Source organism: Nelumbo nucifera, chromosome 6, assembly GCF_055504915.1.
Source record: "Nelumbo nucifera cultivar China Antique chromosome 6, China Antique-T2T, whole genome shotgun sequence".
Taxonomy (NCBI): domain Eukaryota; kingdom Viridiplantae; phylum Streptophyta; class Magnoliopsida; order Proteales; family Nelumbonaceae; genus Nelumbo; species Nelumbo nucifera.
Genome location: NC_142654.1, coordinates 11346319 through 11631835, shown reverse-complemented (window position 1 = coordinate 11631835; position 285517 = coordinate 11346319). Strand labels below are relative to the sequence as shown.

The window sequence follows — 285517 nt, the reverse complement described above, 5'->3', positions numbered from 1 at the left end:
AACAGTCTGAAGTCTGAACCAAGGTTTCTTTGGCTGTTCAGCTAAGTGAGTATTTGGTATGTTTGGTGTTTGTGTCTACTGTTATTAGGCAATTATACTTGCATCTTATTTGGTAGATTTATCAAGTATAAACGATTTTGTATTCTTTTTATCTATGATTCTGAGTGTGTTTGTTCTGTTTATATTTATGGGTGGTTGTTTATTTGTACTTTTTCATTTTAAACATTATTTATACTTTTTTACTTTAAATGTTTCTTGTTTTTGTTGTTTAGTTGGGTTTCACGTTAAATATTTTTTTATTCTCCACCTCAGATTAATACCCATTAAAGTGTAATACATCAACATTTGGTTTCAAGAAATACTGGGGCGTTAGGGGAAACAAGAATTTGGTATTTCCTCAAATGCCCCATGCACAAAAATCAAAGTGTTTTAGTTTTTATGTTTATTTGATAAATGGTGAAACCAAACAGTTATTTCATTTTGTTTCATATGCAATAAATGCCAATGGAACCAAATACATATTATGTGAACTTCACTTTTAGGCTTTGCTTTTTGAGAAGTAATTTACTTAGGTAAATGCACTTATTCGTATCAAGGTTCAAAAAATCAACACGTATTAGCCCGTATTGGCCAATATGTATTGTATTGGGAGCACCCCGATACGCCTCTAAAAAGAGTGTATTAGGGTTTTGACCGGTTCAGGGGGTGGAAGAACCTTAAACCAGCCCCCCTAAATCGGATTTGAAAAAAATTTAAAAAGTACAAAAAAAGTACTGATATTGGGCGTATTGAGTATATTGATATTTAGAATCTTGATTCGGATAAGTATTTCTCATACTCATGTTCTTTTATTAATTTCCTACTTCCTAATAATGAGACAATGTTCATTTTAGCCATAAAAAATCATTATTAAAAAAGGGCAATTTTATCCCATCCAAGTGGTACACCTAAAAAATGGGTATGGGTATTGATTACCTGAAAAAAAAATGATTTTTTTGTAAACCTACATAAATCTGAAAAATAAAAACATGAATATCTTGACCAATAAAAACCAAAATCTTATTGATTGATTTTCTCCCTTCTCAAAATCATAAAAACAAACAAACCCTTTTAAAAATTTTTGTATTTTCCTTTTGCCTAGGTGATGTTGCTGATGTATAATAAATTATAAACAATGTTGCATGGCATCATTTCATGCTTGCAACATTTTCATCCCGATTTCTAATGTATGGACGCAACGGATGTGCAAAGCATCCATACCGAACGTCCCGGGACGGTAAACAAACAGACGCGATCGAAGAGTGAAAAGATTGATTATGTCAAGGGCCTTTAGACTAGTGACAAGTGAGGGAGCAAAATTCAATGATCTTATCTTTTGACAAGGAAAATGGTTATGTTTATATTCGCCTTCATTTCAAAACTGGACATCATGAACCGAATCAAATGTCATAATAACCATGAATTATGTAGTGGTGGTGGTGGTGGCGTTGTATATGCCACTCAGGTCTTCTCGAACAAGTTCAAATGGGAGTAGTGGACATATTCCTGGTCGATTCTGTTATTAAACCAGTTGAAAAGAAAGCTAGTGATAATAGCCTCATGAGTCAAATGGGTACCTAGTGTGTTCAATCAAAAAGTTTCTAAGCGCCGGTGACAACTGAGAATGTCTTTGATACTAAACTACCTATCAATGGTGATATCTGCTTTGAACAATATTTGATGGCAACAAGGAGGATTCCTTGAATCCTGGTGTGACTTATCTGGCTGGCTATAGAATATTCGAGTTATGCCTTTAACCTGAATCTGGTCTTATTATTTATCTATTATTTTTCCCTCAGAACTCCTTAATAGGGTGCAAGGGGGACTGGGTTAGGTCGGGTTGAGGTCAACCTTAGTCTGACTCAAGCTGTTGAGTGTTGAACCCCCAACCCTAAGTTTTCAGGTTGGGTCTACGTTAGGGTTTTTGTGTTGGTTTAGGTTAATTAGTCCAATTTTCCTATTTTTTTGTTTTTTTTTCAATTGTTTTTATTTTCTATACTCCAGGCTGGATTGAGGTTAATTAAAATTTGACATTATTACATACAAGAGGACCTAATTATCACACTTTATAAAAATTCTGCTTTTAAACTCAAATTTATTGACGTGATAAATAGATAGATAAATAGATACATACATATATGAATACATTTATTGATATATAATTATATACACATATATATATATATATACTTAATTATTTATGTAAATAAATGCATATTTATACAAGATTTTTACATACAAATATAAAGTTTAATTGGGTATTGATTCAAGTTGACTTAGGCCTCGACCCTAAGTCAAACTTCAACCTGACCCGATCCAATCCCGACATTTTTGGGTTGGGTTGTTTGAGCTAACACCTGGCCCGTGTTGCAGTCAGGTCAAGGATTTTAGTTCTGTACTTAATTCTACAAAAGCCTTATCCTTCTTTTTCCATGTGGAAGCTGAAACAGCTAGCGCTCTTAATGGGGTTCCCATGCGTCATCATATTATCCTCTTTTTTGTGTGGCAAATTTTTTTTTTCCAGTAGTCTTTTCGGTATGACGAATAAGATATTTTTTCTCCAGATAAAGTTAAAACTAAGTAGATGTAGACTTCGTGGATATGCTTATAAAGTTATGAATTTAAATCTGTTGAAAGAAGACTTAAGAATTCACATAAACTATGCAGGTTATTTTCCTAATTTTTATTATTGGATGTCGAATTCATTGCTTGCATCAAATCAGGTTGTGATTAGTCAATATCCATTAAATAAGTGAATACAAAGTAAGACAAGGGCAATATTTGATTTCAGGCTGCATTTGGATCCCCAAGGAATATTTTACACATAAAAAGTTGAAAGGGAAACTTAATTATTCTAATGTTTATAAAAACATTGTTTTCTCAAGTTTCCTAATGTAAGGAACAATTTCTCAAGTTTTATTAAGATTCTTTGACAAGTTAAAAGAAGAAACGTGTTTAAGTGTTCTCACCTATACAAACAAAAAGATGGGCCTTAAGCTCCATACAGAGGCCCATGTGTTTATAGTGCATTATTATTGTGGAAACTCTAAAATTAATTTCTTTTCTTAAAAAAAACTCTAAAATTTGTTAAGACTCTGGATGCTTGATCACTGCTTGTATGCATCTCTAGACATAGTGGTGAGGTATCGACCTCACATGGACAATGTGGAATGGGAGAGTAAGGGTCTAAACCATTTGGATTAGCCATATCATCCCTTTCTAGGGTTCTATCAAATTGAGAGCCGAATCAAACCTCAAAGATATCTTTGATTGATTCAACTAAAATACTTCTATATTTGACTTTGAATTTGAGTTTGATTTGAACTCTATTTTTCTGTTCGAATTTGGTTATTCGATAAGTTCAATTTTGGTTTGAGAATTTGATAAATGATGTGTTCTGCTTTTAAGTTTAAATAAAAATGGCACCATATGGTTTAGTATAATATGTTATATAAGTTGTTTAATATATGTAGTTGTGTATAATCTAAATAATATATTAATATTAATATTAATATATAATAAAACTTACCCTAAGATTCAAACTCAATTATCATCAAACTCGAATTAAGCCTAACTGAATTCAAACCCAAAATATTCAATTAAAGCTCAATTTGATTGCATCCCTAACCCCTTCTAAGGCTGTGTTTGGTTACAATGCAAATAAATTCGCATTGATGCAAAATCATGGCAGTTCAAATGATTAGAGTGTAAATTCTGATCAAATTTTGTTTCAAATTTTATTTTATTTTGTTTGATTGTAGTATAAATGAAATAAATTAAGACATAAAGCAGAATAAAGTAAAATTTAAAATAAAATTAAATAAGAATTTGTATTTTTTTACATTTACACTCCTATGTATTTATACTAGTGCAAATAGATTTGGACTGAAACCAAACACAGCCCAAAGGAAAAAAACTCAGGTCCAAAATAGAAATCCAATTGACTCGATTAACATACCAATACCACTATACCATTAATGTGGGTGCAACTACCGTGCAAGTGGCATACCAGATAGTTGACTTTCGCTTCTTTTATAAAAGTGGGAACGGTCCCATACTCGTAAGTCCTAAGTCCTAGCTCATGGTGGATGTTAAAGGCCTCTCTGGTGGGAAAGTGCAAAAATTTTTGCATCGCCTTATCATCTAGGACTGTTAAGGTATCCTGCTGGTTGTAGCGTGGACTTGGACCACCTGTACCTCGAGAGGTGGTTATGGGTTTGGGGATGGGTTACACCGTTGTATAATATTTCAGAATATAGGAAAAATTTATGATGCGGAAAAGATATAGTATTGAAAGAATTTTGAAATAACATCTGATTGGCTACTATGTTTATGATTCCACTTGATTGGTAAAAAATCTTTCGAATATCATAGTTGAACCCATATAAAAAAAAGAAAACAATGATTATATTCAGTTTTTTGATAGACAATAAAATAGAAATAGAAAGTTGAGAAGGTTATTATAGGCTTGAATATAGTGGTTGTTTGGGAGGGCTTTCATGCAGCAGCATTTGGCAATGCAAGGTAGGCCTTTTAGGAGTGAGTATTGTTTGGTTAAAACCCAAAAATCAAATAAAAAATTTTGGTTTTTAGGGTTCAAAATTTGTTAACTGAAATGACAAAATTTTATTATCTATAATATATTAATGAAATTTGGTTTTAACCGAAATAATGGAAAATCAAACCAAAATTTTTGATTTATTTGGTTAAAAAATGAACCAATTAAACTGGTTCTTCACCCTAGGCCGTAAAACACCTGATTTATTTGGTTAAAAATTTGTTAAAAAATGAACCAATTGGTTCAATTGGTTAAAAAATGAACCAATTAAATTTGGTTTAAACTGATTTATTTGGTGAAAAAAAAAGACCCAAAAACACTTATATTAAACTGAGAAATTAAACCAACTTTCTGGTGAAATTAAAAACTTGTTTGGGAGGGCTTCAACATTGATAGAGTTGTTTTAAAAAAGCTAGTAAAACTAGCTACATCAGAAACAGGGGTGGAACCGAGTATTGGTGGGGTTCCCCCGGTGGAAATCTAATAAAGTGGGGTTCTTGGCCCCCTCAAAACATAAAGGATCATTCTCAAATGTTCCTCCAACTCCTAAAAGAAAAGAAAATTTGTCTTTTTTTAATGTAATAGAACCCAAACCTTCTCAAACCACTTTTCTCCATACCCTACTTCTACTCCCTAGTTAATTCATTTTTTTATTTAACTTGCCCTTTCTCCATTTTCTCTTTCCAAAAAAGAAAATTCCTAACTCCACCACTGATCAGAAAATTGATTTTTAGCTGTCTTAAAAGCATACGGGAGTTTATTTTTAGCTCCTCCCAATGAGCTAGCACTTATTTTGATAGTATATAGATATATTATATACTTCAGATGTGGCACACTCATAACGTAAGCGACCTTCTAGATGGTCAAATCAAATGTGGTGTGAAAGTGGTGGGGTGATAAATTATTAGATGGTGAATGGTGAGTATTTGCTTTGCGTGGATACCACGTTGTTTATATACTTTCTGTCGGATGTTCACATGAGTCTTGATGCTTTATAACATTGTATACTGAACTATCATATTACACCCGCAATGAGCATCAACTTGGTAGTTGGTAGGGAAAAATTAACAAGTTGAATCTTAAGCTGTGTTTGGTTACATAAAAAATGAAGGAAAAATCACAGTTATTACCCAATATTGATCCTATAGCTACCTGGATTATCAAAGGACTGGATTAGGATTTAAGTATCCTTCATCAACCCAATAAAATGAAGGAAAATAAAAATTACTTATAAAAATGAATGGTATTTAATACGGGTGAGCATTTGGTGGTTATAGGGCCAGTCATAGTACTGTCTTTCCATAAAACCTATTCTTTCTTTGCACCCCCTCCCGCAAAGACATAAAGGAACATACTCTTTGAAAAACTTGATTTTTAATAATAATAATAATTTAACCCCCGCAGCACATGACCTCCATCCCCATCCCATGTGCTGCCATTTAAGACTCCCAATAGAAATTACATTATCAAATACCTCATTTAAGTCTTAAACTGCATAGTTGGCAGTGTCCACGTGGTACAAAATTGACTAAATGAATTATGAATTGTTTTCATTTTCAGCACCAATTCCATTCCATTCATTGAATAATAGGAGATAAGATTAGTTGAACGCAATAACTGTTCATCGGGCTGTAGAAACAGTGATAATGCCACACATGATCAGTTGTAACAATACTCACTGTAGGCCCTTATATGCTTTATGACCGGCATTGAATATTATTATTGGTTCCACAGCCCACTATGATATCATGCTAATCTTCATTACAATTATACATCCTGAGGCATGTTTCTTTTACCTTGGGATGTCAGAACTCAGAATTTCTTAAACTAGGGTTCCCAAATTACGGATTTCCGTATCACCTTTTTTGGAGCTTTATCAATGAATCAGGTTGGGTTGGGATGAATCAGTCTCCTATTAAGGATTCTGACTGTAAACCGAAGGGACCCTAAGCATCAACCAATTGGTACTTGTACTTGAGCCCCTCTAAAATTTTGAAGAAAAAATAAAAAAAAAATGCAAGATTCAAAGTATGGATCATTTTCCATGTATCGTATCAAAATTTTGAACCTTGATTGGATGTCTTGAAAATCAATAAAAGTTATATTAGTGGCTTATCTTTGGTAGAGAGCCAATAATTGACAGTTTTGTAGTGTTTTCTCTTTAGTGATGATTGATGACCTATGGCTTTGTAGTTATAGGAATATCTCATACATCCTGTACAGATAATCCTTCTTTGATGTTAAATGTATCAAAATTGAACGTGAAAGGGACATCGAACGATCCAGTTGGGTGAGAATATCAACAATGGGAAACTAGAGCTCATGATCAACTCCACCACTCTTAAGATGATTAAAAGGGAAGATAAAAGGGCAGAAATCACATAGCATTAATATAATTGATGCATCCTTACGTGTATCTACTTTATATAATATAGATAATGCCCCATTTTTTGTGAAAAATCTATGCTACCAATCAAAGCATCCTTTTTTTGATGAATACTACTTGATTGGTCACCTCTTTTATGATACCTATTGATTTGTCTATAAGGCTCAGTTTAAAAGGAGTATAAATACAAATATGTAGAGGATAAAATCTTGTATATTATATTATTTTACATATATTTATACTGTACATATTCGGGTACCATTGCCAAACCCGTTGTGTGACATTTCCTCCTGTGTAAAAGGAGATTTGTTAGTCTCGAAGATATTTATTGTGTGGAGTAAGAAATTTCCATGGAATTCACGAGACACCACAGAACTTTGTTCACTCAGACCCTCCTTCGTCAAATTAATATTTTAATTTGATAAATATCAGTTGGTTTACCACTTCTACCATATTTGGTTGATTAATTACGAGTTTTTTTAGGTATCATGCATGCTTTTATATTAATATAGTGGGATTCATTGACTAAAATGCATTGTTGATTTTAAAGTAACTTCACAGTTCGAACTATTGCCTCTAGTCACATCTTTTGAGTTTTTTTAATGTGAAAATGACGAAATTGTGAATATCCTCTAAGCCAGAGACAGAGAGAGAGATCTGCTTCAATTAGTGGTTCTTATCACAAAGCCCGCTTGTTTTTGCTTATAGGAGAAATTTTACAAAATAAAAATGTAGGCTTTGTATCTTCATAATTAAAGAACCCTTTGGAACAGTCATGTGCTTAAACCATCCAGATCAACAGGTCAGCCTATGATGTTATCATTATAAAAAAATAAAAATAAAAAAGATTACTCATTGAACAGGTAAAATGGATCAAGGGTTCAACCATTTGAATCCATCGATCACTGACCGAATCAACAACTTTCCAAATCGGGATTGTGACCAGGTAACTAGCTAGGTTACCAGTCAGGAAAATGCAGCCTCCTCCTATTTTATTAGTAGCCCCCCTCCCCCCCTCTTATAAACCGCATTTTACCTATAAATTTGATATCAATTCATGATTAGAATTCAGTCCACCGCTAGAAATTTTAACTCCACCTTAAAAAGGGACTGAATTATGAAAACCCCAATTAAGAGAAATGAACTGCAATTTTAGATTTCTGAGGTGAATTGCAGTTCACTTATCCCTTAATTTCAAATGCAAGTTGACATGTTGAAGATTCTTAAGTCAATTAAGGGATGCTCACCAAACAGCGCTAAGCAAGCCAATTGCATTCTTAAGGTGTTTTGTCCTTTTAGACTATAGATAATACGAAAAAGCTTGGTACGTAGGAAAGGGTTTATCAGTGAGAGGATAATGTTGCCAACATGTGGATTTCTTTCGGTCCATAGTTTTCAAGTCAGTAAGTTCGCGTTGAATATTATAAGATTGATTGTCAATTCTTATACCTGCTGTGCGGCCCAATTCAATTTTGGACGAACATTTCCGCGCCATCCAAAGCTTTTCCTATCAACCGCTGCTCATGCCGTTTACATTTTCAATGCACAATTGCACAGTGGTCAAAATTGTAAAAGGCTGTGAAAACAGTGTGAATATAATCTTCTGAGGACTGAATCCGATCTCATAGAAGACTTCTTAGAGCCGAAAGATTAAATGTTTCAGTCATTCATTTAGCTGAATTGAAGTATTATAGACATTCAGAAAGGGAAGTCTCTTGTTTATTCATGAAATTGTAAGTCAATCTAAGCTTAGATTTGATGTTTAAGTTAATAACGTTGAAAAGCACCTGAAAGAAAGATGGTCTTAATGGGAGAGAGAGATGAGATATGATGAAAAAAGGATTTTGTCAAAAGCATTAAATGGAAAGGAATCAATGGGGATATAGAGAGGTTGAAAGATAATGATTTAGAGGATATTGATTAAAAGTGTATCAACTTAATTTAACTCCATGAAATTAATGCATGACATTATGTTTAGCATTATGGAGGAAGTCTGTTGAAATTATACTAGAATCTTTTAGTATATATTAAAAGTTTAAAACAAAGATGCTGATTTCGTCAGATGGCCTCTCCTTTCTCCATTATCTAAATCTTCGCTTTTTCTTGATTCACTCTTTCTCTTCAAAACATTCTTTAGATTCTTAGCTTGCCACCTCATTCACATTTTTTCCCTCTCCCATTGGACGCCACCATCTCCTCTCAAATGAAAATAGAAAAAAATCATACCTCTGTAGGGGAAAGACAAGATCGATGGACCAGCATTTAAGTGAAGAGAAAAGAGTTGGGGTGGCTGCTGAAGCAGAAATATCTCACTTCTGAATAGAAAAATGAAAGCAATATTCATTAAGCCTATGTTTGGTTTGAAGGAAATAGTAGGGAAAGAAAAGAAAATGTAAAAAAACTTTTACAAATCTTGTATAGATTTTCTTTCCTTCTTTCTACTATTTCCTTCAAACCAAATATAGTCTAAAGATAAAATTTCTTGACATGAAGATGTATGACAATTAGAATAAACACAAGTGATGAGAAAGCGTGGCTGCAGCTTAATTGTTAGCATTATACAGGCGTAGATGAGGGAAATCACTCACAGTCAAAGGCCTTAACGTTAACATGGCCAATCTGGACTTGCATGCACCACTATCTGTTCATCATGGACCTTGACAATATATATCTGCATGTTTTCAAGGTCCCCCATAAATCCATGATAGCAATTATTGTAGTTCTGTTTGTTTCTCTATAAAATGGCTATAGCCATGTTCTCTTATCTTGCACCCTTTTAATATAGCATTTATTGCTACATGTATCACGGGCTACCTATGAATATACGTGGATCCCATATGTATAGAATACTGGCATATTCACTCGTGATTGGTCCCTTTATACACATTTGTGTTCACACGAGATCCCGAGTCTTCAATTTATCTTATATCAAATACTTTATTTCACAGTTACGTTTGCCTTTGGCTTCGTTTGTTTGTAGTACAGGGTGAGTTTGGAAGGAGTACACATGTAAATATATACAAAATAATATAAAATATAAGATTTTGCATTTTATATATTTGATTTGTACTCCTTTCAAATTCAGCTATAATTTCATTTACATAGGTGCAAAAATATGGGAGTACAAATGATTTGAATGGAAATTATAATTTACTTTTGTTTCACTTTCTGCCTCATTTTATTTGTTTGTCTTGCAAATGAAGTAAAACTTGAAGCCATGTAAAATAAAACCTCAATGAAAATTGAACCAAAATTTACATTCTTCTCACATGCAATCTTATGCATTAATTTAAGAGTTAATTTCTTAAATTACCCTTATGGTTTAGCTAATTGATTAACTCTATCCTTACTGTTTTACTATTATCTTAAAATACTCCTGTTGTTTCTCACAATTAACAGTTGTTAAGTGTTAACGGAACAAACAAATATCGAATTTGCCCTCTAATATTCCTCAAATTTTTAAAATAAAACCCAACGGATGAAAATTTTAAGAAGATAGGAATCACATTGTTGTTCCGCTTTCTTATCCTCCATCTCCATTTTCTGTCTTCACCTTTGTTAAGTTTAAGCTTGAAACAATGAGAATGTTCAGGTGCCAATTGATACTCCATGGATACGGCCACGACGTGAGAAAACAAAGGATATTTTCTGAGTAGAGAGGTTGTCATAGAGTCCTAAAAAAAATAATCTCAGTAGAAAAATCATTTTAGTAGAGAGGATTTTCTCTTGGATCTTTAGATGATTGAAGTTGAGTGTGTTAGATTGATGGCGAAAACTGTGAGGGGTTCACACAGTTGGCACTGATTCTTTCAAAGGCCAAGCCATCATAAAATGCAAAGTTTCTGCCAGAGATTGCAGCTTGGGATGCATTGTAAAAGTTAGTAAAAGAAACTAACCCCCCTCTTCTCGAAGGATCCTTTCTGTATCCACCGAGGAACTTTTTAAGCTCAGAATCCTCCAAGTGTGGTTTTCCAAATGTTGCATTCTCTATTTCACCCAAAAACATTTCAAATTAATCGTAGTCCTAATCAGTCCCTCCTTCCATTTCGTGAGTAGCAGGAAGTTTGAACACCGGCAACTCTACCACCTATGTTTCCGCCAAAGCCGCTCAGTCCAACCTAGCCAAGGGTCTCACTGCCTATGAGCCTCTCATGCTCTCCACCGGCCCTTGTGAGCACACTGCCGAGGAACTTGAGTGTGCTTCCTCCCATGGATTCCGTTCTTATGGTTCCGGCTGCTTACATGAAAACGGTTGTGGTAGTAGGTATTCTAACGGTGATGATGCTTTGAACCCTAGGTGGGGCTCTTCTAGGGTTTCTAATGAACCCCGCAAGAACAGAAGTTTTTATAGGGAACTTGCTCCTTCCCGTTCTGATGAGATTGATGATTGGGGTGCCGCAAAGAAAACATCCGGATTCATATTCGGCGCCTTAGTGGGAGGGGAGAAATTCTTAGAGGGAAAAGAAAAGGGATTCTGATGAGCACATGATTCTGGTTGGGTCGAGGGACGAAGGGTATTATTGGATTTTTAAAGTTTTATATGTTACGTGGTGTCCCATGCATGCAGATTTTGATGAAATATTAACGATATTGACAGTAGAAATAAAACTAGTCATGTCAAAATCAATAAGAATGATATAAGATAATAATTAAACGATAAGAGTATAATTTGTCAATTAACTAAACAGATTGATCGAGTAGCATTTTCTCATTCCCACCCCACCTTTTTTATTGTCATTGTCATATCTGATACCTAATCTAAGGTGGAAAGTGAACTGGTAATTTGGTGGAATAGAATCCTGAGCAGGCTATTTCTAAGGTGGAAAGTGAACCGATAATTTGGTAGAATAGAATCCCGAGCAGTAGAGTAGAGAAGACTCTCAAGTCTGAATATTCTCTCTCTCTCCGCTTTGGATGTCAAGATTAACCCGCAGCACGCAACGCTGACATTCCTCCATCCACCACCTACCACAGACATTGAACGAGCATGAGCCAACCTAGCTGCATGTCCATGTCTTGCTTGGCTTGAGAGGACTTTATCACTAATGCCAAAAATAAATAAAAATCATGACTTCTTTTTTTCTTTGTCCCGTTCCGTATCTGAGCTCAAAAGGTTAAAATAAGTTATTGCAGCTATTCAAACCATACAACTTTTTTTTTGGTCCAAATAATGCAGAGGATATAGAAGGAAATAGAACCATTGAGCAAAATGTTTTCAATTCTCTGTGATCCTTAGACCCAATTCAGCCATCCAATCTATAGTACATAAAAAAAACTACATTTGGATCTTGTAGGTCTAGATTAATTCCATTTGTCTAATTAGACTTATGGGTGTGTATTTGATTGGTGGTTGGTCTCATGTTCCATTTGCTTTTGGAGAATGAAATCACCAATTCAGCGATCTTTTGTAGTATTGTTTAAGGACAAAATAAGGGCTTTTCAGCTTTGTAGTATTGTTTGACAAAATAGGGGGTTTTAATCTGTCCCTTTGTTAGGCTGTGCTAGTTGTTGTTTGTTTTCATTGTATCAAAAAGAAAAATGCTAGGAGTTCTATTATTGTTTTCAACCATAAGAGATTTGTTGATGTGAACAGAAGGTCATGAATGATTCAAGGTCCTCATTTGCACTCCTGGCAGAAACACCACTCCTTGGGAGTTATGCATATCTTATGAAATAGAATTTTGATTTGCCTCTAGACCAAACAGATGGGTAATAAACAATTTAGATTCCGATTTTAAGGGATTTTAATTCTGATTCTAACCACGAACCAAATAGACTGTCAGTCAATGTCCCATGTCATGACTCTCGTACTTTATGGTATCCATAGGTATTTCTTATATGCCCACATCGCAAGTTATATTGCTTGTAGTCCTCCAATGAAAAATGGATAAGTTGGTGATCAAAATAAATTGATAGGGTTCAGCTATGATACCAAAAAGACATGATATCAGAAAAATTCATATCAATCAGGTGGTATTATAAAACTGTTTTTTAATTTCCATGTCAATTCACTGACATGATTTTGAAAATTGAACGGTTGGATCAGTTGACTTAGGAACTGGTCAAGTAATCAGTTCCTTTTCATCCTAAAACCACTTTGGCCAAAAATCATTGATTTTGTCAACGATCTGCTGACTCAAACAATCGGGCCTTTCAACCTAAGAACCGGTTGTTAGAATGATTTCATATCCAGTCTGGTTTTTAAAATCTTGCTCACCAATGGAAAACCACCTAAGAGATACTTTAATTAAATCCATTGAGCCAACTTTGAATGACTCCGATGGTAACTTATAAGATCATCATCATCCAAACCTTGTCCAAGTTATATGGTATTGGCTGAAACCTATTTAAGTTGAAATTAATGAAACCCAACTTGAATACATATATTGCGATCCCATTGATCAATCAACTTCAGAAAAATTGTAGGAATCAAATGCTGCAACTCTTTGTAGTGTAAAAAAAACAGAAGTAAAATTTCAAACACCAAAGCCTCCTTTTCTCTCTCATGGAAAACTTCTAGTATAGACCAGTGTTTAAGAAGGTTAACATGTTTCTTATTGAAGGGGAAAGAGAGGAATTATGAACAATTAATTATCTAGGGTTTTGCGGAAACAAAATTTGCTAAATATATACAATTAAACTTTATAGCAGCTATCAAACTGAATTTTAGTGAATGGGACTAGATATTTGTCATTATTTTAATGGCTGCAAGATGGAGGATTTTGTTTCAAGAGAAATCTAAACTAAAAGCATATGCATTTATATTCTTATATGTTTCTGCAAATAAAGAAAAACGACGTTTGAGAATTAGAGCAGAAATCAAACTAGAAAAAGGATATTTTTCCAGTTTTATCTTGTTTAACTAAAAGGCAATAGATTCTTAAAACTGGATTAGAGAATTAGAGCAGGAATCAAGCTAGGTTCTTAAAACTGGATTGGGTCCAGTTCAGGTCCTCCCATCATGTTGGTTTAATCCAACATTTGAAATATTGGACAGAGAATAATTAAAGAATAGAAATAGGAAATCTAAGCTAATATCCATTTCATCAAAATATTTATCTGTTTTTTTTGAAAGATTATATGAAATCAATGTTTTAAAAATCAACCAAGAAATAGAATCACATCGACAACTGGGTTTCCAAGTCAGCAGTTTGACTGTTCAATCTAAACGGATAAAAATTAAACAACTAACAATTGAAAATTGATGCAGATGGAATTTCTTTTCTCCAATAAATTCAGAAAAGAAAGACCTATAAGGAAGTAAGCAACTATAGTACCAAACCATCTAAATGTTGTAACTATAATCCATAGTGTTATGGTTGAAATACAAATAACCAAACCTGTGTGATGCAAGCTCTTAATTGTAAGCTCAGCGGACCTCATATACACCCTTCTAAATGTTATGGTTGTAGGGCTAATGAATCATTCAGCATCCTTCCATATATGAAGGCACACGGTCAAAACCGAATCGAGTCTGACTCAATTAATATATACATACATATGCATATATTATATTATGAAATGTAAAAATATATTTTTTACTTATATATTTTTATATAATATAATATATATTATGAAAATATCTTTTTATATTCTATATATAATATAAGAACATCCTATATATTATGAAAAATATAACATATATATATATATATAACATATAAAAATACATTCATTTTATAGCTTTTGAGTCAAACTCAAATTCATCAAATATTTAATCAGAAATATAATTCGAATCAAATTCAAAATCAAACTTAAACCTAATAATATTTTAATGTAACCAAGACAAGACATGCTAAAATTTGACTTAGCTTAGTTCAATTGCACTCCTAGCCAAACCCCTCTTCCTCCCCAACAAGTAATAATAATAAGAAAAGATTATGTTAGTTGTACCAAGTGTTGGTGTGACATAATGGGGATGTGTTTGTTTTCCTTTATTAAATGTTAGAGAACATGTATGATTTTTTTTTTAAAGAAAAGACAACTCTGTGACATCACTCCAGATCGAGTCGGGATCACCTGTGTCAATAAAACACGTTTCCATCTACCAATTTGTCTAACACTGCACGTCTTATATGGCGATGTGCGGTGGAACGTGTTTTATTGGGTAGAAAATCTCCAATATATCACATCTACAAAAAAAAAAAAAGACTAATTTAAAAATGAAATGAACCATTGTAGTGCGTAAAGTGTTAAACCACCCCTACTCTTTTTCTTAAACTATACTTTCTCCTTCTTATGTATCTGAGAAATCAAAATTTGATGTCAAAAACTCCATGCATTCTGATAACCTTCAGCAGGATTTACTTTTCTAAACCTCCAATTTTAGGCTTTTTTTTGGGGGGCTTAAAAGTATTTTTCAGGGCTATTTTTAAGCATGACTTATAGGCTGTTTGTGTGGAACCCACCTTGTAAAGCCAGAAACCGCGGCATAAAAGCACTCCCAAATGAGTACTAAAGCATCTGTATACAAGCCTAGCCCTCCAATCAATTGGTTTTTATGTGCCAGTTGCAAGGCTGGCAGTAGCACAGTAAACAGCACCCGACCCGACTTAGGTCATGAATATGTTGGATCTGTAGATTATTAGGCTAAATCTAGGCGCATATGTGACATGCTTTAGGCTTTACAAGATATGGATATGGTTCTGATTGGATCCGTCAAGAAGATCCCTATTTAGTCGATTTAAATATAACCCAAACCGGATACGACTCTTAATTCTATACTATTTAACTGTTAATACATGTAAGACTAACATTTCGCAATATATGATACTGGTAGGTCACCAATACGCTAAAAAATAGGCTGGGGATGGGTTTGACCCATTTCAAGGGTATGTAGGCTTTAGATCGACCCGTCTGACTAATTTTTGAAAAAAAAAACTACAAAAGTAAAGGTATAATCAAATCACCTGATATGGCTCATGGACCCCTTTGAAATTTGAATCTTGCTTATAACATATTAGACTAGAGATCTATTGAATCACTCTCAAATATAAATAAGAATTAAAAAAAATATTATCTATATTTTTATAAAGCAAATACACATTAAAATTATATAAATTAAATTTAATAATATAATATTAATTTATCTCTTTACTACAACCAACTGCACATTCTGATACACAAGATTAATGAAAATCATGGTTTTTGAACCACTGTTAATCTGGAAGATTAGACTGTTCGGCCCAAGAATTGATTAGGCAATAGATTCTGTTTCACCCTTAACCTATATATTGGCTAAAAACATTGACTTTGTCAGCAATCGGTTGATCTGACTACTTGAACCGTTGATTCATTTGGCAAAGACAATGATTTTTAGCTTTTTTATTTTAAATATATTTTTTTATATTTTAAATTAAAACAAGTCATTCATTTGAACCAGATCGATTTTTAAAACATGAATGAAAACAGCCCCTTAATTGATCTGTTTTGAATTCGGATCGCTTCAACAATCCACTCCATATGGATACACGACGGGCCAACCACTCCATATCAGGGCTGCAAGCCGTGTTGCTCGACTTGAAGAATTTCACCTACATCGGACTCGGGCTTGGGTTTAATTCCGTTGAAAATTTGAAATTTTTCTCAATTCAACGTACTCGACCCAAGTTACACCCCATCCATTAGTACATTACAATCCCTACACCTAACCCAAATCTCTTATTGGCTTTAATAATCAATAGGGGTGAGCAAAAAAACCAAAAAACCGAACCAACTGAAACTGAATCAAAAATTGATTAACTGAATTGGTTGGTTTAGTTTTGGTTCGGTGTTTTAAAAAATCCAAAGATATCGATTTGGTTTTGGTTAATCAATATAAAAAATTGTCGGTTAATCAAACCGACTGATATATATATATTTCCATATATATATATTACATTATATATATTTAATATTTTTTATATATTATAAATTAATATATATACATTATATATAAATATATATTTATAATATATGATATATTATATATTATTTAAAATATAAAATTTTATATATTTATAATTTTTTATTATATAATATATTATAAAAATACAAAAGACTAAAAAACTGACAAACCAAACCGACGATTAACTAAACTGATCAACCGATTAATCAATTTATTTCGATAATACCGGTTCAGTTAACATACATTTAAAACGGGGTCGATTTTTTCTACCAAACCAGATGCGCGAGTAATAAATATAATAATGATAATTACGAGCAAGTGAAGCAACTGACTGAATAGTTAATTGCAAAAAAGAATTCCGATAATATGCTCTGGGGCTGTAGGCTTATACAATTTTAACGATCACAAAGCGTTGGATAAGGAGACAATAGAGTCATCACAAATATCTACGACATCAATCTTTTTTTATTTCTTTAAATTCGTTATGGTTTGAAAAAAGGCGGAGGCGTCTCAGATTCCTTACGTGAGTTGGCATCAACTGTCGGAATTCAGAGCAGTAATCTTTGACACGCCGGCAAAACTTTTTTCTCTCTGCAATCCTTCTCTGAGAAGAGAAACCCAAGAAAAAACATTGAGTAGAAGATCGTCTGAATCTGTATAGCGACGTTGAGAGTTGGTTAAGAGTCGAAAAGGTACAAAAAGAGGGTAGCTCTGTTTGTGTGGGCTAGACTAACCGGAAGGATTGTTATTTTTGTTCTAGCAGTGCTTAAGCACTGATTTTGATTTGCAGAGGAGGAGTTCGGGATTGGCAGTGATTTGCAAAGTAAATATCGTCTGAATCTATATAGTGACGTTCTGTTCTTTTCAGGCGAGAGTTGACTAAGAATCGAAGAACTATAAAAAGAGGTTGCTCTGTTTGTGCGGGATAAACTAATCGTAAGGATTGCTGTTCGGGCGGTGCTTTAAGCATTGGTTTTGATTGGCAGAGGAGTTGGGGATTGGCAGTGATTTGGATCCTTGTCCAGAGAAAAACGGTTCATTTTGTTTAGTTTGTTTTTATTATTTTTTGAATCAATATAATCATACGAGGCGGAATAGAGGGTCGGGGAGTCAAAATTTTCAACGAATTGTTGCAACTAGGGGAGGCACGCATTTTGCACTCAAATAAGCTGTGGTTGTTTCCGTTGAGTTTTCCGGCGAATGTCAAGTGATACAGTTGGCATTTCGGATGAAGTTATTTGTGATTTGAATTTGTCAGGTAACGTAAGTATATGTTCGGGTCATGGTGGTAGTTTATAGTACCTCCGGCGAATATTTTCCGTGATACAACGGCTCCAAAAGGTTTTTGAGAGGTTTCAAGTATGGCTTCGGCTTTGGCTGGTGACGATCTAGTGAGATCGTCGAGTAGCCGGAGAAGTTGGGGCTCAACGAGCTTTCGCGAGGTCTGGAGCGCTCCGCCGGATGTTTTTAGTCGGAGCGGGAGGCATGGAGATGATGAGGAGGAGCTGAAATGGGCTGCTATCGAGAGGCTCCCGACATACGACCGTTTGAGGAGGGGAATGCTGACGCAGGTCCTGGATAATGGAAGGGTTGTTCGAAATGAGGTTGACATTACCAAGCTCGGTGTTGACGACAAGAAGCTGTTAATGGATAGCATCCTCAAGGTTGTTGAGGATGATAACGAGAAACTTCTTCTCAGGCTCAGGGAACGGACTGACAGGTCTCTCTCTCGCTCTCTCAGTGTCTGTTTCATTAAATCATTTTATTAATTCTTAATTTTGTTTTTAACAGGGTTGAGATTGAGATTCCAAAGATTGAAGTTCGGTTTGAACATTTATCAGTAGAGGGGGATGTGTATGTGGGGACACGGGCTCTGCCGACTCTGTTCAATTCTACACTTAATATGATCGAGGTAATTACTGTTTTTATTGGTTTATGATTTAATATTCTTTTATTATGATTTGCTTTTTTTCTTCCATTTTAACTGGTTTTTGATTCATAAACTTCTCTAGAAGTATTTGAATATAATTAGAAAAAAGTCTAATTTTGGATATATTCTTTTTTTCTTAATAGATTTTTCCTTTTTTTTTTGTTTTCTTGCTAAAGTCGAAAGTTAAAAAGGAAAGAAAGCGAAGATTCAAATTTTGCCACCTTCAGTAGGAATTATTTTGGAAGAATATCTAGAAAATAATGCAGGCAGTGAAATTTGGAAAAAAAAAGAGCTATATTTTATTTAGGAAGAAATAGTTAGAGGCTATTTGATAACTGCTGAACATTCTTAAATTTGGAACCTTTTCAGCATTTTCCTTTCAGAAGTTACCAAAATGATGGTTTCTTCTCAATAAACTTATAGTTTCTTGTCTTATTTCAAATCTGTTGATTCAATGATATTTAAGCAGTAGGAATCTGCTGAATTAAAAAATATGAACGAAAGTAGTTTCTTGAAGAGAGAAGGAAGAGAGAAGGATAAGAAGAGAAGAAGAGAAGTTGAAAAGAAAAGAGAGCAATGATTTGGCTGCCCCCTTCACTTATTATTTATACTAAAATAATAGAACAGTACAAAGACAACTATGCCCTTATAGGGCGGCAAAACATAAAACAGCATATATAACACTCAAAAAACATAATAAAATTTGGACTCACATAACTACTATGGTCCCCACCTTCTATCTAACAACTAACATAAAACATCTACTCAGAAAAACATCATAAAACTAATTAATCTTCAACACTCCCCCTCAAGTTGGGAGTAAATGTCACACATTCCCAACTTGCGTAGATCATGTTCAAGCTTGTTCCTTGCCACCCCTTTAGTGAGAACATCAGCCAGTTGCAACTCTGAAGAGACATTAGGCAAACAAATTTCTCCGGTTGTTACCCTTTCTCTTATAAAGTGTCTATCAACTTCAATGTGTTTTGTCCTATCATGCTGAATTGGATTGTGGGCAATATTGATTGCAGCCTGATTGTCACAATATAACATCATAGGTTCCTCTGCTTTCACCCCAATCTCACTCAAAAGAGATCTAACCCAAAGAAGTTCTGAGACACCATGAGCCATGGATCTATACTCGGCCTCTACACTTGACCTTGCCACAACCGCTTGCTTCTTACTCTTCCAGGAGATCAAGATTCCACCTACAAAGGTACACTCCTGATGTAAACCTCCTATCATCTAAGCATCCTGCCCAGTCTGCATCTGTATAGGATTCTAGCTTCAGATTCTCATGATTTGAGAAAAGAATGCCTCTTCCTGGGTGCTTTTTTAGATATGCAAGTACTCTCTCAATAGCTTCCTAGTGCTGAACCCGAGGTGTATGCATGTACTGACTCACAACACTGATAGCATAAGAAATATCTGGTCGTGTCATACACAAATACAGCAGTCGGCCCACCATTCTTTGATATCTCCCCACATCCTTTACCAATTCACCATCCACATCATTAATTCTGTGATTTGGATCAATAGGAGTGTCTACTGTTTGGTCCCCAGCTTCCCAATCTCTCGCAGTAGGTCAACTACATACTTTCTCTGTGAAATGAAGATCCCATGCTTAGATCTTGCAACTTCAATCCCTAAGAAGTATTTGAGCTCACCAAGATCTTTGATCTCAAATTCTTGTTGTAATGATTTATTGAGATCATCAATCTCCTCCAAATCATTTCTTATCACCACTATATCATCCACATACACAATCAGAATTGACACCAAAGCATCTCTCCTCTTCACAAAGAGGGTGTGATTAGACAGTGTCTGTCTGTATCCAAAACGGATGAGTGCCCCTCTGAACCTATCAAACCAAGCCCTAGGTGACTGTTTCAGTCCATACAGGGATGAGTCTGCACACCTTTCCTTTACCAACATTTTCATAAAAGCCTGTTGGACTGTCCATATATACCTCCTCTTGTAAGTCACCATTAAGGTAAGCGTTTTTTACATCAAGCTGGAACAAGGGCCATGAATAGGTGGCTGCTAGAGATAAAAGGATACGAACTGAACTCATCTTAGCTATTGGTGCAAAGGTTTCCAGATAATCAACACCATAGGTCTGAGTAATACCCTTTTTCTACCAACCTTGCCTTGTACCTCTCTATCTTGCCATCGTCCTTATACTTCACTGTGAATACCCATCGACATCCGACTGTCTCCTTGTCTGGGGGGAGATCAACTATTTCCCAAGTTTGGTTTTTGACCAAAGCATCCATCTCATCTCGCATGGTTGTTTTCCACTCAGGTTTGGAGAGAGCCTCAATAACATTCCTGGGTATAGACACAAAATCTAGGGAAGAAACAAAAGCATGGTAGGAGGGTGATAAGGCACTGTAGGAAAGATGGTGTGAAATGCAGTGGATTGTACACTTTCTCTTCCCCTTACAAAGTGCAATGGGAAGATCAAGGTCAGTGGGATCAGCAACAACAATGGTGTTAGGGACAAAAACATTATCATAAGAAAACATAACAAGCTCAAGCTCAAGAGGAATACCTGGAACTGTATCTGCCGAATCTGGAGTTTCAGAAGGACTGACAGAGAGTGGTGTGGGTTGAGGATGTGTGGAGTCAACCATCATCTGCCGGCGCTGATATTGCTTTGAGGCTGCCCGTAGATGCTGGCTGAACTGATGGAGGCACCACAGAATCAGGAAGAGGAACAGATTGTGAGTTCTTCTCCCCAAAACTCTCCCCCCGAGGAGAACTACTCAAGAAGAAGAATGTGGATTCAAAAAAGGTAACATCCATAGTGACAAATCTGCTCCTCGGCACTGGGTCATAACAGCAATACCCCTTTTGGTTCTGAGCATACCCAAGAAAAACACATTTATTGGCCTTAGGATCAAATTTCTTGCAATGAGGGCCAAGAATGTGAACAAAAGAAACACAACCAAAAACCCTCAGAGGTATACGAAATATCTCTCCATCTGGAAAAAGAAGGCTAAATGGCACCTTAAACCCCAAAGTTCGTGAAGGAACACGGTTAATCACATGTACGGATGTAAGAACTGCATCTCCCCAGAACTGCATAGGAACTGAAGCACACACCATAAGACTCTTTGCCACCTCCACAATGTGTCTGTTTTTCCTCTCAGCAACTCCATTCTGTTGCGGTGTATATGCACAACTGCTCTGATGAACTACATCATGTTCTAAGAGATACGTGGTTAGGTCCTTCTCAAAGTACTCTCTAGCATTATCTGATCTAAAAGCCTTAGTTCTCACTCCAAATTGTGTGAAGACCATCTGGTGGAATTGTCGTACTAAGTTAGGAACCTCATCATGTGATCTCATCAAATATATCCAAGAATATCGTGTATAATCATCTACAAGCAAGAGAAAGTAACAGAATCCTCCCATGGAAGGGATTTGATATGGCCCCCATACATCAGTGTGAACAATATTAAAAGCAGAAGTACTTCTTTTATTACTTGGTTTAAAAGACTATCTACAATGCTTTCCTAACTTACAACTCTCACACTCCAAAGTAGATAATTGAACAGACTCAAACAACTTTGGGAAAAGACATTTCAAAGAACTAAAAGAAAGATGTCCCAAGCGATTATGCCAAAGCATAATCTGGTTCACTGACTCTGACCCACTACTACTGCTGTTGTTAACATGATGGCCCTGATGTCTCGGAATCTCATCCAGAAGGTTGACTCCATTCACCTCACGACCACTCCCAATCATCTTCTTTGACTCCAGATCCTGCAAAACACAATTACCAGGAAGAAAGGTCACATAACAATTCAAATTTTTTGTCAAAGAACTAACAGACAGTAGGTTGATATGAAGTATAGGGACATGTAAAACAGAAGACAGAGTTATATCATTGGTCACTCTAACTGTCCCCTTCCTAGCAATGGGCATATGTGAATCATCTACTGTAGAGACTCTGTCTCTACAGAGCACAACTAATAGGAACTGAAAAAGGTAGGGGCATTAGTCATATGCTCAGATGCTCCTGAGTCTATAATCCAAGGAGGTCCCTCCTTACCTGAAGTGGATGCAAGATTTGCAGTTGTATATGAACTACCTGTATGTGCAAAGGAAGTGTAGTTGGCTCCTGCATTCTGCTGTCCATCTGGAAGGCTAGAGCTGGATGAATCTTTCTTACTCATAAGCTGTCCAAACCTCTCCAATTCTGTTCTCACTGCTACTACTACAATGGATTCCCGATCAGTTTGGGAGAGAGGGGCTGAAGAGTCTCCTGTAGTGGCTACATTTGCATTTCCCTTCTTGTTTCTTATCCGAGCAGGCATAAGATTTAGATGAAGCTTCCAACAAGTGTCCTTGGTATGCTTAGACTTCTTGCAATAATCACAGACCAAGTCCTTCTTATCTTCCCTTCTAGTCTCACTACTCCCCCTGTCTCCATTTGGCTTAGGTTTTGTTGTACCAACCATAGCCGACTGGTCAATCCTAGGCTGTCTCAGCATTACATTCCTCGTACTCTCCTCTCCAGAGACAAAAGCATAGGCCTGAGAGAGTGTCACACCCTCCCTAGAAAGAATATGCTGCCTAGCAATGTCAAATTCAGGGTTCAGCCCTGCCAAGAACTCAAAAACCCTATTCCTCTCTACCAATTTGTGATAAGTTGTTGCATCATTTACACTTTCCCATACCACAGTTTCTAAGTGATTTATCTCCTGTCGTAGGGTTTTCAGCATGGAGAAATACATAGCAAGAGGTTTTTCTCCCTGTTTCATACTTATCACCTGATTTCTTAAATGATAGGTTCTGGCTTCATTTTGATTATGACAGTAGGTTTCAGTCACTCCATCCCAAATCTCCTTAGTAGTATTAGCCCATAGGAAATTTTTTGCAATATGAGGTAACATAGAATTACACAGCCACGACATTACCATGTAATTCTCTTGCACCCATCGAGAAGAGTCTGTATCAGGTTTTTTCTCCTCCCCAATGAGATACCCTAATTTTCCACGGGCACCAATAGCCATCTTAGCTGATTGTGCCCACTCCAAATAATTTGTACCATCAAGTTTTACTGTAGTAATGATCCCAGACCCAAAAATATCACTACTACCTCCAACACCCAGTCCCACAGTACCAGTAGATTTCATCTCGGTATTCCAACCTTCCATTTTACTTCAAACAGTTCAACAATAAGAAAAAATAGATTGGAGACCTTCAAAAAATAATTTAATATCACACACACAGAAACCAACCCTTCCGGAAGAAGAAAACCCTAGCTAGAGGGAAATCTCTCCTCCCCACGCCTCCCGACAGAGAGAAAAGTGAATCGATCACTCCGGGAGGCCTAGAAAATTTCAGAAACCAAACCGCCCTCTTTAGAAAATCAAAAGAAAACTAACAATACCTGTGTGCCCAAGATCAAATAAAAAACAATGAATCCAACTTTTCTGAGACTCTTCCCCGTACTCCAGTTCTTCCTGATTTTGATGCCGAACAGTGATCACCTTCCTGATGTCTAGATCCCACCAAAAACTCCAAGAACTGGGCAATCTATAGCAGATCGATCAGCCCTTTACTACTTCATGCAGTCGGCTGATCTAGGGCTGCATGACAATGCTTCAAGAAACCCTAGCCGATGCTCAAATACCAAGTAGGAATCTGCTGAATTAAAAAATATGAAAGAAAGTAGTTTCTTGAAGAGAGAAGGAAGAGAGAAGGAGAAGAAGAGAAGAAGAGAAGTTGAAAAGAAAAGAGAGCAATGATCTGGCCACCCCCTTCACTTATTATTTATACTAAAATAATAGAACAGTACAAAGACAACTATACCCTTATAGGGTGGCATAACACAAAACAGCATATATAACACTCAAAAACATAATAAAATTTGGACTCAAATAACTACTGTAGTCCCCACCTCCTATCTAACAACTAACATAAAACATCTACTCAGAAAAACATCATAAAACTAATTAATCTTCAACAAAGCAGTCCTCTGACTTTCTTTTCCCACTTTAAATCTGTTGATTTTAGTGTTATCTGAGTAGTCTTTGTATTTTTGAAATGACCATCTTGGTGGTCATTTTCTGGTACTCTTTACTCTATTAGTATTTAAGCTTTGAAAAGCTTCATGCTTTTGTTGATAGTTTAGATTCTGTGTTTAATTTCATTTTTTCTTTTCTTTTTTTCAATAGGGAGTTTTGGGACTTATTTGGCTTTCTCCATCTAAGAAAAGAGTTATCAACATACTCTGTGATGTTAGTGGAATAGTGAAACCATCAAGGTGTGTTATTTATTGCTGCATTGCCATCTCTATTTTGCAATTGACATTGCTTTCTCCATTTCAATGCAACCACCCCTCAGTGACTTCAGTTTTAATGTTATTCCTCCCTGTCTAACCATAACATCCCATTTGAAACCAAGAATATTAGTCTACAAAAAGACAGATAATAACTAAATTTTCCCAGAACACAGGAATAGGAATATCTCTTCTATGAAGTAGCTTATAATGGTGCATGCCTTACAACTTCCTGTTTGTGCTGTATTTTTTCTTATGTTTATTTTCAGGATGACACTGCTTCTGGGACCTCCAGGCTCAGGGAAAACAACCTTATTGCAAGCCCTTGCTGGGAAGCCTGATAAGGACCTGAGGGTACTCTCTCTCTCTCTCTCTGACACTCAGACACATCCATAAACTCACACTCACACATCACAATCAGATACACATAATAAATATGTATAAAAATTTCTTTATGCATGTTCACATTGTATACTCCAGATCTGCTACCCACAAAATGTTCCCACATCTCTACCCACACACCACCACCACCGTGTATTGGGAACATCTCCCTATGAATGAAAAGGAGATATTTCCAATACACAGATTGTGGGTAGCAGATCTGAACCCCACTTTGTATGGTTTCTTCTCTTTGATAACTTGGAATGGTGAACAGGTAACTGGGAAAATCACCTACTGTGGTCATGAATTGACAGAATTCGTCCCTCGGAGAACCTGCGCTTACATAAGCCAGCATGATCTTCACTATGGTGAGATGACAGTCAGAGAGACATTAGATTTCTCAGGACGCTGCTTGGGTGTTGGAACCAGATATGATCTGCTGGCAGAATTGTCAAGACGAGAGAAACAAGCAGGAATTAAACCAGATCCTGAGATTGATGCATTCATGAAAGCCACTGCAATGGCTGGTCAGGAAACAAGTCTTGTTACAGATTATGTTCTCAAGGTTATCTCCTCCATTTCAATTTAATATGTATTTATTCTTGTTTAACAAGCCATGTTCAAGAAGGCTGACTTCCAAAGAATCTGACAGATACTTGGATTGGATATTTGTGCGGATATTCTTGTGGGTGATGAAATGAGAAGGGGTATATCTGGTGGACAAAAGAAGCGTGTGACTACTGGTATGAATTATTGGAAAAAGAATCATGAAGGAAAATTATTCAAGCTGAACCATTTATTTAACAAATATCTAGCAATATGCTTTTAGACTTGAAACCTTAAACTGTTTTTTAATCATTTCATCCCACTGTAGAATTTTCTCGAATTTATGTTATGGTTTTAATTTCATGCATATCTAGGAAACAATTTTCCTATCTCTAAAATGTTATATTGTTTGAAAAATAGCATTTTCTGATTGATTTAGAAAAGTCTGTAAATTATCCTTGTTTATGTGAAACATTTATCTGCAGGATATTTCATGCACAATAACTATCTAAACTGTTTTTTCTTCTTCGTAACATTTTTTTTAATGACAGCACCATTATATAGCATAAAAACTAATATCTTTGGTTTATTTATTTATTTATTTATTTATGTTTTCTTGAACCTTTTAATTGGAATCATTTTTTATCATCCATTCTAAGCAGTTCAGAGATTTTTCTTTACTTATTTCTTTTCTGTTGAAGCATCAACCATGTTAGAAAGCTCTCACTTTGCTTGCCATACAATGTACCTTACTATTTCTATTGTCATGCACTATGCTGTTGACATTTTCATGACCATTCATATGACACTTGAGCAGTATTGATTTTAAGCTCTCTTTCTGTATAAAAACTGATAATCACCATTAAAGTTGAACCGATCTTTACATATCAGTTGTAAATTTATGAACCCCATTCTTTAACTATTATATATCCCAGCAAAAACTCCATTACAAATTATAATTTATCAATGGAGATTTGCAATAGTGCTATGATATCTATGAATCAAACAACCACCACAACAACAATAATGCTATTATATCTCATATTTCTCATATCTAAAAGATTAAGTACACATTGCTTCCAAAATTTTTTGGGAGGATAAATGCTGTTATCTTTCCTTATTTTGTTTTCAGTTTTTTAATTTTTTTCCTGCAGTGGTGCATGGTCTTTACAAGTTCCAGATATCAACAATCACAGTTTTTGGTTGCTCTATTTGCAGGAGAGATGTTGGTTGGACCAGCAAAAGCTCTCTTCATGGATGAGATATCAACTGGGCTCGATAGCTCCACCACTTTTCAGATTGTCAAGTTCATGAGACAGATGGTTCATATTATGGATGTAACCATGGTTATCTCTCTTCTGCAGCCTGCACCTGAGACATATGAACTTTTCGATGATATTGTCCTACTTTCAGAGGGTCAGATTGTCTACCAAGGTCCCCGGGAAAATGTCCTTGAATTCTTTGAATCAATGGGTTTCAAATGCCCAGAAAGGAAAGGAGTTGCAGACTTTTTGCAAGAAGTTACTTCCAAGAAAGATCAAGAACAATACTGGTTTAGAAAGAATCAACCTTACAGATATATTTCAGTATCAGAGTTTGCACAATCCTTCAATTCTTTCCAAATTGGGCAACAGCTGTCAGATGATCTCAGTGTTCCTTATGATAAAACCAAGGCCCATCCTGCTGCATTGGTTACGGATAAGTATGGCATTTCCAACTGGGAACTTTTTAAAGCATGCTTCTCAAGGGAGTGGCTGTTGATGAAACGCAATTCTTTTATATACATTTTTAAAACCACTCAGATAACAATCATGTCCATAATTGCATTCACTGTCTTCCTGAGGACAGAGATGAAGCATGGTCAAATAGCAGATGGGGGAAAATTTTATGGAGCATTATTTTTCAGTCTGATTAATGTGATGTTCAATGGAATGGCAGAACTTGCAATGACTGTTTTCAGGCTCCCTGTGTTCTTTAAACAGAGAGATCACTTGTTCTACCCCGCATGGGCTTTTGGGCTACCAATATGGGTCCTCAGGATTCCCCTCTCTCTGATGGAATCAGGAATATGGATCATTCTTACATATTACACTATTGGGTTTGCTCCTGCTGCCAGCAGGCAAGTTTGCTCCCATTTTTTCCTGTTTATAGTAGTAGTTTAAATTTCCATGGTCTTGTGGAATTGAATTATCACTAAGCCAAATAAACTAACATCATAGTTTCTCACATTAACACATCTTCAGGTTCTTCAGACAGTTCTTGGCATTCTTTGGTGTACATCAAATGGCTCTGTCTCTCTTTCGGTTCATTGCAGCAGTTGGAAGAACCCAAGTTGTTGCAAACACATTAGGTACCTTTACCTTGTTAATAGTGTTTGTGCTTGGAGGATTCATTGTCGCCAAAGGTTAGCTACCAACATACACTATTTATAATTTTACCTGTTAAATTTTTGGTGTGGTTTATCCTGCCTCTACACATTTAATACCTGGATTACTGCTGATGTAGTAAAGAATTCAATGCAGAATGCTGAATTCTTTCATGTGGAACCAAGATATTTGAGATATTTAGTACAAGTAGAACTGTTTTTTTTTTTTAATGTTTGCAGATGACATTGAACCATGGATGATTTGGGGCTATTATGTTTCTCCAATGATGTATGGGCAGAATGCAATAGCCATAAACGAATTTCTTGATAATAGATGGAGCACAGTAAGATCTCTTATTTTATCTTCGTACCTTAGCTTGATTCGTAAATACATAGAGAGACCATACATGTGAATACAAAATACATAAACGCATTTTAGTACCTGACACTTGTCATCTTACCCAGAATCCAATATCAATCTGATGATAATCCGGTTATGTGATGCAGCCCAACAATGACCCTTTAATTCAAGAACCAACAGTTGGAAAGGCTCTTCTCAAGTCCAGAGGCATGTTTGTGGATGACTATTGGTTCTGGATTTGTATTGGAGCACTTTTTGGGTTCTCTCTGCTATTCAATGTTTGTTTCATTGCAGCACTAACATTTTTGAATCGTAAGCCATCAGTTCCCATTTACTAGCTCCAAGTCTATGCTGTGTTGTGCAAATAATATCTCTATATTAATCATCCCCTGTAAAACTAATTGCAGCTCTGGGGGATTCCAAAGCCACAACTTTGGAAGAGGATCCTGAAAAGAAGAGAAAGGAGAGCTCATCCTTCAATGGAAAACAAACATTGAGGACTTCAAATATAATATCTGAAGGTTTGAATTTTTCCTGCTTAAACCCCGTCCACATCCCAGGTTCTAGTACGTTTGTTAGCAGTCGAGTGAGATGTTTTCTGGAATGACCTTGTTATTAAAAAGTTAGTCTTTTGTCATGAATGTATTAGTTCACGGGTTAAACCGAGTCACAAGATTTTATTCACTGTAAAATTGCCCTAAATTCTAAAGGGAGTTGCTTTTCAATTATCTATGTCCTGCATAGTTTATAAAGATGTCAAGGTAAAGAAAGAAAAAATTATGAATGACAATAAGTTTTGACATTCAGAAGATATGTCAGGAGCATGGAAATAGAAAACTTGTTTCTGAAAAGGAGACAACAATACGTTCTCAGTTTCTTATTATTATGTGTTTAATTTACAAAAAAGACTATACTAGATAAAATTGATGATTTATAAGCTATAGTTGAGAGACACAAATGACACCGAACAGAGTCGGATGTCAGATCTGGGTTCATGTAGCAAACCCATGTAGCTGAGACAAGGCTTAGTTGAGTTGAGTTGAAGGGATATAAAACATAGCTTTGAAATTCGGTTGCAAATAACTTTCTAGGGTGAGCTCTTATTTGAATTAATGTTAGTGCTGCTTGCCTGCTTATATTATTGTTTTTTTCTTTTTTGTGATCCAGAAGTTAAAAGATCCATATCCACCACAATCAAATGTAAAGGACTTAAAAATGGGTTAATCACATAGCTAAGACAATGGTTTAGGCATCAACTGCTACAATTGTTAGGTCACAACAGTCTTTAGTTATTCCTTATTATGCTGTATTGTATACATAAAATGATGGTTCAGCTATAGTGAACTTTATTAACCATTATCCATGCTGTAATGGTTTCTTTCCTGTTCTTTTAGGATGTAAAATAATGTTATAATATTGAATAATAACACTAGTTAAAATACAGAAAACATCTTATGCATTAGAAAGAGCATTAAATTGATGAATCGCTGCCACAACAGTCAAGTTACCTATATTTTAGCCATGTCGACTTTTGTTGTTTCGAACCTTGTCTAAGTTGTTGCCAGTGGACATGTTTGCAATCTCTAAGCCATATCCAAGTCTATACACTAAACCTCCCAGAGCATTCACAATATAATTTGAAAAGAATAAGGCCGTTGGTTTCACCCTTTCCAATACGTGCACACTCTTGAAGTCACATGATGACAATATGGTAGATATTGCATAAACATCAAGAAAAACATTCTAACATGGGGGCTTACATTACATTTTTTTTCCAAAAATATGCCAATTATTGCAGGTATTGACATAGAAATGAGGAATGTTCCAGAGAGTGTTGCAGACCATGCACCCAGAAAAGGAATGGTGTTACCCTTCCAGCCCCTTTCACTTGCATTCAATCATGTGAACTACTATGTTGATATGCCTGCTGTAAGTCCTTTTGTCCCAAACAACTGCATAGATTTTTTCTGGGAGTTCTCCTTAAATTTCTAATTTGAACCATGTGGAATCACTGGAAAGCAGCATTAATGAAATAGTTTGGTTCTCTAGTTGTAACCGGAAACTCTTCATATGTCAGAGAGCTCAGTTGTTACTGAAATATTGTTCATTTGTCGACTTTCTTTACTTCCCTGATATGGAAAAAAATTCAATCAGAAACTTCTTATACACTCTCAGATGCATAAGAGAATCAACATAAAAGACCCATGATGAAATGGTAATTTTATTTTTTTCTTCCATCAGGAAATGAAGAACCAAGGAATTGAAGAAAGCCGTCTCCAATTGCTAAGAGATGTTAGTGGTGCATTCAGACCAGGTGTTCTGACAGCATTAGTTGGTGTCAGCGGTGCTGGAAAGACCACCTTGATGGATGTGCTGGCAGGAAGGAAGACTGGTGGGTACATTGAAGGAAGTGTCAGCGTCTCTGGTTACCCAAAGAATCAAGCAACGTTTGCTCGGATTAGTGGTTACTGTGAACAGAATGATATTCATTCACCACATGTAACTGTTTATGAATCTCTTGTCTACTCAGCCTGGCTGCGTCTTACTTCAGAAGTAAATAAGGAAACACGGAAGGCAAGTTATTTAGTCATTGGTATTTTTTTCTTCTTGTCCCCATATTAATGATTTTTAATTACTTAATATGTGGATTGATGGATAAACTATCAATTAATGGTAAAAGTAATGAGGAACCACAAAAGACAAGCTACCTCATGTTTTCTTGTCTGAATGATGAGTTGACTCATATGGCATGGTGATAGTGGGTGTAGTTAGATGAATGATCTGAATTTATTATTTATATAGTTCTTTCTTCTAAAGATTCACAACAATTGCTGCCTCACTATCCAAATCTATTTAAACACTCCTCTGTTAAACAAAGCTATACTTTGACATCAGACAAGCTTCCAAAAGTCATGAGTTTTTAAATGTTTACTTTACTTACAGTCCTTCATTCTGCACTTCAATTAATTTTTTAATTGTGAAGTTTGACTTGCCTATACTTGATATCATGCCCTTGCGACAAATTATGTTTTATGGCATGAAGTTGGACCAGATTAGCAATATTGTTAACTTTTATCTTCTCTCTTGTGTTGTAGATGTTTGTTGAGGAAGTCATGGAGTTGGTTGAGCTTAACCCATTGAGATATGCATTAGTCGGCCTTCCAGGTGTAGATGGTCTTTCAACAGAACAGAGAAAGAGGCTCACAATTGCTGTAGAGTTGGTTGCTAATCCATCAATTATCTTCATGGATGAGCCAACATCAGGCCTTGATGCTAGAGCTGCAGCTATTGTTATGCGTACAGTTAGAAATACAGTTGATACAGGACGAACTGTTGTCTGTACTATTCATCAACCAAGCATAGACATCTTTGAAGCTTTTGATGAGGTGTGGCTCAAATTTATAATTTTTTCTGTGGTTTCCATACAATCACATTCATTGTTTTTCACTTGATACCACGTCTCTTTGCAGCTTCTGTTGATGAAGAGAGGAGGACAAGTCATTTATGCCGGAACACTTGGTCGTCATTCTCATAAACTTATTGAATATTTTGAAGTGAGTAAATTCTTTCGATCATGATTGGTTGATTGGTAGCCAATTCCAATGGCTAAATAATGATTCCTTTGGCATGATTATAATTTTGTGGAAACCAGAGCCTGTTTTTTTTTTTAGAAAAACATATTTCTGGGCAAATATCCTGTGATTCAATGCCATCAAATGCAAATTGCAAAATAGATGGAACAGAATACAGGAGCGAACACACACAATGTTATTGTCGACATCTATGGTTACTGATATATGCATTGAGTTCACTGTTTAGTTCAAACTCATTACATGGTGTATTGGAATTTTTAAATTTAAATTACTACAGACTAATCAATATTTTTTACATACTGGTACATAACCTTGAATAGGTGGCTTATACTTGGGGCTTGAATCTAACTTGTCCACAACCCACAGTTCTGTTGTTCCATTCTTCTGTTATTTATGTTCTATTCTTGTAGGCTGTCCCAGGGGTTCCCAAGATCAAAGATGGTTACAATCCTGCAACATGGATGCTCGAAGTTACTACTACTTCAGTCGAGAATCAATTCGGTCTGGATTTTGCGGAAGTTTATGCCAACTCTTCCCTTTATCAGTAAGGGGAATATGATATCATAACACATTATCAGATTCTGCCTGCTTGTATTTGTTTCTGATTTTTCTTCTGGCAAACTCATTCCTTTTTATGCTTATTCAGGAGGAACCAGGAACTCATTAAAGAATTAAGCACCCCAGCACCAGGTTCCAAGGATCTTCATTTCCCCACAAAATACTCACAGTCCTTTGCTACTCAATGTAAGGCATGTTTCTGGAAACAGCACTGGTCTTACTGGAGGAACCCACAGTATAATGCCATCCGATTCTTCTTGACAATAGTTATTGGTGCTTTGTTTGGGATCATATTTTGGAACAAAGGAGACAAGACGTAAGTGTGTCCTATGTTCTTTATCTTCTATTTAATATAGTTGTTGTAGTCTGAATACACTGATCTTCTATAAATCAAGTATTGGGGGATCTGCCACTCATAATTTGTGCAGATATTGGGTCCAACAATTATTTCTCCTAGAACATGCAGATATGCTAGGTGAAATTGAAAACCATACTGATTGCATATTTTTTACTTGTCCTTTTAAGTGAATTTTTGACATTGACAATCTCATAAATGAGACCCATCAAGTGGGATACATTATAAATGGAGACTATTGTCCGTGATTTCCATATTATGTATCCACCTTATGAGAAGAGCAACATTTTAAAATCTAAACAACCATATGAAAACAAATGAATATAAAGTGACATTATGGACAATAAGTAAGTTTTCTGTTGTTTCTGGGTACAAGGTAAATTTTAGCCTATTATGGATAATTTTTTATTATAAGATTCTTTTTGATGACCATAAATCCACCAATTAACATTTAAAAGTTGTTTTGGGGTTTATCTATTGTCCATGCGTTTGAAATTTCCATAGGTACCATGTTAGACTTCTTTAAGTAGACTTGATGACCTTACCCCAGTTTTACATGAAAAAATTGAAGAGCATACTGTTATGAAGAGTCTTACAGATTTGAGCGCAAATAATTTTTCAAAATCGCTTTGAGTAATAATAGAAAACAATTACTTTTTCAAGTAATCTTTTATTTTCATTTAACCTTGCCATCCTTATCTCTCTTCCTAGTATCTATTCCAAGTCTATCACTAATATTCTTGGAAAATCCTGTCATCCTATTCGAAGGATATGTTTAAGTTTGATGCTTAAAGTTTTCAAGTTTTGAAGTAAATTGTGAGGGTAGAAGTATCATTTTTCTGCCAGATGGGGATTTTTTGTACTTGTGTGACACTAAAAAATGTACCTGTTATTTAACAGGAGCAAACAGCAAGACCTGCTCAATCTTCTGGGAGCTATGTATGCTGCTGTTCTATTCCTTGGAGCCACCAATACGTCAGCGGTTCAGTCTGTTGTGGCAATTGAGAGAACAGTTTTTTATCGTGAGAGAGCAGCAGGAATGTACTCAGAAATGCCTTACGCATTTGCTCAGGTAAGAAATACTCAGCTCAGTTCTTTATGCCTTTATATTGTTGAAGAGGAGAAAATGTTGTACATCAGTCAAGATGAGTATAATAGATACCACAGATTCTAGTGAAGAGCATGAGGATAGCCTCACTGAGCATCAAATGGATCCACCATCTAGTCTGTATGTTAAAAGGCCATTATCCGATTTTGGTCCTAGCTATCTGGGGTTTTGGGAGGGGTGGACTGAATAAAGTCCTAAACTTTGGCTTTTTTTTCTTTTCCGCAAGGTGACCTCTCTCAGACTTGAACCTGTGTTTTCACACTTTCCAGCCTGAGATGTTACCATTATACCAAGTAATGGCCCCTAGCTTTTATATGCTGATTATAAATTGGACAAAGCTTTTAGTAAAAGTTAAGATGGATCTGGAAAAATCTTGTACTCAATAATTCCTATCTTTATATTCTTGTATGAAATATTTGGACTCTAAACATGTATTTCCTCAGTTAACCAACTTACACATGTTGGATTACCCTTGCATGCTATGCTTGGACTCATTCATGGACAATAGGTGTATCATATTTGTTCACTATGATACTCTGAGTTTTGACCAGATGAGAGGACAGTTTTATTCCTATTGGAAATGCTTGTACAGGTGAAAATACTGTATAAATATACACATAAACATGTCACATCTGTGGTAGGAGTTTTGGTGATAGTTTCAGAGTAGTTGTTTATTTGGGGCCAAGAGGTTTTGGTTTTAATATATAATGGCAATTTAAGACTAGTGATAGTGGGCAGTTATTTTATGTATTTTGACATTCAAATCAGATTTCTTTGAAAAGGTTACAAAAATCTATTATGTATTATTATCATAAGTCTTTTCCTTAGAAGAAAATTTCAAGAAGACTTGACTATTACTGCTATTTCCATTGGGATTTATGATTTAAGAATAAATAAATGAAAAACAATGATTCAGTTTTCCATACCATGTTATCTTCTTGAAAAAAAAAAAACAACCGTTTGTTACACCTATTTAATGTAATAGAATTAATCTCTAACATCTTTATCCTGTAGGTGGCTATTGAGACAATATATGTTGCAATTCAGACCTTAATTTACACCCTTCTCCTATACTCTATGATTGGGTTCCAGTGGCAAGCGGACAAGTTCTTTTTGTTTTATTACTTCATATTGATGTGCTTCATATACTTTACAATGTATGGAATGATGTTGGTAGCACTGACCCCTGGCCACCAAATTGCTGCCATTGTTATGTCCTTTTTCCTGAGCTTATGGAACTTGTTCTCTGGTTTCCTCATTCCTAGACCGGTACGTGAACTCAAACTCATGATTGTATTCTACAACTGGCAAATTTGATACACTTGTCATCAGGGTTTGGGTGGTCACTCTATTTGACATGGTGACTTTTACTTAAAAAGACCTCACCAGATCTTTCCGATGCTGGTGGCCAGTTTTCTGGACTTCCCTACATAATTTAGTCAATGGTTCCATTTATTTGATTCAGTCATTTTTTTTCTGATGACATGAAGATGTTATGGACTTATTGGTAAGACCTGTTCAAATAGGTCCGAAACCCTGCTTTGTGCATCATCTGTAACTTACGCCTTGCGGGCATAAGTTAACAGCTCGCTTTAATTTCCTTAGATTTTTTTTTTTCTTTTTCATTTTGACTACTAATTCCACTTTGACACTTCATTTGAACTTTTAGCAAATCCCAATATGGTGGAGGTGGTACTACTGGGCTTCTCCAGTTGCTTGGACACTCTACGGCCTTGTAGTCTCTCAGGTGGGCGACAAGGATACTCCAATTGAAGTTCCTGGACAGGGCACCACAACAGTGAAGTTGTTCCTTAAATCTTACTTGGGCTTTGAGCATGATTTCCTTGGGCCCGTTGTTGTAGCCCATATCGGCTTCGTCTTGCTTTTCTTCTTCGTTTTCGCATATGGTATAAAGTTCCTTAACTTCCAAAGGAGATAACAAGATTGTCCAAACGACGGAGGGTGTATGAATTTAATAGAGAGGAAAAAAAAAGATGGAGTTTTCTCTCTTTTTTTTGTTTTTCTTTAATTTTTCCTTGTTTGTTTTTCATTTTGGATGTATTCTTCTTCTTCTTCTTCTTTTGTTTAAAGTCCACAAAAGCCGCAAGGCATGTAATAACGATATTGTTTTATGTATGAAATCCCTGAATACAACCACAATATTTGTATTTTGTTGGTATGAAAAAGATACAAATAGAATTTAATGCATAATTAGGAAATTCACATCGGCATCCTACACAGGAAGCCTCACAAACGCCCCACAGCATATCCCAACCGTGTATTGAGAACATCTCCCATTGGCAACTTTGAGAGATGTTCCTAATGCATGCTGAGATGTGCATGTGGGGCGTTTGTGGGGGAGCAGATGTCATCTCTAATTAGAGAGGAGATGCATATTGTGTTTTCTGCTTGATTGAATAAAAATGCCTTTTGGTTTAAAAAAAAAAAGAAACAAAGTTAGGGATGCAAATGGATCAGATTGAATTGGATATAACGTAGAGCTAAATTTTGTTCATTTAAAGTTGGATTTGAATTCTGCACAAGGGATTGCAATTGGATATTGAATAGCATTGATAAATTAACCTAAAAATGGTTAAAATTGTTTGAAGTATTGGTATTTTTTAAGGCAAAAAAGAATTATAATTTCAGTCTGATGTTTCAGGGTTAGAACTTGTTAGGAGGGGTTCTTATGTTTAAACATAGAGACACCCATGTAACTCCCTGTAAACAGCATTTCCATCGGTTCAGTACATACCGTTATATTGTGATATTTTGAAAAAACTGAGTTTTCTTTTCTTTTCTTTTTTTTTTTTTGAAGAAGGAACTAAAAGTGAGTTTACAGGGGTGGATTCATAAAAACACTATTCAAACCAGTGACTATAAAAACACTATTCAAACCAACTTTACACATACATATACTATATAAGTTTTGAGTACATTTATTTGTTCGAATCAAATCTGATAGGGGTGAATTCATATTCAGTTCAATTATAAATGGATCAATCATCTTTACCCGGATTGAACTGGCCTTCTAAAAAACCTGGATAAGCAGATAACGCTTTGCAGCCACATATGAAGTTGAGGTCGTAAGTAGGGGTGTAAATGGATCGAATTCGAATTAAGTCAAGCAATATCTTAATTCAAATTTTATTAGAAATTTCAATATCTGAATTTGGTTCAATATCCAATGGATATTGAAAATCAATGCTCGAATTTGAATTTGAATTCAAATTCAAATCAATTAATTATCTTAGGTAATTGTTGATGCTCGGTTTGGCCGATGACAATATTGTAAATTCACTCCTTAAGCCCAAGTGGACCTGATGTACCCGAAGTCCGAGGATTGATATGGCCGAGGACCTGTCACCGAGGTGATGGAGATCCGAGGTCCAAGGTCCGCGGTGTCTGATACCTGAAGTAGGCGAGGATCACGTGGTCAGTTCTGCAAGGAGGACAATGTCAAAGGCCTCGGGCGAAGACCCGAGGCAAGGGCTCTGACAATCAAGTTAGTATTGTGGTACAAGGTGGACAAAGTCTGAGGTGTGACCACCCAGACAAGGTCACTGGAGAGCAATGAATCTCAAACGTTAGTGAGAGAGATCAAGTATTCGATCCCTTACCTGGAGAGGGGTCACCCCATATTTATACTTGAAACCACATAGGGGTAGGTGAGCTCGGACGATGGGGATTGAGTCCATACGTGGGGTGTGTGGCCATCCTAGGCCGCCAAGTGATCCCGCGCCATAGGTTCCTTGATTTTCGCCGAGCCAGGCAGCGCGCGTTAGCTGATTGGTTCAGCTCTGGCATGCGTTGCCCGACATGTAAGAGTCCCGGATTGGACGGTCATTTGCGCCTACATCAGTAATTAATAAATATTTTATTTATATAAATTATATAATTTAAATATTATATAAATTATATAAAAATGTTTAAATATATTATACATTTATATACAAAATTACTTAAACGGTATAAATAAGATATTTGAATACGACCGATTATGATATCCGAATTATCTGAATTTGATTCAGTTATGTCGAATCTTGAATTTAAAATCAGATTTTTGAATTACTTAAATGTTATGAATAGGATATCCGAATATGATCAATTATGACATTTGAATTTATCTGAATTTGATTCAGTTATGTCGAATCTTGAATTTGAAATCTAATTTTTATGAAGATTGAAGCATGCTGAGTTGGACTTTGGATTGGGATCTTAAGTGGAACCCATGCATCTGGTTTGGACTTTGGGCTAGACATTTTTTAAATCACATTTAAATTGTGGGTGTTTATGGCCTATCATGGGCTTAACCATTAGTTCTTGAGACTCAGTCTGGAAAGAGTATAAATACATACAAAATAATACAAAACACAATGTTTTGCACTCTACATATATATATTTATACTCCTTCCAAACTGATCCTGAGGCTGTTTGAAAAGAGTTATTTTGCATGTATTTGGCCAGAGTTATTTTACACTGCTTCAGTCTCGGGCCTTCTAATGGCCCATTCAAGTTTTGACAAAAAAGCCCAATCCGAACCTGTCCAAGTGGCACCGCTGACTTGATCTAATTAGAGCTTGGATTGTGATCTTATTTGGAGTCCATGCATCTAATTTGGACTTTGGAGTTCAGTTTATTAGGCTAGACAAATTTAAAGCACATCAAATAGTGGGTCTTATGGGCCTATAATGGGCATTTCAGGCAAAGAGCACTGGGCCATTATTTCTTGCAGATTTTGACAATCCGATGTTAGGTGGGGCCCTTAGGGACTGTATTGAGTATTGACAGCACAAGCACATTGTAATTTGATCTATTTTAAGTGCTACGTCATCAGTCATCACACCCAAATGGGCTCACAAGATAGTCTAATAAAGTAAGCTAATCCAAGTATTATTATGGTGGAAACCTTGCGTTTTCTTCATCACCTCCTTGACGCATTAGATCCATTAGGGCTGTACACGGGTCAGTTACCTGAGGTGGAAATCAAAACCGACCCACTAATAGACAAAATTGATCTCGTCGGTTTGAGTCGGGTTGGGTCGGTTTCGGTTTTGCTCTTGTAGTCAAACCTTATTTCTGAAACTACCTTTGGTCCAGTGTCAATCTTACTAACCCCTGTTCCACTCAAAAAGCTTTTGTATTTCCTTAGTAAGCAAGCAACCTTAATCTGTTTAGACCTTTGTTGACCACCACCTATATTGAGCAGAGAATTTTTCATTTTTGGGTTCCCAACTGTCCTTTCTCAGAGCCTAGAGTAACCATCTAAGCATAAGTTTTGAATTGAGACGTTGGATTCAGACCCAGTGATCCTGATATGCTATTAGAGGAAGGAAGCTGTAAGACTTCATTTCCTACACCGAGCTCCAGAGTTTCCTTATTTCTGAAACTCCTAATCCCCTTCTGTGGTTCCTTTCTTTGGCTGAAAAAGAAGCTACTTTTATCCATGTCAATGAAGTTAGGAACTACCGAACTAGTAGAAGACTAGTTAAGTAGGAAGACTAGTTTGGTTAGGTTTCGGGTCGGTTTCGGTTTTTACACAAGAAAACCGAAACTGACCCGATATTTCGGTTTATAAATTTGCCCAACCCAAAACCGACTGGTGCTGATGAAAACCCGACCAACTCGGATTGGGTCGGTCCGGGATGATCGATTTGGTCGGGTTGAGCCTTCTTATAAACAGCCCTAAGATCCATAATCGCCTATCTCTCCTTCATCAATTTGAAGAGATTCAAGAAGTGGGAAACAAGGTAATACATCGATTAGCTTAGCAATGAGCAAGCTTTACATCTCTTGTGTCAAACAGTGGCAACAGACTCCTTCGTGCATTCAATTTACATCTCTAATACAACACGTGATTTCAGAAGTGGAGGCGGATAAACCTCCCGAAAGAGATCAAGTTCAGCATTCTTAGCCTTAGCCTTCCTTGCCACAGTATGGGCAGGCATATTTAACAATCTATTTACATGATATATTTATTTTAAAACTATAAAATATGTAAGCATGAAGATAACTTTGTCCAACAGAGCAAAACATTTCCGAAAACAGTAATGCATGCCTTGAGTTAAACACCTCCCTGCTGAAGCAACAAAGAACCACTACTAGAAGTAGAATCAATAATTCCCCCATCACAGAAAATATAATAAGGATAGCTTTGGACAAGTTTTAAATTATGATGAGAATTTACAATAAACATACGATTTGAATCTTCAGAAGAAATAGAAGCCAAAAAGTCCTTAAAAGTTACTCTAATTCTAAGCATTAGGTGAAGTTACTCTAATTCGGTTTGCTGATTTCCAACTTACCAACCTGGGACTAATTTGCTGATTTCCAACCATTCAGTTTGGCTTAGGATTTGTCGAACTGATAAGCAAAAGAGGTATTCATATTCTTTTCCAAAAAAGGGGAATACCCAAGTAAGACTGAAAATCAAGGTTCCCCATTCTTTGATAAGGTTTTTTTATGGACTTGGACCCCAACCATTGGTATAAATACCAAATAGCTACTCCTATCGTCTGAAGTTTTGAACTAAATATAAAACGGAGAAGTACGGATACATTCGATGCAGAATTCTGAATTCTAGCCCCCTCCTCCCCCCATAAATCACATCCTATTCGTGAATTTGACATCAATTCACTGTCAGGATGCATTCCCTCTGTACTTTAGGGCTATAAAATTCTGATCTGGGCTGATTGGTCATTCTCCCAATATAAAACATTTCAAAAGCCATCAACTGAATTCTATGCTGGTTTGGGAGGACTTTTCGGGGGGACGTGGCTTCTGGAGTTCTAAGTTAGGACCCCATTAAACTTATTTATGGACTGTGTTTAGGTTTGATTTTTTGCCAAAATTTTAATGAATCCGATCCAAAGTCCGAATTTGAGATAGTGTAAAATTGGCGCCGAAGTCTGGCCCATGAATAGGTCCAGAGTCCACAACTCTCGAAGCTTTTTTTGGTGAAAATTTAAAAAGTTGATGACTGTGTTTCAGATGCACCAAACTCCCAAGTAATTTCTTGGAAACACGGGTATCTAATCACCATGGCCTACTTTCATCCATGAACGTTGGGCTAAAAGCCGAGGCCCAAATTTTTATAAACTTGAAACTATTGTTGCATAATTATGACTTCTATTTTTTTCTTTCATTTTTTTCTTTTTTTACGTTCTAAAACTCTCTAGCTGAATAACAAGCGGTTTGAGGGTGAGTTCATGAATAGTGATGGCGATTTTTCACATTCCTATCAGGTATTCAGTTTCTCGACCAGGTCAGATCGGGGATGGAGATGGTCTTGATAGGATAGAAGAGAAGATGATGATTTATAATTAGGGAAAATGATCGATAACCCTAGGGTCAGAATTTGTAGGTTCAAAGTACATTTGAGAGAGATGGGATCTACTTCTCACAAATGAGCGCCTTACATACACATCCACCATGCATTGGGAACATCTCCCATGAATAATAATTAATAAGTACGGGAGATGTTCCCAATACATGGTAGGATATGCATGTGAGACGCCAATTCACCGGTGAATATGAGTACATAGAATGTAATTTTTAGACTTTCTGAATGTTTATAACTTTGTAGTGAGAATCAGAAATCTGCATTAAGTATGTCCGTACTTTTTAATTGATAATAATATCCAACTGGGAACAGGGACTAAGGATGGGAGTGAATTCCCTGCCAGACCTCAACCCCAATTATATAATTAAATATATATATATATATATAATATAATTTATATTATTTATTTTATATATAACAAAATATTTTTATATTTATAAACTTTTTCTTATTTTAAATAAATATATATATATTAAATTAATTTTAATTTTTTAGGGACTCGAGTCCCCGACGCCCCATGGGGGATCGCCGGATCGGGGATGGCAGGTCATTTTTATCCCTGGGCATCGGGGTCGGGGACGAGGACCAGTAAGTCAGTAACTAAGGTCACTGCCCCGAACCCGCCCCGTTACCACTCCTAGACGGGAAGTCGGAACTCGGAACTATGGTATCGGATCAGAATCGTGAGAGGTGAGACAAGATACAGGGCAATACGATCCGGAGTCCCAACTGCCCCCCCGAACGCTATATAGGAACGACGGTTGGCAGTTCTCTTGTCGGTGTCGAACTGAAACCTGCTATACTGATTACATCACGGCAAAAGATAAGAGTTGATACAATCAGTTTAATCCGTTTTTTTTTTCAAGGTAGTTGATGCAACCAGTTTGATCGGAGCCTATAAAATGGGAGACCAAGCAGTCACACCAAAGAGGGTCGTCTGCTGCATAGGTGACGTCCATGGCTTCTTATCCAAGCTCCAGAACCTCTGGTCCAATCTCGAAACCCTAATCGACCCACTTGCCTTTCAGTCTGCCCTGATCATTTTCCTGGGGGATTACTGCGACCGAGGCCCTGACACCCGAAAGGTCATCGATTTCTTGATCTCGCTCCCTTCCAGGTACCCTAACCAGACCCATGTCTTCCTTTGTGGAAACCATGACCTCGCCTTTGCAGCTTTCGTTGGGCTTCTCCCTCCGCCACCTGATGGGTCTCCGTTCTCCGGCACGTGGAAGGAATTCGATCAGAACGAGGAGAGGGAAGGGTGGTATAAGGGGCCCGGCTATGAAAGTATGCATCTCCAAGGTAGAAGATGGGCTGGCTCGATTAAGGACAGATCCAATCATGCCAAGGGGATGGAGTACAAGGGTTCCATCTACGATGCTGGACCCACCTTCGAATCATATGGAGTTCCTCACGGTTCTGCAGGTTTGTCCCTTCGGAACAATTAATGGTTAGTTTGGCTATTTGCAATAATTCTGAATTAGAATGTTTATTGCCCTATAGATTTGGTTAAAGCAGTTCCTGATGACCACAAGAAGTTCCTTGCTGATTTGGTCTGGGTCCATGAAGAGGTTAGGCCTCTCTCTTTTCTTTTAATAATTTCTCTGGGAATTTTGCAAGGAGGCTGATTGTAATTTGATGGGATTTATGGAATAAGATGCTGGAGCTAATTATATAATGGTGAGGGATGTATACAGGATAGTGTCTGGATAGAACTTCCCGAGGGGAGAAAGTGTTGTAAGTTGATAGCTGTTCACGCTGGTTTGGAGAGAGGGAAAGGAGTGGAGGAACAACTTAAGTTTTTGAAAGCCAAGGACACGCGGATTTCAAAGGTGGAGTGCCTCAGTGGAAGGAAGAACGTCTGGGACATCCCACAGGTTGTATAACAGTTTTTGTTGTAGATTTAGGCAAGTGGGTTCATCTGTGTACAATTTGCTAGGTTGTTTTGATCAGTTGATGGCTTGTTTGCTTCTTCACATGGTTGAAATTTTGAAAACATGGCTTAATTGTGTTGATTATGATTAAATTTGGAATTCTTGGTTGTTGATACTCTGCAGGAACTAAATGAGGGTCCAACAATAGTGGTGAGTGGCCACCATGGGAAACTTCACATAGATGGTCTTAGGCTGATAATTGATGAAGGTGGTGGATATGAGAATAAACCAGTGGCTGCTGTTGTACTTCCATCTGGAAAAATTGTCCGTGATACAGATCAATTCTAGTTCCATGTCTCACTGTTATGACCATTTATCTTATATTCTCTTTACTTTCAGTAAGGTGTCCGGCTAAGGTATGGAGCATATTCTCTTTTCTGGTTATGAAGATGGGGTGTAGATCAAACCTTTTTGTTAAGAAATCTTCAATACTTTTTTCTTTGAAGAATTATAATAATATATACAGGCTTGTACTTTTTGCTAGGTTGCTTTGACATTCAAATTTTGCCGTTTGTTGATGTCTAAATATTATTCTGTTTCCTTATCTTTATAAAAAGATGCACTTTAACTACTTTTCACAACTTTGAATTCATTGCATATTTATCATAATGCCTTAGATGAAATATCCAGGGAATCATTTACATATATATGGGAATGTTAGACATTGCTTATACCCCACTTGAAGTGGTTGCAAATGTTTATGAGAAGGTTCCTCACCCTCTTTTATTAGTTTTATTCAATACTTCAATACAAACAGGATTCAACTTATGAAAAAAGTTAAAACTCTCTTCGTATGAAAGATGTCCTGATTCCCTGGTAATTCAATAACCATACTACTGTAAGATTTACCCAAGTGTTTACCATCAATTTGTTTTCTAGTATGAATTTCTTATTCCTCTCATTCTTTGTGATCTTTTAGAATCAAGTTCCTCTTTCCTTCTCATCTGTTCAGACATTATTTGCAGTTGATTGTTCTTTACCATTACAGGCTGAGAGCCTTTCTCTACATGAAAGACACTTTTGTGAAATGTTGGATAACCTTATCATGTAAATTGTGGGAACTATGGAAAGTTATTATTTCTTGGATCTTACATACCTTGAATTTTTGCTGAATGGAATTTACTGCTAGACGGAAGAACCTACAGGGATATGTATGTTGCTCTTCTTGACCATCCAAGTCCAGTAAAAAATTCAACTTGGAGTGGCTATGAAGTTCTCTTTTCCTGGATGATGGTTTGTCTCAAATGTTTATCTCCATGAAAATGATGATTATATCTTGAACTGTAGGCGATAGAAGATCTTGTTGACCTTTATCTGAAAGATAATGGGACACTTGTAATATCAATAGCTAAGGCATTATAATCAATTTGAAAGAGAAGTTTTGTTGTTCATTGAATATGTTATTCATTTGAAATGAAGTGTCTTTGCATTGACTTATTATTCCATAAGAACTTCTTATAAAATTATAAGTAATGAGGGATCTTTTTTTTTTCTTTTTGCAATTTAGTTGCTTAAATATCAGATGTGTATTCTTAACATCCACATTTTTAGTGATGATTAGATTCAGGTGATGCTGAAGTCATCATCAAGTGGCCATAATTGTTAAGGCATAAAGGCAATTCTAGGCAAGAGTGGAGTGGCTAGCCACCCAAACACCTGCCTAGGCAATAGAATTTTACATAATAAAAAAAACTAAATCCTTGGTCAGTTCCCTAGTTGCAGGAAATGCAAAATAGAGTGCCTACTTGCAGGAATTCTCTTCCACCCTAAAGCATAAGATGGGAGTTTAACAAGGCTACTAGCACCTTGAGTTGGGTCACATCTCTTTAAGATGATGTCAGTTGAAGTAATTGCATTTGATTAACTAAAGTGGCTTTGTGTGTTAAGCTTTGCTAGCCCATTGATTTGGTTATATTACCTAATGAAGAATGGCTAAATGAAAAACAAAAGTAACTCCTGAACACCACACCTTTGCAGTATTAATGAGGAAAATAAGCATATGTGATTGTATCCAGCAATGAGAAGGTGTTAAGTGAATATACTCTGCTTTTGTTTACCTTAAGGCTGTGTTTGGTTTGAAAGAAAGGAAGGGAAACCTCTTCCAGTTGACTTAATTTCCCTTCCTTTTCTTTTAAACCAAATACAGCCTAAAAGATCTGAGGAATGCTGTCCTTGTATACCTGCTTACCCTACTGCTTAATAGTCATGGGATCAGGATCCTTCTATTTTTTTCCAGCAGGTTTTTCTTTTCTTTTTTTTTTTTTTTCAAACTGGAGATTGGACAGAGAGCAAGATTTTAAGGTTATTGGAAAGGTCTTCCTATACATAAATCTGTGCAAGTTGGAGTTACAAGACTTATATTTGATCTTGAATTCAAATATCTTTCATGTGGAGAAAATTTGAATTAGAAGAGGAATATGCGAGAGAACTTGTTTTAAATGTCAATTGAACTCAGCACAGGAATCAACTTGATGTTCTTAAGGCTCTGTCTGTTTGCAGTGCACTGGTGTAAATACATGGAAGTCTAAATTCTGGATTATTTTGCTATTATTTTGTCTTATTTGTTTGTAAGAAGTAAAATAGGAAATAAATGATGTGATCCCCACCTTGTACGAAAGAGAATGGAAGTAGGAGGAAGGTTGTTTGTTTGGGAGTGAGGTAAGAAGCACGATGATGTGGTCTCCACTTTATATGAGAGAGAAATAAGGTAGGAGCTAGGAGGTTGGGATGCAAAATTTGCACTTCTGGTGAGTGTTGTTGTTTAAAAGGGTTAAGCCTTTAGGTGAAACGGACAGATTTTCCTTCTAAGTAAGCCTCAAAACTTATCAAAATGAGGCATATGGCTCAAGCCTCAAGGCATTAAGTCTAGCTTGAGGGAAAAGGTGCAATCCTCAGAAATTAATAATTATTTAATAATTTAATATAAAAAGAAATATTTTATTTTTTATAGTTCAAAATATATGAGAAGAGCACCTTAATAATTATAGGCCAAATAAAATAGTTAAAGTGAAAAACCAATAGGACAAATCAAGTTCTTTTGGTTCCTAGCATTCCAATTTAATTTGTTACAAACAAACGGATGTAAAACTTAACTGGATGCAAAATTCGCATATGGTTCAGCTTGTTGCACCTCAAACAGACAAAGTGAAAAAAAATATGTATATATTATATAAAATTAAAAAAACTGATTGATAAACCAAAAAAATAAAAATTAATCTTTTTTATTTGATGGGAAAATACCTGATAAGCAGGATGAAGCTACAGAACCTGAACCCTTTTTGCTGAAGAAAATAATATTCATCGAAAAGAAGCCAGAACAGAAGGTGAATTTCCAATGGAACAGGCCAGCGTGACAACAAGTCACTAGCAGTAGAACCCAACCGAAGGAGCTGTATTTCCAATCCGCTTTCTCCCCTTAAGCTGTATAAATGTCCATATAATCCCATTTGGAGAGATTGACTCCTGAAAGCCGAATCGAGTTATAGTTCTGTTTCCATGATTTTGGATGATACCCGAAGCCTTGGTTGATAGACTTGAGCTGAGCCTTGAATTGATTTCTGACATCGTCATCATTTAATTCTTATCCCAATCATATGAGATCGGTCACATGAATTCTGTCTTGCCATTCCTTGTTTTACCCAATACATTTTCTCAGAGAAATCAATAATTCTGACTCTCCAAACCCTGATGATTTAGACAAACCTATTTCTCCAATCCAAGTAAAGAGTTGGAGCTCAGCAACCCTGAATGTAGAAAATAGATAGACATTGTGGGTCGAAAAATAAAAGAAGAAAAGGAAAACCACCTCTTGTTTGGTTGCTTAATTTAACCTAAACCAAATACTAATTGTATGCAAAATTTTTGGCGCATCCGCTGCACTGTGCATCAAAAGATTAATTTAGATGAATGTGACGGTAAATATACCTTGTTGTGAAAGTGTAGATCGTGAAATATTAATTAATAAAAAGTAAACTTAGGGGGTGTTCTTTTTTTTGGATTTTGAGAGGGGGGGGGGGAGTTCCTAACACTTGAATGAGACAAAAATGTCCCGTTTAATAATGGATTTTTATGGTTAAAATGGTCATTTGTTTTTTTACTTAGAAAATAATAGAACATGGGTAAATACACTTACTTAGATAAGTGTTTTCCATGAAAAACTTACCCAGGTAATTTCATTTACCCGGATAAGTAACTTACCAAAAAGCGAACAGGGCCTTAATTTAAAGTGATTGCTTGAAATCTAGATTTAACATGCTGTGACAATATTAGTGAATGTATTGTAATTGAACTTTAGCTTCATACAATCTTTATTTGGCAATATTTGAATTAAACAAGCACTCCTTTCGATAAGGTTAAATATATGATTCGGGAAGGTATGGCATTGGAAGAGCTTTGGAATCGATCAGCTCAGATTGAACCAATCTATTCTAACTTCAGACATCTGCTTGATGCCATTTTCCTAATTTATGTCTAAAGGACGCATTTTAGAATTTGATTCATTCATATGACTAATAATATGCATGCAGAGATAGTTTAGTTGGTGAGGATCAATGAGTATAGATTTGTATTTTATTTAGGGACTCTTGTCCAATAAGAATTGTTGGTTGCAAGTTCTAAAAACAAAACAAAATCAGCTGGTTTGAAAACAAATCTGTTCTTAAAACAAAAACACAAAACCCATGTTTTTAGTTGTCTATGTTCTTTTTTTCAAATCCTATGGGGTTCTGATAGACAGATTGTATTAGGGTCAAGATGGATTGGATACCAAAAGAATTCCTAAACCTTATAGGGTTTAGGTTTTCAAAACAAAGCTTAGTTCAAAAACATTTTTTATACTACTATTGCAATTTCAAAATCAAATGAAAATGAAAAATATTCTTGTTGTAAAAAGCCAAACATCCCCTTAGTTTTCATTCATGGTGGAATGGCATTTCTCCATAATGGCCATTCTCTCTCCCTCCCTTGGGATTAAAATCTCATTCCAACTAATTTCAATTTTTATTATGATTTTTGTCTGAACCAAACAGATTATGAGAATAAACCATTCCAATTCAGAAGGATTTCAATTCTAATTCCAACTACAAACCATTAGTTTTATGTTTGGTTTGACAGGTGATAATATAAAGAGAAAATGTTGTAGAAGAATCACGTAATCATTTATGGTCATCAAACTAATCAGTGGTTATGGTATGGGTTTACTACGAACCGCAGTAAACCTTACCAACCAGCTATTGTCACCATGCAGGGGTGGGTGGCTTTAATCGGTCAAAACCCTTCCTATTTTTCTTATCATGCCTTTCCTATACCATAGTTTTTTCCATTTTTTCTTTTTCATTCTGAACGATTTTTTTGTCTTCTGACTAGACGTCCATATAATAATCCTTCTTGTCTCTCATTGGTGAAAAGATTCAAAAATAAGTGGGGATAGGTGTACATCACCAATTAACTCCTCCAATCGGCTCTTCCATATAGGCGGAGGCTCCACTTCTCGTTTTTTCCACTTTCCTTCTTGTTTCCTTCTCAGTTGAAAACGATTTTAGAGTCTTTTAGAGTTTATTAGTAAACGTTACTTCGACCACTGCTGGTATTAACAACCGATCAGATTGATCGGTTTGAGCTTCCTGTTCGTAGTTTCGGGTTTTCACACGAACCTCTGAAAATGGGAGAGCAAGGGAGACCGACAGAACCAGAAATCTCCACGAACGAGAGGATAGTCTGCTGCATAGGCGACCTCCATGGCCACATCTCGAAGCTCCAGAAGCTCTGGTCCAATCTCGAAACCGTAATCAGCCCACCTTCATTCCAGACCGCGCTGATCATCTTCTTGGGCGACTACTGCGACAAAGGCCCCGATACTCGAAGTGTGATCGACTTCTTGATTTCACTCCCTTCCAGGTATCCGAAGCAGACCCATGTCTTTCTCTCTGGGAATCATGATCTCGGCTTCGCTGCGTTTATAGGGGTGCTCCCTCCACCGCCCGACGGATCGACGTTCGCCGAGACGTGGAAGGGGTCCGAGCAGTACGGTGAGAAAGTAGGGTGGTATAAGGGAGCAGGGTATGAAAACATGCATCTTCAAGGGAGACTCTGGGGTGGCCCCGTTGACTCTAACGCTGCATCTACATTCCAGTCTTATGGGATTCCCTATGGTTCTACAGGTGTGTCTCTACTCTCTACTCTCTAGGCTCTGTCCAGTTTACAGTTGCCAATATGGACCGGATACAAATTTTGCACCCGGTTCAGTTGCCACTTTCTTTTGATAAAAAAAAATTGCACCACCTTCCTCTACCTTGATTCTTTGTGGATCACATCATTTTTACCATTCTAGGGGTGATTATGGGCCGGGCCGGGCGCAAGCTAAGCTTAGCACCTATGGGATATCCACGGTGTAGGTATCACTAGTTTTTGCAATTTCCCCAATTGATACCACTGGTTAATATATATATATTAACCGGTTGATTGATTCAATTCTTTGATTTTCAGTTTTTAATATTTATAATATATATTATAAATATATATATATATATATTTAATATACATAAATATATATATATATATATATATATATATTTATATTTATATCAGTTGGTTCAATTAATTGCATTTTCAATTTGATTTTCCAAGTTCAGTTCAGTTTTTAGATTTTTTTTACGCACCCCTACAAGGCAACCCACTCCAGATCCCAACCCCGAAATATAAGTTAGGCTCGGGTCTAATGCCAGGTATTGGACCTATATCACTAAATTCGTTATATTTAATACATAGTTTACTTTATATGGCATATTATATATGTTATAATTTAAATAAATATATGTGATATATAAATATATTTAGAGATTGGACCTGAACAGTGAAAAGAAAACTGAGACACAAGCCTGAAAATTTTGGAACTGGCTGGATTGGATTGGAAATGATCACCCTCATCCTACCCTACTCCCGATCATTTTACTTGTCATAAACAAACTAATAAGAAAAGCCAATTCTAATTTCTAAAGCAAAAGTAAATCAGAATTTGCACATAGTCCATTTGGATTCACTTGTATTTCTGCAGACTTGGTTAAAGCTGTACCCGAAGAACACAAGAAGTTCCTGGCTGACTTGGTTTGGGTCCATGAAGAGGTTACTCGATCCCCCCCTCCCCGGGTCTTTTGATAATATATATATCATTCATCTCAGGAGAGCTGAGTAGAGATTGTCGATTGATTGCTATACTTTACAGGATGATGTCTGCATTGAGACTTCAGAAGGAAGGAAACACTACAAATTGATAGCTGTTCATGCAGGTTTGGAGAAAACGAAAGGAGTCCAAGAACAGCTCAAGCTTTTGAGAGCCAGGGACACAAGCCAACCTATGATCGTTGCTCTCACTGGGAGGAGCAATGTTCTAGATATCCCACAGGTTGTAGCTAGCTTTGTTGGTTTTTCTTTGATTGGGCTACATTTTGATGAAAGGGGTGACTCTTCTTGCTTGGGATATGAATTAATGCTTGGAGGTTTCATGTTTAATTTGCAGGAACTAGTTGATTGTCCAACACCAACAATGTTGGTAAGCGGTCACCATGGAAAGCTTGAGCTTAATGGGCTTAGGCTGATCATCGATGAAAGTGGTGGAAAAGAGAGAAAACCATTGGCGGCCGTCGTGCTCCCATCAATGATGGTCGTCCGAGACATTTGGTGACATAACACCTGGCCCTTATGGGGGCTAAAGTGCTAAGCCCACGTCACCAACAGATGTGAATGCTAATAGGTTGGAAAGTGATTAGAATAATACAACTTATTAGCACTCTCAATTAAAGATATATGAGTTGTGCAAGGGTGTCACAAGTGACTCCTTTGCCGCACCATCAAGCACCTTCAGTGAGCCATCCGAGTGCCATCCGTGTGCCTTCATGGTGTCAACATGTGTGTCATGGGTGGGCTTTACTTGTATTTTGTAAGGGGGACCGCCAATGGCGTTATTGTAATTACTTAGTATGCTTTTCCATCATTTTGATGTTTCCTATTGTCACTCCCCCAAAAGCTTAACGTACTCTTTGAGGGGAGGTAGGTAGTCGAGTGAGCTCATAAGCGTGTAAAGGTTAAGCACGAGATCCCCTCGACACTGTACTGTGTGCTTGTGCTTACCACTGATTAATGCAATACAAGTAGCCTTTTGCTAATTCGTGTGCCTTCGTGTTGCCTTTGTGTGTGTGTTTGCTTTGTTTCGTAGGCTTACTCGCCCATTTCGAGTGCCGCACGGGGCCCCAACGATTACCCCCGTGACAGTTGGTATCAGAACAGGTGCTCCTACAAATACTCTGGACTGTCTTCATCCCTACATCAACGCAATGAAGAGCAATCGGGGCGTTTCCGATGACACACCACATGGGCGGACTCAAGCCCACGACACCGACGAAGCTCCACTTGACGAACCTACCAAGACACAAGCCCCAAAGGGGCGTACAACCAAAGCTAGCAAGCACGACAAATCAGTCGACCAACTAGCTACCGTGGACATGCGCCTCCTACGTTGCGAGGTGACAGTGGGAGAAACTCGAGACCGGGTTGATGAACTCCACCTCAACCTAGAGACGGTTGAGAATGCAGTGGTGGAACTAGAAGGACGTTTCAATGGCGCCTTCAGAGACATGCACACCACCATACAGAATTCGGGAGCTGGGCCTTCCCAAAGCAGCCTACAGGGCTTGCTAGACAAATTCCAAGCGCAATTGGATGAGATGAGAGATGAGATGACTCTCCTAAAGAGGGCAGTGGCCAACACACCAAGCACTCCCTCCACCCTAGCTTCCATGAACATCAAGATCCGAGAGCCAATGCCTTACTCGGGTGCCCGGGATGCTAGGGAGCTTGACAACTTCTTGTGGCAACTGGAGCAATATTTCTCTGCCACTGGCATCATTGACAACCAAACTCAGGTACGTACAGCTGCTATGTATTTGACTGACATAGCAATGTTATGGTGGCGTAGGTGTTGCCAAGACATTGAACGTGGAACCCGTACCATCGACACGTGGGTTGGATTCAAGCGTGAGATCAAGCGGCAGTTCTACCCAGAAAACGTAGAGTACCTGGCGCGCCGAAGAATGAAGAATCTCAGACATCAAGAATCACTACATGACTACGTCAAGGAGTTTTCGGCCTTGACGCTGGAGATCACGGACATGTCCGACAAGGATCTTCTGTTCAATTTTATGGATGGTCTCAAGCCATGGGCTGAGCTCGAACTCCAGCGACGCGGGGTTGAGGACCTCGCCACCGCCATGGCCATAGCTGAACAGCTTGTTGATCTGAGAACACCTAAAGAAGATGTGCAAAGACCATCCAGCCCAGGTACCATGAGTTTGAGTGGGGGAGATCCACAATCAACCCCTACAAAGGAGAAGCCAGTGCCCGTGAACAAGCCCTACACTTACCAACAAGGGAAGAAGCCACAAGGAGGCCCAAGCTACCAGGGCCACCAATCAACTAGAAGACCTCCTCCTGCGCCATGCTACCTTTGCAACGGGAAGCATTGGACGAATGACTGTCCAACCCGAAAGAAAATAACTGCCCTCATCGCCAAACTCAGCGATAGTGAAGAGAGTGATGAGGAGAAACCCACAGCGGCGCCCAGAGTAGGCGCCCTCCAACTCATCAATGCCATGGTCAAGAAAGAGGCCACATCAAAGCGGCCCACCAAAGCCCACAAGGGGCTGAGTTATGTAGACATCACCCTCGGCGGGAGGCCGACCAAAGCCTTGGTGGACACTGGGGCCACCCATAACTTCATTTCGCTTGCGGAGGCAAAGCGACTCGGCTTGACCACCACCAAACAAACTGGGTGGGTCAAGGCTGTCAACTCCGGGGCCAAGGCAGTAGAGGGCACGGCCCGTGGAGTAGAACTCCGAGTTGGACCATGGAAAGGACCCATCAATCTATCTGTGGTTCCCTTGGATGATTTTCAGGTGGTTCTTGGAGTGGAGTTCCTCAAGCAGGCGGAAGCAGCACTTATGCCACACATCAACAGTTTGCTTATTCTGGACGAACACTCTCCTTGCATGGTTCCTGTCTCATCAGCCGTGCAGATACTTGGGAAGCAACTTTCAGCCTTGCAGTTGTACCAAGAAACTATCAACCATGAAGACAGCTCTGCGTCAGCAAGGAAGAACCCCTGTCAAGTACCTTTCATCGACACTGGAACGGGTTGGGAAGTCGTCACCAGGAAGAAGTCACCCCCAAGACAGTTCCAGTTTCAGCGCCAACACCGATGCCAGCGCCCAAGTCAACACCAGCAGCAGCATCAACTTCAGCGCCAACCACATCAGCAGAAGTCAACTTCGCAGCAGAAGCCGCAAGTGCCCGCAACTGGTGGGCCCAACAGAAGAAGACCCAAGGCCGTGTCAAACCTTGCCCTCATCTACGACCACAACCACCGGGGAGAGCGAGTGCCACCCAAGCCATTCAGGGACCACATTCACATCATCCCAAAGGCTAGTTCCCGTAGTAGCCTGGTGAGATACCCTTGGGGAAAAATGCATGGGAATCCACACCTTAATAATCCAAAACACCATTTTGATCCTTACCTGGCCCAAACCTACCCCTTAGCCAAACAGAACCAGCCACTAACATACCTTGAGGCTGCCAGGAAAGGACATAGCCATAGGAAACCCTTACAGAATGAGCCAACCCAACCATGCCACCAAAATATACACCTCGGCCTTGGACGACAGCCGGTTCGGGGAGCAGCAGAAGAACCCTCCTTCCGCAACAGTGACTCTAAGGGACCAGCCGAAGCCGATCTCCGAGGACGTAGATCGAATTGAGTGGGGGAGAATGTCACAAGTGACTCCTTTGCCGCACCATCAAGCACCTTCAGTGAGCCATCCGAGTGCCATCCGTGTGCCTTCATGGTGTCAACATGTGTGTCATGGGTGGGCTTTACTTGTATTTTGTAAGGGGGACCGCCAATGGCGTTATTGTAATTACTTAGTATGCTTTTCCATCATTTTGATGTTTCCTATTGTCACTCCCCCAAAAGCTTAACGTACTCTTTGAGGGGAGGTAGGTAGTCGAGTGAGCTCATAAGCGTGTAAAGGTTAAGCACGAGATCCCCTCGACACTGTACAGTGTGCTTGTGCTTACCACTGATTAATGCAATACAAGTAGCCTTTTGCTAATTCGTGTGCCTTCGTGTTGCCTTTGTGTGTGTGTTTGCTTTGTTTCGTAGGCTTACTCGCCCATTTCGAGTGCCGCACGGGGCCCCAACGATTACCCCCGTGACAAGGGGGCATTGGAGGAAGGGTTGTGAGTAGATTGTATCAAATTTGATCCAATTACATTCTATGATATCGACTTGATTAAACATCTAGGTATCTGTGCTAAGACCCTTTTTAGTTTTTAATTCGATTCTCAATAAACCTATAGAAAAACCTAATAAGCCTATAAGAATTAGCATGAAGCATCATTTGTATCGTTATTTAACATGATATCTCCATCAGATATACAAGCATACATACACACAGATGTGATCGTTGCACGTAGACAAGTTGTGGTTCCACTGATACCCATTAGGGGTGCAATTTCCGCAGCCCAACTCAAGCCCAAACCAATTTAGACTGCAATTTTACATGGCTGGATTTGGATTCTTGATCCTCAAGTTGGTTTGTACCTAAAAGTTTGGGCTTTCTTAACTTTTGGGCCAAGTTCTGGTCCTGTCCCTAGCGCATACCACGGCAAATCAACGGCACAAGCTTCTCCCTCCGCCCTTTTCTCTCTACCCTTCTTCTTCTTCTTCTTCTTCTTCTTCTTCTTCTTCTTCTTCTTCTTCTTCTTCTTCCCCGATGTTCTCTACATCCTCTTCTTCACAAATCCACAGATCCGTCTCGGTTGGGAAGTTTATGAATGTCAATGATGCCCCCGACAATGTGATGGCGAAAGCACCACAGACTGGTTACGGCAATATCCCTTCAATGACAACTTTGACTTCAACCTTTGCGATCGAGTTCATATCCCGCACAAAGGAAAGAGGGAAATTGATTTGCACTTCTTCCGTGATAAGCCACTTATGGTCTCTCTCCCCTGTCTTCCCACCACTACCGCTGCAACTCTCAACAACGGCGGTTAACACCCTCTCCCCTGTCTTCCTATACATACTTTCCAATTTTATGCTTATTTAGTAAATTATTTTTTATTTTTTTATAATTTTTATTATATGAATTATTTTAATTTTTATTAATTATTAAATATTTTAATAGTTTTAAGATATTAATTTTCTAATTATTAAATAGTTTTTTATTGCTTCATGGACTTTATTACTATTTTCATTATTATTTTAACTTTTAATAATTTATCTTTAATTTATAAATTTATATGTATTTTCAATTTTATTCTTATTTTAATAAATTATTTTTTATAATTTATTTATATTTTTTATATTATTTTGAATTTAATAAATTATTTTTTATGAAATAGTACAAATTGAACTCAAAATTACCAAATAGTTTGTTTTATGGGTAAAATAGTAAAATTAGGAAATTTCAGATGTTGAAGGTTTGATCCAACATAAACAACGTTCTCTATTCAGCCTCTAAAAAGTCGAAAAGCATTTGTCTCTTTTCAGATTTCAGACATTTTTAATATCTTTTTAAATTTTTAGATTTTCGATTTTCGATTTATCAAGCACCACCTTAGTTGTCTATTATTTTTTCAAAACTACAACCATAAATATTCTCTTGATCTTTTTTTGAGAATTTTTCTTGAATTTTTTTAGTTTAAAGAAAATGTTTTTATTTGATTATTTAATATCATGTTCCATAAATTATATAGTTTTTATACTACAAAATTTATTTTTGTTTTAAAAACCATCATTTTGATGGTCTAAAAAACATGTAGGTAATGGGTAGGTTACTCATGAAAATTGTTCTTCCCATTTAATTTTTGTTCTCCCAATTTCCCAAATTCGCCATGACACATCTTACCCATTTATCATTTAATCATGTTAAACCTATAACAACCCGTTCCACCCAAGTATTGTTTAATTTGATGGGTTTAAATTGGTAGTGTCAACTATCAAGTAGTACCAACAAATCATTAAAAACCAAAAAAAAAATTCAGGAAAGTACACTACACCCTACTACAAACCTACAACAATTCAAAATGTCAAACACCCCACCCTAAACACTAATACCCACCAATGTATTGGCATCAATTCCAAGCTAGCACCTATCTCAACTGTACGGTGGGATTAAGAATTCTGATAGTGGGCTGAACAGTCATTCTCCCAAAAAATTTTGCTCATTCCTCACTCCTTGTCAATCAGCACCCAACATATATAGTAAAGTTTCAATATATTCATTATCAATCAACAACATTCAAAAAAGAATTAACATATATAATTATAATATTTGACATTACAAAGAATGATGACATAAGACAATTATTATAATCAAGTTCGGTGGTATTGAGTATTATAAGGTCAAAATTCAAACTCATCCCAAATCCGATTTTGATAAACGGGCTGTATTAGGATCAGGATGGATTGGATACACAAAAATTTCCAAACCTTTTCAAAACAAAAAGCTTAATTAAAAAACATACTTTTGTTTTTTATGCTATTGTTGCAATTTCAAAAGCAAATAAAAAAACATTATTATTGTAAAACACCAAATGCCCCCTAGTTATCAATCTCCCTTGCGGAAGGTGCAAGTTTTATTGCTCGGTTATTTTTTCCCCCTTAATGCAGTGTTTGGTTTGCCAGGATATAATAGAAACAGAAAAGTTGTGGAGGAATTTCACGTAATTCTTTAATAACTTTTCCCCCTCAATTTTCTGTTATTTTCTTTTTCCATCGAACCAATCAAACTGGTGGTTATTGATCAAATTCATTGGGAAAGGCCGAAAAGGGGGGTGGCTTTAATCGGTCAAAAGTCAAAACCCCTCACTATTCCAATCATGCCTTTCCATTTCTTTTTCATTCTGAAATCTGAACAACTTTTTGTGGAGACACCAATGAAACTCCTCCAAGTGGCTCTTCCAGATAGGCGGAGCCTCCACTTTTGGTTTTTCCCACCTTCCTTTATCAGTACTTTGATCACACTGCTGGTATTAACAAATAACAACCGATCAGATTGATCGGTTTGGCGTTTGAGCTTCTTGTTCGTAGTTTGGAGCTTTCACACGAACCTCTGAAAATGGTAGAGGAAGAGAGACCAACAGAACAGAACCACAAGTCTCCACGAACGAGAGGATAGTCTGCTGCATAGGCGACCTCCATGGCCATATCTCGAGGCTCCAGAAGCTCGGGTCCAATCTCGAAATCGTAATCGGCCCACCTTCATTCCAGACCGCGCTGATCATCTTCTTGGGCGACTACTGCGACCGAGGCCCCGATACTCGAAGTGTGATCGACTTCTTGATCTCACTCCCTTCCAGGTATCCGAAGCAAACCCATGTCTCTATCTCTGGGAATCATGACCTCGCCTTCGCTACTTTTATAGGGGTGCTCCCTCCACCGCCCGATAGATCAACGTTCGCCGAGACGTGGAAGGGGTTCGAGCAGAAGGGTGGTATAAGGGAGCTGGGTATGAAAACATGCATATTCAAGAGAGACTCTAGGGTGGCTCCGTTGATTTTCCAGACTGCAAGGGTTCCATCTTTGACTCTGCACCCACATTCCAGTCTTATGGGGTTCCCCATGGTTCTACAGGTGTGTCTCTCTACCCGGTTCGATCAGTTTTGCCTCTATTTGTTTGTGATTGTAATTTGCACTTTTATTTTGTATAAATTTTGCATCTAAAATAATTGATACAAAATTTATCACTTTATTTTGATAAAAAGATTTTTCACCACCTTCCTCCCACCTTATTTTTCTTGTCATTTATAAAGTGTGAATCACATCATTTTTATCACACTAGGGGTAATTATGGGCTGGGTTGGGTTCAAGCTAAGCTTAGCATCTATGATTAGGGCTATAGCCCCAGCCCAATGCAGTAAGGGTACCCCCACAGGGTAGGTATCACTAGTTTTGATTTTTTATCGATTCTTTATCTTTTAGTTTTTTATATTTATAATATATTATAAATATATAATTATATATAATTAATAAATATGATATATGATATACATAAAATTATATGATTAACCACATTTTTTATTTGGCTTTTTCTCAGTTCAGTTTGGTTTTTGAGACAGGCTAGGGCCAGGGTTTGGGCCTATATCACTAAATGGTTATATTTAATATACTATATGACATATTATATATGTTATAATTTACATGAATATAAAATATCACATATGTGATACATTAATATATTACATACTGTGCCTGCAGAGAAAACCGAGACCCTAGCCTGAAAATTTTCGAACCGGTTGGACAGGATTGGAAATGATCACCACCATCCTATCCTACTCCCAATCATTTTACTTCTCGCAAACAAAAGTAAATTAGAATTTGCACTCAGTCTATTTGGAATTCTCTGCATTTTACACCAGTGCAAATGAAATTAACCAATTACTCCGTCTATTTCTACAGACTTGGTTAAAACTGTACCCGAAGAACACAAGAAGTTCCTTGAATTGGTTTGAATCCATGAAGAGGTTACTCCCCCTCCGCGGGTCTTTTGAATATATATATATAGCTGAGTAGAGATTGTTGATTGCTATTTACTTTACAGGATGATGTCTGCATTGAGACTTCAGAAGGAAGAAAACACTGCAAATTGATAGCTGTTTATGCAGGTTTGGAGAAAACGAAAGGAGTCCCAGAACAGCTCATCAAGCTTTTGAGAACCAGGGACACAAGCCAACCTAAGATCGTTGCTCTCACTGGGAGGAGCAATGTTCTAGATATCCCACAGGTTGTAGCTAGCTTTGTTGGTTTTTCTTTGATTGGGCTACGTTTTGATGAAAGGGGTGACTCTTCTTGCTTGGGATATGAATTAATGCTTGGAGGTTTCATGTTTTAAGTTGCAGGAATTAGTTGATTGTCCAACACCAATAGTGGTAGTAAGCGGCCACCATGGAAAGCTTGAGCTTAATGGCCTTAGGCTGATCATCGATGAAAGTGGTGGACAAGAGAACAAACCATTGGCTGCCATCGTGTTCCCATCAATGATGGTTGTCCGGGACATTGGTGATGATATAACAAGCCAGCCTTAATTGTACGTTTGACGCATTCTCATGGAGGCTGTTTCGCAAGTGTTTTTTAGATCTTCTGATAGATTTGACAGTTAAAAGATAATGTGATCTTTTGTATTAAGATCTTAACACCTTAAAGACCATTTGGTTAAGGCGTTTTTTCAAAGTGATCCAAAACGGACTTCCCACATTTTTTTGAGGTTATGATATTCAGAAGCTAGATTTTTTTCCAACCAAACGGAAAAAAACGAAAATATAGGCTGCCAAGCTTCTAAAAAGACAACAACCTGCACAAAAAGACATGCCAAATGGGGCCATAATTAATGGACTTCATGCAGCCATGGCTGCTAATTAATAAAGAAAATATAATGTGATTGTAAACAAAGACTTGGTTCAAATGATGCAAAGTGATTGGTTTACGAGTGTTCTTTTCTCGATCAATTGTGGGGGGTTATCGCCATGGATAACCTTACTGCAAGCATCACATAGAAATAGAACCAAGTGAATGGTTAAACTTCAGTGGCGTCACGAAACAAGTTTGAACACGTTACTTCTAAATTACTTGGGTTTGTTCGATGAGAAGTACCTAGGCCTAGGCCCAGGCCCATGTTTTTCTTCTAAGCCCAATTTGCCTCAATTTCAAGTGCCAAACATGGTTTATATTTACACACCACATTTAGAGGTGTAAAGTGGGTCGTGTCGGGTCGACACAGCATGGCCCATGGGCGGTCCACGCGAAGTGCAGGCCGTCATAGGCCATGCCGCACTCCCCGATGAAAATTCTGGGGGTCGGCCCGGCACGGTCCACAGTCCAGGCCCTTGTGGACCCGTGCCGTGCCGCGGGCCTGGGCCGAGCCGGGCTGTAGGCCATGTCGCGGGCTTGGGCTGGGCTGGGCTGGGCCATAGGGCGGGCCTTAGGCCTGGGCTGAACCAAGCTAGATTGAATGGATATAGTCATATGGATATGGTTATGGATTACGAATTTACGATTACCCAAAAAATAAATAAATAAAAGTATAAAAAAATTGAAATAGGCATTTCATTTCATTTAAATTTGAATGAATAATGATACAAACTACAAAGCATACAAATATTGAAATATACAATAGTTGGATACTTCATACTTCATACTTGGATGAATGAAATATGAAAATGGAATAAATTAATAAAATATAAAAAATACAAGATAGTTACAAATTGAAAATACAAAATTATACTAATAGAAAATAAATTAAATAAAATTAAAACAAAATTTACAATAATTTGAAAAAAAAATAAAAAATTGTGGGTTATTTGTTAAAATTTACAATTTAAACAAAAATTACATATACATTATGATGAAAGCATTCACACTTTCATCATTTGCTTCAGGTGAAATATCTAGTATATGTAGTAGTATCATGCCCTCCTTTGTCTTGTAATTGTAAAGTTGTAATCTATATTCTGCATCATGATTCATGACTGCATCTAGCCAACCTTGGTACAATGGTACCTGCAGGGACCTGCACTAAAACAACTAAACAAGACTTCGATGGAATTGTAGCCTATAAACACCAGAGGGGTTATTAGATCACGGATCACGTTCCATGGCAGGATTGGTGGCAAGAAATGTTCTCTTCGACTTCTCCCAATATTTTTAAAATTTATTTTCCATTATTTCAATAATTCATTTAAATTGTGGGTTATTTCTTCTTCCTTTTCATGTGTGAGAAAATGTTTGGTCAAATGGCCAGTACCACCTTTGCTACAATATCTAAAGTCTTTTCTACATTTTTGGCAAACTACTCTTTTCCCCTTCCCCTCAACATCCTCTATTTTAAATATTTTCAAAATTGGGTTACTAAACTTGGAGTTTTGGGAAGAGCTGGCCTTTTTTTTAATTCTAAAAAAATAAAATTAATTTAATTGGACTTATCTCAGATTGCCAGTTCAGAATCCCAACTTAATTTTTCAATGGTTAAAGCTTTTCAACGTGACAACGTCCAAGGCTTCAAGCCTCCCAAATTGCTAACTTGGAGAATCAGACAATTAGCCAATTAGACTATGAGACATTGAGACTATCAGATTTCACTCAAATTGCAGAGAATGTATAAGAGATTGAGACTTAGAGAGTCTGAGAGAGGGAAGACTGAAGAGATTAAGAGAATAAGAGAATTGATGAATGTTGATTGTTGAATTGATGTGATGAGAAGAATGGTGGAGGATAGGGGCCATAGGGCTATTTATAGAAATTGAAAATAATTCAATTACCCAAAATACCCTAAAAGCTAACTATTTTTTAGTTGTTAGGAGGGGTATTTTGGTTATTGTAAAGTTATTTATAACTTTACCCAAAAAGCCTCCCCTATACTAGTTGTTATATAACTGTTGGGGGGCAATTGTGTCATTTTTCTCCCCTTCATAAGAAAAATACATAAATACCCCCCATGTAGTTTTTTTAGCTGTTAGGGGGGTATTTATGTAAAAAAAAAAACCCAAAAGATGAAACTAACCGTTGGGGGGACTTGGGCCTTAAGGGGGGGCCCAACGGCTAGTTTTCGGGTGGGCCGAGCGTGACCCGCTACGAGCCCTACGGGTCGTGTCGTGTCCGCCCATGACGGGCTATGTCGACATGCGGACCGCAGGCTGTTCGTGTCATGCTGTGCCAGCCCGTGGACCTCAAACCCCCGGCCCAACATGGCATGGACCATAGTGTCGGGCTTAGCATGGCCCGTGGGCTGTCGTGCCAGGTCTGGCTGGTTGGCCCGATTTATACCTCTAACCACATTACGAACAAGAAATTATTGTTCCTCAAATAAATAGTTTTAAAAACCAACCAGGAAACAGAACCGCTTTGCCCACTGTTTCCCGGTAAAAATGGTCCAATCGTCCAATCCGAACTCTAGCCAGACAGTTTTTTTATCTAAAACTAGATCCAGAGCCATGACCAATTCTCAAGTCAACCAGTCTGTAGGGGTGTTGATTAGACTAGATTTGGTCCAACCTGATCTACTCCAATGTGAGTCAATTACAAATGGACCATGTCCAATCCAATCCAATGAATGATTTGAACCATTTTGGACTGTCCAATTTGTTCAAATTCATTTTAATTTAGATTGATTTTAACACAAACCCGGTCCATTGACACCTATATTCTTATCTTATATTAGTAGACCAGATATTGGCTTAATCCAACCAAATCCGATATAAATTTTTTACGAAGGGACCAGGTCCGATCCAATCTAATAAATATTTTGGACCGAACTGATCCAATCCACTATATCTTTTTGATCCGTCCAATCCGTTCAATTTGATTTTGGCCATTGACACCAGTCCGGACTGGTAAGCAATCCCCCGTATTGAAGAGGCATGGTTTCAAACCGTGGAAAGGCAAGTTCCCATGTTGTAACTTATCACTAACCCATAAGACTATGGAAAACCTAATAAGCCAACAAGAGTTAAGCATAAAGCATCATTTGTATCATTATTTAACATGATATCTCCATAAGATATACAAAAATACATACACATGCATAGCACATAATTTTCAAAAATTTGTAAAAAAAATAGCATTCCTTAATTTTCTGCAAGTCATTTTCCAAAAAAAATGTATTTGACTTGTTAGACTCATGCCACAACATCCATACATTTGTAAGGTTTACATTGCAAGTTAAGGAGGATACACAACTATAAATAAATTAAATATATATATATATATATATATATATATATATATATATATTATCATCATTATCATGTTGCCTTATCCCAATTATATGGGTGGCTATATGAGTCCTGTTTCACCATTCCATTCTCTTTACTGCAATATAGAGCTATAATTGGATTGGATGCAACAAATTCAGCATTTGATCCGAATATTAAGAACCTACATCAGCCAAAATCCGATCAAATTTAAAGTTTATTGTATATAAAAATTCATATAATATAATATGTAAATATATTTGTATAATTTTCAATATATAGAATTTATATATTAAAATTAATAAATATTATAATATGATCATATTTAGATTTTAGTTGGAACGGATGGGGTCAAATCCGAATTCGATCCAATTATTAATTAAATGTATATTGTAACATCTGGATCTGAACTAATTACATAAATACATAATCCAAATATGAGAATCGGATTGGATGCCAGATTGGGCCTCTGATTTTTGGGTATCATTGACACGCCTACTACCATATCCATTGTTAAATTATCGGCGCTTAAATCATTTATTATTTATTCCACCCAAGTTCTTTTTGGTCTGCCCCCAACTTGCCTTCCACAAGTAATAGACCACTTTTTCTAATAGTTGTTGTATATAGTCTTCTATAATGATGCATTTGACCAAATCATTTCAATCTACTTTCTCTTATTTTATCACCTATTGGAGTCATTCCTAAGTTTCACCTTATCATTTCGGGTCTGCTTGATTAGTAGTCGGTATTGGAATCCGAATTAGAATCAAAATCTGTCAAAATTAGAATCAGAATGGTCTATTCCCATAGTTTGTTTAGTTTAGATAGTTATCTTAATGAACATTGAAGTGAGTTGGAATGGGATTTCATTCCCAAAGGATGGAAAAGAGAATCTTCGTTCCCTCAAATGAAAAATGCCATTCCATCAGAAATGAGAATGGGATTCAAATTCTGCCCAACCAAATAATTGGAATTAGAATAACCCATCCGATCCCATTTCATATCCCTATTTTATCACTCATTCATTGAGTATTTGTATTTATAACATTTTTTTCTCAACTGCCCAACACACTAAAAAAGTTAAAATAGATATAATTAAAAAATGTTTTTAATTAAATATTATCTTCTTGAAGTAGCAAATAATAGCCGGATATGGGTAAAAAGCCTACATCAAATGTGATGGGCAAACAGGCAAGAACACTAATCCTCCCTCCTTGTCTCCAGACAAGAAATGCTGTCGTTTTTTTAGATGGTGGCACTGCTTTCTAATAATAATGCAAACGGTCAAATTCAGGTGTTTTCCAAGTGGCTTAACCAAAAAGAGTGTTTTAAAACTGAGAAAGGCATTTCTCTGTAGAAAATGCTTGAACAATTTGAGGGTCTCTATAAGTAAAATCCTGGCTAGAACAATTCGTTACGCTCTGAATTTGTCTCAATGCCATGCGTTACGCTCTAGGTCGTGGGTCACTGGTTCAACCAGTCGACTGAATGGTTCAGACTGTGCTACGTCATCATATATATATATATATAATGCGTTACGCTCTAGGTCGTGGGTCACTGGTTCAACCAGTCGACTGAATGGTTCAGACTGTGCTACGTCATCATATATATATATATATATATATATATATATATATATATATATATATATATATATATATATATATTATCAATAAATAATATATAAATATGTTTCAGATATGTTATATATAGTTTTATATTTAATTTATATTTTTTTGTTCAGTTTTTAATTTTTATTTATAAAAAATTTAAAAATTGTAATTTGAGGTCAAAAAAGGTTTTTTTGCAAAAATAGTGGGGTAAGGCACCTACTAGGATGTATAGATCTCGAAAAGTTACCCAAAATTTTTAAAAAAATACACATACACACACCAATCAGACATCGGAGTGCAAAGTTATGGCCTCCGAAAGTTTACATACATTGAGTGTACAACCTGTGACTCGGTGACTAGGTCAAACGGATCAATGGTTGAACCGGCTGGGTCAAAAGGTTCTTGACCAAATCAATGGTTTTTAACCATATGACGGGTCTTAATAGAATCAGACCCAAAATCTTGGCCAAATAATAATTCAGATGGTTTGACCGACCGAATCAATAACAGATTAAAAACATTGGTTTAATTTCATCATTATAGGTGCTAAGGAGGGACCACCTTATCTCAATGGGAATCAAAGAGAGATGATTTGGGATTCCTGGAATTTAATGACAGCACCTTTTTTCAATGGAAGCCCATCTTTGTCTTACAATGTTCTAAATCGTAGGTCTACTGGTTTCACCATTCAATCAACTTTAACAAAGCAAAATGTGAAAAAAGTAATAAGAAGAAGGTTATAACACATGTTTAATATTTTAACCTATTCATGTTAAGTATAAGCTTGAAACGATAAACTAATTTAAAATCCAATTTGAAGAATCGTCATTTAAAATCCAGTTTTGGGATTCCATCATGGATCAATCAGCCAAGGAAGGTCTTTAAAGACAATTTATGAATTAATTAACTAATTTTAACTCATGTAAGAGTATTATGTATGTGTGCAAGTAAATATTAATTATATATGAGATGTGGTATTTGAATTTAAGTTTTATTAGTATAAAAGCATGTGACAACAAAGTATTAATCATATATCATATATGATACTTAAATTTAACTTTTAAGAAAAATTTATGACGTAAAAAATACATAATACCTAGAAATATTTGATCAATTAAAACTTTATGGATTTTGATGAAAATTCAGCTCATTGGTTACGAGGGGAGACCCAGGGGAGCCATGGCCCCCTACTCCCCTCTATGGTCTAAAAATCCTCACTTATGATACATTATTCCATGTAAATTCCCCCCCCAGTCTCCACTCAATGGGTTGCTTCTTACAGCAAAAAAACTTATATCAAAATTGCCCTTAATGTTGGGTTATTTGAAAATAAACAAAAGGGTTTTCAATTTCTATCACATTCCGTTTGTCTTTCAATCTCCTTGCTCTCACACTCACAGTCGTCTCTCTCTGCTCAACAACTGTATGATTTGAAAATAAACAAAAATGATTTTCGGTTTCTATATTTACTTCACCTTTGTCAATCTTTGTATGTATGTGTCAATTTATCATTCTCTTGCAATCTCTCTCATTCTTTTTCTCGAGCAATCTCTCATTCTCTCTCTCTCTCTATTGATCCCTCCTTCTCTCTCAATCTCTCTCCCATTCCTCTTGTTCTTTTTTTTTTCTTATACACATATATCGTATTAATCAAATTGTATAATAAAATATAAGACCAACCATTTGTACAATCAAATTATAAACTTTTATTAAATTGGTGTAGATTTTAAAGCAAAGAATTTCTTATAAATTTTTACCAAATTGGACCGAGGAAATTAAAATCATACCAAATTGATTTTTGTTCTTTAATATGGTGCGGTAATATCATATAAATGTATAAAAAAAAACAAGAAAGAGAACGGAAACGAGAGAGAAAAATAATAGTAGAAATTGAGAGAAAATGAAAATTTGATTAAGAGAGAGAATGAGATATCGTTTGAATGAAAGGATAAGGGAGAAGTAAAAATTAACCGAACAGCAGAACGAGAGAGATTGAGGAAAAACTAAATTGATAAGAGAGACGAGAGAGATTGACACAGTGCATGTGTAAATACATGCCACCGGCAGAGTGCACATGTAAATACTATAGAAATGATCCAATCTAAACAGAATATTTTAATATTCGCATCCATATTTTAGGATCCTGGATCCATCCCATTAGGCCAGTACACCTGTAGGCTATAGCGGTCACAGCGTGACCTCATCACTTTATTCTGATCGTTAGCAGATATTGACGGTCGAGGACCAACACCTACGTGGACCACAGGCCCAAATATCAAGCCAGTCAGTTTGACGGCTGTGGGTTGTGATGTGACCATCTGACAACTGGACTTTCTCTGTCTTCGGCCCATTTAAAGTCCATAATTTGGGGGCCCGCAGGAAAGTAGAGTACAAAGCTGGGCTCTGTCGACGTTTTCAGGATTCTCAATAAACAAATAGCATCGGGAATTATTTAGAGATGGACTTGCGTCTAGAAATTAACGGTGGGCAGAGGCTAAGCGACAAAAGATTCTGCCACATCGGATTGCGGGTCCCATGGCAGGTGGTGTTCTCCTTTCACGGAGAGAGAAGAATCCTTTTTTGTAAGGTGGAAAATTGACTGATTTGTTTGTCCACTTTCTCCCTTCTATCTTTCTTACATCGGATAATTCCAGGCATATGCACGTGCCCCCACCATTTTATTGACAATAATTGAAGTCTTGTTTGGCCTGGACCTCGTTGGCCCGACCTGACAATTTGATGATTTTCGTTCAATTAAAAATACCATAATACATGGTTTTTAAAACCGAACCGGTCAGTGATCCGATTACCGGTTTGAACGGTTCGACCATTTAATTTAAATGATTGGCTCGTTTTAATAAAAAATTAAAAATTTTGAAAAACGGTCAAAATAGTTCAAATAGTTAATTGGCCATTTCAGCGGTTTTCTGTTCAAAATTAACGGTTTTAGAAAAAAACGATTTTGAAAAAAAACGGAACTAATCAAATGATCGATTGCCAATTTTTCTGGTCCAACCATCTGATCCGATCCGGTTTTGAAAACCATGCCCTAATACCATTCTTTTTTTTTTTTGCTGTCATTCCCTAATAGCATTCTGACATTGTAGACATGCATACCAGTCATCTCATGTTTAATTGGGTGTACCTGAAGGATTTATTGTTTTGAGTATTAATAGACAAAAATAATAATATAATAAATATTTAGACGCGTAAGTTAAATTTGGAGCATTATGCATAACATCCAATTATATATTAAGAATATTTTCTACACATATATGCATGAAAAGATGTTTTTAATACGTTACTGAATTTTATATTTTTAAAATGTGTTGCAAAGTTTTTGCTCGTAGGGAATCCACTTAAAGTTAAAGGGACTGAATGACTAGAATAGACAAAAAAGGACATGAGTTAAAATAGTAATAAATGATTTATTAAAAATTTATCATTAAATAAAACAGAATGATGAAATAATATTCATATAACTCACTCCATATGGTCGGAACAAAGTTTTGTGACGATGATATAATAAAATAATTAAAGCAGTAGTAATTAATTAACCCATTATGCCACTCTTTTTGTTTCGGTTTCAAACCCACTATGCCATTTAATATACTATCAAAAATTGTTATCACTTACGACCTATTTAATGGATTTTTTAAGGTTGTGTTTGGAAACAATGCAAATGGAGTGTAAATCTCGGTTTAGGGTAAATTTGTATTTTAGTTTATTTTTGCCTGTATTTTGTAACATTACATTTATGTATTGACAAACGATAAATCAATGCATATTTATATTGATAATAAATCAATTAAAAAGAAGTAAATTTGCATTCAAGTGAGCTTTTGATAAAAAAAAACATTTTATTAAAATTTATATTTGCATCCATTATAGCTAAAAGTCTGTTTGGCAAAAAGGTAAATTTGTAAGTGCAAAACTAACCCAATTTTACAATTTATATGAATCGTTTTAAACACTACATATTTGCATTCACACTTATTTGCATCGTTTCCAAACACAGCCTAAGGTTGCGTTTGGAAACGGTGTAAATGGAGTGTAAATCCCAATTCATGGCAAATTTGCACTTTGGTTCACTTTTGCCTGTGTTTGGCAACATTACGTTTACACATTGACAAATGACGTACCAATGCATATTTACATTGATAATAAGATGTAAAAGTACATCAATAAAAAAGAAGTAAATCTGCATTCAAGTGAGCATTTAATAAAAAAAGCATATGCTTTATTGAAATTCTTGTTCGCATCCATTATAGATAAAAGTTTGTTTGGTAAGAAGATAAATTTCCCAATGCAAAACTAACCCAACTTTACAATTTATATGAACTGATGGTGCGCAATCCGGCCGGTCTTAGCTGTCAACAACCTTGCCTCTGAGCGGAATTGCAGGGAACCTGAAATGGAGAATATGAGGAAGCTCCGGGGGGAACCCGGTGTAAAGGTTCCAAAGCTCAAGTTAGAATCCTTCAAAGGCAAGATAAAACCAGATAGCGCAAAATTTGCATACCATTTTCTTGGGGGGTAGAGAGCCTTTTATAACCACCTCGCGCACTCACTCCTAGGCTTCTGTCAGGTCGGGTATGATTACTTCCGTGCTTCTGCCAGTTCGGGTGTCATCACCTCTGCTGGGTCAGAACCGCCACTGCTATTTTTGTCGGAGCCGTCTCTGTAACTAGAGATGGCGGTGGCAGGTGGCCGTTGAAGTGCGGCTGTCAAGCGTCAGATCCCAAGTCAGTCAGGTGCGCCGCCCCTAGATACGGACTCCTTCGGTGTCAGGTACGGTGTGGTTTGTCTAGTTCGGCGTTCTGGAGGCAAAGTGCTGGAGTGGTATGCGAGTCAAAGTCTTGAGTTCGGATAGGGGAGTGTCCTGAACTGCCATGAGGAGGGCCAGTTCGGGTCACTGCTTTGTGTGGCTCGAGGCCTAAGGAAGAGTTCGGGCACCTCGTAGGGAGTTCGAGCTCTTAGTAGGGAGGTCGGGCTCCTCGTAGGGAGTTCGGGCTCCTCGAAGGGAGTTCGGTCTCCTCGAGGGGAGTTCGGACTGCTGGTTTCTTCCCCTTGGGTGTTTGTGCCCTGGGTACGCTGCTTTAAGTGTCGAGCTATTTGTTTTTTGCCACGTGAAGTGATTGTGAGGTCGGGCCAAATCTTCCTTCATCAATTGCCCCCCACTTCTCGCGCTAAGGGTCTTGCCTTGGCGCGGGGAGTTCGCAAGGTGTCAGGTAGATTTGCCATGTACTTTGAATCTTGGTTCTGATGGCGCGAGGTGCGTTGTCAGGGTTCCTTGGGTTTCTTCGAGTGTCCAAAAGGCGGGAAGCGTGCCGGCCTGCCTAAACGCTGATAGATGTGACGGCGCGCGCTTTATTTCGAAATTTCAAAAAAGCACGCCACTTGGGAGGCGCGATAGCAGGCGTCTTTCCAAATTTAAAAAAACATGTCGCTCCCGCTTTTATTGAGGAGACGTACGCTGGCGTTCCGTCAGTTTCGAGAAGACGTGCGTCGGCGCTCTGTCAGTTTCAGAAAGACGTGCGCCAATCACGTCTCGGTCTCAAGGGACGTGTGATCAGTGCGGTTGTGGGCCATCGGATTGGCTTTGATCTAAGCCGTCGCTTTTCGATCACTGTGAGTATAAATAGCGGGGGGGGGGGGGGGCCCAGTCGCTGTCACTTCTGTATTTCTCTCGAGCTCGTGTCCGAGTTTCAACTCGCATCCAGTTCGCGTCCAGGTTTTTTCAGTTCGTGTTCAAGGTCTTCTGCTCGTCCGAGCTCCTGTGGTCTACAGCCTTTTTCCGGGTGAGTACTTTCCTGGATCCCATCTCACTCCCCGATGTCTAGCTTGGATAGCTCAGATAGTCCTTCCAGCGGGTCTGATGCAGGTTCTACGAACCGAGTTGCAACCCCTGATAGCCCTAGCGAGCCGGAGGTAGAGCTCGAGGAAGAGTTCGAACTCGTAGGCCGAGGCGCTTCGGGTAGTTTGGCGTCCACCTCCCGTCGGGGTTGGATGTTAGACAAGTTTGGTCCTTCGACCATGATGCCCAAGGGGCTACAATCCCTCATTACCTACTATAACTTGCCCGGGGAGTACGCTTATTTCATACCTTCGGGTAGCTTTCCTTGGGAACATGGTCCTGATGAGATCATGATATTCCAGGAGCAGCTCGCAGCGGGGCTGCGATTGCCTTTCCATCCCCTCCTTGTCGAAGTCTTGAACCACTTCAGCGTGACGGTCGGCCAGCTTCACCCGAACTCCATTCGAAATTTGGTGGGGACAATCTCCTTATTTTGCGAAGAGAGCTTTCCTTTGGACTTGGAGATTTTTTCTTCAATCTTGATGCTTAAGAAGCAAGCGGGTCCCCTCCCTGGGCATAGGCGGGCATACTACCTGTCTCCTCGCCCGGGCTTTAAGCTTTTACATGAACTCCCCAACAAGATCCCAGCATGGAAGCGAGACTATTTCGGGGTGCGAAGTGTGCTGGGGTGGCCGTTTCAGACCGGGTGGGGGATGGCCGCTCCGGACTCCAGGGTCACGCTTGAAAAAGAGACGGCGAAGGGCCTCCGGCAATGGGCGCGGCTTGGGCTGAAGTATCAACAGTATTTGACAGAGGCCAAGCTCATTGCGGCCGGCCTGAGCTCGGGTAGGTTCTTCACTTAGAGATTCTGTCTTGCTGTCTTTCTTGCTTTTTACTGATGGCGAACTTCTTTTCGCAGGTGTGATGGATTCTCGAGGGGCCCGTGGTGAGCACTTGTTCCAAGGCATGAAGAGGAGAAAGTGGGTTGCCAAGCGAACTCGCGCCGAGATGCCCCGGGATGTGGAGACCGAGGTGTCGGACTATCCGTCAGAAGATTTGCCCAGGGAGCCCGAGATGGTTCCTCCAATGCAGGAGCCGGCAGGGGTCCCTTATGCTGAGACTACTTACACAGGGACTCCTACATACTCCGGTGCTCCTGCTTACTCCGAGTCTGCTCATACGCGAGTTGGGCCCTCAGGCTCGGGGGCCCCGGGGGATTTCAGGAGTGTGCTGTCGCCGACCCATGCTCTTCAAAAGAGTAAGGAGGCTATTTTCCCCGAGGAGGTCGCAGCATGGACTGATCTCCCTCTGCATCAAGTGGCCTGTCGTGCCGTTACCAATGCCATGGTGGTAAGTGTTCTCCATTTTTTAGAGCTCTTTGGCTTTCGTTTTGTTGGTTCTTTTGATCACTCGGTTCTTTTTGGTAGGTGAATTCTTCTATTCACGCCTTGGCGGCTCAGGTGGAGAGGAGCTCGAGGCAGGTGCGAGCTGCCGAAGAGGCTCGTCGCGCTGCCGAGGAGGCTACTCGTTTTTCACGGATCAGGCAGGCGAGGTCTCAGAGAGATGCCGAGGCCATGGGAGTGGTGGTGAAGCACATGGCGGACTTGAGGCTGGATCTGCAGCATCAGGTTGAGTACCTTCAGGAGGACATCTGGGAGAGGACGCAGATCTTTTCTCAAGGTATCGAAGATGCCAAGAAGAAGGCTGTCGATGAGTACATTGCTTCGCCGGGCTTTGATGATCTAATGGTGGATTCATACAGGAGGGGTTTTAAACTAAGCCGGTGGATGATCCAGAATACGTACCCCGAGCTCGATATTAGCGCCATATCCACTTCGCGCTTAACTCAAGAGATGGCCAATGCTGCTGACGGTGAGCCAGACTCCAAGGGCAAGGCAGGGCCTTCGGGTATTGTTGAAGTGCCTTCTGATAATGAAGAAATAACCCCGGGCTTGTAAATTTTTTTTTAAATGTACTACCTTACTTTTGAAATGGAATGACTCTTTTGGTTAAGGTTTGGTTGTTCTTTCTCCCGAACTGAGCATATTTGCCGAACTAATCATACGTCCGATCTGTTTCCTGTCCGGGCTGCCGCACTCGCGCGGCCTGTTTTGGTGGTGATTTTATCCACTTTGCTTGGCGGTCTATAGGTAGTATCGCCTTAGGTTGACGATGTTCCATGCTCGGGGTACTTGCTTACCCTCTAAGGTTTCGAGCTCGTATGCCCCCCCAAGTGCTTTCTTTCCTCTGTAGGGTCCTTCCCAATTTGGTCCGAGTTTGCCCACGCCGGGTTCGGGTACCATGATCTTACGGAGAACCAGTTCGTCAATGCAGAAGCTCCTCTTCTTTACTCTGGTGTTATAGTACCAAGCTACCTTTTGCTGGTAGGCCGCAATTCGGATGTGCGCGAGGCCTCTTACCTCATTCAGTAGGTCGAGGTTGGTGCGTAACTCGTCTCCGTTTGTCTGCTCGTCGTATGCTTCTAGTCGTAGTGTAGGTACTTCGATTTCCGTCGGGATTACCGCTTCGGTGCCGTAGGTGAGGTTAAAGGGGGTTTCTCCCGTAGCAGTTTTTTCCGTGGTTCGGTGAGCCCACAGGACACTTGGTAGCTCGTCCGCCCACAACCCTTTAGCTCGGTCTAGTTGTGCTTTCAGTCCGCGGAGGATGACTCAGTTCATAACTTCTGTCTGACCGTTTGCCTGCGGGTGTGCGACCGACGTGAAGTTCTGACGAATTCCCATATTTTGGCACCATTCTTGGAACTTGATATCCTCGAACTGTTTGCCGTTGTCGGAGATCAGTACCCGAGGTAGCCCGAAGCGACATACTATGTTCTTCCAAAAGAAGTTATGTATGTTTCGGGCTGTAACTGTTGCCAGAGGTTCAGCTTTTATCCACTTTGTGAGGTAATCTACTGCCACCACTAGGAACTTTCTCCCACCTGTTGCTGGCGGGAATGGGCCCAGAAGGTCGATGCCCCATTGCGCAAAGGGCCATGGATTGGTGAGGTACTTGAGGTCGGCAGCAGGTTGATGGTGGATATTGGCATGCTTCTGACACTTGTCGCATTTTCTGACGAGCTCGACGGCTTCTGCCTTCATCGTTGGCCAATAGTATCCTTGTCGAAGTGTCTTTTGAGCGAGGGCTTTGCCCCCTAGGTGTCTGCCGCACAGACCTTCGTGAGTATCGTGAAGTACGAGCTCGGCTTCGGCAGGTCGCAAGAAACGCAGGTAGGGGAGCGTCTAGGATCGTCGGTACAACCGGTCATCTATCATGACGTGTTTGGCTGCCTGGCGCTGCACCCTCTTGGCTGCATTGCGGTCCGCAGGGAGGGTTCCATCTAGCAGGAAGCTCGCGAGTGGATCGATCCAGCTCGGCTACGCCTTCCCTCTTTCTTTTCTCATTTCCGCTTTCAGTTCGTTGGTTGATTTCTTCCTCTGTTCTCATGAACTTATTTGCGAGCTTGAGGAATTCGGCCACGGTTACGGGCTGGTTAGCTACCATGTGCCATTTAAACTCTTTGTGTGTTACTCCTCTGTTGGCCGCTGCGAGCTGCACCGCGGGGTCTAACCGTGGTATCTGTAAGCATGCTTCATTGAACCGCTTGATGTAGCCCCGGATGGATTCTCCTTCCCTCTGGACTACTTCGAAGATGCTTTCCTCTGTTCTGGGGCACCGCTTGCTAGTGACAAAGTGTGCGGTGAAGACCTGCACGAACTGGGCCCAGCATTTTATCGACCCGGGGGCCAGGTTCCTGTACCAAGTGCGGGCTACCCCTCTGAAGGTGGTGGTGAAGGCCACGCACATGCACAATTCACTAGCCCTGGCGAGGTGCATTTAGGACTGAAAAGCGTCAACGTGGTCGTTGGGGTCGAAGGACCCATCATACTTGTCCAAAGGTGGGAGCTTGAAATCTCTGGGCAAGGGGACCACCAGGAGTTCAAATGCGAGGGGGGAAGGAACTGAGAGAATCGGGGCAGCTCCTACCTCGTCCGAGCTCGTCTCTTCCTTGCCTCTGAGCTCTGATAGGACACGGGTGGCAGTTCGGCGACTTCGCCGGTGCCTTCGCTGTTGAGTGGGCCTGGTACTGGCGCTGCTGGCCTCTGTGTTGCCGAGCTCGATGGGCCCGAAATGCTGGTAGTCTGCTGCCAGGGCGCCAAATCGGTTTTCCGTGAGCGGGAACTCGGGCTTGGAGCGCCGAGGTGCCGACCTTGCGGGCGAGGTTCCTGACCCGCCTGCGAGTTGTGAGGCGGGGATGATTTTTCTCTCTCTTCGGCCTGGGGACGAGGCCTGGCTGTTAGGGGGGTTCTGGGGCCGGGAGGCCTTTCCCTGGTGGGGGCGTCCATCCTGTGGGGAGGCCTTAACCGGCCTCGGAGCAGGGTGCCGAGGTGGCAGTAGTGGTTGGTTCAGTGGCAGTTGGGGGAACTGCTGTTGATAGTGATACTGGGAGATGTTGTGCAGTACTTGGTGCTGATGAAGCTGGTGTTGCTGGAACTGTTGCATTTGGGATTGCATTGCCCGCATGCACTGCATCAGGTCGTCCAACCGGTTTTGGCTGGCTGCCAGGGGGACAATAGTTGGTTCAGTAAAGGTTGTCTCCATAGGGGGAGGAAAGGGGATGCTCATGGCAGGAAGGTTTACGGGCGCCACTGCTTGTGGCGCATTCAAGCTGGGGATCCCATCCACCGAAAGGGGGATGGTGAACTGTCCAACGCACACCACGAGAACTTGAAGTTGTTTCCCGGTGGTGTTTGTCTCCGTGCCACGTCCGACGTTGCTGGAAGAAGCCATTAGTGTTGGGGTTTTTGAAGAAAAGAGGTTATGAGAGTTTGGAGGGAGGCTTTTTTGAAGCGTTCCCATAGACGGCGCCAATTGATGGTGCGCAATCCGGCCGGTCTTAGCTGTCAACGACCTTGCCTCTAAGCATAATTGCAGGGAACCTGAAATGGAGAAGATGAGGAAGCTCCGGGGGGAACCCGGTGTAAAGGCTCCGAAGCTCAAGTTAGAATCCTTCAAAGGCAAGATAAACCAGATAGCGCAAAATTTGCATACCATGTTCTTGAGGGGTAGAGAGCTTTTTATAACCACCTTGCGCACTCACTCCTAGGCTTCTGTCAGGTCGGGTATGATTACTTCCGTGCTTCTGCCTGTTCGGGTGTCATCACCTCTGCTGTGGCAGAACCGCCACTGCTCTTTTTGTCGGAGCCGTCTCTGTAACTAGAGATGGCGGTGGCAGGTGACGGTGGTAGGTGGCCGTTGAAGTGCGGCTGTCAAGCTTCATATCCCAAGTCAGTCAGGTGCGCCGCCCCTGGATACGGACTCCTTCGGTGTCAGGTACGGTGTGGTTTGTCTAGTTCGGCGTTCTAGAGACGAAGTGCTGGAGTGGTGTGCGAGTCGAAGTCTTGAGTTCGGATAGGGGAGTGTCCCGAACTGCCATGAGGCGGGCCAGTTCGGGTCACTACTTTGTGTGGCTCGAGGCCTAAGGAAGAGTTCGGGCTCCTCGTAGGGAGTTCGAGCTCTTAGTAGGGTGGTCGGGCTCCTCGTAGGGAGTTCGGGCTCCTCGAAGGGAGTTCGGTCTCCTCGAGGGGAGTTCAGACTACTGGTTTCTTCCCCTTGGGTGTTTGCACCCTGGGTACGCTGCTTTAAGTGCCGAGCTATTTGTTTTTTGCCACGTGACGTGATTGTGAGGTCGGGCCAAATCTTCCTTCATCATGAACCATTTTACACTCTTCATATTTGTATTCACACTTATTTGCACTGTTCCGAAACACAGCCTAAAAAACAAAATAAGGGTTCAGCTACTTCAATTGTTACCAAACGCCCCTCATTTATGAACTAATTACAAGTTCACACAAGTCACTTCCACTCAATATTTGATAGAGCATGTGGTCGGGATCATTACATGTCATGCCTTTTAAGATAATGTTGTATAATGTTCTTCGTTAGAGACAAGGTAATGCAATAGTATGCTGAATGAATGAATTATTACTTAGTTTCTGAATGAAAAAGTCATCAATCAAAAGGTTTTTTAATGACTAATCTCATTTTATATAGAGGTAGAGTCAATTTCACTCACCAATAAAGAACTGTGTGTGTATATAGCCTTGATAATTAATGCAATTGCCCTCTACATAGGGTTTACATCTGCTCCGCCAGCAATGGAAATAAATTGAACATAAGATGAATTTGTTTTTCTTATTCTCATCAGTGATTGCAAGAGATTGTGTAGCTGTGGTCATAGCAGATGTGCTCTCCCCTACATGAAAAAGTTGGTGAGAAGTTAGTGATGGGTATGTGGGTGGACATTCTTGATATAATTCAAACCCTTCGTATTCAAGTACTCATGAAAAGTAACAGCTCGCTTATTATTAGAACTTCAAGCAAAACAAATCATATTCCCCTCAATGATGAAGAATTTCACCTGTCATCTTTTGGCATGGATTTCTTTTTTCTTATTTGGGGTTTGTAACAAGTAAAACAAGAGGAAAATCTTCACAAATTAAGAATCCTTTTGACTGTATTTGGATGCGATGTAAATCAAGAATCGATGTAAAATTTACATCGGTTCACTTTTGTACGCATTTGGTAAATAAGTGTAATCGTTATTGATGTAAAACTACATTCCGGTTCAATTTTGCGTGCATTTGGATGGAATGTAGTTTTACGTCGATGATAGATGCAAAACCTCATCATATTTAAAGTTTTACACCGATTTTAGCGATGTAAAACTTAAACAACTTTTTACATCAATTTCAAAATACAACGATCATATATATTTAAGGTTTAGTGTAAAACGTCACCCTCTTCCAAACACATCCTTTAGAATTATAAGCGAGTATTCAAATAGATTATTGAAATGAGAATAAAATATTAGGTAGGAAAAAAAGGAATGTATTAAATTGTATGTTTTATATTCCATAATGCCTAATGAGGAAGTCAACAGCTTTTCTGAGGGAAAAGTGCTTTTATGTTCTAATATAGTTTCCGATGACACAGACAGTCACTTGGTGCGTGTCCCTTGAAATGTGTCAATACAAGACCAAATCCGTGTAATTATATCCCCTTTATGATCCGGAATCAGAATCGTTCTGGCCATTTATTTTCAGGTTAACGATTTGAGTGTCTGGTCTGAACGGATGGTTCATTTCAACTTAAAAATAGAAAAAAAGAAGTAAAAATGTAATTAAAATAAAAACAGTTAAAAACTATTAAATTAGTTGAACGGATTGATGATTCAATCATCCAAGTCAGCGGGTCATTGACCATATCAACAGTTTTTTGGTCAAGGACCGGGTTAAGGGTGAAATAGAACCGATTACTTAGATAATTCCTAGGCTAAATGGTCCGACCTTCCAAATCAGTAGTGGTTCGATAACTCTCCTCTATGATAAGGTTTAGATTAATGGACTTCATGCGCATTCTACTCTGTCTCCAATCAATATGTAATACCCAAAAATAAATAAATGTTTTAATACAATTTGACCATTGAAATATAGAAAATTTCAAGGGAGATGCTGCAAATATGAGTTTTCATTCATCTTCTAATTGGGGTACGGTGTAAGTTGATTTTTTTCTTTCAAATCCAAGAAAACTAGTATCATTGTAATTTCAGTTGTCAAGTTCCAATGTATAATATATTTTTATTTAAAATACTTGCCCATGTATTGACATCAATTCCGACCTAGCACCTACCCCAACTGTACCGTGGAATTAAGATTTGCAGGGGTGGAATAAACAATAAAAATCTCATTTTTAAAACAGTTTTGGAGAAATGATACTTTTGAAAAGACCTTTATCCGATTATCATCAAACAAGATTTATGTAAATCGGTTTCAAATAGTTGGATATGATGATGATGATGGTAAGATAAATCAATTACTAATCTGTGGTCAGGAAAAGATGGAAAAATAAAGTAAAAATAATAAGGGAAAATTCCCGATAGGTACCTTGTACTTTAGGCCGAGTGCCAATTTAGTATCTGAACTTTAAAATGCGAAAATCTAGTACCCAAACTTTCATTTTGGGACAATCTAGTACCTACCGTTAATAGACTGTCAGTTATGTATATCATGTGACCACATATGCGATTTAAGACTTTTGAAAATGTCAAAATTACCCTTGAAAATAAAATACACTGTTCATCATCTTCTTTCTAAAGAAAATGAAACAGAGCCCAAGCCAAGCTCTCAACAGTCTAGGGTTCGCCGCTGGCCGCCACCATGGACAATGGGAGGGGTGGTGTTCTCAGTTTGCCACTATAGCTGCCACCCTAGCCCACGCTTGACGCTCTTGATCAAGAGAGAGAAAAAGAGAATGCATCAACTTCTTGAATCCTGAGAATTTGGAGATGAGGCAAAAGAGAATTTAAACGAGGAAGAAGATGGAGGTCTACCATATTGGTCTTGAGAATCTAGATCTGAAATCGTCTTAAGCTCCATCCAAGCACACTGTGCGTTAGGGCTGTTCATAAGAAGACCCGGTCCGACCAACCCGAGTCGGCCAGGTTTCTTTATTTTCGGTCGGTTTCGGGTTACTAAAAAGCATAAACCGATGGCTCGGTTCGGTTTTGATTTCCACACATGAAAACCGAAACCGAACCGACTTAGTTCCTAGTTAGTACTTAGTAGTTAGTACCTAACTTAGTTTCTACTTTCTAGTTACTTATAGGTACTTATAGTTTATACTTTCTAGTATTCTCTTTAGGAATGCCATTAATGGCAAGCATTGCAAGACAAGGAATGCTATTAATGCCATTAATAGCTTCTTGCATTTTTTTGGAAGGTTTAAAGAAATCATCCTATTCTCTAAGGTCCTTTATACCAAATAGGTAATTACAATTAGGTGTCTCTTTTACCTAGATTAGAAGCCTTCTTAAAAATTCCAAATTTCAGTCTTCTTTTTCTTACACAATTTGACTTTCTCTTTTCTTGGTAACTTCTAACTTGGTCCGTCCTTACTCCCTTAGCCCCTCAACTCAAGCACTCAAACCGACTCAAAATCGACCATGTCAGTTTTGCCTAACACAGGGTCGGTTTCGGTTTCATTTTCAGGCAACCCGACAAGGTTGGGTCAATTGGAAAAACAGCAGTAAATTGACCCAACCCGACCCGTGAACAGCCCCATTGTGTGTGGATCTGAGGTGGAAGAGAATGCAGACCATGAAATCGTCTTGAATCATGAGAATCAGGATCTGGCATGCAACCTCTAAGACATCTGCCCAAGCAAGTCGTGCATGGTGTTGACTTTGCTACACTAGCCAACCTCTATTCACACTCCACCGCCTTCCTTCCAACTTCTCTATAGCAATCGGAGTCACCACTGGCATGCGACCTCTAAAGCATCCACCAAGCATGCCGTGTGTGGTGTTGACTTTGTTGCATCAGCCAACCTCTATTCCCACTCCACCGCCTTCCTTCCAACTTCTCTACAGCAATCGGAGTCACTGCCAGCATGCGACCTCTGAAACATTAGTGGATGCTCCCCAAGCGAGGAGAGCATACTCATCAGAATGCTAATGGACATCCCATACGCACCCGAACCTGGGATATAGGTTACATGACTCAGACCATTGATTGGTGCAGGTTTCTCATGACATACAGCTAGAATGGAACTGTAATCTGGGCCGACCCTGTTGGATTTTAATCTCATAAGAGATTAAATCCAATGGGTTTGATTGATCAATTACATGAGAAATTGCACCTGCACACTTGTTTGGAAAAAATATTTTTTTTCTTACAAAACCCAGTTTTGAACTAGTCCCACATTGGAAAATTATAAGCTTTGTTTTTAGTATTTTAATAGGAGCTTATTTACACTCTTTAGAAATAGTAGAGGAGAGTATGGAGGTTTGATACCGCGCAAAGCATGTGCATGCGTGTGTGCAGCTCAATGAGGCACTTTAGAGGCGCACTTTGCTCGCACCCGCGTGGCTCGCGAATGGTGGTTTTGGTTTTGGTGCGATGCTAACCGTTGATCACCGTTGATGAGATCAGCGGTCACGATTCGATCGGGTCTGATCAAGAGGCACAATTCAAACTATTTAAGGTGCCTATTCAAGGTGCCTTCTCTGAACTAGCACCTACGTTTTTCTTCATATCTCTTCATAAACTATTTAAGGAGCATAATCAGACTTCTAAAACACACATTTTCGAAATCCACTTACTCTTCAACTTTGCTGGTTGCAAATTCTTGCCCAAGGTTTTGTTGTATCCTAGGAACGGATTTGCCTGTAACCCAACAGCAAACTCAGTGAAACTGAGTGGGGGCAAATAACTTCTAAAGACAGTGTTTTCAGACGTGCCTCAGAGTTTCTCCTCCAAAGTTTTAGTGACCCCATTTTCCAACAAACCCACCTCACTACCACATTCACATATCTTTCCCCTCTTGACCAGTCTCTATCCCACACATGGTAACTGATCTTTGTGTCTAATTTCTTTTTTATACTTTTTAAAATTTCAAAAAATTATGAAAATATAATGGGGCAAGTACGCCTTTTAATTTTATCGCACAAGTGAACTGGGGCATCAAAGTGAAAACGTGTTCCAGTCTGGGTTTGGTTACTAAGAAGTTGGGATCATAAAGAAAGTTGATAAAGAAAATTAGATGATACATAAAGGGTATTTATGTGTTTTCCCATAACACTTGATCGTTGGTTAACAACAGGTACTAGATTGTCGCATTTTAGAAATTCGGATACTAGATTGTTGCATTTTGAAGTTTAGATACTAAATTAGTACTCGACCTAAAATATAAGGTACCTATCAGAAATTTTCAAGTTTCAAATATTTTAATAATTGAAAAATGCAAGATAAAGAGGAATTGGGATATGTTATTCACGTAGTATGCCTTACACCGACTTTACAACCACATTTAGAATCATTTCCCTTGAACAATAAATTAAAAAACGAGAGATGTTCATGATGTGCGGTCAAGACATATTGTGAAATCGGTGTAGAGCGCAGTGTGAGGAGGACTCCTGACGATAAAGAGATCCCGTTCCCTCGATAAAGAGAGGCATGACAAATGTTGGACGACTCCTGACGACACAAGGGAAAAGGAAAGGAAAAGGAGACGAGGGTGTGTCGTGAAAGGTACAATTGCTTTACTCTATTTGATCAGGGGATTGCTGTGCTTTGATTGCCTTTTTAATTAAAAAAGTGATGCCTCATGTGCCAAAAGCAGGTTCATACGTATCAGTAACCTCCAGACCTCTATTTGATCAGGCCTGTTTTAGGGCTTTTCGGAATTTCCATCAAATGTTGCTTATTATATACTGTCTGGGTTGGTCCATTTCGTAAAGTTAAAAGCCATTATATGAACCCTCAGTGCCTATTTGAGAAAGCTTTTTACGATGTAGTTTTTGGTTTTATGAGGTGGGCCCTATTCAAATAGCCGGCCTACAAGCAATGTTGGATGATACACATGGAAAGTTAAAGGGGATGTTTGGTAATTGGTATGGATTCTTTTCTTTTTATTAAATAAATGTTTGCATTTAATTTATTTTTAAAACTGATAAAAAATGATTGATAATCGTTTTTTAATGTTTGTTGATATTTAGATTCTATTAGGCGCCACATAAGTGAAATAATAAATAAGCCAATTGATGGTGGTTCAGTTGGTAGGTTCTCTGATTTGTCAGAGTAGAGACCTGGGATCAAAAAAAAGTGAAACAATAAACAAACACTTTTATATTGGAAGAAACCTTAAATTGATTTGCACGTAAACTGGTACAAATGTTTATAAATAAACAAGTCTATCAAATAGCAATTTGGGTCAGATGCCTGCATGGCAATGAGCTGGCACCATTTATCTAATAAACAGAAGTCATACCAAACACTGTTTATCTCCAAAGCAATTCAACTAAAGCTTCAGCCCTCTCAAATGGGCCCTTAATCTTGACGAATTTATAACTCCCTTGAAACTGATTTCCACTCCGTGATGTTCATCTCTAGTTACCAGAGCGGGGTTATTTCAAACATTGGATTGGAGATTTAAATGAAAAAAAAAGGAACAAACATTCAATGAAAGAGTTGTATATATAGGAGCTGGAGGATCAATGAAATAACAAAGCCATTATTACAGCGGATGAAAAAAATTAAAATACATAATGTCCATTTGGTTTATAGTTGGAATCAGAGTGGTATATTCTTATAGTCTATTTGGTTCAATCAGAAATCAAATAAAAAATGAAATAAGCTAGAATGGGATTTCATTCCCAAGAGAGGGGAGGATGGCCATTCCCTCAAGTAGGAGAATGCCATTTCAACGGGAATAGGAATAAGAATCCGCTTGTGCCACATTGTGTAGCTCATTCACCTATAAGACTTTAATCTCGCAATATCTGCATCCGATCCAGTTTATGTTGGATTTGGATCAGATTCGTATTTAATCCTCATCCAATTTATTGTACTTAAAAATAAAAAATGAAACAGTTTCAAAAATTAATTATTTTTAACGTATACATGTATAATAATAAATATATCTATTACTATATATTAAACAAACTGAACGTCACATGGCCTATTTTTGCTCCAAAATCCTCATTCTATTTTTTTTTTATTATTTTTAACTCTTATTGATGATACCATCTTATCGAATTACTCCTCTTAAAGCATCTCCATTTCCTAAAGTTTCTCTTAGACTATCTTTACCATCTAAAATTCTTTCTTAAAACATCTCATAAGGTTCCGTTTGATTTTCAGTAAATAGAGGGGGGAAGTTAGTCAATGGGATTATTGTTCCTGTTGACTAATACTATCATATTCTTTTTTCAATTTCCTATGGACTATGGGTCCCATGATAAGTTTCTTTTTCCTATGTATCATCTATCATGGAACAAAATTGCCTCCTTTAATAATGACATTTATGGGTTAAAAATGTCATTTAACTTACTTGAAAAACACATTTTTATCAAAAAAAAAAGGCAAGTGCACTTATCTCGACAAGTAAGGAGAACTTGCCCAAGTAAATGGCTTCTTAAAAAACAAAGAGGGCCTAAGTAGTATCTCACATCCCCAATAGAATATCTAATCTCTCTCTCTCTCTCTCTCTCTCTCTAAAACATCTCTTAAATACTATCTCACATTCCCAATAGGCTATTTAATGTCTTTCTCTCTCTCCCCCTCCCACTTCCTTTTCCTTCAAACCAAACACAACCTTAAATATTAAAATAAGATAACTAAAAATATCTAATACACTAATAAAAAATATAAATAAAATAAGATAACTAATTAAAGTGAAACAATAAGTAATTATTATAAAATCTTATTATAATTAAAAATAATTATATAATCTTTTAATTATTGTTAGTTGATATAACTAATAAGAGTTGTAATTCTGATCCATTTAAATTCTATTTAGAAGTTAATAAAAAATACAAATCGATACTATATAACTAAGGGCCTGTTTGGCGTGTCTTTCTATGCGGTCTTTCGACTGTTGACAAGCCGCGAAGACCAATTTTTGGTCTATTTCCGTTTGGTGCGCGGAAGATCTAGCCGTCAAAAGACGGAACGATGAAAAGATGCTAGAAGCCCTTTTTGGGCTGATTTCGAGAAGCTTCAAATCGCGTCTTTTGCGTTTTTATCTCACGTAGAAAGACGCACATCTGCCAAACGTGCTTCAAAATGCTCAGATCTTCATGCAAAAGCTCAATGCGTCTTTTGCATGTCAGAGCTACCAGAAGATCTTTCTAAAAAGACACACCAAACAGGCCCTAAAGTAATGTTTTCATCCCATATGGTTTGTTTTCCTCTAAAATCCTCATTCTATTTTTCTCGATTTTCTTTTTTTTTTAATCCATACAATTTTGTTGGCCACCACTGAGCATGTGCCAGCCCTGTTTCCCTCCCATTTGTAAAAGAAAAGGTATAGATTTCCATAAATCTAAGATTACAAACTTTCTAATACTGTTGTTTAGATTGCTTATAACATAAGCTTAAAAACATTGTGATTTTATAAATGCTTTAAGAAAAAAGGAAGATTTTGATTCTTTCTTTTGGTATATATTACCGGTGAAGAAGAAGATACTAATGGGTCATACATGATCCATTAAAAATAGGGTAAATTGATAAAACCTAACCTGGAGTTTCTGACCATTGCTGGAACCTCCCCTGAAGTTTGGTAATTGCAAGTAGACTCATTCTATTAGAATTGTTTAATAAGAGGCATTAAAATGTCAAAAATACCCATTTACTTTTGAACAAATATTTATTTTCCAAAATTTTTCTTCATATCAATTGTTACCCCAAACCCTTCCAATCACTTTTCCAAAATTGATTTGTTTTTCAAAATTGCCCTTCATATCAATTGCTCAAAAGGTAAGCAGTAAGCACAACTTTAAATTCTTTTATTTATTTTGTTGTTTATAAAGTTTGTATTGCTTTTTTTGTGTAGAAACCAGCGTCGATAGCATGGTTTTCAAAATCAGACCAAACCAGACGGTTGGACCAGAAAAACTAGGAATCGGTCAGGTCCGTTTCCCCAAAAACCGTTGATTTTGGTCAGTGAACCGTTGAACTAGGCGGTTAACCGTTTGAATAGTTTTGACCATTTTTTATTTTTTTGTCAGAACGGGCCGACCGTTTGACTCGATAACCGGACCCCTAACTGGTTCGATCTCCAGGTCGATTTTAAAAATCATGCTCGGTAGTAATTGTATAGGTATTTTAGACATTTTTGTGCCTCTTGTTATATGATTCTAACAAAGGGATCTACTTACAACTATATCAAAAAATTCAAAGGAGATGAACACAATTACCAAACTTCAGAAGTGATTTCAGCAGTGGTCAAAAACTTCAGGATACATTTCAGAAATAAAAAATCTGCATTGAACAAATCCGTACTTCTCCGTGAAAATAAAAGACATGGGTCTTTCATGCCCTCTAACCCATTTCAATTAAACCGTGTATGTCCTTTCAAAAAATTACAGTGTATGTATAGTACATCAACTCGATCAACTTAAGTTAACGTAAGTAATTTCTTTACTTAAATACCCCGTACAATAGAATTACACCTTGGGTTTTATTAACCTGTGCGATACATTTAACCCATATATAGTTACAACTTACACATTAACCCATTTTAAGTTAATCCCATTGCAAACTTGGAGGGCTCTTTGCAAATGGAAATATCTTAATACTCATTCTACTCTAATATTATTTCATTTAATAAAGCCTATTCATTATAAAAATAATTAACAAAAATAAAATTATTGATAAAATTAAATATATTTAAATTTAATTTAGAAGTACTAAAAATAATACAAATATATAATATATATATATATATATATATATATATATATATATATATATATTATATAGTACACAATATAGGGGAAACTAGGAGAACTCAGGGTTGGGATAAGGTGCATGTGAGGTCCATGGAACAAATCGCAAAGAACATGCACTTGCATGGCTCCTTCTTCCAAGGGATGCTTATTTACCTACTCAACGAGTGGGTGGATTGCCAATTTGGACCAATTAGAAATTTCATAAAATTTCTTTTGCCTTTATTACTCTTAATAATGCTCACATTGTACAAGTATGGACTAGTATAAATACAAAATATTAAAATTTTTAATTATAAACTTTAAATAATTGCTTATTATATATATACAAATAATTATATTACATATATACATAGAATGAGAATTTTTAATTGGATCGATCGGATGGGATTGAATCTACATCCTATCCTATTATTAATTGGATGCAAAGTTTTGACATAAATTTCAGATAATCGAATTTGATGTTCAATTAGGCATCGAACTTTTGAAGTTCAATGATGGCCTTATTCACCTACCAAAAATTAATACTTTTCAAAATATATTTATACTATAGATTATAGAAGGGAGACAATTATGTGGCACTTTTTATGATTTTTTTATAAATTTTAGATTTATAAGATTAGGAATTAGGCATGTGTTCAAAGTTATTATTGTTCTTTTCTATTTTTATTTTCTCTTTTCGCTTTTCTACCAAATGACCATGACCAATTGCTATAGTTCACTTCTATCCTAACTTTCTCTTAGGTTAGAATTGGAATTGGAATAAAAACATTTTGGAATCGGAATCCCTGAAATGGATTTTCATTCTCATGGGAGGATGAGGGAATTAATAATCATTCTACCAAAAGGGGGAATGCCATTATGCAAAAAATGGAAACTGGATTCCAATTCTGCCCAACCAAATAGTTAGATATTCCGATTCCAATTCTGAAACCCTATTCTCGTGAACTGAAATAGACACTTAATTCTTAAACCTCCCCTTACCTTATCTCCACAATTTGCAAAATTGTTGTGCCTTCACAAGCAATCGTTCCCTATCTCTAAATTATTTGGCATCAATTAATTTCCGGTGCTCGGCAAAATTATATTTCATTAGCAGAGAAAAAAATGGGAGGAATGAACAACCATTCCCCATTACAACACGACTGAGAAGCAAGCAGATTGGCCAAATCGTTTTGGTTTTTGACACAAAAACCAATATTAACAAAATTAAAAGAAGTGATCTTATACCAAATATCAACAAGGATAGTCCAAATGTCGTGAGGATGGTTGGTGCACTGCTTTGACAAGTTCTGAATACGAGTGATGCAATTAGGGGTGGCTACGAGCCAAGCTTCTCACGAGTTATTTGAGCTTAGCTTGATTTAAACCGAGCTTCAAGCTGAGTTCGAGCCTGATAGATAGGTTCGTTGCTAGTCGAGTTGAGCTCAATTCTAGTAAAGCTTGACTCATGAGGCTTGCGAGCCTAATCGAGCCTAGCATAATAATTTTTATAATTCTTATTTTTTATAAAAATAAAAACATTTTTATATGTATAAAAATAAATAATTTTTATAATTCTTAATTTTTTGTATGTAAAATAAAAAATATTTTTATATTTATAATTTTTATTTTTTAGAATAAAACTTGGCTTGTAGTCGGGCTCGTTTGTTAGTCGAGTTGGGCTCGAGTCCAATAAAGCTTTTCTCATGAGGCTTGCGAGCCTAACCGAGCCTAGTATAATAAATAAATGTTTTTTATCATATACATATACATATATGTGTGCATATAAATGTATTAATATATATATAATAAATATTTTTATTATATATAATATTTTTATTTTTTATGTATAATAGTAAATAAATTTTATAATTCTTATTTTTTATATGTATATTTTTATTTTTATATGTATAATAATAAATAACTTTTATAATTCTTAATTTTTTGTATGTAAAATAAAAAATATTTTTATATTTATAATTTTTATTTTTTAGAAAAAACTTTGCTTGTGGATAAGCTCGAGTCGAGTTGAGCTCAAACTTGTGAGCTTTGAACCTTGAACTTGCAATCTTTGAACCAAGCCGAGCTCGAGCTCGAGCCTAACACAATTTCAGTGAGACGAGCTCGAATAATCAAGTATTTGGCTCGGCTCGGCTCAAATCCACCCCTAGATGCAATCCAAGAAGATCACCGATTGTCCAACTTGCAATTTTCGAGCTAGTTGGAAGCCTTTAAAGGGATCATAAGCTTATTGAGATAAACAACTAAGGCCAAGGTTCCCAAAAAAACTACCATTTGCCTTAAACAAAAATAGCTCATGAACTTGCATAACCCGAACAAGGGAATCATCCACCATTAAAGATGCAAAACATGCATGGGTCATGGCATAGACTAAAAAGCCTTTAGTTTGAAGCCTGATGAGGCAAATTCTTAAAACTCCTTTACTTTTTTCTCATCCACTCCAAAAAACATTTTCAATATTGTGCTTTTTTTTGTTACAATTTTTGCATTAGTACAAATTTCACATGTCTCCTACTAGCATCCTTACTATATAACGCAAATAATTGTCTTGGATTCACACCCAAACTACCATTCATTTTTTTTTCTCTTCCACTATTGCATTTGCACCTGCCACTCAACTAGTTTGTATATGTCAATTGATAGTGGCTTATTTGGTAGGATCTCGGACTGGTAACTGAGACTTGGGATCAAATCCCGCTGCCATCAAGGTTGGGGAGTTAAGGAGATATGGGGATGTGCTACCCCATGTTTTGTAGTCATGTGAAGCAAAAAAAAAAAAAAGAAAAAGAAAAAAGAAAAAACTAATATGTCTATTAAAGCAAGTTAGGATATGCTCAGCAAAACCTGTCTCAACACACTTCCAACATGGATCTATGCCACACATCTTACCTTGAAACTGGGACTCACCATGTTTGCAATGTGCCGACACAGGTCATGTTTAAAGCAAAACCCTTAAATATGAGGCAAGGCTCCTCCTACAAACACATGACTAGGCCTCCACTCCAATAAATTGGAGTTGTCTCATATTCTTTAGGATGCATTTATTTGCAATGCAAATTTGACCTGGATACAAATTTTGCACTTGGTTTAATTTTGCATTTGTTTGTTTGTACATAACTATGATTTACACTCCTACTTGATGCAAAATCTATACTCAAGGTTCGAAGTATCAATATGGTACATCGTTATTGTAATGTATCTTGGCATGGGAAAAACACTAAATACTAACAGTTAATAGGTTTTATTTGTTTCATATGATATTACATGATGTGAAAACATGTCTAACAAAGTTTAAAACAAAACAATAAAAAATATATATAATTCACATATTAGGCCTTGTTCACTTTTCAATAAGTTACTTATGTGAGTAAGTATTTCATGGGAAACACTTCCCTGAATAAATGCATTACCCATATTCTTTTTTTTTTCCCAGGTAAATAAAACAATGACCATTTTAGCCAATAAAAAATCATTATTAAAAGGGGCATTTTGTGTCCCATCCAAATGTTGGCAACTTTCCCGCAAGTGGGAAAGTTATTTACCCACCTACGAGATGGGATACCTACGAAAATAAATTTTACCTTGTCCATACATAAATATAAAAAAAGAACATGAGTTTCTTGAATTCCATTGACCAAGTTTTCCCTCTCTCAAAATCCAAAAAAATGAACACACCCTTAAGAGTATCATACTTTGAATCCTGCCTATACTTTTTGTCTCATTTACATTCATTGACAATGCAATTTTTGCTTCAAAAAAACTGATGCAATATTTGCACTACCTCCCTCCTACATTTCTTTTTTCTCATTTAAAGTGGGGACCATATTATCCTGCTTCTTATATTACTTCCAATTTCCAAACAAGTAACCCTCCTCCTACGAGTGGAGATCTCCTCCCAACAAAAGCTACCCAACGCTCTTCCAACATGATCTATGTCCAAACATAAATCATGTTAGATGTGTTGGAACCGTTGTTGGCCTAGACAGTTAGACCATTTGGCCCAAGAACTGTCTAGACAATCGGTTCCGTTTCACCCTCAACTTGGTCCTTGGCAAAAAACCGTTGATTTGGTCAGTGACCCATTGGCTTAGGCTTTTGAACCGTCAACTTACTCAACCCTTTCAACGATTTTGGCCATTTTATTTTAATTATATATATATTTTTTAATTTTTTAGTTGGAACAGGTCATCCATTCAAATCGGACAGCTCAACTGTCAACTACTCTCGCCTCCTATCTCCCTCATATTCTGTTTTATATAAAAATTGGGGGGGGGGGGTGTACACTATTTTATTTCTTACAAATAAGACAAAGTCAAATCCAAAGTCTATACACAAATACAGCCATCATTTGCACTACAACCAAACACAACCTTACTAACAAATATAATCTAATTTAATTTCCTAACTCAAATGTAAAACTCAATAAAGAGGCTTTTAAGATATTACATTCAGTCATTCATGTAGGTAAAGGTTTCATTTCTAGATAAATTGTATTGTTCGATCACAAACCAAACATAATTTACTCTCATAAATAAAATAAAAAACTTAGGCTAAATGCTTCTAAAGACATACCATTCCGGCCCCGTTCACTTTTCAGTAAGTTACTTATTCAGGTAAATGCACTTTCCCAGGTAAGTGTTTTCCATGAAAGACTTACTTGGATAAATGCATTTACCCATATTCTTTTATTTCCCATGTAAATAAGGCAATTACCATTTTAGCCATAAAAATATATTATTAAAAGGGGTATTTTTGTCCCACTCAAGTATTGGAAACTTTCCCCAAGTGGGAAAGGTATTTACCCATATAGGAGATGAGTATTAATTAGGAGAATAAACTTTCACTAGTCCCCACATAAATCTGAAAAATCCAAAAATACAACCCTGTAGAGAATGGGTCTCTCTCTCCCAACTTTCAGTTCCTCTCTTATTTCCAATCAAACCAAAGTACCAAATAGAACTTTTCATATAGTTATCCTACCTGGATCTTTAGCAATATCCAGATCCATATCAAAAGCTTCCATTTTAATATTCTTAGCACCTTGTCACAAGATATGCTAATAGCATTCATCTCCCAAAATGCATTTCCATTTCAATCACCCTCATATTCTTCTCTCTCTCTAAAAAAAAAACCTCACTCTACTCTCAGTCCCCCCTCTCATTTGGAGATCGGCTTCAGTCAGGGCAAATCCATGCCCACACCGTTCTAACAGTCTTTTCCAACCTTGCATTGGGGATATCTCCCCATGAAATAAAACATATAAGTATGGAGATATTCTCAATACAAGGCAGTAAAGGCTGTCCGAAGAGAATTTGCCCTGACTGAAGCCCAACTCTCTCACATTTGGTGGTTTGGACCATGGACCCAAAACAAAAGATTGGTAGTCTTTTACAACATATCTCCATTTACCTTGTATTGTTTCCGAAAACCGCAAGTATTTGGAATTGAATTGAATGATGGACCCGATCAAAGGCAATGAACCCCCAAAAGCCAACAAATATCCAATTTACCAACTACTGTTCCCCACAACCATGTTTGACCCGCGTTTATAAATATCCAATTTATAAACAAAAACTCTGGACACACGGCATCTAATTATTCTTAGGAATATCTCCCTTGTTAAATTTATGGAGAGATGTTCTCAATAAACTTGTTCATGGGCCGGGTCAGGCTTTGTTTATGTATCAACATAATACATTCAGGCCTAAGCCCGGGCCCGACTCGACCATTGAGCCTAGGTCTTGAGTTCAAGCCCAATCTTCATACAAAGTCTAAAGTCCGGCTAGAAATTTAATAACAAAAATTTTGTTTTTTTATTCAATAAAAACGTGTTTTATTTATATTAAAAACCTTCAAAACTCACAGGTTGAGTTTTTTTTTTTTAAAAAGCCCAAACCTAACCCAAAAAAATTGAACCCGATACTTTAGACCCCAAACCCAAACCTACGAGCTTAAAATTATGACCAAACCCAATTTATAACGGGCGGGACTATTTAACTACCCGGCCCATCAATAGGTCTAATCCTCAATATATGACTGGATGCCTATCTCCAAATGTATGTTAATTAGAATGTAAAGATTATAGGCAATAATATCTTTACGCATCTACCTGGATACTAGGAATATCTCCCACACGGATTTGCTCTTCACAGAGCATGCTCCCAATTACTCACAGCATTTGCAACTACACCTAAACATATTGTGAGCTGGTGTGAACTGTGAAGCATGCTTTATAGAGTCTGGCTCACCTGTTAACACTTAACAATATACGTTCCAATAGCCAACATCATCACACACCGCACATCTTTTATGATCGTCGCAATTTCGTTGACCTCACAATCAGATCTCACTTTGTATTGAAAACATTTCTTATCAATAATAAGTTAATAACTATCAATAGTGACGTATAATTGCAGGAGATATTTTCGATGTACGGCTGGAGATGTATGATATCATATAAATTGGTAGGATGATGTAAGGTGTTTTGTTGGGATTTGGCCATTTGGGAAGAGATCCCAATTCCTGATGTACGCATACATTTTGCTTATAGGGAATCCAGGGCGTTAAATTGATCAGAGATATTCTCAATGTGCGGCTAGAACTGGAAGAGGAATCCCATGATTTCAGTATGTGCACTGTGTACAGAGTTATTAATTGGGAATCCCGTCGTCGGCTTGTAGCAAATCCTGGACTCGTTCGACCCGAAAATTGTGCGATTTGGCGGGGTTGGCGAGTCCCATCAAGAACAAATTGACACCTCAAGGCTCGAGTTCAAAGACTTCGAGTGGCAACGACTGGTCACGTGACTTACGTCACCCATGATGTTACATTTACGGCATCGGGGCGGGGAGGTTAACTCAAAAAGGACGAAATCGTAATTAATATCAAAGGGAAGGGCATTCCCATAAGAAAATGAATGATTAGCTGATTTTGCTACTGGTGTTGTTATAAAGGAACTCACGCCTTTCGTTTCTCATCTTTTCTCGTGAACACGTGGTTGTCCGCAACTGCCCATCGGCTGTTACGCTTACGGATGGGAAAAAAGATGAGATCCAGAGTCCAGGAGGAGAGAGAGGGAAGCCCTGACTCAGCGGGGCCAATAATGGCCCACCCATAATGGAGTTATTAAAAAGTGGTAGGCCCCATTCACCGTGAAAATCTTCTCCATGCACCTCAACGCTGCACACGTAGGCTGTTGAAGGAAGCCAGTACCATCACCTTCTCTCTCCCTCCTACAGACATACAGACACAGACACTCACTAGACTGTAGTCAGTGTTTCGATTATATTGCTCACGCCTCCCTAGTGGCGTCGAGCTCCGGACCAGATCGTTCCTCTGCTCCCTTCTCCCTCTTTCAGTCCGAAGAAAAAAACCCTAGAAATGGTTTACACGCTCTCTGGAATCCGCCTGCCAACTTTTCCTCCAGTCTGTAGTTTGTCTCCGTCGAGCATCAATGGCGATCGAAGAAGTGTTAACTTCTCTTTCCTCCTGAAAAGAGACCCATTTCCTCGTAATCTCTCTCTCTCTCTGTCTATCTCTGTTCTGGTTGCGGACTGGGACTTTGTGTGCTGCCTGCTTCCTGCTTCTTTTTTTCTTTTATATTATTTATTTATTTATTTTCAGTATTTTGTTTTAGTAGTTTATATATTTTTCTATCTGATTTTATTGTGTGATTTTTTCATTTTCACAATCCGAAGTTTCTTCTTTCTGTTGGAGATATAGCCAAAATTTCTTCCTTGCTGCAAGTCAATTTACTGGTTTGCAATTGGTGATTTAAAGGTTAAACGTTGAATTTGTTTAAGTATCGTTAGAAGGCTGAGGTGGTAGGAACTTGATAACATCTAGGATAGTTTGCTAATGGCCCACTTTGCAGAAGAAGTGGAGATTCATTTGCTAGTAAGATTTGAAGTGGATGATGGCCTAAAATTTCATTAAGAAGCAATGCTGTTTGATTTGCGTGGAACATGTTGCTTAAGTTGAGATATGTGCGGCATAATTAGTGGATCAGTGATGAAAGATGTTGGAGGAGGGAAATTTAAACATAATTACTTAAAATGCATTACTTCGGAGCATCAGCTTTCATTTTCTGCCCAAGGGTCGGACTGTATTCACGACGGTAGAGCCGGCTTCTCTGTTGTTCGTGCATTTTTGAGTTGACTTGAAGTGGAAAAATCGGTGTTACTTCGCTATTTTCTTGTTTCCGCGGTGTATTTTTTGAGTTCATTTTGCAATTTGAATATCAGAATGTGAATTTGGATTTTTGTTTCTTATTCTTGGAAAGAATGAACAAGGTTAGGTCCATATCCAGTCGACCCCTCCCAAGACCCCAAATAGCTGGGACCAACATTAGGGAATGACCTTTTTTATTTTTGGAAAGAAAGAGGTAGTGGAACATTCTGGTGGTAGGAAATTGCAGGTTGATGAAGCAAGAGGTTTGTCTCAAATTCAACTGATTGAGATTGGTAATGGCTTCTCTGGACCATCTTCAGTTGTCGATTGGAAGAATAACTGCGGTGGCATCGTTGCAAGAGAACTTATGAACTTTGAATAATGTACTGGATAGAAGATACCAGTTCATGATGTAGTGGTAAAAACAAGGAACAAGGGTATAGAAAGCTATGTTTACCCTGAGGGTGGGCAAGAACCATGTATAGACATTAGGGCTGGGAAGTGCTTGGTTGCATTTCATTGGAACCTTAGATAATTGTTTTGGAGGAGTAAGAAGGCATGGTTTTCTTCTCGCTGGTGAGATTGGTATTTATAACAAATGGAGAAGAGGAATATATGACTCTCCTTCTGAAGATGAATAAACTTTATCTCAAGGTAAAATATATGGGTTTGTGAAGGGGTGTATGGATTTTACTCATAAAAAAGGGGTATATGGATTTTGGCTGCCCATTATTGAATGAAGATGAAGTGGTTTCTTCTGGTTGGAGGTCAGTTAGAAAATACTTCTGATTGCTAGCCACAAATGTAACAATACAAGGAATGATACGGGAAACTTTATCACCACATCTGGGTACTGTCTTCTAAGTGTCTTTTCTTTTCTTTTTTCCCTTTTATTCTTTTCCCTTTAATCTTGGACAATTGTTTTATTTAGGTGATTTACTAGATAGGTGCTGTTAAACAATTCTCCTCTTGAATCATAGGGCTTACTGGATGTTCTTTTGTAGGGAAGATTTTTGCTGGAAAATCTCCTTATGATTCAAAACCAATTTTGACGGTTGCTGAAACTGAGAAAATCCTAGTTCCTGGTGGTAATTCTGATGTCTCGTCATCCTCAACTGATTCAGGAGAAACTCCTGAAGCCATTTCAGAGGATTCTCAGGTTTGTGCATGATCAGCACCAACATCACATATTTTATTATTTTTTATATTTCTGGTGTTAGTATCAGAAATACAACTTGATTATATTGTATTTTGGTCTTTTGGTCATCTCGATGTGTAGTAATTTTCATTTCATTGATAGAGTTCTATATTGTATTTCACCTTTTGACTTCCTGCATATATGGGTTTTATACGTTACTGGCACTTGATGACCCTAGGTAAAGTAGTTTACGATTAATTGGCAGTTATAGTTTTTTTTTTTTTTTGAAGAAAGTAAGGTAATTTTATTAGAAACTCTATAATCAAGATACAACAAGCCCCCAAATGACAAGCTCCTTGCTGGGCAAAAAGACCAAGATACAACAGGATTACAACTCGCACAGCCGGCATGATGTTTTTTGTTTTTTTTAGTGTTTGTATGGCCTATGCTCATTGTATCATCTTTGTTTTTTTCCTCTCCTTGTATTTTTCCCTCTTTTGCTCCTCTTTGTAGGGTTGTTCTTCAGTGATATCTCATCACCTCCAGATGTACTGCTTTTTTTTTTATTTTAATAAGTTTTCTTTTTATTGATTACCAAAAAAGGACCCCAAGATGTTAGGCTGAAAGCCTTTAGCAGATGCAACCCAAGACACCGGCTTTCCAAAAGGAAAAGAACACTAACTCCTCCACTCCCTTTGACTCGTTGTGAAACACCTTCTATTCCATTCAGCCCAAACAGTGCTGATCACTGCAGCAGGGATGGACAGCCATACACACTGAGCTAACTTTGAGAGACCAGGCAGGTTCCAGCCCCACAGAAGATCGAAGAGAGAACTAGGCATAACCCAGGAAACATCAACTGCAGTGAGATAGTGCCACCAAAGCTGAGAAGTCAGGGCAAAGCAAGAAGAGGTGGTCTGAATCTTCAAGCCCCTCCCCACAGAGTGCATAGCACTGATTCGGCCCCTGCACACCCCTTCTAACCAGATTCACCTTAGTGAGGCATCTATTTAGAGTTGCAGTTCAAACTAAGGAATTAATTTTAGAGGTGGAAACAGAGTTCCAAATCTTATAAGTATCTGAAGAAATTATTATTTTTTTAAACTTTGGCAGTTATAATAAGTACATGAGTAAATTAATTAGAAACTTACTATGCTGTTTTTTAACTTCCCCTCAATATATCAGACTTCGTAATTCAACTATAATGGTAAATTGATACAACACTGTCTCCATTTGTTTTGTTTTTGCAAAACAAAATGGATTCTCATCTATTAGCAGGAGGGCATGTCTTTGCTGATTCCTATTATTCTTTATAAATGACTACTTGGTAAAAGAGTTTTTATTGATATTTTAATTGAGAGAGATATGTTTCCTCTTGTATTTGACATCCTATGCTCATGGATTTATGCATCTCAGGAAGTAGCTGGTTTGCCCATGGAAGAGGAACATAAGATTGATAATGCACAAAATACTGTTTCTTCAAAGCTTCCTAGTGGTGGCAAGGTTGTGGCTGAACAGGATGTTGATGATGGGGGTGCCAAACGAAAGGGTATTCCTCCACCTGGCACTGGACAGAGAATATATGAAATAGATCCGTTGCTGAAGAATCATCGTGAACATCTTGATTACCGGTAATGTCCTCTTTTCTATTAGATGTTTTTATGGCAAAGAAAGAAAGATATGAAACAGAAAAAAGCAGCAAAGTAAGTGGCTATGCCGCTATGTAGCAGGAAATCTATGCACTTGATGTGCATTGCTTTCGGTCCTTTTTGGTAGATCTTTGATTTTTTATTTATAATTTTTATTTGTATTTATAATATGATTTGCAAAAGTTATACAAAAAGGAGCTTGACCAATAAAAAGCTACAAAATGAAACATTACAAAGAGAATGGATGGTTACCATGTATTGTTTGCCCAAGTACGGCCTTTTTAGCCAAAGGCCCAAAGCATCAGCTGGTGAATAAGATGATCTTGAAATTTTGGATTCTAGACAGGCCTTGGAGATCATGAAGTTGACGATCTCTCTAGGTTTTGTATAGCCAGTGTGAAGGTCTTACTAGATCCCAATGGTAAAGATTATGTGATGTAGTATGTATGTTGATAGAAATGGCACCTCTTCTTTATTTCTTTCTTCAAAATTCCTTGGAATCCTTTCCCTAATTGAGCATGTTTCTTTCCTGGGTGACATGGAAGAGCCTATCCCCTCCTAAGTTTGCATGGGAGATGTTCTATAAAAATATTGCAATATGATTCAATAAAGGCATAAGATATGAAATGCTGGAAACTTACCCCATGCTTGCAGAGAATAGAATTTTTCTGTCAGAACAGAATTTCAAGAACACAAAATGGCAGAGAATCATGACTGATGGACTTGAGAAATCTTGGTTGGTTAGGGAGGGAATCAAAGGGATGCAAACAATAAGTTGGGTTAGGGACAGAAGTGCTCAGAATGAGTGGGAAAAACCTAGAGTTGTCTCAGTTGCAAATCACTGATGAGAGGATTATTATTTTGCAAGTACAGAGGGGAGGAGGATGACCATAACCTTAGGCTATTCTTCAGCTGGATGACAGGGTTTTTGGGTTAAGAGCAAATGTCTTTAAATGTAATACTTTTTGGGATCAACCTGAATGAGTTTGGAGTACAGGAGTATCAGCTCCTCGACCTCTAAAATGCTTAGGCTTGCCACTTGGAGGAAATCCAAGAGTTACCTCTTTATGGGACATTGTTGTAGAAAGATTCTCTAAAAAGTTTTATCTATCAAAAAAAAAAAATCTCTAAAAAGTTGCCTTCTTATTGGAGCTTGGTGACTTAAAGAAAGATCATATTCTCAAGTAGGCTAGTGTAAAGCTGGTGTGCGGCTGGAATTGGAGTATTTAGGGGATAAGAATATTGCTTTTTGGGTAAATGGGTTTGGAGATTCCTGATTGAAAGCTAATCTCTTTGGCATTCTACTATTAACAACAAATAGGCTTACATCAGAATAGTTGGGGCTTTGATTCATTCAGCATTGATGGTGACTTTTATCCATGAAAAGTTATTAATGAAGTTCTTCCAACCTTTATCTGGCATATCAGGTCTGACCTTATCTCTGGCCAAAAAGTCAAGTTTTGAGAGGACTTTTTTTTAATCAGCAAAAAGAACTGAGAATTTTATTAAAATGTACTCACTTTTGATATTATATTAAGTCTGATCAATCCCCACAAGGTACAAATGTTACAATTGTGCCCAAAACAATTGTTGCCTATTTACCCCTTGTTTTGCTAGAGTATCAGCCATCTCATTTACAGTCCTTTTTACCCAATTGAATGTAATGTTCAGCTCCTGTTTTATGCTTTCTATTTTCCTGAACTCATGCCTAAGATCCATGGCATGAGCTGTTTATTCTTTGCCCAAGAAATGATTATCTTTGAGTCCCCCTCTACTTCCAACTGCTGAAAGTTTGATTGTTTGGCAAGCCTTAAGCCTTGCAGTAGTGCCATCAGTTCTGCCTTTAGTGAGTCTCGCAACCCCAAGGGACCTGAAAACATAGCCAATACTTTCCCTGTGCAGTCTCTAAAAACTCCTCCAATACCTGCCATTCCAGTGTTTCCCATGGAGTTCCCGTCAAAATTCAGTTTTACTTTATTAGCTGCAGGGTTCTTTGCCCAAGAAATGATTATCTTTGAGTCCCCCTCTACTTCCAACTGCTGAAAGTTTGATTGTTTGGCAAGCCTTAAGCCTTGCAGTAGTGCCATCAGTTCTGCCTTTAGTGAGTCTCGCAACCCCAAGGGACCTGAAAACATAGCCAATACTTTCCCTGTGCAGTCTCTAAAAACTCCTCCAATACCTGCCATTCCAGTGTTTCCCATGGAGTTCCCGTCAAAATTCAGTTTTACTTTATTAGCCGCAGGGGGTGACCATACCCTAACCCTCTTTTCCTTTTCTCTTGAGGAGGCTGCCACTTCAGACCATGCCCTTACGATGTCATTTACTGAAAAATCTTTAAATGCATCAATTGTCTTTATCCAGTGTGCTGCTCTAATTTGAATAACTTCACATAATTCCTCCTTTGATCTGCTTTTCTCATTAAAAATCCTTCCAAACAGTCCATGCTACTGCAGCCCGAATTACATTCCACATAGTTCTTCCCCTCTTTTTTGGTTGTCTTAAGAAGCTTGGGCTGAATAAACACACTATATCCTGTGGAGATATCCACCTGCAGCCAAAAAGAGAGCAGCAGATTTCCCAAATATCAAGAACAAGAGAGCAAGACAGCAATAAATGAGATAGGGTTTCACCACTTGCACGGAAAAGGAAACATATGTGGGGTGAGATGCTAACATTTGGCCTTCTTTTCTGAAGCAGATCACAAGTCTTTCCAAGACAAACTTCCCAACACAATACCTGGATTTTAGGTGGGATAGGCATGCTCCAAACTTCTTTCACAGGGAAGTTCTCCCCCAAGTTATTGGACTGCAAGAGAGCATTAAGGAAGGAAGCACAAGTGAAAACACCATTAGGGGTACAAGACCAAATTCTAGTGTAGGAATGTTTGGCCTTGGTGTGAAAATTTGAGAGAAAAATGAATTGATTGTATTGTCTTGGAAGGAGCATATACACAACTTTATATAGAATTACAGAGCTAATTTACAAGGTGATAAAATAGGAAACTAACTTTTCCTAAAAAACTAATTTCTATATCAGTGGGATTCTCCAATTAATATCCCATGATTCTAGGAAATTAAGTTTCCTAAACTGATGGACCTAAAATTATGGAGAATCAATCAGAGAGTCAATCTTCTACTTTCCAACACTCCCCCTCAAGCTGGTGAATATGCATCTTTCATTCCCAGCTTGGAGATAAGTCCTTGGAATGCCACACTGCAAAGCCCTTTTGTCAGCACATCTGCCAGTTGACCATTCGTTGAGACGTATGGAGTGCAAATTAATCCGCTATCCAGCTTTTCCTTTATGAAATGCCTATCTATCTCAATGTGCTTTGTCCTGTCATGTTGGACGGGATTGTGAGCAATGTTAATAGCTGACTTGTTGTCACAGAATAATCTCATTGGACCGTCCCATCTGATCTTTAGGTCTTCCAAAATTATCTTGAGCCATAGTAATTCACATACGCCTTCTGTGGGTTGTGGGTTGGGTGGCAGGTCGTTTGTTTCTTATTTATCTTCTTATTTTATTTCCTTTCATTCTTTCTCTTTTCCTTTTTCTCTTTTCCTTTCGTTTTTGGTTTGGGTTTGTGGTGGGGGGTTGGTTTTTGGGGTGTTTTTTTGGGGTAGGTGGGTGTGTTTGGGTGGTTGTGTTGTTTGGGTAGGGGTGGGGGGGGGGGGGGGGGGTGTGGTGTGGGGTTTTGTTTAGGGCGGGGGGGATAGGTAGTGGTCGGATGTTAATGCGGGGTTATTTAGGGAATGGTTTTTACTATTTTTCGGGTTTGGGGGTGGTTTTTTGGGTTGGGGTTGGGTTGGGGACCAGGTTATTCTTTTGGATTTTCCTTCTTTTTTCTTGTGTCAAAATGTTCAACCCTCTCCGGCTTGGGGCTCGTTTTGGTGGGTGGGGGGGGGGGGGGGGGGGGGGGGGGGGTGGGGGGGGGGGTGTGGGGGGGGTGGGGTGGGGGAGGTCTCCTTAGCAAGTCCAATCCTCTTCCCCGAATCCTGGTCCTGGAATATACAGTAAGAAGGATAGAAAAGCACATTACAGTTCATGTCATGGGTGAGTTTTTGGATGGATATCAGGTTAGTGGACAATTTTGGAACATGAAGGACACTTTTTAGTGTAAGTGATGGATTAATATGGATATCCCCAAGGCCAGCTACGGTAGTAAGGGAACCGTCTGCAATGGCTATTTTTCGATTGCTTGGGCAGGGGGTGTAAGTGCTAAAATGTAGTGAGGAGTGAGTCATGTGATCTGTGGCTCCTGAGTCAATAACCCATAAATCCCTAATAGGTTCATCTGAGACATTTAGTCCGTGAGGAATAGAAAACTTACCTGAGATTGCAAGAGAGCCTGTACCACTAGGTTTCTCCAATGATCCCAGAAGCCCCCTTAACTTTTCGATCTCCTCCTTATTGAACTTGGTCTTGTCTGGAGGCTTTTCTTGGCTCGGATGATTTGTGGTGAAGTTAGCTTGACTTCGACTCTTCTGTTGTCCTCCTCGGTAGCCCCATTCCCTATTCGATGGTTTACCATTCAGCTTCCAACACTTCTCTTTGGCGTGCCTTGGTTTCTTGCAATAGGTACACCAAAGAGACTCCTTGTTGTCCCGTGCAGAGGACAAATTTGTCTTCATTCCTTCCAGTATTTTCGGTTGTTCCATCCTTGTAGTCATGGCTGAACCTTCTAGTACTTGGGGTTCAAGCATAACCCCCCTACGGCTTTCTTCAGCACGAATCAGGGAAATAGTCTCATTTAGAGATGGTACCTCTTCTTTGCCGAGAATCTGGACCCTAACTTGATCAAATTCTGCGTTGAGTCCTGCAAGAAAGTCATAAACGCGATCTTTTTCGATAAAACTCTTTAGGATTGCTGCATCCGCTGCACATTTAGTCTCAATGCACCGATAATGATCGAGTTCTTGCCACAGGTTCTGCAGTAAATTTGCATACTCGGTAACTGTCTTGCTGCCTTGTTTAGTTGCTCCAGTCTTGACTTTGATTTCGTACACTTGTGCTGCATCACGTGCTTTTGAATATGTTTGTCGGACGGCATCCTAGATCTCTTTAGCCGTGGATAAAAACATACACGTGTCGCTGATTTCAGGGTTCATTGAATTCCATAACCATGACATGATCATGGAGTCAGCTTCGTCCCATGCATCAAATCTTGGATCTCCTTCCTTCGGTCCCGTCCCTAAGAGATGGCTAAGCTTTCCTTTTCCCTTTAAATATGTTCGAACAAACTGAGACCACTTCAAATAATTTTTCCCGTTCAACCTATATGCTGCCTGAATGTTTTGCAGGTCACCAGATGCTTGATGTGAGGAAACTTCTTCCGATTGTGCAGTGGTATTTGATACGGTGGCTTCTGACATATTGGGTGGGCTTCAAGAAAGAGAGAAAAACAGACAATGAAGGTTTGAAAAACTTAGTAAGGATTGGCGATGAAGGCCTAAAGAATCTTTCAGCCAATGTAAAAAAAAAAGGTAACTGTAATGCTCCACCAAACTGAAGAGTGGATCGAAACCACTCAAAATCAAAACTGATCCAAATGAAACCAAAGGGATTCAGTAAATCTGCTCTGGGCAACACCAGATCTAAGATTTCAGACTGATCTGATATCTCTACAAAGAGATCCAAGAAAAAAGGATGAATCCAATGGCGCAACAGTCCAAAAGAAGCAAAAATGTAGAGTTCAGATCTGTAGCCAATCTCGAAGAAGAATCAAGGACACTCAAGAACCTCCCAAATACTGTTTGAGAGTTCTTGAACGCAGCAGAGATGACCAAAGAGATACTATGTGTGGATTAGGTCGTAACCTGGCTCTGATACCATGTGAAAATTTGAGAGAAAAATGAATTGATTGTATTGTCTTGGAAGGAGCATATACACAACTTTATATAGAATTACAGAGCTAATTTACAGGGTGATAAAATAGGAAACTAACTTTTCCTAAAAAACTAATTTCTATATCAGTGGGATTCTCCAATTAATATCCCATGATTCTAGGATATCCCATGATTCTAGGAAATTAAGCTTCCTAAACTGAGAGTCAATCTTCTACTTTCCAACACTTGGACCTAACAAGAAAGTAAGGAAACTCAGAAGTGCAGTCAGAAGACAACAGGAAGATGGCAATCAAAAATTTAACAAATAGATTTGCTGATTCGGCATTCAGTGGGGTTTGTTATGGGTATCAAGTAGGCGTGGTTTTGTTTTTTACTTTGGGTATTCTTTGGGTGTTGGTTTGTGTTTGTTGTTACGTGTCGTTTCTTTCTGCATTGTGTGGGGTTTGATTTTGTGGGTTTGGTTTTGATGGATGGTTTTATATATTTGGGTGTCTTAAGCATTTGTTGGTTGTTCTCTGGGTGTTTTATTTTTTTCATTCAGTGATTGCTTATCACTTTTTCTTGTATCCTATTTCTGTTTTTTTTTTTTAATTTTATTTATCTTCAAAAAAAAAATTTCTAGTGTCCTCCATTGACTGATCAAGGAAAGTTTGGTGGAGTTTACCTAGTAATTGGATGAGTGCCTCACACTCATTGTCCTTCAAGCCCCTTCTAAACCCGAAATCCCAGTTAATCCCTGAAGGTGTCAAGGAAGCAAATTTCGAGACAGGTTGTTGTTTATAGTTCGATAAGGAGAAGAGACTAGGAAAGACAAACTAAAGGGGGGTTTTAGCCAGCCAAAGATCTTCCAAAACCAATACCCGGGTCCCACTTCCCATATCATATATGATATAATTGATAAAATTTGGGTATACCACCTGTATTGGTTTCCAAGGATACAGTGAAGTTGTTGAAGAGGCTACTTTTGCATCCCATCCATTGTTTGTTGTCTCATAAATGCTTGCAATTACCATATGCCCAAGTCTGTCATTTTCCATTGGGAATCTCCATAACCATTTCCCTAATAGTGCTGTATTTTTGGAGGTTAGGTTTCCTATTCCAAGCCCACCTTGCTCCTTGGGTTTACTAACTTTCTCCCACTTCCCTAGATGATCCCTCTTCTTGTCCCCTAGTACCCAAAGGAAGTCTCTCATGATTTTCTCAAATTGACTTGCAACTCCAGCTGAAATTCTAAAGGTGGAAAGATAGTAAATAGGTAAATTGGCTAATGTTGCCCTGATTAATGTTATTCTTCCACCCAATGCAATGTAATTTCTTTTCCAGAGTGCAAGTTTTTTAGTGAACCTTTTTAATACCGGTTTCCAAAAGACTTTTGACCTCGGGTTTCCACCTAAGGGGAGACCGAGATATTCCAAAGATCTATTGGGCCTAAGGCTTTTGAGGCCCAAAAGACTTTGGTGCCGGTAGACAGTAGAAAGGGTGTTCATCGTCCTCCTTCTTGCGACCTAGTTCGAATGAGGCTTAATGATAGCCTAGTGACAATAAGTTTTGCTGGGTTCCATTTTTCTTTTGATCGGAAACAGTAACTTTCATTAGACAGATTAAGAGAATACACTGTCACCACCCAGTTAAGGGTGTTTACCCCAAGAAAAATGCTTTCTGATTACAGAACAGCCCAAAACAAGTTCTCCATGAAAGTTCCTTGCTTTGCAAGGGTGTCGGCTAGGCCATTTGCTGTCCTCCTTGTCCACCTAAACAGTGCCCCAACCTCCCTTGCTAAGCAGTTTATTTCCCTCATGAATTGTCGATGTACCCAAGCCCCCAAGTTTTGTGACTGCAACCACCCAATTAATAGTTTAGAGTCCCCTTTTACTTCAATTTGGTGTAGGCCCCATTGTTTATCCATTCTTAGACCTTGTAGCAAGGCCATAATCTCTGCTCTCAAGGAGTCTCCATTACCTATCGGACCTGAATACGGTGCAACCAGTCTGCCCTCCCTATCTCTGAAAGCTCCTCCCACCCCAGAAGGACCCGGGTTGCCTAAGGATCTCCCATTGAAGTTCAGCTTCACCCATTGATGTGCAGGAGGGATCCATTGCTCCTTTATCACAGGCCTCAATGAAGAAGAGTTTGCCACAGTGTACCATCCTCTAGACAAATCATCAGCTGAATAATTTTTAAATAAAGGATAAGCTTTAAGCCAATGAATGACATTGGTAGATATGCAATCAATGATTTGCTCCTTAGATCTTTCAGAACCCTGGAAGATCCTATTGTTTCTTTCTTCCCAGGTTGACCACAAAACAGCTGCTCTTGTTCCTCTCCACATTGCTCTCCCCTTCTTCTTTGGAGGTCTAAAGAAGTTTGGGTCAAAGAGTCTTACTACATCCGAAGGAGGGGCCCACCTGCAACCAAAGAGAGAGGAAAACCAATTCCAAACAAAGGATACAAAAGGACGGGATATAAATAAGTGTGTAATGGTCTCACCACAGGCCAAGCAGAGGCTACACACGTGGGGTGAAAGGCATTAGTTTGGCCTTCTTTTTAGCAGCATATCTAAGGTGTTGATTTTCTGGAGTACCACCTCCCAGCAAAAGGCCCTTATTTTTGGGGGTACAAGGTTACAGCAAACCTCCTTTGTTGGAAAAGTTCCTGCCATGTTAGATGAATGAAGAAGAGCATTGTAGAAAGAAGCACTAGTGAAAAACCCAGAAGGAGAGGCTGACCAAATTCTACTATCCAAGCAAGACTGATCAAGGAACAGACTATTAAGAATGACAATCAGATCATCAAACATACCCATTTCAGACTCCCTCAACCCCCTCCTCAGTCCCAAATCCCAAGTTTTGCTGGGCTCTGTTGTCGGGTAGAAAGGAGGCCTCCTTAGAGTGGTGCAATCCTAGAAGCTAGAAACTAAGTTTGAGAGAGGATTGTGAAGAATAAGGAGGTTTTTGGTCATTTGAAGATGAGGTCAACGACATTGGTGATGTTTGAGTCTTTTGAGACATTGAGTATGGGTAGCCTGGATGGTTGATCTCACCCTTGTCTCCAAGAAGAGGGAGTTTTGGACAGAGTTACTGTTTTTGGAGGAAGAAGAAGTGGAAGGGCGTAGAGACTTTATTGCTCCTTTAACACCTAAGACCATGTTGAGAGAAGCATGAGAAGAAGATGATTGTTCTGTTAGGGATCAAAACCTTCACCCAATTAGTTCTTGCTCCTTCCCTAGGGGTCCTACAGTCATAGGGTAGCGGGACGAATGATTCTAGTGCCTCTCTCAGAGAAAGCAAAGGCATACCAGTAGCCTCAAAACCCAAGAATCAGTGTGTGCCGATGGATCCTTCTACTCAACCTCTTTTACACCCCTTTACTCCTTTGGGGTCTGGGAACTTTAGGCAGATTTCCAGTCCAGGCTCTCCTACTCCTACTCCTTTGGGGTCTGCTAACTTCCTTTCTATGTCTCTGTCAGATACTGAACAACTCCACTTGTTGCTTGAATCTCTCAAGGAAATTTAGAGGGAGGAGGAAGGAGGAAGGGATTTGGAATCTGATTTGTGAATGCCATGAAGAACTAAAGAGAAAGAAAGGGTATAGGGAGGAGATTAAGGTCTCAAATATAGAGAACAAGCTTACAGAAGTGGCTGGGTATTTAGGTTTAAAGCTGAAAGAAGTGGAGAATGTCAAAGTATACTCTAGGAAGGGAGATAATAAGGTGGGCAGATTAGCCAAAGAAACCTTGATTAAAGTCTGCCTACCACCCTTTCACATGTAATTCTTCTACCATGTGGCCAGCCTTTTTTCACACTTTTCTATCACCGGATCCCAGAAGCTTTCACTTCTAGGATTTCCTCCCAGGGGCATCCCCAAATAAAGAATAGGCCAATTTTCAATGTTGCACTCTAGAGCTTCCTTGAAGTTTTCCAACAAAGAATCACTTATGTTTACTCCCACTAAACTGCTTTTTGAGAAACTCGCTTTAAGTCCTGATACCATTTCAAAGCATGTTAGAATCTGCTTTGAATTTTTTATTGTCTCCAAATTAGCATCCAAGAAAAGGAGAATATCATTAGCAAAAAGTACATGGGAGACTTGAATTGCTTCTTTGCCCACTTCAAGGCCCTTCAGGCTTCAGAAAATTTAAACTTTTTGCTCTCTCAAAGAAACAACTTAACACATCAACAACTATGGTGAATAATAAGGGGGAGAGTGGACATCCTTGTCTAAGGCCCTGCCTAGCCTTAAAATAGCCTTTAGGCTCTCCGTTCACCAATACCTAAAACCAGGCAGAACAAATACAAGCTTTTATCCACTGCACCCATCTAGGGCCAAAACCTTTTAACTGCAGAATCTCTAGGAAGCAATTCCAATCGATTTTGTTGTACGCCTTTTCTAAGTCGATTTTCATCACAACTCCCAGGATGTTTTTTGTCTCCTTTCTTCTAAGCCTTCATTTTTTTTGATGAATCATGAATAATTTTATTAGGATGAAAATAAAGTAAACTGAAAGTGGATACAATCCAGAGTTCTCCCAGAAGGTGCAAGTTGCTGCCTTCCAAAACAAAGAAAATCAAAATAAAATTACAATTGAGCCCAGAACAAGTGATCCTTGTTCACCCCTTGCTTAGCTAGTAAGTCTGCCAGCCAATTTTCTGACCTCCTCTCCCACTAAACTCTCACTGTTAGATTGGAAGTAAGCCACTTAAATCTCCTTATCTCTCCCCTAAAAGACCAAGCTGCTGTCTCTGGTTCTTTTAGCCATCCAGTTACCACTTTAGAGTCACCTCCAATGATCAATCTCCAAAAGTTCAACTCTTTAGCAATTTGTGCACCCTGTGTAACTGCTTGCATCTATGCATTAACCGCATCCTCCACACCATTTAGGCCGGAGTATAAGGCAACAATCTGTCCCTCTTCATTCCTAAACACACCCTCAATACCAGAAGGTCCAGGATTGCCAAGGCTGCTGCCGTCAAAGTTGAGCTTTATGAAGCCTTCTTCTGGGGGTTTCCAGTCAACTACAGGTTTGTCCTTAGCTGAAGAGGAGTTTGCCACAGATTCCCAATTTCTCCATATGTCATCAAAGGAGAAAAGTGAGAATAACTCCAGAGTTTTAGCCAAGTTAATAGCCCTTATTATCAGACATTCCCAAATAGTAGCTACATCCCTTTCATCATTGTTAGTAAACTCTAGCAGATTCTAGGTTGAAGTAGAGAAGAAGAGAGAAAAGAGAAAGAAGAAGAAGAAGAAGAAGAAGAAGAAAGAAAGGTTCGGCCAGACTAGAAGAGAGTCAAAAATACCCTCCCCTAGCTGACCCACTTGTATTTATTCAAAAACATAGAGTTACAGGAAAGACCATTTTGTCCCTCATAGAAGATGGGGCACATAACTTAAACTCAGATACAATAGACCTTTCACTCTCAAGCAGATAATCCAGAATGACCAAAATACCCCTGACCCGAGCATTCTAACACTCCCCCTCAAGCTGGAGAGTATATATCATATAGTCCCAACTTGTTACAAATGTAATCTATTCTTCCTCGAGACAATCCCTTTGTGAGGAGATCTGCCCACTGATTTCCTGAGCTCACATGAGATGTGGTTATCACCCCACTTATTACTTTATCTCTTACAAAGTGACAATCAACCTCGATATGCTTAGTTCTCTCATGAAAGATGGGATTGGAAGAGATGTGAACAGTAGCTTGGTTATCACAGTATAATTTCATGGGTTTGTCAATTGAGAATCCCATCTCTTGAAGCAAGTTCTTCAGCCATACTAGCTCACATGTGGTATGGGCCATAGCCCTGTACTCTGCTTCTGCACTACTTCTTGCCACCACTGTTTGTTTCTTGCTCTTCCAAGTTACAAGATTGCCACCAAGGAAGGTACAATACCCTGTAGTTGATCTCCTATCTGATATAGAACCAGCCCAGTCAGTATCTGTGTACCCTACTATCTCAAGAGTTCCTCCACTTTGGTATAACAAACCACAACCTGGAGCACCTTTTAGGTACCTGACAATTCTTAGAACAGCTTCCCAGTGAGGAACCCGAGGATGTTGCATAAACTGGCTCACCACACTCACAGCAAATGATATATCTGGTCGGGTAATGGTCAGGTAGTTCAATTTGCCCACCAACCTTCTGTATCTTCCAGGATCATCAAACTCTTCACCCGCATCAACACTTAGCTTGGCATTGAGTTCCATAGGAGTCTCTGCTGGTTTAGCACCTAACAACCCTGTTTCTTCAAGTAGATCAAGAACATATTTTCTCTGACATAGGTTGATCCCATGTTTTGACCTCGCAACCTCTATTCCCAGGAAATATTTCAGCTTCCCCAGATCTTTCGTATTGAAGTGATCCTGTAAGAATTTCGTCAACCTGTTGATTCCATTGCTATCACTCCCAGTTATGACAATATCATCCACGTACACGACTAGCAAGATTTTCCCATCCTTTGAGTTATAGCTGAACACAGAGTGATCAACCTGACATTGTTTCATCCCAAAGGCTTTCATCACTTCACTAAACCTGCCAAACCAAGCACGTGGAGATTGTTTCAGTCCATAAATTGCCTTTTTGAGCCTACACACTTTGCCAGACTCCCCCTGAGCAACAAACCCTGGTGGTTGCTCCATATACACCTCCTCAACTAGATCACCATGCAGGAAGGCATTTTTGATGTCAAGTTGTACAAGAGGCCAATCATACATAGCAGCTAAGGAAATCAGCACCCGAACTGAACTAATCTTAGCCACAGGAGAAAATGTCTCCATATAGTCCACACCATACATCTGAGAATAACCCTTGGCCACCAACCTCGCTTTCAATCGCTCCACACTGCCATCAGGAAGATACTTCACTGTGTAGACCCATTTACACCCAACTGTGTGCTTACCGGAAGGAAGAGCGGTGAGTTCCCATGTGTGATTATGTTGTAGAGCAGAGAGTTCTTCTTCCATGGCTTGCCGCCACCCTGGGGAGGCAAGAGCTTCCTGGACATTCTTGGGAATGGGAACAGATGAGAGTAATGATGTAAATTTGCAATGAGAAGCAGAAAGGTGAGCAGTAGAAACATAGTGTGAAATGGGGTGAGAAGTACAAGTACGTTTACCCTTTCGTAGAGCAATAGGAAGATCAGGATCTGAAGGAGCAATAGCAGTAGCAGGATCCGTCGACAGAGGCTGAAGTGGAGGAGGGCCCGATGCACTTCTTCGGGTATACACTTGAGTGATTGGCGGCTTCTCAGTAGTAACAGGCATAGGATGTGCATCTGCAGTAGAAACAGGAGCTACTGGAAGGATGTCCTCAACAAGTACAGGAAGGGGAACCATAGAGGGAGAGGAAGAGACCCTAGCATCTGAGAAGAACGGAACTGACTCAAAGAAGGTGACATTAGAGCACACAAACGATTTATGGGATTTTGGGTTATAACACTTATACCCTTTCTGAGTCCTTGAGTAGCCAAGAAAGATACACTTAGTAGCTCGAGCATCTAACTTGTCTAACCCAGGCCCCAAGTGTTGAACAAAACAAACACAACCAAAAATTCTTGGGGTAAGAGGAAATGGAGATAAAGTGGGAAACAACACAGAGAAAGGGGATTGACTTCCAAGGATTGACATGGGCATCCGATTGATCAGAAAACAGGATGTAAGAACAGCATCACTCCAAAAATGTTTTGGGACATTCATATTAATCATCAAGGATCGAGCAGTTTCAAGAAGATGTCGATTTTTTCGTTCAGCTACACCGTTCTGTTGTGGGGTGTAGGCACAAGAAGTTTGATGAATGATCCCATGATGTTCTAGGTATTGCTGAAATGGTGAGGAGTTGTATTCTTTGGCATTATCGGAGCGAAGAATTTTAATATGAACACCAAATTGAGTGCGTATTTCAGCATAAAATTTTTGAAAAATAGGGAACAACTCACTACGATCTTTCATAAGATAAATCCATGTCATCCTTGAAAAGTCATCAACAAAGATTACAAAATACTTATACCCATTGTATGACACCACTTTAATTGGACCCCATACATCGGAATGAACTAAAGAGAAAGGACTTGAGACACGATTATCAACTCTTGGACTAAATGAGACTCTATGATGTTTACCCAATTGACATGACTCACAATCTAATGATGAAAGATGACTCAAGGAAGGAACCAGTAACTTCAAGGCCTTGAGAGAAGGATGACCAAGTCTGCAGTGCCATTGAAGAGGAGTAAGAGATGACTGAAAAGCTACTGGAGGACCACCACCATCAAGGTAATATAATCCACCTGCTTCATGCCCTCCACCAATCTTCCTCCCCGTCTTGAGATCCTGAAACACACAAGAAGGGTAGAAGGTTACAGAACATTTAAGAAACTTGGTTAATTTGCTGACAGACATAAGGTTAAAAGGAAACTTAGGAACATATAAAATAGATGATAAAGGCAAGGAGGAGAGATTAACATCACCAACACCACAGATAGGAGATGTAGAACCATTAGCAAGTGTAACTGTTTGAGGTGTGGAGGAGTGGGAAAGGGAAGAAAATACATCATGAGTCCCAGACATATGGTCCGAGGCCCCGGAGTCAATGATCCAATGTGAGTCTTTGGAAGCTAAGCAAGCCATACCTGAATGGGCAAGTGTAGCGGTGTTCTGCTGAGATGTTTGAATGAATTGCTCATATACTGCACGTGGTACACTCACCATTTCCTTCTCAGAAGCACAAGTAGATGTGGAGGGGATTGGTCAGTTTGCTGACTTTCAGTAATTGTGTCACTACCCTTAGTCCTAGCATGGTTAGCCCAAGTGTTGGGTGTACCACGCAAATCATAGCAGAAATTGTGTGCCCCTCTAAACCACAATCTGTACACTTTCTCTGAGTATAACTCCTTCCTCTTCCCCGACCTCCCCCTGAGTCTCGACCTCCAGTCCGACCACTAGCCCTGCTAAACATGTGACCACCACCACGGTTGCTTGGGAGTCCACTCCTGACACCACCACTTCTATTTCCATGACCATCACCTTTAGTCACTACCAAACCAGATCTGTCAGAGAGAGAAGAATATTCTACCGACTCAATGGATGTCCTCTTAAGACGAGCAAAAACTTCTTCAAGTGAGGGAAGAGCAGATCCTCCCAATATTTGTGCTCTGACAGGCTCATACTCAGCCTTCAACTCCACAAGAAACCTTGTCACATCAAGCTGCTCACGTTGCTGTTGTTGGATCTGAACATCTGATGTTAGAGGATGATACACATTAAGCTCATTACGAATGTTCCTCAAACTTGCATAGTACTCTTCTAAGCTTTGACTCCCTTGCTTCAAATTGAAATACTCTTGGTACAACTGATACACCCTAGTTGTATTGTCTTGTCCAGAGTACAACTTCTTAGCATGATCCCAGATTTCCTTAGCTGTATCTAGGAACATGAAGTTCACACTAATCTTTGGTTCCATGCTGTTCCAGAGCCATGTCATTATCTGTGCATCTACTTGTTCCCAGTCACTGAATCTAGGGGAATCAGAGGGAGGTTTCTCCTCTCTTACATGTTTTACCTTTCTCTTAGCCTTCAAGAACACCTCCACAGATTTTGCCCATGGTACATAATTCTCACCATTCAACTTGATGGATGTCATTTGAACACTTAGATAGTCTAGAGAAAGCATGACACCTGTTTTGTTATCATTCCCATTTTCAAATGAAGCCATCTTAATTATTTTACCTTCAAATATACAACACAACCTCACACTCTTTCACAAGACTTATCTCACTTATAACACCACCAATTCCAGCTTCTTTAAATACACATTGCACACCACACACTAAGGCTGAAATCACTCAGTCTTCACATCAAACACCTGGGCTGCACACTGCAGAACCATTCACCATCAACACACTAAGACTGAAATCACTCAGTCCTCACATCAAACACTTGGGCTGCACACTGCAGAACTGATTACACACAAGGTACAGGAGATCACTTTTAAATATTTTGAAACATAGATACACCAATCACCATGACACAACCACCACCAATCTACTGCTGTTGTGAACTTCAGCAGTCGACAACTCTTCTTTCAACATACATACGAAGAGAAATGCAGAGGAACACGACTGAGATGCATATCAGTCACACTGAGCACCACCACCACAACCAACTTTTGAAACAAAAAAAGAAACATTCACAGTCCCTTGGACAAACAATAGTAGTGTCCATACCTGTCTACATTCAGCCCTCTTCGATACTGAATAGAGGGTTTAGTATACCACTCCAACGACCACCACAGCAACGACTGAAGGCATCCTCACCTCCAGGCCCACAAAACGACAGCTCCTTTTCAGCCCCTTATCGAACCTCCACTCAGGTCAGTCGAAAAGGAAGAAGATGACTGTGAAAGTTGGCGGCGAACCCAGAAAGAGAACAGCAGCAAGAAAGAAATGAGGATACGACCTTACAGCTTTGATACCATGTTAGTAAACTCTAGCAGATTCTAGGTTGAAGTAGAGAAGAAGAGAGAAAAGAGAAAGAAGAAGAAGAAGAAGAATAAGAAGAAGAAGAAGAAGAAAGAAAGGTTCGGCCAAACTAGAAGAGAGTCAAAAATCACCCTCCCCTAGCTGACCCACTTGTATTTATTCAAAAACATAGAGTTACAGGAAAGACCATTTTGTCCCTCATAGAAGATGGGACACATAACTTAAACTTAGATACAATAGACCTTTCACTCTCAAGCAGATAATCCAGAATGACCAAAATACCCCTGACCCGAGCATTCTAACAATCATCATTAAAAATCCTGTTATTTCTTTCTTCCCATACTGTCCATACTAAAGCAACCCTTACACATCTCCATAACACTCTCTACCTCTTTTCTTAGGCCACCTGAAAGTTGTAGGGTCAAAAAGCTCCCTGATTTGCAGTGGCATATTCCACATACGCCCAAAAAGACCAAAAATTTTTTTCCCAAAGATTTACAACAAAAGGGCATGAAATTAGAAGATGGAAACAACACTCTCCATTTGCTTTGCAAAGGAAACACCAGTTTGGGGAGATGCAAAGGTTGGGCCTTTTCTTTTGCAAGGTATCCAAAGTGTTTAATTTCCCATGAGAAACTTCCCAACAAAGGACACCAACCTTGGGGGGAATGGGCTTAGACCAGACTTCCTTCCAAAAAAAAGGCTGAGAGTTAGGGACTCGACACAACTGAATGAAAAAAGAGGCACAAGAAAAAAGACCCAAAGAATTCGGAATCCAGACTCTAGCATCAGGTTTAGAAAGGTCCAAAAAAACTGAGTAGGGTTTTTAGCAACAAAGCAGCCTGATCAAGTTCAGAGTCTCTCAAATCTCTTCTGAAACCCAAGTTCTAACTAAATCCTGAGGACTGGGAGAAAGAAACAAAGGTTTGCATGGGTTCGCTTTTAAAAAGGGAGAGGGAATACAAAAATGGATAAAGGTCCTTAAGGGTGGACATACCAATCCAAGTGTCTTCCCAAAAGAGAATCCTATCACCAATACAAAGGTCATACTTGATAAGGCTGAGAAATTGGGGAAGGATACCCTGAATAGCCTTCCATGGAGAGTTTAGTGTAGCCTACCAAGATACTCTAGCATCCCAACCATTTCCTGCATAACCATGAATACTTCCCACAACCCTATGCCACAACCTCCCTCTCTCTAATGGCTATCTCCATAACCATTTACCTAACAAAGCTTCATTCTTCTTCCCAATATTGCCTAACCCCAAACCCTCCTTGCTTCTTACTTCTACAGACTAAATCCAATCTCACCAGGTGATCTTTCCTTCCTTCACCAGGCTCCCACAAGAAGTCCCTCATGATCTTCTCTAATTTCACTACCATCCTTTTTGGCATCTTGAATACTGAGAGGAAGAACACTGGAAGGTTCACTAATGTAGACTTAATCAAAGTATTACAACCCCCTAGAGACACATAACTCCTCTTCCTTGTTGATAGTTTCTTGGCACATCTTTCAAGAATTGGGTTCCAAAAACTTCCTTCCCATGTGGCTCCTAATGGCAAACCTAGATATTTCAAGGGCCACCTAGCAGTAGGGCAACCTATGGCTATTGCAACCCTATCCATCTCTTCCTCTCCCAAGTTCAATTCCATTACACAACTCTTTTCAAAATTGATCTTTAACTTAAGAGACAAATTCAAACAATTTGATCACCTGCTTCAAAATACTTGTCTTCTGAGGATCAGCACTCTCACAGAAAATAATTGTATCATCAGCAAACTACAAATGTGTGACAATTGTGCACTCTCTCCCAACCCTCCATCCATTAAAAAGTCCATGCTATGAGCTCTTGCTAAAATACTACTAAGCACCTCAGCTACCAAGGTAAATAGGAAAGGAGAAAGGGGATCCCCTTGCCTTAAACCTCTAGTTGTTGGGAAAAAGTCTCTGACCACTCCATTAACTAGGACTGAATAACAAGTCTTCAAACATCCTTTTATCCATCCACACCATCTCTCTCCAAACCCAAAATTTTTCAATGTCTCCAAGAGGAAGGACCAATCAACCATATCATAAGCTTTCTCCAAGTCCAATTTACACAAAACCTTTTTTTTTTTCTGTTTTTAAAATCCTCCACACATTCATTGGCTATCAAAATTTGATCAGTGATCTGTCTCCCTTCTAAGCATTCATTGGCCACTAGAATTCTTCTAAGCATTCAAAATCCTCCACACATTCTTCTAAGCATTTATTGGCCACTAGAATACTGTCGACTATTTGTCTCCCTTTCACAAATGCAAATTGATTTTTGGAAATTAGATCCCCCAAGACCTCTTTCAGCCTATTCGCAAATACCTTGGCCAAAATTTTGTATATTCTTCCAACCAAGCTTATGGGATGAAACTCTTTTACTTCCAAGATGCCTTCTTTTTTTGGAATTAGAGCTATAAAAGTTGAGTTGCTTCCCTTGTTTATGATAGCTGAATGGTAGAAATCATTAAACACCTCCTTTAAGTCCAATTTGATTGTGTCCCAGCAAGTTTGAAAGAAGAACATGGGGAAGCCATCCGGTCCAGGAGCATGATCCCCATCCATACTATCAATAGCCGCCTTAATCTCTTGTTCCTCAAAATCATTCTCTAACCAGGTCTTCTTCTCTTCTGATAAGGTATGGCCATCCAAAGAAGTCAAGAAGTGTTTTCTTAAAGAAACTATAGAAAAAACTTCTTTGAAATGCTTCAAAATGTTCTCTGCAATTTCCTCTTGATGCTCAGCATCTCTCTGTCCAACCTTCAATTTGGAAATGTGATTTTTTCTTGTGTCTCCCTGAGGCATAGCTGTGGAAAAAATTTGAGTTGTTGTCTCCTTCCTTCAACCATTTAATTCTAGATCATTGTCTCCAAAAAATTTCTTCTCTCCTGATTATCTTTTCCCAATCAGTCTTTAGTGCCTCTCTTTTCCTGAAATCTTCAATGTCTAGAGTCCCATTCTGCTCCTTTAAGTCTAGATCGTTCAAAGCCATAATTAACTTGTTTTTATCTTCTGTCCACTTTTTAAATTCCTCTCTTCCCCAAATCTTCAACTTTCTCTTCAAATATTTCAATTTCTGCAGGAAGTGAAACCCAACTCAACCTTCCACCCTGCATTCCTCCCTCCAAGAAGTCACCTTTTGATGGAAATCCTTGTGATAAATCCACACCATCTCCATTCTAAAAGGGGTTTTCTCTTTTTTCAAAACCTCATTTTGCAAGATGACGGGCCAATGGTTTGATGTTCATCGAAAGCTTAAGGCCTGAATTAAGTCGGGGAAATATTCCTCCCATTCGTTGGTTATCAGAAATCTGTCTAATCTGCTGCAAATGGCTCTTTCTTGCAAGTTAGACAATGTGAATTTCCTGTTGTGGAGAGGAAGATCTCGGAGATTGTGCCTAGAAATGAACTCTGAAAAATCCTTCATACTTCTAGTCAACCTTATATTGTTTGATTTCTCCTTGCAAAACCTTATGGTGTTAAAATCTCCCCTGATACACCAAGGAAATTCTTTAAACTCATGAATTGAGTCTAGCTCATCCCACAGTCTAGATCTTTCAGTGGGAGAGTTGGGCCCATAAACTCTTGTTAGGAACCAATTGAAACCATCTGAAACACAAGTGAAAAGAATTGATAGAGTGTAATCCCCTTTGTCAATTTCCAGGCCTGTCACAGTCTCTTCTCTCCACATGATGATACCTCCTGCAGTCCCAGTAGCTGGCATGATTGCCCATTTTCTCCCTCTGATTCCCTAGATAGCTCTAATGAGCTTTCTATCCACTACTTCCTTTTTTGTTTCCTGAAGGATTACAATGTCCGGATTTTCCCTGATTAAGGTGTCTTTGACTATGCTTCTTTTTAACTGCCCTCCGAGTCCCCTAACATTCCAGCTCAAGATCTTCATTTGATCAGCCCCGTGGTCTTGCCCTTACCGTGTCTACTACCAAAACTATAAGCCAAAGAAGGTTGTTGATTCACAAGTCCCAACTGTAGCCTTTTCAGCTCCCTGTTTGGTCCTTTTTTCAGATCATAATTCTGTTTCCTCCCACATTGAAACATCCCATTATTTTTGGGCTCTCCAACAGACTTACTACTCTCAATATTTTTACTAGCTATCCCCAACGCATTAGCCAGACTGTCGGAATCAAATTTTAATGGGTCTGTAGCTCTTCGTTCATGTTGCTAATTTAATCCTGGGGGGTTTCTTTTGTCATCTCCTGAACTTTGGAGCTTTGAGTGAGCACTGGAATTTGCCGTTGGTTGGGATAGAGGAGTAGCTGAACCTGGAATAAGAACAGAACATGAATTAAGGTGAGATAAGGTTGGTGTGGACAAAGGATTCGAAATAAGAGAGGTGGGGAGAGATGAAGAAGTTGAGGATGGTCCTGAGAAGGGTGGATTTGAAACCGAGGAGGTAAACTGGTTTGTCCTTGTATCAGAGATCTCGGTTCTGAAAATTCTCCATATTTTGGGTCCACCAGTTGCATTGGGTCTAAAATGTCAACCCTTTCCCAAATTTCTTTGCCTTTGAACAAAGCTCTGGATCTTCTGAAGGCTTCTTCCTGGAAAGCAGATTCTTTCTTGGAGACATAAGGGCTTGAGGCCTATGAAGAATCTTCCTCTTCTTCACTAGAGAACGTTTCAAAAATTGATGACGATGATGGGGTAGGGGGTTGATTCACCTCTCTAGGAGCAGCTTCCATGCTAAGGGGGGTATCAGGAAAGTTGTTGTCTTCGAACCGAGGAGTTGCAGAGGGGCTATGATTGTCAGCCTCTGTAGGCAACTGGGTGATATGGGCTTTAACATTCAGTTGGCCCAATATCTTTGAGAGCTTAAAGGCTATTTTAATTGCTAGACGGGGCCTTAGACAAGGATGTCCACTCTCCCCCTTATTATTCACCCTAGTTGCTGTTGTGTTAAGCTTTTTCTATGAGAGAGCAAAAAGTTTAAGTTCGCTGAATGGCTTTGAAGTGGGTAGAGAAGCAATTCAAGTCTCCCATCTACTTTTTTCTAATGATATTCTCCTTTTCTTGGATGCTGATTTGGAGACAATAAAAAATCTGAAGTGGATTCTAACATGCTTTGAAATGGTGTCAGGACTTAAAGTGAATTTCTCAAAAAGCAGTTTAGTGGGACTAAACATAAGTGATTCTCTGTTGGAAAACTTCAAGGAAGCTCTATGGTGCAAAGTTGAAAATTTGCCTATTCTTTATTTGGGGATGCCCCTGGGAGGAAACCCTAGAAGTGAAAGCTTCTGGGATCCGGTGATCGAAAAGTGTGAAAAAAGGCTGGCCACATGGAATAAGAATTACCTGTCAAATGGTGGTAGGCTGACTTTAGTCAAGGCTTCTTTGTTGAATCTGCCCACCTATTATCTTTCAGTGTTTTTGGTCCCAGCAAAAATCAGAAATAGAATTGAAAAACTTCAACGTGATTTTTTTGTGGGATGGGGGTGGTGAGCGAAAGAATCATCTAGTTGGTTGGGATCAGGTTTGCAAACCCAAGGAAATTGGGGGTCTTGGTCTAGGACATACCAAGTGTTTGCTGGAACACAGCAGTCGAAAGAGAAGAAGAGAAGAAGAAGAGGAGAAAGTTTGAGAATGGCAGCTCAGAACTCTCAGCCGACCCTACTTATATATATGTTTATTACATAGTGTTACATGAATGGACTAGAATGCCCCTGATTAGTGATGGGACACCTAGACAAATAAAACATTAAACAAGTTTAGGCCCAACAACTAAGGCCCAATAACTAATGACTTAAGACCCAGCAATGACTAACATATATATTAAATCAGCCGAACCAACACTCCCCCTCAAGCTTAGCATGGATGTCAATCATGTTTAGCTTGCCAAGTAAATCCAAGAATTTTGTTGAAGCTAGCCCTTTTGTTAGCACATCTGCAATCTACATCTCGGAAGGAGTATAAGGAATGCAGAGTTCCCCTGAGACTATTCTTTCTCTAACGAAGTGTCGGTCAATCTCAATATGTTTCGTCCTATCATGTTGCATTGGGTTATTTGCAATGTTGATGGCAGCCTTGTTGTCATAGTACAACCTGAGAGGACACTCGATCTTTATCCCGAGATCACTAAGAAGGATCCTAAGCCATAGAAGTTCAGCAACACCATGAGCCATAGCTCGATATTCAGCCTCTGCACTTGATCTAGCAACCACATTCTGCTTTTTACTCCGCCATGTAACCAGATTCCCTCCAACAAACGTGTAGTACCCGGAAGTTGACTTCCTGTCCCCAACAGAACCAGCCCAATCTGCATCTGTATATGCTTCAATTTCAATTTTATTGTGTTTTCTGAACAGAATTCCTTTTCCCGGGCAAGTCTTCAAATACCTGAGAATCCTTTCCACTGCTCTCATATGAGGGATCTTTGGAGAGTGCATGAACTGGCTGACAACTTGTACAACATAAGCAATATCTGGGCGAGTGAGAGACAGATAAATCAACTTCCCTACCATCTTTTGGTATCTCTCTTTATCAAGGTAGTCCTCTCCTACTGATTCTTGTAGACCATGGTTCTGTTCTATTGGAGTATCTGCTGGCCTACACCCCATCATACTTGTCTCTTCTAGGAGATCAATGACATATTTCTGCTTACATATATAGATGCCCTCTTTTGACCTAGCAACTTCAATCCCAAGGAAGTATCTTAGATGGCCCAAGTCTTTGATCTCAAACTCAGAAGCCAAGAACGCCTTCAATCTTTTTATCTCTTCCAGATCATCCCCTGTAATCACCATATCATCCACATAGACAATGAGTGTTGTAAGTTTGCTATTTTTTTTCTTGATGAACAAGGTATGATCTGCCCCACTTTGAGTGTACCCCACTTTCTTCATGGCCCCACAAAGCTTCTCAAACCAAGCTCGAGGAGACTGCTTAAGACCATATAATGCTTTCTTCAGTTTACACAGTTTCCTATCAAACACATAACCTGGTGGAGGATCCATGAATACCTCTTCATGTAGATCGCCATTTAAGAAATCATTCTTCACATCCAGCTGATGTAGCTCCCATGAGAAGTTTGCAACTAATGACAATAAAACCCGGATTGTGTTGAGCTTCGCTACTGGAGCAAAGGTTTCTTTGTAGTCAATCCCTTCCTTTTGAGTAAACCCCTTTGCCACAAGTCTGGCCTTGTACCTTTCAATGGACCCGTCCTCCCTATGCTTTACAGTGAACACCCACTTGCATCCGACAATGCTCTTCCCTTCTGGTAGATCCACTAATTCCCAAGTCCTTGCTTTCATTAAGGCTTTCATTTCTTCGTTCATAGCCTCTTTCCATCTTGGGTCAGACACTGCCTCTGAGTACCTAGTAGGGACATGCACAGAGGAGAGAGCAGACACAAAAGAATAATAACGAGGAGATAAATGTGAGTAAGAAACAAATTCAGCAATGGGGTGTTGGATAGTACAAGAACGGGTCAGCTTACGAAGAGCAATAGGGAGATCCAAATCAGAAGTATGTGTGATAAGATTACCTGGAGTTGCTGAGACAGGTTGATCCGAGTCCAATTGGTTGCTGCCATGAATTAGAGGGCCCTTTTTCCTTCTGTTGTAGGTGATTCTTATATCCTTTTGTTGCATACTGGAGTCTTCAGTAACTCCAGTAACATCTGCAACATCAAGAGTGGTAGTTGGCACAATGGGAGCCTCACTAGGTTCACTCGGGATGCTACAACTAGGAGGATCAGGAGGAGAAGATGGAAGGCCCGAGGCAGAAAGAGGCACAAAAAAAGGGGAAAGAAGAATCCTCTTCCATCCCACTAGTCTCCCCCTGAAGAGGATTCTGGGAAGAATGAAAATAGGATTGAGACTCAAAAAATACCACATCTTTTGTGACATATTTCTTCTTGGTGACGGGATCATAACACTTGTAACCCTTCTGTGTAGGAGAGTACCCTAGAAAGATTCCTTTCGTAGCCCTAGGATCCAGCTTGGTCTTCTTTGGATCCTTTACATGTATAAAACATACACAACCAAAGACTCTAGGTGGAAGAGGAAAGTCTGGAAGATTAGGACAAAGGACAGAGAAAGGAGTTTTCATACCCAGCACCTTTGATGACATTTGATTTATCAGATATGATGCGGTAAGGACTACTTGAGATCAGTAGTGCTTGGGAACCTTGTGCTGAAATAGTAAGGCTCGAGCGGTCTCCAATAGGTGTCTATTCTTGCGCTCAACAACCCCATTCTGTTGAGGGGTACTAGCACAAGATGACTGATGTAGCATGCCAGCATCCTCCATGAACAGGTTCAAGGATCTTTCAAAATATTCAGTAGCATTGTCTGACTGGAATTTTTTAATCTTCTTGTCAAATTGTGTTTCAATCATTTTGCAAAATGCCATGGTTATCCGTGGCACTTCATCACGTCCTTTTAACAAGTAAATCCATATGCATCGTGAGTAGTGATCAATAAAACTAATAAAGTAACGAAAGCCATCAACAAAAACAAGGGGTGAAGGGCCCCAAACATCAGAGTGAACTAAATCAAAAGGAGCTTGAATTTCACTACTAGAAACTAGATAAACTGTTCTACATTGCTTTGACAACTGACACACTTCACAAACTAAACTTTGACTTGAAATACCCTTGAATAATTCCGCAAACAACCCTTCCAATGATGAAAAAGGTAAATGACCTAGCCTAGCATGCCACAAATGTAACCTAGCTATTGACTCCACATTGTTCTGACTACTAGCAGCAGATGTTTGTAAGGCCGAACTTATGTCTGCATCAAAATAGTAGAGACTTCCATACTCATGACCGTTCCCAATCGTTCTCTTTGTCAATCTGTCCTGAAAGACACAATGAGTAGGAAAAAAGGTTATGCTACAGTTCAAATTCTTGGTAAGCGTTGAAACAGATAAGAGATTGGAAGAAAGATTGGGAACATGTAGAACAGATTTAAGAGAGAGGTCTTTGCTTAGGTCAACCACCCCTTTCCCAGAGATGGTGGAGAGAGAACCGTCAGCAACTCTCATCTTATCTTGACCAGACAATAAGTGATAGGAAGAAAATAGAGAGGACATATGTGTCATGTGGTTAGTTGCACCGGAATCAATAATCCAAGTAGTAGAGTCAATAGAACTAGTTGCACTAAAAGCAGAGACAATACCTGATCTGGCAAGGGAGGTGGAAGCAAGAGAATTAGTCCTTAGACGGGTTAAAGCCCGGCTAAGTACCTCTCTCTCATCAGCAGTGAAACCCAAGGACCCGGATACGGAGGAATTAGCAGTCTGTCCCAGGGGAGAAGAAGCAACTGTAGATGAGTTTTTTGAGCTATCATCACTGTGACTAGTAACAAGGTTCCCACTTGCTGCTTGACCCTTCTGGTGCTTCTTGTCTTTCCTCAAGGCAGCTGGTTTCAGATGAGGATAAAGAACCCAACATGTATCTTTTACATGCCTTTCACCTCCACAATGAGTGCACTTAAGATGCCTCTCGTCTGAATACTTATTCCCCTTTTGATTTGTAGAAATCAGGGCTGAATGTTCAACAGGCTGTTCAGCTGGCTTTATTTGAGTGTGAACTTGCATCTCTTTCCTCCTAACCTCTTCATTCCTTACTAGGTAATAAACATGATGTAAATCTGGCATTTCATCCCTTCCCAAAATTTGAGACCTTCTGCTCTCATACATTGGGTCTAAACCAACCAAGAACTTAAAGGCTCTACCCTCTTCAATTTGTTTATCATGCCTCTCCTTGTCTTTGACATTCTCCCAATCAAGAATAAGGTGGTGATCAAGCTCTTCCCATAGTCCTTCTAGGGTTGCAAAATACGTTGCAACAGTCATATCTCCTTGTCTCAAGGCAGCAATGTCTTGATTCAGCCTATAAATTCTGGCATTGTTCTTTCTCTGTCCATAAGTTTTAGACACTTTCTCCCAAATCTTAGCAGCAGTGGAGAAGTGTTGAACAGTCCTGGCTACTCTTGGAGTCATTGAAGCAAGCAGCCAGGACATAACAGTAGCATTCTCCTTACGCCAAACTGCGTACTCCACACTACCCACTTCAGGTTCCTTCTTCTGCCCATCTAAATAACCAGTGAGTTCCCGGGAAGTAATGAAGAGCATGGCTGAAACAGACCATTCTCTGACGTTGTATTCATCCAACAACACACTGGTGATCTGCAAGCTGTGCAGATTTGGATTCTCCAGATTAGGAGACTTCCCACCAGACCTAATATCCCTAGAAGACACTTCCCCCGATATTGAAGACATCTCCTCCTTCTTACAATGATCACGACTGCAAACTCAGTACAAAGAATGCTGTTTCAGACTTACCGAGGTTGTTACAGTCCTGAGAACTCGTAACAGATCTGAAACCGAGAGCAACCCACCGCTGCACTGTGCTGACTTCTGCTGGGCTTTGACTTCTGCTGTCGTAGACTGTAACCACCCCTACGACCTGTACTAGGACTGCCGAAATCAGTCCTCCCACCTAGATCTGTTCCACACAGATCTCTCTTAGCAGCCGAATGGCTACTATCTGCTGTAAGAAGTCTAGTAGGGCATCAGCTTCTGGGACAAACTCCCCTTGGGCCCTACAACCAAGGGAAACCCTAGATGCAGATCCTGCTGTGTTCTACGGTCAACCCTAGGGTTTCTTTGCAGCAACCAAGATAGAGAAGAAAAAAAAGAAGGATTAGATAAGAGTAGAAAAGGTGGCGGCGGCTGTAACCAGGAGATGGATTAATGCTCTGATACCATGTTTGCTGGAACACAGCAGCCGAAGAAGAAGAAGAGAAGAAGAAGAGGAGAAAGTTTGAGAATGGCGGCTCAGAACTCTCAGCCGGCCCTACTATCTTATATATATGTTTATTACATAGTGTTACATGAATGGACTAGAATGCCCCTGATTAGTGTTACATAAATGGACTAAAACATTAAACAAGTTTAGGCCCAACAACTAAGGCCCAATAACTAATGACTTAAGACCCAGCAATGACTAACATATACATTAAATCAGCCGAACCAACACTAAGGAGAGGAACCAAGCCCTTTTAGGGAAGTGGTTATGGAGGTTCCCAATCGAGACAGATGCTATGTGGACATCCATCATCAGCAGTAAGTATGGAAAGCACACCAGTGGTTGGGATAGCAAAGTTCAGTTGAATTAGGTTTAAGCTTCAAACCCTTGGAAAGGTATCTCTTCAACTTTCTCCTTCATTTCTTTCACCAGATACAAAGTGGGTAATGGGCTGAAAATCAAATTTTGGAGTGACCTTTGGTGGGGGCAGATACCTTGGCAAACACTTTTCTCCTCCTGTTCGACCTTTCTTTGTCCAAAGCAGATGAATGTGGACAGATTGATAGTTGAAGGGGATTCCAAGTTGGTAATTGGGTGGCTAAAAGATTCAGACTCTGTTATTTGGACCTACATGGAAGCTGTGAAGAAGTTCATTCAGTGGCGAAGAAGTTTGGCTAACGGCTTAGCAGATTCTTTAGCTAATCAAGGGTTTTTTAGGGTATTTTTGGGCTCAATTGTAAGCTGATTTGTACCTGAGGCTGCATCTTGCGCCTCCCTTTGGTATGAATTTCTGTACACATTTTGGTTAATTCTTAATAAAATATTTCTTTACCTGTAAAAAGAAAATCTGATTTGCAATCTTGTTTTCATGTTAAATATCCTCTAGTTACTTTTAATGAAGCTTTTATTTTTTTTCTTTTCTTTTTTTTTAAGATTTGTACTCTTTAATGACCTACAAAAGGTTGGTCATGAGTCTATCATGAGTCTATTTGTTCTTGTTAGAGTTATTAATATGTCGGGTCTGGTTTGGGACAGGGTATACCCGTCCCATTTCGATTATTAATCAGGACAATTGGGTCTGACCTGATTATACTTGGCACCCATAATTACCATTGATAATAACAATTTAGAGCTTCATTTTGATAATACAACCTTAATAAGACTGAAACTAAAATACTAAGCTGTTTATATGTTGATAAAATGTGTTTTTAACCATAATTATCTTTTGTGCTTTTCATGAAATTTACACTTTTAAGACATAAAGTCATAAAGTATAACAACTACAAATAAAACCAAGAGATCTTTATATATTATTAACTATATAATTGGTTTGGGTCTGAATTGGTTTGGAACAGCAAGAACCGGTCCTGACCCAATTATTAATCGGGACAAAATCACAGAACCAGAACCGACATTATCAGTTTGGTTGGCTCAATTCTGTTGGGTAGATCCAACCTTTTGGCAGCCCTCGTTCTTGTTTAGTTACAGACTTTTAGTGAAAGGGACCATTTAAAAAAGGAAAATGAAGGCGTTTAACTTTTACTATGTATTCTTGTTAAATTACAGTTATGGACAATACAAGAAAATGCGTGAGTTGATTGATAAATATGAAGGGGGTTTGGATTCATTTTCTCGTGGTTATGAAAAGTTTGGCTTCACTCGAAGGTAATGGTTTCCCACTTTCTCTTCTGTTCATTTTTCTTGATTTGTCTTTTAATATTCAAACAAGTTGCCTCTTCCTCATTCTTCATATTGAGTTAATGATGTAAAAGTCAGACCTCAATGCTAATTTTTAATTGTTTTCTAGAATCATTATTATTGTTGTTATTATGACCAGAAACACTATACAACCTGTAATTTCATTGTCCATATCAAAAGAGTTCCTTTCTTTGCTTAACAAAATGGTCTTGTTATTGCTTCCAGGCAGGGGTTCTGATATACTGAAACATTTCCCTAAAACTAACACAATTCAAACGACCAAATCATCTAGAAAAATGTTTTTCTGCATGATATGTTAAGACTTAATTATCCAAAACTCAAAATAATTTTAATAGTTTTTATATGTACCATAATGTAAACCATGCTCTTTTTGAGTGCAGATGTAGTGGGGAATTTCCATGTATCTCTGTTTCTTGTTTTGTTTCTCATTGCACCATCATTTTATTGCCCTTACAATCATTTAATATCATCATTACCCTGTCATCTTCTTTATTAGATTTGATCACATAATGATCATAATCTCATATGGTATAGTCCTGGCATAATGACATTGCTCTTACCCTTATCACATAATAATCCTATTTTTTGATCAATAACAGTAAGATTTTATTAATATAAAATGATGTCCAATATGCACAAGTGCACTGTTTAGATATAAAGAGTCTTATCTCTACCCTTTGGGTTTCCTTTTAAATCTCTTACAACTGTGCCCAAAACATTTGCTCCCTCTCAGTCCCTCGTTTTGCTAGAACATCCACCAAACTATTGGCTTCCTTTGGAGTCAAAAGAACCCTCACCTTCATATCTTCTAGTCAACCACCCAAACTTTTTTACTTCATTAATGTAGCACCACAAAGCAGTCTCTTTCTTTTGCAGCTACTCTACCACTGATTTGGAGTCCTCTTCAATAGTCAACTATTTCCACATTCATCTCCTTTTCCCTCTGTACTCATTCCATTACAGCCATAGTTTCTGCCCTTAATAAGTCTCGTACCCCAGTCAGGCCCGAGAACATAATGACAATATTGCCTTCCTCATTTCTAAAAATCTCCCCACACCTGAAATCCCTTGGTTACCCACTTATCCCTACTGCTCAAATCAAAGTTAAGCTTTAAGAACCCTCTGTCTAGCAGCATCCAACTCCTGTGGATTGTATTCTTTTGATGGAAGTGTTTGCCACTTAACTCCACTTTCTAATGACATCATCTATTGAGAAGGATGTAAGAATCTCCAATGTCTTGACCCAGTGGGCTACCCTGCCCTGGCAGTAATACACTCAATTATTTTCTCTTGATTCCTTGCTTTTTCATTGAAGATTCTTGCACTTCTTTCTTCCCATACTGTCCAAATGACTGCAGCCTGGTGCATCTCCACCACTATACCAGCCACCTTATACAGATATCCCCTGACTTTTTACAAAAAAAAAAAATAAAAAAAATCAAAATCGAAAAAAGAGTTGTGGTTTCTTCTGAGAAGTTTATGAACTGCCACCCAAGAGAGTAAATTTCCCACCATCTTATGCACTACTGAATCTACTGAGTTGCTTTTACTATGGAAGATCCTCTCCACAAGATTCTTCCTCTCTCTTTAGGCCAACTAAAAGTAGTTGGAGAAAATAAATTGGAGACACTAGTAGAAAGGTTCCACCTGCACCCAAAAAGAGAAAGAAACCAATCCCAGCTGCAAGTAACAAAAGGGTAGGAGGTTAAAGTGATAGCAGGTCTCACCATTTTCTTTACTAAGGATACACCAATGAGGGGGATAAACAGCATCCATAATAATCTTCATCATCTTATTCAATTATTACTTTCATTTCTTCATTCCAGCATCCATGCTATCATTATCATCATGTTATTTATTTATTTGCAAAAGCTATCTTATTCATTACCTTTGTATTAATTACATTTAAAATATAATATAACTTTGTAGGGAATTTTATGTGATGTAGTTTCTTACTTCCATCTTTTTCCTTTTGATTTCTCAGTGCCACAGGAATAACTTACAGAGAGTGGGCACCTGGAGCTAAGGTTGTTTTATTTTCATTCTTACTTATTCATCATAGATATTTTATTCACTTTTTGAATTGTTTTATATGAAAAACTCAGTTATTTCCTTCCTCATGCTCTACACCTTGATTGTGAGTATATGTAATGGGTGCTATTTTAATTGTGATGCATTTTACAAAAGCACTTACTAATGTTAGTTTTGACTTTCATATTCATGCATGCATAAACCTTACAGTCTTTCATTTTCCACCTTTCTTTCTGCAACATCTATGCTCTTATTCAAATACCATTTCCCTTTGTTTCTTCCCTGTTCGTTGTAATGTCCAATTATTATCCAAGACAATACAGATTACTGAAGTTTACTCTTGTCACTTGCATCTTTTCTCATGCTAAACATCTTTGTAATAAGCCATGAAGCACATTGTTGCACTAGTTAGATCTACTCAATACTTGATAATGTATTGTTGGATGGTAATAGACCACCTTTAGGGCTGTTTTTATGCATGTTTTTATTATTTTGGCTTTCCAAGCACTGACTATTCCGGATGCTATTTTGTACGATGATTCATGATAATGTGCTTCTTTGATGCTGATTACAAACAGTCTTTCCCTGATACCTTTAAAACATTACTATACTTTACAGTGGCAGATCTAGTGTTAGTTCACTACTCTGTATCTAAAGCCTCTGTTTAGAAATAACAATTGTTCAACACATTTCAGTGGGCAGCATTGATTGGAGATTTTAACAATTGGAATCCCAATGCAGATGTTATGACTCGGGTATGTAAGATATGTTTCATTTTGTCGTCTTTTTTGGCTGAGCTACTTCCTCACAGTATGACAATTTAATTATGTGTGATTTTTGGGATTATTTACTTGGCTTATCATATTATACTTCTCAGTAGTGAGTGTTGATGTGAGTGGTGTGAGAGAAGAGAGTGAACAAAGAGAAAGATGGACCTTAGAATACAAGACTTAGGACAACAAGCCAAACGAGTTCCATCTCTCAAATGAGAGATGCTTTATATTAACACTAGAAATATCCAAATTACAAAGCTGTCCATAATGGGGTAGATATTATATTAAAGTCCTTGATTATAGCTTTTCTTCCAAATACTCCCTTTCTTCGTACAAAATACAATTTGAGCACTCTAACGCTTTCCCTCAAGCTAGCACCAGATGGCTTGCTTAGAAAGAAACATTGTAACCTTGGTGGCAACACAAACAACTTATCTTCTGGGGCAACCCTTGAACAAAGCAACTTGATGATTTCAAGCATGGCAACAACCGGCTCTTACACCACACCAACAAGGATCCAATCAGCTTGAAAACATTCATGACATTATGCATAACTATCACTCATGGCAAGACAATTCTTCAACTGATTAGATGATACTCATGGTGGCTCATGGTTCTTATACCACAACACGACCAACATAATACTTATGGCAGAACAAAGCTCTTACCCAAGACACAACAGACTATCAAGTTCACTTCTTGACACTTTTTCCAACAATAACGGTATACCATCAACATCATTTGGTTCAAAACTATAGCCACTAATATTTAGAAAGAGGACTCCATGTGATCAAAGATTTAACATTCTTAATACCTCAATGAAAACACAATGATAATGTTGGAATGTTAACTTTATTTATTATGTTTGTATTCTACTTAGGGTCCGTTTGGACAAATTAAAGCAGTTTTTTCTTTTGTTTTTTATGCTGTAACTTAAGTAGGGGCATAAGGGTCCTTTCCCTTCTAATTATGGTCGCCCTATATATATTAATATAAGCTGGCGCCGCCAGCACTGTAGCAGGACTCCAAATCTCTCTCTTCTCTTCTCTCCTCTCTTCTGTCTTCTCTCTTCTCTCCTCTCTTCCTCTTCTCTTCTCCTACCTCTCTTCACCTCTGTTCAACTGTTAATATGGTATTAGAGCGGTTCTGCTAGGCCTGTGAGTAGATCGAACAAGCTTCAACCTGCTGTCTTCTTCAACTGAGATAAAAAAAGTGCAACCCTACGACTGGTACAAATTTTTTTTTTTGTGTTTTTTTTCCTTTTCCTTGGTCGTGTACCAAGAAGAAACTATATGACTCCAGACTACTGAATGTTTTCTGAGAAGCTGTGAGGTTCGAACATCTTTTTTTTATAGATCGTATGATCCCATGTCTGAGAATTCAGATCTGTAGGTCGTGGATGACCTGATTTTTTAACCCTTGTGGTGTAACCATACTGGTTTATAACCCCTCAAGCAGTCGATGTGTTTGGAGTGTCTGGAAGTTGGTGGAGTGTGATTGCTAGGTCAGATCAGCTCTGAGATCACCCTAAAATCTTGCCTTTTTTGGACAATTTAGGTTGGTTTGTGGTAAGATTGTGTCCAGATTGTAGTGTGTGCATGTGGGCTTCATCCTTGGTGTTTCTAGGACTGTTTGTTTGGTGATACGAGGGATCATAAGGTGTGCGTAAGGTCTGAAAGGAGTTTGAATCATGTCCTCTGAGAATTCTGCAACTTCAGGAATTTCAGGAGGTCAAAATGGAATGAGTGGGGGGATGGATATGAGTTTCCCCATGGCTGTAATCCCCTTCGATGGACTGAACTATCTTGAATGGTCTAGGGGAATTAAACTTTATATTACTGCTAGAGGAAAAATTGGGTATATTAATGGTAAAATCAAGGAACCAAAGATTGGTAGTGCTGAACATGACAGATGGGACCAAGAAAATAGCATGGTGATGTCATGGCTCTTGGTTTCCATGTTGCCACAAGTAAGGAAGACCTTTATGTGGGCTAAAACAGCTTGTGAAATATGGGAACAAGCAAAATCTACCTATTCAGAACAGAGACACTATGCAAAGATATATCAATTACAAGCAGAATCCTCCACTTGCAATCAAGGGGAGAGGAGTCTCTCGGTGTACTATTCAGACTTGACATCAATTTGGAAGGAACTGGATCATTATCAAAATGTGAATTGGAAGTGTGATGAGGATGCAAAGGCCTACAAATCACTTGTTTCCCAACAATGGGTTTTTGCCTTTCTTTTGGGGCTGAATCCTACATATGAATCCATGAGGGTACAAATCTTAGGAAGTAAGAACCTACCTTCAGTCCAAGAAGTTTATGCCCTAGTTCAGTCTGAAGAGAGCAGAAGAAGTGTGATGAAATGTACAGAAGGGGAACTGATTGCACTAACTGTCTGAGGGGGTACAAGTTCAAATGTTGGAGGTTCTTTTAAAAAGGGAGATTCATAGAAGAGAGTGGATGACAAAGACAAACTTTGGTGCACTCATAGTCAAAAGTCCAGGAACACTAGAGACACATGTTGGGATCTTCATGGCAAGACAAATTGGGCTTAGGAATTGAGTAAGAAGTCTGATCTGAGTAAGAAGCCAACCTAGCAGAGTCAGAAGAAATATAACTCAGCAAATGTGGCATCTCAAGAGACTATTTCCATGGTACCCCAAGAGTGACACTCTAGTTCTGACCCCAAGGAAGAGATCATCAACTCCTTTCGTGACCACTTGGAATTATATGGTAGGACACTTTGCCAGATGGATTTTGGCCCTACTCCTACCTCCTTTGCGTCTACATCAAGTAACACTGCCACTGCCTTCCATGTGTCATCTCATACATCTGATTCCCTTTGGATAATTGACTCTGGAGCCTCAAACCATATGACTGGTAAGTCAAATTTATTTCAAGCATATAACCTCCTCTCTAGGAGAGATAAGGTGAGACTGGCTAATGGGTCTTATCCAACCATAGCCGGTCAAGGAACCATCTCCCTTCCTCTTGGTCTTACCCTCTCTAATGTGTTGCATGTTCCTAAATTACCTATCAATTTACTTTCCATTAGCAGTATTACTCATTCCTTGAATGTTCAGTGACCTTTTCTCCTTCTTTGTGTGTATTTCAGGATTTGACCTCGGGGAAGATGATTGGTAGAGGAAGCATGGTGGATGGCCTCTACATGTTGGAGAATAAAGCTGGTCTTGTAGCTACAAAGTCTTTAAATTCTTCTAGTGAGAGGCATGCCTACGTGTGGCATAATCGTCTTGGTCACCTTTCATTTGAGTCTTTAAAACTTATGTTTCCTGAGTTGTTTAAGTCTTTGTTTGTTAGTAAATTGCAGTGTCATACATGCCAATTGAGCAAACATTGTAGAAATTCCTTTCCTTTAAGAAATAAAAGATCTGAATTTCCTTTTCATATTGTCTATTCTGATGTTTGGGGCCCTATTTCTCTACCTACTGAGACTGGATATAAATATTTCATTACTTTGATCGATGACTACTCTAGATATACTTGGGTGTATCCTATGCGATCTAGAGATGAAGTGCCAAAGACTGTGAAAAAACTTTCAACGAATGGTTTTCACTCAATTTCAAACTAAAATTCACATTTTCCACTCGAACAATGCAAAAGCGTACTTCCATAGTGATCTCGCGGAGTTCTTTGCTTCGTGTGGATCTCTTCATCAAAGCTCTTGTGCCATGACACCTCAACAAAACGGTGTTGCTGAAAGGAAAAATCGTCATCCACTTGAGGTAGCTTGTGGTTTATTATTTCATATGAATGTTCTGAAACGTTTTTAGATGGATGTTGTTATGTGTGCTGCATATATCATCAACTGTATGCCATCTCGGTTACTAGAGTATAAGGCACCACATCAACTCTTGTTTCCTATAGCTTCGTTGTCCCCCATTCTAATGCGTGTCTTTGGGTGTCGTTGCTTCATTCATGACTTGTCTTCTACTCGCGGTAAACTCGATCCCCTTGCCACTCCTTGTGTTTTTCTTGGTTATCCGTTATCTCAAAAGGGTTACCGCTGCTAAGATCCTGCTTTACGCAAGTACTATGTCTCCATGGATGTATCATTCTTTGAGAGTCAACCCTTCTTCTTGGTTTCTCCTCAGGGGGAGAGTAGGGTTGAGGAGAAACACACTCAGGTTCAATTACCTCATCTTCCCGACCCTTCTCCATTTCGGGTCTTTTTTCGCCGCCATAAGAGCCAATAGAGTTCAAGAGCCGTGGAACTTGAAACTATGCAACCGATATCATCGGACTCTCCAGAGGTAGATCCTCCTCATCGGCCAGGTACACTTGTTCCCATTGATATGCCTGAATCTCTTAACATTGATCCTCCTGTTGTTAATGATCTTGATGTTCTTAATAAGAGAAATGGTGTTAGATCTTGTACTACTAATCATCATATCTCTCACTGTGTCCTATGATCATATTTCACTTTCATACCGTGCATTCCTTTCCTCTATTGACAATGTCTCTATTCCTAAGAATGTGGTAGAAGCTTTATCCAAATTTGAATGGACAGATGCAATGAAGGAAGAAATTAATGCCTTACACAAAAATGGCACCTGGGAGTTAGTGGATCTTCTTGAAGGGAAGGAACTAGTGGGTTGCAAGTGGGTATTCACAGTAAAGCATAGAGCTGATGGTTCAGTAGAAAGATACAAGGGTAGATTGGTGGCCAAAGGGTTTACACAAGTGTATGGAGCAGACTATGCAGAGACCTTTGCTCCAGTAGCCAAGATGAATTCAATCAGAATCCTCCTCTCACTAAAAGCTAACCTTGATTGGGAACTTCATCAGTTGGATATCAAGAATGCATTCTTGAATGGTGACCTAGAGGAAGAGGTTTACATGACTCAACCTCCAGGTTTCTGTGCCAAAGGTAGTGAGCAGAAGGTGTGCAAGTTAAAAAAATCTTTATATGAGTTGAAGCAATCACCTCGGGCCTGGTTTAGTAGGTTTCATTTAGTAGTGCAACAGATGGGATTCAAACAATGCCAGTCAAATCATACTTTATTTGTGAAAAAAGGTGAAGGGAAAATTGCAGCTTTAATTGTCTATGTTGATGCCATAGTAATCACAGGAGACTGGAAGACTGAAATACAAAAGCTGAAGAAATTCCTAGCCACTTAATTTGAGGTGAAAGATGTAGGCCCCTTACATTAATTTCTTGGAATTGAAGTTGCTCGCTCAAAAAGGGGCATCTTTATTTCCCAAAGAAAATATGTACTAGATCTATTTGAGGATGCAGGCAAGTTGGGAGTGTAACCAATTGATTCGCCCATTGAACCCAACCATCGGCTAGGAGACAGTCAGGGGGAGTGTTTGAAATATGTAAAGAAGTTCCAGAGACTTGTAGGGAGACTCTTATATTTGTCTATGACCAGACCTGATATTGCCTATGCAGTGGGTGTTCTTAGTCAGTTCATGCGTAATCCTAAGACAACTCACTTTGAAGCTATAGAAAGAATCCTTAGATACCTCAAGAAGTTCCCAAGAGCTGGTTTGCTTTTCTAGAAACATGGGCATTTGAAAGTGGAGGTGTATACAAATGCTGATTGGGCAGGGGCAATCGATGACAGAAAATCTACCAGTGGGTATTGTACCTCTGTGGGAGGAAACCTAGTCACCTGGAGAAGTAAGAAGCAAAGTGTGGTGGTTAGATCCAGTGCTGAGGCAGAATATAGAACCATGTCTCATGGAGTTGCTGAAATGATGTGGATAAAAAATTTGTTAGGAGAGTTGGGTTTTGCAGTTAACAAACCTATGTTACTTTACTGTGACAATAAGGCTGCTATCAACATTGCTGCTAACCCAGTCCTCCATAATAAAACAAAACATATTGAAGTGGACAAACATTTTATTTGAGAAAAACTTGTGAGGGAGAAGTGTGCACTCCTTATTATGTTAGTTCAGAGGAACAACTTGCAGACATCTTCACCAAGGGCCTTCAACACGTGCGGCATAATAATTTGTGTGACAAGTTAGGCATGATTGACATCCATGTCCCAACTTGAGGGGGAGTGTTGGAATGTTAACTTTATTTATTATGTTTGTATTCTACTGAGTTAGGGTCCGTTTGTACAAATTAAAGCAGTTTTTTCTTTTGTTTTTTATGCTGTAACTTAAGTAGGGGCATAAGGGTCCTTTCCCTTCTAATTATGGTTGCCCTATATATATTAATATAAGCTGGTGCTGCCAGCACTGTAGCAGACTCCAAATCTCTCTCTTCTCTTCTCTCCTCTCTTCCCTTCTCTTCTCCTACCTCTCTTCTCCTCTGTTCGGCTGTTAATAGATAACTTGAAAACAATTGACCCTCAGACAAAGATTGAGACTCCCCTATACCCAGTTAGGCATTTCATTAAACATGTACATGAGACAAGAGATAGCTATTGAAACCACTTTGAGCAAACACTTCGACTGCAACATGTACTACAAATAACCTAATGAAGAGAAGTGTTGCAAAAGCTTAAAGGTCACAAAATCTCACAAACATTTCTCCTGCTCTGCACCTGACACATACATGCTGGAACTTCAAATTTGTTCCCTGAGAAATGGTGACTTTCATTAAGAATCAAAAAGATGGGGCATGGACAAAATCCAAAGAATCAAAAAGACAAAAAGTTACATTAGCAAAGTGTTAGCACTGTACATGAAGTCCTATCCGCCCCTGATGTAGCTAAGGAATCTACTATCACATTCAGTTCCGTTGTTTTCCATCTGAAAGAGCAAGAAAGAAGAGAGGAGAGGTCCTACCGTCCCAGATCTCATATAGCAGGTGGGGCAACCTCCAAGGACCCACATCCTGATTAGAATTTAGAAGCCCATCCAATTGCAACTCTTGGGCAAACACTTACTGCTAATATGAAAATGATTACTTCCTTAGTCCCCCTGTACATGAACCTTCAAATTTGGAGTTCACTATCTTGGTTTAAGCTAAAAACTTCCAAAAACCAATTCAGCACCCCAATGAAAGCACTTTCTCCTTCAAATAGCCACCAAGAACAACCAACTAAAAAGGAGACAGCCCATCTCTCCACTTGGAGACAATAGAACTAGATGCCTACAACTTATCACTTAATCACAAGACAAGCTAATTATAAAATTGGAGAAACAACAGCTCAACAAAAAGTGATGATTTCAACTATTAAAACTAGACTTTGATGAAGGAAAGGGTACAACTAACAACGTATTAGATTAGATTTGAAAAATAAAAGATAAAATAAGGGAATAATCTGAAACCTAGGGCAACAATCAGGCTTACAGGAGAAATCAGTTTTTCCAAACATAAACCAGTGACGAAAAATAGGGGGAAGTAAACATTTAACATGATAATGAGAACAAATATATCTGAACTATATCTGAAAAGTCCAAGAAAAGATTAAAAACAAATCGACACCAAACAAGACAAGAACTATTGATGCAGAAAAAATATAAAACCAGTAGAAAACTGCAATAAGAAGTGTTAAATTCTTGAGGTCAATATAGTTGAAGCTGGAACGAAGAACGCCCCACTTTTAGGGCTGAAATCACCACTTTAGTGGATAGTATAAGTTAGGGTTTCAAAACAAGTAAAAATATGCTTCTACAAAATGATATGAGGCTCATATAGCTGCCTCGAAGCAAAGTGACGCCCTAATACACAATTTGACAGAGCTAACCCCCCAGTTAAGTGAATCACATGACAGTCACATGATTCAACTAAAAAATAAGAGACTAAGAAACTAACAAGAAACTATAAAGTCCATATAAGTTACATAACTCAAGAAAATAAGAAAACAATGATGAATAGTTAACTTGCCCCCCTAGGAATCCGACTCATAGTGGGGTTATATGTGGGTCCCACATGCTCTTGCATCAACCTCCCCAGGTTGGAAACTTGACTTTGGCGAGAAAACCTTGACACACTTGGAATATGTGGCTAGATCCAACTTCTGCAACTCTTCTTCTGCGATCCAAGTGGTCTCAGTAGCTGATTTTCCAGACCATTTCACTAAGAATCGTCGATACGTGTTTCCCCTTCTAGATCGAACCTCTTTCACATCCAAAACATCTTGTATCACTTCTTGTAGCTTCTTTGGGAGCTGCTGAAACATGGTTTCTGGTGGTTGCACTTCTCCATCAAATCCCTTAAACGGATATAAGTCAGCAACATTAAAGATATGACTGATTTGAAGTGCTTCTGGCAACTCAATGATGTATGCATTGGAACTGATTTTCCTCAAAACCTTACGAGGCCCAAACTTTCTTGAGTTCAGCTTATGGTATGTTACCTTAGGGGACCTTTCCTTCCCCAAATGGATAAGTGCTTCATCACCTTCACAATATTCCTTGAGCCTTCTATGCTGATTTGCTGACGTGGCATAAGCTTCATTATTAACTTTTATTGCTGCCCAGACCTCCTCATGAATGTGTTTGATATGATCAGCAAAATCCTCACCTTCTACACTCACCCTTACTTCATTCGGCAAGGAAACAAGGCTGAACATACCTTGCGGTTTGTGTCCATAAGCTGCTTCAAAAGGTGTCCTTTACATAGATCTATTTACAGAATTGTTGTAGGCAAACTCAGCTTGGGGTATAATAGTATCTCAAGTCTGTACATGGTCACCCACAAGACACCTCAACTTGTTTCCAAGACTTCTATTTACCACTTCCGTTTGCCCATCTGTTTGTGGGTGACATGTACTAGAGTAGGTTAATTTTGTACCCAACTTTCTCCATAAAGTCCTCCAAAAGTGCCCCATAAACTTCACATCCCTATCTGATACAATAGAAGAAGGAAGTCCATTTAATCACACCACCTATTTGAAGACAATTCAGCTATGTGAGTAGCATCAGCTGACTTTGAGCAAGTTATGAAATGCACCATCTTGGAAAACTTGTCCACCACCACAAAAATTGAATCGTGGCCCCTTGCTGTCTTAGGAAGTCCAAGCACAATATCCAAGGTTAAGTGAACCCACGGTGAATTTTGGACTGGCAAAGGTGTATACATCCTGTTTGTGAGTATTTCCCTTTGCTAGTTGGCAAATTCTACATCTTTTCACCACCTGTTCCACATCCTTGTGCATCTTAGGCCAAAAATAACGATCAGCCACCCTTATGTAAAGTTTTATCCCTCCCAAAATGTCCTCCTAAACCTCCTTCATGGAGCTTCCTAACAATTTCCCCGCATAGAGATCCCTAGGAAATGCATTACTAATTACCTTTGAAAAGGTACCCATCATGGACAGCATATTGCAAATTCCTTTCGGTCACTAGCCCTTCCAATTCTGTCATTATTTGGCTGAAAAATGGATCATTACCATACTGATTTTTCAACTCTTCAAAGCCCAAGACTTGTGTACATAATACATTCAGCTGTAGAATCCGCCGGCTAAGTGCATTGGCAACCTTATTTGACACTCCTGACTTGTGTTTTAGTGAAGATGTGAATTCTTGTAAGTAGGAAGTCCACTTGGCATGCCGTGGACTGAGATTCTTTTGTGAATTCAAGTATTGTAGGGCCTGATGATCTGAAAACACAACAAACTCTTTGACTATCAAATAATGTCTTCAATGTTGTAGAGTTCTCACCAAGGCATAAAACTCTAGATCATATGTAGAGAACTGACACTTAGCATCAGTTAATTTCTCAATGAAAAGGCTACTAGTTTATCTTCTTGGCTGAGTACTGTACCAATTCCAGCTTAGTACATTCCACTGTAAGCAACTTATCAAAACCTGGTAAGGCAAGAATGGGAGCTTCAGTCAAGACTTGCTTGATGTATTGAAAGGCTTTATCTGCTGATTTTGTTGAAACAAAAGTAGAACCTTTCAAAATCTCTGTAATGGGGTTCATTATGGAACTAAAATTGTGTATAAATCTTCGGTAAAAGGAGGCTAAACCATGGAAACTGCGCACTTCACTTAGGGATTGAGGTGTTGGCCACTCCCTAATAGCTTTCACCTTCTAAAAATCCGGTTGTAACCCTTTTGCAGAAACCACATACCCCAAAAAGACAACCTTGTCGCACAAGAAAAAGCATTTCTTTAAGTTGATATAGAGTTTCTCCTTGTGAAAAGCCTCTAGTACCTTTTGTAAGTGCTCTAAATGCTCTTCTCTAGTCCGACTATAAATTAATATGTCATAAAAAACAAATAAGCTCAAGAATGGTCCAAGTACCTCTGTCATTGCATGCATAAATGTGCTAGGAGCATTGGATAAATCCAAAGGCATGACCATCCACTCATATAACACATCTGGAGTCTTGAATACTGTCTTCCATTCGTCTCTACTCATTATGATTTTGATGGTACACGCTACGCAAACCAATCGTGGAGAACACCTTAGAATCAGCCAACATGTTGAGCATATCATCCAACCTTGGAATTGGGAACCGATATTTGATGGTTATCTTATTTATTGCATGGCTATCTATGCACATTCTCCATTTGGTGTAAGTACAGCAGGCACAACACATGGACTTTTACTTTTACGAATTAGTCTATTTTCAATCAACTCTTCCACTTTCAGCCCGCTGTGTAGGTGGCATTCTATAAACTGGAAAGTTTGGTAAAGAGGTTCCAAGAGTCAAATCAATAGCATGCTGGACTGTTCTCATCGGTGGTAATCCCTGTGGCAACTCTTCACTCACTAATTCTTGAAACTCTTTCAACAACTTTTGAATTTTTGGAGGACATTCAGCTTTCATTTGAAGTTGTTCACTTGCCACACCTTTTCTGATTAGCGCTTACATAATCCTTGTCTCCTTACTTTCTTCCTCAAATTGTTGCACTGTGAGGAACACATTAACCTTGCTAGCCTTAGAGGAATTTGAAGTGACATCCTTAAGAGGCTGCAATGTTAATTTTTTCCCATCTTTCTAAAAAAGCTTTGGTGTAATGGAGCATGTCCTTGTCGTACAATCATGGTCTACCCAATAGAATGTGACATGCATCCATTGGCACAACCCACAACTTCACATCACGCTTCATCTTCAAATTTGCCACCCAAAGTAAATTTAACCAAACAATGAGAACTTATAGGTACCTCATTTCCCTTTTGGAACTGTGAATAAACCCTAGTTGTTTCTAGGTCAAAGTAGAGAAGAAGAAAGAAGAAAGAAAAGAGAAAGAAGAAGGAGAGGAGAAGAGTGTTCGGCCAGACTAGAAGAGATTGTTTCAGTCCCAAAGCCCTTCACCACTTCACTGAACCTGCCGAACCATGCACGAGGAGATTGTTTCAGTCCATAGATTGCCTTTTTGAGCCTGCACACCTTATCAGCCTCCCCCTGAGCAACAAACCCTGGTGGTTGCTCCATATACACCTCCTCAACAAGATCACCATGTAGGAAGGCATTTTTATGTCAAGTTGTAGGAGAGATCAATCATACACAGTAGCCAATGAGATCAACACCCGAACTGAACCAATTTTAGCCACAGGAGAGAATGTCTCCATATAGTCCACACCATATAACTGAGTATAGCCCTTAGCCACCAACCGTGCCTTCAATCATTCCACACTGCCATCAGGAAGATGCTTCACTGTATAGACCCATTTACACCCAATAGTGTGCTTACTAGGAGGAAGGGTGGTGAGTTCCCACGTATGATTATGTTGTAGAGCAGAGAGTTCTTCTTCCATGGCTTGCCGCCACCCTGGAGAGGTAAGGGCTTTCTGTACAGTCTTGGGAATGGGAACCGATGAGAGTAATGATATAAACTTGCAATGAGAAGCAGAAAGGTGAGCAGTGGAAACATAGTCTGAAATGGGATGAGAAGTACAAGCACGTTTACCTTTCCGTAAAGCAATAGGGAGATGAAGATCTAAGGGAGAAGGAGGAGTAGCAGGATCTGTTGACGGGTGTTGAAGTGGAGGAGGAGCCGAAGCACTTCTGCGGGTATACACTTGAGTAATTGGCGGCCTCTCTGTAGTCACAGGCATATGATGTGCATCTGCAGTAGGAGTGGGAGCTACGGGAAGGGGGTCCACAACGGAACAGGAAGAGGAACCACAAAGGGAGAAGAAGAGACCCCGGCATCGGAGAAAAAAGGAACTGAGTCAAAGAAGGTGACATCAGGGCACACAAATGATTTATGAAACTTAGAGTTATAACACTTGTACCCTTTCTGAGTCATTGAGTAGCCAAGAAAAATACACTTCGTAGCTTGAGCATCTAGCTTGTCTACTCCAGGCCCCAAGTGTTGAACAAAACAAACACAGCCAAAGACTCTCGGGGTGAGAGGAAAGGGAGACAAAGTGGGGAACAACACAGAGAAAGGGGATTGACTTCCAAGGATTGACATGGGCATCCGATTTATCAAAAAACAGGATGTAAGAACAGCATCACTCCAAAAGTGCTTTGGGACATGCATATTGATCATCAAGGATCGAGCAGTTTCAAGAAGATGTCTATTTTTCCGTTCAGCTACACCGTTTTGTTGCGGGGTGTAGGCACAAGAAGTTTGATGAATTATTCCATGATGTTCTAGGTATTGCTGAAATGATGAGGAGATATATTCTTTGGCATTATCGGAGCGAAGTATTTTCATATGAACACCAAATTGAGTGCGTATTTCAGCATGAAATTTCTGAAAAATAGAGAACAATTCACTATGGTCTTTCATAAGATAGATCCATGTCATCCTTGAAAAGTCATCAGCAAAGATTACAAAATACTTAAACCCATTGTATGACACCACTTTAACTGGACCCCATACATCAGAATGAACTAAAACAAAAGGACTCGAGACACGACTATCAATTCTTGGACTAAATGAGACTTGATGGTGTTTTCCCAACTGACATGACTCACAATCTAATGATGAAAGATGACTCAAGAAAGGAACTAGCTGCTTCAAAGCCTTGAGAGAGGGATGACCAAGTCTGCAGTGCCATTGGAGAGGAGTAAGAGACGACTCAAAAGCCACTGGAGGGCCACCACCATCAAGGTAATACAAACCACCAGTTTCATGTCCTCCACCAATCTTCGTCCCCGTCTTGAGATCCTGAAACACACAAGAAGAAGGATAGAAGGTTACAGAACAATTAAGGGACTTGGTTAATCTGCTAACAGATATAAGGTTAAAAGGGAACTTAGGAACATATAAAACAGATGCTAAAGACAATGAGGAGAGATCAACATCACCAACACCACAGATAGGAGATGTAGAACCATTAGCAAGTGTAACTGTCTGAGATGTGGAGGTACGAGAAGGGGAAGAAAATACATCAGGAGTCCCAAACATATGGTTCGAGGCTCCAGAATCAATGATCCAGGGTGAGGCTTTGGAAGCTAAACAAGTCATACCTGAATGGGCAAGTGTAGCTGTGTTCTGCTGAGATGTTTGAAGGAACTGCTCATATATTGCCTGTGGTACACTCACCATTTCCTGCCCGGAAGCACAAGTGGGTGTGGAGGGGGTTGGGGCAGTTTGCTGGCTTTCAGTAATTGTGCTACTACTCTTAGATGTAACATGGTTAGCCCAAGTGTTGGGTGGACCACGCAAATCATAGCAGAAATTAACTGTGTGCCCCTCTAAGCCACAATGTGTACATTTTCTCTGAGCAGTACCCCTTCCTTTTCCACGGCCTCCCCCTGACTCATGGCCTCCAGTTTGGCCACTGGCCCGGTTAAACACGTGTCCACCATGGTTGCTTGGAGGGCCACTGCTGCCACCACCACTTCTACTTCCACGACCACTCCCTTTAGTCACTACCAAACCAGATCTATCAGAGAAGGAAGAATGTTCCACCGGCTCAATGGATGTCCTCTTAAGACGGGCAAAAACTTCTTCAAATGAGGGGAGCGCAGATCCCCCCAATATCTGTGCTCTGACAGGCTCATACTCAGCCTTCAAGCCCACAAGAAACCTAGTCACATCAAGCTGTTCACGTTGCTGTTGTTGGATCTGGACATCTGATGTTAGAGGGTGTTACACATTTAGCTCATTGCGGATGTTCCTCAAACTTGCATAATACTCTTCTAAGCTTTGACTTCCTTGCTTCAAATTGAAGTACTCTTGGTATAACTGATATACCCTGGTTGTGTTGTCTTGTCCAGAGTACAACTTTTTAGCATGATCCCAGATCTCTTTGGCTGTATCTAGGAACATGAAGTTCACACTAATCCTTGGTTCCATGCTGTTCCAAAGCCATGTCATTATCTGTGCATCATCTTGTTCCCAATCACTGAACCCAGGAGAATCAGAGGAAGGTTTCTCCTCCCTCACATGTTTTACTTTCCTCTTGGCCTTCAAGAACACCTCCACAGATTTTGCCCATGGTACATAGTTCTCACCATTCAACTTGATGGATGTCATTTGAACACTTAGATAATCTGAAGAAAGCATGATGCCTGTTTTGTTGTCATTCCCAACTACAGTTGAAGCCATCTCAATTATTTCTCCTTTGAATATACACCACAATCTCACACTTGTCACAAGACTTATCTCACTTATGATACCACCAACCCACTTTCTTCATCTGCACATTACACACGACACTCTAAAGCTGAAATCATTCAGTCAACACATTAAACACTTGGACTGCACATTGCGGGACCATTTACCACCAACACACCACTACTGAAATTACTCAGTCATTTCATCGAACACTTGTTCTTCATACTGCAGAACTGATTACACACAAGGTCTAGGGGTTCACTTTTAAGCATTTAGAATCATAGATATGTCAGCCACCACAACACAATCAACACCACACCACTGCTGTCGTGGACATCAGCAGTCTACTACTCTTCTTTCAGCACACATGCGAGCAAGAAAACACAAAAGAAACATGACTGATATGTGTATCAGTTTCACCCAGCACCACAACAACTAACTTTTGAAGCACACAAAAAAACATCAGCATTCACAGTCCATTTCTGAACACACGACAGCAGTGTCCATACCTGTATACGTCCAGCCCTCTTCGTACACTGAATAGAGGGTCTAGTACACCACTTCAACGACCACCACAGCACCGGCCAGAGGCATTCTCACCTCCAGGCCCTCAAAACGGCAACTCCTTTTCGGCCCTTTATCGAGTCTTCAATCAGATCAGCTGTAGGATGATGAAACCTACAGTGAAGCTGGCGGCGAACCCAGGAAGAAGACAGCAGCAAGAAAAAGAACACGAGACCTTAATGCTCTGATACCATGTGAATAAACCCTAGTTGTTTCTAGGTCAAAGTAGAGAAGAAGAAAGAAGAAAGAAAAGAGAAAGAAGAAGAAGGAGAGGAGAAGAGTGTTCGGCCAGACTAGAAGAGAGGATGTTCAAAAGTTACTCTCCTAGCCGACCCACTTGACTTTTATTCATAAAACTTAAGTTACAAGAAAGACAATTTTGTCCCTCATAGAAGATGGGACACATAACTTAAACTCAGATACAATAGACATTTCACTTTCAATAAGATACACCAGAATGACCAAAATACCCCTGACTCGAGCATTCTAACAGGAACCAAGCAATTTTGTAGGGATTTGGGTGCTTTTCCATAGGCAACTTTAGCTTTTCCACAGCTTCCCTAGATACCAGGTTCTCACTGCCGCCCCCATCAAGTATGACATTACAGACCTTGCCATCACAAGTAACACGTGTGGAAAATATTGTGTCTCTGCCAATCTTCAGCCTCCTTACCTTTTGGTGACATCATAACTCTTTGAGCCATCAAACTTTCACCTTGAGCTGGGCAAAAATCTCTCTATTCTTTTTCTTCTTCATAATGGTCATATTCCGGTTCCCCAATTCATTTTCTTCATCGTCAACCTCCACCAAGTTAACTCTTTGATGCAGGCAGGTGTAAGAAGCACGACCCTGTTCACCACATGTGAAGCAACGAAGATTGGATCTGCTGCCACCTTTAGAAGTACCCCCATCTGAATGGTTAGAGTTGCTGAATCTTGTGGGTTCTTTCCCTTTCTCATCCTTACCAACTCCAATAGAATTGTTAATTGTTACCCAACCCATGGTGTTAACTCCTTTGGCATTTTTAACAACTGTTTGCTCACTCCAAGCACTCTTAACAGCACTTGTATGGCATTGTTGCAGTGAGCTTGCATTAGGACAGGGCACCCTTACACCCTAACGAAATACTCATTCCTCAGCCATTAAGGCATATTGTTGAGTATCTTCTAGACTAAATAGTTTCACTACACTCATCTCATCTCTAATGGATGGGTTAAGTCCCGTGAGATGACGAGCTGTTAGTTGCTCATTGCTCTCATTAAGACCAACCCGAATATAGAGATTATTAAATTTTGATGTGTATTTTTCTACTGTCATCCCTTTTTTCCTCAATAAATGGAATCTCTCATATAACTCCATGGTGTAATCAGCTGGTAGAAATTGCTTCCTCATCTTTGACTTCATATGCTCCCATGTATTGATTTTTGGCTTCCCTTGACAAGAATGTTACTCTTCAACTTGCTTCCACCATTGAAGTGCAACACCTTTCAATTTCAGCTTAACTAACAACACCTTCCGTTCCTCGGCCATTGGTTTCCACTCAAAATAATTTTCCATGCTAGTTTCCCAATCCAAATAGTCTTCTGCATGCATCTTCTCTGGGAAATTAACAACTTCTATTTTGATTCCACCACCGTTAAGGTCTAAATCACGTACCGATTGTTCTTCTAACCCACCATGTTCAACCCCTCCATTTTTAGGGTTGTGGAAGGGATTCTCTTCCTCAACCTCAACTTCATCTCCAAGACTACCTTCTGGTATGTCTGAAGGTTCGCGGTTGCCTTCCGGAATCTCCATGCGGTCTTCCGCTCACTCCTGTCTTTGCAAGGCTTGCACAGTCCGTGACAAGTCTTCAATCATACGTTTCATCTCCAACATTTCCCCTTGTTGAACCTGGTTTCCTCTACCTCCATGTCCCCTATCATGATCTGCCATGGTTTTGATCTGGTTTCTTAAGCTAGGATACCAAATTTGATGTAGCAAATATATAAAACCAGTAGAAAACAGCAACAAGAATTGTTAAAATCTTCCGGTGAAACAGTATAGTTGAATCTGGAACAAAGAGCACCCCACTTTTAGGGATGAAATCACCACTTTAGTGGATGGTATAAGTCTTTAGGGCTTCAAAACAGTAAAAAGATGCTTCTACAAACATGATATGAGACTTATATAGCTGCCTCCAAGTTGAAACCTTCAATGCATATTGGGCAGGCTTCATTGATGATGAGTGATCCACCTTTGGGTACAATATTTTCATAGGTGGTAGTCTAATTTCTTAGGGAAGCAAGAAAGAATCCATTGTTGCCACTTGCCACGTCAAATTCTTAAATAAAGTACTAGACAATAGCTTGTGGAGTTTCAAAGCTACTTCGGTTGAAGACTCTCTTAAGGGAGCTCGGAATTGTGTTTGATGATCCCATTAAATAACCAAGCTGCAATTAGCATTAATACCATTCATGTTAGCAATAGAAAAAATTAACATTGCTCACAATCCAGTTCAGCATGATAGGAGTGAACACATTGAAGTTGATCTTGACTTCATCAAAGTGTAGGTGGCTACTAGAAAAGTTGTTTGTAAAGTCATAAAATCAAATAGCTGATGCATTTACAAAAGTTGTAGTTAAACTTAAATTATTGGTCAGTGTTAGTAAGTTGGGCATGATGAATATCTATGCTCAGCTTGAGGAGTGTTAAGGATACAGTAACCCACAGGGTTTATGTAAATTTCCTCATTGATATATAATTAATGAAGTGTAAGCTTCTCTTTTCCTTGTCTCTTTCTCTTCTTTTTTCTTCTACATTTCGTTTTCCTTCAAACCTTCTTCCATTTTATCTTATGTAAACCAACTATTACCCTTTTGTGCAAGGATTTTTTTGGGAATTTGATTCCAAATATTTCATTGTCTATTTTAGTTTGTCATCAAGTATTACTTTATAAGATGGAAATTTTGCTGGTGTATTTCTTCAAATTTGGTTAAAGAAACCTTAGTATTTACCAGATGAAAATTTCTTATTTTTATTTTATTCTTGCGCTAGGATTATTTGTTTCAATTATGTAAACCAATCTTTCAATATTGGTTCACAGAATGAGTTTGGTGTTTGGGAGGTCTTTTTGCCAAACAATGCAGATGGTTCACCACCAATTCCTCATGGCTCCCGAGTTAAGGTAACTTTACCTTGACGATCAATGTAGTTTTTTCCTTTCCTGTCAATTAATAGATGCCTTTTGTTTTTCATTTTGTCTATAGCAAATTGGTTTGTACCTCACAAATCTGATTTCATTTGTGCATTTGATTTGTATTTATGGCATTTTGTTTGTTTTTTTATTGATCTATAAATTTCATTTTGTCTATAGCAAATTCATATTTATGACATTTAGTGAGTTATGGAGTGTGTTTCCACCTTGTGTATTCTTCATTTCTGCTTGAAGTTGGAGCTTTTTTCATCTCTATCATGGTGTATGTTTTGTTAGCACATACCATATTTAATACAGTAGGTTGAGATGGTTTGTTCATGTGCATAGAAGACCATCTACAGCACCTGCTAGAAAAAAGTAATCTGTTAGAAGTTGAAGGGGCTAGAAGAGCTAGGGGCAGACTGAAAAGGACTTGGGTGGAAATAATAAGAAATGATTTAAGTGCCCATAATTTAACAATGGATATAGCACTGAACTGAATGGATGGTGAAAACAGGACTGATAGGACAAGGTTTAATACTATATTTGATACATTTAGCAATGACCTAGTCCTTGGAGGTCTAATACTGAGGCGACCTAGTTAAGCCTTCTCAATGCCAAATAATGTGGGAATGGAAGGAGAAACATATGAAAAGGAGAAAGATGTGGTGCGGAATAGGTCCTGAGAGAATTAGGCATTTTTAGTATGGGTCCACAGGGTTTCACTAAGTCCAACCAACCCAGCTGCCTTTTATGTGTTGGAAAAAGCATATGCTGTTTAACCAATCTTTACATGAAATCTCTCATATATGATCAATTGAATGCAACTCAACACAACAAAGGCTTGTCCCAACTATGAGGTTGACCACATGAATCTTTTTAACACTGGTCTGTTCAGTTCCATATCCATTGTTAAATTATGGGCCCTCAAATAACCTCTCACTACTTCAACTCTCAGTTTTAAAAGGCTAAAGGAGGCGGTGAGGTGATTGAGACTTGGAGAGGTGAGGCTGAGCCTTAACATTCTCTAGCTTAGTTTAATAATCATTCTGCTTAACTTGTTCATACATTGTATTTCTTTATTTGTAATTTTTTATGCATTATATATATATATATATATATAAGTGAGTCAGTTTATATATTTACTTATTTATTAATTTATTACATATATATTTGTTTTAACATGAATCCAATTGAATCCTTTGTTTTTGAAGTTTTCGTACTTCATTTTATGTTTATAACCTTTTCTACCTTAATAAAATAATCTTTTTACTTAATTTACATATATTCTTGTCCATTTTTATTGTAAAGTAATTTATAAATGTTTTCAAATGAACTGTTTTGTCATAAACAAATACATAACAACTCCATTGGAGCTTAATGGCTTTAAAGTGAGATTGGATAAAAAGAGTATGATAATTTTGATCAATTTTTATCTTATTGATATTTTCTGTTTTATTTACTTTTTATTTTTTTATTTTAAGGAAAAACCATAGCTATCATTTTTGGTATATAGATTGGTGGGTCCCACTGTCACATGTCACGGGTGAACATATGAATGGAGATGATATTTTCACATGTGGTACATTAAGACAGATTGGCACATCAGGATTATTATATTAAGTGAGAGGGAATCAAAGAGATATTTTTGGGTTAAGAGAGATGTTATAAGAGATTTTGAGTGTAAATTGCTTTATTTTATTAGTAACCAACTAAATAACCAAGTAATGTTTAGGGGTGTTCAAATTTGGTTGATAAACCAAAAACCAAACCAAATAAGCTAATTCGGCTATCGGTTCGGTTCGGTTTTTATTTAAAAAAAAAATCGGTTTTCGGTTTCAGTTTGGTTTGATTGAAATTTTCAACCAAACCAAATTATATCTGTTATTTAGTTAAGTATATTAAACATTAATGTTTTATTTAATACTTTATGCTAATTAATTATTATATTTCCCAATGAACAATTAATAATAGTTAATTAAAATCTAGACTTATTATTAATTGTTCATTAATCATTAATTATTTTTGAAAATGGCCAATTGGCCAATTCCCCATTGGCATAGGGCTTTGGGCCTATTTTAGCTTTTAATTAATAATAGCTAATTAATTAAAACCATTGGGCTTTGGGGTCATTCTAACTTTTAATTAATAATAGTTAATAGTTAATTAATTAAAACCATTGGGTTTTGGGGCCATTTTAACTTTTCATTAATAACACTTATTAAATTCTTGTCATTCATGTGGAACCAAGGTCCAACCAAGCAGAAAACCGAACCAAACCAAATTCGGTTAGGGTCGGTTTGGTTCTAAAATATAATTTGGTTCGGTTCGGTTAGAGGAAATGGTAAAACTGAATAGTCGGTTAGGTCCTTGGTTTGAACCGAATAGAACCGACCGTTGTACACCCCTAGTATTGTTAATTATTGTTAGAATTGACAGTACACGGGTAGTTAAGTCTTTTGTCTATCTAATTAAGGTTGAGTGGTCTATTTTGTTTGGGTTTAAGTTGTGTGTCCCATACTTAATGAGGGACAAATTTGTCTTTTGTAATCTAATACAAAGAGTATAAATATAAAGTGGGTCGGCTGAGAGTGTGTGACTTTTCTTCTTCTCATAAGGAACCCTTTCTCTTCTCACTTCAGACCTAGAACTGAACTAGGGTTAATCGAATAATTCACATGGTATCCGCATTATCTTACCCCTTTTGTGAGGAATACCACAGGAAGATGGATCAAAGAGACCATTAACCTCTATTGGAAGATTCCACTTGCACCCAAATAAAGTGAACAACCATACCCAAATGTTTTCTATAAAAGGAACAAGATATAAATAAGTGGTGACAACCATGGTTTTCAAAACCGGACTGGACCGGATGGTCGGACTGGAAAAACCGGAAGATTCCACTTGCACCCAAATAAAGTGAACAACCATACCCAAATGTTTTCTATAAAAGAAACAAGATATAAACAAGTGGTGACAACCATGGTTTTCAAAACCGGACTGGATCGGATTGTCGGACTGGAAAAACCGGGAACCGGTTAGGTGATTGGTTTCGGTTTTCCCCAAAACCGGGATTTCTTAAAAAACCATTGATTTTGGTCAGCAAACCGCTGACTCGGGCGGTTAACCGTTCAAACCCTTCAAACGGTTTTGACCGTTTTTTATTTTTTAATTTTTTTTGTTATAACGGGTCGACCGCTTGGTTCGAACGGTCGGACCATTCGACTCGGTAACCGAACCCCTGACCGGTTCGGTCTCCTGGTCGGTTTTAAAAACCATGGTGACAACTCTCATCGTTGGATTTGCAAAGAACAGACCTACTAGGGGATAAGCAAAGAGATGGTCTTCTTTTTTGTAGATTATCCAAAGTGTTAATCTTCTTGAGACAAACATCCCAGCAAAAGGCATCTAGTTTTGGGGTACCAGTTTACACCAAACCTCAATAGAATGAAAACTTGGGGAGAGGGTGAAGAACACAAAGAATGGAATGACTATCAAAATTAGAAGGGTCGAGACAAATAGTATCAAGAATGTGTAATAGAGTAACCACATTCTCAGATTCACTGTCTCTCAACCCTCTACGAAAACCAAAGTTTCAATTAAGGCTCAAGGGAAGTGAAGAGTGGGCAATGAAAGTAGATACTAGAGTCTTTTTGAATGAAGAGATGGCAAACAAAGAAGGGAAATGTCTTTTAGAGGACAATTTCCAATCCAAGTGTTATCTTCCCGAAACCAAACAGAATCCCTATGCACACATCATACCTTACAAAAGGAAGATAGGAAGAATGATGTGAATTGCCTTTCAAGGTGATGCCAACGTAGCCCTGTGGGATACACCTGCATCCCAACTGTTTTTCAACTTACCATGAATGCTAGCAATTACCTAATGCCAAGGTCTCTTCCACTCTAACAGCCACCTCCACAACAATTTTTCCAAAGGTGCCAAGTTCTTCTTAACCACATTGCCTATGGCTAAGCCCCCTTCTTTCTTACTTCTGCATACGAATACGATCCCCCAATTAACTAGATGCTCTTTCTTCCCTTCTCCTGGTTCTCAAAGGAAATCCCTCATAATTTTCTCTAACTCCCTAGCCTCTCTCTACAGTATTTTGAAGACCAAGAGATAGTAGAGAGGTAAGTTTGATAAGGTTTGTTTTATTAGGATAATTCTACCCTCCCCAATGAAATGTTCTTTCATAAAAGCACTTTTATAAAAGTGTTTTTATAAAAGTAATTTAATAAATGTACTTTCATAAGGGTATATTTTGAAAAATTGATAGAAAATGAAGGACAAAATAGTCACAAATGCATATTTAAGTGCTTATTGGAGAAAGACTAATTGACTACCAAACACCCAATATGAAATAATTGCTTATTTTTTAAAATAAGCACTTGAGAAAGTTGGGTGCCAAATGCAAATAAGTGCGTATTCGAATAAGCACTTATTTTTAACATAAGCACTCCCAAACATGGCCTTAAACCTCTTGAAGTTGGGAAGAAATCTTTAACCACCCTATTTATCAGAATAGAGTAATGACAAGATTGTAAGCAACTATTAACCCAATTGCACCATCTCTCCCCAAAACCACAATTCTTCATCACCTCTAATAGAAAACTTTGGTCCACCAAGTCATAAGGTTTCTCCGTGTCCAACTTACACACAAATCCTTTGCTTCTGGTCCTCTTCATTTCCTCCACGTACTCATTGGCTACTAGAATTTGGTCAACAATCTGTTGAAGGCCCCTTGAGGCTGACTTATAAGAGGTGGGAGAATAGCCTTTAACCTCAAAGACAACACTTTCACCAAAATTTTATATATGCTAGTCACTAAACTGATGGGCCTAAAATCCTTGGGGTGTGTAACATCTGGCTTTTTGGGTATCAAGGCTAGAAAGGTGGCATTAATCCCCTGGCTTATAAAGTGATTATCTGCAAATTGATGGAAATCCTCACACAGGTCAACCTTTAACACTTCCCAACAATCTAGATAGAAAGCCATGGTAAAGCCATTTGACTTTTCTACTTCTTTGTTCTATGTTTAAGATATTTTTGAACTCCTGGTTTCTTAATTTGTTGTGTTTTAACTTTTATTAATTTTACATATATATTTACACCATTGATGCATACATACAAATAGTGAACCTGAAACACTGATCTCAACTGTTGACTTGTGCTGCCAATATTAGACCCTATCTTAACCATGTAATCATTAATCACAGATCCGTATGGACACTTCATCTGGTGTCAAAGATTCAATTCCTGCTTGGATCAAGTTCTCTGTACAAGCTCCTGGTGAAATTCCATACAATGGCATATATTATGATCCTCCAGAAGAGGTAAGATAGCCTCTAGCTGGCTTACCAGAAAAATAGTGAAGCTCTTGTGATTCTATTCTAGTTTACCCTAAATGAACTGCCTTTATTTGATGCTTCTTTTTCTTTTGTTATTTTCCCCCTCATTTTTCTATTGTAAATGTTGTTACAGGAAAAGCATGTATTTCAACATCCTCAGCCTAAAAGACCTAGATCACTGCGAATATATGAGTCACATGTGGGGATGAGTAGTACGGTGTGCATTTCTCCTCTTTGAAATTTATGGGCTATTAACTCTTATATACTAAAAACTTGAATATATTTAAAAGCAATGTTGACCCATTGTTAATGCATATATACCATATATATACTTAATACAATAGAGTTTACCACTTGTACACTAGGAGCCCCATTTTCAAGTTAACTTTGTGTTGCAGGAGCCAGTTATCAACACATATGCCAACTTTAGAGATGAAGTGCTCCCTCGCATTAAAAAGCTTGGATATAATGCTGTTCAGATAATGGCCATTCAAGAACATTCATATTATGCTAGTTTCGGGTATTTCTTTAACATTTTTGTGAAAGATAAAATAATGTTAGTGGAGCATTTAACATTTGAACCATCTTTATGTCATTGCTTCCTTTTTGCCATCTTGCATTATTCCTTTTATTGTTTATTCTTTTGGTTTTGTTCACTTTGTGTCCGATCTCTTTCTACTTGATCCATTTTTCTGGGCCTGTTGTTTTTTTTTTTGATAAATGTTTGCTTGGTCCTGTTGTTAGTCAATCACAGTTGCATTTTTTTAAATGTGTTGCAGGTACCATGTCACCAACTTTTTTGCACCTAGCAGCCGTTGTGGAACTCCAGATGATCTTAAGTCTTTGATAGACAGAGCTCATGAGCTAGGACTGCTTGTGCTTATGGATATTGTTCACAGGTGATAGATTTTCTATGTCAATGTGTATTCTTATGGCAACCTAAGCTATAAGATTTCTTTTGTATTATGAATTCACACTATTGGGAGACATAAATTGATATACTATTCTTTATGATTCTGGGATATAAAAACAGTGATTATCATCACTTATTTTGTTTCTGTCTATCCATCTTCTATTTGTATTGTTAGTAATAAAGTTTTGACTCCACGGGTAGTGTGGATGGTCTTAACAAGTTCTTGCCTCTGATTCTTCCTATAATGTTAGCTTGTGTCAAGAGCTAACTGATATCCATACAGATTTCTTTCCAGCTAGAATCTTTTAATTTCCATCTATTGCACTGTGTTTATGTTCTCTATTAAAGCATATACCAGCCAAATATTAGAGTGGTTACTTATGGGAGAATGGGACTTTCAAATATTACTTATTTGTTAGGATGGACTTTCACTGTCAATGTCATTGATAATAAATTGGCAATTTTTCTAATGTTTTTACAAGATAAAGAGTGTTTCCTTCAATTACAAGTGGACTATTAATCTATGAGTACAAGTTGGCAGTTTGGTGGCATGCCCACGTAGGGGTATAGATACGGGATATTCTTATAGATAATATTTTTTGGCACATTATATTTTGATATGTTAGATGTCATATTACAAACTCTATTTTTGCATTTACGAAAAAATAAAGCTTATGGAGATTCTGTGCTCCTTTTTTTGACTATCCTTTCTTAGCAAGGTTTTGACACTTGATGGTTTGGCTTGTCTCGGACCCCCCCCCCCCCCCCCCTAATCTTTGGAAGAGATCCTCTCTCTTGGCCTCATGATGGTTTTGGTATGTTAGATGTCATATTACAAACTCTATTTTTGCATTTACGAAAAAATAAAGCTTATGGAGATTCTGTGCTCCTTTTTTTGACTATCCTTTCTTAGCAAGGTTTTGACACTTGATGGTTTGGCTTGGCTCGGACCCCCCCCCCCCCCCCCCCCCCCCCTAATCTTTGGAAGAGATCCTCTCTCTTGGCCTCATGATGGTTTTGGTGCTAGAGGACAGATGTTGTGGGAACTTTTTCCTTTTGTGATTTATTGGGGCCTTGGTAGGAGCAAAACAAGCAAATATTTGATACACTCCTAGCCCTTTATTAGGATGTGTGAATATCACTAGCATTACGATTTTAATTTAATTAGGTTGGAAGGTGGTATAATGTAAAGACTCTACTCTAGGAAATTTCTCCTTAATTCTGTTTTCTAGCGGTCTATCCAAAAAATAGAGAAAAAAAATTCTACATGCATGAAAAAGGAAGCATCAACATGTTAATGTTTTTGTGGGCAAAATTTCTTCTCTTCTGTTTTGATTTGGAAAGTATGTTCAGGGGTATCCAACAAATTATTAATATGACATGCTTCCAGAGGGAGAGGGCAAAGAAAACTGAGAGGGTTGGGGAATATGTCATAGGGGTAGAAGGAAATGAGGTGCTTCTTGGCTGCTAGTTGCTGTTGTGGTATGAGTGGTTCTGCTCTTAGTTTTCTTCTCAGGATTCTCAATGGTTTTACAGGCTTCTGTTTCATTTGGTTGGTTTTTGGTTAAGGTGGCTTGTACAAAGGCCACTGCTTGGTGGTGGTGGTGGTTAAGGTGGTTTGTGATGAGGTGGATGGCTTTTATGGTTCTATCATGGTTTGGGTTTTCTGAATTTTATGCTGGTGGTTTGGGGTGCAGTCGTGCCGAGCTGAGCCAAACTTTTGCATGTCTTGGCTCGATTCAACTAAAATACTACTAAACTCGGGTTCGAGTTCGATTTTGTTAGAGCTAGCCGAATAAGGGTAGATTAGTCATTTTATTTCTGTTAAGTTATGTGCTTATTTGGCAGTTTTAATAGAGACTTCCTGTCCCATACTTAAGTGGGGGCAGTTTAGTCTTTGTACTACTAATTAAAGGCTAATCCATATTAGGGTTGACTGATAGGGTTTAGGCTATCATGTTCGACTGTTCTCTTCTTCTTCTTCTTCTTCTTCATCTGCTCTTTTCCTGGTTCGAACTACTGTAGCTACAGGACAAACATGGTATCAGAGCAGGACGTTGCTCTCTAAATCTCCTCCCCTGCTCCTCTCTGTTCGTGACCTCATTTTTTTTTCTTTTTTCTTTCTGGGCTGAAAATGGAGAACACAGATTCGACCTAGCCCTGAGAACACTTCAGTCCTTCTTCCTCTGCACAGAACTTGACTGTTTTTCAAGAAAAAAAAAAAACAACTTCAGAAGTGGATGGTCGACTGAAGCTCTCCATCGGAGGTTGGTTACCTTTTTTTTGGTGTTGTTGGTATTTCTGGGTTGAAAGCCTTCAAAATCTGCTTGGACTGATCAGAACCTAGAAAACTAGGTTGTTTGGAGCCTTGGTTCTTGGAAAAAGGTCCAAGAACAGGCTGTGTTTACAGTGACCGAATGGTATAAGGGTATGTTTGACCCTTTTATGTGGGTCTGTAGTTGTTTTGAAGCCTTTGTTGGTCACAAGTGACCTGAATTGAATGACAGGTTACTGCAATGGTAGTAGTTGATGTTTTCTTTGGACTTGTAGTGCCCTCTGAAAAGGTCAGACAGATCTGTACCATGTGTGACGGCTATGGTTGTGTGGTGGTGCTTGTGATGCTCAATCTCTATTGAGCAGCTTCAAGAGGGCTTGTATGTGGTCAGTGAGTTGCTGAATTAATGTCAGTGTGATTCATGGTTTTCTGAAATCAGTAGTGGTGTGAACAAGAACAAAAGTTTGTGTACTTATCAACTGTGTTTGGGGACGGCTGTAGTGTCTGGGACATCTGTGTGTTTGGGGACTGATTGATTGTGACTGGTTGTGAACAGTGGTGATTGATTGTGACTGGTTGTGAGCCTATCATTTGTGTTTGGGGACTTCTATAGTGTCTGGAACATCAAACTCCTGACAGCAGTACTTAGTTGGCGACTGGGAATTCAGATTAGAGGTAGCATTGGAAGAGCATCATGGCAGCAACTGGAGATGGTTGTAGTGATCATAAACCTAGTGTGGTGATTCCCTCTGACTATCTGGGTGTGCAGATGACTTCAATTAAACTTAATAGTGAGAACTATGGACCATGGGCCAAGTCAGTGGAAGTTTTTCTCAAGGCAAAGAGGAAAGTGAAGCATGTGAAGGAAGATAAACCATCAGCTGACTCTTCAGGGTTTGATGACTGGGAACAGGAAGATGCCCAAATCATAACATGGTTATGGAATAGTATGGAACCCAAAATAAGTGCCAACTTTATGTTCTTAGATACAGCTAAGGACATATGGGAACATGCCAAGAAGCTTTATTCTGGGCAGGGTAATACTACAAGGGTATATCAGCTCTATCAGGAGTATTTCGATCTACAACAAGGGAATAAAACCCTAGAAGAGTACTATGCCAATATGAAGAACCTCAGAAATGAACTCAATGTCTATCATCCCCTCACTCCAGATGTTAAGGTTCAGCAACAACAGAGGGAACAACTAGATGTCACTGGGTTCTTAGTGGGGTTTAAATCAGAATATGAACCAGTTATGGCCCAAATATTGGGAGGCTCTACTCTTCCTACACTTGAGGAAGTTTTTGCACGGCTTCGTAGGATTTCTTTGGGACCTACAGAGAATCCCACATAGTCTGACAGATCAGCACTTGTGATAGCCAGAGGAGGTGGGCGTGGTATTAGAGGGGGAGAACATGCCTCCCGAGGAGGTTGTGGTGGTTCCGTATTTGGCCGTGGTGGTGGTCATGACTTAGGGGGAGGCCATGGTAAAGGAAAAAGTAACTCTACAAGGAAGTGCACCCATTGTGGCAGGGATGGACATTCGGTGAATTTTTGTTATGATCTCCATGGCCCTCCTTCTACATGGGTGCAGTAGCTGGTGGGGTTGATGTCAGTGATAACAAACAGGCAGATCTAACACCTTCCACATCTACATCTATTTCTGAGAAGGAGATGGTGAGTGTACCGCGTGATGAGTATGAGAGGTTCCTCCAGGCTACTTCACAGCATACTACAGCCACCCTTGCCCACTCAGGTATAGCTTGTCTGGCATCCAAACCCTCTCCCTGGATTATTGACTCTGGAGCCTCTGATCACATGACCGGGACTCCAGGTGTGTTCTCTTCCCTCTTTGAAACTTCCACATCTCAAACTGTTACCCTTGCCAACGGTTCCTCTTCTCCCATCTGTGGCGTTGGTAATGTTGACACAACTTCTCTTTCTTTATCATCTGTTCTATATGTCCCTAAGTTTCCATTCAATCTTATGTCTGTCAGTAAATTAACCAAGACTCTTAATTGCTCTATTACATTTTTCCCTTCCTTTTGTGTTTTTCAGGATCCAAGACGGGGAAGAAGATTTGTGGGGGGCATGACGCTGGTGGATTGTGAAGAAAACTGAAGAGAAGAGAGTTGAGGGTTCAACAATGAGGGTCTGAGAAGAGGATTTTGAACTCACTCTCTCTCAGCCCCCTAACGCTGTTTTATTAGAAATATTTGAATAATTACAAGGAGGCCCTTAGTTGGGCAAGAATTTACACAGAACTTAATATTGATAGGATGGACCTAGAATAAGGCCCATTACAGAAAAGAAACATAAATAACAAGAAGGAATAAGCAACCTATGGGCCATTCGGCCCATCTTCTCTACACTCCCCCTCAAGCTGAGCATAGATGTCAATCATGCCAAGCTTGCTGGTATCATGCTGAAGTTTTGCCTTGGGAATGCCTTTGGTGAGAAAATCTGCCAACTGTCCTTCAGATGTGATGAAAGGAAGACACACTTCACCCGAAGAGACCCTTTCCCTAATGAAGTGTCGATCAACTTCAATATGCTTGGTTCTATCATGTTGCACTGGGTTGTGAGCAATGTTGATGGCAGCATGATTATCACAGTACAACATTATTGGCTTGTCATATTCAACTCCAAGTTCTTCCATCAAAGATTTTAGCCATAATAATTCAGAAACCCCATGTGCCATGGCCCTGTATTCTGCTTCAGCAGAAGACCGAGCAACAACCGATTGTTTCTTGCTTCTCCAAGAAACAACATTACCAACTACCAAGTTGCAATACCCAGAGGTAGATCTTCTGTCATCAATGTTCCCAGCCCAGTCAGCATCGGTGTAGGCTTCAAGTTTCATATGACCATGCTTGGCAAACAGAATACCCTTTCCTGGGGAGCCCTTCAAATAACATAGGATTCTCTCTGCAGCTGCCATATGAGTGTCTTGGGGAGCATGCATGAATTGGTTAATGCAACTGACTGCATATGCAATATCTGGCCGAGTCATGCATAGGTACAAAAGTTTCCCAAGAAGTCTCTGAAAGATTCCTTTGTCTTCTAACAATGTCCCTTCTGAGGCTGAGAGTTTATGACTCATATCAATAAGAGTAGCAACTGGTCTAGTCCCCATCTTTCCAGTTTCAGAGAGTAAGTCAAGAACATACTTCCTTTGGGAGATAAGAATCCCATCCTTGGATCGAGCCACTTCTATGCCAAGAAAGTATCTCAATTCCCCCAAATCTTTAATCTCAAACTCTGTATGTAGAAAAGATTTTAGATCATGAATTCCTGAGGCATCATTACCAGTCACTACAATATCATCTACATACACAATGAGGTATACTGCCAGAGGTCCACTCCTCTTCACAAAAAGAGTATGATCGGACTGTGTCTGCACATATCCAAAGTTAACAAGTGCTGTTCTAAATCTCTCAAACCATGCTCTAGGGGACTGTTTTAGTCCATAAAGAGATTTTTTCAGCCTGCATACCTTCCCTTTCATATTAGTTCCATACATCCCTGGAGGAAGAGACATGTAAACCTCCTCATGTAACTCACCATTCAGAAATGCATTCTTCACATCCAATTGATAAAGGGGCCAGTCAAAGTGAGCAACTAAAGATAGAAGAACCCTCACAGATGTCATCTTGGCAACAGGTGCAAAAGTCTCTAAATAATCAATCCCATATGTCTGTGTATAGCCTTTTGCAACCAGCCTGGCCTTATACCTTTCAATGGTGCCATCAGCTCTGTATTTGATAGTAAAGACCCACTTGCAACCAACAGGATCCTTCCCTTCAGGCAAATCCACCACTTCCCATGTGTCATTCTTGTGTAGGGCATCGATTTCAGATCTCATAGCACCCCTCCATTCTGGAATCTTAAGAGCTTTTGACACAAACCTGGGAATAGGATGAGAAGCAACAGAAGAGAGATAGGTAAAGTATGAAGGTGAAAGCAAACTGTAAGAAAGGTGCTTGGAAATGCAGTGTGCAGTGCACTTCCGTTTTCCTTTCCTAACAGCAATGGGAATATCAAGGTTAGGAAAGGATGAATCCAAAGGTACTGAAACAGTACCTATTGTCTCTTCTGTGACTGGAAGTGTATGAGGCTCATGTGTTGTAGGAGAAACAACCTGCACATTTCTGGATCTTTTCCTGTGATACACCTTGGGATTGAGGATAGGACGAGGAGGTAGGGTACTGGGACAAGGAGAATGGAGCGACTGATCCACCCTTGATTCATTTGAAGGAGAGGCAGACACATCAAGAGACTCAACAGGGACAGGAAGAGGAAGAGCAAACACCTGTGTCAAATTCTCCCCCTGTGGACAATGTCCTTCTGGAGAGGAACCATAAAAGGGGGAAAGCTCATCAAAGGTGACATCCATTGAGACATACCGATTGCTAGACTTTGGATCAAAACAACACTAACCCTTCTGTGTGGGGGAATAACCAAGGAAGATACACTTTTGAGCTTTGGGTTCAAATTTATGCCTTTGGACACTTGGAACATGTACATAACAGGTGCAGCCAAAGACATGAATAGGAACAGGAAAAAGATCCTTGTCCGGATGAAGAAGAGTGAAGGGAGACTTAAACCCCAAAACCCTGGATGGCATGCGGTTTATAAGGTAGGTAGCAGTAAGTACAGTATCACCCCAAAACCTGGTAGGAACATGTGAGGCAAATAAGATACTTCTTGCAACCTCAACAATATGCCTGTTTTTCCTCTCAGCAACCCCATTCTGTTCTGGGGTCCAAGCACATGAGCTTTGATGAATAATCCCCATGTCGGAAAGATAACAGGATAGGTTTTTCTCAAATTATTCTTTTGCATTGTCCGATCTGAAGATCTTAATCCTGGTATCAAATTGGGTTAGAACAAATTCATCACGGGATTTCATCAGGAATATCCAAGTGAACCGTGAAAAGTCATCAATAAATAGGATAAAATATTTATAGCCACCCATGGAGGGTAAGTGGTAAGGTCCCCACACATCTGAATGCACAATATTAAAAGGAACAAAAGATCTTTTATTGCTCAAAGGATAATTGCTTTTACAATGCTTTGACAATTCTCAAGACTCACAATGTAGACTGGACAGACTAATTCCCTTAAACAGTTCAGGGAATAGATGACTCAAGGCAGAAAAAGACAGATGACCAAAACGATAATGACACAACATAATCCGACTAACAGACTCTGAAGAGACAGATCCAAGAGCAACATTCCCAAGATGATCAGTGCATTGTCCCGGAGTATCAAGCAGGTATATTCCGTTTGCCTCATGGCCACTCCCAATCACCTTCTGAGACTCCAGATCCTGAAAAACACAGTAGGAAGGAAAAAAAGTTACACAACAGTTTAGTGACTTGGTTAAACTACTCACAGACAACAGATTTGTATTTAGTTTAGGTACATGAAGGGCAGAAGGAAGGTACAAGGAATTCGTAGCCTTGATGGTTCCCTTACCAGAGATAGGGGCAAGTGAACCATCAGCTAAAGTGATTTTATCACGTCCAGGAAGTAAGTTATTTGAAACAAACGAGGTAGACAGATTGGTCATATGGTCAGAAGCACCTAAGTCAATAATCCAAGGGATCTTGAGATTACCTGAAGAGGTAGCCTGATTGGCAGAAGCCCTTATACCTGAATGAGCAAATGCTGAAGTAGTAGAATTTCTTGAAGGGTTGGAAGGAGAGGTCACATCACTCAGCTGACTGATCATCTTCCCAAACTTTTCATATTCTGCTCTCATGGCTGCCAACTGTGCAGAAGCAGACATCTCTTCACTATCTGGCCCGGCAGCTACATTTGCACTTCCTGATCTTTTACTATCATGTTTTTTCTGAAACCGAATGGGAACAAGATTAGGATGTAACTTCCAACACTTGTCTTTGGTGTGCTTCGGCTTCTTGCAGTACTCACATATAACTTCTTTCTTTCCTGTGCCACTAGAAGTTCCAGCATTACCTTTAGGTTTAATCCCCATATTGGCAAAGTGATCATTAATATCAGCCCCTTGAACCTGAACAGCCCTTCTGCTCTCTTCACTACTCACCAATGCATAAGCTTGTGACAAAGAGACACACTCCTTAGAAAGAATATTCTGTTTTGTGATATCATATTCTGAGTTTAGTCCAGTTAAGAACTCAAAAACCCTGTTCCTTTCAACCAATTTTTTGTAGGTCTCTGCATCATTGGTGGTGTCCCAAGTTACAGCTTCTATTAGGTCAATCTCTTTCCATAGGGACTTAAGGGTTGAGAAATATACAGCAAGAGGTTTCTCTCCTTGCCTTAAATTCTTTACATCACTTCTCAATTTATATGCCCGGGCCACATTGAGTTTTTGGGAATAGGTTTCTGCAACACTCTCCCAAATTTCCTTTGCTGAATTCATCCATAGGTAGTGTTGACTGATTTGTGGCTGCATTGAGTTCACAAGCCACCCAATAGTGTAATTTTTTTGCATCCACTTCTCGTAGGATGGATCATCTTCTGGGGGAGCTTTCTTACTCCCGGAAATGAACCCCCATTTTCCTCTACTACATACATGAATCTTTACTGATGGTGGCCATGCCAGATAATTAGTTCCATCTAGTTTAACTGTGGTCACAGTCAATAAGGAGTCACTTGGAGTCCCCTGAACCAGTCCATATTCAGCACCACTTTTGTTTTCAAACTCTGAGTACATCATGTAAACACTCCAAATATGATTTCAGATGACTTCTACAAGTATACTGAATAAGGACAAGCAAGAACAGAGTTCAGCCGATCACAAGAAGGCAATACACTGAGTTCAGCCTTCAAGAAGTAAAACAGAAACTTCTAGATACTCAGCCGAAGTACCCTTTTCAAATCTGGACCTCAAAGTAAATACCACTTGGCACTCAGCCGAAGTACCCTTTTTACAAACACAGTGTGGGCAATAGAGACAACCCCATTGTCAAGAGGAGAAAAAAGGCCTCAAGAACAGTTCGTACAGCCCCCCAAAAAACAGCCAGATATAAGCAACAATCCACAGCCTTGTTACAGGGATGTTTCAGCTGTTTGACAGTCCAATAAGGAGTGAAAAACAGCCCAGAAATTTCTAGGTTAAACCAGATTCAATGGCAGCCGAAGGTAGTACAGAACAACCAAAGCTTTCGGACAGTTCAACAGTCCAAACACAGTCGAATGCAATACAGAACAACCGAAAGAAAACTGAACCCAGAAATCTGAGTACAACCTACAGTTTCGAACCAGAAGAAAACTGAACCCAGAAATCTGAGTACAACTTACAGTTTCGAACCAGAAATCTGAGTATAGCTTACAGTTTAGAACCAGAAGAAAACTGAACCCAGAAATCTGAGTACAACTTACAGTTTTGAGCTTCAACAGAACCGAACTATTCCTCTTCCCCTTTTTCTTTTCTCTGATTCTTCCTGGCCACCGAACCACTTCTCCAAGAGATTCAAGTCTTGGGCACTTCCAATGACCTCCAAGAATCAGGCAACACGAGTCAAGCTTCCAGCCCTAGGATACTGAAGTTCAGGTATGCCCTGATACCATGAAGAAAACTGAAGAGAAGAGAGTTGAGGGTTCTGCAATGAGGGTCTGAGAAGAGGATTTCGAACTCACTCTCTCTCAGCCCTCTAACACTGTTTTATTAGAAATATTTGAATAATTACAAGGAGGCCCTTAGTTGGGCAAGAATTTACACAGAACTTAATATTGACAGGATGGACCCAGAATAAGGCCCATTACAGAAAAGAAACATAAATAACAAGAAGGAATAAGCAACCTATGGGCCATTCGGCCCATCTTCTCTACAGATTGCATTACCTTGACGGTGGTGGATCGTCATTTGCACTTCAAACTTCACTCACTCCTCTACAGTGGCATTATCGACTGGGACATCCATCTCTCAAGGCACTCAAGATACTGGTTCCGTCTTTGAGTCATTTGTTGTCTTTACAGTGTGAGTCGTGTCAGTATGGGAAACATTGTCGAGCTCCCTTCAGTCCTAGAGTTGATAGTCGTATGTTGAGTCCTTTTGCTTTGGATCATTTAGATGTTTGGGGTCCGATTAAAATAGAGTTTTATAATGGTTACAAGTATTTTGTCACTTTTATTGATGATTGTTCAAGGATGACATGGATTTATTTATTGAAAGAAAGGAGTGAATTATTTTCCATTTTTCAAAAATTCCATGCTGAAATACATACACAATTTGGGGTTCCAATCAAAGTTCTTTGCTCAGATAACGATCGTGAATACTTTCTTACTTCCTTTCAACAATATTTAAAACAGCATGGCATCATTCATCAAACTTCATGTGCATCCACTCCTCAACAAAATGGGGTGGCTGAATGAAAGAACCGTCATCTCCTTGAAACTACTCGGTCTATTCTTCATCATATGAGTGTTCCTAAATGATTTTGGAGTGATGCTGTACTTACTGCGTGTTTCCTTATTAATCGGATGCCCTCCTTCATTTTTCTTGGTCGGTCTCCCTTCTCTATTTTGTTTCCTACCTTGTCTCCCTTTCCATTAACACCTTGCATCTTTGGCTGTGTGTGCTTTGTTCACTATCTGAGTCCTGGGATAGACAAGCTGGATGCACGCTCTATTAAGTGTGTCTTTCTTGGCTATTCTCGGACTCAAAAAGGGTACAAGTGTTACAATCCCATTACTCGGAAGTGTTATGTCTGTCCTGATGTCACCTTTTTTGAGTCTGTCCCCTTCTTCTCGGAACCTGAAGCATCAGTGTCTCCACCTTTGCTTCCTCTTCCTCTTCCAGTCAATGATCCCGTTTCGGGTGTTCTAGTTGGGGTTGACCCTTTACCTCCTCCAGTGCAGATCCCTACTGAACGACCACCGATCCGGCACGTGTATACTCATCGACAGACACCGGCTCCTACTCCAGCTTCTACCTTGTCTGTGGATCTTGTTGTTGCTCCTGTCCCAGAACCTTCAGGACTTGATCTTTCCATTGCTTTACAAAAAGGTAAACGTAGTTGTACCCTCCATCCCATTTCCAATTTTGTTTCAGTCTCTCGTCTCTCGCCTTTCCGCTTCACATTGCTAGTTTGTTTCACTGTTGTCATCTATTTCTATACCTAAGAATGTCCAAGAGGCTCTTAGCTCACCTGGGTGGTGGCAGGCAATGGAGGAGGAACTCTTTGCCCTTCAGCATACTCAAATGTGGGAGCTCACTACTCTTCCTCCTGGTAAGCATGTTGTGGGTTGTAAATGGGTGTATACTGTTAAATACTTACCGGATGGTAGCATGGAGCGTTTGAAGGCCAGACTTGTTGCTAAAGGTTATTCACAGTTGTATGGGGTGGACTATATGGAGACCTTCTCTCCAGTGGCTAAGATCGGCTCTGTCCATGTCTTAATTTCCCTGGCAGTTATGTATGATTGGCCCTTGTTTCAATTAGACATAAAAATGCCTTCCTTCATGGTGACCTTATGGAGGAGGTATATATGGAGCAACCACCTGGGTTTGTTGCTCAGGGGGAGGATGGTAAGGTGTGCAGATTGAAAAATGTTGTTTATGGATTGAAAAAGGCAATTTATTGAAGTGGTGAAGAATTTTGGAATGAAACAATGCCAGGTTGACCACTCGGTGTTAAGCTATGATTCAGAAGCTGGAATGGTTTTATTAGTGGTCTATGTGGATGATATTGTCATAACTGGTAGTGACAAATTGGGGATTGATAAACTAAAGGTCTTTCTGCAAAATCATTTTCAAACAAAAGACCTTGGGACATTGAAGTATTTCTTGGGTATAGAAGTTGCTAGATCAAGACAAGGTGTAAACCTATGCCAAAGAAAATATGTTCTTGATCTGGTGGATGAAACAAGAATGTTAGGTGCAAAACCGGCTGAAACTCCCATGGAGCCAAATGCTAAGTTGAGCAGTGATACAGGGGAAATATTTGATGATCCTAGAAGGTATAGACGGTTAGTGGGGAAGCTGAACTATTTGACTATCACGAGACCAAACATCTCCTTTGCAGTCAGTATGGTGAGCCAATTTATGCAGAACCCTCGGATACCTCACTGGGATGCAGTTCTTAGAATTATAAGGTACCTAAAGGGAGCTCCAGGCCGTGGGTTATTGTACAAACCAGGAGGAAGACTTGAAGTAATTGGGTATACAGATGCAGATTGGGCAGGCTCTATGTCTGATAGAAGATCTACTACAGGCTACTGCACATTTCTTGGAGGAAATCTTGTGACATGGAAGAGTAAGAAGCAAATGGTTGTGGCAAGGAGCAATGCTGAAGCCGAATACAGAGCCATGGCACACACTACATGTGGATTAGTATGGCTGAGGAATCTCCTACAAGAAATCGGGTTCTCCATGGATAAACCTATGAAATTGTAATGTGACAATCAAGCTGCACTCCACATCTCATCTAACCCTGTTTTTCATGAGAGAACAAAGCACATAGAGATTGATTGCCACTTTGTGAGGGAGAAGGTCCTTACTGGAGAGATAAGCACAGAACATGTGGGCTCAGGTGATCAATGGACAGATTTGTTTACAAAAGGCTTAAGCTTAGGGAGAGTGAACTATATATGTAACAAGCTGGGATTATATGACATATATTCTCCAGCTTGAGAGGGAGTGTTAGAGCTAGCTGAATAAGGGTAGATTAGTCATTTTATTTCTGTTAAGTTATGTGCTTATGTGGCAGTTTTAATAGAGACTTCCTGTCCCATACTTAAGTGGGGGCAGTTTAGTCTTTGTACTACTAATTAGAGGCTAATCCATATTAGGGTCGACTGATAGGGTTTAGGCTATCATGTTTGATTGTTCTCTTCTTCTTCTTCTTCTTCTTCTTCTTCTTCTGGTTCGAACTACTGTAGCTACAGGACAAACAGATTTGAACTCTATTTCTTTATTCGATCTTGGTTTGGTTAAATATTCTATGAGCTCGAGTTTGGCTCGAAAGCTTAAAAATGAGTATATTTTTATATTATATATATTAAATATATAGTATATTCTTATATTATAGAATATAAAAATATATTTTTATAATAACTAACCGAGCCAAACTTTTTATTAGTCAAGCTCGAGTTTGAATTACTAATAGAGATTGCCTTCAGATTTGAACTCGATTAGAATCGAACCTGAGCCGATCCTAATTGAACTCAAGCCTGAAGTATTTCATTAGATTCGATTTGATTGCAGCCCTACTAGTAGTGCTCTCTCTCTCTGTCTATCTCACTATTTTTTTGTTTTTGTTCTGTATCTTTTCTGGGCTAATTGGCCTGGTACATATTGGATATCTGTTTCTTTTTCTCTCATTTAATTTTTATTCTTTTTCGTATGGGAGAGTAGGGATTCTGACGTATTTGAGATACAAGGGAGTTTGCATAGCCAGGGGAGTATTCCAGAAGTGGAACCAATAGAACCATGTTTTCCTGCAAAGAGATGAAAAGGAATAATATCCTGACATGGTGACGAGGTTGAATAAGAAAATGAGATTACCTTTAGAATTCAGTTAACTGTGCAGAGTGGGGCTGATAGTAACTGTAATTGAAATTGACTCTCAAAAGATAAAGCTACCACAAGCTTTTATCATTATTCATATTCAGATGTACCCAATATTACCTCACCCCACAAGCTTTTTTTATCAGCAAAATGAAAATTTATTTAATCAGAATAAAAAGAGTACAACCATGCTGGAAGAACTTCCTACAACCTATTTGTTTTACAATAGTATGTCAATTGCAACTTAGGCCAAAATAATTACTGCCCATAGACCCCTTGGGGTATGCCTGTTTCTTTAAAGGTACTGCCCATCTCTTTAGCTACACAATTAATTTCACTTGGGGTATGCCTCTACAACCAAGCACCTGAAGTATTACAGCTTGTCCAAGTTATGACTAATTGTGAATCCCCATCCACATCCACCTGTTGAAACCCAAGATGCTTTGCTATCCTTGGTCCTTGAAGCAGTGCCATTGACACAGCTCTCTAAGAATCCCCAAGTCCAGTCAGACCTAAGTACATTGCCACAATCTTACCTCCCATACCCCCAACAGCCACTGGGCCTGGATTACCCAAGGAGTTTCTGTCAACATTCAGATTAATCTTGTTATTTTCTGGAGGTTTCCATTCCATTATCACTTTGTCCTTAACTGTAGAGGAATTTGCCACTTGAAATTAACTTACAATTTCAAGTGAAGATTTAAAATCTGGGGAAGAGGGTTGCACTGCTGACTGTGAACTGAGAAGTCGTTGATGGGGATCAAGTATATGAATTACTGGACCAATTTTAGGTGAGAACTTATGATTCCTAGATACCTGTACAAGGATGCTCCATTGTGTTGGATTTAGACACCTGATCCATCAAGTGTCCTTGCTGTATCTGGGTGGCAGGTGTGAATTCTTTTTTGATTTGGACATGCATAGTTTGTCTGATCAACTCACGGATTCAGGTGGTTAGAAGGTTAAACTTCATGCCCACCAGAAGTTGGGTTACAAGTAACTAACAGAGTAAGGCATCCAGAAAGGAGCGATCTCTCTGTTATATGCAGTTGCAGTCAATGAGATCAAAGACGATAAGAGGATGAAAGCAGTGAAAGATCTATTGGTTTGCTGTCATTGATTTAAGGGTGATAGATCAGCTTTATACACGTTCATCTTCTGCAAAACCTCAAATCTGGATAGTTTAATCTGCAATGAAGATGGAGATTTACTGCTTCAAAGTATCCAAGAAGGTATGTTGTGAATCTAGTGGAAAATCCAGAGAATAGTTGCTGCTTTTCTTCTAGTATCCGAGTACTACTGGATATTAACAATGAGAAAAATGAATCACATGTTTCTCCAACACTGATTTTAAGAGGAGAAAAAGAAAAACTGTAGGGAAGAACAGAAATTAAGTGCAATTCTCATTCCATTTTTCTGTTCCGAACAAATTGACATGTATTTATAGAACTCCTCAAAGCTCTGACTAAAATAAAATTTTGGTATAATTACTAAAACTGCAGCCAACTGCTAAGTAGGATCTTATGAACTCCTAAAAATAGAAACTGAGGAAAATAGAAATACAGCAAAATAGAAACTAGTGGCTTGGACCAGGTTGAGTCCAACAAGGGTAGTCCAGTTAGGACAACATAGTTTAAAAGAATTTTTCAGTGGGGCCATCTTGGTCCTTAGAGGGTGCTGGATCAGCCCATCTGCCTGTGTATTTGCATATATGTTGTTGCTGGCAAGGAAACCAACACCAATGATGAGAAAGCACTTCTTAAGTAAAAAAGATACAATGGCAGTAAACATGAATAGAATACTTTTACCCACTTTTGCTTTACAGAGGCCATGGAAGCTTCTGATATTGCACTTGTTGAACAAGCATTAAATCTTTGCTCAGAGAGAGTGGTACAATGCAACTAGAAGGTGGGCCTTTATTGTTACAATTTTTTTGATAAATTTTATTGTTACATTTTTTTAATATTAGGCAAACTACAACGTATTTAAATAAGCAGGAAAATCCAAAATAGTACATACAACACCACTAACATTTACCATCCATTCTGGAGCAGTGTCAACACAATAAAACCTGGTCTTGTAATTGACTATATGAACTATTTTATGTTGTCGCTTTAATTTTTTAGGTTTATGTATGGGGGTTTTGTTTCAGTTTCTGTCTTTTTCTGGGAGATGTTACAAGTGGAGGGGGCTAGAAGAGCTAGGGGTAGACTAAAAAGGACATGGGTAGAACCATAGAAGTAGTAAGTAGTAAGAAGTGATTTAAGCACTAATAGTTTGACAGTGGATATGGTTTTAAATAGATGATGACGATTTATGATTATGGGACAAGGCATGGATGATGATGATTCCTAGTTTATGATTCTACTTTCTTTTTCTTAATTTCCGGTGTATTGACAGTTCTCTTAAAATCGACTTACCAGTAAATCTACACGAGATTATTGCTTTTCAGTTTCTTCAATTTGAAGGTTTCATTTGGTAGTCAGGTGTGCTTGGGTAGTGGTGTCTTGTGGTTCCTTGTATTGATGGTATTCAGCAGATTATTGTGGTCCCTTTAGTGTGTCTTGTTTATTTGGATCTTTGGTCGGTGCATTTCTGCTCATGGCTTTTCATTTGGAAATTTTCTACTATTGATGTTGGTGTTGCTTTAATTCTTAGGGAAGCAGAGCTTTGAATTTTCCTTTTAGGTCTTCCTCTTGTGCATGTTTCTTTTCCTTTCGGCTCTTGTCATCCATTGGCTTAGTATTCTATTGTGTATATGCCTTTATGAAAGCCCAAGTTTGGAGATCTTTCTTTAGTTTCATAAGAAGGGCATATTATTGTGATTTTCTATATAGGTTTCAGAAATATTATGTTATAAAATCTGACTATTTCATATTCTTCTCACTTGTGGTGTTTTTGTATTGATTTGAATTTCTCATAATCTGATTTATGACTGCAAATATATATTGTACTCAGCCATGCATCAAACAATGTGTTGGATGGGCTGAACATGTTTGATGGCACCGACGGTCAGTACTTCCACTCTGGATCCCGTGGATATCATTGGATGTGGGATTCTCGCCTTTTCAACTATGGACACTGGGAAGTATGTTCTTTGTGTTAACCTTTTTTTTTTGTGATGAATGAAGATTTCTTTGTGTTAACCTTTTAGTTATTATATTTTCTCATGAATGTTATTAATTCTTTTCTGGTGTTGATTTCTATGGTCAAAATGAACTAATTCATTCCTCGTATGATTCTTTTAGGTTCTAAGATTTCTTCTTTCAAATGCAAGATGGTGGCTGGAAGAGTACAAATTTGATGGTTTCAGATTTGATGGTGTTACTTCAATGATGTACACTCATCATGGGTTGCAGGTGAATATTGGAGATCGACTTCTTTGGTTGGCATGCTTATGTGCTCTTGGCTCATTCTAAAGGAAGTGACTCCTTGAGTAGTTGGTGATGAAATAATTCGATGATTTTTTACATCATAAATAGTGCATGGAATATTATTTCTGATGTTTAGGACATGATTATGGGTAGAAATATGCCACAAATACAAACTTGCTTCTTTCATTGATCATCATTTGCAGTTGGTATATGGTTTTTGTTTTAGGTAAAGGAGCATTTTGTTGGATATTCCTTTGCAATAGTATTCCTACTTAGTGAATTTTCTTATCTATAAATTGCTAATCTATTGCAATGACATGGTGTGTTGTGATTGCTCTTTGAAAACTACAATTATAAAACGTATCAATTGATATGCTTGTCTTTGAAAACTAAGAATCTTTACTCTTGTTAAGATAACACTACAAGAGTGCACCATCTTTACCAAGATTATTTCAATTTGCAATAGAGAAATCAGAGTACTATGCTAGTATAAGAAATCTCAGGACTGAACCCAACATCTCTCATCCCTTAACCTTATATGTTAAAATTAAGCAACAACAGAGGGAACAACTTGATGTGACCCAGTTCTTGGTGGGTTTAAAGTTAGAGTATGAGTCGGTTAGAGCAAAGATATTGGGTGGTTTTTTTCTCCCCATTCTTGAGGAGGTGTTTGCTCGACTCTGTAGGACTTCTCTTGGACCTACAAAAAGCACAACTACTTCTGATAGGTGAGCATTTGTTGTAGTAAGAGGGGGAGGTCATGGAGTTTGAAGAGGACATGGTGGTCCTATGTTTAGCCATGGTGGTGGAGGTAGTGGAGGTCAGGATTCAAGGGGAGGTCGTGGTAGAGGATGAGGCAATGGTCCTAGGAAGTGCACTTACTTTGGAATGGAGTGACATACTGTTAACTTCTCTTATGATCTACATGATCCACTTTCTACATGGGCCAACCATGCTGTGATTGGCTAGAAAACATCTTGTTCTAATGGATCCTGAGGTACTCGAAAGGCCCAAATTGGCAGGACATTTACTAGTCAGTGGAGGGGTGGTTTTAATTGGGGTGAAGTGGTGAACTTTATTGAAAGTCTTGATATTGATAAGGTCTCTGTTACTGATAAAAAAGTTTGACTTGCATGCTGTTTAGAATATATTTCTGATAATTTTACACTTGAATGTCTTGATACACTTTGTATGTTGTATTATCAAAATTTTCAAATGGTTCTTCATTTGGTTCAGATAAAGAATTTTCCTCATTAGACCTTATTAATATAGAAGTTTCCAAATGTCAAGCAAGCTAAATATCCACTGGGTAGCTCTTGTATGCTGGGAAATGGCAATTTGCTATCAATATGGAAAGTTGTTTTGTTTGTACTGAAGAGGCCATCACCTAAGTTTTTTTTTTTTCAAGTTCATACTTATCTTGTTCTTAACAAGTAAATCTGGAGTATTTTCTCATTTTCAATTTTCAGATCTTGCTTTTCTTTTTTGTCCTCTCTCTAGATGTCAGTTGTGTTATTATGCTTTCTCCTCATTTTCATGTTTACCATTTCTACTTTACACTGCTGGCAGGTAGCATTCACAGGAAACTATAATGAGTACTTTGGCTATGCAACTGATGTAGATGCTATTGTTTATCTGATGCTAGTAAATGATCTTATTCATGGACTCTTCCCTGAGGCAGTTACCATAGGTGAAGATGTAAGTGAAGTTCTTTTTCTCCATGAAGAACCTATGCCATATCTTCACTAGAATACATGGGTTACCGGCGTGAAGATATGCTTCCATTAATAAAGAGCATATCAACCGAATGTTTTTTTTGTGGTTGTGTATGGAGACACTTCATTTCTTCATTCTGTTTACTATGGTTCATTGTGTATCATCTTAGGTTCTGAATATATGAGCTTAGATAGCAGTTATATCCATTGGGTTTGATGAATTTGAAATATTAATCACCACCCAGGTAACAAGGTGACAAAATACTCTTGAGCCCAAACTGTCAACAAAGCTACCCAAAAAAAATAACAATTTGGGATCCTACTTAAAAAAATCAAAATCAAAATATGTTTACATTTCTCTCCTTTTTTTCATTTCTTCTTTTTTTTTGCTCATCACCTTCAATCTCCTTACTCTTAAAAATTCTTCTCTTCTTTCCAATCTGTGCAAAGGAAGTTCCTCATTTTCTTTTCAATGCTTGCTGCCATACTAGAAGGAAGAAGGAAGTTCGTTATTTTCTTACCCCCTTTTGACAGGTATTTTTCTGAGGCTACTTCAAACCATGTTAATGTTGCCATTAAGATCTCTACCTGATGCTGAGAAGCATTGCAGAAAAAATCAAGTATCATCCACATATTGTAACAAGGACATTTCCACCCTCTCCTCCCCCACCACAAAACCTTCCACCAAACCTCTCATTACTGCTTTCTTTGCCATCTTGTTCAAAGCTTCCATAACACAGCTAAACAAGAATGGTGAGAGGGGGTCCCCTTGGCTAATTCCTCTGAAGCTTTTGATGCTTCCAACTTCCACCCCATTCACTATTACTGAGAGAGAGAAGTGGAGATGCACACCTTTATTCAGTTTTTCCATTTAGAGATAAAGTTTATTTTCCTCAAAATATAATCAAGAATTGCCAATTCACATGACCATATGCCTTCTCTAAGTCAATCTCACACAACAACCCATTCCTTCTACTTTTTAGCCTAGCATCAATCATCTCATTTGCCTCCAGCACCGCATCAACCATCACATCAGTCTACCATCTACAAAAGCCCCTTGATTGTCTGAGTTTATCTCTCCTAATACAGGCTTTACCCTTTTAGATAACACTTTTGCTATAATTTTATAAACACTCCTGATGAGGCTAATAGGCCTGAGGTCTTTTAGTTCCACAGATCCTTTCTTTTTTTTTTTTTTTCTTTTGGAATCAGTTTAATGAATGTAAAGTTCAAGATTCTTTCTACAGGCACAGATGTATGGAATCACTTGAAAACCTTTAGTAGGTTCCCCTTAATAAGTTCCCAACAATGATACTGACACCCTCTCCTCTTCCTCTGCCCTATCCACCTCCTCAATGATATCTGGACATCTTTTCTTTACCTCTACACCCTTTAACACCTCTCTTCTTCACACCTTAATTTTCTCTTCCAGGGCTTTCAGTTTCTTATCCATGATATGACTGGCTGACCCTTTAAAACTCATTTCATTCCACCAATTCTTACCTATGATATGACTGGCTGACTCTTTAAAAACACATTTTACTAGTCCTATACTCCTACTGAAACTAACTTGATGTAAAGAAACCGGAAGTTACTAAAAATTGTAAATCACAATTTTACTATAAACAGTAATTATGGAAATTGCTATAAATATAAGTCCAAAAGATACCATAAATAGTAATGTTGATATACTAATAGTAAATTTATAGAATACTTAAAACCTTATAATTAAGACACCTACCATTAGAAAATAAATTCAAAAAACTCAAAAGCACTAATACCCATGACACATTCTGAAAATTGCGTAGGATTTGGAAAACTATATTTCTTACTGGATTCTTTCCTTGCTTACATATCTACATCATGAGTTCATGACCTTAAAGATTCAATAGCTAACATTCACAACATTTTTTTTTTCTTTTTTTATGGTTAACTGGTAACTTTATTAAATGAGAAAAGGAATGTTATATGTTCAGATATAGCAATCTATAGAATCCATGTGTTCCCTAATCCCTACTACCATTCAAAATACAATCATCTGTTCTACATGCTAATCTGTTGGACCTCCATTTGTAACCCCACCAGAACATATATGACCCGCTCACTTCTTGTTTAGATAACTCAGTAATAACATTACAAGTTATCACTATGTTACAACTGCAAATTTTCCTTATTGACCATTTTTATGTGCATTTTCTGAATCTAGTTAAATATTTTCTGCTTATAGGTCAGTGGAATGCCAACATTCTGCATTCCTATTCAAGATGGTGGTGTCGGATTTGATTATCGCCTACATATGGCCATTGCTGATAAGTGGATTGAGATTTTCAAGTAAGTCTGAGCTGAAATTCCCAAATTCAATGCCTTCATTGGTTTTTGCATATCTCCTTTTTTATTTCTTTTGAAGGGCTACACAATGGGGGGTAGCCCATCCCCCAACCCAGGTGCAGGCGGGTTTCAATCCCAAGTCTCCACTACGACCAGCAGGAGACCTTACCAACCAGCTGATTGGCACCTTGCATTTTTTGCATATCTCTTTTCAAGAAGATATCCGGTTTCCATTTCTTTAGGAATGTGAAGACAATCCATCTATCTCAAATATTTCAAATTCAGAACTAGAGGACAAGAAGATGCCTTAAAGATTTATGTTTGGGATATTCTGTACTCCATACATAATATACTTTGTAATTGGTGATCTAGATTCTTTTATCTGTAAAAATAATTACATCTGACACACTCAAGATGTAAACATCCATTTCATCCATGATTACATAACAAGTTAATTACTCGTAGACTACCAGTTCCATGCAATAGAAAAAGGTTTGCATGTTTTGCATTGAACCAACAGCAACCATGCTAAACTTCCAACTGTGTTTTTTTAACTGCCTCAAGAGCTTCAATCATTGCCATACTATTTCCCCCCTGATGTCCACCATGCCTTTCTCATTCTTTTTTATCAGAAACGAGTTTGGATCTTCTACCCACAAGATGCTATGATCTATAGCCTCATATCTCAAACATGATTGCTGTCTCAAAAGTATAATCCCATCAATGACAACATAGAAGTATGGAACATGTTTGAGATGTGCTGCTGTAGATCATATTGGAAGCTGTGTGGGTAGTGCCTTTTGGGTAGCAGATCCAAACTCTTCAGAAACTGGTCATCATCATCATCATCATCATCATATAAGCATTGTCCCAACTATATGGAGTCAGCTACATGAATCCTGCTTTGTCATTCTGTTCTGTTCAGTACCATATCCATTGTCAAATTATGGGCATTTAAATCATTTCTTACCACTTCCACCCAAGTCCTTTTTGGTCTGCCCCTACCTCTCTAGCCCCTCCAATTTCTAACAGTTAACTTCTTCTATGCATGCTGAAGATAGTCTTCTATGCATGTGACCAAACCACTTCATTCTACTTTTTCTCATTTTATCACCTATTGGAGCTACTCCTAGGTTCCTTAGTAAGAAACTGGTCACTTATTTTAATTAGAGGAAATAATAGTGTATGCGCACAGTGTACCATGCATCCCATAAGGGCTAGTAATGCTACTCCCACCCTCTTCATTTAAAACTTTTATTTATGGTGTCTTCTTTGTTGGGAAATCACCTTCCAATTTGCTTTCAGTTTGCTCCTTGTCTTGCTAACCTGCCACCAAACCATTTGCTGATCTATGTGCCATTTGAAAGTTGCACTCATCTCCTCTGCCAACCTTTTTTATATCCCTATTATGTTCTATACGCCCAAGGGCCTGCACCATTTTGGTTGCACCATCCCACCACCACTATATTTGTGTAGTATAAAGATTTTCCCAGTCTCAACCCTTGCACCACAGGTCCACAACCATCAATTTGACCTTTATGGTTACCCACTCCAATAGGGCCTGAAAATATTGTTAAGGCATTGCTTTGCACTACCTTTTCCAGGTAAAACTGGATTGCCCAAACTATATCCATCAAAAATTTTCTTGATCAAGTTTGCTGTTGGAGCCTTGGAGGAGTCCAAGTTCTAATAATGATCATTCTAGCTGATGAGGAATCTTCCACAATTTTCCAATGCTGAATAATTCCATCAGTAGATATTAGAGAGGCTGAAACACTTCCAATGTTTTCACCCGGAGAACAACCTTAACAGCAATGCTTTCAAGAAGAGCTCCCTTGGTTTCATTTGTGTCCTTAAGAGATTCTATTGTTGAGTACCAACAGAATTCTGTTTGCATGTAATAGAAGTAAGATATTTCAATTGTTATTTATCAGAAACCAGTTCCATGTAAGATTTTTCATTAAAATGTGAAATATGAAGTTCTCATGAAGTTATTGTGCTTAGAAGTAAAACTGGATATATTATTCGGTGTCTTTGTAGCTTTCTTTTTCCTGACAGTAGAGTTTAGTATCTCAGGGTATCTATAAAGGGGGTGAGGTCCACACAGTTATTTTATCAATCATGTCCTGCTTTAGAGTCAATTCTCCTATCTTTTAAGGGGATTTTGCTTGCTTTTTTTCATCCTCTGTAATATTTGGGTCTGCAAAAGAATTGAATGAGTTGAAGCATGAAGGAGAAGGAACATTTTATGTTTTTAATTGGTAACAGAAGTTTTATTGCTATTTAAGAAGGAATATAGTATTTACAAGTTAATGTCCCCTCACATATATGCCAGTGTTACCACCTATCCCTTATAAGCATACAATTACAACTGACAATTGTTCCCTACGAACTCGTTGTCTACCCTTAGCATTTTCTGATCGTTTCCATTGAAACGCTAATTCAGCTTGCTTGTCAACCATTTGATTTCCTTTATAAATTGTCTATGCTGCCACATAGCCTGACTGTTGGTCCTTAACCATCTGACCATTACTTTAGATTTATGGTATAATATGGGATAAGATTGATTTTAATTTTTCTATTATTCCTGCTTGTGCTTTGGAGGAAGCTCCAATGGAAGCTCATTTCTTCATGTGGTATGCAAGGAGTCTGGGACGTTCTTCTTGTATCAAAGTACCTTACTCTCGGTTGTTGTTTTTGTTGATTTAAAGATCACTCCTACAAGGTGCTAGGTTGAAAGCCTTAGGGGATGTAGTCGTCCAGTTTGTGGCTCTATTCAGCACTTTTTGTTATCTGGTTGGCCCTCATGTTGTAGAGTTCCCTCGTGATATACCATCTAGGTTCTCATGGATGGTCTTGGTCTCTAATCTTGGGACTTATTCTAATCCCGTAGAGTCTTAGGTGGATAAGAACTCCCTTGAAGATGGGTGGCTGATATTTCCTGATGTGGTTATTTTAGAGCTTCTTGTTTAGCTTAGATGCTTTTGCAAGTTGAGTTACTGCATCAAAACAATGTAGTCTTCGTGTTGCAATTTGTTTACTTATTGCCCATCTTGATAATCCATACAGGAGAAGGGATGAAGATTGGGAAATGGGAGATATTGTTCATACACTTACCAACAGAAGGTGGTTGGAAAAATGTGTTGTCTATGCTGAGAGTCATGACCAAGCACTGGTTGGTGACAAAACTATTGCATTCTGGTTAATGGACAAGGTAATTTTGGGTTAACATTATGGTCATATCACTTTTCCTTTTACAGTTTATTGTTCACATGGATATATAAAGAGAAGTATCCATGTAGGCTAAAAGAAGTGCCAAAAGTATCTATGCAGGCTAAAAAGAAGCCAGACTAGAATACTATACTTTTAAGCGCTTATGTACAAAGTTAACTTTGATCTTGAAACCAATGGCCAAACTGACTCAATGATTTAAAAGGTGTGCCTAGCCCCAGGTGCAATGCCTTTGAAAAGGCAAGCGCCTGGTGTGCTTAGTGCACCTTGTGCTTCAGCCCAGGTGTGACGCCTCAGCCCATCTTTGTGCTTTTCCTAGTATAGTGGCTGGGCCAAGGGCTCTTCCCCCCGACCCCCAACTGCTCACTTTCTAGGGCAGAGTAGAATCCCGTTTTTGCTAGTGTTCTCTCATCCTTCTTAATATAATATATTTTCAAAAAATAAAAAAACAATTAAAATTACAAAACTAATATTTTTATATACAAATTAAAAATTTAAGACCTTGGCATGGGCTTGTTTGGGTTTGCCTCAAGGGGCTTGGTATAGAGGTGGCTCGTAGAATTAATAATGCACAATGTTTAACATCAAATTAACTACTTGAAGTAATGCAATTAGGAAAAAACAAAGATATTGAAAGTTTCGCATGGTTGAATTGTAAGTTTCTTAAAAATGTATTATATGTAATGTTTGATTTCATTTCTACATTTTTACTTTGAATATGTTTATATGCTGTGTTTATGTATTTTAATTTGAACCAATAGGTTTTTTAAAATATTTGATTTCTTTTAAAATTTAAGTATGTATTTTTAATTAATATATTTTTTCAATATTTTATTTTATTTTTTGCATTGTTATTTTATTTTTTAATTTTGTGCCTTGCTTCAAAAAGGTGTGCACCTCACATTGCATCTCAGGTGCAAAAACCCCCTTGTGTAACTTCTCTACAACCATTAACATTTTGTATTTTTGTTATACTTAACAATTCTAGAAACAATTTGTTGGTATATCTAGATGAGTTTTATATATAATTATCTTTGTTATAATTCTTCTTTTTCTCTTCTTTTGCTTTCTCAGGACATGTATGATTTCATGGCTCTTGACAAACCATCTACTCCTGTCATAGATCGTGGAATAGCATTGCACAAAATGATTAGGCTAGTCACAATGGGGTTAGGTGGAGAAGGATACCTAAATTTCATGGGAAATGAATTTGGGCATCCAGGTAAGAGTATGCAGATTAATTGAATTTATACTTCTAGTTTCTTAACTTCGAGTTGAATTGCTTCTGGGTTTAAATAGTTACTGATCAATCTGTTGTTTTTTGTTGGCTATTCTTCTTTCCACAGAGTGGATAGATTTCCCAAGGGGTGATCAACATCTTCCTAACGGAAAATTAATCCTTGGAAATAATTACAGCTTTGATAAATGCCGACGAAGGTTTGATCTAGTAAGTATAAAACCATAGCTTATGAATATGGTGTTAAATTTGGACTATTACATTGTTTAGAGTGCTAAATGAATAGATCACCTTTCATTTTACTTCTGGGTTACTTGTAATTAATACTGTCTCTAGATTTTTTATTTTGTCTCCTGCTTCAGTAGGGAACAGCTTAAACAAAGAAAAGTATGGTCTGGTGACTTTGGGCCTGATACACTTATTTGCCACTAGGTCTAGGAATGGACCAGGCAAGGGTGCCACTATACCCTGTCACTCTGCTGTTGCAGTGTTGTCAGCCCCTCGACTATCCAAAAGATTCATAACTTGATAAGGCCATTACCAAATGTTGGTTCCAGCCATTTAGGGTCTTGGGATGGATGGACTGGATACAGACCTAATCTTTGGCCTTTTTTGCTCAAAGTGAATTGTTCCCTTTTTCTCTTCTTTTTTTATTCTTTTTTTTTTTTTGAGAAAGATTTAAGTGTATCCCTTCAGAAAATAAAGGGATTAAATACAGATTATACCAAAAGAGAACTTGTGTCAAAAAAGAGTCCCTATGCTTCCCCCTGAATAGCTTGTATACACCAAGGATCAAAATATTGGTATCAGGTATCGTTTGACAGCTCAGATACGGATATAGGTGCGGATATGCTTTGAAACACATGGATATGGACAAAAGATATGAAAATGCATAGATAGGCTAGGGAAATGCATACAAATCACATAAATACACTAAATCTAAAGCTGAATTATCGATGAATAAGGTATAAACACATGAAAAATGCACACTTTAATAGGTTATATGAAGATAAACATTACAATCAACAATTTTGGGACTCTAGAACATGTACACATCATACAATAATTATCACTCTATTTTAATTTTTATAATTATAATTTTCAATTTTTATTAAAATTTTAGAAAATTTTATTTATTTAGTATTTTTATATAAACAATAACTCTATTTTTCAAGTAATAAGTATGTTTTCATTTTTAACATATAATTTATATGTAAAATAAAACATGTAAATAATTTAAGGAAGATAACATGAATTATTTTTATAATTTTCAGTTTTTATTAAATTTTTTGGGAAAATTAAATCTTAAATTGTTTATTTATTTCAGTTTTTATATTTATAGTTCTATTTCACTTTTTATAATTATAATTATCAATTTTTGTTAAAGTTCAAAAACAATCCAAAAGTGGTCAGTATGCGTATCAGATTGTATCCACCTATACGGTGGAATATGGCCCGATACAGAGGCATATCGTGATGATACGCACAACTCATGGGATACATACCCAGTCATCGCATATCCCATATCCATGGCTATGGATATGAATACGATATGCCTTCTATCGGGGGTATCGCATCAATACTTTAAACCTTGGTGTACACTAACCTAAGAGATCAGCTTGGCTTTTAATCTACAGCCCTTTCTCTACCTAAGTATTTGAATATGGAAAGAAAACCAAACTGGCTGCTGGGATCTTCTTATAGAGAAATCTGGAGGAAAACACCTTCAACTTCTACTTTCAAATTCTTGTGTCTGCCTGAGATGGTCGGTTTGCCACATTACTCCATTTATGCAGCAGCTCAGTCTTAGGAGCCATTTCCCAGTCATTCAGGTTCCTTCTGATCAAAGGTCTCTACTCACCTCTTCCATTACTTATCTCATAGTTACCAGGTTACCGGTTCTGTTTCACCCTTGAACCGCCTTTTTGAAGAAGAAAAAAACATTGGAATGGCCATGGAACTTCTGACCCGGATGGTCAAACCGCTGAACCATTCAACCCGGGCAACTGTTTCTGGTTTAATTTCATAATATGAAACTGAAATGAATTTTTAAAATTAAAATAAAAGAAAGAGAAAAGGGTTGACTGGTTGGTGGGGGAGAAAAAAATAGAGAGAGACTAGTTGGGGGGGTGAAGAGAGAGAGAAGAGAAATCTGAGAGAGATAGGAGGTAACCATTTTTCCTTATTTTCTTTCTCAGCTGTCGTTCTCACCCTCTCTTTTCTAATCTTCTCTAATAAGATATAAAGAAAGCAAACCATTACAAAATGCATATTATGTTTAACAAAACCGTTTGAACCATTCAACCTGGATGGTTGAACTGCTAACCCAGAAATTGAAAGGAAAAGCGGCTCTGTTTCCAAGTCAATCTTTAAAACATTGATTTTAGGAGCTAAATCCTCCAGATCTGAGGACATCAAAAACCTATACAACATTTCTAGGCAAGGATTCTCCTAATTGTTTGTCCACATGAATCTATATACCAGTAGAAGCAAGTCCACCAATTCCTATTTTCTAACAAAGTTTGCAAACTACTGCATTCTCTTTATTTCTTTGAGTCTCCTTGTTCTTTTAATAACCAAAAAGAATAAAACTAAAATCATCACTGAGCACCTAGGGGCATCTCCATCTTCCCATGTCCCTTAAGTTGTCTAGTCATTCCACATCAATTGTTTGAGGTTATCAGTATTAGGGCCAAACATTGACGCTAGCATCCATTCATTCTCCTCTCAGTTTCACATGTATAGAAATAAAGAATGTCTTACTTTTTTTTCTTCACTATAATTTTGTTGGTATCCCAAATGTTCACAATGCCACATGTTGCCCCATCAACCAATAAAGCTACTCAATCACATGGTCTACCGCCCGAAATACTCCTAATAATCGCCTCCAATTTGCCTTCTACTTCCCTATAGACATAAGATGTCAAGTCAGTTCTGTTTCAATTAACCAATATGAAAAACCGGTGATTAACCAAACCAACCGGTATATATTTATAATTTATAATATGTTATTTATTATTTATTATTTATAATATAATATATGTATTTCCAATATTTATATATTTGTTTTTAATATATTATTTTTTTGAGAAGAAGTAAATATCAAAAAACCAAGAAACCGAAGGATCAAATTGGTGGAAAACCGAACCAGCTAACCAATTGGTAAGTTTGGTTTCGGTTCATGGCTTTCCAAAAACCAATGGTATTGGTTCAATTTGGAAAATAAGCCCACGGTTTAGCTACCAAACTGTGAGCACCCCTGCTCAAAACAACCCAAGGCACATGTTGGAGATGTTGATGCCTTTGAGCACATACCTCAAATGCCTTTTGCATGAGATGTACACCTCATGTGTCTCGTGCACACTTCATACAAAAGTAAAGAAAGAAAAGAAAAGCTTCACCCTTCAGACACCCCCTAACACTTTATTGATGCAGCCCAATTTGGATTTTTGATCTAGGGGATCCTGCTCCACTCTAGCTCACTCACCTTCAATTAATAGGACCCACTTTCAGCTAGCGTTATTGCATCCTCATAATTCTTAATAAAAAGGCATCTTTCATCAAAAGGAAACAAGAAAAACAAGCACTCCTGTGGAGGCTTATACTTCCTTGTGCTCGAGAGGTGTATGCCTCTTGTGTTTTGAACTATGCCTTACACCTCTAGGTAGTGGAACACATCGTGTCATGCCTCCTTATTTTAAAACATTGTTGTAAATCTTCCATCCCTCCACAGGTATGATTGCAAGTGTTCCACTCCATAGACTACCTCTGCTTCCTCCCCACCCCTCTCGAGATGCCAGCATGATGCTTAGGTCTTCTCATCTGGAACCTGTTTATCAGACCCTTCTTCTATTAAGACAACATCAATCGGATCAACATGTGGATGCATCTCATGCTTTTCTCTTCCATCATCCTCTCGACATACTCCCGATTGGTCCATCCCCTTTCCTGATTCATTGCATTTTGTTTTTCTGCTTTGCTCTCTTGCCTTTAAAAATCACCCAATCTATGAATCCTTTGAACCTAGCAATAGTATCTGTATTTCAGGTACACCATAGCCCTTTTCTCCCCACTGATTTTCAGTACCAAGTTATTGCTACCCTTAATCTCCTCAAGAAAGAATGACCTGGACTCAATTCTACAGTTGGTCTTCCATTTGGTTGCTCTCATTAACTCCTGCTTCTCCATTTGATCACCTATTTTATAAGATCCACCCATGTAGCACATGTTTAGAGACTATCACCTCCATCAAAAGCCTACATTTCTTAAAGAGAAACAAAAGGAATAACTCCTACAAGGTTAAAACCAAGCAATCCCAATAGTTCTCACGGAACTAAAAGACAAGAGGAAGAAATTCTATTCAACAACAAAGGAATTGTCATTATATACCTTTTCTCTCGCTGAAAATTCAAATAAGTTTTCTGTTTGCAGATTTTGAATAGTTTGTTACCTATTAGGCTTTTTTCTGATGAAATTTGAAGTTGTGAAAGTTCTATAAGAAAGTTGCAGTTTTTTTAACCCTTTAGTGGAAATGACTTATAAAGATTTGCTTCCACCCCATTACATAGTCATCTTTCTGTTATTAACTATTTGATTTGGTCTGCCTATCATTATATTACATCTAGTCTGATTGTTAATATGATCAATATTACCAGGGAGATGCAAATTATCTAAGATATCGTGGCATGCAAGAGTTTGATCGGGCGATGCAGCACTTGGAGGAGGCCTATGGTGTATGTATTACTTATAAGGCTTCTTAATTATCTTAGAATGCAGTGATATATTAGACTTAGACGTAACAACGTTCATGAAGATCATCGACATCATTAGAGTATTTGACATTGAAATACCTAAGAGTGTCTACATGCTTTTCATCCATTATATGGGCAAGTTTTATCAAATCTAATGTATACTTTCATTAATTTGTAAAATGTCCATGGAGTTAAGTGTACTCCTCCAACCTATAAGTCAATAGCGCAAGATATTTTGTTTTAAAAGATAAGTGAAGAAGAGATTTAAGCTGTTGAATAGTCCCTTCATCATCACCTGTTATAAGAATATCATCTACATAGAGGAGAGGGAGAGTCAATCTTCGCTTATGGTGATGTGAGAACAAGAAGTCAAAACTCAAAACAACTCTATGCATGGCTAGTTTCTGTAACAGTCTACCTAAAATGCCCAAACCAAGTTTGAGGAGCTTGTTTTAAGTAGTAGAGGGATTTCTTCAAATTGCAAAACATTGACTTGTCATTAACATAGCTAGGAGGAGGTTTCATGTAGGCGATCTCTTCCAAATGGGAATGCAAAAATGCATTTTTAGCATCCATATGTGAGATAGTCCAGTGTTGGTAGAAATAACTTAAACAGTCCCCACAACAGTCACTTTTTGCAGTGGAGCAAATGTCTCCTCATATACTTGAGCAACCAGACAACCCTTATATTTTTCAATAGTACCATCTGAAACTTCACTATGAAAGCCCATTTTCTACCAATAATAGATGCATTTTGAGGAAGAGGAACAAAGTCCTGAGTGTCATTGTCAATCAAGATTGAACTTCAGTTGCCATGGTCTCCTTCTAGCACAGTGTAGCAGCAGCTTGGTGGTATATGGTGGGGATATTTGTAAAAAGAATTATGGGTGAAGGAAACCCATGATAGCCAAGTGGACCAGAAATGCAAGTTGAGTTACAAATAAGAAACAAAAGAATCTGATTTAGGCAGGTTAGGTGCACTTACCATCAACTCAATTGATGAAGAAAAACCGCCCACAGGGGGTGAAGGAGAGGCTGTAGGCTGCTAAAGATACTGTTACCACTGATAAACCCAAAGTGGCTTTTTAGGATGTATGAGACAGAACTTCCTCCATGGTAATAGGAGAAGTAAAGAAATCAAAATTGTTGTTGATTTTAGTTTTATTTCTACTGTTAGAGTGCTGTCAGCCTAGGGTGCTGTCAGCATGTTCTTTTCTCTTGATTAAGTTTTATTTTTAGGGTGTCCAGCCAGGGACATATTTGTAATTACATCATCTTTTATTTTTCAGCATGTTATTATAAATGTGAAATTGGGTGCCGCCAGCCCAATCTTCTGACTCCCACATACTTTTCTTCCCTTTCTCTTCTCTCCTCTCTCTCTTCTAGAAAGAAGACATTGTATCAGAGCACAACTATGGGCAATAGGAGTCGTCTCTTCTCTGAGTCATATCCATTCAACTCAGTTCTCTGATTTCATGGACAGTGAAGGCAAGAAACCCTAATCGGACTGATCAGAACCACTTCTTGTTGCTTCTTCTGGGTTCTTCCTTGGTTTTAGCACCAAGGTAACCCTAGTAGGAGGAGACCAATGCTGTGAAGCTTCTTCTTTTCTTTTGACTGATGCTGTGAAGGCTTAGTCATGGATTTGCACCTTCATACAGGTGCTGTACAGGGGTATGTGATCCCCTGTCACAGGTATGTGTTGTGATTGGTTGGTGTGTGAAGTGTGTAGTCCAATGGTGGCTGAATTTTAAAATTTCAGGACTGTTTCTGGATTATTTATTTGCTGCCAGTAGATTACAGCAGTGTTCTCTTTATTTCTGGATTGTTTCTGGACTGTTTAGTTGCTGCCAGTGGACCTCAGCAGTTTGTTCTTTATTTCAGAAGTAGTTTTTTGGGGTTTAGTGCCCTAATTGTGACTGTGATAGGTAGTAGTTGAGTGAAGACTGGTCTTGTGCACCTGCGGCCTTTAGTTTTGTCTTTTGACCTGCCTCTACCAATGGCAAATGATGATTCTGCCTCATCTGGGGTTACATCAACCTGTAGTACAGCTGGTATGGGAGCTGAAAATATGATGTTTCCTATGCCAATTACTCCTTTAAATGGCCTGAACTACCTGGAGTGGGCTAAGGTGTAAAACTTTATGTAACAGCAAGGGAAAAAGCTGGTTATATAAATGGAAGAGTGAAAGAACCCAAGAGTGGGACAGTTGAACATGATCGGTGGGACCAAGAAAACAATATGGTGATGTCCTGGCTTCTTGCAGCCATGGAACCTGATGTGAAGAAGAATTTTATGTGGGCAGACATTGCTAGTGAGATATGGGAACAAGCCAAAACCACCTATTCTGAGCAAAGGCACTATTGCCAAGATTTACCAGTTACAAGCTAAATCCTCAACCTGTAAACAGGGGAACCATAGTTTGTCAGCCTATTATTCAGCCCTTACCTCGGTATGGAAGGAATTAGACCACTATCAAGCTATAAAATGGAAACATGATGATAATGATAAAGCCTATAAGAAACTGGTTTCTCAGTAACGGGTTTTGCCTTCTTGTTGGGACTAAACCCTGTATATGAGCCTCTTAGAGTTCAGATTTAAGGAAGTAAAGAGTTGCCTTCAGTTCAAGAGGTGTATGCCCTTGTTCAGTCTGAGGAAAGTAGGTGGAGTGTGATGGTTACAACTGAGGGGGAGCAACAGGTGGCATTAGCTGCAATGGATGGTAATAATATGGGAAAGAAAAATGACTCTAGGAAAGTTGATGATAAGGACAAGTTGTTTTGTACCCACTATCGGCATTCAAAACATACACGTGACACATGCTGTAAAGAACCAAGAACAGGGTAAGGTACAGGGTCAAAAGAAGCCTAATACAGCACATAATGCAGCAAATGTGGCAACCCAAGAAACCCAATCTGTTGGGGTGTCAATTGGTACTACTCGAGAGCACTTCACTGGCTTTGATCCCAAGGAAGATATCATGAACTCCTTCCGTAGTCATTTGGAATCATATGGTAGGGCTTTGCGCTAGATGGACAGTTAAGTTACTGGTACCCCTTCTACTTCATTTGCGTCTACATCAAGTAATGTAGCCTTTGCCTACCATGTCTCCGTTGCCACTGATCAGCGGCCTCTAATCACATGATCGGTAAGCCAAACTTGTTCCATTCTTATAGCCTTTTGTTAGGAAGGGATAAGGTGAGACTTGCAGATGGAATATTCTCCTCCATTGCAGGCCAAGGATCAATATCCCTTCCTCATGGACTTAACTTGAATAATGTTTTGCATGTTCCTCAGCTTCCCATCAATATTCTTTCTATTAGTAATATCACAAACTCTTTAAACTGCAATGTAACTGTAGATGTTCAAGACTGCTATCAGTCTTGAGCACTAATAAATTTCAGGTTCGAAAATGAGAGAAAGTATAGAGGAAAGAGGAGAAAGAGTAGTGAGAGAGCAGTAGAACACAAAGTTTGATAGGAAGGACAGAATCTCAATGTTCTGCCGCCGCCACTTCTATTTAATATTTATAGGTTATGCTAGTTACATGAAAGGACACATCTGCCCTTGGTATTTACATAACACATAAAACAATGTAAAACTGAAATATAAATAACAACTAGAATAACAGATTGACCATCAGCTAACCCTAGGATGACTAGGTACATTCTACCCTACGGACAGAGTGGGACCACAGCTGTGGGGCCCACATCAGTGTTCTCTACACTCCCCCTCAAGTTGGGAGTAGATGTTTATCATTCCCAACTTGGATAGATCCACCTCTAGCTTCTTTCTTGATATGGCTTTAGTGAGGATATCTGCTAGTTGCATACTGGATGTGATGTAAGGGAGGCATACTTCTTGAGATGAGACCCTCTCTCGTACAAAATGTCGGTCAACTTCAATGTGTTTGGTTCTGTCATGCTGCACTGGATTATGTGCTATATTAATAGCTGCTTGATTATCACAATACAGCATCAGGGGCTTCTCATACTCAATACTTGACTCCTCAAGTAGAGATCTTAGCCGTAGGATTTCAGCCACTCCATTAGCCATGGACCTGTATTCTGCTTCAGCACTAGATCGGGAGACAACACTTTGTTTCTTACTTCTCCAAGAGACAAGGTTACCTCCCACAAGGGCACAATATCCTGAGGTAGACCTTCTGTCATCAACACTCCCAGCCCAATCGGCATCCGTATAGACCTCCACCTTCATGTGGTTATTGTTCTTGAACAGTATACCCCTACCTGGGCATCTCTTCAAGTAGGCTAAAATTCTTTCTGCTGCAAGAAGATGTGTGGTTCTAGGAGAATGCATGTACTGGCTGACAACACTAACAGCATAAGTAATATCTGGCCGAGTGAGGCAGAGATATAGGAGCTTTCCTACTAATCGTTGGAACATAACCTTGTTGTTAGAATGTTAGAGTTATGTTCGGCTGATAAGTGTTCTTATTAGCCCATTCTTATGTTTAACTTATCTTGTAACTGGGCTTGTGTTAATGGGCCTAATCCTGTTTAATGATTTAAGTCATCTGGGTGTCCCATCACTAATCAGGGGCATCCCAGTAATTTCTTGTACCTTGTACTATATTCATCTATAAATAAAGAACTGGTCGACTGGCTAGTACAGTTCGACATTCTATTCTTTTCTGTCATTCTCTTTTCTTTCTTGCTACTTCGAGTATAGCACTTCAGATTACATGGTATCAGAGCATTAGCTCCTTCCTGGTTTCAGCAGGCGCACTCTCTTCTCTTGCTGTCTTTTCATCTTCTCTCTTCCTTTTCTGGGTTGTTGCAGTGAAGACCTAGGAGTGTAAGAGAGTAAAGCAAGTTCGAACCTAGGGTTTCTCTTGGTTGTAGGACTCAAGAGAAGTAAGACCCAGAAGTAGATGTCCTACTAGATTATCTCCAGCAAAGAGTAGCTATTGGGCTACTAAGAGAGGTCTGTATAGGACAGACCTAGTTGAGGACTGATTTCAGCAGTCCTAGCACTAGCCGAAAGAGGGAGAGCTTCCTCTACAGTTGCAGCTTCGTGCTCCAGCAAGACTTGCGCAGAACAAGTGGTAAAGACTTAGCCTTCTCTACAGTTGCAGCTTCGTGCCCCAGCAAGACTTGGGCAGAACTGTGGTAACTTCAGTTACTGCACTGCGCAGTTACTTCAAGTTGCACAACAAGCCCTAACTGAAGTAACTTCAGTTACTAGCACTGTGAACTGGTTCAGCTACAGCCCTGTACTTGCTACTTCGGCCAGTCCTAAACAGCACTGTGAACTGGTTCAGTTAGCAGCCCTGTACTTGCTACTTCGGTTATCAGTACTGAACTGGTTCAGTACCCGAACTGTGAACACTTCTACCAGCACGGTGAACACTGTAACCACTTCGGCCAGTCCTAAACAGAATCAACTACAGCACTGTGAACAACTCCTGGACTGAAGTCAAGATGTCCTCACTATCCGGTGAAGTTTCCTCTAGAGATAACAGACCTGTTACAAGGTCCTCAAACCTGGAAAACCCTAATCTGCACAGCTTGCAGATTACAAGTGTGCTGCTAGATGAGTATAACTTCAGAGAGTGGTCTGTCTCAGCAATGCTGTTCATTACCTCTCGTGACCTCACAGGTTATTTGGATGGAGACAAGAAACAACCAGAAATTGGCAGTCCTGAATACACCGTGTGGCGTAAGGAAAATGCCACAGTCATGTCTTGGTTGCTGGCCTCTATGACTCCTAGGGTGGCCAGAACTGTTCATCACTTCCCCACAGCTGCTAAAATTTGGGAGAAAGTATCTAAGACATATTGCCAGAAAAAGAACAATGCTAGAATTTACAGGCTGAACCAAGACATTGCAGCCCTAAGGCAAGGAGACATGTCCGTGGCAACCTACTTTGCAACATTGGAAGGCCTCTGGGAAGAGCTTGACCACCATTTGATTTTGGATTGGGAAAATGCTAATGATAAGGAGAGGCATGATAAGCAGATTGAGGAGGGCAGAGCCTTCAAGTTTCTGGCGGGTCTTGACCCTGTATATGAAGGTATAAGGTCACAGATTCTAGGGAGAGATGAATTACCTGAGCTTCACCATGTCTACTACCTGGTGAGGAATGAAGAAGTAAGGAGAAAGGAGATGCAAGTTGACTCCCAGACACAGTCAACAGAACAACCTGGAGAACATTCAGCCTTAGTCTCCACTAAGGGGAATAGATTTTCAGACAAGAAGTCCCTCAAGTGTACACATTGTGGTGGTGAGAAACACACAAAGGAGAAATGTTGGGTCCTGTACCCTCATCTGAAGCCAGCTGCTCTGAGAAAGGACAAAAGGCAACAGAAGGGCCACACAGCAAGTGGGAATCTTGCCACCAACAACAGTAGTGACAACTCACAGAGTATTCAGACAGTGTCATCTTCCACCGCAAAGCAGGCTGCCGACTCCTCTGGACCAAGTACTTTGGGCTTCACAGCTAGTGAGGTAGAGGTTCTCAGTCGGGCATTAGCCCGTCTGAAGAACAATTCTTTAGCTTCCACCTCTCTTGCCAAATCAGGTACAGCCTCTGCATTTAGTGCATCTAGTTCCATTAATTCTACCTCTTGGGTGATTGATTCCGGAGCCACTGACCATATGACACATATGTCCTCCTTATTCTCCACATATCATTTGTTGTCTGGTCAGGATAAGATGAGAGTAGCTGATGGGTCCCTCTCCACCATCTCTGGAAAGGGGGTGGTTGACCTAAGCAAGGATCTCTCTCTTAAATCAGTCCTCAACTAGGTCATGAGTATGGGGGCCTCTACTACTTTGATGAAGATGTCAGCTCAGCCATGCAAGCTTCTACTACTAGTCCGGAGAGTGTGGAGTCAATAGCTAGGCTGCACTTGTGGCATGCTAGGCTAGGTCATTTGTCTTTTTCTTCCTTAGCAATGTTGTTTCCCGAATTATGTAAGGGCATTTCGAGTCAGAGTTTAATTTGTGATGTGTGTCAAATGTCAAAACAATGTAGATCAATGTATCCAATTTCTAGTAATGAAATTCAAGCCCCTTTTGACTTGGTTCATTCTGATGTTTGGGGTCCTTCACCCATTGTTTCCATTGATGGCTTCCGTTACTTTATCAGTTTTATTGACCATTATTCTCGGTGCACTTGGATTTATCTGTTGAAAGGACGTGAAGAAGTTCCCCGGATAACTATGATGTTTTGCAAGATGGTTGAAACACAATTTGATAAAAAGATCAAGCAATTCCGTTCAGACAATGCAGCTGAATACTTTGAAAGATCCTTGAACTCATTCATGGAAGATGCAGGCATGTTACATCAATCATCGTGTGCTTACACCCCTCAGCAAAATGGGGTCGCTGAGCGCAAGAACAGACATCTATTGGAGACCGCTCGAGCCCTTCTTTTCCAGCACAATGTGCCCAAGCAATATTGGTCTCAAGCTGTTCTCACTGCATCATACCTGATAAATCGGATGCCATCTAAGGTACTGGGTATGAAGACCCCTTTCTCTGTTTTGTGTCCCACTCTTCCAGAATTTCCTCTTCCCCCGCGGGTTTTTGGTTGTACATGCTTCATACATGTGAATGATCCAAAGAAGACCAAGCTGGATCCTAAGGCTACAAAGGGAATATTTTTGGGGTACTCTCCTACGCAGAAGGGGTATAAGTGTTATGATCCTGTCTCCAAGAAAAAATATGTCACCAGGGATGTAGCCTTTTTTGAGTCTCAATCCTATTTCGGGTCTTCTCAGAATCCTCTTCAGGGGGAGAGTAGTGGGTTGGAAGAGGATTCTCATTCTCCCTTCTTTTTTGTTCCCATTTCAGCACCTTCCACTACTACTAGCTATAACATTCCGGGTCAACCTAGTGAGACTTCCACTGTGCCAGTTGCTTCTCCAGATTCGGCTGATACTTCTGAAGGTTCCAGTAAACAAGAGAAAGAGATACTTACATACAGTAGAAGGAAGAAGGCCCCTCAACCTCATGATTGCAACCAGTTGAACTCAGATCAATCTGTCTCTGCAATCCAAGGTAATTTTGATTCACTCAATTCAGATTTGGATCTTCCTATTGCTCTCCGTAAGCCTGTTCGTTCTTGTACCACTCGGCATCCCATAGCCGATTATGTTTTTTACTCACACTTATCCCCTGCCTATCATTCCTTTGTGTCTGCTCTTTCCTCTGTATGTGTCCCTTCCAGGTATTCAGAGGCGGCATCTGATCCAAGGTGGAAAGAAGCCATGAATGAGGAGATGAAAGCCCTAATGAAAGCAAGGACATGGGAATTGGTAGACCTGCCAGAAGGGAAAGGCACTGTTGGGTGCAAGTGGGTATTCACAGTAAAGCATAGGGAAGATGGGTCAGTTGAGAGGTACAAGGCCAGACTCATGGCAAAGGGGTTTACACAAAAGGAAGGAATTGACTACAAGGAAACCTTTGCCCCAGTAGCGAAGCTCAACACAATCAGGGTTCTACTGTCACTAGCAGCAAAATTCTCTTGGGAACTTCATCAGCTGGATGTGAAGAATGCCTTCCTAAATGGTGATCTTCATGAAGAGGTGTTCATGGAACCCCCACCTGGATATGATGTTGGAAAGAAGGTATGTAAACTAAGGAAAGCATTATATGGTTTGAAGCAATCTCCCCGGGCATGGTTTGAGAGACTTTGTTTGGCCATGAAGAAAGTAGGGTACACTCAGAGCAGTGCAGATCATACATTGTTTACAAGGAGACATGATGACAAACTTACAGCACTCATTGTGTATGTGGATGATATGGTGATTACTGGAAATGATGTGAGAGAGATGAAGAGGCTGAAGGAGTTCTTAGCTTCAGAATTTGAGATCAAAGACCTGGGAAATCTGAGATACTTTCTTGGAATTGAAGTTGCTAGATCAAGAGAAGGAATCTACATATGTCAAAGAAAGTATGTGCTAGACCTCCTAGAGGAAACAGGCATGATGGGGTGCAGGCCAGCAGACACTCCAATAGAACCAAGCCATGGATTACAAGAATCAATGGGTGAGGAATACTGTGACAAGGAAAGGTACCAAAAATTGGTAGGAAAACTGATATACTTATCCCTTACTCGGCCAGACATTGCCTATGCAGTACATGTTGTCAGTCAATTCATGCACTCACCAAAGACCCCTCATATGAGAGCAGTGGAAAGAATCCTCAGATACTTGAAGACTTGCCCAGGGAAAGGAATTTTATTCAGAAAAAACAGCAGACTTGAAATTGAAGCCTACACTGATGCTGATTGGGCTGGGTCTGTTGGAGACAGAAAATCAACCTCAGGTTACTGTACATTCTTGGGAGGAAACCTAGTCACATGGCGCAGTAAGAAGCAGAATGTTGTGGCTAGATCAAGTGCAGAAGCAGAATACCGAGCTATGGCACACGGGGTTGCTGAACTCTTATGGCTCAGGACTCTCCTTAATGAGCTTGGTATCAAGACAGATAGTCCTCTCAAGCTGTATTGTGATAATAAAGCTGCTATCAACATTGCCAACAATCCTGTGCAGCATGACAGGACAAAACATATTGAAATTGATCGACACTTTGTCAGAGAGAGAATTATTTCAGGAGAACTCTGTGTGCCTTATACTCCATCAGAGATGCAGATTGCAGATGTATTAACTAAAGGGCTGGCATCAACGAAGTTCAGGGACATACTTGGCAAGCTAAACATGATTGATATCTATGCTTAGCTTAAGGGGGAGTGTTAGAATGTTAGAGTTATGTTCGGCTGATAAGTGTTCTTATTAGCCCATTCTTATGTTTAACTTATCTTGTAACTGGGCTTGTGTTAATGGGCCTAATCCTGTTTAATGATTTAAGTCATCTGGGTGTCCCATCACTAATCAGGGGCATCCCAGTAATTTCTTGTACCTTGTACTATATTCATCTATAAATAAAGAACTGGTCGACTGGCTAGTACAGTTCGACATTCTATTCTTTTCTGTCATTCTCTTTTCTTTCTTGCTACTTCGAGTATAGCACTTCAGATTACACTTGTCTTCAAGAGGTTCCCCACTCTCTGCACTAATCCTGTGGTTCTGTTCAATGGGTGTATCCACAGGCTTGACACCTAACTTTCCAGTTTCTGCCAACAGGTCTAGGACATATTTCCTCTGAGAGATAAAGATCCCCTGTTTGGATCTAGTAACCTCAATACCCAAAAAATACCGGAGTACACCAAGGTCTTTCACCTCAAATTCTTGATGAAGGAGCTGTTTAAGGGACTTAACCTCATGGCTATCATTCCCTGTCACCACAATATCATCAACATATACTGCCAGTAGTGTCAAGGAGGACTCTACCCTCTTGATGAATAGAGTATGATCTGACTGGGCTTGTACGTAACCAAACTTCACAAGGGCTAGTCTGAATCTATCGAACCAAGCCCTAGGTGACTCCTTCAAACCATACAAAGCCTTGTTGAGCCGGCAGACCTTCTTACCTGTTTTTGCATCATAGAATCCAGGAGGCAAACGCATGTAAACCTCTTCCTGTAGGTCTCCATTCAGAAAAGCATTTTTCACGTCCATTTGGTATAAAGGCCAAGTGTGACTTGCTGCAAGGGATAATAGGACTCGAATGGTGGTCATCTTGGCTACCGGGGCAAAGGTATCCAAGTAATCTATGCCATAAGTCTGGGTGAACCCTTTTGCAACTAACCGAGCTTTATACCTCTCAATGGATCCATCTGCATTATGCTTCACAGTAAATACCCATCTGCATCCAACTGGTTTCTTTCTTTTGGGCAGATCAACTACCTCCCAGGTGTTATTTTTCAACAGGGCATCCATCTCAACCTGCATTGCATCTTTCCACTCCGGGACGGATAGGGCTTCTTGCACTGTTATTGGAATAGGGACATTGGAAAGGGAACTAAGGTAGGACCTGTAGGTAGGAGATAGGCAGTCATAGGATAAAAACTGGGAAATACAGTGGGCTGTAGATGTGGTACAATGTCGTTTCCCTTTACGGACGGCAATCGGAAGGTCAAGGTCATCTGTAGGAGGTGAAATGGCAACAATAGAGGAAGTCTCTGTGGGCCCTGGGACTGTAATACCTGGACTTGGAGCTGCAGATGAGATTGGAGCTGGCCTGGACTGCTGATGATCGGGATCAACCTGCCTGCACCGCCTGTGATAGACCCTCAACTCCTGATCCCGCTGACCACCCTCACCATTGCAGCTCTCCCTCAACTCCTGATCCCTTTGACCACCCTCACCATTGCAGCTCTCCCTCAACTCCTGATCCCTCTGACCACCCTCACCATTGCAGCTCTCATCACCCAATGGAATAGGTAAAGGAACTGCCCCATTCTCACTGCTCTCCCCCTGAGGAAAAAACCCGAGGATAATAGGGTGTCTCCTCAAAGAAAGTGACATCCATGGAGACAAACTTCCTCCCTGAGACCGGATCATAGCAGCAATAACCCTTTTGAGTTTGTGCATAACCAAGGAAGATGCATTTGGAGGCCTTGGGTTCGAAATTGGAGTGATGGGGTCCGAGAAGCTGAACAAAGCAAGTACCACCGAATGTTTTAAGGGGAATAGAAAACAACTCCTCACTTGGGTATAGAAGGGAAAAAGGAGATCTCATATCATGGACCCGGGAGGGAACCCGATTAATAAGATATACCACCGTGAGGATAGCATCACCCCAGAAGCGAATAGGAACATTGGAAGTAAACATGAGACTTCTAGCCACCTCCAAGATGTGCCTATTCTTCCTTTCTGCAACTCAATTCTGCTGAGGTGTACGAGGGCAAGAGCTTTGGTGTATAACCCCATGATTAAGAAGATAAGATGTCAATGGTTTAGCAAAGTATTCGTTTGCGTTATCAGATCTAAGAACTTTGATCTAGGCATCAAATTGGGTTAGGATCATTTGGTGAAAGTTTTGGGTCAGGGCAGGGACCTCATCTCGTGAACGCATGAGATAAACCCAAGAAAACGGGTATGGTCATCAACAAATAACAAGAAATATCTGTACCCACCCATGGAAGGGATGTGATAGGGCCCCCAAACATCAGTATGCACAATATCAAAAAAATTATTACTCCTTTTATTGCTCAATAAATAAGACTTTCTACAATGCTTAGCAAACTCACAACTTTCACACTGCAACTGAGACAACATGAACAGTGCCCTTCTTGCTTCTCAACTTCGCTGGAACCAAGTGAGGATGCAGTTTTCAACATGTTTCTTTTGTATGTTTGGGTTTCTTACAATGTTCACATACCACATCCTTCTTGTCTTCCTTCCTCTTGTCCTTCTCTGAATCACCCCCTGATTTGGGTGTGACAGCTACGAAGGCTGGTGTAAGGGGCTGAGGTTGCATCATAACTTTCCTTTTGGTCTCTTCACTATGTACGAATGAGTATGCCTGAGAGAGAGTCACACTGTCTCTAGTCAAAATCTGTTGCTGCACAATATCATACTGTGAATTTAGGCCCGCCAGAAACTCAAACACCCGGTTTGTCTCGACCTGCTTTCTATATATCTGTGCATCTTTGGGACTCTCCCACTCAAGAGTCTCTAAGTGATCAATCTCACGCCACAAGGACTGCAAGGTAGAGAAGTATACTGAAATCAGTTTCTCTCCTTGTTTAAGGTTTTTCACTTCACATTTCAATTCATATGCTCTGGCAACATTAAGGGGTTGGGAATAAGTTTCTTTCATAACATCCCATATCTCCTTAATTGTCTTTGCCCACAAGTAATTTCGGCTAATATGAGGCTGTATAGAATTACACAGCCATGTCATAACCAAGTAGTTTTCTTGGATCCACTTGGTATACGTAGGGTCTCCTTTGGGGGGTTCTTTCACATCTCCCAAGAGGTACCCTAATTTACCTCTTCCCCCAATAGCCATCGCGGCTGATTGGGCCCATTCCAAATAGTTTGATCCATCAAACTTTACGGTTGTAATCTGACCACCCGTCTCAGAAACACTACCATAACTGATGTTCCCAAAGCTGCCTTCTGCCTGATTTTTAAACTCCATCTCGGTCAAGTCTCAAAAACAGCACTTGGACTACCAATCACAATCAAAACAGTGTAGGACCGATCTGTATTCACAGTGTATGTGCACAAAACTGGTATAACTCTGATCTGAAACCAACTAGCAAACACAACAGCAGCTATCCGTACAGTTCTCACCCCTTAAGAGAGTTCGAAAACCCCAAAAGGATCTGAGAAAACAGCTTAGAAGTAGGTCTGATATGCTTGGCAGAATTAGGGTTTTTATCAGTCCTTAAAGTGAACATTTCAGTTGCACAATCCAATCAGTACCGTACAGATAGACTTGCAGTAGGGTTAATATGAAACCCTATAATCTGATCAATGCTAACAAAAAACTTGAGAATAGCTCCAGGTAGATCGCAAGGTTCAGTCTAACACTAGGGCTTGCCGCAAGATCACTTTCAAACCCCAGAGTAGAGAGAAACAAAGCTAAGGCAGTTCGGCCCAACAGTAGGGTTTGCTGTTAAACCCTAGAGAATAGAAGGGAGAAAACCCTAGAATGGTTCGGCCGCCCTTTCCAGATAGGTCTAACCTATCTTCTCTGATAGAACTTCTCTTAGAAAGTAAATAACTTACAAGAAAAAAACTGTTCACTACCTTCCAAGGTTACCCGAACCCTAGTCTTCTCTGATTCTTCCTGACCACCAACACTCTACAACTGTGACAAGCCTTCAACAGCTGCTAAACCTTCTGGCGATCTCCAAGAATCAGTCTGCGAACTCCACCTTTTCAGCTTCCAGTCCTAGGAGATTCTCATGTGGTTGGCTGGTACTAGACTCACATGAGAAACCCTAACTTGGCTCTGATACCATGTAGATGTTCAAGACTGCTATCAGTCTTGAGCACTAATAAATTTCAGGTTCGAAAAGGAGAGAAAGTATAGAGGAAAGAGGAGAAAGAGTAGTGAGAGAGCAGTAGAACACAAAGTTTGAAAGGAAGGACAGAAAGGACACATCTGCCCTTGGTATTTACATAACACATAAAACAATGTAAAACTGAAATATAAATAACAACTAGAATAATAGATTGACCATCAGCTAACCCTAGGATGACTAGGTGCATTCTACCCTACAGACAGAGTGGGACCACAGCTGTGGGGCCCACATCAGTGTTCTCTACAGTAACCTTTTTTCCTGATTCATGTGTTTTTCAGGACCTAACTTCTGAGAGGACGATTGGTAGAGGAAGCTTAGTGGATGGTCTATACACTCTCCACAACAAGGCTGGTTTCTCGATGTCATCCTCAAAGTCGCATAGTCAGTCAAATAAGAGTCAAATTTTTTTGTGGCATAATCAATTCGGTCATGTGTCTTTTGAAATAGTGAAGTCTTTGTTTCCTTATTTATTTAAGTCATGTTTAGTGTCAGGTTTCCGGTGTCCAACATGTCAGTTGAGCAAGCAATGTAGAACAATATTTAATTCAAGTAATAAAAGATCAAGTTTCCCTTTCCATATTGTGTATTCTGATGTGTAGGGGCCTACTACCATAACTTCGAAGGGTTGGTATAAGGTACTTTATCACATTGATTGACGATTTCTCCCGCTATACATGGGTATTTCCCATGCGTAGCAGAGGCAAAGTTTCAAAGATTGTGAGAGATTTCTAGAGGATGGTGTTTACACAATTTCATGTTGAAATTAAGATTTTCCAATCAGACAATGTGAAGGAATGTTTCCATGGTGAGCTCAATGAGTTCTTTACTTCTCATGGATTCATTCATAGGAGCTCATGTGCAAGAACACTACAACAAAATGGTGTAGCAAAAAAAAAGAACAGACACCTCCTTGAAGTAGCCTGAGGGATGATGTTATATATGAATGTTCCAAAACAGTTTTGGGTAGAAGTTGTACTTGTTGTTGCTTATATCATAAATCGCATGCCCTCCAGAGTGTTGAACTACAAGGCCCCTCATCGGCTATTGTTCCCTCAATCTCCTTTATTTTCCATTCCCATGAGGGTGTTTAGTTGTCGTGCTTATGTCCATGACTTATCTCCATCTCATGATAAGTTAGACCCTCAGTCTATTTCATGGAATTTTTTGGGGTATCCCTCCTCTCAAAAGGGTTACCGGTGCTTTGATCCCGTTGATCATAAGTTCTTTGTCTCTATGGATATCTCATTTTTTGAGTATGAACCATTCTTCCCTACTTCTCCTCAGGGGGAGAGTAACATGGAAAAGGAGAAGTAGGTCCAGGCCCATCAAGTCTCTCTTCTACTCTAGATCCTGCTCCTTTTCGTGTCTTCCAACGTACGCGCCGTAGAGATCAACAATGTGACAGATGTAGAGCCACCAAACACTGAGAAACCAACACCTTCAAATTCCCAAGAGGTAAGTCCAACACCTTCTATTGCTCATAGAAGGGAGTCAGGTCATGTATTGCCAAACACCCCATTACCCAGTATGTTTCTTATGATCACATTTCCCCCTCTCACTGTGCCTTCCTATCTGGAGTTGATAGCATCCCCATACCTAGAAATGTTGCAGAGGCTTTAAAATATCCTAAATGGACTGATGCTATGAAGGAGGAGATTAATGCCCTCCATAAAAATAAGACATTCGAGTTGGTGGATCTTCCAAAAGGAAATGACCCAATGGGGTGTAAGTGGGTGTTTATAGTGAAACACAAGGCAGACGGAACAGTTGAAAGGTACAAAGCAAGGTTGGTAGCTAAAGGGTACACTCAAGTCTATGGTGTTGACTATGATGAATCGTTTGCTCCAGTAGATAAGATGAACTCAATTTGGGTTCTTCTATCATTGGTTGCAAACCTTGACTGGGAATTGCATCAACTGGATATAAAGAATGGATTTTTAAATGGTGATCTAGAGGAGGAGGAGGTGTACATGGTTCAACCCCTAGTTTTTGTGCTAAAGGAAGTGAAAATAAGGTGTGCAAGCTAAGAAAGGTGTTCCTAGCCTCTAAATTTGAAGTGAAAGATTTGGGTCCTCTAAAGTACTTCCTTGGAATTGAAGTTGCTCACTCAAAAAGGGGCATCTTTATTTCTCAGAGGAAGTATATCCTTGATCTGTTACAAGACACATGCAAGTTAGGTGCAAAACCAGCAGATACTCCTATGGATGTTGATCATAAACTTTGTGATTGTAATGGTGAACCACTGAAAGATGTGAAACAGTTTCAAAGGTTAGTGGGAAGGTTGCTTTATTTGTCCATGACACGTCTAGACATTGCTTATTCAGCTGGGGTTTTGAGCCAATTCATGCATTCCCCTAAGAGACCACACATGGATGCAACAGAGAGGATTCTTAGGTATTTGAAGAAGTATCCAGGAACAGGGTTACTATTCAGCAAACATAATCATCTGAAAGTGAAAGTCTATACATATGTTGATTGAGCAGGTGTTGTGAATGATAGAAAGTCCACAAGTGGGTACCGTACATTTGTAGAAGGAAATCTAGTGATATGGAGAAGTAAAAAACAAAATGTAGTTGCAGGGTCAAGTGCTGAAGCGGAGTATAGGGCTATGGCACATGGGGTGGCTGAAGTTCTTTGGCTGAAGAATCTTTTGGGGGAATTTGGGGTTACTGTTCACAATCCTATGTCCCTTTACTATGACAATAAGGTGGCTATAAACATTGCTAGCAATCCTGTCCTACACAATAAGACCAAGCACATTGAAGTGGACAAGCACTTTATAAGAGAAAAATTGGAAAAGGGAGAAATTTGTACTCCTTATGTCAAGTTCAAGGAGCAACTTGCTGATGCTCTCACAAATGGGCTTCCATACTTGTGGCACAATGAGCTATGTGACAAGTTGGGCATGATAGATATATTCAGCCCAACTTGAGGGGGAGTGTTGTTGATTTTAGTTTTATTTCTGTTGTTAGAGTGCTGTCAGCATGTTCTTTTCTCTTGTTTAAGTTTTATTTTTAGGATGTGCCACCAGGGACATATTTGTAATTACTTCATCTTTTATTTTTCAGCATGTTATTATAAATGTGAAGCTGGGCGAGCCCAATCTTTTGACTCCCACATACTTTGATTCCCTTTCTCTTCTCTCTTCTCTCCTCTCTCTCTCTTCTAGAAAGAAAACATATATATGATTTCTGGTGATGTACTAAGAGGCTTAGCGGTAAAAGCAAAGTAGGAAACATGCTCAAGAAAAACACAGGAATGGCAGGATTGTAACATTAAAAAAAATGTGGAGGAAAGTAAATAATACAAACACAATAAAAAACGTGAAGCTTAGAATATTCAGGAAGATGATTCTTGTGGAGAGGTATTATGCAAATTAGGTCTAAGAAATTGATTACTTAGGTACATAATAGTAGAGATAATGTCCACCTAAAAGTATGGTGGAGCAGAAGAATCAAGAAGCAACATTTGACTAACCCCCAAAATGTGGTGATTCTTTTATGTATCCCATTTTGTTGTGAAGTACCGGGACACGAGTGTTGGGACAAGATTCCATTAAATTTCTAAAGCTCCCTTATCAATATATTCTCCCTCTGAATTAGAATGCAAAATGTTGATTCCAACAGAGAAGTGGATTTCAAGTTTTCAACCATGGCAAGAAAATTTTAAATGTAAAAGAAAAAACCTGATTTTTACACAAAATATATCCATGTATATTGAGTATAATTGTTAATGAACAACAGAAACTATTTAAAGCTCAAACAGGATAAGACTGGAGATGATCCCCTTACATCATTGTCTATCGAATCAAGAAGAGTGGTAGATACAATAGTACTAGCTGGAAAAGGTATTAACAGTACTAGTACAAGTTTTACCAAATGGCTGCAATGGAAGAAGTTTACATTTCAACAAACCAAACCAAATATTGAAGTCTATCAAATGAGGATGATCCAAGCATCTATGCCATAAATCCCAAAAGGAAGTTGATTATATACTTGAAGAAAGCAAACAATGAAACAATTGGACATGGTGTACAATCCCTCTCAAACTTCAAAGAAAGCATGTCCTTATGGTCCCTACTTTCACTAGGGGTGCACGTCAGATTAACCTTAACCAAGCAAGGTTAGATTGTGGGTGCCAACAATTTTTAGTCTCTCACCATTGGCAGTAACAATATGAATGTTTCCTAAGATTAAGAGAGAGAGAGAGAGAGAGAGAGAGAGAACAACAGTATGAGTCTTTCCAGTATATGGTCTGTAACAAGAGATGCTCAAAATAAATGTTTGAACTATGTTCATCTAAGATAGTTTGATAAGCTTTGTAATTTTCTGACTCCCTTTTGGTTATGAGAAGAGTTCTACACAAAAAAAAAATATACCCATTGATCTTGCAAAACACACAAAATCTTCTCGTTCCAATGTGACAAGGAACTCAAGCTTATTTTGGATCTTCCTTCCTGATCACTGACAGATGCTGCATTTTCAACTCTAGTATGAAATATGTTTGTTAATGGTTCGATTAACACTGGTTCAGTTCTAGGTCTGAAATAAGAAAGAAAGAGAGAAGGAGAAGAAGAGAGAAGAGGAGAGAAATAGAAAGTTTGGCGAGAGAGAAAAGCACTCTCTCAGCCAACCCAACTTTTATTTATAGTTTATGCATTGGAATACAAAGATAATTATGTCCCTCATTAACTATGGGACACACAACTTAAACAAAGACAAAATAGACAACACACCTCTAATTAAATGACAAAAGACTAAACTACCCTTATGCTGTCGACTCTAACAATGTTCTTGCAGAATCATGTATTCAGAATTTTTGTAACTACCCTTGAGCTTGAATTCTGCTGAAGAAACTTGTGTTTGTTTTCCTAAATATGAAATCTTTGTTGCATTGGTGAACCATTTATTCTACAGTTCATGACATCAGAGCATCAGTATATATCACGGAAAGATGAAGGAGATAGGATGATTATCTTTGAGCGAGGGGACTTGGTTTTTGTCTTTAATTTCCATTGGACTAAGAGTTACTCAGACTATCGAGTTGGTTGCTTAAAACCAGGAAAGTACAAGGTATGGTTCTATTTTCCTCTCTATGGATACTGCCATTGGGTTCTAGGATATGCATGTTTTTCCACACTTTCTGATCTCTTTAAGCCAATAAACGTAATCCTTTTGGTATACCAGTAGATATCATCCTTTAATTCACTTGTATATTAATGATTTTAGAAATTTGCATAAAAATACTTGTTTGCAGGTACCTTCTACCATCATGATTTATATATAAAGGAAAAAAACTGACAAAATTTTAATGCAAAATGTTATTTAAGGTTTTGTCAAATTTTACAGATTCCACTTTCTTTTGACAAGTGATATTGGGCTGTAAGGACATTGTGGATCTTTAATTTATTTTTTATTTGTTATTATTAGGTATCAGGCTGACTGGTTATGGGCCTACATAAGCCATATTTTATTATTTTTATTTTCTGCCACATACTAGGGACAGATTGGTCAATGTAATTATTTTTATAATTAGTCAGATTATAAGAGAGTCTGGACTGCTAGACAGCCCATGATTTCCTTTTCCCTCTCAACCTATTCTCTTCTTTTTTTTCCCTCTTTTTCTCTTTCCTCTGCTATGAGCCTTTTTTCTTCTCACTCTTGTGAATAAATCTCCAATTATTTGAAGGAATTATTCTTGGACTGAATCACAACTTGGTATCAGAGCACATTTTCTTTTCTTTTCTTTTAAGACCCATAATCTACGAGTTCGGGTTGTCTGTCCCCTAGGGACAGAAAATTTTCTGTTCCATTCAATACTATTCGAACATGTCACATTCTCCTACTCATTTTGAAACTAACAGAATTAGGATTCTAACAGCGGTGTGGACATCAGTTTTTATCAAATTTGTTCAACCTCTCCTTTTCATTCCACCATTCCCGTCGAGAGTTCTCTTCCTCTCCCTCCCCTGTCCACCCACCGCCCCTTCACCTTCACATACATCTGAAAGCAAATATCGGAGACGAAGCTGCATCTGAGCCCCGCTGCAAGTCCCTCTCTTCTCTTCTCCTCCCTCCCCACCGACACGCTGCATTGCGACCCAAATCGCAACCTAACCCCGCCTCTACAACCCTCTCCAGTGCTGTATTCCGGCCACTTCAGGAACCCTCCTCACCGGTACTGCATTTGATTTGCTCTATTTATGTTTAAGACTTTCAGTTCTGAAGAATGTTAAATCTAACAAAGATTGAAGATTGGATCTTCTTTTCAAGTTTGGGAATATCATATGAAGAAATAGTTACTAAGTCACGAGTGTGGGGTTCCATACCCACACTCAGGCTCGTGGGTCCATACCCACACCTAGGCACCGTTTGGCGCGTCTTTTTGCACAGTCTTTCGGCTGTTTACAAGCCGGGAAGACAAAAAATCGGTCTATTCCCATTTGGCATGCGGAAGATCTAGCCGCCAAAAGATGCGGCGCCGAAAAGACGCATGAAGCCCATTTTGGGCTGATTTCAGGAAGCTCCAAGTGAAGCTTCTCACGTCTTTCACATTTTAATCTCGCGCGAAAAGTCCCGAAATGACGCACGGAAAGACGCTCTTCTGCCAAACGGTCTATGGGCTGCCCAGATCTTATGTCAAAAGCTCAATGCGTCTATTGACTTCAGAGCTACGAGAAGATCTTCTCAAAAAGACTTGCCAAACGGGCCCCTAGTTATTTCCTAGCTGGTTTTATTTTTCTTTTAAGATTGGGCCGGCTGGCCTTATTATGTTTATCCATATTATCTTTTGTCTTACTAGGATTAGGATTTTATGTATTTCTATCCTATTCTTGTAAGGAATCAAAGCCTATAAATAATAAAGAATATGGGGCGGCAGATCATCATCCGAACCCCTTCTTTCTCTTCCTCCTCCCTCTCCTTCTCTTCGAACCTGTGTATCTCTTCTCAGTTTACACAGCAGCTGTTCTAGTTCATCCAAGTTCATAGAAGTTTTATATCGACATGGTCTCTGTATTGTAGACAGGATGAAAATCTCACAATTGAAAATTGATATCTTACAGAGTTACAGGCCATAAATTATGTGTAAACTGTACAGAACTGGATTGAAGAGAAACAAACGGGAACAACTCTCTTCCCAATTTCTGCAATCTTGACAGATAATTGTCACCATGTTGTTTAATGTGATTTAATCTATGATTGGGCATTTGGGTAAATGGAATTTTCTTGTTGAGAAAATAAACCCCTGAAATGGCCGAAATACAGCACATTAAACCTGAAGTGGCCGAAATAAGAACCACGAGAGTTGCAGGGGTGAGGCAGGGTTATGGAGCTGGCCGGAATACAGCACCGGTGAGGGCTGCAGCGGCAAGGAGGGTTCTTGAAGTAGCCGGAATACAGCACCGGAGTGGGTTGCAATGGTGGGGTTGGGCTGCGATTTGCGTTGCGATGCAGCGTGTCGGTGGAGAGGGAGGAGAAGAGAAGAGAGAGGGACTTGCAGCGGGGCTCAGATGCAGCTTTGTCTCCGATGACAGTGAGATATTTGCTTTCAAATGTATGTGAAGGTGAAGGGACAGTGGGTGGAGAGGGGAGGGAGAGGAAGAGACCTCCTGAGCAACAAACCCTGGTGGTTGCTCCATGTAGACCTCCTCGAGCAAATCACCATGCAAAAAGGCATTTTTGATATCTAGTTGATGTAGAGGCCAATCATACATAGCTGCCAGGGAGATGACAACACGAACTGACCCTATCTTAGCAACCGGGGAGAATGTCTCTATGTAGTCAATGCCATAGGTTTGGGAGTACCCTTTCGCAACCAGCCGCGCCTTCAGGCGCTCAACACGACCATCTGGCAAGTACTTAACGGTATACACCCACTTACAACCGACAGCCTGCTTCCTAGGAGGAAGAGCGGTGAGGTCCCAAGTGTGATTATGATGGAGTGCAGAGAGCTCTTCTTCCATAGCACGGCACCACTCTGGAGAGGTAAGGGCTTCTTGGACATCCTTAGGAACAACCACTGAAGATAACAAGGAGATGAACTGGCGATGGGAGGTGGAGAGGTGAGTAAGGGAAACAAAATTGGAAATAGGATGAAGGGTGCAGGTGCGTTTACCTTTCCGTAAGGCAATAGGGAGATCAAAGTTGGAGGCTGGTGTCGGATCTGAAGTCGGATCTGTTGACGGTGATGAAGCCGGAGGAGGCACAGCTGGTACACGTGGGCGATGTGTATACACGTGACGGATAGGTGGGCAGTCAACGGACGGTGGCATCGGAGGCACAGATGTAGGCACGACTGGAACCAGAGGAGGAGGATCAGCCACGGGAAGGGGAAGAGGAGGAGGTGATGTGGAGGAAGTAGCATCACCGGACCCCATGAAGAACGGAGTAGACTCGAAGAAAGTAACATCAGCACATACCAAAGAATGATGAGAACTGGGATGGTAACACTTGTACCCTTTTTGAGTCCGGGAATAGCCAAGGAAGATACACTTAAGGGATCGTGCATCTAACTTGTCAGTCTTGGAACCCAGATTATGGACGAAGCAGACACACCCAAATACCCGAGGAGGAAGCGGAAACGGAGACATGTTGGGAAACAGGACACTAAAAGGAGAACGACCATCAAGAATAGACGTGGGCATCCGATTAATTAAGAAACAAGAGGTGAGCATTGCATCACTCCAAAAGGGTTTGGGAACATTCATGTGATGCATGAGTGAGCAGGCCATTTCTACAAGATGTCGGTTCTTTCTCTCAGCAACCCCATTTTGTTGTGGGGTGTAGGTACATGAAGTTTGGTGTATAATGCCATGTTGGTCCAAGTATTCTTGAAAAGATGAAGACAAGTATTCACGGCCATTATCAGAACGAAAAATTTTGATGTGAACGCCAAATTGATTGCGAATCTCAGCATAAAATTTCTGGAAGATGGCAAATAGTTCACTTCTTTCTTTCATTAAATAGAGCCACGTCATTCTTGAAAAGTCATCAACAAAAATAACAAAATATCTGTGTCCATTATATGACATCACTTTATAAGGACCCCAAACATCTGAATGGATCAAAGAAAAAGGACTCGACACACGGTTATCAACCCTAGAACTAAAGGGAACACGATGGTGTTTCCCAAATTGACACGACTCACAATCTAGAACAGAAAGTTGACTCAATGAAGGGACCAAGGACTTCAGCACTTTCTGCGAAGGATGACCAAATCTACAATGCCACTGGAGAGGAGAAATAGATGACTGAAGGGCCGTTGACATTCTTCCACCACCATCAAGTTAATACAGTCCACCGGCTTCATGCCCTCCACCAATCTTCATCCCTGTCTTGAGATCCTGAAACACACACATAGAGGGGTAAAATGTAACGGAGCAATTAAGGGACTTGGTCAGCTTACTAACAGACATAAGATTAAATGGAAGTTTAGGTACATATAAAACAGAGGATAGGGACACAGGGTCTAGGTCAACATTACCAACACCACGAATAGATGATGTGGAGCCATTAGCAAGGGTAACAGATTGTGATGTTGAGCAATGAGTGAGAGATGAAAACACACCTGGAGTTCCCATCATGTGATCGGAAGCTCCAGAGTCAATGATCCAGGGGTTGGGTGTGGATGCCAAACAAGCCATACCTGAGTGTGCAAAGGTAGCTGTGTTCTGCTGCGACGTGGATTGAACAAACATTTCATACTCATCACGAGGAACACTCACCATCTCCTTGCCTGGACCATCTGGAGAAGTAGAAGGCATATGGTCAGTTGATCGGTTCTCCTGTCTAAAGCTGGAACTAGTGTCACTAGTCATGGCATGGTTGGCCCACGTCGAGGGTGGACCATGTAAATCATAGCAGTAGTTAATAGTATGTCCATCCAAACCACAATGAGTACACCTCCGTGGACCTGAGCCACGTCTTCTACCACGAGCTCCCCCTGAATCTCTGCCTCCAGTACGACCACCACCACGGATATGTGTAGGACCACCACTACCACTTCGGCCATACACTGGACCACTACTGCCACCTCGGCCAGGCTGGGCTCCTCGAGCCCCACTTCTGCCACCTCGTCCTCTCTACACTGCAAATGCTGATTTATCTGAGATACTAGAGGTTTCCATAGATCCAATGGAAGTCCTCCGAAGACGAACAAACACCTCCTTTAGAGATGGAAGAGCAGATACTCCTAGTATCTGGGCTCGTACTGGTTCATACTCAGACTTCAGCCCCACCAGAAACCGAGTCACATCAAGCTGCTCTCTCTGTTGTTGTTGAACCTTGACATCAGAAGTGAGAGGGTGATAGACATCTAGCTCATTACGGATATTTCTCATACTGGCATAGTACTCCTCAAGGTTCTGATTTCCCTGTTGCAGATTGAAGTATTCTTGATACAGTTGATATACCCTAGTTGTATTATCCTGACCAGAATACAATTTCTTAGCATGATCCCACACCTCTTTGGCTGTGTCAAGAAACATGAAGTTCACACTGATTCTGGGTTCCATACTGTTCTACAACCATGTGATAATCTGTGCATCTTCCTGTTCCCAGTCTTCATACTCCTGAGAACTAGTGGGAGGTTTCTCCTCTCTTATGTGCTTTACCTTCTTCTTCGCCTTCAGAAAGACCTCTACAGACTTGGCCCAAGGGTCATAATTCTCTCCATTCAGTTTAATGGAGGTCATTTGGACATTCAGGTAGTCAGTAGATATCATCTAGGTTTACTATCACTGTTATATGCCATTGCCGAATTCCCTTATCACTAAAACTGAGCACTACACACTGCACACTACACACAGATACTTCACCGAAATCTGCACACTGATTCAGCTATGACAAAGGCTGAAAGCTGTATTTGTAACACCACAACCCCTACTCTACAGCTACCGGAAGTTTCACCATTAAGTAAACACTACTTCCCTTCGAATCACACACAAACCAGCATAAACTCTAACATAAACCCTAGCATACTGCGATCTGAAAACCCATCATACGATCTGTACCACACCTCTCATGTGTTCCATAACAGAAAATATGCATAAAAAAAAAAACTCCTTACCTCATCGTCTGAAGGCCAACCACACGAAGGAATGAAACACCACTGCACAACACACACCAGCCCTACATTAATTAGGAGAGGGCTTAGAAACCACAGCAACCGATCACCAACAACACCACCGGAGGCATAGAAACCTCCAAGGGAAGAGGGCGATCACTCCTTTTCAGCCCTTTTCCCAGTCTCCAACCAACGGCTGAGAAATCTAAGAAAACCCTAGTTCGAATGCGCAGAAAACAGAATTCTAGCAGGACTGATTTGTTTGATGTAGCTCTGATACCATGTTAAAGTTCAGCCTGCCCTAGAAATCTGTTTGGTTTGTTAGTTGTAAAGTAAACAGCAAGAAGGAAGAAAAGAAAGAAGAAGGAAGAAGAAGGAAGAAAGAGAAAGGAGAAGAGAAAAGGTCTGGTTCGAAACTTAGGAAAAGTCAACCTAGATTCGGCCATACCTGTTATTATATTATTAATGACTAGAAAAGACAAGAGTGCCCTTATTTAAGTAAGAGGCACTCGAACTAACATAATAGTACACATCAGCACTCTCAACAGGTGTACAAAGACTGAAATACCCCTTCACTAACAAGTGGAATGAAAAGGAGGGGTTAAACAAATTTGATAAAAACTGACGTCTACATTGCCTTTAGCATCCTAATTCCGTTTGTTTCAAAATGAGTGGGAGAATGTGACGTGTTCGAATAGTATTGGATGGGATAGAAAATTTTCTGTCCCTAGGGGACAGACAATCTGGATCAATAGGGTGTATTGAAATTTAAGTGGCTGATCACCATTGATTTATGTTGCCTATAGGTGTAAATCGGGCAAGTTGCTTAGAGGTGTAAATCAGTCCGTGTCGCCTGGGGTTTCAGGTCCATGGACCAGCACGGCACGGCCATATATATATAGGGAGAGTTTTGCGGTTTCAAGGCTCAGAAATTGTTCTTGAAGTCTTTGCCCAAAACCAGAATCAACAGGAGAAACCTGACCTGACTCAAATTGAGCACCCAAGAGACAGTTAGGGCTAGCGCAAACAATCCTTTTGAGTTATTTTGAACCCATTTAGAGATCAATAGCCACTGGGCAGGGGTGAGCAAAAAAAACCGAAAAACCGACCAAAACCGAACCAACTGGTTTGGTTTCGGTTTGATATTCTTAAAAAACCGATAGTTTCGGTTAACCATTTAAAAAATCGACAGTTAACCGAACCGACCGATATATACAATAATATATATTTATATTAATAATATAATATTATATATATTATTTTTTAGTTTTTTTGAAAATTGAATAAAATTTTTCGATTTATTCGGCACCTAGTCGCCTACCGATTTATTAGCTATAGACTTTCAACCTTAAGATTCAAATTTCATTTTTTTTTTTGAAATTTGAACCTTTTCAATTAAAAGTTTGGCAGTCTGCCTCTGCTAGATTGCCAGACTGCCGGTTTTCTTGTCTTTTCCCCACAATGCCAACTAGGGGTGTTCACGGGTCGGGTTGGGTCGGTTTCATGGGATTTTCCCAACCGACCCGACCTAGTCGGGTTACCGGAGGTGGGAACCGAAACCGACCCACTGATAGGCCAAACCGACCTGGTCGGTTTGAGTCGGGTTGGGTCGGTTTGGGTCGGTTTCAGTTTTGCTCCTGTACAAAGCCGAATAAACTCTGAATTAGTTGAGGACTTGAGTTGAGGAGGGCGGACCAACCAAGTTAAGTTAGAGAATAGAAGATTTTAAGAGAAGACAAAAGTGGAATTAGAAGACTAGTAGGAAACTAGGAATTCTAATTGTAATTGCCTAACGGGCCTTCTAGTTCTAGTAGGAATTCTATTTGTAATTGCCTAATCTAGGTAAAAAACTAAAAAGGACACCAAATTAATTGAATTCTAATTGTAATTGCCTAATGGGCCTTCTATTTCTAGTAGAAGTCTAGAAGACTAGTAGGAATTAGGAAACTACTCAAACTAGGAAGTAGGAACTACCAAACTAGTAGAAGAAAGACTAGTTCGGGTCGGGTCGAGTCGGTTTCGGTTTCGGTTTTCTTATGTGAAAACCGAAACCGACCCAAGAAATCGGTTTTTGTATGTTCCCAACCCGAAACCGACCAATACGAATGAAAACCCGGCCGACTCGAGTTGGGTCGGTCCGGGTTGGTCGGTTTGGTCGGGTTGGGCATTCTTATGAACAGCCCTAATGCCAATTCTTTTGTCTCATTTTTTTCTTTTTCTCTCTCATTCTCAGTTTCCTGACTTTCTCTTCTCTTCGTTTTCTCTCCTTCGACTCAGTTCTCACTCCACAATCCAAAGGCCGCGCAGCCCGCGCCAACCACCAGCATGACAACGCCGGTCTCCGCCTCGCCGGAAAACAAGCACCAACGGTCCAACCAATCCGGCAAGCAAGCACCAATGCCGTCTCTCTCACTCTTTCAATTCTCTCTTCTCTCTCTCTCTCACCTCTCCTCTCTGTGTCTCCGCCAGGTGCCAACCGTGCCACCTCTCATGCTCTCATTCAGGCGACACTTGACAGCAACCACCGGCACCAACCAGTCCACCACCGACAACAACCAATGGCACCAGCAGTTCGGCACCAGCAACCATCGACAATTTTAGTTATTTTTTTATTTTAAGTGTATAAAAAAACCGAAAAACCGAACCACGGTCCAGCGGTTAACCGATTGCATCGGTTCGGTTTCGATTTTGATATTTAAAAAACCAATCAGATTGGTTCGTTTTGAAAAAATACCCCACAGTTCGGTTAACCGAATCGTGAGCACCCCTACCACTGGGAAGCCTTCTTTGAAGACTAGAAGAAGCAGCTCCATCTTATCTCTTTCTCGTAGGTTCTGGGGTTGGTGAAACCCTAGTTTCCTCTATGCTCTTGACTAGAGATTAAGTTCTTTTGGTTAGTATATCATAGTCTTGTTTATGGTGGTATTTTTGTTGGTTCTTTATTTTAATAGAGCATTTTTGGAGTTGATTTCAAGTAGAGTCGAATTTGGGATTGTACTCATAGTGTCCAAAAACAATGTTTTCAATGTTGTGACTATTGTTAGACTAGAACTTGCAAGAGAGACATCAGATTTTACAGTTAAGGTTGATCTTCACCAAGATTCAACACTTAGCCCTTATTTATTTGCACTGATTATAGATGAATTGATTAAACATATTTAGGAGGTCCCGTGGTGCATGTTGTCTGTTGTCAACACAGTGATTTAAAAGGCGCGCCTAGGCGCATAGACGAGGCACATTTCAGGGCATGCGCCTCGCCTAGGTCCTAGGCGCAGTCCTTTCAAAAGGCACACGCCTAGTGCGCCTGATGCGCCTTGTGCCGCAGCCTAGGCGTGCGCCTTTTGAAAATTTGCCGCTTTTTTGCCTTTTTTGAACAGTGACTGGCCCGGGGACTCTGCCCCCGGACCCCCATGCCACTTGCCTCAAGGGGCGTGGCACAAAGGCGGCTCGTAGAATCAGGAATGTAATATGTTTTACATTACATTAGCTACGTGAAGTAATGCAATTGAGTGAAAAAAGAGATTAGAGGTTTTAAATGCTTGAAAATGTTTTATATGTTCTATTTTATTTTTAAATTCTCATTTGAATATGCTTTACATAATTACATCTTATGTTTATGTATTTTAATTTTAGATAATAGGTTTTTTAAAACATTATTTTAAAATTTAAGTATATTTTTATTAATATTATGTTTAGTATTTTTTTTTTTTTTTTTGGCATTTTATTTTTTGAATTTTTTATAATTTTGCGCACTCGCCTTGCGCCTTAGGCGCAAATTGACCCCTAGGCCTTTTTTGCGCCTTGCGCTTTTAAAACACCGACATTGTTTTAATTGATGAAATTAATGAAGGATTGAATGCAAAATTAAGTGTGTGGACAAATGCCTTAGAAATGTTTTAGATTAAGTAGGACTAAAATGGAATATATGTGTGAAAATAGATAAGTCGAACCAGTTTTAGAGATAGAGAAGAGAAAGAGAGAAAAAAGAAGAGAGGAGGAAGAAGTGTCGAACTAAGAAGCCAAACCGACCATGTCAAGTTGGAGAATAAGGTACAATGTCAAATATGCCCCTACTTAAGTGTGGGACATGAAACTAACATATTACTTAAACAGATGCTGAAAAGATTGAAATACCCTTCTTTATCCGACTCTAACACTCCCCCTCAAGTTGGAGAATATATATCATATAGTCCCAGCTTGTTCCATATATAGCTCACTCTTCCCGAACTCAACCCTTTCGTGGATAGGTCTGCTCACTGATCACTTGTTCTCACATGCTCTGTACTTATGACACCATTAAGGACTTTTCTCTTACAAAATGGCAATCTACCTCCATGTGTTTAGTCCTCTCATGAAAAACTGGATTGGATGAGATGTGAATTGCAGCTTGATTGTCACAGTATAGCTTCATGGGTTTGTTTATTGAGAACCCGACTTCCTGCAAAAGATTTTTCAACCACACTCGTTCACATGTAGTGTGTGTCATGGCCCTGTATTCTGCTTCTGCACTACTCCTTGCTACAACAGTTTGCTTCTTGCTCTTCCATGTCACTAGATTTCCTCCAAATACTGAACCTGCCCAATCTACATCTGTATAGCCAACTATTTCAAGACTACCTCCTGGCTTGTACAGTAACCCACGGCCTGGAGCCCCCTTCAAATACCGCACAATTCTAAGGACTGCATCCCAATGAGAAAACTGGAGTATTCCTGATAAAGCGGATAAACACTTGTAGTGTTGTCTTGTCTAGAATAGAGTTTCTTAGTGTGCTCCCATATTTCCTTTGTTGTGTCTAAAACATGAAGTTAACACTGATTTTAGGTTCCATACTGTTCCACAACCACGTCATGATTTGAGCATCCTCCTGCTCCCAATCACTGAAACCCGAAGATTCGGTTGTAGGTTTCTCCTCCCGCACATGTTTTACTTTCTTCTTAGCCTTAAGAAACACTTCCACCGACTTAGCCCATGGCACTTAGTTTTCACCGTTGAGTTTGATGGACGTCATCTGCACACTTAAAAAGTTAGAGGAAATCATCACACTTGATTTATGGTCACCACTAACATCTCCCATTGACGCCATTTCAATCTATGAAACTGGTTCTGCCCGTCCAAAAAAAAATATCAGCCCCAAACACGTCGATTATTGTTCTTTGAGTACTACACCAACACACTCACCACCATACAGCGTCTCATCATCCAATCACCACAATACTACCCAAGCACACATTCAGCCACTTCTGTTAACATAAAAAACGATTTCTAATAGGAAGCCATAACCACCATTAAAAAAATCCCTCTTGAAACTGCTCAATAGAGGGTTCAGACCACCACAACTACAACCACACGACCACTAAGGCTGTCACACATGGTGACAGCAGTCAAGAAATCTCCTACTAGGGCTGCTGCACTCCCCCTTCACCTGTAACTAGGCCACCATAACCCTAGGAACACCTGAATAGGTTACCGCAGACTTCTGTGGATTGCTGCAGCCTTCTCACACACCTACTCCAGGTTGCGCAGATCGGAAAATAAATAAAAGAAAGAAAGGAGGAGGATCTGATCAAATGAAACTGTAGTCTCTTTTCCTCCTGTTTAGTGACTCTCTGATACCATGTGAAAATAGATCAGTCGAACCAGCTTCAGAGATAGAGGAGAGAGAGAGAAAGAAGAGAGGAGGAAGAGGTGTCGAGCTGAGAAGCCAAAAAGACTCTCCCAGCCGAATGGAATGGCAAAACAGGACTCATGTAGCACCATATGGTTGGGATAAGGCTTGGATAATGATGATGATGATGATGATGATGACAATTATTGCTAGACTAGATAGGACTAATTATTTGGAGTGGATTCAGTCTATCCAGATTTATGTTGGTGGTCATGGTAAATTGGGGTATCGTACTAGCAGTACTACACTGTACTACACAATTAGATAGGTCTAATCCTTCCTACAATAAGTGGATGCAGGAGAATTGCATGGTGGTATCATGGATTTTCAATTCTATGCAATGCATATAGTAAACTATCTTGGGTGAAAACAGCCAAGGAGATCTAGGATAATTTGGCTGAAACTTATTTTCAGAAGATAAATGTAGCCAAGGAATACAAACTAAGGTGTGAGGTGAATAGTCTAAAGCAAGTGGAGAAGACTTTGACCTTGTACTATACTCTTTAAGTCATTATGGCAGGAGATTGACTTGTTGGAGACTTGTGTGGGAGGGCACTAAGGATGCAGCCACATACAAGAAACTAGTGGAGAAGAGAAATAGGGTATTTGAGTTTTTAATAGGACCAAATCCTATGCATTATGGCAGGAGATTGACTTGTTGGAGACTTGTGTGGGAGGGCACTAAGGATGCAGCCACATACAAGAAACTAGTGGAGAAGAGAAATAGGGTATTTGAGTTTTTAATAGGACCAAATCCTATGCATGATACAACCTGATGACTATTTTTGCTAAGATGAAGTGGCCCTATCTCAAGTTCATTGAGGAAAGTAGGCACTAGGTATATCTCCAGACTCATGCTATATAGCATTATGCCCTGCAAGTGTTAAGACAAAAGGAAATTCCACCTCAGCTAATAAGAGCAATGATGAAAAGAAGGATACCGTATGTGATTTCTACAAGAAACCTAAACCATAGTTGTCAAGACGCCTAGGCGAGCCTAGGTGACCACGGGGTGCCCAAGCGCCTGTGCAATGGAATTTGAAAGTAATCTAAAGATCCCTACCCCTCCTAAGCTACTTTATTAGTTTGCTATACTAACCTACATGCCTGTATGCTACCTATTAGCAATAAAATCATTCAAATAAGTAACCAAGTATAAATCTCATATGAAAACACAAAATTCCATCATATATACATCATTCAAGGGGACCCTTCTCTTTCGAGTTCGTGATATGTGTACAAAATATTTAATTCTTAGGCTAAAATGTCCATGAATAAGGTTTATGCTAATCATGACAGAGACCAATTCTGGGGGACTTCAGTGCTTGTTCTCCTCTTGGCCGACACATGGTTTCAGCTTTCAGCAGGAAGGGCAAAATTTTATGGAAGCTAGTTCCCCTTGCTCTATGCTGGAACCTGTGGAAAGATTAAGAATGCAGTAGTAGGACTCTTTAGAACATAGAGTCCTCAAAGGAGGCCTTGGCAGGGAAATGGAGAGCAAGGTTCAAAAAATCGTAATGTATGGGATGTATCAGGTGTATCGTATCATTCCAGTAGAACCATTGTAACAGTCCTTGAAGGAGGCTTTGGGTGGGCCTCTACAAGGAATTCAAGGGCTTTGATTACCAGTTTTAATATCAATGCAGCATGCACTATTGATTTGTGGAACCTAGTCTTGTTCATCATGGCCATCCATTTTCTTCCTTGACTTGGCTAATACATCCTAATTGCTAGTCGGTGTGGATTCATTTACACTGATAATATATTATTCTCCAAGACAATGAAAATGAAACTCTATTATGATTTACCTCACAGGTAGTTTTGGACTCGGATGACAAATTGTTCGGTGGTTTTGGTAGAATTGATCACACTGCAGAATATTTCAGCTCTGTAAGGAGATTAAATTGGGACATCTCTTACCGCTGATCTTGTTTGCATTTTCAACTGATCTAAAAAAGATACTAAAAATCTAACATTTTAACTTTGCAGGAATACCAGCACGACAACCGACCACGATCATTCCGAGTATATGCCCCAAGTAGAACAGCAGTTGTCTATGCTCTGGCAGAGGACTGAATTAAGCCCCTTAAAATTTGTGGATGTTGTCCATCAAAGGCAACATTTTTGTGTAAGCAATAACTTGCATCCTCTTGTGAAGGATAATTCTACATTATACCAACTGGGGGGAATGTGAATGACTAGCGTCTTGGTCTTATGTTCAGGACTATAGAAATATGTGTGCACTTGAAGGCATAGTCAGATCCTTGGCTGATTAGGCATCCAGAGGTACAAAGATGGAGTTGAAAATTTAAAAATGAAATCAAGCAGCAGAGCAAAACCGCGAGATGGTGTCAAGCATGAAAGCAATAAAGCCTCGGAAATTCTTTTCACCTGGAGTTTTGTACACCTTCAATGTCCATCCGCTTGTGAAATAAGTTACAGCAGTCCTCAAGGATGTTTTGGAAGACTTCCGTCGATGTATATTCCATAGATAAATTATTTCAAGATCTTTAACTATTGCAGTAGTTTAATACTTAAATTATTTCAAGATAAGTTAAAGCAGTCATCGTAAAGCCCAGAAAGCCGCCCGTCACTGCCATGCAATGTTACATTGGTCATTGATCTCTCATTTTTTTTAGTTTGATTCAACTTAGGACCCGTTTAGGAGAGCTGAAGCTTTGAGATACTTTAACTTGAGAAGCTTTGAAGTAAGCAACTAAAACAAGCTTCACTGGAAAGCCAAAAGTTTAGGCGGAAACTGAAAGTCTTGGGGCTTTCTGTGTTTTTCACCCAACATTGCTTATAGTCTGCCTTTGTGGGGCCAATTTTGCAAAGCCAGAAGCCACCGCTGAAAGCCCTACTATACAGGTACTTAAGCCTTGTACCAACTGATGGGTCAGCTCGATGCATGCCATTGCCATCATCATCATCATCATCAAAATCCACATCCGCTAATCAGATTTATGAGTGGTTAGTCATCTTTCACCACCTCAACCTATGCATTTGTAGGCCTTCCCCTTGCTTTTCTAGAATCTTTAATTTGTGTCAGACCTCTTGTTGGTAGAGCGGGTGGTCATGTTAATCTACTTCGCTTCATTTTATCATATCTTCTAGAAGTCGCAGTTTCTAATCCATTCTCACGATTGTATTTTCCTTTCTAACCTTCTCCCCCGCCCCGAGTCTCAAGATCTTCACCTTTGACTTTTCACCTATTAAATGTATTAGCCTTTATTTTCTATTTCAAAATGTTTTTTTTTTCTATACATCATCTGAAACAAAAATATCTACGTTATGCAGAAACTCCCTATTTTGGGGTGTGCAGTGGTATTGCAATGCCATTGGTTTTGGGTTGATCCAAAGTTCAAACGGCCTGCATCAGTCAATATATATCGTTTTGAGAGCACCCCGATATGCCCCTACAGGGTGTATCGGGGTTCTGACCAGTTCAGGGGGTGGAGCCTTAAACCGGCCCCCATGAACCAGTTTTGAAAAAATAAAAGGAAAAAAAAAATACCGATATGCTCCTATCGGCGTATCAATATTTAGAACCTTGGGTTGATTAATACAAATTTGTGAGATTGTCATAAATTGCAATTTGTATTGATCAACTCGAAACATTTCAGGTAGATCTCTCAATATTTGTATTGATCAGCCCAGAATGCAAATGTTTCACTGTATTGATACTCAAAATATTTCAATGTACCAAACACCCCCTCCACCCCTCAGTTGGTGATGTGGTTATTGTTTTGCACATGGGGCACGGGCACGCACCATCTTAGTCCTAGCCAATGTAAAAAGTAATGTCTATCCAATGTTTGTCGTTTGATCCGAACTACTGTCTACTGCAAGCTAAATCACAATTGGTAATTTTATATTGCAAATTGCAGGGTAGAAGGTTCAGATTATATCTTTGTGAACTCACTATGCCTTCTGAGTTCTGATTAACTTGATCTAAAATTTTGTGAATTTACTCCGTGTTCTGGGCCTCTGATTAATCTAATTATATTTTTTTCGCTAACTAACCTGGTTATATTTTTTTTCAAGCAATTAGTAACGAGAAAGAAAGTGGGGTGTATAATAAATACAGCACGGGAAGAAATCTTGGAATCATCCATCTTTACCGCTGTAGCTTGGATAGTTGGATTCTACACGGTTTTAGCAATGCCCTGGCCAAATGGATGACCCTAACCCTAAGACAACTGATCCAGAATTATTGGTCTGATTGACTCTAGAAGTTAGCTCCCGAGACTGTGAATAGGTATTACCATTCCTTGTTGTCAGCCCAGCCTTTCTATGGTTGGCCAAGATCATCCAATGAAAGCCATAATGCCCTTCTTATTAGATGTTTTGGATTCTGCTTAGCCTGAGAATCTGAACATAATAAGTATAACGGTATAACCCACCACACCAATCAGGGTTTTGAGATTCACTGGTATTCTGTTTGTTTGCCAAAAGATGGTCCGAAGTGGAATCCAGCCGCAACCATATCAACAGGGTGGCTTGTGTGCAGCTTTTTGTCTTTTCATGTTAGGCACATGTGCCACCTGCCCTCAACACATGAGAAATGTACTTTAGCACATCATTTTTTAGTTAAAGCTGTTGAGAACAGTGACAACCAATCTGCTTAGCGTTGTTTGTTACTAACAACAGATCCAGACTCCATGAGCATAGAGATACAGTTATAAGCCATATGAAGAGATACAGTTATAATTCATATAATGGCATGGATCATAGATGTGTCCGGTGTCCCAGCACCTTTTAGCAAAGCCCATGAATTCCAATGTGGGAATTTCTCTGTGAACAATGGTGTGTGAACCAGGCAACAAGCATGCACAGAATACTGACGTGTTCACTTGTTATAACACTTATAAGTACGTAGCTGGTCTACACGTTTGTATTTGCAGCTTATCCTTGTTCATAAAATCCCATTTTTCTATTAAAACAATGTTCCTCTCAAGTAAGACTCAACTTAAGCACCACCTTAGTCTGCCCACTAAAGACCATCTTTTCAGAGTTCAGAGTATCAGAAATCTTTTCTGTTTTGCTTCATTGGGCTACAGTGGGTAGCCGGTCCCGGTCTGCGGCATGTCATCAGAACTATAACTTATTTAATGACAGTAATTCGCACAAAAGGAATATCTTTTTTTCTAGCATTTAGTACATTGTATGCTTAGTCAAGGCCTTTTCCGTGGCTTAATAAAATATATCAACTACATTAGGAGTTGGGACTGTTAAAATCACCAGGGCAGCCAGCTTTTTTGCATCAGGAATGAAACGCGCAACCCAAACCCCTGCTTCAGCATGGTCACAAATTTGGGGCCCTATTCCTCTTCCATTGATGTCTCACGAGTTGCAAATAACTTATTAGGCCATATCTGAGACATCCTGTTCTCTTTTGTTATATACACCATAGTCTAATAATCTCACCTTTGGTACAAGGAATGGAGAGATAATCAGTGCAGGGAATAGTAGTAGTACAGAATAACAATTGAACCACAAGCACGAATCCATTTGAAGGACGAAAACAACTTCAATTTCAATAGCTGATTATTGCTAGTCAATAATGCAACCTTGTTACATTCTCTGAAGGTGCAAGAAAAACTCATCTTCCTCCTCCCTGGTTACTTCTCATCCAAACTGCAGACTACTTTTTATGAGGCTTGTATTAATCTACAGTCCCACACAAGTAATACATACAGATGGGCCGGCGGGCCGGCTGCTGAAGAGAGGCATCTACTGGTCCCACTTGAAAGTTAAAAAGAGGTGGGCCCAAACATGGTAACTGGCTAACCCACAAACACAATAGGGTAAGCTGGGGGGGTAAATTGATTTCTTACCCACAAAGTTAAAATGGGTTGTAAATTTACTTGATGTCCGCCCATTGGAGAGCCTCAGAGCATTATGGGAGGAGGACCCAGCATACACATGGTCAGTATATCTGCACAGAGTCAGTCAGGACTCTGCAGCCTCTTGGTGGATAACTGGATATGTCCACAAGCAGAGCATAACATACCCGCTCAAGGCTTCCTTCAAAGCAACACAACATTCCCCTCTAATAGTCCAGTCTCGACTAACCCAACAACAATCATCAACCAATCCACCGGCTTCACACACCACACATTATTAGAAAGATAAAAAGAAAATTGATTTAAGACAATTTTTACAAAACGTTGCTGGGCAAGAGAAACCGAGTCTCACCATGAACCAACCAACCTGAAATCTGAAATCAATCAAACCATGAAATGGGGAGGAGGGAAAAAAAATAAAACAGGGTTCTCGCGGTTCAAATGCAAAGTGAGATTGAAGTCAGGTGCTAACACTACTGGTCTCAGATATGGTGGTAGCTCGTGGCAACTCATGCAGAACGCTCGTGGGTGAAGAATTGGAGGTTGAAGACCGCAGAGCCTCAGCCAGCGGCCCGCCCATCGATGGAACAGGGTGTGTCCCCCATCCTGACGCCCAGTTCAACTGGTGCCGCTCCCCTCCAACATTCACATCTCGAGACCCACCAGACTCATCTCCATTGCCTGTGGAGAGTTTCAAGGAGAAGTCCGATGTGGCATTCCCCGGAGTGGAAATGGATAGGCAGGTTGTGGAAGTGGTTGGACTGGCATTGCTGCCAACACTGTTGGGTTCTTGATGTGATCTTGGCCAGTCATCGAAGAAATGCCTTAGGATCCTTCCATCTGTTCTCCCATCTGCAGAAACTTTGTCTTGGTGGGTCTCAACAAGGACCCCACTTCCACCAGTACCTTCTGAGGATCTGAGGCAAAGAAGCATCAGGAAAAAAAAAAGAACATCATTGCAAATCACAAACATTTGAAGCAAAGAAAATCATTTCTCTCTAGATTTTAAGCAAAAGAAATGAACAGTGGTGCAGAACAGCTTCTCGCTTTAGGAAAAGAAGGCTGGGTTGGGTATGTCTTTAACACACTCAAATTTCGCATAAAGACACAAACAGATGCCCCAAGGTACCTGCCGCGGCATGCAGGAAGGAAGTCCGACCGACCATTCGGTTGGCTTCCGCCCAAGGAAACCTTGGTGGGCCAAAGCAACCCATCCAGGTGATTCCATTCCAGCCATCCAATGCCTCACAGTCACACCCTTTTCGAAACATCAGGAATCGTCGAGCCACAAATTCTAGTTCTAGATATCAAAAAGGAGGTTCATTGATTCCATTATTAGGCCAACTCTTGGCCGAGATAGCAGAAGATATCTATCTCCCAGCTGGAACCCATCAAACTATGGCCGCTCTCCTGCTCTTGTACTGCTTCGTACATGCATTTATCCAGTGTCCACCATTTATTCTCACAGCTGGATCTTCATGTCCATTCGAGCAGATTAAAGGAGCATAAGCAGTTCAGAACCCAGATTTATCCCACCTAGTCATTCCAATCCTTAAGTCAAACAAGCAGCTAACAAGTCGAAATTGCCCATTGATTTGCTTTCCACCAAATCGAACTCTTTATCATGGTTATTCAACAAATGAAATCTACTTATGGGTATCAAAAATTTTAATGGCCATTTCTCATGACAAACAAGATAAGAGTTCGGACAATCCGAAATGAGTAGGAGACGGTACCTTTGGTTGAGTTGAAATAGATCTATCGAAGGTGATGACCCCGAAAGAGCGAAATGGGACCCACTAGCCACCGCTGTCAAGGGCGAAGCAGCAACAGGAATGGTGTTTTTCAAGCCACCACCTGTTGCGGTGGCAGGTGTGGGGATTTCCACAGGCTTTCTTGAACGGTTGCGGCCTCGGTGCATGTGGCGCTCGCAGTACTTGTGGCCAGCCACCACATCTCTTGAGCATCTCCATTTCTTTCCATCGGTTCTCCGACATCTGCCCGGCTCAGAATCTACAACACTTCTTCCCCAGTATCCTGACTGTAACACTGGAAGAACACGTCCAGACCCCGGTTTTGCATCAGTAAATAAATCAAGAGAACCCAATAGAGTTAAATAAGTGACCACCTTGACCATGAGTCAATCTAGAAAAGGATTCAGAAGAACCTCATTTCAGATTTATGTCTTCTGATACTCGAAAAAAAAAAAAAAAAAAACAGGTTTATGCATCCAAGAAACAGAAAAGAAACCACATACAAAAAGAAGCCTACAAGAGACCAGAAAAACAATGAAAAGATCATGGACAAAAAAAACACAAACAAAAAGGAGATATCAAGAGCAAATCAAAAACTACCCAGCTCAAAACATACATTTGCCATGGGAAAACTAGCAGAAAGTCCCGAGAAATCAATGAACAAATATAAAAAAAAAAACAACAGAAAGTTTTCAACTTTTGATAGAACCGGTCAAAAGGCCTCTACAACAACATGAAAGGATTCCCACCAGTAGATCATAAAACAACTACTACAGAGGGAGACATTTCAAGAGCTTGGGTAACAAAATAAGGCAATGACCCCAACAAGAAAACAAATAAAAAATAGAAATGTCTATTTTTCTCCGAGAATCATCAATCAAAAAAGAACCAGAACCAGGAGAGCAAGAAAATAAAAGATGAAGAGAGAAAGAAGTGTTAAACATGAAAGGAAAGCTGAAACTCACTTGAAGGCTGATAGTGCTGATACTGTTGATAAGGGTATTGAAGATAACATGCAGAACTACTGAGAAGGCTCTTCTTTATGGGCTGAAGTAGTTCAGGAGGAACAGCAGCCCCTGCTAACATATATTTGAAAATCAAAGCTTGAAGTTCAAGCTCCTGCCACTGAGCCAAGCTGAAATAACCTCCCATTCCTAAGCACCAAAGATAAAAAGAGAATCCATCAAAGAAAATAAAGAACAAAAGGAGCAAGTCTGGAAATAACACATAGCCTTTCTATATGGGGAATAAAACTTTCTGTCACTACGGGAGAAGGAGAAGGAGAAGAGATAAAAAGGACTGGAAGGGAAAAAATTGACGCACTGGGAAATCTGGTAGTAGTTGTTGAATCTGGAAATGCTGACAGGTTGCTGATCCTGCTGTTGGGTTCAGGTACAAACAATGGAAGGGCAGACCCAGATGGTTGCTGATGGGATTCAAGGAGTAGTCTTGGTATCTTCGCAGAAGGTGGTTGTTCTGACTCATACTGGTTTCTCCATTGCTTCAGATTGTAGTCCATGGAGAGAGAGAGATGGAGAGAGAAGGGGGTGCTGTGTTTTGGCCTGTTGGTTTGGGTGGCTTTAATAGTTTTTAAGTTAGGTCACAATGTTGATTTGAGTGCTTGAAGAGAGTTTTGTAAAAGCTTTTTCAGAGACTTCTTATGGACTCTATATATCTTTGCAGAGAGAAAAAGAGAGAGAGAAGGTCTGATACAAAAGACTGCTAAGTTTGTTTTTGGCCAGTGTAGAAGACTGGGTTACCCGAGGAAAAGACAGTCAGACAAGACAGTAGAGGGAAAATAAAGACTTAAAAAATATACTTAAAAAACCAAAAGCAAAGACAGAGGACTTCAATCTTTCTCTCTCTTACTTTTGTTTCGGAAATGATGAAACAAGAGAGACTGGCTACAAAGCCTGTATCTGGTTTGGGGCTTTGAGCCACTTGTTTTTGCTGGCTTTTCAGCCAGCCAAGGTGTCTGGTCTGGTCTGGTCTGGGTCTACACTCTACACTTTCAATCTTTCATCTCATGGGGTCCAAAAATAAGGGGTCTGTTGATACAGGACCCATCTCGTTAAAGCCAGCGATCAACAGCTCAGGATGAGTGACATTTAGCATTATCTTGGATGAATTTAGAACTATTTGCAACCGTACGAGTATTAAACTTTAGTTCATTTTTTCTCTTTTATTTCCTTTTTTTGGGAGAGGGGATTGGAAAGGTTAGAGTGCGTGATTAAGCTGTTACAAACCCATAGATTTGTGATCCAATATGTTTTTTTCTTTTTCATATATAATAGGATCAATTGTCACCTACTTTGCCAACTAAACAAGTTAACATATTCAAAAGGTTTGTTTAATTTCATCTATTTTCTTTTATTTTTTCTGGTTTTTCTTTATAAAGTAGTGATACCTTTTTCAATCATGGGTGTATAACTATTTTTCTATAATGGAAGAACACTATAAACCAATCTAAGAGATTTATGTAACTATTACTCTGGATTAGGGTAACCATTGACAACAGGTAAATAAAAATCTTCATACTGAGTTTTTTTCTTTCTTCCTTTTCTACCAACGAAGCAAATGGGCATGAATGGGGAGTTAAAATATTGGGGGCTGGGATTTGATACGAGGCTTTTTATCAAAAAAATATATATATAAAAGAAAAAGATATGGGCCTCAAAACCCTCTCTCCTCACACAAGTTCTTTCTCAATTAAGCTAGTTGGATTTGCATATAAAAATAATGAATGTTTTTTAGGGTTTGTTTGGATTTTAAGAGAGAGAAAGTTGGTTAATAAAATTTTTGGTTCTCATTGATCGAGAAATCTATGTTTTTTTTTCAAATTTATGAAAAACTTATTTTTCATGAATATCACTTACTCAAATAAGTGAGGCAAGCAATATCCATCTCTTAGAGGGGGAGGGGGGTAAGTAACTTTCCAACTCATGGGAAAGTTGTCAATATTTGGATAGGACAAAATTACCCTTTTTAATAATAGCTTTTATGACTAAAACGACCATTATCTTATTTACTTATAAAATAAAAGAACATAGATAAATATATTTACACAGGTAAATAATTTATCGAAAAGCGAACGGGGCCTTAATGAAAATAGGTGAGATAAAACTACTTTTTATTAACATAATTATTTACAAAATAGATTGATATATATGTAAATTGGTTCAATTGAAATCTAAGTTATAGATTTATATGAGATGGACTGCTTGTTTAATTGAAACAATACTTACCTTGCAATTTTTTCTTTTAATTTTATGGCAAACCAAATTTGGGCATGCTAGTTCCACAAATAAATTTGGTAAAAGATACTGTTAACTTGTTTGGAATTGGTTGAGAAAATATTTTGCCTACACAAATTAATCCTGTTATTTATTTATTATTATATGAATAATTAAAAATGTCAAATCATAAGTCATAATCCATGACTCTAATAGTATGGCAAAAGTTTTAGTGCTGGTTGCCAATGTGACATAACCCTTCTCCATTATTAGGCTTTAGGTTAGGACAAGCAATGTATAATTGATATAATTACGAGTTGACAGTGAGGGTTATACCGAAATGGATGAAAATAATAAGAAATTATTTAAGTGTTCATAATTTAATAATAAATTATTCCCAAAAAAAAAGAGAAATGTACATTAAACAAAATGAAATAAATTGGAACACAAATAATATAGCCAACCCCGTATAATTGGGATAATACAATAAACTTTTTATTGATGAGGGCAAACAATTGAAGAGTGCCCATAACAAAAATATTATATGGTTTGGAAGAATCCTTGCTCTTGTTCTTTAAAAGGAAACAAGAAAAAAAGATGAAGAAAAACTCGTTCTATAATATGCTTTTATGAGTGGCAGTAAGGAGTTCCAAGAGGCCGGGCCTGACCTTCAGTTAGAAGATTTAGGCCCAAGTCCAACCAAAACTTGGACTCCAAATAAATTGTGCCTAGTTCTGTTGGATGGACACGACACGAGTATGTATGGATATGATTATTGATGGAATGATGGCCCATACCATAAAATTGAGAGCCAGAGCCATTGGAGCCGGGTATGGCCCAGATGAAGCCGAGCCATTGGAATTTGGAATTTGGAACAGCGAGCTGCCTCACTCACCTACGAAGTATGAACTAGAGTTAGTAAGGAGTAAGGAGGACATACAGCTACAGGCGTTACGAGAGCAACACACCAACACAGCATCGAGAACGTGAAATCCACGTAGCTCCAAGTACGGCCATCTCTCTCTCTCTCCCTTCTCTGCATTCAATTATAGGAAAGTGCCACTGACAGAGATACCCTTTCTTCTCTCATGTATTTACCCAATGAACCTTTCCCGCTTTCCCATGTACTTCCTTACATTTTCCAATATTTTCTTGTTAATATATTTCTTAATTATAGCTCCTCGGATATTCTTTTTTTTTTTTGGGTGAAGCTCCTCGGATATTAATGTACTACTGTCACAAACATGCTGTTCTTTCTAAATTACGCTCCTACCCTTCTATGTTAAAATACGAAATGCCACCATTATTGCGAAATAAATTCAAAATTTTTAATGGATGATTCATGATGGCTGTTTTCCTATTTCTAGACAAAAATGTATAAGAAAAAAATCTGCACTTAGAGGGGGAAAAGTAAATAAGGTAATCGCGAGAGAAAAGGGGAGGAGGGGTAATAAGGTAAATAGAAAGAGAGCAATTAACTAAAAAAACAAAGAGACAGACATCTGAAGAGTGTCAGATGCTGAGCTACGGACGGTGAAACCGTGAGGAGGTGCTGCTTCTTAATCAGCTACTCCCGTTGTAGTAGCCATGAGTGAATCACGGCCTTCGATGCTATTGATTTGGCCCCGCATTGACCCTTCAATGGGATAAACTGATGTAAGATGGGGCCACAGCAATGCATCAAAGGCCGCGATCTCACAGTTTTAGCTCATCGCTATTCTAACGGGAATAACTGATTTATTCTCGGTGGTGCTGGTGGGTTCGTGTCCTTTTTTGGGGGCTCCGCCGTGCCATCCGCCAATCCATCGGCCCCTCCTCACTAGACCACGAGTTCGGATCTGCCATTGACACGTATTCACAAAAGATTACATCCGTGCATTAAGAATATTTTTCCATTAATGATAATTTATATATCCGCAATATTCCTGATGTAGCGTTATAATGTCGTGTGGGATCGTTGTGGCTTGTGGTAGAAAGATTCGGATACCTCGGCCACTCCCCTCCTATGAGGTGGTGCTGCAAACGGATCGTCGGATCATCCCATCGGATTCGAAGGAATTTCGGGTTATAATCGGATATTAATTAGCAAAAATAAAAAAAATGGAGCTAAAATGTATAATATTATATTTTATAAACAAAATGAATTGAAAATTATTTGTATAAGACTTGAATTTAGTGAAAATATAATTTCTTTTTTATTAAACCCAACTAATATAATTTATATTAGTTGGTTTGAATTTGAAGTATCAGATCCGACTCTGACTCAATTGCAGCAACAGCCCCACCACCACCACCCAACTACGGGTTGTGATATGATGTGACCACCCAAATGGGGGCCCACCTCCGATATCTTTCTCCTTGGGCCCTCAATTATGTGTCATTTTCCTGTGGATGGACAACAGAGAGCAGTGTTGCAAAGTGGGCGACCGGTGCCCTCCCTCCTAACAATAGAGCCTGAGATGCCCAGAAAAAATGAAGAGACATAATTCAGTGAGTCACATTTTCACGGGGTCCACGCGCAGATCTTTTATACCATTTGGTTTAATAGACCATCAAGCTGAAGTCTGAAGAGGATGAGTCCTCAGCTCAGCTCTCTGCTAGTTGGATCGTCCAGGGGAGTTCAACTCCATGTAGACCACCCAGGAATCTTTACGCTACAAGCCAAGGTAACATGATTCAATAAACCCATCTGTTCCAATATTTTAAATTCATAAATTTCAATCATTTGAACACTTCAATCTCAATTGTTTTTAATTCTCAATTGTTTTTAATTCTTTACATCAATTTTGGGTTTTCAATAAAATTCAGTTTTTTCGAAATTTGATTTGACCCAGATGTCGGACCATTTGGTCCAGGAACCATATGTCCAGACAACCAGATCTACTTCACCCTTAACCCATTCTTTGACAAAAAATTATTGATTTTATTAGTGACCCATTAACCCGGGTGATTGAACCATCAATCATTCAATTTAGACAACAGTTTTGATTTTTTTTTTCAATTTTTAAATTGGAAAAGATTGTCCACTTGAACCAGATAGTCAAAGCGGTTCCGCTTCCCAATCAGTTTCTAAAGCATTGATCAAATTTAGTTATTCCTTTACCAAAAAGAGTAAAATTGCCATTGATTAGTATTTATTTATATTATTTTTATTAATTCGATATTCTTCCAAAATACCAAAATAAATCCATCCAAATATCCAATATTTCCAAAATATTGTAATTTCACAAAATTTTGCCTTTTGAAAACCACGACCACTCTGTGCATAGGAATTTTCATTACAACGTTTGCACCATGGCAAATGTTGGTGATGTACTGGTGTGCAAGAAACCTCTGAACATCTTTTAAAATACATATATCTTCATATTGGTCAAAACTCTAATCCATCTTTTACCTTAGCCATTTATCCTATTTCTATGTATGTAACAATATACCCTGTCTAGGGAGCTGTTTAATAATGGTTGAAATGACTGGACTGAATGACTTATTATTTTGTCCTTGGGTGAATAAATTGATGAAATTGTGAAATCTTAATGGCCAAAACTGAAATTTGGTTGATTATCATACCCATCTCAGCAATTGGGTCATGGCCCTTCAGAAAACAGTTGTATTTCAATTTTTATTGATTAAGTTAAAATGTTTTAAAAAACAATGGTATCAAGTATAACCTTAATAAATAGTAAATGCATACAAGTCATTTAATGCTCTCCCCCTTCATAGATGCATGAACTGGGGTTGATTGCTTTAATAATTGATATGGTCACCATGGTTTGTAAAAAATTTATTATATTTGCATTCTTCTCAAACTAAGCCTAAAGATGCAAAGACAATTATCATAATAATAATAATAATAATAATAATAATAATAATAATAATAATAATAATATATTTCTTTAATATTTTAAAAAGAATTTGACATTTCAAAGATTGTTTTGGATTCATCATGTTCGAAACTGTGGTATGATCAATTTGTCTAGAATGAAGCCACGGCTAGACTTATCTGTAGCCTGGCCTTCAAAGAGTTAAAGGGAATCTATATCTACATTATACAAAAGAAAGATGGAGGCATGATGGACCTCCCTATCATCTTATTTTTCACACATGTATTTATTTATTTAAAAATAAATTATTAAATTAAAAGAAGCCAAAATAAGAATCTCTTAAGTCTTAATTGTTTTTTCTAATAAACCCATCTCTCTCTAATAATCAATGTTTATAGCATCTCCCTTCCCCATGGAAGTTGTGCCTAGTAGCATTGTTCTTTTTATCTAAAATGTTTTGGATTCATCAATACAAATTTGTGTGAGAATTTTTTTTTTCTACCAAAAATGTTTTGGGTTGCAACACAAATTATTGTTTTTACAATTTGATGTTTCAACCATATGAAGATCAATGGTCAACCCTCCACATGCATTTTTCTAGTTGGAGTGATTCTCGTGTGATGAGACAATACATTCCTCACCAATTTGTATTGATAAACCCAAAAAATAGCAATGGTACCAAGCACAACTTAAATCCCTCATTTCCTCCCAATTCTCTCAACCCCCTATTTGCTCTGTCTAATAAAATATAAGGTCCAATAAAAACCAACCTCTAAATGTGGACTCCAAGGGTCGCAATACCATGGTTTTCAAAACTGGATCAGACTGGTCGGTCGGATTGGAAAAATCGAGAACCGATCATCTGACTGGTTCCGTTTTTTCCTATTTTTTTTCCCTAAAACCGTTGGTTTTGATCAACAAACCACTGAACTGGCTGGTTAATCGTTCGAACCGTTTTGACCATTTTTCAATTTTTTATTTTTTTTGTTAGAACGGACCAATTATTTGACCCAAACAATCGGACCATTTGAACCGATAACCAGACCCCTGATCGGTTTGGTCACCGAATTGGTTTTAAAAACCATGCCCATTCACATACCCATACTCATACATAGAATGTTTATGATCATGTCATTTTTTTTCTTGCACCATCATTGCTTGGAATACCAATATTTTACAACAGCTACAATTGCCTCTATTAGGATTAGGTCATATTTGAACCAGTAATTGTTTTAGTTAAAACCACCCCACCCCTGCACTATTGTTTAACATCGGTATAGACCGAGACAATAAACACACGGTTGGATGGTTTGGATCAACCACACAGTTTAGTATATGGCTTCTAGAGGAGTTTTCTACTTGAACCCTATAATCATTAATCATTGTTCCTATTCCCTAAAATTCTTTGAGAACTTTCCCTCAATATTTTATTTCTTTATTAGTTTCTCCTAATTCAAACATAAACTAAAGCTGCATTTGGTTTGAAAGAAAAGGTGGGGAATATACAATACATAAACCCACCGAGTCTAGTCTCCATTGGTGTTGTTCTTACCTACAATACACAAACCCGCCAAGCATAATCTCCATTATTTTACTCTTGTATTATTGGCGTGAGTTGCAAATTAATGAATTCAAAGTAAGCCTAACACCCTGTTTGGTTTGTAGGAATAGGGGTTTGAAATCGGAATGGGTTATTCTCTTATTTGGGAATGAAACCTCATTCCCTTATCATTTTCTTGGGAATGAAATCTCATTCCTGTTGATTTCAATTCTTATTCCTTTGTTTGAGGGAATGGCCATTCTCTATATCTTTTTTGGAAATAAAATTCCATTCCTGCTGATTATAATTCTTATTCCTATTCCTGTTTAAATCAAATAGATTATAGGAATAGACCATTTTAATTTTGATTCCATTATAAAGGATTTCAATTCCAATTCCAATTGTCAGTTTTTTTTTTCATTTATGATAATATGATTTATCACTTATCATTTTTATTCTCAAAAAAATCAATATTAATAATATTACTTTAGTTTATACGACCACTGCTTAAGGCGTGAACCTCTCTTACAATTTGATTTTGAGCGTTGAGGCGATAGGCGTAAGCCTCATAAAACACAAACACAAAGCCAAAGCCTTAAGCATTTTGGCTTTGGCCAACGGGAACAGCCGCCTCTCGCCTGTCGCCTCGAGGGCGTAAGCCTTTTGGCCTGGCTTCATCTATCAAACCAAACACAAGCTAATAACAGTTTTAGAATTGGATTGACCCAAATTGGATCAGATTATAAAAAGTGGAGCAGCATCAGCAAACCCTACTTCCCATATACGAAGCTTCCACGTTGGTAACTTTAGTGTGGCGGTCAAAAAGGTCAGTGCAGTAAATTTGATGGCAATAACCGTTGGAAACATGTTAAAAAGAAGCCAACCTTTATCCTTTATTTTCTCTCACTCTCAGCTGGTACAGCAAGAGCACTATACAGAAATGAACACGTATGGCATTCCTATTCCTGCACTTGTATCAGTCACATCATCCCCATGCCGTTGAAAACCAAGTGGAGAAAAACCCAGCAATATTTCAGGAAAAAAAAGGGAAAACAAGTTTTGCCCATCTATGTACAGTGTTTGGCAACATTTGTCATGATGTTGATTCTGGTCGCGGTCGGTTAGAGGCAATCTCTCAAGTGGGATCAAATCAATGTTCCCTCGGTTTTGTTGCATAGCCTTGTGAGTACGTGGCAATTCTTGTTTTATGATTAATTAACACGTGGCAAATGAAGTCCGGCAGTGCTAATTAATACAATTGTCATTAGACCATCGCGTAGTATGTGTTTGGCATCGGTGCTGGAAACATGGTACATTTTTTTCACAAAACGGTGTTAGGTATCTAGAGTTGTAAGTACTATTTTTAATTTTTTGTTTGGAATTGGTGCTGCCATATATAGATGTTTTCTAATAAAATAGCATTCGTTTGGTTTGGTAATGGTGTTAGTAATAACAGTTTCAACCACTGTTTTCAAAATCAGACCGGACCGGATGGTCGGATCAGAAAAATTGGGAATCGGTCAACCGGTTTCGTTTTCCTCTAAAACCGCTTTTTCCTCCAAAATTGTTGATTTTGGTCAGCAAACCATTGAACCAGCCAATTAACCATTCAAACCATTTGAACTGTTCAAATGGTTTTGACCATTTTTCAATTTTTCAATTTTTTAATTTTTTTAATTTTTTTGTCAGAATGACCGATTGTTCAAGTCGAACGGTCAAACCGTTTGAACCAGTAACCGAACCCCTGATTGATCTGACCACCAATTCGATTTTAAAAACCATGGTTTCAACATTAATTTATATTATCTAATGTAAAAATGATGTTACATTGATGATACATCATTGTATCGCTAGCAGCAATGCATCGTTTTTTCAAACATATTGAATTTGATGTTATTTCAGATCACACTTTCCTTGATTTTCAAAATAATGGCTGAAAACAATATTTTTTTCTGAGAAAAAAAATGGTATCAAACAAGAAAACATTATTTGAAACACCACTTTCTCTTATGTGATGCATACGTGGCATCATTTTCTCATAAAACAGTATCGATACCAAACATCACCCTAATTTGTTTGTAGTTGAACTTTGTTAGCATTGGATTAAAAGTAAAACAGATTTGGGTGATTGGTCTTTTAAGAGTCCACTCCACCTCAAAATTCATAAATTAATTCTAATGTATTTATCCCACATCCCTTGTAAACAGCATCCCCATTAAATTGAGAATCTTTTCTCCCTTATACCGACCCAAACTATGGTTTATGAATTATGAGATGGACTGAACTCGAATTACGCATTTTTTCATCTTATTTTGTTTATTTGCAATGTAGATGAATTAAAAGAAAATCTTAAAACAAAATAAAGCGAAAATCAAAGAAAAAGTGGGCTAGTCGCTAGAATTTGTACTCTTATGTAAATTGTATTAATGTAAATTAAAATGCACTTCAAACAAACAGGTAGAAAAATCCAAATAGTGGAGAGATATGAACCAGGAGGACCCATCTCTTTTTCCTAAAATGATTAATAGGAAATTAAAAGAAATCGCATTCATTCAATTACACTACCATCAGAATTTAGAACTCAAAATTCAAAAGGAAAAAAAAATTCAGACAATTTACATGCAACTAAAAAACTGTAAATACCATTAATTGAGAAATCTATTTGTTTTGCTTACTTGTACATGCAACCAAACAGAACCCAAATTTGAAAGGGATACCAGCACTGAATATTGAATGGGTTTCACAAAAGTGGGATGAATGAGTACAGTAATAATTGTCCCACAAAAATATCCACCCTCACTGACCGCCTCAAATTGGACCACCAGCGACCGAAATAATGCCCATCGCGGCCCACTTTTGCCAAAGCTTTCAAATGACTGAGGTGTTTGGGGCCCAGTATCTCAAAAGATCCAAATCCAATCCCAATATATACACATCTTTTTGCATCATCATTTTCACATACAAACAGTGCTGTATTTCTGTGTTTTGAACCCTCACCAAACAAACCCAGCCCTCATATGTTCAAACTTCAAAGCATCAGATTCAGATGCTGCTTCACCGCTCACCAACCAAGCCCAATAAAACCCAATTTCCTCCTACAGTGAAGTAAGTAACTCGTCTGATACTGGCTCAATGAATGAGGACCGAGTCAAACTCGACATAAGTATAAGTGTATAACCATCCATGGCCATAACCAATTAACCACAATTTTGACGGCCCAAGAAACTGGCCTAAGATCCGTCAGGGGGGGGGGACGGAATGTGTCGGTGATTTCTTTTCGGTTAGCTGGGCGGTACAGAATGCATGAACTCATTGACCACATGTCCGTAGGAGATTACAGTGGGTCCCACCTGGGTCATCCACGTCATCTGACCGGATTCATGGGTTTTGATTGCTTTGTCTTGTTTTCGCTGCTTATATATTTAATTTGGTAATTAAAAAATAAGATAAAATAGGAGAAAGGGAAAATAAAAAAAAAAACAAGAGGAGGTATAAATAAACAAACAGCTGCTCACATGGGGGAGAGAAACTAATAGTACTGTCGCGTGTCAGAGTGGTGTCAGGGGGGAGGGGCATAGAGTACGGCCAGAAGAGACAGCTGCTCACGTGGGTCCCGATGCTTTTGCGCTTGTAGGAAAAAGCATAGCACGCCGGCACGCGAGGCCAAGGAATATGGCACGTGCCACCACGTGACTCGGTTTTTCAATCAAGTTTTTTTTCCTCTAATTTTTAATTAAAAAATAATTCTCCTACTTGTAGTGTGCAACTTTTCCAGCGACCCACCCAACTTTTGGAATTTTCAACTCAGCCACTGCTGTGCTGCTGGTTTGCTTCTGTTTCAACCTCTTCGTGGTGACGGTGGCCGGTGGAGTCGTAGTAGTAGCCTAGTAGGGGGAGGAGGGGGACCTCACTTGCCACTTGTTCCTTCAAAATGGGGCCCACAGTTAAGTGGGTCCCACATTTTAGTGGACAATAAATACTTGGCTGCTGCCATGGTCGGTCAAAGGCGTCTGACCACTTCAGATCTAAACTCTAAAATCTAAGTCCTAATTAATCCTTGAAATCCTTAAACTTAAACCCTAAAATCTAAAATCTAAATTTTAAAATTCATAAATATTTAAATTTTAAATTTTAAACCCTAAATCTATATGAACCCTAACACTAGATTAATATGTAAAATGGGTCCAATCCAATGGGATAGGAGAAGTATGTTTGACATTGCAATTAAGAATATGTGGACGGGCATTTGGTTCACCCCACACACTTTCAGACTTTCTGATCGGGTTAATCTGCATGCAGAGGTAGGTCATGGGTGGGCCCCGAGACGCGTGCAAGTGAGTGACAAATGAAGATAAGTACCAGACCATTTGGGCAGTACCGACTATTCTACAGTGGACAAAACAATTCGGTACCCAAAAAAAGTTGGTGCATGCTTCAATTCCAAGAACCCGAACATAAAACAAACAGAATTGATACAATCAAAATAATAGACCCAATGCCCACATAAATGCAATGTGTTTAATTCCTTATGTGTTCATGTTCCTGGGGGAAGAGGGATAGGGCTAGAGACGTGGGTGGAATGGATTATGGATAACTGTCTTGGAGTTGGGGTTATCCAAATCAAAAAAACAAAAGAGTTTCTGTTGGGAAGAATTATTGTAGTTAGGTAAATAATGTCATTTGTGTAGAACTCTTTGTCGGACATTTTGGTTTTGGGGGGGGGGGGGTGGTGATGGGTGTCAATGTGAGAGAGGGTTATCGTATTGAAAATATCTTTTTAATTGTTGATTGAGTTTGGGCGAAACTCTGGTGATCAGGGACGATATGAACCTGGCCATGAACCTTGTTCCCATAGATGATACATTATGATATGTTATTTTATACTTATTATAATATGTATTATTTTAAATATAAGCTAACTCGTAGGAGTGGCCGAGGAAGGTGAGGTAAATTTGGGGATCCTATTTCTCATAAGTAGGGGTGAACAACGGAAAATTGAACTGAATTGATAAAATCGAATAAAAAATTTTGATTAATCGAAATGATCGGTTTGAAAAAATTAAAGATATTAATTCAATTTTGGTTAATCAATATAAATGAATATATTATTTATATATATAAATTAATATATAATTATAATATTTTATATTTATTATATATAATATTATGAAAATTAGAAAACTAAAAAATCAATGAATCGAACTGATGGTTAACAATCAATTAATCAACGATTTGGTACGGTAACGAACCCCTACCCACAGGCACGGGGATGGGGTTGAGATTTTCAGCCCAGTCAGGTGCGGGACAGGGATAAGGTGCGGTGAGGTACAGGTGCTTGGGATCGGGAATGCAGAATGTGAAAAGCAGCCCCAACCCGCCTAGTTTCAATTCCTAGAATCGGACAATCTGAATTACACCCAACAGAATACAATTATACTAGTCAACACCCACCTTACCCGACCAGACCCTTTTGTTGGTGTTAGTAAAGCCCAATTAGTATCAAGCCCTAGTTTTAAACAGATTCTATGAATGGTTGGAAGCTCTGCACAAAAATTATATTTGTATAAATGATAATTTGCGGAGTCCCCTGTTTCACAGGGATTGGAATGGAATCGTCGATTCTGTTGATTCAGTTTTTGTCAAAAACTGTTGAATTGGTCAATGATTTATTGATTCGAATACTCGAATCATCAAATTTTTGACTCATTCAATGGTTTTTGGTCATTTTTTTTAATTCTTTTCATCGAGAACCACCCAAGCAACCAGTTCCGTTTTATTCTAATGTCAGTTTCTAGCAAAAAATCGTTGAATCGGTCAACAACCCATTGACTCAAGCGATCAAACCGTTGACCCGTTAAATGGTTTTTGGTCTTTTTTTTTTAATTTTTGTTGTTAGAACAGGCCATTCGTTCAAACCGAACAGTCGAACCGTCGACCCAAAAACTGGTGGCCAGAATAGTTCCGTCTTTAGGTCGTTTGAGTCAAACGCTTGAATAACATAACACATATGGTACTGCTTAATGGACCTCAGACACTCAATTTTTTGCTTGTAATTTTTTGTTAGAATGAGTCATCTGTTTTTTTTTTTCATTGGGTACCGTCCAAGCAACCAGTTTTGTTTTACCCCAATCCCGGTCCCTGGCCAAAAACCATTGAATCAGTCAACGACCCATTGACCCGAGTGGTCAAACCATTAAACCGTTGACCCATTCAATGGTTTTTGGCCATTTTTTTATTTTTAAAATTTTTGTTGTTAGAACGGGCTGTCCGTTCGAACCATTAACCCGAAAAACGATGACCAAAATGGTTCCGTTTTCGGGTTGTATGAGTCACACGTTCGAATGACATAATACGTATGGTACTACTTAATGGACCTCACACACTCAATTTTTTTGTGTAATTTTCGTTGTCAGAATGTGTCATTCGTTCGAATCGGACGATTGAACCGTCGACCCAAAAACTGGTGGCTAGAATGGTTCCGTAGTTTTTTGCTTCTAATTTTTGTTGTTAGAACATGCCATCCGTTCAAACCAAACAATTGAACCATCAACCCAAAAACCAGTGGCCAAAATGGTTTCGTTTTCGAGTCATATGAGTCACATGCTCAAATGACATAACATGTATGGTACTATTTAATGGACCTCACAAACTCAATTTTTTGCCTATAGATTTTGTTGTTAGAATGGACCGCCCATTCAAACTGGATGATTGAATCGTCAACCCGAAAACCGGTGGCCAGAATGGTTCCATAATTTTTTGCTTGTAAATTTTGTTGTCAGAACGGGCCATCAATTCAAACTGAACGGTCGAACCATCGGTTGTCAAAACGTTATTAACAACATTTATCAATAATAGTAAGTAATTATACTATTTAATTATTAAAATTATTTAGTTATTTTTAATATAAAAGTAAATATTAAATTTATGAATAGGATTTATTAACAATATTCATTAAATTAATTATTACCAAAATTAAATTAAAGTAACATTATTTATCAATAATAATAATTATGATTTTATTAAATAATCAATAACAGTACTTTTAATAACATTTTTAATTATTTTTAATATAACAATAATTACTAAATTTATTAACAGTATTTATTAATAACAATATTTATAATTTTAATTTAAAATAAAATTAAAGTAAATATCTATTTATTAACAATATTTATAATAACAGTAATTATTAATTATAATAACTAATTATATATTTATTAAATTACTGTAATAATCAGTAATTACTGTTATAATAATAGCAGTAATTCAGTAATTACTGTTATTATAATTAATAAGATATGGGTGCTCTCACATGGGAATCTACTCGCACGTGTTCTATATATATATATGATGAACACGAAAATAAAAAAGGGCAGCCTAATGCTCCAAGTTCTCGCTAATGCAGGGTCTAGAAAGGAAGAGATGTATGCAGTCATACCCTTGTATAAGAGGCTGCTTCCAAAACTTGAACCCTGGTCACTTAAGTCAGAACAAGTAAATTCCAACAATTTTAGAATGTTTAAAGATAATACACTAAATGTCACACACACACATATATTGATTCAAATTACTCAGTATCAATTTTTTTTTCTTATTGCAAATTGTCATAATTGTTGATAGTGGTCCACCCACTGGTCCCAAACCAAGACATTGCCTGGGTAAGGTTGCATGCTAGATTTGTTAACAAGGCCAATGCAGAATTGTATATCACTGTTTTCAAAATCGGACTGGACCGGAAAAACCGGGTATCGGATACCTGACCGGTTCTGTTTTCCTCCAAAACCACTTTTTTCCCCCAAAATTGTTGATTTTGATCAGCAAATCACTGAACCGGCCGGTTCATTGTTTGAATCGTTCGAACCGTTTTTCAAAATTTTCAAAATTTTTATTTTTTTGTCAGAATGAGCTGGCCATTCGGGTCAAACGGTCGGACCGTTCAAACCGGTAACCGGACCCCTGACCGATTCGTTTTTAAAAACCATGTTGCAGATATTATCGATGTCTTAGAGGTCTGAACTCTGAAGTGAGACAGACCCACATCAACGATCCAATTTAAAAGTTACCCAAAAAAAGAAGGGGTGTTTCATCCACAACAAATCCATATTTGAATCATGCATATCTTGAACCGTTGGGTCATTGAATCAGTTACAGATCTTATGATCATTATCATCATCATCTAAGCTGTCTCAAACTATATGAGGTAAGTTACATGAATCCTATTTTACCATATACCATATGGTCCATATCATCTACCCCTGGCTCTTTTAGCCCTTTCAACTTATAACTTGGAGTGCAATTTGAATTGGTCCAAGTTAGAATGTAGACTGTTTACGGATCAGGCCTTCTGGCCTGGTCCATTAAAGGCCAATCCAGGCCCACCCTAGTTGCACCACTACTTGTAACATATCCTTTTTGGGCTGTGACCAGACTCCCTGTACTCTACTTGTTCATGCTTAGGAGGTACTGCCATTCTAACAAGTTTTTAATAAGGATAAAATGTGTGGGTTTAACCAGGTTAAATATGGACCGATGAGATCCATTCGGCTCCAACCGAACTTTTTTCTTTTTGATAGAGACAGGCTGTGCTATACAATACGGGGGAAGCATGTCCCCTCAAATCACACATACAAATAAAAGCTAAGGGACCCGGAAGATTGTTAAGACTAAGATCAACAAACCCTCGAGACAATGAGAGAGCTGCATTAGCTAAGCCAATCCGTTGCTTGATTTACATGTGCCTGTAACGAAGGTCCTCATTTAGCTGCAGTTTCAGTTCCAACCAATCCCGCACAATGTTCCTCAACCTATACGGGGTGGTGATGGTGATGAGCTTTTGGCAAGAAATAACAATCTTTGAATCGCCCTCAGTGATGATGGGATTGTTGATAAAGTTTGCCGCCAGATTATGGGCCTCTCAAGCAGCCCAAGCTTCAGTCAGGTTGATGAAAGTAGAACTTGATGTTGCACGATCTGGGCATTCCTACCTGGCTGTGACCTAGCTTCCGGCTAGAACGAACGGCACCTGAGAGGAAGGAGGAAGTGAAGGGTTCCCGGGGAGATATCCTGGTGGGAACACTCTGACGACTAAGTTAGAACTGGAGAAGAATCTCGAAGAGAGAGTAGAGAGTAAGAGTGCTGAAAGTGCTTAAGCTTCAATACCTTTGCTTCGCGAGGGTGGTGGTCCTTTTATACCAGAGGTCGGTTACATCAGGTGTAACCGTCATTGCCCTAGCCGTTAATGCCAGGACTGAGGTGGCAGGTGCAAGCCGCCACTGTGGGCTGCTGCGGCAGGGTACGGACTCATTAGGTGTGCTAAGCTTTTCAGGGACAGCAGGCACGCCGCCGCCTGGCAAGAGATGTGGGCATTGCCACTAGATCCGACAAGTACAGATGTCAGGCGGATCTTCCCTACAGGCTACCGAACCACTTTGGTCCGACAGGTACGAATTCTGCAGGTGCAGTCCCGAGGTACTTCTCCCTCGGGACACTTAGCCAAAAGCTGAGATGCCCCCTCCTCAAGAGAGGAGAGCTCGGGGCTTAAGGGGAGCTCGGGCTCCTACGCGGGGAGCCCGGGTCCCTTAGGGCTGCGGGAGCTCGGGGCGCTTAGGCCTTGTGCTTGGGGCGGGCTGAGCCTTGCTTCCTAGCGAGCTGTTACTCCTGCCGAGTCGTTTGGCTTCGTCGAGCTTGTTATGCTGGGTTGTGGCCAGGCTGTCGTGCTGAGTTGTTGCTCATGCCAGGTCATGTTCACGTGTCCCCATGCTATGAGGTCGGGCCAAATCACCCTACATCAGAACCTAAGTTGTAAGCTTTGTAGTTCAGGCTCCAATCGAACTTCATTGAACCTGTACCCAACCCTACCAGGTCTTATTTCATCCAAACGAGGCATCAAAAGCTCAACAATTTTGCTGGAGGAATTCATGAAGCAATTTCATGGAAATCAACCCATAGGTTTACAGGTAAGTTTTGATCTAAGAGGTCAATTGTTCAAGCTTGAGCACATTCGGGTTCCTTTTTTATTAAGGTTGCATTTGAAAACAATGCAAATGGAGTGTAAATCCCGGTTCAGGATAAATTTACATTCTGGTTCACTTTTGCCTGTGTTTGGCAACATTACATTTATGCATTGACAAATGACAGATCAATACATATTTACGTTGATAATAAGATGAAAAAGTACATCAATAAAAAAAGAAGTAAATTTGCATTCAAGTGGGCTTTTGATAAAAAAAGCATATGCTTTATTGAAATTCATGTTTGCATCCATTACAGCTAAAAGTCTGTTTGGTAAGTCAGTGCAAAACTAACCCAATTTTATAATTTATATGATCCATTTTACACTCTACATATTTGCATTCAGACTTATCTGCATCGCATTGTTTCCAAACGCAGCCTAAGTTATTCACATATCAAAGGAATAGTTGGGCCTGTCCGAATTGGGCTTAGGCGTGCGGAAGGAAAGTAGGCCAATTGGATTTTATTCTACGTTCAACGCGATAGGTCAATCGTCTAAGCAAGTCAGTCTGGCAAACTTAAAATCATAAAGATTAGGCCCATCTTCAGTCTTCACATGTTTCTCATTCATGCAGGAAAAAGAGGATTTGAGTAGATGGGATTAAAGCAAAATCCCCGCCCTAATATGGGCTTAAATTCAATGAAAAGTGAGTGCGTGGGAGGCCTTGCGGGATGGGCTTGGATCTATATTTGTGTAACTACATTGAAGTTGAGCAGCAAACATTACGCCCATCTTACATTTTGCAGGTTGGATTTTTTTAAGCCTAAAAAGGCAAATGTTATTAAGAAATGCTCAGAATACATCCATGATATTAGAATAAGCAAGAATAAAGTTGAAGAAAGTTATAAGGAAAGTGGAACGATAAATCATAAAACCCTTAATAGACAACCGATTTAAACTGCTGATGAAGAAGATAGTGACCCTGAACATCGGGAGAGATGACTCATGAGATCTCTGCAAACAGCGCAAACCCATAAAATGCCAAGAAAAGGAGGACCGGCTGCCTCCAACCGAGACAAAACTCAACTGATCCAGAAGTTAGAAAATTAGTCCAAACAGTAAAATCCATCTACAGGACCTATGGAAGCTACTCTCTTCTTTCCCCACTAAAAGTCATAAAGTAAAAGAGAAACAGAACTCAACTAAAGTAGAAGTTAGAAAATCAACCCAAACAGTAAAGTCCATCTACAGGACCTATGGAAGCTACTCTCTTCTTTCCCCACTAAAAGTCATAAAGCAAAAGAGAAACAAAACTCAACTAAAGTAGAAGTTAGAAAATGAGCCCAAACCCCTACACTACTCTCTTCTTTCCCCAATAAAAGTCATAAAGCAAAAGAGTAAGGAGAAAGTGAGAGAGAAAAAAAATACTAGTTCAACTATGTACATGAAAAACAGAAAGTACTTTTCTTTTGCACCTCAAAAGTACCATGTAAAGATGTTAACTTTTAGGTCGTGTTTGGATGGGGCGGAATTGAGGGGACCAATTCCACAAGTTTCAAGGTACTGACTGTGCTTTGGCTTCATTTTTATGCAATGACTTGAAATGGGAAACTAACGGGTTTGGATTTATAATTTCACTTTTTTTTTTGAAGAATTTTAAATTCCTTGATGGAGTAGTACTAGTCATTTGAATTCCACGAATAAACCTAGCTTATTTATGTTATAAAAAACTTGGCACTGATGATGCCTAACGAGGGAATTTCAAATATTTGAATTCTAATAAACAATCTTATTAGTAATACTAGTCTTTTAAGCTTCAATTTGTTAGTAAGGGAATTTATCATGTAGAGCCCGTTAAATCATATTATACAACTGATATACAAAAGAGTCATATACTTAGGAGGTGTTTGGCAATATGGATGATTTTGTTTTTCAAAACAAAAGCAACTGCCGCATCAGTAAAAATAATATTATTTTGCTGATATAGCAGATGTCCTTGTTTTGAAAAACAATATTGTACACATCTGCGAAAACCCCCTTTGTTAGTGGGTTGGACGATGTCTGAAGCAAAATCAATTTGAATGGGTTGGATGGACCAATAATAAAGATTGAATTAGACCAGATTTAATAGTCCAATGTACTTATTGGATTGGACCTGGTCCACTTGTAATGGATTTATATTAGACTGGTTGGATTTAACCAATATCTAGTCCATTAAATAGAGGGATAATAGCATATAAGGGAAACTTTTGGGCCCTAATATCAATAAAAGTAATATATTAAAAAAAAATAAAATTAGATTAACTTTTTAAAAATAATATCAATTAAGGGTAAAATTACTGTTCATCTTCTTTTTCTTGCAATCTATTCAATATTGTTGCCGCCGGCCGCTGCTGCTGCCGCCGCCCCGGCAACGCCTTCGGCTATCTCCGCCCACCTCTGCCTCCGCTTCCGGCAACGTTGCCGTAGGTTGGTGGAGACAGAGGTGGTGGCAGTGGCGCTGGTGGTCATTCATCTACCCAACACCACCACCTCTGCCTCCGGCAACGTTGCCGGAGGTGGGCGGAGACAATGGCGGCGGCGTTGGGTAGAGGAATGACCAATAGCGCCGCCGCCTCTGCCTCCACCCACCTCCGGCAACATTGCCGGAGGCGGAGGTAAAGGTGGGCGGAGATAGCCGGAGGCGTTGTCGGAGCGGCGACAAGCGGTGGCGGCGACACTGTTGAACAGGTTGCAAGAAGAAGATGATGAACAGTGATTTTACCCTACCCTTAGTTGATATTATTTTTAAAAAGTTAACATAATTTTGAATTTTTTTTTTTAAATATATTACTTTTATTGATATTAAGACCCAAAAATTGCCCTTATATGCTAATATCCCTTAAATAGAAGATAAGAAGTTTCAAATTAGTCATCCTTGGTTTTACTATCAAGTAGCTTTTTGATTCAATGCCCATGTAAGCAGTGCTAGATTAGAAAATCACATGTTTGATTCCAAAGTTGTCTTTGTTTTGTTTAGATGATCCAAACTCTTGTTAGTTTCAAAAGTCTTTTTTTCAGCTTCCATAAAATGGATTATTTTCAACACTTTATTTCTTACAACTTACATTTGCTACGTAACCCTGCGCTGAAACAAGTAAATCAAAGCCTTTGATTTGCTGATATGAAAAATATGGCTGTTTACTTGACGATACACCATGTGTTCTCTATTGATTTCATTCAGACCTGATTTTTTTATTTGATTGTATCCTTAAGGAGTGTTCTCTGAAAATCAGGTACTATGCATCAATACTCACGGGGCCGGGTTGATTGGCCAAAGCACTTTGAGAATAACCGAAAACACCTTCTATAAACCTTTAGAACATATATAGCAAGGGAAGATTATGAGAGTCTTCCGATCGCTCTGGGGGCTATTGTTTTCACTTTTCATCAGCATCTAACATCACATGATCGACTTACAGCCGATCAGACAGCAAGGTCCCCGACCGGATGATTTTGTCTTTTGGGAGTTCCTCATATATAGTTTAAGACAGTTTCCGAAAAGCGAAGGGGGCCGCCTAACTACATGATTACCAGTTTTACCCATCCTATATGTCACAATTATTGGAGGATGGTGCTAGAGTTTTACCGTGGCAGTCAATCTGGCAAAACTCTTATTTGACATATTGGATATATTTGGTTCACTGTTAAAAATTATTTGGATATATCAAGCTAGGGGTGGCAAAACTTAATCCCCTTAAACTTCTAGATTGATAGTGATAGTAAAATTACTAAATTGTCCATTCAAAATTCCATTGACTAATGGTAAGAAATATCAAGATGATGAAAATGACCATTCTAAAGCACAAGGGCATTGATGAATCAATCATTCTCAAAGTGTGTTGTACAAATAATAAGCTTGAGAGAAACATGTTTTTAGAAAAAACTAAGTTTTATTTTATTTTTGGAGTAATAAGAGAGAATAGAAAAGCTAAGGTTTTTTGGGGGTAATAAGAGAGACCAGAAAACTAGGTTAAAAAGATAAAATTATATCACAAATAACACGAGTAATTTGGGGTTTTAGAAATGCTTACTGAAATAATATTCCATGAAGTTAACTGATAGAGTGCGGTGAGGGCAAAGTGCTGGAATTCAGAAGTTAAAACTCTGTCTCAAAACTTCGGGGGGCAAAGTTTCACCACCCCATACTTATAGGTAGGGTATCCAACCCATCCTATTCCTAATAGTACCTGTTTATCAAAACCTTATAGATTTTGGAACGGGTTTGAGTTTTGACGTTAGAGCACCCATTACCTGAACAGAATTATACTTAACATGGGGACCCACTCTCAACACCCGATTATAATATAGTAAAAAGGGGTTGAGATAGGATGCAAAACCTTGCCCTTGTTTCCCATTATAGGCATCTTTAGCGCTAACCTAATAACACACCATTTCTTTTTATATGCGCCAACACGAAGGATCAACTGATCAACATTCTCCAATAGAGGAACAAACCCTAAAAGCACAACCCCCAATGCTAACCACATCCAATTCCAAGCCAAACAAAACCTGGGGTTTTATTGAGAAATAAAAATTGCCAAGGGAATCAGTCACCTGGGTCAGAGGTTTGCTGACCAAATTAATGATTTTTAGTGAAATAATGGTTTTAGGGTAAAACGGAACCAGTCACCTGACCGGTTCTCAGTTTTTCCTGTCTGACCATTCGGTTCGGTCCAGTTTTGGAAACCATGCAAAGCAATATAAAGCTTAAATAGTTAGAACACGGGATCTGCTCCTCCCAAATCGCAACTCACAGCAACTTGCAGCCGTGCATTGAGAAAATGACAGTATTAGTACAAGAGATATTTCCGGTGTGTGGCTACAAATGCTGTGAAAATGGTACGAGGCGTGCACTATGAGGAGCAAATTCGAGTTCTAAATACTTAAACCCAGAAAGGAGGCAAGAGGTGGTGAAGGATCCCCTCTTTCCAAGTCGGATAAGATAATTCAAGAATCCTAAAAAGTTCCAAACCAGCCCATAATGTCTTAATAGACCAAAGCAAAGTCAGAAGCCACATCATGATCCTAAAAAACCACCCTCTTTTCCAATGAGACTCATCAGTCATTGAAACCTCGAAAGCCACATTAGAACCATTAAAACTTGAATGAAGGTCGCCGGGGAACAGGTCAGTGAACAATACATATTCAGACCAAGAGGTGTGCTGTGAATAGACGCCCAAAGAAGAGATGAAAAATATAGAACTGAAATACCATCAAGACACCGAACAGGACATTTGCAGAATGAAGGCACTAACTGAAATACCAAATTTAAGGAAAGAAGTCAAGTATACAATATTAAACTGTCATAAATGCCACAAGATCTTTGGCTTTCTTTTTTGGTTGAAAGCATCATATATTATTATTGAGTATACATACAGCCACCAAAGCAGAGTCATAGTGTTTTGATCCTTCACTGTATTTTGTGATCTTCCGCTTACTTAGACCCTGTCAATTGTAATCTCTCTCTCTCTCGTACACACAAATGAAACAAAAAACCAAACCAGTAGTAGTCTAAAAAGTTCACTTTCTAAGAAGAAGATTGATCCCCAACGAAGCCGTGCTGATCATCAGCCCCATCATCGCCAAGAAACTAAGTTTCCTGTTACACACCCAAAAAATGAAATCCATAACAGAAAAAATAGGAAAAAGGAAAGAAAAGAAGACGGAAATGGAATCAAAATCAAGAAGAGAGAATTATCACAGATTGAGACCAGAGATACAAATTAGAGCTAAAATGGAAGGTTGATTACCCGATTTTCAAACGATTGTCAGGAACACCAGTTGCATAGCCAGTGAAATAGAAATAACGACCCACTATATAAAGGAGTCCAAGCCCAGCAGAAATTTTAGGATATTGGAGTCCTCCCAGAAGCAGCGATACAAAGAACATAGGCATCATCTCTAAAGAGTTCTGGTGCCCTCTCTGCACCACCCATTAATTAGATCAAAACCCAGAAACCAAAAACCAGAACCCATCTCCCAAATTAAAAAAAAAACATTAAAATAAGCATCAGTAGAATGTGGGCGTCTAATTTCTTCTGAAATTTTTTCTTCGCAATACCTGAACGCAATTGAAGAGCTTTGCATCCTTGTTTTCAGATTCTAATGCGTAAAGAGTTGGATAAAACACCTTATACCTGCAATTTTATCATCCCAAAAGAGATCATTCGGATTACTTCAAAGAAAAACAGAAAAAAAAAACTCGGTAAAGGTAAAAGAGGAAAAAAAAAGTATTTGGCATGAATTTTCATACTTCTTTCTCGCCTTGCCGACTTGGAAAGCCATCCACGCATTAAGAAAGCCATAGAGAACCAGCACCAGCACAACGTATCCATACTCTCTTGGTAGCAATTCTACTATAGCCATTTGATTCTTGTTATTCTGCTCTGTTGCGAATTGATTTGGCTAGTGTTTTTGCCTTCTCTCTTCGGGTATATATAAATTACAAGCATTTATTTTCCTTTTGTTTTAGCTACGTCACTCATGATGACATGCATGCTTTAAAACCTTTAAATTAACAGAGAGCACCCCAAGGGGCATGCAGATAAGAGGTAGGGAACTACTACCAACAAAGCGCTCCTAACACTGTTCCAACAAGCCATTGCAGCCGTACATTAGGAACACCTCCCTGGAGATGTTCCCGATGTGCGGCTGCAGTGGCTGGTTGGGATTTGTTGGGACCATATGAGAACACAAGGGTTGAAAAAGAAGAGTGGTCGGTGCTGGGAACATTCCATTGAACGTGTTTGAATCGTTGACTTTGTAGGTGTTCTTCATCGGTGCTGGGAGCATTTAATGTTTATGAGAAAAATGGTGATAGGCATATGGAGATGTTATTTTTTATTTGGAATCGGTCCTGCTACATGAGCTGTTTTATGAGAAAATAACACTGATTTTGTTGGATACCAGTGCTGGTAATAGCGTTTTAAATATGGTCTATATTATCCAACGTCTAAGATGATGCTACATCGTTTTCTTAGAAAACATTAAATTTGGCGTTGATCCAGTCCACACTCTCCTGATTTCCAAGGCATGGTTTAGAACAATATTTTTTCTGGAAAAATGATACCAAACAAGAAGACATTATTTGAAGCACCACTTTCTCTGATGTAGCACCCACGTGGTGGCATCGATGCCAAACACCCACTTCATGGACGTCTTGACACTCCCCAAAAACAAGAGAGTGGAGACTACAATCATAGCCACAATCGTTGCCTCTAATCATATTTCTATAAATATTATAAAAAGAAATTAATAAAAATTTGAGGGTCCACATACACTTGATCTATTTTTTAATATTTGAATTCAAATCTTATTCATCAAATTTAGACCAAAACCTTAAATTTGAATCTGATCCCACTTCATATCTTTAAAAATAAAATAAAACTAAACTTTATTAAAAAATAATTACCTTTTAACTTATGCATATGAAAAATTTATATAAAAGGAAGAAATTAAATAGAATGTGCATCTATAGAATTAGAGAAGGATTGAAAATTAATGGTGCATATGGGGTTTCATGTTATAGGTGAATACCAATTAAGTTAAAAGAAAAATTTTATGAAACAATTGTAAAGACAACAGAGTGTTGGACAATTAAGAAACATGTTAAAAAAATGAGTGTGTTAAAATGTAAATTTTGATATGAGCAATGAAAAAATTAAAAAGAATAGCATTAGAAATGAAATTGTTCGAAGGAACGTAGGAGCATAGACCCAAAAGGATATGTAGTGTTGAAGCTAGGAGTGGCAGCAACCCTCCTAATGAAGGTCAATTTTATCACTTACAAGTATAGAGAACAATTCTTGTTAGTAAAGATAAAGATTATCACCCCAAGAAACCCCAACCCCATTACCAAGGGTCAATTATATTAAGGGGAGAACAAAACGATAGAAACGAAAGTCTTAGAGGGTGTTTACTAGTGTGGCACAAAAAAGCATGGTATGTTTTTCAGGTCATTGGCCCTACTGTGATCAGTTTGAAATTGCAGTTTGGGGGAACACATCACACCACACTACACATTTTGTATTGTGGTTTGTGTGGTGTATTCCATACCCTTGAGATATGAAATACATATATTTTTATTAAAATATTCTAAATCAATGTTTTATAAGTGTTGCAAGGTGTAGTGGGTTGTGGAACATGAGATTTTATCGTGGTCCAAATTTTGACAATATATTCAGTTCTAAAAATCAATGCAACTCAGCTCAGAATGTGAAATGGTGTAAAAGAACGCATTTTTTTCTATGGTGAAACAAAATGACTTACCGTGGTTTTTAAAAACGAACCGGTTCGAATGGTCCGATCATTTGACCCGAACTGTTGGCCCGTTCTGACAAAAAAAAATAAAAAATTTTAAAAAAATTAGAAAACGATCAAAATCGATTGAACGATTAACTGGCCGGTTCAGCGGTTTGCTGATCAAAATCAACAATTTTAAGGGAAAAAGCGGTTTTGAGGGAAAACGAAACCAGTCAGCTGACTGGTTCCCGATTTTTCCAGTCTAGTCCGATTTTAAAAACCAGGTGAATTACAACCACAATACCAAACACTCCCTTAGAAAACCCCATTAGGAAGGTGTGACAATGGCAAGACTTGCACTCATTATTTTTTTATTTATGTGTATTGACTTGTTATCGTCGATCCATTTCTTTATTTGTGTTCATTTGTTTCTCTTTAATGTATATATTGCTTTAATTCACGCATACATTAAAGAAAATGTAAATGGAGAGACTTGAGTCATTTGCTTTAAAAATGGAAAAAATATCCGTCTATTCACCATATTTAAATATGATTTTATCTGTAAAATATATTATATATAATATTTATGTAACCCATAGAATATATATATATATATATATATATATATATATATATATATAATGTGCAAAATCATGAATATCGCAAAATAATTGAGGGATTCAAAAACAATGCTTAAAAAACATTTGAAGTTGTGAAAGATATGTAGAATTATCAGGAGGCCACTGGAACATATTAAGAGACTCCATGATTGTTAGTATTTCAGTACTGTTTGTATAGTTACAAAGTGCATAGACTAGTGTAGCTAGGCCCTAGACCCTATTCATGTGCCTTAGAGCTCAAGGTCTTCCAACACTCCAAAGGACTCATGGAACTCAAGTTTAGGATTTCCAAATCACTTTTTGCCCCTTTTTACAATTGGAGCTTTCTCCTTTTCTAAGCTTTCTTCTCCTTCCTCTGAGTTCGGTTTTTCATTTGCTTCAACCTTTGTCCCTTTTCATTATCTTTCTTTGCGAATTTGGCACTTTTGCTACTCTTTAAGCTTATCGACTTTAGTAAATCTTATCCTTCATTTATCATTTTGGGACCCTAGACTTATCCTCCTTGGCCAAATCCTAATTGTTTTGGTTTCTCATTCTTCCCATCACATTGATTATCTTCACTCACTTTTCTCACATTTTCGGATGGCTCATAGTGAGAGGGAGCACCATTAAGTGGCAACCCAAGTAAACAATTCTAGTCTTAGGTATTTGATGAGAGGTCATAAAAGCTTTGGGTTTCTCAAAGAGCTGGTGTCAATTGACCTATTTTGTCTTCAGTTTCCCAGAAGGTAGAATTTTCCTACTTGTGATTTGAGACAAGGGGATTCTTTATCTCATTATCTTTTCTTTCTGAGCATGGGGGATTATTGTTCTACCTTATTAATAAAAAGCTGAAGATCAGAACTTGATTCATGGAATTAGGATTTGTAGAACTGTTCCTTCTGTTTCTCATTTATCTTTTTGTGGATGTTGTGTTTTTATTTATTAGTTCTTCTAGGGAAAAGGTTGCTAACTTACTATATTTTTGAAATGTTTCAATAAATGTCAAGACAACTTATAAATTGTAATAAATTTGGAATTTTTTGTAGTAGAAGTGTAAGTCATAAAGGAGAAAATTTGATTAGCTGCTAGCTAAAAATGGGGAATTTGGATTGTAAACCTAAATATATAGGATTCCCCTTTTTTGGGAATAAAAATAAATCCTCCTCTGTTCATTTTGTTAGATAATCTTTCGACTAAGTTAAATGCTTGGAAAGCTACCAATTTGTCTCAAGTTGGTAAGTTAGTTCTTCTTAAATATGTGTTACAAGCTCTTCCCAACCATGTAATGTCTACGGTGCATCTTCTGGATAAAGTGAATGAGAGTATTGATAAGGTTCAAAGAAATTTTTGGTGGAATTTTGGTAAAGAAAGAAAATCTTTTTGTTGGACTAAGTAAAAGATATTATCTGCACCCCAAAATCTGAAGGTGATTTGGGCATTAGAAAAGCTAAGGAAGTCAATAAAGCCTTTCAGTGGAAGATTTCTTGGAATTTTTTCAACAGTGAAAATGCCTTATTGGTGCAAATGTTAAAATATAAATCCCTTAATAATATTGAGTTATTCCCCTCAAATCTTAAACATAATTCTTCTTTGTTCTGGAAGGAAGGCTTTGTGTAAGGCTTTACAAGAGGTTATTCCTTTTGTGGGTGTAAAAATTTCGAGAAGTCTGAATCTAAATGTTTAGAATGTTTTTTGCATTTGTTTAAATTACAGATTTATTGCTCCTGTGGGTCTTTGTTCTAAGCTTTTGAGGAACTTAAAAATTTCTGATTTGTCGAATGAGGATATGGTAGCTGGAAAGTGGACTGTCTATGATCTTGGTTTGTGGAGAGTAGCAAGGAATTTTGTTGCAGTCTCCTCTGTTTTAATTGCTAGAGGAAACAATTGTTTTTGTGTTTGTGGTGATTTTATATTATATTTGGGTGCTTAGTGATGAAGGAAGATTTGGCCCGACCTCGTAACCACTCAACACGTGGTAAAGGCAACAGCTCGCCAAGGCGTGAGCTTCGAAAGGAGGAACCAGCAGTCCGAACTCCCCGTAAGGAGCCCGATCTCTCCCTTAGGCCCCGAGTCTTGCGAACACAAAGGGCAATAACCCGAACTGGCCTGCCCCATGGCAGTTCGGGCCACACCTCTATCCGAACTCAAGACTTCACCTCGTACACCACTCCAGCACTTCGCCTCTAGGACGCCGAACTAGACAAACCACACCGTACTTGACACCGAAGGAGTCTATATCTAGGGGCGGCGCACCTGACTGACTTGGGATCTGACGCTTGACAGCCGCACTTCAACGGCCACCTGCCACTGCCATCTCTAGTTACAGAGACGGCTCCAACAAAAGGAGCAGTGGCGGTTCTGCCCCAGCAGAGGTGATGACACCCGAACTGGCAGAAGCACGGAAGTAATCATACCCGACCTGACAAAAGCTTAGGAGTGAGTGTGCGAGGTGGTTATAAAAGGCTCTCTACCCCCCAAGAACAAGGTATGTGAACTTTGCGCCATCTGGTTTTATCTTGCCTTTGAGAGTACTAACTTGAGCTTCGGAGCAATCTCACCGGGTTCCTCCCCGGAGACTCCCCACTTTCTTCTCCGTTTCAAGCCCCCTGTTGCTCCAGTCAGAGGCAAGGTCGTTGACAGCTAGGACCGGCTGGATTGCGCACCATCAATTGGCGCCGTCTGTGGGAAAGCTTCTAAAAGCCTCCCTCTAAAACTCTCATAACCAATTTTTTCCAAAAACCCCAACACTCATGGCTTCTTCCAGCAATGTCGGACGTGGCACGGAGATGAACACCACCGGGGAACAACTTCAAGTCCCTGTGGTGTGCATCAGACAGTTCACCATCCCCCTTTCGGTGGATGGGATCCCCAACCTGAATGCGCCACAAGCAGTGGCGCCCGTAAACCTTCCTGCCATGAACATCCCCTTTCCTCTCCTTGTCGAAACAACCCTTACTGAACCAACTGTTGTCCCCCTGGCGACCAGCCAGAACCAGTTGGACGACTTGATGCAATGCATGCGGGCAATGCAAGCCCAAATGCAACAATTCCAGCAACATCAGCTCTAGCAGCACCAAGTACTACACCACATCTCCCAGTATCACTATCAGCAGCAGTTCCCCCAACTGCCTCTGAACCAACCACTGCTTCCACCTCGGCACCCTGCTCCAAAGCCGGTTAAGCCCTCCCCTTAGGGTGGACGCCGTCACCGAGGAGAGGCCTCCCAACCTCAGAACCCCCACAAGAGCCAGGCCTCATCCCCGAGCCGAGGGGAAAGAAAGATCACCCCCGCCTCGCAGCTCGCCAGCGGGTCGGGCACCTCGCCCGCCAAGTCATTATCTCGACACTCCAAGTCTGAGCTCCCGCTGAAAGAGAATCGATTCAGCGTCCTAGCGGCAGACTACCAACAGCCCGGGCCCATCGAGCTCGACAACACAGAGGCCAGCAGCGCCAGCACCAGGCCCACTCAGCAATGAAGGCGTTGGCGAAGTTGCCGAACTGCCACCCGTGTCCTGCCCAAGCTCAGAGGTAAAGAAGAGACGAGCTCGGACGAGGTAAAAGCTGCCCCGATTCTCTCAGTTCCTTCCCCCCTCGCATCAGAACTCCTCGCAGTCCCCATGCCCAGAGACTTCAAGCTCCCGCCTTTGGACAAGTATGACGGGTCCTTCGACCCCAACGACCACGTTGGTGCTTTCCAGTCCCAAATGCACCTAGCTAGGGCCAGTGAATCGTGCATGTGCGTGGCCTTCACCACCACCTTCTAGGGGGTGGCCCGCACTTGGTACAGGAACCTGGCCCCCGGGTCGATAAGAAGCTGGACCCAGTTCGTGCAGGTCTTCACCGCACACTTTGTCACCAACAAACGATGCCCCTGAACCGAGGAAAGTATCTTTGGAGTAGTCCAGAGGGAAGGAGAGTCCATCCGGGGCTACATCAAGCGATTCAATGACGCGTGCTTGCAGATACCGCGATTGGACCCCGTGGTGCAGCTCGTGGCGGCCAAGAGAGGAGTAACCTACAAGGAGTTAAAATGGCACATGGTAGCTAACCAGCCCGCAACCGTGGCCGAATTCCTCAAGCTCGCGGATAAGTTCATGAGAACGGAGGAAGAGATCAACCAAAGGACCGAAAGCGGGATCGAGAAAAGAAAGAGGGAAGGTGAGCCCTCCAACCCAGTCGACAAAAGAAAAAACCTGGCCCGGGAGCCAAAGCCGAGCTAGCCGTTCTGAGCTCCCTTAGCAGTTCGGATGGACTACACATCGTTAAACACGAGGCGGACCGAGATCTTGATGACGATCAAAGGCGCCCCATACGTAAAATGGCCACCTCGCCTAAAGGGGAACCCAAACGAGAGAAATAAAAACTTGTATTGTAGTTTCCATAGAGATCACGGTCATAGTACCGAATAATGTAATAATCTCCAGGACGAGATAGAGGGACTCATCCATTGCGGATACTTGAGAAATTTTGTACAGCATAATAATAATAATAACAATAAGGCAGGTCGGCAAGGGGAGCACGGAAAGGATGCCCCCGAATCCAGCAGCAGGCCAGTCGAACCGTTGCAACGACAGCCTCCGGAAGAGAGGCAAGTTCGGGGAACCATCCATGTGATAGTGGGAGGTTTGGTGGTAGCAGGGTGTACTTCGGTAGCGGCCCCAACGTCAGTTCGTAAAGCAGGCCGAGAAGAACAGAACCCTCCAAAGAGGCCGAAGACTGAAGAACCGATCTTCTTCACGGAAGACGATGCGCGAGTGGTCCACTACCCCCACGATGACGCACTTGTCATAAAACTAAGGATCAGCGACTTCGAGGTCAGGTGTGTACTTGTGGATTCAGGCAGCCCGGCAGACATCCTCTTCAAGTCAGCATTTGACCAGCTACAGTTGCAGAGAAGCGAGCTGAAGCCCGCGAACACTCCTCTGTTGGGCTTCAGCGGAGAGGAAGTCAGGCCCCTCGGGAAAATAACAGTACCTGTGGAAGTCGGCACATGGCCTTGTGCGGTCAGACTCAACCACGATTTCCTGGTGGTCGCGACCCGTTCCCCATACAATGCCATAATAGAGCGGCCAATTACGCATATCCTGCGGGTAGTGGTCTCCACCTACTATTTGGCAATGAAGTTCCCTACAGGCTTTGGTGTGGGGGTAGCGCGGGGCGACCAGCTTGAGTCCCGCAAGTGTTATGTTGCCGCCCTGAAGGGAAAAACCAAGGCGGCCGACGAACTTGAACTGGAGCGGCCTACGGAGCAAGGCGAGGAACGAGCTTCGCCCATAGAGGAAATGGTCGCAGTCCCGACTTCGGCTATAGACCCAGCTCGCACGCTACAGATCGGTGCTTCCGTCAAGGAACCTCTACGAACCAAACTGGTGAGTTTTTTACTTCAAAATTTAGATATTTTTGCATGGTCCGCGGCCAATATGCCCGGTATTGACCCCAACCTTATAACTCACAAACTTAATACTGACCCTGTAGTCAGACCCATTAGACAGAAGAAACGCAACTTAGCCCCAGAGCGCTGGAGGGCGGTCGACGAGGAGGTCGAAAAGCTCCTCGCAGTAGACTTCATAAGGGAAGTTCATTACCCGAGCTGGGTAGCCAACCCAGTGCTGGTGAAAAAGGCAAACGGCAAGTGGCGCATGTGTGTCGACTACACCGACCTGAACCGAGCTTGCCCGAAAGATTGCTTCTCCCTCCCCAGAATTGACCGCCTAGTGGATGCGACCTCGGGACATGAGTTGCTAAGCTTCTTGGATGCCTACTCGGGCTACAACCAAATCAGGATGGACCAGTCTGATGAGGAAAAAACCAGCTTCATAACCGAGTTCAGCCTGTACTGCTACATGGTCATGCCCTTCGGATTGAAAAATGCTGGGGCGACCTTCCAAAGACTTGTAAATAAGCTGTTTCGGCCCTTAATTGGCACGAAAATAAAATGTTATGTAGACGACATGGTCGTCAAGACGCAGTTTTCACAGGAGTTAATACAAGACTTAAATTCTATCTTTCAAATTCTGTGTCAATTTAGCATGAAACTGAACCCAAACAAGTGTGTCTTCGGTGTCACCTCGGGTAAGTTCCTAGGGTTCATCGTCAACCGGCGCGGTATTGAGGCTAACCTGGACAAGATAAAGGCCATCCTAGATATGAGACCACCCAGAAAAGTAAAAAAGGTTCAAAGACTAAACGGCCGCATAGTCACTCTGAGCCGCTTCATGTCCAAATCAGCAGACCGCTGCCTACCTTTCTTCAAAGCAATCAAAGGCAAAGGGTTCGAATGGACCCAAGACTGCCAGCTCGCGTTCGATGAGCTAAAAAACTACCTCGCTAGTGTGCCGATCTTAGCTCGGCCCGAGGAGGGCGAGGTCTTGAAACTGTACCTCTCGGCAAGCGACGAGGTGGTCAGTTCGGTACTAATAAAAGAAGTAGATCGGGTCCAACGACCCATCTATTATATTAGTAAAATTTTGTAGGGAGCAGAGACAAGGTACCCACAGATAGAAAAGCTAGCATACGCACTGGTAATAGCAGCACGGAAACTCCGCCCATATTTCCATGCTCACACTGTCATCGTCTTGACTGACAAACCTCTTAGGCAAGTCTTACTCAAGCCCGAGGTTTCCGGTCGGCTGACGAAGTGGGCCATCGAACTCAGCGAGTACGAACTACTATTAAGGCCCAAGCCTTAGCAGATTTTATCGCCGAGTGCACGTTCAGCCTCGAAGTCCCCAGGCCGGTTAAGCCCGAGATCCCCAGTTCGGGTGAGCACGGAGCTCCCAAGCCAATAGAGTCTGAACCCCGTGAAGTAGCAGCCAGTGTGGCATCTCTCCTGGTTAGGACAAACGCGAACTGGGATGAGGAGCCCTGGATCCTTCACGTAGATGGCTCCTCGAATCAGCAGGGCAGCGGGGATGGAATAGTACTACACGGCCCAGGTGGCACGAAATTGGAATACGCACTACGCTTTGAGTTCGTGACATCCAACAACGAGGCGGTGTATGAGGCACTGATAGCCGGACTAAACCTAGCGCAAAAAGTAAGGGAAAAACACATAGTTATCTGCAGCGATTCCCAGCTTGTAGTCAACTAGGTTACGGGCGAATACGAAGCACGCGAGCTGACTATGATCGCCTACTTGGAAAAAGTAAAGGAGGCTCTGCTCAACTTCCAGTCACACTTCATCAGGCAAATACCGAGGTCAGAGAACACTGAGGCCGACGTCCTGTCTCAGTTAGCCAGCACGAGTCACAACACCATGAGAACCATGTACATAGAGGACTTACCTTGGCCTAGCATTCTCGGTGGGGCAAAGGAGGTCGCTCCCGTCCTTGAAGCAGAGCCGAGCTGGATTGACCCACTCGTGAGCTTCTTGCTAGATGGAACCCTCCCTACGGACTGCAATGCAGCCAAGAGGGTGCAGTGCCAGACAGCCAAATACGTCATAATAGACGAACGACTGTACCGACAGTCCTACACGCTGCCCTACCTGCGCTGCTTGCGACCTACCGAAGCCGAGCTTGTACTCCGCGACACTCATGAAGGTCTGTGCGGCGGACACTTGGGAGGCAGGGCCCTCGCTCAAAAGGCACTTCGACAAGGGTACTACTGGCCAACGATGAAGGCAGAGGCCGTCAAGCTCGTCAGAAAATGCGACAAGTGTTAAAAGCATGCCAATATCCACCATCGGCCTGTTGCCGATCTCAAGTACCTCACCAGTCCATGGCCCTTTGCACAATGGGGCATTGACCTCCTGGGGCCATTCCCGCCAGCAACAGGTGGGAGGAAGTTCCTAGTGGTGGCGGTAGATTACTTCACAAAGTGGATAGAAGCTGAACCTCTGGCAACAGTTACAGCCCGAAACATACAGAACTTCTTTTGGAAGAACATAGTATGTCGCTTCGGGCTACCTCGGGTACTGATATCCGACAACGGCAAACAGTTCAAGGATATCAAGTTCCAAGAATGGTGCCAAGATATGGGAATTCGTTAGAACTTCACATCGGTCGCACACCCGCAAGCAAACGGTCAGACAGAAGTAATGAACAGAGTCATCCTCCGCGGACTGAAAGCACGACTAGACCAAGCTAAAGGGTTGTGGGCGGACAAGCTACCAAGTGTTCTATGGGCTCACCGAACTACGGAAAAAACCGCCACGGGAGAGAGCCCCTTTAACCTCACCTACGACACTAAAGCGGTAATCCCGACGGAGATCGAAATACCTACACTGCGACTAGAAGCATATGACGATCAGACAAACGGAGACAAATTACGTACCAACCTCGACCTACTGGACGAGGTAAGAGACCTCGCGCACATATGGACAGCAGCCTACCAGCAAAAAGTAGCTCGGTACTACAATGCCAGAGTAAAGAAGCGGAGTTTCCGCGTCGGCGACCTGGTTCTCCGTAAGATCATGGCACCCGAACCCGGCGTGGGCAAAGTTGGACCAAATTGGGAAGGGCCTACAGAGTAAAGAGAGCGCTCGGGGGGGCATACGAGCTCGAAACCTTAGAGGGCAAACAAGTACCCCGAGTGTGGAACATCGTCAACTTAAGGCGATACTACCTATAGACCACCAAGCGAAGTGGACAAATCGCTACCAGAGCCTAAGGGCTAGGATGCCGAGCTAACGAAGAAACCTCGACATAGGCAAGCAAAGGAAGAAAGTGTCAACCAAAGGCTCAGGCGAAGTGTTGACAACGAACTAATAGGGACATTGGCATCTCAGAGACTAAGTATTAACACCAAAACAGACCGCGCGAGTGCAGTAACCCGGGCAAGAAACAGATCGGGCATATGGTCAGTTCGGCAAATACGGTCAGTTCGGGAGAAAGAACAACCAACCCTTAACCAAAAGAAAGTCATTCCATTTCAAAATAAGGGAGTATACATTTTGAAAAAAAAAATACATATCGAGCTCACAGGCCCGGAGGTACTTATTCTTCATCAGAAAGCACTTCAACGACACCCGAAGGTCCTGCCTCGCCCTCAGAATCCGGCTCATCAGCGGCGTCGGCCATCTCCTGAGTAATGCGCGAAGTGGATATCGCACTAATATCAAGCTTGGGGTATGTATTCCGGATCATCCACCGGCTTAGTTTAAAGCCCTTTCTGTACGAGTCCACCATTAGGTCATCAAAGCGCAGCGAGGTGATGTATTCATCAACGGCCTTCTTCTTGGCGTCCTCAATGCCTCGAGAAAAGATCTGTGTCCTCTCCCTGATATCCTCTTGAAGGTATTCAACCTGATGCTGCAAATCCAGCCTCAGGTCCGCCATATGCTTCACCACAACTCCCATGGCCTCGGCATTTCTCTAAAACCTCGCCTGCCTGGCCTATGTAGTGCGAGCAGCCGCCTCCGCAGCTCGGGAAGTCGCCTCGGCAGCACGGAAAGCCTCTTCGGCAGCTCGCGCCTACCTCGAGCTCATTTCCACTTGGGCCGCCAAGGCATGGATAGAATAAATCACCTACCAAAAGGGAAGAACAAAATGATCCAAAGAACGACAGCAAGAAGGATAAAAGCAAAGAGCCCGACAAGAAATCTGACTTACCACCATGGCATGAGTGGCAGCACGACAAGCTACCTGGTTCAAAGGAAGCTCCGACCATGCCGCGACCTCCTCAGGATAGATGGCCTCCCTACTCTTCTGAAGAGCGTGGTTCGGCGACAACATGCTCCTGAACTCACCTTGGGCTCCTGAAACTGAGGGCCTAGCTCGCGTGTAAGCGGACTCGGGAGTAAGCGGGAGCCCTCGTGTAAGTAGCCTCGGAATAAGGGGCCCATGCCGCTTCATGAACTGGAGGGGCCATCTCGGGCTCCCTGGGCGGATCCACAGACAGGTAGTCTGGTACCTCGGGCTCCGCGTCTCGGGGCAGCTCGACACGAGTTCGTTTGGCGACTCGCTTCCTCCTCTTCATGCCGTGAAACAGGTGCCCACCACGAGTTCTCTCTAGGTCCATCACACCTGCAAAATGAGCTCGGCATCAGAAAAAAACGAAAGAACAGAGCAAAACAAAAGACAAACCTCCGAGTAAGGAACCTACCTGAACTCAGACCGGCCTCAATAAGCTTGGCCTCCGACAGATAATGATGGCATTTCAGCCCAAGCCGTGCCCATTGCCGGAGGCCCTTCGCCGTCTCCTTATCAAGCGTAACACCGGTGTCAGGGGCGGCCATCCCCCACCCGGTTTGAAACGGCCACCTCAATACACTTTGCACCCCGAAGTAGTCCCGCTTCCACGCCGGGACCTTGTTGGGAAGTTTGTGTAAAAGCTTAAAACCTGGGCAATGAGATAGGTAATACGCCCGCCTACGCCCGGGAAGGGGACCCGCTTGCTTCTTAAGCATTAAAATGGAAGAGAAGATCTCCAGGTCTAAAGGCAAGCCTTGTTCGCAAAATAGGGAGATTGTCCCCACCAAGTTACGAATGGAGTTCGGGTGAAGCTGGCCGACAGTAACGCCGAAGTGGTTCATGACCCCGACAAGGAGGGGGTGGAAAGACAGGCGCAACCCCGCAGCGAGCTGCTCCCGGAATATCACGATCTCATCAGTACCGTGTTCCCAAGGGAAACTGCTTCCCGAAGGTATGAAGTAGGCGTACCCCCCAAGCAAGTTGAACTGGGTAATAAGGGATTGAAGCCCCCTCAGGCGTCATGGTCGAGGGCTCAAACTTGTCTAACGTCCGACCTCGATGAGAGGTGAACGCCAAACTACCCGAGGCAACTTGGCCTATGGGTTCAAACTCTTCCTCGATCTCTACCTCCGGTTCGCTAGGACCGTCGGGGGATGCAACTCGGTTCGTAGAACCTGCATCTGACCCCTTTGAAGAACTGTCTGAGCTATCCGAGCTAGACATCGGGAGGAGAAGGTGGATTCCAGGAAAGTACTCACCCGGAAAAAGGCTTGAACGGACTACGGGAACTTGAACATGAGCTAAAAGCTTGAATGCGAACTAAAGGCTTGGACGCGAGCTCAAGAAGCAAAACGCAGAAGTGACAAAGCGACTGGGGTCCCCCACTATTTATACCCACAGTAACCAAGAATCAACGGCTCAAATCAAAGCCAATCCGACGACCCGCAGTTGCGCTGACCGCACGTCTCCTGAGACGGATACGTGACTGGCCACACGTCCCTCGAAACTGAAAGCGCACGTCTCCTCACATTAAAGGCGGCAGCAGCGCATTTTTAAATTTGAAAAGACGCCCGCTGTCACGTCTCCGAGCGACGCGCTTTTTGAATTTTGAAATAAAGCGCGCGCTGTCACATCTCCCAGCGGCGCGCTTTTTGAATTTTGAAATAAGGCATGCGCTGTCACGTCTGTCAGCATTTGTAGGCAGATTGGTGCGTTCCCGTCTTTTTGGCGCTCGAGAAACCCGAAACAATCCTGACGACGCGCACCTCACGCTATCAGTCAACCAATTCAAAGTACGGGACAAATCCACCCGCCACCTCGCGAACTCCCCGCGTCAGGGCAAGACCCTTAGCACGAGGAGTGGGGGGCAATTGATGAAGGAAGATTTGGCCCGACCTCGTAACCACTCAACACGTGGCAAAGGCAACAGCTCGCCAAGGCGCGAGCTCCGAAAGGAGGAACCAGCGGTCTGAACTCCCTGTAAAGAGCCTGAACTCCCCGTAAGAAGCCCGAGCTCTCCCTTAGACCCCGAGCCTTGCGAACACAAAGAGCAACAACCCGAACTGGCCTGCCCCATGGCAGTTCGGGCCACACCTCTATCCGAACTCAAGACTTCACCTCGCACACCACTCCAGCACTTCGCCTCCAGGACGCCGAACTAGACAACCACACCGTACCTAACACCGAAGGAGTCCATATCCAGGGGCGGCGCACCTGACTGACTTGGGATCTGACGCTTGACAGCCGCACTTCAACGGCCACCTGCCACTGCCACTTGCCACCGCCATCTCCAGTTACAGAGACGACTCCGACAAAAGGAGCAGTGGTGGTTCTGCCCCAGTAGAGGTGATGACACCCGAACTAGCAGAAGCACGGAAGTAATCATACCTGACCTGACAGAAGCTTAGGAGTGAGTGCGCGAGGTGGTTATAAAAGGCTCTCTACCCCCCAAGAACAAGGTATGTGAACTTTGTGCCATCTGGCTTTATCTTGCCTTTGAGAGTACTAATTTGAGCTTCGGAGCAATCTCACCGGGTTCCTCCCCGAAGACTCCCCACTTTCTTCTCCATTTCAGGCCCCCTGTTGCTCCATTCAGAGGCAAGGTTGTTGACAGTTAGGACCGGCCGGATTGCGCACCATCACTTAGGAATGATCTTGTTTTCAAAGGGGTTCATTGGAAACTGGATAGGGCTTGAGAAAATAAAGTCTGCTTTCTCTGATTGTATAAGTTCTTGGTTTCCCTCTTCGTGCTCTGGTTCTGTGAGTTGTGAAATATTTCTGAGCAGGTACCTATTCTACCCGTGTCTCTCAGTAATAATTTTTCTTTTGTGATGGTAGTTCGATTAACCCTAATAAGGGGGCCTTTGGGTTTGTTTGTTCATCTAATGGCGGAAATTTTATTGCTACTACAGGGGCCAGTAAGGAAATTGGTGGAGTGGAGTTTAAGGAGACTTTGCCTGTGATTTTCAGGGTGTTTGGTTCTGTGGGTGTTTATATTAAATAAATACTGCCACATAGGCGCCACTTTAGTAGTTCCCCTCGTATCGAGAATAATAAATATAGACTTTGGTTTCTCTGTGCACCTATCATTTGGGTTAGTTATTTTTTAAAGCTTTCTCAAACAGTTCGACGTTTTTTCACTACTCTAATGTGGTGCCTAATAGCGCGTAGTTGTCATGAATATTTGTAATTATTACCTTTATCAATTTTACAAGTAAATAAAGTACAAACATTGAAAAAAATATAATCAAAACCAAACACATACTTTGTTTGCTTATAGTCAGGGCTTCAATACGTTTACTATTTTCACAGATTCCCTCATTGGTCTGTCGAGCATTTGATGGACTCCATTTAAGGTGTTTTTTTGGGGTAAATCTCTAAAACTACCCCTATTGTTTGTGAAATTGACTAACTGTACCCTATTATTTACATATTGTCCAACGCTACCCTTATTATTTCGAAAAATTGACATCGACGCTAAGTGCTAAGTGCTGACAGAAAGAAACGAAATATCGAATTGGCCCTCTTTCAAAATAAAACCCAACTCAACAGTTTTGGCTGCGAAACACGCAGCTCGTCTCCAAACAAAACGCTACCAGACAAACTTTTCCTCTCTCTCTCTTACACAGGGGTTCGACGCCAAAATCGCCGTCACCACTATAACTTCCGGTAGCAGTGGCGATCTTCTTCTTCCTCCTCCCCTTCACCCCTCTGTGTTTGGATCTATCAAAATCACAGCCACCACTGCAACTTACAATAATGGCGGTGATACACTGAGTGGAAGTTACGGATCTGTATCGCCTTCAAATTTAATACCTTCACAGGTAGCGGCACTGACACCCTCTCACATTTTTTTCTCTTTTTCTTCTACTGAATACCTCTGTCACTATCGCCTCCACCGATCTCACCCTGCAACTCGGTGGTTGTTTATAGAGGACCACCGCCGCAGGTTAGGGCTGCAATGAGTTGCTTCCGACGAGCTGAGGTGAGTGCAAGAGAGAGAGATTGGGGCTTGGATTGATTAGTTCAGGCATTGAATTGATTAGTTCAGGCATAATAGCCGGCTGATCAGTATTATCAGCCTTCTTCTTCCTCTGTGATAAATTCAATAAAAACCCAAAACAAAAATAAAGAGCATAGCACAGCCACAGCATCAATCACGCTATACTGTCCTGGGCCTGCCGACGCTAATGGCGGAAACGGCAGTCGCCCGTAGCGATTGTCGTGCTTACTCTTGAATTGGCAGGATGAGAATGCCACAGTATTTTCTCTGTTCTCTCCTGTATCACTACCGTAAAGTGAGAAGATCCAGCTTTTTCCTATTCACCTCAAAGAGTTTGGTGTTAACAATATTTCCATGCTCTTCCAGGTGGGGAATGATTTCTTCCTCTGTGATGTCCTGGGGTAGGGTGGACAGGTGAATCATCTTGGTTGGGGGGGCAACAGTATTGGTAGTTCTTTGTAGTTCACTTGTAGCTCACTAAGGTTTGAGAACTGAATATCTAATTAACAACAACCATAAATATCATGACCTTGAAGAGCAGTTCTTGCTGAAACAACACTCTAGCGTGACTGATACTGAATAAGTGCTTGAAAACCAGCTGACTTCTGAAATGTGACGATCTTCTGGACAAATCCATGAGGAGAAAAAACTTAATGCAACACTTTCACTATTATATGATAGAGCAGGTGATGGACTGTGTAGCTAAGAGAATTCGATTGGGCTGTGTATCGTGGTCTCCTTTCCGTCTTTGAGCATTCTGATCCATTGTGTCTGAGAGAAACAGAGATGGAGCTTGATCTCCAAAGAATTCCGTAACTTCCGACGTATTCACTTTCAGATTCATGGGTTAGAAATGGTTGAAGCAATTCACACAGGCAAGGAAGAATCAAAGAGTGGGGAAATCATTGACAGGGTCTGTGATTCGTTGAGGAGAGATGGGAACTGAGATACACTAAGCGGGAACTTCGATTCAATCAAGTTCTGAATCGGTTGTCGAGAAAATATTGTTGGAATTGAAAGAGGCATGGCTGTTATTACAGTTGAAGAAGAGGGAGACCAAGAGAGGAGGGAGAGGTCTGAGAATGGAGAGAGAGAGAGAGAGACCAGAGAGAGACAAAGGCAGAGGGTAGGTCTGAGAATGGAGAGAGAGTGGGAGGTCAGGATGAGGGTAATATTGGGTTTTCAAAAAAATTGTAGTTCACGCAATGTCACTGCACAAATTGTGACGGAACATTAACGGATGCTAAGACAGGGGTACAAAAAAAATTTATAGGCCACATGGGGTCACATGTGCACAAATAGTAAAAATAATGGTAAAGCTAGTCAATTGTCAGAAACAGTAAAGGTAACATTAGACGATATATAAACAGTAAAGATACAGTTAGTTAATTTCGCAAATAGTAAAAATAGTTTAAAAGATTTACCCTTCTTTTTCGCTCAAGGTTGTAAATATAGTTTTAAGTATGTTTCCAGATCTTCGAATAAATAGGCTGGGTCATCTTATGGCTCGGAATGCTTTCTTTTTTTTCTGTCTTTCTCCATTTTTCTACACTCGTCTCTTAAATGTAAATGTAGGGAAATAAGGCTGCCACACTCCCACCAATCACTAAAAACGAAGTGTTGAGCCAAAATACACATCATAAATTTCATAGCTTGGGTGGTAATAACAGGGTTTGAAGAGAAGCTTAAACCATTCTATAGACTATAGTGATGGTGCTCTTCAAACAAGGCCTTGGCTGAGATGTGATATTCCAACAATGCATTTCATTTTTCGGTGGGGGAGATGACAATGACCCTACTTCTAGCAGTCCACCTATGCTCCTCCCAGGAGTGTAGATCAGATCATTAGGGTGGTCTGCCTCTACTTGCTGGGGATAACCGTCTTCAGCACCGGCAGAACAGACCAATCTGATGCCCCCCTCCCCCCCACCGGTTAGTCAGCAGGCAACCAATCGGATAAACCAAAAGGTTGCCAGCCAACGTGTATGGTTTTGTTTCTGGAAACAAAAGCATCTACAACACATCAGCATAAACAACATAATTTTGCTGATACGACAGTTTTTGTTTTCAAAAACTAAACCACAGATTGGCGAATGCCCACAAGATTTCCTCTAGCTTTAAATGTGGTAATATGAACACATCGACATGCGCCATACTTGCCGAAAAAGCAGTTAGAAAGGGAAAAAGGAAGAAAAGCAGGTGTTGCACTTCAAAAAAGACAATTGCTTTTCATTAGTCAGAGCGTACACCCACATATCAACGGAAAAAAAAAAAAAAAAAAAGAATATGAACGCTCTACACTTGGCCCCCTAAAAATAAATTTGTTATGTGGTTAGCGTATAAAATCCCAAATTTGATCAGTATGACGGTATTCTTTTTCACTCAATCAGCAAAAACTAGTAGTCATTAGGCTTTACTTACATTTGACCATTATATAACACATTTGGCACCCTCGTTCAGTTGAGAGGAGCATCTGCAATGGCTTTGATCTCCTTCTTGCTCTTCAGAACGCATCTTTTCTTGGTTTCAAAATCAAGTTTATCTAAGTCCTCTGCAATCCCCATATATCCATATAGGATATGGTCCGCCTGTGCTCCTGCTTCTCCACTTCCATTTTTGTTGCCACTGGAATTAATCTGCTGGAACTCTTGCCTCCCATGTTTGGTGTCAACAAAATACTGCTGAAGGCGCTCAGCATCTTGCATTCCAGAAAAGGTTCCAAGGAATTTGACCACCATAATACTCTGGTTTGCAGGCTTCCCACGGCATACCTTAGTTTTTCCCTCACCAAGCCCCATATCTGCAAATAGAAGAAGAAAAATGGGCAAGAAATAGAAAGAATCCAGGTTAAAATCAACAAGGATATTAGATTTCATTTTATCAGTTCAATACTGGGGCAAAAGAAATCTTAGATAGTGCCTGCTATAACAGCATGCATACCCACAAGAAACCCATAGATTTTAAGCGCAAAATGAAAATTTCAGGTTAAATAAACCTCTGACGTCCATTCTAAAGTGGCACACCTCTGAGCTTAGCTTCCATTTCTTCTATCGTTACAATCTTCCGTCCTTCTGGATTCTTGTTCCCAATTGAACTGTTATGGATTATGACAAGGGGAGGCCATAAAATGAGGTCCTCCTTCACAGCCAAAGCTTCCGCATCAGGTAATACTTGGGGATTCCATGAACTATCCAGGGCGACAGAACTGTTCCATCCCATAAAAACACAGATTGCTTTGTGAAGACCCAAGTGCTCTGCTCTTAATCCAACCTTGGGAGACATCCAGGCATGTGCTGCCAAACTTTGTGTATCTATAAAATCTTTTGAGAGGCTGAAAAGGCACAACACATAAAGAAACGAATTGCTAAGGAAACAAATATCGTGTGGTGCAAACACCATTTCCATGGAGAATGAGAGGATACGAAAAAGAACAAACAGGTATGGTTCAACAGTAACCAACTAAACTAACCGAAGGATAATCTTTCTCTCTCATATAAAAGTAATAAATTTCCTTGTATCAGAATTTGTTAAAATCTTTTTTTGGAAAGGTAGGTAATTAATTGTATTAATAAACCAGGGAAGAGATCCCCAAATTTAAAATAAATTCAAGAATGTGTTAAAATCTTGAATTTTGAAATGAAAAAATGAAAATATATTTACTTCGTGTAAACAGGGTATCCAAAGATTTATCAAGGCAAGAGATATCAGGACACTACACAATGAAAAAAATAAAAAACAAGTGAAGCTTCAGCCCTAGTTTTCCCACTTTGTAGGCATACAACCATGAATTCCTAGACATTTCTTGATTGAAAACTTACTACAGAATTCCTCAGTAAATAACCTTCAAATGAATAAATTGATGCACCCCCCCATATTTCTTTACCTATCCCAGATTACACTCTGACCAATGAGTTGCAAGAATCTCATTGACTGAAGCTCAAGTCACAATTAACAAATTTTCTAGGTAACTATAGAATTATTCAAAGGATAAATTCCTTCAGAAGTAAAGATTTGATAAAATATTAAAGTATGGATGTAAATGACCGAATCCCTGTAAAATATTAAAGTATAGATTTGATAAAATATTAAGTGGAAAAGCATAGTTGTACAGACACTAGAAAAAGCCTTATTCTTAAAGTAGGGTTCTGAAAGGCATCCTCTCTAGTCTCTACCATAGTTACCTAATATGCCACCTAGTAGGCTAGTACTATGTTTGCAGATTGGTTCAATTAGGCCCACATTGCATGATATATAATAGTTCAAGAAGAGAAGATTTAGCCTAGTAAAAAGGTTATATTAAAGAAAGGAAACACAAAATAAGATAGAATAATCTGGAAGATCATAAGACATCTAGTGAAAAAGGAAAGGACAATTCAAACACCTATAAAATAGGAAATACATAAAACCTTTCCTATGTGTCTCTTAGTACTGTGTATGACTCCCCCTTTATTCATCTTAGGAAAAGGGGTTCACCACTTTTCTTAACACTTCAAAAACTATTCTGATTGCTTTTGGTGAACCAGAAAAAGTTCTCCCAAAATATTATCCTAACAATCATATCTTAACAAAAGAAAGTGGAAATTTTAAAAATGAAATGAATTCTGACAAACTAGAAGAGAAACCTAAGCCTACTCTTTCCAAACCTTGTTACTTAAAGGATTGCAAATTAAGAACAATGGAGCTGAATCCAAACTAATTGAACTCATCAACCAGATAACCAGGTAACTACCGTCTTTAACCTAACATTCAGACAACCCAGCATGAGGAGAATTGGACCAACCTAAGAGGAAGGGAAGATGGCAGTAAGAGGAATTGTTAAGCCAACAGACCCAAAAATAGCACCATCAGATGCTCGCATTTCAACTCAAAATACATCCTTCTCAACAGATAATCTGCAAAAATTGTGCAAACTCCAAAATGCAAAATCAAACAAGACAATACCAAAACCAATGTTTCATTCAACTTGAATGAACACGCAGACTAATGTTGAAAGAATGATCATGTAGCTGGCCTTAGAATACAAATCCAAGCAACATTCGATCAGTGATTCAGTCATTTTGATTTGGCAAGTAACATTTGAGAAATAGAACCTCTTAATATTCCGAAGTCTATTGTTCCATTAGTCACCTCCACCAAGAAAAGATTAACAGCTGTCAGGAACTAATGAGCCCTTGCATATTTCAACAGTCAGGAGGTCTCTTGCAGTTACCTTGCAAAATTTGCAAAGCGGAGGGTTCAACTAAGACCTTTGGACATACCCACCGCAAAGCATCATACCCCTCATTATCATCTCCTCTTTTAATATTCTCCAAAAAATCCATACCAAAGAAAAAACAATGTTTCTAAGATAAAGCCTCAAAGGAAACCTAACAGATAAAATCCTTCTAAGGCAAATATGAACTCCTACTGTGGATAGTTGATACTTGCTTGGTTGAAGCAAAATAGTAATAATGTAATATTAAGTAACTTCCGGATCAAAATATATAAGGAGGGGACCAAGTGCTCCACTTTCATATCATTTTGCAGAATAGAAGACAAACCTGCGACACACGCTGCAACGTAGAATACTGGCTTTTCCTTGTTCCTTGTATCTTCTCCAGTGAGCTGGGTTCTCATTCAACTGTTTTGCAAACTTAAGGAATGCTTTATGTACCAGCTGCTTAAACTCTTCAGAATCTTTTGGTGGGTCAGACTTGACAGAATTTGGCTGATCTTTTGGTTGTTCATCATCATGTACATTCATACCTCCATGAAGATCATCATGATTCCTCTTCAAATATTTATATGATTTGTGAAAATCATGTCTGAATGGATTATGAAAATTTGAGGGACCAGGTCTCAATCGCTTCTTTACACTTATTTTTCCTCCACCACGGATACTTGATTCAATACGATGCCCTTGCACATGTCCTGCTAGATCTTGAGCTGGCAACCTATCATCAGTTGCAAGGAACTTGCGATGAGCAATTCTGGCAAATGACCTCCCAGCCTTTCTACTCGGAAAGTGCCCAAAACTCAAACGTTTAGAATGTAATAACCCACTTCGATTTTTACCAGACCATTGTTCATCACTGTCAACCAGCTCCTGAACACGGCTAGAAGTGCTCCTTTTACTTGAAAATGGGATTCTGGAACCATGCCCACTCATCTCCTCATCCATGCTGTATTTTCTCTTAGCAACAATTCCAGATGCATCATAGATGCCAAGTTCATCAGTCTTCAACACCCTTTGTGGGCTTACATCAGACACAGATGGATTCTTTAATCCCTCTTTATAAAGCCCTGAATGAGCACCTCTTCCAAAACCATAATCCACACCCAACCTAGACATTTCATGATCACCATAAACTCTTGTTCCAAAATCAACTTGAGCACTTCTAGGACCCACAAACTCCCTTTTTTTCTCTGTTGTCAGTGGAACCCTGTTCATTCCAAGGTAATCTGGGTGTGGTTCTCCTTGTAAAGAAGGATGGTCCCAAAACCCTGTCTCCCTCAGACTTCTATGAGAACTTTCAGTTTGACTATTTACCATATAATCTGCCCCTAGTTGATCTCTATGGTCATAGTCTGCTCGACCACTGGGCAGCATCTTTCTGTATATATCATCAGATTGATATGCTGCATCCCTGTCTCTTCTCCCAAGCTCAGGGTAATTATAATCATGACGCCCAGCCGCGACCAGGTTATGTGAGCCTGGCTGGTAGGATATTGTGTCCTTTCTATGTAGACCAGGGTTCCTTCCAGTGTCAAAAGGTGCTGCACGGCTATATTTATCATGGTCAAAAGGCAGACGGTTCTGGTAAGGACCTCGGAATTCATCCTTCAAAAGGCTTGAAGATGTGCCACCAAGATCCTTGGAATGAGACAATGGCACTGTAGAGCAAGCAATATCCCTTGAAGAGAACATAGCATTTTCTTCTTTCTTATAAGATTCTCTAGCTGATACTTCTGGACGCAAGCGGTCGTGATACCAAAGGTCCTCATCCTTACCAAGGCCAATTTTCAAATAACCCGATGACGCAGAAGTTGAATAATTACTGCCAATTTTGCCAGGATTTAATGTTGGTCCAGCGTCAGGAGGCAGCTTATAGAAAGATGGTTGTGTTCCTTCCTCTGGGTAAATGGATTTCCGGACTGATATCCCATTCCCATCAAGCGCTGAGGAACCACGACCATGAAAATCCTCTTTAGTAATTCTATTAGTAAGGGCACTGCTGCCAAAGTGCTTCAAACTAGAGCTTGGAGCAACAGTCAAATCCAAACTCTCGGTAAATTGATATTTCTTCCGGAACTCAGTAGTCAGAGAATCTCTACGAGGGAAATCCTCATCAAATTGTGATCGCTTCCTGGATTGCCCAAAAGGGGGGGATGGAGAACGGACACGACCACCATCTTCCCTACCACCATCAAAACGTCTAGCGTAATCCCTCATTTCAATTGAAGTGCTACGACGATCTCTTCCCAAGCCCCTCCGAGACCTCTCAACTTCATGAGGGCTCAAGCTCCGGCGAGAGCGCGGAGCCCGCTCCTCTCGTGTGCCACTGTTAGTTGGATAAGCCTCAGGTCTTCGACTTCGCATCTTCTAATTATTATCAAAAGCTATCAAATCCTTCTGAAGACGAGATCTCTTAAAACGTACGCTTCAATGACGGAGAAGGCACCGATTAAAGATCAGAGGCCATGATAAACGAATGGAAAAGAGAAAATCCTAACCCTAGAAATAAACAGTCACGCGTTCGTGGATTCAAGAAGACCATATAACGAGGGAAGAAGTATTCTTAATCTTTTTTCTGTTTTGGGAAGAAGACGGAGAAAGGAAAAGTACAGAAACCCTAGCCCTAGAAAAGCCGAGAGAAAAAACGGATTCTAGTTGCCATGAGAAGAAAGAGAGAAATCTACAGAAACCTCTAACCTTTTTGGATGAACTGAGAGAAGCCATTTTCGATGATCAACAGCTTTTTCGCCTGCTTTGCTCTATCCGTTATCGAGAAGAAAGCGTTCGCTTCCGAACTGAAGCCATGGGAGAAGGAATTTTTCAAAACGAAGCTTTTGTGTTGTGCGTTCTTCGAATTGCGCTTGCGCACGCAAATCCCTTTCGCTTTTCAAAGCAGTGGGGATTCGGATTTCGTAGAAGAGAGGGCTATGGAATTTTAATGAAAGGGTGATGGATTGGCATCATCCTGCTTCATTAATTATAACCGTCGATTTTGTAGACCCTTCTGGTTGAGACTCGAGTGCCGTCCGCTGTTCCAATTTCCCAAAAAGTTTTGTCTTCTATCCTCGGCTCAGGTGTAACGAATTCGAATTCGATCCGGTCGTGAGCGAAGAGCGATCCAAATTAGATCTGCTTATAATTGTATAATTACATGATTGCATCGATTACGGGATATTATGGATCCACTACTATCCGATTAAGATCCATTTTTTTGTAGAATTAATTAAGATTTCAATTTTCAAATAATAATAATAATAATGGACTGATTAAGCTGTCTCCTAAGCAAGAGTCCATTTTACCACCAAATAACTTGCTTGCAAAATACCATTGGTTCAATCAACAACATGGTCTAGTTGAACCATCAAAATGTTTGACTCAATTAGTGGGGCCATGAGTTAAACAATAATTCTTTTTTATTAATTTTTTGTAATCATTTTCATCATTAATAATAATTTTGTCATACTTTTTGTTTTTATATGACCAATGTATATATAGTATTAGAGTTGTGTCCAAATTTTTTTATATTTTTTATGCTTTTATATTTTTATCTATTTTTTTAAAAAACTTATATTTTAATTATGACATTATACATTGATCGTTTGACCTATATGGTTGAATTTCTAATCCACCACATAGATGAAAAAAAAAACAATTTTATTTTCAGATCAAATTTTATATTTTATTTCCATGTATATATATATATATATATATACACACACACTAGAGAATTTATACTTCTAGAAATACATGATAGTGGAAGAGCTTTGACCAATCAAAACCCTCTTGTGAAATTTGATAAATACCACCTGATTGGTTACCATCTTTATGATATCGATTGATTGGTTAAGAGTTTTTCCAATATCATGTCTTTTTGGTATCATAGTCAAACCCTATATATTGTTAGAGATTTTTACAATTTTTTTATGAATTTTTGTATTCTTATATATTTAATTATAACATCATGATTTAGATCCATTTGACTCAAATGGTTAAACTTCTAACTAATCACCTAGACAAGAAAGTGGTATGGTGTTTGGGTTGGCTATAAATGTTGTGTTCCATTTCCATTATTGACAAAAATACTTTTCATATAGGATAACCCTACCCTCCTTAATCCGCATATTGTTGGAAAGCATATAAACTTTATGTATTATGTGTTGAAGTTAATAATATTTTGAATTTTATGTGAAGGATCATTGATAGCTTATGTGTTTTTTACATGTATTAATCTAATAATTGGAAAATTTATCATTTGTTTGTGTTACTTTACTTGTTTATTGCTTATAACAAAAAATAATAAGAAATTAGATGAAGGTTCTAAATCCAATTTGTCCTACCCTTGAATGTGGGGAGGGTAGGGTTGAAGAGGGTTTTGTATTTTAGTGTGCGGGGAGGATTTGGATTCTCAAAATCATGGATTTTTGGGTGGGTACGAGTTGGGAGGTGTAAGGAGACAAGTAGGATCTAAATTTTACTAAACCCTACTTAAACCCACCCTAATGCCATCCCTAGTGCTATGTGGGCCTGTTATATAAACACATTTTGAAGCCAAACTAGACTAGAAGTGATAACCCCTGCCCATTTTCTAGTAAAGTGCTTAAAGAGAGTAGACTAGGGTCCGGGGGATGGACTTTTATTTTAAGTGATTTGATCATAGCTTAAGATCACAATCGGTCATACAATCTAATAGCCATGATGTAACAGAAATAGGGTTGTTCATAAGAAGACCCAACCCGACCAAACCGACCAACCCGAGTCGGTCGAGTTTTCTTCAGCACCGATCGGTTTTGGGTTATAAAAAATCATAAACCGATGATTCGGTTCGGTTTAGGTTTTCATGTGTAAAAATCGAAACCGACCCGACCCAACCCGACTTAGTAGTTAGTTCCTAGTTAGTAGTTACAACCTACTTAGTTCCTACTTAACTAAGTTGTCTCTATCCTAATTACAACCTACTTAACTAAGTTGTCTCTCAAACTCTGCTCCCTCCACAACTAGATCCATGGATGGGCCACAAAAACATTAAGGAAATGCTGGTTTCCTTTGGGAATGTAGAGCTAGAAATGAACACTTGAACAGCAACTAAGTCACCACTAAGTAGAGCCAAAACCGACCAAAACCGACTCAAACCGATCAGGTCGGTTTTGCTTAACATAAGGTCGATTTCAGTTTCAATTTCGGGTAACCCGACCAGGTTGGGTCGGTTGGATAAACATCAATAAACCGACCCAACCCGACTCGTGAATAGCTCTAAATAGAAATATAAAAATTCAAATGGATAAAATTCTGTTGAAGCATCCATGGCTAAGTAATCAAGATGGAGCAATAGGTTTAGCTACCAACCGATTAAATTATATTCCTTTTTTCACATTATATATAGTCTTAGATAAAAAGATCGCCTTTAGGCTTTAGATGAAGTTCCTAACTTAGCAATCAAGTAACTATAGTCTAGATTCCTATCCAAAATTAGAAAATGAATAAAATCTATAGAGATTCTTAGATACCTGTGTTATGTTAGTAGCTAATAAATCTACAAGAGGACAACTTTTTTTGGGTAACCAGAAAAAAACTTCATTGGAATTATGGAGGATAAACATCAAAATAGGCCAAATTTAGGAAGACCCCAATCCAAAAAGAGTAATGAAAGTTTCTCATCCATAAAGCATGGTTTTTAAAACTGACTCGACGATCGAATTGGTCAGGGGTCTGGTTATCGGGTCGACCATTCTGACACAAAAATAAAAAACGGTCAAAATCCTTTGAATGGTTCGAACGATTAACCGTCCGGTTCAGCGGTTTGCTGACCAAAATCAACAGTTTTGGGGGAAAATGGAACCGGTCAGGTGACCAGTTCTTGGTTTTTCTGGTCTGACCATCCAGTCTGGTCCGATTTTGAAAACCATGCCATGAAGCATTGGGCCTTGAAACTACATGGGCCAATGCATGTGGTAAACGGTTCGAGCTCCTTCCGGTTATTATGATATCCAGCAAGGCGTTGAATGTCCTGAAAAGGGGTGTCAATGGACCGGTTTTGGGTTGGACTCCGTTCAAATCAAAATCCATCTAGACGGATTGGACAGACCAATAAGACATATTGAATTTGGATGGACTGGACAAACTAATATGATATATTGGATTGGACCTGATCTGTCCATAACGAATTTATATCAGATTGAGTCAATACCTGGTCCACTTATAAAAAATAAGAACATAGGTGTCACTGGACCAGATTTGAGTTGAAACCAATCTAAATTAACAAGAATTTGAACAAATTAGACAACCTTTGGACCAGTCCAAAATGGTCCAAAATATTCATTGGACTGGATTGGACCAGGTCCATTTGTAATGGACTCACATTGGACTGGACCGGATTGGACCAAATCCAGTCCAATTGACACCCCTAGTCCTGAATGATGACGCCTGAGACAGGAGAGAAGGCAACCGACTACTCCTTGTTCTATATCAATGACTAAAGGATATCTTGCACATGGTCCGGAGTTCAATGAGCTCCTAGGCAGCCTAATCGAATGGCCCGGAGTTCAGCATCAATGACTGAAGAACTCTGCACATGGTCCACCCGGGCATCCAGAAATCAGAATAGCCCTTGGTTGAAGAAGATCTGATCATGCTTTGCCAATTTCCATGCCAACCCACATGGTGGTCCCATCCCGCATCACAGATCACCTTCATAGCTTGTAGAGGAGGAGGCATCCATGGTTCAACCAATGGCGGTGAAGAAGAACCCACCTCAAAGGGGCCAAGCTCTCTCATAAGTCATAAGCGATGTGGCTTGGCCCGCTTAGTATCTGAATCGGGCTGCACTCCTCTCCTTTCCAGTACTGGTGGTGCCCGGATGGATATCTTGCAGAGTCGAATACACTTGAGATCCACAGATTAATTTGCAAGGGTCTTTCAAAAATCAGTCGATTTGAAGTTTAGTGGACTAGCCAGCTAGCCAAGTTGGCTGTCTCTTGCACAGGAACAGGACAACAATAGATGGGTGATGTCTTTATCCTGATCAACACATCTGTGGCAGAAAGGTGATTTCGTTTAGCTAAATTCTTGTTTAAAGCAAGGGCATTGTGACAAATCCTCTAAATGAAATTTCTGATCTTAGTGGGGATTTTAATTTTCCAAATCCTTGGGTCCAGCTGTTGGGATGTGGGATGTGGGATCCCACCCACCCTTCCGCCTGATTTTGAGTGTGGTGGGAGTTGGAGACTTGGAGTCATTCCACGCCACATTGTCACGAGGTGACAAGATTGACTTGCCCCTACAGAAAAGAGGGCTGATGGAGGAGGTTTTAGGAACACTCTAAAAGCTCTCAAAGGTCCCAAGACATTTCAAGAAGTCTTCGGAAATATTCTAGAAGCCTCATGAATGCCCTTGAGGCTTGTACATACTTGTACATTCTTCTAGAGCATTTCTAGAGCATTCATATACATAAAGAAACTAGGATAAGTCTAGAAGTAGGAGAAGCCTAAAAGCAAGTCTAGAACAATTATGTTCTAAAGAAATCCTCTATAGAGGTGGAAATGCCTATAAAAGGGGACCCCCTCCCTTATTTGCATCAAGTAGAAAAGCAAGAAGCAAACAAGCAACCAAGCATTGTGTCCCTCTCTTGAGTAATACAAAGAGTTCTTTGAGTTCTTCATTTCTTTCTCTCTCTCTCTCTCTCTATCTATCTATCTATCTATCTTTCTCTCTCTCTTTCCTTGTGTGCTTTGTGCCTAGTTGCCTAAGTGTGTGCCTTAGTGTGAGGGACGAATTGGTAAGCTACTTAATCCTAAGAATTAGGAGAAATGCTCTAAGCAGGGAATGCCGACTTATGGAACGATGAACTGCTGCCCAATTACAACACCAGACGCTAGAAGAAACTAAATCCATGACAACATGCTGCAATGGCATCTCCATGTTTCTTTCTTTCATTCATTTTTCTTTTGAAAATCCAATTTTTTTTCATAAAGAGTAATAGTTGATTGGATAGATTCCATATCACAGTTCGGAAATTAGGAAGATTGATTGAAAAGGAGAAATGTATTCAAAGCGTATACGAATTATATGCATCCTATTCCTCTACATAAACCAGCTACGTTAGATTATTCTATGGATTCAAAGTGTAATGGGCTAGACTATAGTGAGGGCTGTTAATGGCTTAAATGAGTCGGGTCTACCTGATAAAATTCAAAGTATTAAATCGACCAAATCAATTATATCGATTCTGGTTCTATGTTTTTATTGCAATTGTTATAATTGGGTCAGGGTCGGTTCTTGCTGTTTCTAACCGATGATATGATTAATAATATCTGCTGATCACCTTTTTTCGTAATTTTGTTATATTTTATGTCGGTAAATTTTATAAGGAGTACATAATATGGTTAAGGTTTTTTTTTTTTTATAATAAATAGATAGTTATGGTTAAAAACATATTTTATTAACAGTTTAATATTTTACTTTTAATTTTATTAAGATTATCAAAATGACATTCTAAATTGTTATTATAATTCATAATTATAAATGTCAAATATAAATCCGTTCTAATTGGGTTAGACCCTGGACTGATCCGTCATTCTCCGTAAGAAAAATGCATGAAACCGGCAAAAGGCAAACCATGGAAAGAAGGCCGCGCGCAGAAGCTTCGAGGCACGGGCAAAAAAGAAATTGACGTCTATGGTCTCTCTCACTACATGCCAAGCTGCTGTCGAATCCTTATGATTTGTGAATTGTGAGCACACCGCCATATAAAAAAAAGTTTCATTCACGGGGAAGGTATTTTTTAACTTTCACAAATGTCTCAATTCATTTCACCATGAAGCATGGTTTTCAAACTTTCATTGACTCGGATTATTGACTGTTTTATTTTAATTATTTGTTTTTTTAAAATAAAATAGGCCATCTGTTCAAATCACTGACCTGAAAACCAATAGCCAATGCGGTTTTAATGAAGGAATTTCACTATAGAACCACTAGCAAATAACCTGTTGCAAGCCAAGCCAAGGGTCATGCAAAATGTAATAGGAGATGAAAATTGCACGGCGCAAGTTTTGTTTTAACCTGTTCTACCAGATCAAACCGTGATTTGCTGCATCTACCAAACCAAACAACATAGTGCTGCCTAACTAATTAGGAATGGCAACGGGGAGACTCTCCCCATTCCTGTCCCCACTAATAGGGATAAGGTTATCCCCACCCGTCCTCATAAAGATTCCCATCCCGTGGGGATTCTCACCTCTTGTGAGGTTGTGATTTTTTATAATATCAATCATTTTGTTTTTATTTTTTATTTTATTTAAAATATAAAAATATAATAATTAAAAATTATAATCATATTAGAAAATATTTAAATATATTTAATTATATTACTTTTAAAAATATTAATATATAGACACATGTATAGATATATACATATATGAATGTATGCATGTATATATACATATATTAGTGGGGATCCCACGGGGTGGAGATTAGGATCCCCGGATCCCCATGGGGCAGGGAGTGCTCTCCCCATCCCCGCCAACAAGGATGAAAATTTCCCCATCCCCCATCCCTGCTCTATTCAGAACAGATTCCCACGGAGATTGGAGAACTAGGAAAAATTGTTATCCCTATAAGTACTTTTCGTAGATGGTTGGGCTTGTTAAAGTGGGCTGGGTTTGGGGGATTAGGTTGGGCCTCCAATAAAAACCCCCAATTGGTGAACCTTCAAGAATCAACAAATCTCAAAGCTAGGTGATCCTTGAGAAGTGCCTTGTTGCCTAGGAGATGATTGATACATCGACAATTACAATAACTTCCTTTTTTTAATCAACAACAGTCGATTTCTATGAAAATAAAATCGTAGAAATCTACTCTGTAAAATGACTTTGAGGAGATTATAATATCTTCTATTCATATACATTTAATTTGTAATCTTTGGAATCCAATTGATAATTAGGATTAGCATACTATCATCAATATATTTTTACAAATTTTGGGACTTTGAAAAAAGAGAAGTTTATCCAACCACAACAAAAAATACATTTTCCAATGCATATTTACATTGATAATAAAATGTAAAAGTACATCAATAAAAAAGAATTAAATTTGCATTCAAATGGGCTTTTGATAAAAAAAGGTATATGCTTTATTGGAATTCGTGTTTGCATCCATTACAGCTAAAAGCCTTTTTGATAAGAAGTTAAATTTATCAGTGCAAAACTAACCCAATTTTACAATTTATATGGACTATTTTACACTCTACATATTTGCATTCACACTTATTTGCATCGTTTCTAAATGCAGCATTAGGGTCGACGATCAATAGTAACATCCATTAGAGGGTGGAATATGTTTATATCTATATTATATAATGCCAATACTTGCCTTAGCTTTTCTATTAGTCGGTATGAGATACTACAAAAAAAGTAAGAGTATCGTATCATATGAGGTTAATATTTGTGTCTTTACCATTTTTATTTGAAGATGGCATAGCATACTCCCATTTTGTATGTGTATACCGAATATCATGCAATTACAATGTATGTGTGCATAGCATACTCCCATTGAAGATAGCATAGCATACAATATTATATACAATAAAGCTCAATTTGTAAGAGTATAAAATTAAATACAAAATGTAGAATCTTGTACTTGTATTTGCACTGTACATATTTGTATTTATACTATTTTCAAATTGAGGCTTCTGAAACTAAGATTTTAGGAATGGGTCCTGTACCACATGTGTGTCAGTTTGATACAGGCCTAGGCCAGGTGGCCCAGGTTATGCTTTGGAAGAGAAACTTTTTCCCAGGCATGAAAATCTTTGGGATGGGCTGGACCTGGCAATGCGGGCTCAAGCAAGAATGATCATCCAGGCCCAGATTGGCTGGAAACAAAATCAAGCACATTGAGTTGGGCAACCCATCACAAGTGAACATGCCAGTGTTCTATATGCATAAGGTGTGGGTCCTATGTGGACTTTGTGTACGAAAATAGTGGTGCTACGAGTGTAAATGGATCGAATTAGACAATATCCAAATTCAAATCCAATTAGAAAAATTTGATATCTGATTTCATTTCGATATACAACGAATATTGAAAATCAATATTCGAAATCGAATTCGATTAACTATTTGATTTGAATCGAATTCAACTGATTAATTAGTTTAGATAATTAATAAATATATAAAATAAATATTTTATTTATATAAAATATATAAATATATAAATATATAAATGATTTATATAATTTAAATATTTTATATATTATATATAAGAATTAAATAATCAATCCAACTTGAATATTTATTAAATCAAATCAGGTCATATCTGAAATTTGAAATTAAACTTTTGAATACCATTGACACCCATTTTTTATCCATCCCATCCGGCCGGCTCCTGATCATCTCTACCTACTAGTCGACATGCTCTTTGTTAGTTTTGTTGAGAAGGGCATGCAATCATGATAACAATGACCCAGGAGAGTTGGGAGATGTAGAAATGTAAGGTCATGAAAGCCTCGTATAGAGAGCTCCCCAAATTCGACTGGGGGATTTCATTGCTGGGAGTGGGAGACCTGTTCCTCTGTCGGTCTCTTCTAGTTCTAGCGAAATGGTAGAAGCTCATGCCTTCTTCCTTTTGAGGGGAGGGGATGAGCAGAGTTTCACCTTGTTGGAGGATATCGTGTCAGTCCTCTCTGCAGACGATATCCATTGTTGCTGATTGCAGGTTAATTCTTGTACACTGAGCATTCAAGTTTTTGGTCTATTACCTGATGTATGTTGGGATTTATTTCTTGGTTCATGTTCAGACTTGTGTCTTTTCTTGTTTGTAACCTGAGCATTTATCAACAGAGGCAACAGACAGTGAATGTGGGGTATTTTTAATCATTATTCAACACTTGAACATGGTTGGTCATGGAAGCAAGAAAGGACAGGAAGCAGTAAGCACAAGTTGGGTTGGATGCCTGCATTATAGTCAATTTGTTCCTCTAGTGCCATTTGACTCGATACCCACTACAACTTGCACTTCTGTCATAGTGCTTAAGGAGGCCTAGAAGACTGACACTCCAATCTGAACTGTTGGCTTCATGGAAATTTTTTCTTATTTTTTTTTATATCTTATATCAAATTTTCCCTTAAATTGCCATAATTTCTAAATAAAAAGTCTTAACAACAACGACGGCAGCAAATTATATCTTCAACTGTTCAACATCATACTTACAAGTTGCAAAGCAATAAAGTATTGTCAATTGAGGGTTGCCAATAGAGTGCATGAAGATCCAAATTAATTGATATCTGACCCAAATTAAGTCATTAAGCAAGTATGGATAACCATAGATTGATTATATAATACTCAGGTTTGACCCAAATCTAACAAATAGGATTGGGTTCAAAATAAAATGGATTTAAGAGCTTGGTATAGGGGTGAGCAAATAGGTAGGTTTTGAATTGGCTTGAACCAATAGGTAGGGGTTTGGTTCCAAATTCTTAAAACCGATCCCCATCCAGATCGTTTTCAAGGTCTAGGGGTTTACCTTACCCGAACCGACTCAATGAACTGGCCTTGATTGGCTTTGGTGAAACTGACCCTGGTGGAACCTGCTTTGAAATAAATCCCAAAATACTTTTGGGGATGTGAAGATTTGAATCCTGGCATTCATGGTTACAAAGGTCATGGTCTCACTTGATCATTGAGTCATTTTAAGTGAGTTGATCATTTGTTTCCATGCTAATATTTGAATGTGCATAATAAATAATGTAAAAGATAATATTTACAAAATTTAAATTTAAATTATAAGTTTTGAACCGTATAATGATAGTCTACATATTAACTTACTCAATTTAATCAATAAAGATAATATAACTTTTAAACTATATATATCATATTTATTGAAAATCAAGTTTTTAAAGAATATGCATTTTTTTTTAAGGGGAAGAGTAAAACAAAAAACAGGTTTCATAGTTAGCCCTGGAACCGACCTTCATAGGGTAGGTTCTGGTTCATTGGTTCCAGGTTTTTGCCATGAAATCAAACTGAACCAACCCATGCTCACCCCTTTGTATATCTGACTTATTCAGTCCCAGATCTGACCCATTCAGAACCCTATAGATAATATAACCAGACCTATTCAGCCCTAGATCTAACCCATTCAGAACCCTATTGATAATATAAGCAGACCAACTTGGGTCGGGTTGGGGTGAGAAATTCTTAAATTTTGAATGGGTGTAGTGTAGAATGGAATAAATATGTAATCAAGCTCAAGCGTATGGTAACTGATGTAGCTACTCAAATGGGTCCGTGTATTTCCCCACCTCAGCCTCACTCTATTTGAAATAGCCCTTGGTGGCACATGCCCATAATGAAAAAGTAGTTTTTCTTTGCTTAGTTTTGTTCATTTTGCCCTGTTTGGATATACCATGCAAAACTGAAGCATTCAATTTCAGTTTTACAATCAGAAATGTCTGCAGGCTGGAAAGTTGTGGTCTGAAATGCCAACAAAATCATGCCTAATCGTCCCAAGTCACTAAACAAGTTACAAATTTCAAGCAAATGAAGGAAGAAAAGTGAAAAGATTCCGATATGATACTGGAAAAACATGTAACCAATCAATTGGCATCATAAAATAATAATCAATCGATTGGTATTTATCAAAATTCTTTGAGGGGTTGATTGGTCGTCAAAGCTCTTACTGTCTTGTAGATTTTGGCAAAGCGAAATAATGTCTTGTTTAAATGAAATTCCTTTCTCCCAAAGAAAAAAAAAAAAAGACAAGGGCAATATACGTTTGGCCTGAGGACGATGAGATTGGGATTCATGTGCCATGTTGGATTGTGGCTTGAATTCCAAGTTAAATTATTACCCATGTTTAATGGTTTTGGGGGGAAACGGTATCAGTTTTGAAACATACTCTAACTTGACCTTTATCTTGTGGTCGCTAGCAATTCTAATTATTAGAGTGAAGATGAAAATGTTATGAGCCCGTGCGTAGGATTTTGTCATGGGTCGGTCCACGGGAAGAATCTCTTGCTTCCCTTTGCGCCTTCCCTTGTGTGTAGACCCTATTGTGAAAAATCAAATGGGTGATTTGTCCAAGAGACCACCCGAACTTTCCTCATTCTTCTCTTGACTGAAAACTGAATATTTCATTTCCAAATCACAGCTCCTTAAATAGGAGATTACAAGAGGAGACTCCTTACTCCATTCGATTAAGCTAGGACAATCCAATTTTAAATCAAACTCCTACTTCTAACAGACTTCTAACAGAACTCAGTTTTTATCTCTAATAGATAAATAAGAACAGAACTGGAATAAGTAAACTATTGACGAACTGGCAAGAAGAGCTGACGTGACAAGATAAGCTGCTGTGTAGGCCCCCCTCACTGCTGCTGCTGGCGGCGATAATTCTTCCCACGAATACATCCACAACAGAAAAAAGGGTGATCAACATTTTGAGTGCTTATCTTTGGGGCTCTCTTATGAGATCAATTTTAGGATTTGATCTCTACACACAAATCTTCTGTTTGGTTTCTTTCTCTTGGAATATGGAAATGATTATTTTGATTCCATTCACTCTGACCCTATTTCATGTGTCAATTATGAAGTTCTAAGTGAGTCCAAAACAGATAGGCACACTTGATGAACACACTAAGTACTTAATAATTTTTTTCTTGTTATCCTGTAAGACCCCTGACCTATCATCTGTCCAGAATATTTATTGAATGCTTATTCACTATATTCATAAGGGTGTACCTACTAGATCTGGTCTTGCTTAGGATGGACCATGGAATGCAAATGTTTGTGATTACTTAGTTTTGTACATTGTAGATTTACAACTTAACTTTTGGAACTTATGCAACTATGCAAGACTTTTGCCTTAAAATTGGCCCTCACTCTTATGGTTGTAGGATCAATGAGCGGTGAAAAGTAAAAACTATCCACATATAGGCCATGTGATCATATGAAGCTAATGGCCCAGCTCAACCCGAAATCGACCCAAATCCACTCTAACCTAAACCAGACCTGACTAATGGAATAGGATTATTAAAACACCCAATCAACCCCATCCTGTGTGATGTGAAGTGTGAACACTATCCTGAAGGCTGTATTTAAATATTTATAACTCAAGTTGTGAAGTGTCAACTTGAGTTTTTTTGGTATTGATTGCTCGCCTTTGCTCTACATAGGGGCCGTAATTCAATTCTCCTTAGCATAGTACATCATTTTTCTAACAACATTAATAACTTTTAATCTGATCTCTCAGCCTCAACTTGAGTTGGTATAGGTCAACCTCAACCCAAATCTCCCCCAGCCTGATTAAGAAATCCTATCACCTGTTGAAACAAAATCATACAAGTGGGCAGGAAGACCTATCATGAGTGAATATGCCAGTGTTCCATATATACATAATAATGAGTAGGTCTCATATGGGGCCTCATGTGTATGAAATACTGGTGTGTTCCCTTTTAAGAATTGCCTTCAATCCAATATCATTTTTTTTTTCTGGACATATGGTAACAAAATCACTATCAAAAGACATGAGTTTTTTTTTTTTGAACAAGAGTGAATTATTAGGATTTAGGAATGAGGATAACCTTCATATGACATATCAAACATAGAAATTTGTCCAATCAACAGAAAATAGGAAGATGGAGAAAAAGAAAGCCAGAGAGAAAAACAAGCCATGAGGACACCACCACAAGGAACAATATGCGATGCGGGTCCATCCCATGTATGGGTACATTCATGATGGTCGATCATGGAGGTCCCTCTTGGGCTGTAAATATTGCATTGCTTAAAAACGAAAAAGTCGATCTATTGCTGCTGTGGATACTCTGAATCAAAATCAAGGCTGTCAAATGATTGGATCATGATCTGTATTCCATATGAACCAATTGAGCTGCTTAGAGAGTTATATAGATCTCTGTTAGCCACTGAGTTGAACCACTGGATATATCTCACCACTGGTCCATTAATCTTATCACGGAGAACCTGCAGTTACATGGGTTTGATCCTATGTTCAAGGTTCGAAATATCGATACAATTTGAGATAGGGGTGTATCAGACTGTATCATGAATCGTTCCTTTTTTTTTTTAGTTTTTTTCTTTAACTTGGTTCAAAGGGGTCAGTTTAAGGCCCTAAGACGCTCCCAATACGATATATATTGGCAAATATGACCAAATATTTATCAAAATTTTGAACCTTACCTATGCGGGAGGGTCACCAAGTGACCATCTCAGCTATTTTGGATCATTGATAAATTGCTAATTTATCAATGAATGATCCAGTAGTTAAGATTGGTTACACATCACTCAAAAAGTATGCGCGGGATCAAATCCGTGTAGTCGTAATTCGTAGGTTGTCTGCAGTTGCAGTGGGCCTCTCTGCAGAGTAGAAACTATGCATGAGACGTTTTTATGGGTATTCAGTCCCCGCTCCCAGAAAGTATTTCTTGTCTGTCTGGGTGTTTCTGAGTATCTCTAGCTCTTGGACCCATTGAACAGCCCTACAAGGTATTTTCTCAGTTCCCACTTCCCATGCTATTAAACTATATTTTAAATTTAATACTGTAGCACACTGTTTCTCTTTTAGGGTGGATTATTGGGTCCAGATCCTGATACCGTCCAGACTCTGCTGTGGCTCCAGACTGGAAGCTTTTCTCCATTAGTCTAAGATGCTCAGGAGTCTGGGCCAAGCAACCAAGCAACCAAAGTTAAAGAGAAAGGACGAAATACCTGGCACCATGGGTCCAGGATTAAGATAAGCATCAGTGCTAAGAGGCATTTAATAAACCAGCCCCACTCATTGACTCTGCCTAACAAACATTAAGCTGGACCTAACTCATCCCACACGTTATTATTAATATTAACAAAAAGGAAGCTGGAACTAACTTTTCGAATCATATATTTTACTACAACAAAGAATGTACAAAGATGAAGCTGGTCCCATGCACAGAGAAATAAAGGTAAAATCATAACCCCATTAATCAGTTAATAACAACATTTTATAATGTACAAAGTATTCCTTGACCAAAAGAAAATAAGAGATTAGCTTATTAGTAGGAGTCTAGGGGAGAGAGAGAGAGAGGTGACCATATTTGTTAAAGTAAGCTACAATGGTACATACTACCATATCTGACTGTCTCTTAGGCTGTCTTGGCCCCTAAGGCTCTCATTTTTGTGTAGGTAAGCCCTTATTGTCTACTCCACATAAGACTTCTACCCTAAGCACCCTCTTCAAAGGAAAAAGAAGATTTACCTGTACTCCTAGGACCTGTCATCAAATAGTATGCTATCCCTCAGACACCTCAAAAAATAATATTAATCAAAGGGAAAAAAGTTCTCATATATTAACTCTCTCTCACAGATTTTTGTCTTCCAATGTCCCTGGAATATGTGTATGTCTTTGTCAATAATTCATGTGGAACAGTGGAAGGAACTGTAGCAGTTAGCT

General features: G+C 39.4%; 8 protein-coding genes across 24 annotated transcripts; 5 read left to right on the top strand and 3 right to left on the bottom strand.

Moving 5' to 3' along the window:
* Positions 1 to 17444: 17444 nt before the first annotated feature.
* On the top strand, positions 17445 to 36538 carry LOC104587922 (pleiotropic drug resistance protein 2-like). 3 transcript variants are annotated; one of them, XM_010245701.2, is made up of 20 exons: positions 17445 to 18589; positions 18661 to 18781; positions 24991 to 25079; positions 25364 to 25448; positions 25750 to 26040; positions 26128 to 26218; positions 27240 to 28140; positions 28265 to 28425; positions 28627 to 28730; positions 28894 to 29059; positions 29155 to 29268; positions 30546 to 30676; positions 30989 to 31321; positions 31843 to 32133; positions 32218 to 32301; positions 32751 to 32884; positions 32987 to 33214; positions 34154 to 34325; positions 35376 to 35630; positions 36031 to 36538. In XM_010245701.2, exons 1-20 carry the CDS (start codon positions 18231 to 18233, stop codon positions 36298 to 36300), a joined length of 4380 nt encoding a protein of 1459 aa, XP_010244003.1. In that variant the 5' UTR covers positions 17445 to 18230; the 3' UTR covers positions 36301 to 36538. The 3 variants fall into 3 exon arrangements, with proteins under 3 accessions (XP_010244003.1, XP_010244008.1, XP_088746331.1); XM_010245706.2 differs by lacking the exon at positions 35376 to 35630; XM_088890205.1 differs by lacking the exon at positions 24991 to 25079 and having other exon boundaries at positions 17460 to 18589.
* A 5652-nt stretch (positions 36539 to 42190) lies between these two features.
* On the top strand, positions 42191 to 44120 carry LOC104587912 (tyrosine-protein phosphatase RLPH2-like). 2 transcript variants are annotated; one of them, XM_088889775.1, is made up of 4 exons: positions 42191 to 43128; positions 43207 to 43274; positions 43401 to 43610; positions 43761 to 43972. In XM_088889775.1, exons 1-3 carry the CDS (start codon positions 42606 to 42608, stop codon positions 43587 to 43589), a joined length of 780 nt encoding a protein of 259 aa, XP_088745901.1. In that variant the 5' UTR covers positions 42191 to 42605; the 3' UTR covers positions 43590 to 43610; positions 43761 to 43972. The 2 variants fall into 2 exon arrangements, with proteins under 2 accessions (XP_088745901.1, XP_010243993.1); XM_010245691.3 differs by having other exon boundaries at positions 42194 to 43128; positions 43401 to 43580; positions 43761 to 44120.
* An 899-nt stretch (positions 44121 to 45019) lies between these two features.
* LOC104587886 (tyrosine-protein phosphatase RLPH2-like) lies at positions 45020 to 51796 on the top strand. 2 transcript variants are annotated; one of them, XM_010245648.3, is made up of 4 exons: positions 45020 to 49795; positions 50689 to 50756; positions 50857 to 51036; positions 51151 to 51796. In XM_010245648.3, exons 1-4 carry the CDS (start codon positions 49297 to 49299, stop codon positions 51313 to 51315), a joined length of 912 nt encoding a protein of 303 aa, XP_010243950.1. In that variant the 5' UTR covers positions 45020 to 49296; the 3' UTR covers positions 51316 to 51796. The 2 variants fall into 2 exon arrangements, with proteins under 2 accessions (XP_010243950.1, XP_010243959.1); XM_010245657.3 differs by lacking the exon at positions 50689 to 50756 and having other exon boundaries at positions 50921 to 51036.
* Positions 51797 to 56870: 5074 nt separating this feature from the next.
* LOC104587896 (tyrosine-protein phosphatase RLPH2-like) lies at positions 56871 to 59940 on the top strand. 9 transcript variants are annotated; one of them, XR_016077651.1, is made up of 5 exons: positions 56871 to 58320; positions 58945 to 59052; positions 59146 to 59210; positions 59288 to 59470; positions 59580 to 59940. XR_016077651.1 is itself a non-coding variant. In XM_088890307.1 (4 exons), exons 2-4 carry the CDS (start codon positions 58198 to 58200, stop codon positions 59769 to 59771), a joined length of 498 nt encoding a protein of 165 aa, XP_088746433.1. In that variant the 5' UTR covers positions 57264 to 58046; positions 58112 to 58197; the 3' UTR covers positions 59772 to 59940. The 9 variants fall into 9 exon arrangements, 3 of the variants coding, with proteins under 3 accessions (XP_088746433.1, XP_019051630.1, XP_019051633.1); XR_016077650.1 differs by having other exon boundaries at positions 56879 to 58320; positions 59352 to 59470; XM_088890307.1 differs by lacking the exons at positions 58945 to 59052; positions 59146 to 59210 and having other exon boundaries at positions 57264 to 58046; positions 58112 to 58320.
* A 33180-nt stretch (positions 59941 to 93120) lies between these two features.
* Positions 93121 to 216771, top strand: LOC104587877 (1,4-alpha-glucan-branching enzyme 1, chloroplastic/amyloplastic). 3 transcript variants are annotated; one of them, XR_002022160.2, is made up of 23 exons: positions 93121 to 93646; positions 95310 to 95464; positions 96860 to 97074; positions 125790 to 125888; positions 127927 to 127969; positions 128669 to 128728; positions 146799 to 146879; positions 152109 to 152225; positions 152374 to 152457; positions 152639 to 152760; positions 153020 to 153139; positions 169887 to 170016; positions 170177 to 170287; positions 171872 to 172000; positions 174245 to 174348; positions 177415 to 177559; positions 178651 to 178798; positions 178923 to 179023; positions 183469 to 183546; positions 202392 to 202547; positions 216021 to 216095; positions 216195 to 216333; positions 216428 to 216771. XR_002022160.2 is itself a non-coding variant. In XM_010245635.3 (22 exons), the coding sequence occupies exons 1-22, from the start codon at positions 93517 to 93519 to the stop codon at positions 216279 to 216281; spliced, it is 2490 nt and encodes an 829-aa protein (XP_010243937.2). In that variant the 5' UTR covers positions 93122 to 93516; the 3' UTR covers positions 216282 to 216771. The 3 variants fall into 3 exon arrangements, 1 of the variants encoding a protein (XP_010243937.2); XR_016077166.1 differs by having other exon boundaries at positions 93337 to 95155; XM_010245635.3 differs by having other exon boundaries at positions 93122 to 93646; positions 216195 to 216771.
* LOC104587859 (uncharacterized) lies at positions 166641 to 246819 on the bottom strand. Of its 2 annotated transcripts, XR_016077167.1 has the most exons (5): positions 246647 to 246819; positions 246455 to 246530; positions 246144 to 246316; positions 245853 to 245992; positions 166641 to 166655 (listed from the first exon to the last, which is right to left on the bottom strand). XR_016077167.1 is itself a non-coding variant. In XM_010245615.2 (4 exons), the coding sequence occupies exons 1-4, from the start codon at positions 246757 to 246759 to the stop codon at positions 245914 to 245916; spliced, it is 441 nt and encodes a 146-aa protein (XP_010243917.1). In that variant the 5' UTR covers positions 246760 to 246819; the 3' UTR covers positions 245622 to 245913. The 2 variants fall into 2 exon arrangements, 1 of the variants encoding a protein (XP_010243917.1); XM_010245615.2 differs by lacking the exon at positions 166641 to 166655 and having other exon boundaries at positions 245622 to 245992.
* GRF3 (growth-regulating factor 3) lies at positions 220330 to 223595 on the bottom strand. The gene is made up of 4 exons (XM_010245626.3): positions 223129 to 223595; positions 222771 to 222959; positions 221788 to 222100; positions 220330 to 220968 (listed from the first exon to the last, which is right to left on the bottom strand). The coding sequence occupies exons 1-4, from the start codon at positions 223322 to 223324 to the stop codon at positions 220512 to 220514; spliced, it is 1155 nt and encodes a 384-aa protein (XP_010243928.1). The 5' UTR covers positions 223325 to 223595; the 3' UTR covers positions 220330 to 220511.
* Positions 246820 to 265073: 18254 nt separating the features above from the next.
* On the bottom strand, positions 265074 to 271005 carry LOC104587843 (uncharacterized). 2 transcript variants are annotated; one of them, XM_010245602.3, is made up of 4 exons: positions 270784 to 271005; positions 268412 to 270511; positions 265895 to 266202; positions 265074 to 265671 (listed from the first exon to the last, which is right to left on the bottom strand). In XM_010245602.3, the coding sequence occupies exons 2-4, from the start codon at positions 270448 to 270450 to the stop codon at positions 265328 to 265330; spliced, it is 2691 nt and encodes an 896-aa protein (XP_010243904.1). In that variant the 5' UTR covers positions 270451 to 270511; positions 270784 to 271005; the 3' UTR covers positions 265074 to 265327. The 2 variants fall into 2 exon arrangements, with proteins under 2 accessions (XP_010243904.1, XP_010243897.1); XM_010245595.3 differs by having other exon boundaries at positions 268412 to 271005.
* Positions 271006 to 285517: the final 14512 nt, after the last annotated feature.

Bases quoted from the DNA above. Each gene is read 5' to 3' on its own strand.
- LOC104587922 (XM_010245701.2), top strand. From the start codon at position 18,231: ATGGCTTCGGCTTTGGCTGGTGACGATCTAGTGAGATCGTCGAGTAGC. The intron at 28,141-28,264 runs GCAAGTTTGCTC...ACACATCTTCAG, and splicing joins TTTGCTCCTGCTGCCAGCAG to GTTCTTCAGACAGTTCTTGG. The intron at 31,322-31,842 runs GCAAGTTATTTA...CTTGTGTTGTAG, and splicing joins TAAATAAGGAAACACGGAAG to ATGTTTGTTGAGGAAGTCAT.
- LOC104587912 (XM_010245691.3), top strand. From the start codon at position 42,606: ATGGGAGACCAAGCAGTCACACCAAAGAGGGTCGTCTGCTGCATAGGT. The intron at 43,275-43,400 runs GTTAGGCCTCTC...GGATGTATACAG, and splicing joins TGGTCTGGGTCCATGAAGAG to GATAGTGTCTGGATAGAACT. The intron at 43,581-43,760 runs GTTGTATAACAG...GATACTCTGCAG, and splicing joins ACGTCTGGGACATCCCACAG to GAACTAAATGAGGGTCCAAC.
- LOC104587886 (XM_010245648.3), top strand. From the start codon at position 49,297: ATGGGAGAGCAAGGGAGACCGACAGAACCAGAAATCTCCACGAACGAG. The intron at 49,796-50,688 runs GTGTGTCTCTAC...GTATTTCTGCAG, and splicing joins GATTCCCTATGGTTCTACAG to ACTTGGTTAAAGCTGTACCC. The intron at 51,037-51,150 runs GTTGTAGCTAGC...TTTAATTTGCAG, and splicing joins ATGTTCTAGATATCCCACAG to GAACTAGTTGATTGTCCAAC.
- LOC104587896 (XM_088890307.1), top strand. From the start codon at position 58,198: ATGAAAACATGCATATTCAAGAGAGACTCTAGGGTGGCTCCGTTGATT. The intron at 58,321-59,287 runs GTGTGTCTCTCT...TTTACTTTACAG, and splicing joins GGTTCCCCATGGTTCTACAG to GATGATGTCTGCATTGAGAC. The intron at 59,471-59,579 runs GTTGTAGCTAGC...TCATGTTTTAAG, and splicing joins ATGTTCTAGATATCCCACAG to TTGCAGGAATTAGTTGATTG.
- LOC104587877 (XM_010245635.3), top strand. From the start codon at position 93,517: ATGGTTTACACGCTCTCTGGAATCCGCCTGCCAACTTTTCCTCCAGTC. The intron at 152,761-153,019 runs GTATTTCTTTAA...AATGTGTTGCAG, and splicing joins TCATATTATGCTAGTTTCGG to GTACCATGTCACCAACTTTT. The intron at 202,548-216,020 runs GTATGGTTCTAT...TTTACCTCACAG, and splicing joins TAAAACCAGGAAAGTACAAG to GTAGTTTTGGACTCGGATGA.
- GRF3 (XM_010245626.3), bottom strand. From the start codon at position 223,324: ATGGACTACAATCTGAAGCAATGGAGAAACCAGTATGAGTCAGAACAA. The intron at 222,960-223,128 runs GTGCGTCAATTT...TTTGGTGCTTAG, and splicing joins AACTACTACCAGATTTCCCA to GAATGGGAGGTTATTTCAGC. The intron at 220,969-221,787 runs GTACCGTCTCCT...TCTTTGCCTCAG, and splicing joins CTATTTCAACTCAACCAAAG to ATCCTCAGAAGGTACTGGTG.
- LOC104587859 (XM_010245615.2), bottom strand. From the start codon at position 246,759: ATGGCTATAGTAGAATTGCTACCAAGAGAGTATGGATACGTTGTGCTG. The intron at 246,317-246,454 runs GTATTGCGAAGA...TGGGTGGTGCAG, and splicing joins AGCTCTTCAATTGCGTTCAG to AGAGGGCACCAGAACTCTTT. The intron at 245,993-246,143 runs GTAATCAACCTT...GGTGTGTAACAG, and splicing joins GACAATCGTTTGAAAATCGG to GAAACTTAGTTTCTTGGCGA.
- LOC104587843 (XM_010245595.3), bottom strand. From the start codon at position 270,450: ATGCGAAGTCGAAGACCTGAGGCTTATCCAACTAACAGTGGCACACGA. The intron at 266,203-268,411 runs GTTTGTCTTCTA...GTGCCTTTTCAG, and splicing joins CGTTGCAGCGTGTGTCGCAG to CCTCTCAAAAGATTTTATAG. The intron at 265,672-265,894 runs GTGTGCCACTTT...TTCTATTTGCAG, and splicing joins AATGGAAGCTAAGCTCAGAG to ATATGGGGCTTGGTGAGGGA.